The sequence below is a fragment of the Bos mutus genome, chromosome 10 (genome assembly GCF_027580195.1).
Source record: "Bos mutus isolate GX-2022 chromosome 10, NWIPB_WYAK_1.1, whole genome shotgun sequence".
Classification (NCBI taxonomy): domain Eukaryota; kingdom Metazoa; phylum Chordata; class Mammalia; order Artiodactyla; family Bovidae; genus Bos; species Bos mutus.
In genome coordinates, this window is record NC_091626.1 from 9,824,651 (window position 1) to 10,068,443 (window position 243,793).

A 243,793-nucleotide genomic window follows, 5' to 3' on the forward strand; every position below is an offset into this window, starting at 1 on the left:
AATATGATTATCTCAATACACGGGACAAGCATGTGGGAAAGGGTCCCCATGGAGAAGCACAAAAGCACATATGAGGGAAGTAACCATATTGGACACCAAGCTTGCTCAAGCCTCAAGAGAGACCCAACCAGCTAAGATCCATCAACCTGTAGTGACATGAGAGATAATAATAGATTGTTTTAAATCATTATATTTGGGGGTGGTTTATTACAAAGTAACATAAAAAGACTTGCCTGGAAAATCCCATGGACGGAGGAGCCTGGTGGGCTTGTAGTGCATGGGGTTGCTAGGAGTCGGACATGACTGAGCGACTTCACTTTCACTTTTCACTTTCATGCATTGGAGAAGGAAATGGCAACCCACTCCAGTGTTCTTGCCTGGAGAATCCCAGGGATCGGGGAGCCTGGTGGGCCGTCGTCTCTGGGGTTGCACAGAGTCGGACACGACTGAAGTGACTTAGCAGCAACATGTAAAGAAACTATAGCAATAGATGGTAACTTTACATGATAATGCAGAACTAACAAAAACTAGGAAAAAATCCTAAGAATGACAAATCTTTAGATTCATTCCTATGAACATCCAAAAGATTAATAAACACCAACAGATACTGCTTCAGAGGACTTGGCTATGAGAACTATGATTGGCAGAATAATGTCCCCTCAAAGATATCCATAAACTAATCTTCAAAACCTGTGACTTTGTGAGGTTACTTGGCAAAAAAGAATTGAGGTTGCTGATGGAATTAAGATTCCATCTAATCAGCAGACACAAAAATTATCCTGAATTATCCTCATGGCCCATCACTTCATGGGAAATAGATGGGGAAACAGTGGAAACAGTGTCAGACTTTATTTTTCTGGGCTCCAAAATCACTGCAGATGGTGACTGCAGCCATGAAATTAAAAGACGCTTACCCCTTGGAAGGAAAGTTATGACCAACCTAGATAGCATATTCAAAAGCAGAGACATTACTTTGCCAACAAAGTTCGTCTAGTCAAGGCTATGGTTTTTCCTGTGGTCACGTATGGATGTGACAGTTGGACTGTGAAGAAGGCTGAGCGCCAAAGAATTGATGCTTTTGAACTGTGGTGTTGGAGAAGACTCTTGAGAGTCCCTTGGACCGCAAGGAGATCCAACCAGTCCATTCTGAAGGAGATCAGCCCTGGGATTTCTTTGGAAGGAGTGATGCTAAAGCTGAAACTCCAGTACTTTGGCCACCTGATGAGAAGAGTTGACTCATTAGAAAAGACTCTGTTGCTGGGAGGGATTGGGGGCAGGAGGAGAAGGGGACGACAGAGGATGAGATGGCTGGATGGCATCACTGACTTGATGGACGTGAGTCTGAGTGAACTCTGGGAGATGGTGATGGACAGGGAGGCCTGGCGTGCTGCAATTCATGGGGTCGCAAAGAATTGGACACGACTGAGCGACTGAACTGAACTGATCCTCATGGCCTGATAAAATCACAAGGATCCTTAAAAGTGGAAGAGGGAAGTGGAAGCCAAGAGTCAAAGGAGGGACCTCTCTAGCGGTCTACTGGCTAAGACTCCATGACCCCGACATCAGGCACCCAAGTTCGAACCCTGGTCAGGGAACCAGATCCCTCATAAAGCAATTAAAGACGGAAGGTACCATATGCCACAACAAAGACTCGGTGCAACCAAATACATAAATAAATATTTATTTTAAAACAAAGAGTCAAAGAAGGAGACATGACAAGAGAAACACGATCTGTCTCAGAACAAACGTCATGTGCTGTGGGAAGAATTTGGCCCACTATTGCTGGCTTAGAAGATGGAGGGAGAAGCTACATGCCCGTGAATGTGGGCAGCCCCAGAAGCTGAAAAGGGCTAGCAGACGGATTGTGCCCTAGAGCTTCTAGAATAAACTTTGCAGCCTCACAGACAACTTGACTTTAGCTCAGTGAGCCTCACTTTAGACTTGTGACCCCTAAAACTTAAAGATAGTAAATCTGAGTTGTTTTAAGTCACTAAATTGGTGGTAATTTGTTGCAGCAGCCACAGAAAATGAACACCAACCATATAGATATAAAAGAAGCAGTATAAGGAAAGTAAGTGAGTGATGCAGGAAAGTAAGTGTGTTTGGGAGTGGTATGTTACTCTCCCTCTCAAACATTTTTTTAGAAATGGCAACTACTATTTCAGGTTCTAGACTTCTCACCCAGGTTTTCTGCATCATGTGAGATGAAAACAGGCCTGGATCTACACAGTAAGGACAAGCTCAAACCCCATTTAGTATTTAGCTCAGAATTTACCTTAGAACCTGGAAAATCATCTCAAACAAGATAATGAAGCCACACCCTCAAGATCTTCCTCCAGAGAGTCTGAAAAACTATCATCTTCTGTTTCTAATTTAAAAAAAAAATTATTTGTGATGATCCAGTCAAACTGAAGCCAATTACTACAATGTGAGCACCACGCTGTACTCATGTTTGTGCCCTTGGTGTGTCACAGATCAGTTAATGAATAGAACCAAGTTTTTGTAAAGCACAGCTGGTGTCTGTGACCACCATGAGAATGTGTGTCTCAGCTCCCTGAGCTGAATACTGACAGCCTGGGCCGCTCCATTATGCATCCACCACATTTCCTCCAGGTTGCTCCCAGTCACTGTCTGAGGAGACGGGGAACATGGCAGGCCTGTTGGCTGTGAGACATGAAACTCCTCTGACAGGTAACTTTGGCTTGGGGATCCCCACTGACCTAGAGAAAACACTCTAGACTGTGCTGCCCTCCAAGACGCTCTTCATTAAAACTTCCTTTCTTCCTCACTCCTTCACAGTCACAAGCTCTCCCCTTTGCTCTGGCTCCCTCCCCATTTTCCCTTACAGGTGTTTCCCTCTAAATTCTCTTCCACGTCTAATTCCATCATGCTATCTGCTTCTTGGGGGGTCTTGATGAAGCATGGCTACTCTTAGGTACTGTCAGATAGTAGAAGCAGATTTGTATCTGATGTACATTGTGATCACCTTCTCACTTCCCCTTAACTTCCCTTCCTTCTTTTTGCCCCTGAGAGGCCCTGCCAAAAGGTGAGAGTCCTTTTCCTAAAATTTTCACTGGGCATGAGTTGGAACAACGTACTCATGGAGATGTGAAAACTCAGGCATTTGAAATGTTAGAGGAATGATAAATCTAAGGATAATGGAATTGGAGGGTTGTTATAAGATCAGGCTGAGACTAAGACTAATAATAAGCTGTGGTAACTAACATCATTTACAGACTTGAAGGTCACTCTCTCAGGACAAAAGAATTTAACATCCAAGCTAAGACCCTAGTGTATGTTGAAAACTTGCCATGAGGGTGACTCCTAGAAACCTGGAAAAAGCAACAGGCCTCACAGAGCCCAATGTGAAATGCTTGAATTGCCAAGGTATACAAAAGAGGAAGGAATAAAAGACGCAGGGAAGTGGGAATGCTGGAAGGGATACGCAACGTGAGGCCAGAACAAATATGTTTCCCAGGAAGGTCCCAAGGATACACCATTCACTAAGGGTGTTCGTTAGAAATGTGCTGGTGAGAGGGACCCCAGCACCCCCATGAAGTTCACTGTGGCTCTCTTCTGCAGGCCAAGGTTAAAAGCAGGACAAGTGGTCACAGAATCTGATTCACTGATAGCAAGAGATGAGAAGGCCCTGGAGCAATAGAGGCTACTGTCAACATTTCACCATCAGAAGTCAGAGGGTGACAGGGTCCACAGTTATGGGATGGTTAATAAAACAAAGCATCCCAAGGGGAAAAATAGCTGAGCAGCCAATTGATTGACTGAAAGTCACTCAGTCGTGTCCAACTCTTTGCAACCCCATGAACTATACAGTCCATGGAATTCTCCAGGCTAGGATACTGGAGTGGGTAGCCTTTCCCTTCTCCAGGGGATCTTCCCACCCCAGGGACTGAACCCAAGCCTCCCACATTGCAGGCAGTTTCTTTACCAGCTGAGTCAAAATAGCTGAGCAGCCAGTAGACACTGCTTAATATATTCAATACATTGTCAAAACAGAGCCAGAATGGACAAGGGGGAGGTTGAGGGAAGTACTTAGTCTCTCACCAAGTTTTCAAGGACTGTTGAAGACAGGGTCCAAGCTGATGCCGATACCCAACAACCAGAAACTTCATCATGAGCTCTGGAGCCCAGGGGTCAGGTAATTAATGGAGTCTTGACCAAAGTCTAGGTCCACCAGGTCTGTGAATTCACCTGGTACTCATTTCTCTGGTCCCCAAATATATCTTGGGATTGATGTATGTGGCAGTTGGAATAATCCATACACTGAGCTTGTTGATGAAAGCTATCATAGTAGGGAAGATCAAGTGGAAGCTTCTGAAACAGCTCATCTCCCACCAAGATAGTGAAGTAAAAGCAGTATAACCCTGGAGAGGGATAGCAGAGATTAGTGCCACTCTTTAAGATGTAGTCACAGAAATCCCTAGAATATCTCTGTTAATTTGCTGGTCTGGTCCTTAACAGAAACCAGATGGATTCTGAAGACTACTGCTAACTCAACCAAAATATAGTCCTGATCACATTTCCCCAGCTAGGTGTAGTCTCTTTGCTAGAGCAGATAATATGGTCTCCAGTACTCAATATGCCTTCAAACTGTGGTGCTGGAGAAGACTCTTGAGACCCCTTGGACAGCAAGGAGATCAAACTAGTCGATCCAAAAGGAAATCAACCCTAAATATTCATTGGAAGGACTGACGCTGAAGCTGAAACTCCAATACTTTGGCCACCTGATGCAAAGAGCCGACTCACTGGAAAAGATCCTGATGCTGGGAAAGACCAAATGCAGGAGGAGAAGGGGACAGCAGAGGATGAGATGGTTGGATGGCATTATGGACTCAACGGATATGAGTTTGAGCAAACTCTGGGAAATAGTGAAGGACAGGGAAGCCTGGCGTGCTGCAGTCCATGGGGTCACAAAGAGTCAGACACAAGACAGAACAACAACATCTCAATATGCAACCACTGATTTGGTGAATGTGTGCTTTTCTATTCCAGCCAGGCAAAAAAGATCAGAAACACTTGGCTCCAAGGCCAAATTAACTCTCCTACCATCTGTCACAATCTATAGACATCTCGACCACCTGGACATAGTGCAGAAAATCATATAGATACATTACATTAATGACATCATGCTGATCTGGCAGGATACGGTGCTGGCACTGCTGGCAACCTTGGTAAGACATATGCATTTCAGAGGGATGGAGACAAACTCCACAAAAATTCAGGCCCTGGCCAAGTCAGTGAAGTTTCTGCACATCCCATGGTCAGGTATGTCAGGACATTCCATTTAAAGCAAAAGACGTATTTGTGCAGGATGCAGCCACTCTACAATAAAAGAAACACAATGACTGTTTAGCTTCCTTGGGCTTTGGATATAACACATTCCACACCCAGGAAAACTGCTATAGCTCATATATCAGGTGATATGGAAGATGCCAAATTTAAGTTGGGCTGGGAGACTGGCTGTCCAGCAGTCCTCACTGCCAAACAAGCAGCACTGCTGCTTAGAACAAAAATCCCAGCACACCCTATGGGACTGAAGATGTTAGTAGTAAAAGATACAGTGTAAAACTTTCAGCCAAGTCTCAGAGGAAGAATCACAACCCAGGCTCCTGGGGTTAGGCACCAAGGTCAAAATGTGGCCTTCTGTAACTTTACTTATTCCCAGAGAGTATTTATATACTCAGAGATCTTAAAATCATATACAGAACTAAATAAAGAATTGTAAAGTACCACAGTAATGTGCCATGGGAATTTCTGTTTGTTCCTGTTTATTTGTAGGATAACAATTACTATAACAAAATGAGAAACATTGAAACAACTCTTTTGAAAAAACACAGTAGCTAGAGTATTGTGGAGAAACAATAACACCTGTGTGACCACAAACCAATTTTCTCTAGCACTATTGTGATAAGACATAATGTTGTGGATAAATATTGCAATGTTAATATACATGTAAATAAAAATACTTCTCATAAACATACTTTCGAAGTTCATTCTTAGTATTCATACTTATCTATAATGTATTATAAGAAGAGCTATGATCTATCATTTTTTATCAGAAAAACTGTTAGCAGTATCTTTTCTTCAGAAAAGTGGAAATTTTTCTATAATGTGCTATTGTTTGCTTAGCTGGTGAGCAGATGTGAAATGGATTTTCTCTGTTTCTTACTGCCTTTCAAAAGGTGTATTTCTGATTTGCATTTGAGAATTACCATAAATTGTTACCAGCTTTGAAAACATGGTTTTTATACAGAACTGTAAAAAGGTTAAAGAACCAGCCCTTTTCCCTTTTAGCTCATCCTTCCCCTTTTCTATGGTCAGAGCAGATCTATAGGTCTAAAATGTCCAATTGACTGACAGGGCTAAAGCTTTCGGCTGTTTATTCAGATGTCAGGACAAAACTGAAATAAGTATGGCTAACAATGTAAGGTTAATCCAAATGGTCTCGCATATATTTTAGAAATATGGATAAAAGTAACAAATAATTCCCATTGTGCTTTACTGTGGATGCAGAATACCTGCAATATGGATTGGATAGTAGTAGGAAAGAGTATGTGAATAATTTAAACTAGATTATAAGACCAATGAGGCAATTTTGAGAATGTTTCATCATAGTTCAGTATGAATAGCGTAATTCTTCAGATTTACGTGTTTTTTTTTTTTTTTTGTATGTGGATTCTGGGAACTCTGATAATTGAATACAATTTCAAAAGGGCTCAAGTCGGTGACGTCAAAACGAGGTTCACAGAACAATACACAACGAGGTAGCCAGAAACAATAAAACACTGATGAACGGAGACATAAGCATACTGGTAGGACATGACTGAATTTTCACTTATTTTGTTTTGGAGTTCTACTGGGTTGTCTTCAGACACCTTCCCTTTGTATCTGACAGTGTATCGCAAGAGTGTTAAGGGGAGAACCCAACTGTCTAGGGGATCCCGACAAAGTTTAGCACACAGCTCACGTAACGTCACGGCGTACTTCTTTCTGAATATGGGAGTTATCCCCCCGAAATGGAAGAAAATGTACACTTGAGGGTCCCTCTGAATGACTGGAGTTCAAAAATGCTCAGTTCCTTCGCCTTTGTCCTTCTCTCCCTGGGTTTGGAGGCCACCTGTCCCGCAGGTCACACCTGCCACTCTCGCTGCGCGGCTCACCGGCTCCGGACCCGAGCCTGAGGAACAGAAGACTCGCGCGCGCGGCCGCGAGCGGGCGGGGGCGGGAGACGCGGAGGGGCGGGGCCGACGCGCGCGAGCGAGGTGTGCGCGCCGCCGCCGCCGCGTCACCAGCGTGCGGCACGTGCCCGTGTTTACGTCCCTCGTGGAGCCGCTACGTCAGCAGCCGAATGGCAACATTGTGGCGATACTGAGGCTCCGCGCTCAGGAGACGCGTCCCTTCGTCAGGCCGGCTCCAGGCTGTCGAGAAGAAGAGGAGGAGGGGCGCGGAGATCCGCCAGGGCGAGCGGCGGAGGCTCGCAAGCCCAGGGCCCCGACCACCCACCCGCCCGCCCGGCCCCGCGCCACCCGCGCCTCACCTCCGGAGCGCCGCAGACTCAGCCCCGCGGCCTCGCTCGGGGGGCGGCCCGGGCGGGCGCGGTTCTTGTAAACAGACCCAGCCGCACGTGACCATGTGAACTACCTGCTCTGGGGACGCGCATTGTCTTTCCCGCGAGCCGCGCCACAAAGGAGCGCGACGAGTCCCAGCTCGGAGAGACAGGCGAGCGAGCGGGGAGAGCCGGCCGGCGCGCTAAGATGGCTGAAGGCGCCCGGCGAGGGTGAGTGGGGGGCGCGGCGCAGCCAGCCGGCGAGTCCTCGCGCGGGCAGGGCCAGCGGCGCCTTCCCCGCGGCCTGGCACCGGAGCCACCATGTCGTTCGCGCTGGAGGAGACGGTCGAGTCGGACTGGGTGGCCGTGCGGCCCCACGTATTCGACGAGCGCGAGAAGCACAAGTTCGTTTTCATCGTAGCCTGGAACGAGATTGAGGGCAAGTTTGCCATAACCTGCCACAATCGGACGGCCCAGAGGCAGAGGAGCGGCACCCGGGATCAGGCGGGGGCGCGAGGCGGCGCGGAGTCAGGCGCGCTCGCATCCGACGGGACTCGCGGGCCGGGCAGCCCGGCGGGCAAGAGTCGGCCCGAGGCCACTGCCTCCGCGACTCTGGGCAGGAGCCCCGGGTCCCGGAGGCGCCCAGCCTGGCCAGAGGGCAGCTCTCCGCGGAGCGCGTGCAGCCTTCGAGGGGACCCGCCGCTGCGGAGTCCGGCCGGCAAAGGGGCGGAGAGTCCTCTCCGGAGCCCAGTGAGGGCCAACCCCAGCCCGGTCCGGAGGGCATCCGGAGGCAGAGATGTGGCGGGGTCCGCCGCTGCGGCAGCCCCGCCGGCGGCCAAGGAGGCCCCGATGTCAGTGCGGGTAGTGAGCGCCTGCGGGACGGTCACCGAGGAGATCGAGGTGCTGGAAATGGTGAGGGAAGATGAGGCGGACCCGGCGGCGCTGGCGCTCTCGGCCGCGGAGCAGCCGCCAGCGGCCGCCGAACTGGAGTCCCCGGCCGAGGAGTGCAGCTGGGCCGGGCTCTTCTCCTTCCAGGATCTGCGCGCCGTGCACCAGCAGCTGTGCTCTGTGAACTCGCAGCTGGAGCCGTGCCTGCCGGTGTTTCCGGAGGAGCCGTCGGGCATGTGGACGGTGCTGTTCGGGGGCGCCCCGGAGATGTCCGAGCAGGAAATCGACACGCTGTGTTACCAGCTCCAGATTTACCTGGGCCACGGCCTGGACACCTGCGGCTGGAAGATCCTGTCCCAGGTACTGTTCACCGAGACCGACGACCCGGAGGAGTATTACGAAAGCCTGAGCGAGCTGCGGCAGAAGGGCTACGAAGAAGTGCTCCAGCGGGCCAGGAAGCGCATCCAGGAGGTAAGGACCCAGACTAGGCTCCACGCATCGCTTTTGGCTCCTCCACGCTGCCGCAGACTGGAGCTTCGGTCCAGGTTGTGCGCATTTGGGACACTTGTTTTCCTAGCTAAACAAGGGGACAGGAGGGGGTCCTGACCTTTCTTCCCCTTCATTCCTCTCAGAGGTGGGAAAAACCATGGCTTTCCTTAATTTGGCCTCTGAAGGAACTTGGGTAAACCTTTAGATTTACGCCTCCTACGTATAATGTAAGTTCTATAAAGTGCTCTGTTTACTACTAAGTAATGGTAGTAAAATTAAAGCCACTCAGAAGAAAGACGTCCCATAAATATAAGCTAAATGAGTGATTCTCTTTGTCCCTAAAGTTCTTTCCAGCAATAATTGCCCGGATCATTAAACTTACTTTCCTGGTGTCACGTTCGTTTATTGAAAATGATTTGTCTTATGAAGTAAAATTGGTCCGTTTTTTGTCTCCAAATGTGATTTGGCAACTTTGGCAAATTTTAAATCATTTTCCTCCAGATGAGTGGCCTGTCCATGGACTTTTATACATACCTTAGGAGTATCTCAAGCCTTTAAGGAGGGCTCGTGTTTCACTTATTTTAGGGAGGAAAAAGGTCTTGGGCAGGAATGTTTATTATACTTTTGGACTTGACTAAAAGTAGTGCAGGCGCTTATTTTCAAACGAATCCTTAAAATTCCAGGAAATAATGGGAAAAGGTCTGAATGGTTATACATAGGGAGCTGTACGATGTGTAGGATGTATAATTGGAGGTCATGTGTACTTAAGAGCCTCTGCCGGAAAACTACTAAAAAAAGTATTCTCGTTCTCAAAGCAATTATTTTTATTATTGGTACCAATTGAGGTTGGAGTTGGGTTGGGGAAATGCCTCTTTTTGTCGTGTTTATATTCTTTGACTGTGTTTACATACTACTGAAATCTTGTAGTATGTGCCGGGAAGCAGGAACCTCCTGATTTCTTCGTAGAATATTCTCTATTCGGGATTTAGGAAATAATTCTTCCTCACTTACTCCACAGTGCTTTCTTAAAACCTGGTGACTCCAGGTTTTCACTTCTTCCTGTTAGATTACTTGATGCTAAACATCACCCATCATGATGTGATCCCGTAGTTCTAGAGATCTGTTTTTATTTCCATTTTTATCATCTTACTTCTGGAGTCTTTGTTCTATTAATACCTTAAATCATTTTTGGAAGGAAGTGACAAATCTTAAATAGTCATGTTCTCTTTAGAGTTTTCATGGTGACCTGTGTTTCCTTTAAACTGCAAGGACAAAGTTCGTGCTTCTTTTGCTTGTTCTACAGGTATATATTATTATTTTTTTCTTTTTACTGTTCTATTTTTTAATCCCTAAATGTTGAAGATATGTTTGGTTTTAATTTTTTTGATACTCAGAAAAAGTAATTATAGTTTTTTTTTTTTTCATTCAAATTGGGTCAAAAATGAGGACTGCTGAGAAATAGTTTTCTAGAACTCATGTACATTTTGTTATAAAGATTATTTTTCCTAATTAAGGTTATATTGACTATATGTTTTATTCTCTTTAACAGGATATTTAAATTTTTTGTAGAGTTATTTTGGAGGAGGGGGAGCAACTCAATAAATGGGGTTTATTTTAAGTTCATTGAACATTAAATACATAAATTCTGGGTTCTTCACATAGTTGACTGAATAGTATTTGAAAAATAGCTATCAGGAAAGGACAACAGATAGGTTCAATTATAATGCCCACCCTGATTTCTGCTGGTAGGCTATTTTGGAGGAAATTAGGCTCAGTAGGAGGAAAGGGTTGCATGATTAATCAGTGATGTCTACCATGAGTGTGACAGTGCGAGTGTATGGTATAACTGCCGTATATTTCTTCTACCTCATCTGCTTAAAATTTTGCCGATTGAATAGCTTGCAGCAACATTCTTTCAGGTAGAATCTTTCCAGAAGTTGTGTCATTTTTTGTTATCAGTTCTCTTGAGTTAGTAATTATGTCTAAATCAGTGTTGGTTTTTGTTTTTAATTTTCAGTCTCACAATTGTCGAATTAACCATAGGTTTTTTGAAGCTAAGTAATATGTGGTGAATCAGACATAGGTAATATGTGGTGAATCAGGTATGCGTTGCGCGATCCTTTGGTCATGTTTTTTCCTTTTTAAATTTCTCTGAGTCTATTTTCCAGTTCTTTATCTACAGTCTTCCTTTTCCAATATATTTAAAGACCACACCAATTTGTGTTCAAAATGTCAGTAAATTGTTGAAGGAGAGGTTTGTTTTATTTTTTTGATAGGACAGACTGTACAGTGAGATTGTAAACTTCTCAAGGTCACTGGCCTTGACAGTATCTTGGAATTCTCTTCTTTGCCACCCCTAGTTCAGGGCCATAAATCTTGTGAGCACTCTTAATAGTAGTGAACAAAAGACACCAGTTTTTTTAAAAGATTTGGAAGAAGTGTTATTTTAATATAAAGTTGTAAGTAATTTTTTAAGTTGATAAATGTAAATTCCTCAAGGAACCCTGCTATTTATAAACTAGGAGAAAAATCTGTTTAAACTATAAAAACATAACCACCTAAATAAGGAGTGGTTATCTGGGGTTGGTGAATTTCCTGTGAATTGAGAGGAGCTATTGATGGACTTTAATGGAATACCTAAAGTGGTGTGCAGAGTTCATATGCATAGGCATATTTGTAGTTTTGGAGAGAAAGGCTGAAAGGTATTCTTCAAAAAGAGCCTTAAAATCACAATTATAAAGTATCTACTTCATAAACTTAGGACATAACCTCTTTTGGAGTTTAGTTTTGGGACTATGTTTATGGTTTATATGGGGTTGTAAGAAGTACTCCTATATCTGTCTTGTGGAGTATTGAAGTATTTACTAAACCTTACATTTTCTGCCAAAAGTTTTTGTTAATAGTTCACAAATTTGGTCAACTGACTAGTTTGTAAGGAGGTAGTTTATACAATACTAATGAAATTATTTTTAGATGAATTAAGAATTGTAGATTGTATACTACTTCGGCCTTTAATCTTGAGTAAAAATGAAATGTAAAATTTATTCCATGGTAGGCTTGTCTTGAACTTTAACAAGGATTTACTGTAAGTAGTGCTATTTATATAGCAAGCACTCAATCCCTGAATGAATCAAGTGCCATCAGGACCTCTTGGAATGGTTTCAACAGTAGCTTTGGTTGTTGGTTAAAAGTTGAGTATTGTATTATAAGCCATAGTATGGTTTACCCTTTGATGATTTGAAATAAAAGTTTCAGTATAAGGACAACTATTGAAATCATTGTGGTCCTTTAAATAGTAAACCTTAACTATGATGATAGAGTTGATTAAAATCTAAAAATCAGTGCTCACTTTGAAATTTATTATGTTTATAGAATTGCTCAATTCTAACTTTTCCAGTTGAAACCACTGAGAGAAGCATGTGTTTTCAAAAGTAGCCATGTAAGGCACACAGTAGACAGAGACTACCTTGTGTTTGGGGTCAGAAGGATGTGGGTTTAGGTGAGTGCTCATCATTTCTGTGACCTGTTTAGTTATTTAACCTCTTTAAAACAGAGAAATGGGGGAAATACTTAAAGGATTTCTGAAGATTTAAGACATTATGAAAAAGTGCCTAACAAAGTGTGTGGCGTCCAGAAAGTGTTGTTTCAAGGGAATGTAAATATTTATTGGCACTATTTTAGGTGTTGGGTACTTCACATTACCTGTCTTCATCCTCGATACTATTTTTTGAGGCAAGTGATGTTTTACACCTGTTTTACTGAAGGAGAAGTTGATTTGGCCAACTTTAACCAGTTTTTTTGGGGCTCCAAAATCACTGCAGATGGTGACTGCAACCATGAAATTAAGAGAGTCTTACTCCTTGGAAGGAAAGTTATGACCAACCTGGATACCATATTAAAAAGCAGAGACATTACTTTGCCAACAAAGGTCCGTCTAGTCAAGGCTGTGGTTTTTCCAGTGGTCATGTATAGATGTGAGAGTTGGACTGTGAAGAAAGCTGAGTGCCGAAGAATTGATGCTTTTGAACTGTGATGTTGGAGAAGACTCTTGAGAGTCCCTTGGACTGCAAGGAGATCTAACCAGTCCATCCTAAAGGAGATCAGTCCTGGGTGTTCTTTGGAAGGACTGATGCTAAAGCTGAAACTCCAGTACTTTGGCCACCTCATGCGAAGAGTTGACTCATTGGAAAAGACCCTGATACTGGGAGGGATTCCGGGCAGGAGGAGAAGGGGACGACAGAGGATGAGATGGCTGGATGGCATCACCGACTCGAGGCACATGAGTCTGAGTAGACTCCGGGAGTTGGTGATGGACAGGGAGGCCTGGCATGCTGCAATTCATGGGGTCGCAAAGAGTCGGACACGACTGAGCGACTGAACTGAACGAGCTAAGGAGTGACTAAACTCAGATTCAACTTCGATTTGTCCTCATCCAAACATATGCCTTTTCTGCATGTTTCTGCATGCCTTTTCTGCTTTTTTTCCGTGATGACATTAGAAGGGATGTCAGTCTCCACTCCTGAGAATGGGAGCGTGGCGTCAGTATTTTAAAATCTAATTGGTTCGGTAATGCGCTTTTAAGGTAATGCATTTGTTTTATTTCCAGTTAATCGTGACAGGCTGTAGGGCATAGTCCTCACGTTATGTTTTAGAAGCAGGTTGCCTAGGATGCCAGGATGGGTTTATGTTAGACCAGAGTGCCCAATCACTGTTTTCCTTTGTGTTTTAAAATGACTCGTCTATAAACAACTCCTGACTGGAGTTGTTCAGCAGAAGGTCAAGGAGCTCTGTGAAGATTGTTTACTTATCATTTCCCTCCTCCCATTTATGACTTTACTGATTTTCCCAGGAAAACTAAGATTAGCTATAGAACTGGAGCACTGCTAAAATCCCAACTACAGACAGTCCTCGACTTAAGGTCATTCAGCTTTAAGATGATATGAGTGAGATACCCATTCAGTAGGAACTGGACTTCCTCTCCTGGGTTCCATACTCTTTTTTAACACTGGGCAGCGAGTGGTCACTCCCAGTCAGCCATGCGATCACAAGGGTAAACAACCATTCTGTGCTATACAACCTTTCTGTTGTCACGTCAGTACAGTATGAAAATCAAGCACTTGAGATATTCAGCACTTTATTATAAAGCAGACTTTGTTTTAGATGAGTTTTGCTCAAGTATAGAGTAACGTGAGTGTTCTGAGCATACTTAGGCTAGGCTAAGCTATAATGTTCAGTGGGTGAGGTATACTGAATACAGTTCTGACTTAGAGTATTTTCAACTTATGATGCGTTTATTGGGCAGTGACCCCAGTGCAAGTCAAGGAAGATCTGTTATACTTGCTGTATACTTGTTATATATATACATATATCTAATATGTCACTAGAGAAATGACAGTCTTTTAGGAGCCCTAGGATGCTAGTCTTTGGGCCAGTGAGCCACGACCCATGATTATGTATACGTAGTAGAAGCAGGCTGGGGAGGGACATAATGTACTCGGTTGCAGTGGAGAGAGAGCCGTTCCGCCTGGATAGTTACATAGTGCAAACTGCTCTTTTACTATAAAACACAGTTATGGGATAATGAAGCTAAATGAGTTTTGTGGGATTCCTGAAAATTATGATGAAAGACTTAAAAGCTGGAAGTGTTAAAATAATGACTTAAATATTTATCGTTTTCGTCAATCCTATGCCCTAATAAACTTTTGGCCATTTTTCATATAACTGGAAAAAAAAAAAAGATAGGTGTGGGAAAAAAGTTGAATATGTGCTTCTGTGTTAGTCTTTCTGTAAAACAGAAAAATGGAGGCTGGTGGCAGGATGGAAGCCTTCCCAATAAATAATTGATGTGGTGGTTTCTCTGCTTGCTATTTGACATCACATGATGCCTGGCCCACCAGATATTTCACAGACATGTTTCCTCCTTGCAAGAACAAGGCCAGCTTGGACAAATATAATACTTCTGTAACGTGAGTACAAGGGTGTGTGTGTGCATGTGTGTGTGCGTGCGTGTTGAAGGGAGAAGGTGAGTGGGAGGTTTGGTTTGTCAAACATAACAGTTGTTATGGTTAAATTAGCAATCTTCATTCCCCAGATCTTCACATTTAACTTTAGTCTCACTGTTCTCCATTGCTGCTTTATTTGGCCTTTTATTGACTGTAGGGTATTGTTGGAAGTGGTACTTGAAAGCGCAGGGTGACTTTCCATTGATGTTTAGATTTATGTGTGCTTATTTTTTTTGTAATGGGAAATTTCCCTATGGCTCTTTTTATTACTCATTAACAGGCTAGCATTTGCTCCCTTTGAAGCCGCCCAGTTTCCTTAGCTGTCATAGGAGAAAAATTAAGTTTTAAGGGTAAGAGACAGGCAGTGAAGACAGTAGTTCTTGGTGCTAATTGCTTTTTGGTATAGGTGGTGAAGTTCATTTGGCTTTTCAGGCTTCTTATAGGGGACTGTTAATGCCAACTAGGCTTAACACAGAGTGTCTAAGTTATTAAAACTGTGTGGGGCAGAGAAGGATTCATTCAGCAAAAGGCTAGAAAATTTTGTGAGTTGTTTTTCCTAAATATCGGGAACTGCCTTTATCCTTGTCCTTGAATTTTAAATTTTAGTTATAATTAGGTATAATATATAACTTCAAATTATAGTGATGCTTTTGTGTAATAGGCTGTGAAAGAAATATCAACCTTGTGGGCTAGACATTTTTAGAGAATGGTCTTAAGGAAAAAGGAAGTTCATTTAATGATTTATTGTAGCGTTTAAGATTATAGTGAGGGTGATGGCTTGGGACTTAGTTTATTCAACCAGTATTAGTGCATTCATATAATATAGCACAGGGAGAATACAGTGATAAACAGGAATGGTCATTTTCCTCAAGAAAAATGTTTTAATTAAAATTGGTCACCAACTTGCTGCTGCTAACAATTAGTTGAGGCAGGGTATACTTTTAAAGGAATGTCTCACTACACTATCTTAATTAGTGCTTAGTGGGAAGAAAATTTACTGAACATGGCTCAGGAGAATCTGTGTTTTTGTCCTAGTCCTGATACTAGTGGCTTGACCTTATGCTGTCACTTACTCTATTTGGGCCTTAATTTCATGTTTGGAAAATGAAAATACATTGTTCTTTTCCTTAAGGATCCAGGGCAGTTTACAAGCACAGTATGGCAAAAGCTGGGACCTGGTCCACCTGTTTTATGTACTTGTCTCCAGGTTTGGGTTTCTCTGCAGCAGGGTGACTAAGACATAGCACTTTTAATGATGCTAATAGTTTCTTTCAGTACAGCTCAGTTCCGTTGCTCATTCGTGTCTGACTCTTTGCGACTCCATGGACTGCAGCACTCCAGGCCTCCCTGTCCATCATCAACTCCTGGAGTTTACTCAAACACGTGTCCAATTGAGTCAGTGAATACCGTCCAACTATCTCATCCTCTGTCATCCCCTTCTCCTGCCGTCAGTCTTTCCCAGCATCAGGGTCTTTTCACAGGAGTCAGTTCTTCCATCAGGTGGCTGAAGTCCAAAGTTTTGGAGTTTCAGCTTCAGCATCAGTGAAGCTGAATGAATATTCAGCATCCAGTGAATATTCAGGACTGATCTCCTTCACAATGGACTGGTTGGATCTCCTTGCAGTCCAAGGGACTCTCAAGTCTTCTCCAACACCACAGTTCAAAAACCATCAACTCTTTGCTGCTTAGCTTTCTTTATAGTCCAACTCTCACATCCACTACTGGAAAAACCATAGCTTTCACTAGAGGGACCTTTGTTGGCAATAATGTCTCTGCTTTTTAATATGCTGTCTAGTTTGGTCATAACTTTTCTTCCAAGGAGCAAGTGTCTTTTAATACCAAGGCTGCAGTCACCATCTGCAGTGATTTTGCAGCCCCCAAAGATAGTCTGTCACTGTTTCCATTGTTTCCCCATCTATTTGCGAACAAGTAATCTCTGGGAGTTGGTGATGGACAGGGAGACCTGGCGTGGTGTGATTCATGGGGTCACAAAGAGTTGGACACGACTGAGCGACTGAACTGAACTGAACTGAACTGAATGGGACTGGGTGCCATGATCTTAGTTTTCTGAATGTTGAGTTTTAAGCCAACTTTTCACTCCTCTTTGACTTTTTCATCAAGAGGCTCTTTAATTCTTCTTCACTTTCTGCCATAAGGGTGGTGTCATCTGCATATCTGAAGTTATTGATACTTTTCCCAGCAATCTTGATTCTATCTTGTGCTTCATCCAGCCTGGCATTTGTCATGATGTACTCTGCATTTAAGTTACATAAACAGGGTGAAAATATACAGCCTTGATGTACTCCTTTCCCGATTTGGAATCAGTCTGTTGTTCCATGTCCAATTCTAACTGTTGCTTGTTGACCTGCATACAGATCTCTCAGGAGGCGGGTCAAGTGGTCTGGTATTCCCATCTCTTTCAGAATTTTCCACAGTTTATGGTGATCCACACAGTCAAAGGCTTTGGCATAGTCAATAAAGCAGAGTAGATGTTTTTCTGGAACTCTCTTGCTTTTTCGATGATCCAACGGATATTGGCAATTTGATCTCTGGTTCCTCTGCCTTTTCTAAAACCAGCTTGAACATCTGGAAGTTCACGGTTCACATATTGCTGAAGGTTGGCTTGGAGAATTTTGAGCATGACTTTACTAGCATGTGAGATGAGTGCAATTGTGCGGTCGTTTGAGCATTCTTTGGCATTGCCTTTCTCTGGGACTGGAATGAAAATTGACTTTTTCCAGTCCTGTGGCCACTGCTGAGTTTTCCAAATTTGCTGGCATATTGAGTGCACCACTTTGACAGCATCATCTTTCAGGATTTGAAATAGCTCAACTGGAATTCCATCACCTCCACTAGCTTTGTTCATAGTGACGCTTCCTAAGGCCCACTTGACTTCACATTCCAGGATGTCTGGCTCTAGGTCAGTGATCACACCATCGTGATTATCTGGGCTGTGAAGATCTTTCTTGTATAGTTCTTTTGAGTATTCTTGCCACCTCTTAATATCTTCTGCTTCTGTTAGGTCCATATCATTTCTGTCCTTTATTGAGCCCATCTTTGCATGAAATGTTCTCTTGATATCTCTAATTTTCTTGAAGAGACCTCTAGTCTTTTCCATTGTATTGTTTTTCTCTATTTTCTTGCATTGATCACTGAGGAAGGCTTTCTTATCTCTCTCTGCTGTTCTTTGGAACTCTGCATTCAAGTGGGTATATCTTTCCTTTTCTCCTTTGCCTTTCAGTTCTCTTCTCAGCTATCTGTAAGGCCTCATCAGACAACCATTTTGCCTTTTTTCATTTCTTTTTCTTGGGGATGGTCTTGATCACTGCCTCCTGTACAATGTCAGGAACCCCCGTCCTTAGTTCATCAGGCACTCTGTCTATTAGATCTAATCTCTTGAATCTATTTGTCACTTCCACCGTATAATCGTAAGGGATTTGGTTTAGGTCATACCTGAATGGTCTAGTGGTTTTCCCTACTTTCTTCAGTTTAAGTCTGGAATGTGGCAATAAGGAGTTCATGATCTGAGCCATAGTTAGCTCCCGGTCTTGTTTTTGCTAACTGTATAGAGTCTCTTCATCTTTGGCTGCAAAGAATATAATCAGTCTGATTTCCGTGTTGAGCATCTGGTGATGTCCATGTGTAGAGTCTTCTCTTCTGTTGTTGGAAGAGGGTGTTTGCCATGACCAGTGTGTTCTTTTGGCAAAACTCTCTTAGCCATCTTTGCATGAAATATTTCCTTGGTATCTCTAATTTTTTTGAAGAGATCTCTAGTCTTTCCAATTCTGTTGTTTTCCTCTATTTCTGTACTCCATTCTGTTTCCTTCATTCTGTACTCCAAGGCCAAATCTTCCTGTTACTCCAGGTATTTCTTGACTTCCTACTTTTGCATTCCAGTCCCCTATGATGAAAAGGACATCTTTTTTGGGTGTAAATTCTAGAAGATCTTGTAGGTCTTCATAACCATTCAACTTCAGCTTCTTCAGCATTACTGGTCAGGGCATAGACTTGGATTACTGTGATATTGAATGGTTTGCCTTGGAAATAGAGATCATTCTGTTGTTTTTGAGATTGCATCCATGTACCGCATTTCGGACTTTGTTTACTATGATGGCTACTCCATTTCTTCAAAGGGATCTTGCCCACAGTAGTAGATATAATGGTCATCTGAGTTAAAATCACCCATTCCAGTCCATTTTAGTTCGCTGATTCCTAAAATGTCGATGTTCACTCTTGCCATCTCCTGTTTGACCACTTCCAATTTGCCTTGATTCATGGACCTGACATTCCAGGTTCCTACGCAGTATTGCTCTTTACAGCATCGGACATTACTTCCATCACCAGTCACATCTACAACTCGGTGTTGTTTTTGCTTTGGCTCCGTCTCTTTACTTTTTCTTTCTTTAGGCTTTGAAAAAGGTCTAATTCGTTTTTTAGTACATGGGGGCATTAAAGCAGGCAGGAGTGGTGTTTCCGTTTTTTCTGTTTATTTTCTTTTCCTCACTTTGTTACCTGTCTTTAAGGTGGATTTTGATGTGAGTGCTTTTCCCTACAGACTTTATTATTAAAATTGCTTTCCCATCAATGTTTTGATAACTTGCTAAAGTTAAATTTACAAAACCAATGTCTGATTACTACCTGAAAGTCTTTCTTCCCCTTCACCGTCCTATCTAGGTGAGTCTGTCACCTCTTTGCTGACTTTTTGTTGTTGTTTTCTTTACTGACTGTTAACAAGGTCATAACTGGAATGACCGATGTGTAGAGACTTGTGTGAGGCCCTAGTTTTTGATGATCACAGTGAGTGAAGTGAAAGTCACTCAGTTGTGTCCGACTCTTTGTGACCCCGTTGACTATACCTCACCAGGTTCCTCTGTCCATGGGATTCTCCAGGCAAGAATATTGGAGTGGGTTGCCATTCCTAGTGATCACAGTAGCTAACCTTTACTAAATGCTTTCTATGGGTTGGGCACTGTGCAGAGGTCTTTAAATACATTAACTCAGCATGTTGATAGGAGTTAAGAGGTAGGGTTCAAGTGAGTTTGAGTCCTGGCTCCTCCACTTAATAGCTTTATGAATTTGGGCCCACTTAATTCTCTTAAATGCCTTAGCCTCCTCATCTGTAAAGTGAGGAGAATAATACTACTGCCTCATAGAGTGACTGAAAAGTAGCTTTTCTGTAAAGTACTTAGTGTCATTTACTCAATAAACACTTAATGTTAACTCTTGTTAGTATTAATCTTCATATCAACCTGAGAGGCAGGGATTTTACAATAGAGCAAACAGGTTCAAAGAAATTAGATAAACTTGCCTAAGACAACATATGCATATATGAAAACCAGGTTCAATTGCATACCTGATTCTAGCCAGTTTTCTTAACCACTGGACTCTCTTCATTCCTGTAGAAAGGGAATGAGGCTAACTGATAAACTTAGCCTTTGTCAAGTTGAAATACATGGTCAGTGTCTTCATCATTGGACAAAAATATTGCAACAGTGTCTGGCTGATGAGTGTTTCTGCAAAACCTTGGCTATGTTGTCTATCATTGGAGAACACTGTAATCCCAAAGGAAGTGAATTTAAATTTGTACATGTATTATACATAAAACTTTAATGTGAGACAGAATGCATATGTCTCATACAGACTCATAAAAATAATTTTCCTGTAACCACAAGAAGAATAAATGTTATACTGATATTTAATCTATTACAAATTCTGTTCTGTATTAAGCTAGCTAAGGGTGACTTGGTTTAGATGGTATGATAATACTTTTAAGAAAGTTTATTTTCTCCTCTAAACATTTCCTAATACTTTTTCCTTCCACAGTAGTAACAGGGACTTTGGTGTATTATAAGGTAAGACCTGAAATCTACCTCCTTTCTCTTGCTGTTTATTACCATTTCAAACAAGTAGTGCATAACTTTGAGTAGTTAATATTGAACTCCCTTTTCTGTCATAATTATACTAATTTTTCTGGCTACGCAGGGAAGGAGGGCAATTAAGTATGTTGACTCTCTTGATTTATTTTTAGTTGGAAATTCTCCCCCTGCCCCTTTTTTATTAAGTGTTGTGAATTTGGGTGTTGGACTTGCTAACTGAAAATGAAAGGTGGTGACAAGAGGGTTAGAGGGAGTTTGGGATTGACATGTACACACTGCTATATTTAAAATAGATAACAAACAGAGATCTACTGTTATAGCACAGGGATCTGTACTCAATACTGTGTAATGACCTAAATGGGGAAAGAATTTGAAAAAGAATAGACACATGTATTATGTCACTGAATCCCTTTGCTGTACACCTCAAACTGATACAGCATAGTTAATTAACTATACTCCGGTATAAAATAATAAAAAGAAATGGAGGATTAAGAGAGAAGGGAGCAAGAATTACTTTAGCAATATCTAAACTTGAAAAACATGCATTACTTTAAGAAAAGGAAATTATGTGCCAGTTCACAGTGAAGCCTGTCAGAGTACTTGATTTTGTAAAGTGTTAATAAAAGATCTCTGGCTCCCTGAAGAGCCTTGGAGTTAGGTCTTGAGCAGGTTTTACTTTATATGTTGAGTCTTATGAGACCTAAGACTTGGGGGGAAAAGTATTTATTTATTTATTTTTATTGAGGTATAATTGATTTTCAATATTAGTTTCAGGTATATAAAAGGGATTCAAAATTTTTGTGTATTCAGATCAGATCAGATCAGATCAGTCGCTCAGTCATTTCCGACTCTTTGCGACCCCATGAATCGCAGCACGCCAGGCCTCCCTGTCCATCACCAACTCCCGGAGTTCACCCAGACTCACGTCTATCGAGTCAGTGATGCCATCCAGCCATCTCATCCTCTGTCATCCCCTTCTCCTCCTGCCCCTAATCCCTCCCAGCATCAGGGTCTTTTCCAATGAATCAACTCTTCTCATGAGGTGGCCAAAGTACTGGAGTTTCAGCTTTAGCATCATTCCTTCCAAAGAAATCCCAGGGCTGATCTCCTTCAGAATGGACTGGTTGGATCTCCTTGCGGTCCAAGGGACTCTCAAGAGTCTTCCAACACCACAGTTCAAAAGCATCAATTCTTTGGCGCTCAGCCTTCTTCACAGTCCAACTCTCACATCCATACATGACCACTGGAAAAACCATAGCCTTGACTAGACGGACCTTTGTTGGCAAAGTAATGTCTCTGCTTTTGAATATGCTATCTAGGTTGGTCATAACTTTCCTTCCAAGGAGTAAGCGTCTTTTAATTTCATGGCTGCAGTCACCATCTGCAGTGATTTTGGAGCCCCCAAAAATAAAGTCTGCCACTGTTTCCACTGTTTCCCCATCTGTTTCCCATGAAGTGGTGGGTATATTCCATTAAAAGTTACTATAAAATATTGCCTATATTCCCTCCTTGCTGTACAGTATATCCTTGTAGCTTATTTATTTTATAGACAATAAATTTGTACTTTTTAATCCCCTTAATTCTATCTTGCCCATCCCCCTTTCCTTTTGCTCATTGGTAACCACTAGTTTGTTCTCTGTATATGTGAGTCTGTTTCTTTTTTGTTGTTATGTTCATTCATGTATTTTTTAGACTCCGTGTATAAGTGAAATCATATATATTTGTCTTCTTCTCTGAGTCAAGCATATTATCCTCCAAGTCCATCCATGTTGTTGCAAATAGCAAAGTTTCATTTTTTTAAAGTGGCTGAGTAGTATTCCATCGTATATGTATTTCATCATGTTTTCAGTCTTCCTAGACCCGGAAGATTGGTATCATTCAGGTAAGGGAAAGGTAATAGACTGGTTATGCATAGCGACAAGTTGGGCAGTGGTTAACGGCTTGAGTTAGGCCGCAAGGATTCACACTTTACCTCAACCTTTCACCAGCTCCCTAACTTTAGGCAGGTTACTGAGCCTGTGCCTCTGGTTCTTATTTCTGTAAGTGGCCATAATAGTTATACCTGCATCACTGATTTGTAAATGCATACTGATTCAGAAATGTTAAATATCAAGTTTAGAACTTTAGAACTATGGAATCATTTATGCATTAGTTTCTGCTTTCTCCTGTTGCTCCTACACCTACTTTAGTTTAATCTCACAATTCCATCCCTGGACTTATTTTAGCTCTCCTTCAATGTCTTCCTTGCAAAGTAGCCTTTGTAATACTTGCTCCCAAGCATTACTTTGCACATCTTCATACCCAACTCTTAGCTGTAATATACACACATCAAGCCAACCTCTTGTATTGCTAACCATTGTCCTGTAACAGAGCCCAAATCCTGGTCTTCAGTATCATCTGTTTTCTGGTTAACCCGCCAGTTAATCTCTTTCTTTTCTCTACATGAACCTTTAATTATTCTAGTCAAGCTCCTTTACACATTGTTCACTGAACTTACCGTACACTATGTATTGTATAATAGGAAGGACACCTTCCTCCCCGGCTCATGTTGTCCTTTTTTGGTTTAAGTTCCTTCTTTCCAGAGCCAGGTCAGGTCCCCCTCCTGAAGAAAGTCATTTATGACCACTTTCAGAAACCAGGACTTTCTGTCAGAAATCCAGAGATCAAAGACGCATTATATTACATATGGTTCACATCATTCATGACTGCTTTTCTGGTTTTTCTCTTTATGGATTCCCTCCTACCCCTTAAAATGCATTGTAAGGCCCAGGAGACAAAGGTGGGTTTGCTGTTATTCTTTTCTAATGCCTCAATTCCCCCGTGTTTCTGTACTCAGTGGATGGTTTTTGATATGTTATAAAGTTGGTTTCTGTATATGACATGTATACATGTACCTAACATTTTAATTAAAGGTACTTCCTCCCCAGAAGTAAAATGAAATTTGCCACTCATCTATGAAATAATCTGAAAACCAGTTTTCAAAATAGTAGCCCTAAATACTTTCCAAAATTGGATTTCAGCATTAATAGTCCCTAATAAATAATCAGTGATTACCATAGTAATAAAAATGATTCAACACTTGTGCAAACCAAGAACAGAGTTGAGCAGTGTGCTCTGTGTGAAAATGTATGTGGTGTTGGTCCTTCCTTGTCATTGGGAAAACCAGTGCCCTAGGCCTAAGGGAAATGCCCAGGACCACAGATCCAGGTGGATTGCTGGGGCAGGCCTCCCTCTCCATCTTAGCACCTCATTGCTAGTTTTGCATTACCCTTTTCCACAAGCAGATAATTATTTGCATGTCTTAATAATAATTTAAAGGAGTGTTCTACTTATTAGGCTAATGTGTTTAATTAATGCTGTATTATTTGTAGATTTTATGTTGCTTCTTAAATATTTTAATTTAAAAAATGAGGCACTCTTGGGTTTGACACATTAAAGTAGGAAGAAAGTTCTGAGACTCAGGGCAGGAGAGAGTTTAGCTTCTAAATTTTATACCCAGGACTTGACAAATTATCTGAGGGTCTTCAAGGATAGTGGCAGTCCTATCCCTTAGAGGAGGGAACAGCTACCCACTCCAGTATTCTGGTCTGGAGAATTCCATGGACAGAGGAGCCTGGCAGGCTACAGTCCATGCGGTTGCACAGAGTAAGACATGACTGAGTGACTTTCACTGTAATCCTGAAGTCAGAGAGCAGGCTCTATAACTGATTGGCACCCTGCGGGAGGGGGACTCAGTTAAGCACAGGAGGTGCTTTCTTCCTTTCCCCTATATTTGTAACTTTTCACAGGGTTAAAAAGCCAAAGTTGAATAGGACTAAAGAAGGGAGTAAATGGCACAAGTTTATTTTGTACTTTCTCTGTTACAATGGTTATAGGGAGTCTTGAAAGAAATTTTTTAAAAGCTGTTGTCACTGACTCCTTTTAGAACCTGATGAAAGTTGTGGGGTCCTTGCCCTAGAGAAACTTTGCAATAAGCTGAGCTTTGTTTCAAATATCAGAGTAGGTTAGGAGCTTAGTTGTTATCAGAATTAGACTGGGGGAAACAAAAAAGGTGTCTGTTAGGGAAGCTGGAAGGAAGGGAAAAGAAGTGTTCTACCTATTAGGCTAATGTGTTTAATTAATGCTGTATACAATTCTGCTTCGTTTCTTTTAAGTGACTCAATAGAGCAAAATGACATTCTAAATAAATTGCATGAGCGATGTGTCAGATTTTGAAACAAGTAATCAGTTTTTTACTTTCTAAGCCCTGTTCCTGTCTGCCCTCCTTTCCACTGCATCCTGTAATGAGTATCTCTGTTTTGTATTGGGTGCACTTGAGCCCTTCCAAAATCACCCTTTGTAGGCATGTTGTATTCTCATAGGTCCATCTGTATTCTGACTCAGTTTGTATCCGTCAGTGAATCTTCTCAAGTTTAGCAAACAGTATTCTCTCCATTTTAAATTCAGGCCTTCTCTATACATCTATCTCAGATATTCTTAATCCTAAGTAAGCTAACTCTCTTTCCAATTTCTTTCTACTCTTTTTGTGCATATTATTTATAGCACCTTTTACATTTCACAATTAATAACCTGCAAATATCCACAGTTCAGTTTATTTAATCCCTGTATTTAGTCAGTTTTGGTTAGCAAAATAGAAAATTAAATGCGTTATTGTAACAGGTTGTGATTATCTTGTACAGTTGAAGTCTTTTATCATGGATTATAGGAAATGGTTTAGACTAAACAGTCTAATGCTTAGTAAGTTGCCTCTTTTGACATTTTAAAATTCATTTCCTTTAAGATTATTTTCAGATACTTACATTAAAATAAATTGCTGATTGAAGCTATAGTTGGTTTTTAGGTAATCTAATGTTGGAAAAACGTGAAACTTTATAGCTAAGAAGACAAATTAATAAATTAGCAGTGTTAGGTGAGACGCCTTGGGCTTCTCTGCAGGAGTATTAGTTGGTGCATAATAGCTTTGTAAAGTACCGCTCTGTTTGTTGATCAAAGGCATTTGGGAAATATCTAACTGTTAATATTTGAGTAGAATAACTGATTTTCTTGTGGTCGCATACCTGTGTAGAATCCGATCGTGATCTAATTAACAAGCGTATGGTGACAGTGTTTTTGTGTCGGTGCTGAATAGTATCTAAACTGTTTGGTGCCTTCATGTACTTTAGTGTCTGTAAGAAGAGCTCAGAGAAGCCCAGCATCTGAGGATTGTCTTACTGTTGAGTCCTCTCGTTCGATTGCTTGTAAATGGCTTGGAGAACTTTTATTATTGAAACATCTTTTTTAACAGTTCTGCTATTCCTAGGACTTGGTAGAAAAGTCAACGTAAGTGTTCTATTTTCAAGTGGAATAATAGAGAAGGGGCTTCTTTCAATGTACATTTTCTTGCAAGGAGAGAATTATTGCCTTTATTAAAACAATAAAAAGATTGTTTAGGGAATTCTCTGGTAGTCCAGTAGTCAGGACTCCATGCTTTGTTTGCTGAGGGCCCGGGTTCAATCCCTGGTCGGGGAACTAAGATACCACAAGCTGTGAGGTGGGGCCAAAAACAAGGATAGTTTATGACTCATTGTATAGTTAGCCACTGCTTTGTTGCTATTACACACTCATGTGAAAACACTCCCCTCCCATTTTATTGTCCTGTCCTTCCTTAATCTGGTTATTTTATTTCAGATATGTTGCAGCCTTGGTGTTAAGCCTAGGAGCATCTTTGCCACTAATTAGAACTGATTTCTGGGACTTGAGAAGAGTGTTTTGATTAGAAATTGATTTTCACACTGCTGCTATTACTTTCATAATCTTCCTTTTCAGCTGTAGCTTAAAATAGATGGTTTAACACATGACTTAGGTACTTTTGTAGGTGAGCAAAGGAAGAGAAGCATGTATCATTTTCATATTTCTCATACTTTAGCAAAAGTTGTATGTGCAGTTTTAGATATTGTGGCAAAGGGTATAATTTAATTTTCCTCTTTTCATGTGTAAGCCAAGATACTTTCGGGGTGGAAAAGAAATAGGCTATAAGACTTTCCTTTTTAAAAAAAGTATATTTACTCCATAGATCATGATTGAAAGCTGGAGTATAAACCCAACTCCTTCCCTGATCTTCTCATCCCCTCAGAGGAGCCACCCGTAAGAGTTTCTTGTGTGACTTACAGATTCAGTTTCATGCATAAGGACACAGACAATACATAGAGATGTGTCCTATTTTCTACTTTTAAGCAACTCAGATGGTAGCATGTTATTAACATCTTAGTTTTCTTTTTCCTGTAACAGTTTCTTCTAATGGCTAAACAATGCTCCATTGAATGGATTTGGTTTGATATATAGGTTTTTTCCTGGTCTTTTGCTGTTTAAATAGTGTATCTTTTCCCACATGTGCATATGTATCTATAGGATAAAATTCTATAAGAGAAATTGCTGGGTCAAAGAGAAATATGTATTTTGCTTAAATTGCTTTTTGTAGAGGATGTATCAGTTCACACTGTTTGAAACAAAAGAAGGTGGTTGCTGTTTGTTTCTGTTGGTGCAAAAGTGAGTGTGGTTTGGGACCCTGAATCGTGGATCATTGTACCTCGGCTCAAGCACGTCTGTGTTCATTAGAACAGGAGCCATTGCAGTGAGCACGCTTCTGCCAATGAGAAATAAGTCTGTTTATTCCTATAGGCTAAAAATCCACGGTTTAGAATTCCTTGAACTCTTGGAAAGCGTTTTCTGCATTCTGCTGGTTGTGGAAGCATTTTCCCTGCAAAAAGTTGTTGAGATGCTTGAAGAAGTGATAGTCGGTTGGTGAGAGGTCAGGTGAATATGGCAAATGAGGCAAAACGTTGTAGCCCAGTTTGTTCAACTTTTGAAGTGTTGGTTGTGTGACGTGTGGTTGGGCGTTGTTGCAGAGAAGAATTGGGCCCTATCTGTTGACCAACGTTGGGTTTAGGCAAGGCAGTTTGGGGTGCATCTCATCGATTTGCTTACCATACTTCTCAGGTGTAATGGTTTTGCCGGGATTCAGAAAGCTGTAGTGGATCAGACAGGCAGCAGACCACCAGTGACCATGACCCTTCTTTGGGTACATGTTTGGCTTTGGAAAGTGCTTTGATGCTTCTTTTCAGTCCCACCACTGAGCTGGTCATCACACTTGTCGTATACAGTCCACTTTTCGTCTCGTGTCACAATCCGATTGAGAAATGATTCATTGTTGTCGCATAGAATAACAGAAGACTGTTTTACATACAGTAATGTATAGGTTTCAGTGCTATTCTGTCAGATCATCCCACCCTCTCCTTCTCCCACTGAGTCCAAAAGTCTGTTCATTATGTTGGTGTCTCCTTTGCTGCCTTGCATGTAGGATCATCAGTACCATCTTTCCAGTTTCCATGTATATGCGTTAATATGTGATATTTGTCTTTCTGGCCTACTTCACTCTATGTAATAGGCTCTAGGTTCATCCACCTCATCAGAACTGACCCAAATGTGTTCCTTTTTATGGCTGAGTAATATTCCACTGTGTATATATACCACAGCTTCTTTATCCATTCATCTGCCAATGAAGATCTAGGTTGCTTCCGTGTCCAAGCTGTCATAAATAGTGCTGCAGTGAACATTGGTATACATGTGTCTTTTTTTCCTGCTGTATGATGCAGGGCACCCAGAGCTGGTGCTCTGTGACAATGTGGAGGGATGGGGTGGGGAAGGAGGTGAGAGAGGGGTACAGGATGGAAGGGACAAATGTATGCTTATGGCCAGTTCGTATTGATGTATGGCAGAAACCATCATAATATTGTACCTCCAATTAAAATTTTAAGAAAAGAATAAGAGAAGATGACACTTCAGAAACGTGTTTTTGTTTTTTTTTACTTTGTAGTCAGCTCATGAGGCACTCACTCACTGAGCTTTTTCACCTTTCCAGTTTGCTTTAAATGCCAAATGACTGTACTGAGGTTGACATCGAGTTCTTGCGCAGCTTCCTGTGTAGTTGTAAGAGCATCAGCTTCGATGATGCTCTCAGTGGGTTGTTGTCAACTTGTAGTGGCCGGCCATCTCACTCCTCATCTTCAAGGCTCTTGTCTCCTTTGCAGAACTTCTTGAGCCACCACTGCACTGTACATTCATTAGCAGTTCCTTGACCAAGTGCTATTGTTGATGTTGTGAGTTGTCTCTGCTGCTTTATGACCCATTTTGAACTCAAACAGGAAAATCGCTCAAATATATTTTTTGTCTAACATCATTTCCATAGTCTAAAATGCATATAAACAGCTAGTAATAATTCATTAGGAAAAAGCATAAAGTGAGAAATGCATATTAAAATGATGTATAACATAACAACATTTATTTAAGAATGTATTCCAGTATCAAATGGCGAAGTTCAACAATGCAAAACCGTAATTACTTTTGTACCAACCTAATATATCCTTTTAAACCCAAGACTTATTTTCAAAACTTTTTTATCTTATCCATGAAAGTTTTATTTATTTTTTAAAATTAATTTAATTGGAGGCTAATTATTTTACAATATTGTGGTGGTTTTGGGTGTACATGTGTTCCCCATCCTGAACCCTCCTCCCACCTCCCTCCCCAACCCATCCCTCAGGGTCATCCCAGTGCACCAGCCCTGAGCACCCTGTCTCCCATGAAAAGTTTTAATTTGTGATTTATTTTGCAGTATGAATGAATCTTCATTTGTTCAAGAGTAATTTCTTAACCTGTTTGTTGTTTGTTTTGATCTTGGAAATTGTGTTGCAAATATTTTTCCCTTTGTCATTTATTTCTTGATTTAGTTATTTATGTCTGTAGCCAGTTGATTTTGCTCTTTGCATTTAAATTGTTGACCCTGCAAGAATTTATTTTGGCTTCCCTGCTGGCTCAGATGGTAAAGCATCTGCCTGCAATGCAGGAGACCTGGGTTCAATCCCTGGATCAGGAAGATCCCCTGGAGAAGGACATGGCAACCTACTCCAGTACTCTTGCCTGGAGAATCCCATGGTTGGAGGAGCCTGGCAGACTACAGTCCATGGGATTGCAAAGAGTCGGGCATGACTGAGCTACTTCACTCAGAAATAAGATGGGGTCCAACTCTTCTTTTTTTCTGGGGAAATGACAGTTTGTCACAAATATTTCTTGAATGATTCTTGCTTATCATGCAGTAAACTTTCATATATCTGAACTCTTTATTACTTCATTGTACTCAATACTTATATCATATATTTATAATACCTGGGTAGGCCATTACCTTTCTCCACATTTACTCTTTATAAGAAAAAAAAATTTTTTTGTGTGCTATTTTGTCCTCTTTATTTTTCCACTTGAACTTTAAAATGGGGCTTTTCCTGTGCCATAGAAGTATCGAGGTGTTTTGTTACCATATGAAATTCATAGATTCAGTCTTCCATTTATTTACATAGTCTTTTGGTACCATAACATTTTATTTACATGGCTCTTAATAGATTTAAGTTTATTCCTAGGTATTTTTCTGTTTTATTACAGATGGAATCCTTGCTGATTGTTTTGTATTTAATATGAAAGGGCTGTTGGTTTCTGCATATAAATTATAACAGCTTATTGAATTCTATTTCTATTGTGATTTTTCAGGTTATTCTAAATTGGATTGTAAATTGCCATTTTGTAAATTAATAGAATTCTGTCAGAAGAACTGGAATATCTTCATTATAATTTCATCATTTCTTTGCAGTAGTAAAAGGCCAAATTATAATTTTTTAAAAAACAAGCAAACATATCAGAATGAAAACAATTAGATTATTTTAATGGCCATCACTTTTATTTTTTATTTGTTCAATATTTTTTGTTTATTCTTACGTAATGTATTTGTGGGAAGTGGGGGGATTGGTTTTAAACATTCAGTTTCATTGAATGGCCCATGTGTTGGAGATAAGATCTGGCCAGTGCTGGAGATAATGCCAGACTGACTCTGTCTCTTTGGACCTGTCTTCTAAAGGTGAAGATCATTCTATGGTTGGCTTCAGTAGTAACTTTTTTTTTAGAATAGCTAAAAATGCTTTAATATGGAACTGAACCATGAGAAATGGGAATTTTGCCTTAATTTTGGTCTGAATAGTGCTAATTGAGCTAAAATAAAATAATAGTTAAATAGAGAAAGAGTGAGGGAAAAATGATTTTAGGTACAAGAAAAAATGTTAATATCGTAATTCTAACAAGTTTCAATTTGAAGATGCGCTACATAATTTGTGTACTTTACTGAGACTTTTGTCTCACATTATAGTTAACGTGGGGGCTTCCCTGGTGGCTCAGACAGCAAAGAATCTGCCTGCAATGCCGGAGACCTGGTTTCCATTGTTGGGTTGGGAAGATCCCCTGGAGGAGGGCATGGCAACCCACTGCAGTATTCTTGCCTGGAAAATCCCCACAGACAGAGGAGCCTGGTGGGCTACAGTCCATGGGGTCGCAGAGACACGACTGAGCGAGTGCTTGGTGGGCATGAATGTGGGCATAAAAGGTGTTTACTGAAGCAGTGCTTCTCAAACTTTGCTGTGCATTCTCATCGCTCATTCTGATTCTGTGGGTCTGGAGTGGGCCCTGAGGTTCTTTATTTCTAACCAGTTCTCAGATGATGCTGGTCCCAGACCATGCTTCAAGTAACCAGGTACTAAATGACCATCACTTTGATATGGTTTTTAGATAAGTTGAACTATGTAAACTAAACATTAAACAGATCCCATTGATCAAATGTATCATTCTTTTTTTATCTATTCCATAGATGGTTTCCCTGCTTATTAGAAATGCTGCATTTACTGACTCAGTGTGGTGTCCTGTTACTAGTGCATATGCCCTACCTCAAGGAGCACGATGACACTCTGCCACCCTCTTCCTCCCATCCAAATTTCAAATCTGTGACACTTCAATTCATGTAATTTCTTAAGACTGGGTGGTGGTTCTTCACCTGCGTAGGTGTTGTTCTTCACCTGTCTTCACTTCCCATCTTTCAAGATCCACTTCAGATCCTAGTTTTCGGACATCTGTTTCAGCTGCTTTAGCCCACTCTGAACCATCTTTTCTCTAACCTTTTACTGTCTTTTACAATCAGTGTTTTACTTCTGTCTCTCGGTTTGCTTCCCTAGTTAGATTGTAGACCAACTAAAGGTAAAGGTCTAGCTTGGGGACATTGTGCCTTCCCTTTATGACCTCTTTTCATGATATCTAAGAAACAGTTTGGACACTGTCTCTGAATTTGTAAACTTTGTTCTAAAAACCTGTTTCTATTCCTGTGTTCTTTGTATCAGTGAAGACCAAAGATCTTAGAGTCAAGGGGAAATCCAGTCTTTTAATAAGTCCAGTTGCCTTTACCTCCAAAGCATTTCATGAATCCGTGCTTTTCTCTTCCTCCAGTCTAAGCTTACCAGCAGCTTTCACAGACCAACCTAGAGGCTATGAACTAACCTGTCTGTGTCCACTCTGTTGCCCCTTCCAGTCCGTTCTCACCACTGTAGTATAACTCCAGTCCATCATGTATGCTAGTGTCTCCAGAATTGTCTTTCATATGCTGCCTTTCTCTGTCTACTCCAATTTATAAACCTTATTTTATCCAGGGACAAGTCACTATGTTTTTCTGACCAAGTGTTCCCTTTACACTTTGCCTGAAAGAAAGTGAAAGTGAGACTCTCAGACCCCGTGGACTGTACAGTCTATGGACTTCTCCAGGCCGGAATACTGGAATGGGTATCTGTTCCCTTCTCCAAGGGATCTTCCCAACCTAGGAATCAAACCCAGGTCTCCTGCATTGGAGGCGGATTCTTTACCAGCTGAGCCACCAGGAAAGCCCACTTTGCCTAGTTAATCCCTTTTTACCCTTCAGAATAACAGGTCAAGATTCCTTCACTTGGGAAAGTATTCCTTGATGCTTCCCTGGAACCAGAGAGATTTTTGAAGGAAAAACAAAGCAAATGAACAAACCTTTGACGGCATCTCTTTGCTTTCAGCATAAAGCAAGATCGGCACTTGGTCTGACCTTCTGTCTTCATCTGTTAATCGTTTGTGTGTTATCAGTTGTTAAAATCACTGATGTTTGAATTAATTCTTTTTGTTTTAGTAGGCCTCTATTAAAAACACAGCAAACAAAACCAGCCTACCAAAACTACTTGTTAACAAAGCAGAAAGACATTGATTGGTCCAATCACTTTAAAACACTAGGACTTAATAGGGGTGAAAATCAGTGTTAATTGGATATTATGGATTTATTTTTAATGATTTTTTGTTTATTTAAAAAATAAAAGCATGCATACAGTGAAATATAAAACTATGTCTTTAAATAGGTTTGTTATCATCATTTAAAAGTTAATAGACTTTGTTTGGAGAAGGCAATGGCACCCCACTCCAGTACTGTTGTCTGGAAAATCCCATGGATGGAGGAGCCTGGTAGGCTGCAGTCCATGGGGTCACGAAGAGTTGGACACGACTAAGCGACTTCACTTTCACTTTCCACTTTCATGCATTGGAATAGGAAATGGCAACCCACTCCAGTGTTCTTGCCTGGAGAATCCAAGGGACAGGGAAGCCTGGTGGGCTGCAGTCCATGAGGTCGCACAGAGTCGGACACGACTGAAGCGACTTAGTAGTAGTAGACTTTGTTTTATCACCTTCAGATTTACAGAAAAGTAATGTGTTTTTATATCTAATAAGTCATCAAACCTAAGGTTACCTAGATTTTGTCCTGTGTTATTTTCTAAGAGTTTTATAACTTTGTATCTTGCATTTCTGTGGTCCATTTTAAATGAATTTTTGTGAAAAGTTTAAGGTCTGTAGATTTCTTTTTCTTTCTTTCATACATGGATATCCATTTGTTTCGATACCATTTGTTGAAAAGACTGATCTCTTCATTGAATTGTCTTTGCTCTCTTGTCAAAAGACTGCTTGACTATTTGTGTGTGGGTTTGCTTTTACATTCTTCCACTGATCTGTTCTTTTACCAGTATTATACTGTCTTGATTACTGTATCTTTTATTTGGTGGGGGGGCACTTTTTTTAATTGAAGGATAATTGCTTTACAGAATTTTGTGGTTTCCTGTCAGACATCAACAAGAATCAGCCATAGGTACACCCATGTCCTCTCCCTCCTGAACTTCCCTCCCCACCCCACCCTTCTAGATCGTCACAGAGCCCCTGATGAGTTCCCTAGTCATACAACAAATTCCCATTGGCTGTCTGTTTTACATATGGTAATGTAAATGTCCATGTTACTCCCCATACATCTCATCCTCACCCTCCTTCCCTGCCCCCATGTCCTTCGGTCTGTTCTCCACCTTTGTTTCTCCATTGCTGCCCTAAAAATAAATTCATCAGTACCGTTTTTCTAGATTCCATATACATGTGTCAGTATACCATATTTATATTTCTCATTCTGACTTACTTCACTCTGTATAATAGGCTCTAGGTTTAGTAACTGGTGAAGTTGAATGGAGAGTGTCAGTCTCCTCACTTTATCGGTATTGTTTTGTAGGTATTTTCTTGAAGAGACCTGTAGTCTTTCCCCTTCTACTGTTTTCCTCTATTTCTTTGCATGGTGACCAAGGCCATCCCCAAGAAAAAGAAATGCAGCAAGGCAAAATGGTTGTCTGAGGAGGCCTTAGATAAATGATGGAAAAAAAATTTATATAAATATGGAGAAAGCTACTAGATACTGGAAAAATTTTTTTTAGAGTTAAGAGTAGGCAGATAGTATGGAATTCCAGAATACCAGAATATGCAGAGAACTGGAATAACCTAGAGACGTAGTTAGAAAAGGATGTGTCAGGCAGTGGTCTTGTAGTAAAACACATGAGTCATGGAGATGAGTGATGCAAGCAATCAGTGCTTCTCATTCTCTCTTAATTCCACATTTCAGAGTCCTAAAGTCCTGAGATGATAGCCAGTTTGCAAATGTTTACAGGCTATTCCAGTTGGATTTCTTTGCAGTGAAATTTTCTTGTTCCACAGCTCTTGGATAAGCACAAGAATACGGAGAGCATGGTAGAGCTTCTGGACTTGTATCAGATGGAGGACGAAGCCTACAGCAGCCTTGCAGAAGCCACAACTGAACTCTATCAGTATTTACTGCAGCCGTTCCGAGACATGCGGGAACTTGCTATGCTACGAAGACAGCAGATCAAGGTATTTTTCTTAAAACCTAAAATGTTACCTATTTCGTAGTTCTCAGTCTGGCTGGCTATGCATTTTAATTATTAGAGGAGCTTTTATAAATGTAGATATCTGGTCCATTGTTCCCAAAGATGCTAGTTTGGTAGTTTGGTGTTACACAGAGCCTGAATACCTCATTTTAAAACCATCTGGAAAGGTGACTGTGCTGAGTGGGCAGGGTTGAGAGGACCTTGTCTAGTCTACTCTTAGACTTCTTTAGCAGGAGTTTTGGGAACATATGTTTTGGGAGGACCTTTTTAAAAGTTACAAGGCTTTAATGGTAGAGCTTTAAACTTCATGACGTTTGATTTTTGTGTGTAAAGTAATACTACATTTTTTGAGGTGAGTGTTAAGGGTTTGGTTTTATAGCTGACTTCAAATCAATGTTGCTGTTTAATTCACATGAAAATATTGCTGAACTAGGATATTAAAATTTTTTTGCATAATGGGTTAATTTGGAGCATTATTTAATAAATTTATATGTGAGAAATTACTAATTATTCTGAGAACCTTATGCTTGGGGGCAAGAATGAGTGTGTATTTGAAAAAATATAACAAAGTAAAGCATGTCTGTGTTTCTTATTCCCTTTAATGAATCAACATGGAGCCATACAGACCATCGCATAGTTGGTGTTGTTCGCCTTTATTAATAATTTTGAAAAATATGGGCATTTTGGAAAAAATGGCAGTTTTATCATAAACTTGGCATTTTGGTTAAGTGATAAATAGTAACTAAGAATTTTTAGGCACTACAGTTTCCTTCAATTTTTAAAAATGAACTGTAGAATTTTTGCCCATTGAAAACTTGACTGGAAGGCCAGGGATGAACTAGAAGACATGGAGACCCCATCTTCTTCTAAACTAAGTTGCAGTGCAGAGCAGACATACTCTACACAGCTGAACATTGACTATCAGAGTCTATGTGAATTTTTGCCTTCATATTATTAATATATCATGGTTTGTATAGGAGAAGGAAATGGCAACCTACTCCAGTACTCTTGCCTGGAAAATCCCGTAGACAGAGGGCCCTGGTGGGCTGCAGTACATGGGGCCACTAAGAGTCGGAGATGGCTGAGCAACTTCACTTCCACTTTCATGCATTGGAGAAGGTAATGGCAACCCACTCCAGTGTTCTTGCCTAGAGAATCCCAGGGACGGGGGAGCCTGGTGGGCTGCCGTCTATGGGGTCACAGAGTCGGACACGACTGAAGCAATTTAGCAGCAGCAGCATGATTTATATTGAGTATTCACATTAGCAAATTGATTGAACTGCCATGTCAGACTCTGTTGTCCACTAGCATCACTTACTACTCCATTTTTTTCTCCTGGGAAGCAGAATATGGGTGAGGTGGACAAGACAATGTATTTTTTAAACTGATAATATTTTCAGAAGTAAATATGGTATTTTACTGCATTGGTCCTCTGATGCCTCTCAACTATAATGATGAGCTAGAAAGAGAACAGGAACAAATTTGTGCCAAAAATTCAACTACTTAGATATGGACACATTTCTTATAGAAATACAAATTGTCAAAATAGGTTCAAAGGAAAATAGAAAAAATTTGGTAGCTCGATATTAACAAAGTTGAATTCATAATTTAAAACCTTGAGGTAAGCATTATCCAAATCAAATGACATTACAGAGAAAAAGAAAACTACAGATGAATATCCCTTATGAATATAGATGTAATAATCCTTAATGTAATATTGAAAAATAGGATTCAGTAATATACCATGACCAGGGTTTCTCTCAGAAAGACAAGATTGGTTTAACATTACAAAAAGTAATCAGTGTAACTCACAATATTACCAAAGAAAAAAAATCAGTGTCTGTGGGTGCATAAATGCATTTGATAAAGTTCATTGCCCATCCATGGTAAAATTTCAGCAAAGTAGGCAGAGAAGGAAACTTCCTTGACCTGACAAAAGTGAAAGTGTTAGTCAGTTGTGTCCGACTCTTTGCAGCCCCATGGACTGCAGCCGGCCAGGCTGCTCTGTCCATGGGATTCTCCAGGCAAGACGACTGGAGTGGCCAGCCATTCCCTCCTCTAGGGGATGGATCTTCCTGACCTGTCTCTTGCATTGCAGCAGATTGTACTGTCTGAGCCCCCAGGGAAGCCCATCCTCCACCTGATAAAGGGTATTACGTAGAGCTCATTTAACATCGTGTGTGATATGAGTGATTGAGTTCTTCCCCCACTAAGATGGGTAACTAGACAGAATTGTCTGCTCTCACAACTTGTGTTCACTATTTCTCAGGCATTGGGGGAAAAAGTAAAGCTTTTTGTAATTCATAGATTATGTGATCATACATGTGAAGAATAAGAATCTAAAAAAACCACTGGAAATAATCTAAGTTTAGTTACAAGGTCAGTACTTAGAAATTCAGTTGTATTTTCTGTCTTCCAGAAATGAAACTGAAATAGAAATTTTTAAAAATGCTTGAAATGTTTAAAGATAAATTTTATAAAATCTATTAAAGGACTGTATACTGAAAAATTATAAAATTTTGCTGAGAGAAATTAAAGCATACCTAAATAAATGGGAGATAGACCATGGTAATAGATTGGAAGAAAATCTATTAACAGTAGTCAGTTATATTCACATGTCAGCTCTCAGTGGATCTGTAGATGCAAATTAAAATTCCAGTAGGGTGGAATTTAAAATAGACCTGTGGTTACATATTCAGTTAGTTTTTCAAAAAGGTACCAAGGCAGTTCAGTAGGGGGAAAGAATAGTCTTATCAACAAATGCTGCCAGAAGTGGATATCTATATAGAAAAAATGAACCCTAGTCTTCCTTACGTTACACCATACACAAAAATTAATTTGAATACATCTTAGACTAAAACGTAAATCTTATAATATAAAACTTTTATAAGCAAACTGCGAAAGGTTTTACAGTCTTTGGGAGGGAAAGGCAAATGTTTTTTTAGATACAATGCAGAAAACTTGGGCCGAAAACTAATAAAAAGAATGATAAATTGGACTTCACTAAAATTAAATATTTTGCTATTTGAAAGATTAAGGAAATGAGAAGGCAGGCCATACACTGAGACAAAATAACTTGTAATATCAATGTATCTGAGAAAGGAACTATGCAACTCAGTAAGATAAAACCCCCAAATTTTCAATATGAGCTAAATATTTAAAAGGACACAAAGAAATGGCCAATAATCACATGCAGAGATGCCCAACACACTCACCAAGGAAATACAGATTGATACCAGAGTAGGACACTGTACACACTCACCTAGGAAATACAAATTGATACCAGAGTGCAACACTGTACATACTCACCTAGGAAATACAGATTGATACCAGAGTGTGACACTGTACACACTGATTATTCAGGTGAGTGTAATGGAAATATTTTGGCCCTCCCAAATAGTAATGAGGATGTAGAGTAACTGGAATATTCATACATTGCTAATAGGATTTTAAAGTGGTACAGCCACTTGGGAAAACAGCTTGACAATTTCTTCAAAAATTAAACACCCTTGGGTGTGGTTCCAGTACCTGCCATTTATACCAGAATTCTCAGATGTTTAATGGCAAAATAGCTTTCCAGATCATGGTTCCCCATCTGTGGATTCAGCAACAGCAGATCTTACAGCACTGTAATATTTGTCAGGGGAAAAAATCTGCATAGAAGTGGACTCATGGAGTTCAAACCTATGTTGTTCAAGAGTCAACTGTACATATCTTACAACTCAGCTGTTTGTCTCCTAGTTACCTATACAAGAGAAATGAAAACATCTGTTCACAAAAGAAAAAACTTGCCAGTGTTTGTGCCAACTGGATTCCTGGTAGCCCCAAACTGGAACAGCTCAAATAACCATCAATAGGTGAATGAGTAAATAAAATGCGGTATTTCCATATGATAGAATAATATTCGACAATGCAAAGGTGGTCTTCCCTGATGGCTCAGTGGTGAAGAATCCACCTGCCAATGTAGGAGACGCAGGTTAAATCCTTGGGTCCGGAAGGTCACCTGGAGAAGGAAATGGCAACCCACTCCAGTATTCTTACCTGGAAAATTCCATGGACAGAGGAGCCTGGTGGGTTACAGTTCATGGGTTCGCAGAGTCAGACATGACTTAACAGCTAAACAACAACACAAGACACAGCAACAGAGACACACCTCAAAGTCATGCTAAGTTGAAGAAGCCAGATACAAGAGAATATATACTGTGTGAAGGGATGGATGGCAAGGTGGTACTGGAATATTTTGGAGGTGACAGAAATGTTTTGTATCATGATTGTAGTGGTTGTTTCTTGGGTTTACGGCAATCAAAACTCATCAAATCACGTACTTTAGACAGATTGATTCACTTGATTATATGTAAATTAATTAAATCCTGATTAAACAGCTTACAAAAAGTTGTGCTGAGCGAAATATGCCAGACACAAAGTATAAACTACGCCTCCATTTACATGGAATTCTAGAAAATTGTTCTGAGGAGTTGTTGCCTGTGGTGGGGCCGGGGAGATTGTCTGAGAGGAGCAGATGTAACAGTCCTTTGGAGAGATTGATGTATTTTAAATCTTGATTATGGTGGCTGTTAACATGAGTATAAAACTTTGACAAAATTTATGTTTAAAACATGGGTACATTTTGTTGTATATAAATTATAACTCAGGTAATTTTTTAAAAGAGGAATGAGCAAAATGTACAAGTTTATGTAGAGACACAAAATGAGGCGATCAACATAGCCTGAAGACATACAGTAAAAGAGGGATTAGTGAGCTTCACTATTGAAGAATAAGAAGTCAGTAGGAAGTGAGTATACATGTTTGTATTAGAGATTGAAATTGAGACTATTCCATATATATATAAGAATAGGAATGGTATAATAAACAGGCATAGTACTTGGGTTTTTAGACCCAGTAAATTATTCAAACCTTATTGAATCACCAGCCCAGCACCATGTGTGGAGGCCAATAAGTGTCATGGCTGGGACTGGAGCACATTTGACTGCAAAGCCTGTACTATTAGTTTTTCCACTGGGTGTGAATTGTTTGGTATGCCTCAGGTCTAAGGATTTGTAGGAGAGAAGGTATGGTCAGGACCTAGAAAGCTGTATCATCCCATGGAGTTTGACCTTTACTCTTTAGCCTCATCCCTTTCAGAAGCTCCCAGACTTTAATGTACTGGTTCTTTAACATGTGAAAAATGTGAGCCCCAGACAGGGAGCGTCAGTATTGTTAGAAATACAGATTCTTAGGCCTTACCTCAGATACCCTTAACCGAAACTCCAGGAAGAGCTCAGCCATCTTTGTTTTAACAAGTCTTCCTGGTAAGTAGGACACACTGTGCAGTTGAGAGCCGCATGTCTAATAAAACCTGAAACAGCTGAGGCTTGGAGCACACTGAATTCTGAGATACCTTCACTCTGGGCCTCAGCTTTCTCATCTGTAAAACAAAAATTAAACTAGATGATCCTTGGGGAGTTACCTGGGGGTCCAGTGACTAGGACTTTTCACTGCTGGGGGCCAGGGTTTGATCCCTGGTTGGGGAGCTAAGATCACACAAGCCGTACAGCATGCCGCCCCCCGCCCCCCCCTCCCCAAAAGAGAGAGAAGCTTAAATAAATAAGTAAAAGTAAATAAACTAGATCCTCTCTAGATTTTTAAAGACACCCAGTGTCTTAATGAGTCACAGTGAGTTCACCTACTGATAGTCTTCCTGGATTAACCATAAGCACTTCAAACACATTGTCCAACTTATTTTTAATAACTTGCTGAAAGCACATAAGTTAAAAACTAGAAGGCATCCTCAGCTTTTCCCTCCCCTTTGCATCCAGTCATATCATTTTGCAATTTGACTATTTTCTGGTTGTAATTTGAATATACTCTTCTTCCTCTACCCTTCCCCTCCCCCAGGGAAATCTGTAGATGTCTTTGTGTGAAATAGAAAAAGACACCCATCTCCACACTATTCCAACAGACAAGTGGGCATATGCAGCAGTACAGATGGCTTGGCCAACCTCCTGGTTTTGTGCAGCGTGCAATTTTTACGGCATTGGACCACTATATACTCTGCTGTGTACATTGTGAAATATATAGTGCTTGCTTGTTTTGTTGTTCAGTTGTTAAGTTGTGTCCAACTGTTTGTGACCTCATGGAGCCCTTTGAGCCCACTAGAATCTGTCCATGGGATTCTCAGGCAAGAATACTGGAGTAGGTCGCCATTTCTTCTCTAGGGTATCTTCCCTACCCAGGGATCGAATCCACATCTCCTGCTTGTCAGGAGGGTTCCTTACCACTGAGCCCCACTATACATTATATGTAAGCACTATACACATAGTGCTTACCACTGTACGTTAAGATACTTATCTCTCACCTGAACTATTTATTGATTTCCTTATCTTTAGATGCCTTTTACCTTCAAAAATGCATCATTTCATACTCTTTCCTGAGGATATTACATTTTACATTTACTTTGAATGTAAAAATGCATGAAATACATGATGCCGAATCTAATTATGTCATCCTGTTAATCAAGAGTCATATAACTCCTAGGCCTGGAAAATTCACATTAAGATCACCACTACATCAGTATACTGACAAGTTTATCTTTGCATTTGTTTTACCCAAGAATCAGAGTGCTTTTTAAAAAATTACTATCTCAACAATAGAAGTAACACTTAAGCATCTCATATAAAACCCAGTATCCAAGCTAGTAATGTACTTTATAATAAGTAATTCCTTGCCAAGAAATCTGTGTTTATAAACTAGTCTCACTATCCTAGCTACCTAAACTGACACATACTTTTTTCCATGTTAAAAACAGACACTGTTTTCTTTCTGGCCCTGAAATTGACAACAGAGGAGTCACTGTTTTTAGCACATGACCCAGCTGACCAGTGCTGTGCATCTTCGGATTCGCCAAGTTAGGAAAAGAACTCAGTATCCTAGCTTAACGTCTTCAGTACAATAAACTATAATCACATTTTTAAACAGTAGGCTCTAGCATTAGCTACTGAGTTTTAGAAGTCAGTGAAAACACAGCATTTAAAAAGCATAGCATGTTTCTCTTCTGTGTATTTGGGTATATATGTGCGATGAAGGTAAAGATAATCCAACAACAAAGTACAGGTTATCTCCAAATACCAGATTTTTTATATTTTTTTATTTCTCATTTCTGTACAGTGTTTAACTATGCAAGTGAAAGTTTCTATCTTCATGATCTGAGTTAAGATTTTTGAATTATGAGCACTGCTTATTCTGTTTATTACATTTTCTGTACCACAGTTGGGTTCGTTGGGATCTAACTGGAAGATCAAACCAGTTATTTCAACAGAGAACCATAAGGCAGCTCTCAGGTACCAGAGTTAATTGCAGAAACGGCCACCACTCCTAGGATTGGGGGTTACAAAGGGAAAAGGTGAAGGATAGGCCCTATGAAGCTGACCTCTGAGGAAGAAGACTGCTGTTTGAGAGAACCAGATCCCTGGGGATAAAGCACTGATGGACTGGTGCTGCTTTGTCTTGGGCACACACAGTGAGGCCAGTTCTGCAGAGCTTAAAAACTGCAGACTCGTTTCTGTTAACTTCTTGAAGAAGGTACTAGATGCTGAGATTAAAAAGCGAGACTGGAATGATGATCACAGAACAGCAAACAAGAAAGTCAAGTGACAAAGATAGGAAGACGCAAGGTGTCTCTTTCCTTCAACTCTGAAATCTCCTCCAGCCCTTCCTCCTGGCAAAGGATAAATGTGGTTTTCAGAGCCCGAATCCTAGCATCACAAGGCAGAAGGCTGAACTTGGAGGTGATAGAATCCAAATACATTTTGACTTTCAAAGTCAGTGAAAAACTGTAGCTAACCTAAATTACAGTCTTAGGTATAATAACCAGACGGAGTTTAGTCATGTCATTGAAAGGGACTTCTGTCATAACATGCTGAATAAGAATTTAAGTTTTGCTGCAGTGATCAATTTATTAAATCCTTTTTTCATATTTGTGAATCTTTTGCTTTTTAACTTGTTTTAAATTGGAACAAATGAAAGCACAAAACCTTGATGGTTTTATTACAGAAAACAAGTTTTCTAGACTCTTACATGCAAAAAGTCTAAATATGCCACCTACTGCTGAGAATGCCACAGTGGCTTCCAGTTGCTTGTCACGTGCGGCACAAGCTCCAGAGCCTCCTCATGGTGATCATAGCCTACTTGTCTAGGCTTATCTTCCTCTACCTTCATCTGTTTTACCTGAACTCCAGGTAGGCTGGACTGCTCTCTGTCCTTTACCATACATTGAACTTAACTTGCCTCAAGGCTTTTCTCAGGTTAATTCTTATCTACAGCACGCATTTTGGGTGATTCTCTTTTCCCATATCCTCCCCATGTAACTGTCAAAATCCGACCCCTCCTTCAAATCCTTCTGCAATTTATGGACTTCAGTAAAGTTTGTTTGCCCTGATCCAAACAGCTAAATGTGTTCAAAGATTATGGTATCATAAATTCAGTTCAGTTCATTCACTCAGTCGTGTCCGACTCATTGCAACCCCATGAATTGCAGCACGCCAGGCCTCCCTGTCCATCACCAACTCCCAGAGTCTACTCAAACTCATGTGCATCGAGTTGGTAATGCCATCCAGCCATCTCATCCTCTGTTGTCCCCTTCTCCTTCTGCCCCCAATCCCTCCCAGCATCAGAGTCTTTTCCAATGAGTCAACTCTTCGCATGAGGTGGCCAAAGTACTGGAGTTTCAGCTTCAGCATCACTCCTTCCAAAGAACACCCAGGACTGATCTCCTTTAGAATGGACTGGTTGGATCTTGCAGTCCAAGGGACTCTCAAGAGTCTTCTCCAACACCACAGTTCAAAAGCTTATTAGTTCCTCTTCACTTTCTGCCATAAGGGTAGTATCATAAATTACTTTTCAGAAAAGGTTTTAGTTAATTTATAGTTCCACCAGCAGTATATTATGTGTCTCTTGTCTCACCGTGACCTCACTAACCCTAGTTAGTCTTGTTTTTAATTTTTGCTTAGTAATTTTTCTAAATGGTTTGTCATCCTACCATCTAAAAACAATCAGAAGGTTGTGTGTTCATGTCACGTTGGGGTCAGAGTGGCTTTTTTTAGAGGCTTCCCTGGTGGCTCAGATGGTAAAGCGCCTGTCTGCAATGCAGGAGACCCAGGTTTGATCCCTGGCTTGGGAAGATCCCCTGGAGAAGGAAATGGCAGCCCACTCCAGTGTTCTTGCCTGGAGAATCCCATGGACAGAGGAGCCTGGTGGGCTACAGTCTGTGGGGTTGCAAAGAGTCAGACACAACAGAGCAACTCCACTTTTCATCTAAAGACAGCTGTTCCTCCCCTCTTCTCTACCAGTTTATTTTTAACTGGGTTCTTTCTTTTTTACTTGTTATTTTATATTGGAGTATAGGTGCTTTACAAAGTTGTGTTATTCTCAGATGTACAGCAGAGTGATTCAGTTGTACATAATACATATATCTGTTCTTTCTCAGATGCTTTTTATAACTGGGTTCTTTCTTCACAGGAGAAAACATAGGTTCTCCCTCTAACCTGCTCCATGGCCTCCCATTCAAATAAAGCGTAGTGCCTACCCTTAATAAGCCTTATTCCCTTCTCCTATTCACTTACACAGATTTCTGAAAAGAGAGTATTTACACATGTTTCTATATCTCTGTCCTCCTTAAAAACATGTATGGAAGTGGAATTTTATTCACTCTTTCAGGAAATATTTTAGATTACCTAGTTCATGCCAGGCAGCGTGCTAGTGAAGAGCAAGCAAGCAGAGATACTGTGCATTCTTTGCCCTCACGGAACATTCAGAGTGGGAAGCAGGTGATATAAAATAAAATACGAGTGTGATAAGAGGTAAGAGCCAATCTGATCACACGGACCACAGCCTTGTCTAACTCAGTGAAACTAAGCCATGCTGTGTAGGGCCACCCGAGATGGGAGGGTCATGGTGGAGAGGTCTCACAGATTGTGGTCCACTGAAGAAGGGAATGGCAGACCACTTCAGTATTCTTGCCTTGAGAACCCCATGAACAGTATGAAAAGGCAAAATGATAGGATCCTGAAAGGGGAACTCCCCAGGTTGGTAGGTACCCAACATGCTACTGGAGATCAGTGGAGAAATAACTGCAGAAAGAATGAAGGGATGGAGCCAAAGCAAAAACAATACCCAGTTGTGGATGTGACTGGTGATAGAAGCAAGGTCTGATGCTGTAAAGAGCAATATTGCATAGGAACCTGGAATGTCAGATCCATGAATCAAGGCAAATTGGAAGTGGTCAAACAGGAGATGGCAAGAGTGAATGTTGACATTCTAGGAATCAGCGAACTAAAATGAACTGAAATGGGTGAATTTAACTCAGATGACCATTGTATCTACTACTGTGGGCAAGAATCCCTTAGAAGAAATGGAGTAGCCATCATGGTCAACAAAAGAGTCCAAAATGCAGTACTTGGATGCGATCTCAAAAACGACAGAATGATCTCTGTTCATTTTCAAGGCAAACCATTCAATATCATGGTAATCCAGCCTACACCCCAACCAGTAACACTGAAGAAGCTGAAGTTGAATGGTTCTATGAAGACCTACAAGACCTTTTAGAACTAACACCCAAAAAAGATGTCCTTTTCATTATAGGGGACTGGAATGCAAAAGTAGGAAGTCAAGAAACACCTGGAGTAACAGGCAGATTTGGCCTTGGAATATGGAATGAAGCAGGGCAAAGGCTAATAGAGTTCTGCCAAGAGAACACACTGGTCATAGCAAACACCCTCTTCCAACAACACAAGAGAAGACTCTACACATGGTCATCACTAGTCAACACTGAAATCAGATTGATTATATTCTTTGCAGCCAAAGATGGAGAAGCTCTATACAGTCAGCAAAAACAAGACCAGGAGCTGACTGTGGCTCAGATCATGAACTCTTTATTGCCAAATTCAGACTTAAATTGAAGAAAGGAGGGGAAACCACTAGACCATTCAGGTATGACCTAAATCAAATCCCTTCTGATTATACAGTGGAAAGTGACAAATAGATTCAAGGGACTAGATCTGATAGATAGAGTGCCTGATGAACTATGGATGGAGGTTCGTGACATTGTACAGGAGACAGCGATCAAGACCATACCCATGGAAAAGAAATGCAAAAAAGTAAAATGGCTGTCTGAGGAGGCCTTACAAATAGCTATGAAAAGAAGAGAAGCGAAAAGGAAAGATATAAGCATCTGAATGCAGAGTTCCAAAAAATAGCAAGGAGAGATAAGAAAGCTTTCCTCAATGATCAATGCAAAGAAATAGAGAAAAACAACAGAATGGGAAAGACTAGAGATCTCTTCAAGAAAATTAGAAATACCAAGGGAACATTTCATGCAAAGATAGGCTTGATAAAGGACAGAAATGGTATGAACCTAACAGAAGCAGAAGATACTAAGAAGAGGTGTCAAGAATACACAGAAGAACTGTACAAAAAAGAGCTTCACGACCCAGATAATCACGATGGTGTGATCACTCACCTAGAGCCAGACATCCTGGAATGTGAAGTCAAGTGGGCCTTAGGAAGCATCACTATAAACAAAGCTAGTGGAGGTGATGGAATTCCAGCGGAGCTATTTCAAATCCTGAAAGATGATGCTGTGAAAGTGCCGCACTCCATATGCCAGCAAATTTGGAAAACTCAGCAGTGGCCACAGGACAGGAAAAGGTCAGTTTTCGTTCCAGTACCAAAGAAAGGCAATGCCAAAGAATGCTCAAACTACTGCACAATTGCACTCATCTCATATGCTAGTAAAGTCATGCTCAAAATTCTCCAAGCCAGGCTTCAGCAATATGTGAACCATGAACTTCCAGATGTTCAAGCTGGTTTTAGAAAAGTCAGAGGAACCAGAGATCAAATTGCCAACATCTGCTGGATCATGGAAAAAGCAAGAGAGTTCCAGAAAAACATCTATTTCTGCTTTATTGACTATGCCAAAGCCTTGGACTGTGTGGATCACCATAAACTGTGGAAAATTCTGAAAGAGATGGAAATACCAGACCACCTGACCTGCCTCTTGAGAAACCTATATGCAGGTCAGGAAGCAAAAGTTAGAACTGGACATGGAACAACAGACTGGTTCCAAATAAGGAAAAGGAGTACGTCAAGGCTATATATTGTCACCCTACTTGTTTAACTTCTATGCAGAGTACATCATAAAGAAACGCTGGGCTGGAAGAAGCACAAGCTGGAATCAAGATTGCCAGGAGAAATATCAGTAACCTCAGATATGCAGATAACACCACCCTTATGGCAGAAAGTGAAGAGGAACTAAAAAGCCTCTTGATGATAGAGTGAAAAAGTTGGCTTAAAGCTCAGCATTCAGAAAACTAAGATTATGGCATCTGGTCCCATCACTTCATGGGGAATAGATGGGGCAACAGTGGAAACAGTGTCAGACTTTATTTTTGGGGGCTCCAAAATCACTGCAGATGGTGACTGCAGCCATGAAATTAAAAGACGCTTACTCCTTGGAAGGAAAGTTATGACCAACCTAGACAGCATATTCAAAAGCAGAGACATTACTTTGCCAACAAAGGTCCGTCTAGTCAAGGCTATGGTTTTTCCAGTGGTCATGTATGGATGTGAGAGTTGGACTGTGAAGAAGGCTGAGCGCCGAAGAATTGATGCTTTTGAACTGTGGTGTTGGAGAAGACTCTTGAGAGTTCCTTGGACTGCAAGGAGATCCAACCAGTCCATTCTGAAGGAGATCAGCCCTGGGATTTCTTTGGAAGGACTGATGCTGAAGCAAAACACCAATACTTGAGCCACCTCATGCGAAGAGTTGACTCATTGAAAAAGACTGATGCTGGGAGGGATTGGGGGCAGGAGGAAAAGGGACGACAGAGGATGAGATGGCTGGATGGCATCACCGACTCAATGCACATGAGTTTGGGTGAACTCCAGGAGTTGATGATGGACAGGGAGCCTGGTGTGCTGTGATACATGGGGTGGCAAAGAGTCGGACACGACTGAGCAACTGAACTGAATTGATCTGAAGAGGTAAGAAGAAAAGGTATTTGTTACACTGAAGAGCTTATACTGGCTATAACATTGAGCCAGGGAAGACATCCATGAACCAGTAATTGAGCTGAGATCTGAAGATATGGTGGGAATTCATAGGCAGAAGGAGTTTGCCTGTACTCCAGAACTGTTGTTGCCAAGTTCATGCTGTTAGGTCCATGAATACTGGTGTTGTATCTACTTGACCCCTAAGCAGTGCTTGATAGAGTTGGTTTCTCCTCCATTAACTCTTCCAACTTACGTGTTGTGATTTCTTACATGAGCTGATTCACTGTCATTGCTTTAAATGTCTTCTACTGTGTCAAGGGTGTGTGTATGCTAAGTTGCTTCAGTCGTGTCCAACTCTTTGCGACCCCATGGACTGGAGCCCTTCAGGCTCCTCTGTCCATGGGATTCTCCAGGTGAGAATACTGGAGTGGGTTGCCATGCCCTCCTCCAGGGGATCGTCCCAACCCAGGGATCAAACCCACAGTTCTTATGCCCCCTGAATTGGCAGGTGGGTATTTTACCACTGGCGCACCTCGCAAGGGTATCCAAGGGTACCTAGAGTTAAACTTAACATATGTAAAATGAAATTCTTGACAATTCCATGTACATATTTTTTCTTGGTAATCCTGGAATCATTTTTCCCTCTATTTGGAAGACTGTTTCTTTAAGGAGCAGTGTATTATATACTATATTATATAGTATTATATTATATACTATATTGTTGCTTCGAGACTAAATGAAATCTTATAGACTGTTCTTTTGATTTCTGTTCCTTTAGTTGTACTGTTTAAAGAGTATGACCCTCATTATTTCTACTTTAGAAATTTGCTTACTTGATCAGTTTTTAAGTGCACCAGGGATGGACTAACATTTTTCACTATAAAGTTTTTCCCGATCATCCTAATATTGGTGTTACTAACTTAACTGTTTAATTTTTAATCTCTTTCTCGGTATGTGGTAAAACACTACAGAGTATACAGAGGGTCTGTGGCTGTTTCCTGAACTGTACCTTTACTCCATATTAACATACCTGTGTAGTGCTTTTCTGTACTTTGATATTAATATTGTTACTTCTGTGACATTCACCTGGCATATCTCTGTCCATTACCTGGTTTTCAACTTTTCCTTTGTCCTTTCATTTTAGCTGTGGCTCTTATAAATAATATGTAGCCAGTTTTTCTCTGTTACTTACTTATTGCAGAGTCCTTCAGTAGGCAGATAGGCTTATTTTTTATATACTGTCAACCTTATTTATTTATGTTGATTAAATAAGTACTTTATTGGCACAAATAATTCTTAACCTAAAAATATAATTATCATAAAGGAGGAAATAAAAATTTTCCAGCACCCCAAAATAGTCAAACATTTTGTTCTGTGTTCTTCATTTATATATATATAGAAGAGAGAAGGCTAAAGAATCCAATAGAGGAGGAAAAGGGAAACAGGTTTCTGTATTAACTGTCTTCAACATTCTTGTTAATTTAATTGTATTGTAAATTGATAGCATTTCCTCAAGAGCAGAGAAAAGTATTCTTTTAGTACCAAGAGTGCCTGACACACAAAGTTCTGTAGATGTTTAAGGAATGAATAGAGAAAGAAATTATTTTTTCAGTTTTTCTTTTTTCTCTCTAAAGATTTCTATGGAAAATGACTACCTGGGCCCCCGAAGAATTGAAAGTCTACAGAAAGAGGATGCTGACTGGCAGCGGAAAGCCCACATGGCCGTGCTGTCCATTCAGGATCTTACCGTCAAATACTTTGAAATAACAGCTAAAGCTCAAAAAGGTGAGTTTCCCAGTACAGTTATCCTTGTTAGGTATTTTTAAAGTGAGTGGAGGTTTTTTTTCTTAATGAGTCGTTTAAATATTTTTTGTTCACAATAGTTATAGAAAAGAATATAAAGACCATTCAATCCTAGCAGTTAAAGAAGATCACTATTAAGTTAAGGTGTATCCTTCCAGTCTTTTTCTAGGCATTATGTGTTAACATATACTCACCTGTAAAATAATTAAAAATAATGGGTATTTGTATAACAGATTACAATTCTGACAGTAGATGTTTGCAGTTATAGGGTTCACAGCTTAAAGGCAAAATTCCCAAGAAGACTGCCTTCCCTTCAGACACTACTTGCAAATTTGGGATGTCCACAGGCCATCTGTACTTCTAAACAGTAGACTACAAATTTAGTGGTTCTGCTACAGCCCTTTTAAGTTTGAAAAATTCACTACAGTGACTCAGAGAACTCAGGAAAACATAGTTCCCATTACAATTTATAAAAGATAGAAATCAAGGGTTTCCCTGTGACTCAGTGGTAAAGAATCCGCCTGCCAATGCAGGGGACACAGGTTCTTATCCCTGATTTTTGAAGATCTTGCACACTGCAGAGCAGCTAGCCCCGTGTGCCACGACTGTCGAGCCTGAGCTCTAGAGCCCGGGTGCTGCAGCCACTGAAGGCTGCACACCCGAGAGCCTGTGCTCCACAGTAAGAGAAGCCACCTCAGCAAGTGCACCTCTAGTGCACCGCACAGGAGAGCAGCGCCTGCTCGTGCAGCTGGAGAAAGGCCCGCACAGCAGCGAAGACCCAGCACAGCCAAAAATAAACGAGGAAACTTCTTTTAAAAAGATAGAAATCAAGCCAAATGAAGAGATACATATGACAAGGTCTGTCTGTCTAGGTCCATTTCTTCCAACTCCTTTCCATAAGAGGCCACAGAACTCTTTCCACCACTCTCTGAGAAGCAGTTTGAATTATTCATATTCATATAGAGCATTCTACATTCATAATTTTCTGCATTACCTTCATATTCCTGAGCTGTTGGAAAATAATTTCCAGTGAAGTGAGCAGCAGTTAGGTGGAAAAATACATCTGTCAAGAGATGTTGGTAGACAAAGTATTGACTAGCTCTTATAGTAGGTAACAACATGAGACTGAATTAGGACAGAAACTGCTCTATATACATAGCCCTTAAGTGGAAAGCAGAGAAAAGGCTCCAGACTATTTTTGCTTTTACAGAATGTTTAGCTTTATTAAGTTGTGATTACAGATTCCGGTGAAAATCAGGAGAGTAGCAGACTAGGTATTTAAGTAACTAGTTTAACTCTCCTTGATTTTTAAGTCACCAAAACTCTTCAGTTTCATATATCTGTGTTGAAGGTGTTGATAATGCCACCATGCCTATTCTATAGGATTGCTAGGCAGATAAATAGAATATATGGAAAAAGTACTTTGAAATAAACATAGCATTGTGTTAATCTGAGTGATTGTGGTTGTGTGCATGAGGGAGAGAAGAAACAAAACAGACCACGTATTTGGTTAATATTGCTATGTAAAATTGAGAGAAACACTTGAGTACATATTATCCTCTCATTTAATTTCCACAAGTCTTCCAAGGAGGTACTGTATTTCCTTATGTTTATCATTCAAGGGAATTTAGCCCAAGAGCAGGTAAGTTTCTGCCTTAAGTTACATGTTGATGGGTACAAGTGAGAATTTAACTCCAAGCTGTCTCCTAACCCACTGCTGCTGTTTTTGCCCCTACATTGCACTGCTGTATTGATACTACGGTTGCATAAATATTGTCATACATTTTTTTAAAGAGATAGGCAGAGATTTAAAATGGCAGAATCATTTGATATGTAGGCAACATAAGTAGATGTTATTTGTTAAACCCTAAAATTAAGGATCAGATTAATGTACAAATATGTTAGCAGTTAAAGGCCACAGAAAAAGAAACCAAACGAACTATATTGAGAGACAATTCTGAGTAAGTAGATTGCTCATTTGTCATAAGAACTCAATAGATTTTTAAGACTAAGTCAAGAAATAGTAATGTTCTTGAATGCAGATAATTACCAGGAACAGGTTCCAAGTTCGTTGCATCTGGTCATTGGGACTAAGGGTGGAGGGAGAGAGTTGAGCCCAAGAAATTGTTCTTTCCACTTTCAGCTTCTCTGTACAATTTTAATTTTTAAGTATGTTCTAGTATCTTGCCTGGAAAATCCCATGAACAGAGGAGCCTGGAAGGCTGCAGTCCATGGGGTCGCTGAGGGTCGGACACGACTGAGCAACTTCACTTTCACTTTTCACTTTCCTGCATTGGAGAAGGAAATGGCAACCCACTCCAGTGGTCTTGCCTGGAGAATCCCAGGGACAGGGGAGCCTGGTGGGCTGCTGTCTCTGGGGTCGCACAGAGTCGGACACGACTGAAGTGACGCAGCAGCAGCAGTATTACTGTAAAAAATTTTTTTAATTTCATGAAATTCTGAGGCAGATGTTATTGAGACACTTTTTGCAAAGAGAGTTATGATGTAGTTGAAATACAAAAGTATTAATCACTTAACCTCTGAGCATAAGAAACTACTAGAGAATGTATATTGACCTAAAGAGTATATTAGATACTTCATAATCAGATTGCCTGCCTCTTTTATGTTAGTTAAAACATGTTTCTGACCTGTTAATCAGAAGGGACATAGAATGGTTGGATTCATTGTATAAGGACCCAAGATGAGCCAGCACCACACTGTTATCAGTTAAACAGTTAACTGATGTCAGTTAATTATCTGTTTGAGTGTCAAGAAATGTTTCCTGGATGAGGCCTCTGTTGTGACAAACTGGAAGTTTTTCTTTTTTTTTATGGTGGCCAGAAATTGGGTGTCTTCCTTGGGGCTTAACTGTACTCCAACAGTAACCTTAGTGGCATAAGTGTCATGATAATGTCTAGACACTTATTTCACCCTATATCATATCATTGAAATACATTTGAAGAACTCAAAAAGGTACATGAATTTAAATAATTTTTAAATAACCTTTAATAGTTATGGTTCTGATTTCAAGTAACATACCTCAGAAAAGGTATGAACCTTCACAGAATAAAGTTTTATAGAAATTGTGAAATTTAATAATACTGGAAAATGTGAAAAGAATATTTTTAAGTAAGTTTTAAAATTAACCTGAAAACTTAAGTTTCATCTTGAGAAAGTTATTTCTCAGGATGATTATTTAAAATTCTTATTGGAGACATTAGAGAAAATCTAAGATAGTATTGATTTATATAGGTTATACGTATTTTATCATGTTATAGGTAATCTGTCATGAACCGGTATAGGTAATTTATCATGAGGGTAGGATTTATGTGCTTATCTTTGAGTGGGTGATCAGTGTGATCTTAAGACTTCCAAATTCTTGAGTATCAAGTTGTTTCATGTCTTAATGTCTCAATGTCCTTTTTAAAATTATCAATAGCTGTGTATGATCGAATGCGAGCAGATCAGAAGAAATTTGGTAAAGCGTCATGGGCAGCAGCCGCTGAACGTATGGAAAAACTTCAGTATGCAGTTTCTAAGGAGACTTTGCAGATGATGAGAGCTAAAGAGATCTGTTTGGAACAGAAGAAACATGCTCTAAAAGAAGAGGTAACAAAAACCATGGGAAAGATATATTTAAAATTATTTTTAATTAAGATGTGCTATATTTGGTACAAGACTTAAATTTTTCTGACCCTCCTGGCAGCACTGTCTTCATGAGGTGATGATAACTTTCACATTGGGGCCTATGATAGAATTCGAGTTATTGCATTTTCATAGCATCTGAGCGTGACTGTAGGCAGCAGTTGTTAACAATTGTTAAAAGAAAAAGGGGCACTCATTTCCTATCTCCCCTTCAACTCTCACCACACCTTGGCAACTATTTTCTCTCTTTAGATTTGCTATTCTGGACATTTTATGTAAATGAAATCATAAGACGTGATTTTTTTTTAATGCTTTTCACCCCACATAATATAATGTTTTCAAAGTTCATCCATATTGTGGCATATTTCATTGCTCAGTCTACTTCTTTTTCAAATGATACACCACTCTATAGTTACACCACACTTTATGTGTTCATCAGTTGATGAACTTTTGGGTTCTTTCTATTTTTAGAGCTCTATGAATAAAGCTGTTATGAACATTTTAGACAAGGTTTTCCTTTATCTTGGTGTGAAATGCTATTTAACCTATTGAGGAACTGCCAGACTGTTTTCCAAACAGCTGTACCATTTCCATCCTCATTAGCAGTGTACAAAATGATAGAATTTCTCCACATCTTTCTTTACATTATCACTAATACTGTCTTTTTTGTTTTAGCCATCCTGGTGGGTGTGAAGTGGTGTCTTGGGGTTTTGATTTGCATTTCTCTGATGGCATTTATGTCTAGTATCTTTTTGTGTGCTAAATTGGCCACTTATATGTCATCTTTAGAGAAATTTTGATTCAGATCATTTGCCCATTTAACTTTTTTTTTCATGGCCTGTGGATCTACTGGAAAGCTAGGAAGCTTCATAATTTCTTTACATATTCCAGAGACAAGTCTTTTATCAAATACATGATTTGTAAGTATTTGCTCCCATTCCGTGGCTTGACTGGATTGGCTTCTAATATGTATCTGTGAAAGTTGTACATTCTACTCTAGAGAAGAACAAAATGTCATCACTGTTTTTATTAATATAGCTTTATGTAAAACACATTGCTTTATGAATGTGCATATGCATGTCTAACTCTTGTTTAAAAAAGACTGTATGAGGTAATCTATAATATATTATGGCTCTGATCTAGAAAGAACTTTTGTTAATGGATTTATTTTTCCCTCTTCTTTTTTGCTACTATTGTTAAAGGAAAAGTTAGAACTTGTTCTGAACTTTTTCACACTATTCAGAATCTCTTACAGATTTTAGCTCCATCTCTTCTTCATCTGAGGCATTTCCACTCTAACCTTCTTTTCTATTTAGCTTTCTCCTTTATGTTTCTAGATGTTTCTCAAGTTCTAGAACTTTAAAACTTGAAATACTAGCATTTTATTGACTCTGAAATAGAGTGCTACTCTTTATCACACTGACTAGCTTTATTCTAACCAGGATGAATAGTACTAACAACATAGGGTGCCTAAAAGAGCTGCAGAGAGTTAGGTTTATAACTGTTTGCCATTGCAAGAACATTTCTTACTGGAATTGGTCTCTTGTGGTAGACGAAGGGCGAGGCTGAAATGGGCCAGGGAGTTTGGCATTTATCAGTGGGGTCATTTTCCCTGGGGTCATCCCAGTACCATAATAGTCTGTTTTGAATGTTCTGGATTATGTTTGAGTTCTTCAAAGGATTTGGTAAAACTGTTTTTACCAAAAGAGTTCCAGAAAAAACATCTATTTCTGCTTTATTGACTATGCCAAAGCCTTGGACTGTGTGGATCACAATAAACTGTGGAAAATTCTGAAAGAGATGGGAATACCAGACCACCTGAACTGCCTCTTGAGAAACCTGTATGCAGGTCAGAAAGCAACAGTAACTGGACATGGAACAACAGACTGGTTCCAAATAGGAAAAGGAGTACATCAAGGTTGTATATTGTCGTCCTGCTTTTAACTTATCCTGTCATCCTGCATTTAACTTATATGCAGAGTACATCATGAGAAATGCTGGGCTGGAAGAAGCACAAGCTGGAATCAAGATTGCCAGGAGAAATATCAATAACCTCAGATATGCAGATGACACCACCCTTATGGCAGAAAGTGAAGAGGAACTAAAAAGCCTCTTGATGAAAGTGAAAGAGGAGACTGAAAAAGTTGGCTTAAAGCTTAGCATTCAGAAAACTAAGATCATGGCATCTGGTCCCATCACTTCATGGCAGATAGATGGGGAAACAGTGGAAACAGTGTCAGACTTTATTTTTGGGGCTCTAGAATCACTGCAGATGGTGATTGCAGCCAAACGTTTACTCCTTGGAAGGTTATGACCAACCTAGATAGCATATTGAAAAGCAGAGATGTTACTTTGCCAACAAACGTCCGTCTAGTCAAGGCTTTGGTTTTTCCAGTGGTCATGTATGGATGTGAGAGTTGGACTGTGAAGAAAGCTGAGCGCCAAAGAATTGATGCTTTTGAACTGTGGTATTGGAGAAGACTCTTGAGAGTCCCTTGCCTGCAAGGAGATCCAATCAGTCCATCCTAAAGGAAATCACTCCTGAATATTCATTGGAAGGACTGATGCTGATGCTGAAACTCCAATACTTTGGCCATCTCGTGCGAAGAGTTAACTCATTGGAAGAGACTCTGATGCTGAGAGGGATTGGGGGCAGGAGGAGAAGGGGACGACAGAGGATGAGATGGCTGGATAGCATCACCGACTCGATGGACATGGGTTTGAGTGAACTCCGGGAGTCGGTGATGGACAGGGAGGCCTGGCGCGCTGCAATTCATGGGGTCACAAAGAGTCAGACACGACTGAATGACTGAACTGAACTGAACTGAACTGGACTTAATACAGTCCATGGAATTCAGGCCAGAATACTGGAGTGGGTAGACTTTAGCCTCTCTAGGGGATCTTCCCAACCCAGGGATCGAACCCAGGTCTCCCGCATTGCAGGCGGATTCTTTACCAGCCCAAGAATACTGCAATGGGTAGCCTATCCCTTCTCCAGTAGATCTTCCCAACCCAGGAATCGAACCGGGGTCTCCTACATTGCAGACAGATTCTTTATCAACTGAGCTATCAGGGAAGCCCTGATAAATTATGGGGAGATGTTTTTAAAAATGTTGATATGTTACATCTCCTTAGGTTATTTTAAAAACAAATACTTCTTCCAAATGTGACAGTGGTACATTCCATGATACAAAGCTGAACTTCGAATAACTTTTAAATTAACTTTGAAATATTACATATCACCCGGGGAAGCAAAATCCTATTTGATTAAGATTTTAACTACACTTTAGAATAAGTACTATTCTTTTTAATTTATCTCCTTTTTAACTGAGTCTTGATTATAATGATTCTCACCTCTTTTTAGGTCACAGACTCTTCTGCTTGTAAATTTGAAAGCTAGAAACACTGTACTCAGAGGAAAAAAATACATGTACACACAGCTTTGTACACAAATTTAGTAGGTTGTCAAGTCATCTGTAACTTAAGATGACTTAGGTCACCAGTCACTTCCCTGGTGGCTCAGAGGTTAAAGCGTCTGCCTGGAATGTGGGAGACCTGGATTCAATCCCTGGGTCAGGAAGATCCCCTGAAGAAAGAAATGGCAACCCACTCCAGTACTCTCGCCTGGAGAATCCCATGGAGGGAAGAGCCTGGTAGGCTACAGTCCATGGCGTCGCAAAGAGTCGGACACGACTGAGCAACTTCACTTCTAAGTCATCTGTACCTGAGCCATTGACCCCAGATTGTCTGCTGGTGTTCAGTTGCTTCATGGATTTACCCTGTCTGATCAGTTAGAATATATTTCCAAACATAACTTGATTTTTTGTTCTCTCCAACTAGATATGTCCTTATTTTTATTTTCAATGCAGATGCAGAGTCTACAGGGCGGTACAGAAGCCATAGCTCGATTGGATCAGTTAGAAGGTGATTATTATGATCTGCAACTTCAGTTATATGAAGTGCAATTTGAAATCTTGAAGTGTGAAGAGTTACTGTTGACAGCACAACTGGAAAGCATCAAAAGACTTATATCAGGTATGATGTGTATCTAACAACACAAGTCCACAAAAATACTTCTGAACGAATGATGGAATTTCCCCATGTATTTGTTTGCTTGCTTAGGAAAAATGTACATGGATACTAGCTTTATTTCTTCTGTTGAGGCTAAAAAAACTTAATGCAAAGTCAAACAATGATTTAGTAGAGGTAGCAGTTCAACTATGATCTTACCTTTGTAAAGTACTTTCTAACTTGCTTTGTTGCTTCAGCCAGAATCTGTACTCTCAAATTTTTAATTTGGGAGACAAGGTTCATAGCTTCTTACATTGAACACTTAACTGTGTGCCAGATAGTGGCACACACATCCCCCCTCTGAGATGTATTTCCCAATAATCACAATTTTACAGAGAAAGTCAAGAGATAATGGCTTTGCTTGAGGTTACAGAATTAGTGAGTGGATCAGAGTTACTCTGTCTGGCTCCATAGCCCATGCTCTTAACCATTGCCCCTTGTTTCTGTTTTGTAACAGAAAAGAGAGATGAAGTAGTATACTATGACACTTATGAAAGCATGGAGGCCATGCTGGAGAAGGAAGAGATGGCAGCGTCTATGCATTTTCAGAGAGAAGAACTACAGAAACTTCAGCAGAAAGCACGCCAGCTGGAGGCAAGACGTGGACGGGTTTCGGCCAAGAAAGCATACCTCAGAAATAAAAAGGTATAATTGCTTGACTGTAACCTTAATTTACATCTTGCTTTTATTCACTACTTAATCCTTGACCCATATCTAATAATTCTAACCTGATTTGTCACTAATACTTGCATATATTTTAAAACTGAGTAAGAATAATGTCTTCTCAATACTCGAGCCATTATATTGACATATGGTTGTTAGAGAATTACCCTCTTAAACATGTTAGAACAACCAGTGGTGATGTGCTGTTTGCCTCAGCCACCCAAAGGTGATTCTGCTTGGGCATGACTACAGGACTCTATGTAATGCAAATCCTGGCTCCTTTTTATTTAAGGAGGCCAGGGGTGCTCTATAATTAAGTTGACTGGTTCTAACCTCACTCTTCAAGGAAATTTTTATTTATGTATAAAAGAAATTCAAAAAGGCAAAATGGTTGTCTGAGGAGGCCTTACAAATAGCTGAGAAAAGAATAGCAAGGAGAGATAAGAAAGCCTTCCTCCCTGATCAATGCAAAGAAATAGAGGAAAACAATAGAACAGTAAAGACTAGAGATCTCTTCAAGAAAATTAGAGATACAAGGGAACATTTCATGCAAAGATGGGCACAGTAATGAATGGAAATGGTATGGACCTAACAGAAGCAGAAGATATTAAGAAGAGGTGGCAGGAGTACACAGAAGAACTATACAAAAAAGATCTTCATGACCCAGATAACCACAATGGTGTGATCACTCACCTAGAACCACACATCCTGGAATGCGAAGTCAAGTGGGCCTTAGGAAGCATCACTACGAACAAAGCTAGTGGAGGTGATGGAATTCCAGTGGAGCTATTTCAAATCCTGAAAGATGATGCTGTGAAAGTGGTGCACTCAATATACCAGCAAATTTGGAAAACTCAGCAGTGGCCACAGGACTGGAAAAGGTCAGTTTTCATTCCAGTTCCAAAGAAAGGCAATGCCAAAGAATGTTCAGACTACTGCACAATTACACTCATCTCACACGCTAGCAAAGTAATGCTCAAAGTTCTGGAAGCCAGTTTTCAACAGTATGTGAACCATGAACTTCCAGATGTTCAAGCTGGATTTAGAAAAGGCAGAGGAACCAGAGATCAAATTACCAACATCTGTTGGATCATCATAAAAGCAAGAGAGTTCCAGAAAAACATCTGCTTTATTGACTATGCCAAAGCCTTTGACTGTGTGGATTACAACAAACTGGAAAATTCTTCAAGAGATGGGAAATACCAGACCACCTTACCTGCCTCCTGAGAAACCTGTATGCAGGTCAAGAAGCAGCAGTTAGAACTGGACATGGAACAACAGACTGGTTCCAAATTGGGAAAGGAGTACATCAAGGCTGTATATTGTCACCCTGCTTATTTAACTTATATGCAGAGTACATCATGTGAAATGCCAGGCTGGATGAAGTGCAAGCTGGAATCAAGATTGCCGGGAGAAATATCAATAACCGCAGATATGCATATGACACCACTCTTATGGTAGAAAGTGAAGAAGAACTAAAGAGCCTTTTGATGAGAGTGAAAGAGGAGAGTGGAAAAGTTGGCTTAAAACTCAGCATTCAGAAAACCAAGATCATGGCATCTGGTCCCATCACCTCATGGGAAATAGATGGGGAAACAGTAGAAACAGTGTCAGACTTTATTTTTTTGGGCTCCAAAATCACTGCAGATGGTGACTGTAGCCATGAAATTAAAAGATGCTTTTTCCTTGAAAGAAAAGCTATGACCAACCTAAACAGCATATTAAAAAGCAGAGATATTGTGCACTGGGACGACCCAGAGGGATGGTATGGGGAGGGAGGAGGGAGGAGGGTTCAGGATGGGGAACACGTGTATACCTGTCGCAGATTCATTTTGATATTTGGCAAAACTAATACAATTATGTAAAATTTAAAAATAAAATAAAATTAGAAAAAAACAAACAAACAAACAAAAAAAAAGCAGAGATATTACTTTGCCAACAAAAGTCCATCTAGTCACAGCTATGGTTTTTCCAGTAGTCATGTATGGATGTGAGAGTTGGACTATAAAGAAAGCTGAGCATCAAAGAATTGATCCTTTTGCGCTGTGGTGTTGGAGAAGACTCTTGAGAGTTCCTGGGACTGCAAGGAGATCCAACCAGTCCATCCTAAAGGAAATCAGTCCTGAATATTCATTGGAAGGACTGATGCTGAAGCTGAAACTCCAACACTTTGGTCACCTGATGGGAAAAACTGACTGATCTGAAAAGACCCTGATGCTGGGAAAGATTGAAGGCAGGAGGAGAAGGGGACGACAGAGGATAAGATGGTTGGATAGCATCACCGACTCTATGAACTTGAGTTTGAATAAGCCCCAGGAGTTGGTGATGGACAGGGAAGCATAGCATACTGCAGTCCATGGGGTCGCAAAGAGTTGGACACAACTGAGTGACTGAACTGAACTGATAAAAGTGTGTACCAATTTAATGTATAGTTTTCATTCTTATATTAACTAAATCTGAGGTAGGGAAACTTAGCCGTATAGATTCTGCACATTTAAACTTAGTCTCTTATCTGCTGTGAGTGATCACACCATATAGTCAGAGGTCTCCAAACGGTCTTGTTCCCTGCCCTCCCCTTTCCCTGCCCCCAGACCCCCAAGTTCAACAGCTGAGGTGACAGAACTGCAGGGGAAAGGAGGAGTGACAGAAGGCTGGCAAAAGAGGAAATTAGAAACACTGTTCTGAAAATAAAGATGAACCACACATACTGTACAACAGATCAAGATGACTCTCTGTGTAGCAACACCCCACATTCCTTGTCTGCATATCAGCATTCCCAGGGTCACAGGCTCCCGGTTAATCTGGCATCCATGATAGAATTCCACACCCAGGGGTAGTTCTTTTGCTACAAGTAAATCACACCCTGCCTGTCCTCTTAAAAGAACAAAGATGATCTCTGGCTGTCCCATGAGGACTTGAGGTCTGTCCTTTGTGATTGAACTTTTCAGGAAGAATAAATAGAAACAACATTGTTCTTTTATATCTTAATTCTCCTGGTAGCCAAAAAGCATTCTCATACTTGAACATTCCCTTATCCTATTTGCTGTAACTATTTATTTCACTGCAAAAATGTTAGTGATACTTACTATGAGGTATTGCTTTGGATCCTGCCGGAGTTACTGGGCAAACGATGGCATATGCAACATATCACCTTTCTAAAATAAAAATAAATAATTTTGAAACACACCTGAGCTCTGTTCTAGATAAGGAGTTATAGACTTGTATCCTCGTTGTTAGAACCAAGGGAACTAAGTCTGCCCAAGGGAAAGTGGCTAGTATGGCTCAGAGATAGAATTCTATCCAAGGTCTGTGTGACTTGGAAGCCTGAGCCATTGTATCACTACGTCATGTCACTTTCCCCTGTGGAGATTGCCTTGGAGAGGTTCATTTCATGATCAATACTTTTTAGGCAATATAGTTAACCCAGTGTGGGTTGAAGATAGGAAAGTGATAAAACAATTGCTTTAAAATATAGCTTCCTGGCTTGAAAGATTACTCATATATGACTTAATGAGGTTAGAAGAGTGATCTTTTGGTATAACTTTGAAAGTGTTGGAAATTAATGTTAACCTTTGTATCTCTATAGGACCAGAGAAAATGAAGACAGCCTGGTACTACTGGAAAGATGCCAGATGATAGGATAGTGCATTATTTTGTAAAGAGCACGTATCTCTTATTTAATATATTTTCATGTGATTAGATTTAGCATATCTGTATTATACTTTCTTATCTTTAAGGTCTCTTTTTAGCTTTGAAATCTACCTATGCCCAGAAGATTCAGATTTCATGATAGTGTTTAAACCAATCCAGGCAAAATCATGTTATTTAATTCATCAGAGAGCACTTAAGAAACAGTTTAAGAGTTATATATCCATTTTTGTTCAGACTATTTTAAAGAGTATAATAATACTTAGAATCTTATGGCCTAAATCTTCATATTTGAAAGAGGCTTTTAAGATTCCTACATACCCTTCCACTCTACCATGGCCATTCCTCCTCTTCCAAAAAAAAAGGAGAAATCAGGAATTCTGTAGTTTAATAAGTCTTTTAAGATACTAATTTATGCTGGTTTATGCTGCTTCATTATTCCAGGTGAGAAACCAGAGGTGGCTTACTTGATATTTTATTGTGTAGGTATATGTTAAGATTAAATTTTAATTTATTCACTTGTATTAAAAAACACATTTCATGTATTTTTAGGAAATTTGTATTGCAAAACACAATGAAAAATTCCAACAGCGCCTTCGGAGTGAAGATGAATATAGAACCCACCACACAGTACAACTAGTAAGTTTGCATTCTGGAAAACTTAGAATAAAACTTTGAATTTTATGTATCTCAAAGTGAATAAAATCTATAGAGATTAAGAAAATGTTATAGGTAGATGGGAGCATTAGTGGGAAAATTGGTTCCAGGATACCTGCCCTGCCCGCATCCCTCAATCCCCCAAATCTCTAGATGCTCCAGTCCTTTATTTAAGATGGCATAGTAGTTACATGTAACCTGCACACATCCTCCCCTATTCTTCATCTCTAGATAACTTATAATACCTTATACAGTGTAAATGTGATGTAACTAGTTGCCAGTGGGCAAATTCTTTGAAATCTGCTTTTTGGAACCTTCTGTGTATGTTTTTTTTTTTTTTACCTGCCTGCATATTTTCAATCCAAGGATGTTTGAATCCAAGGATGTGGAACCCACAGATTCAGAGGGCCAATTATGTATATACTTCATTATAGCACAGTTTCCCCTACCAGTAAAATCCCACACAAGAATGTTACGTTTGTTACAGTCTGAATCAACATTGACATCATTACCACCCAGAGTCCATACTTTATCCTTAGTGCTTGTCCATTCTGTTGGTTTTGCCAAATATATGATATGAATCCACCATTACAGTATTGAATAACGTATTCACTGAATGTGTTCACTGCCCTAAAAATTCCCTGTGCTCCACCTCTTCATACCCCTCTTTCCACAAACTCCTGGCAACCACTGATCTTTTTGTTTTGCCTTTCGCCAGAACATTTAATTGGAACCACACACTTATGTAGCTTTTCATATTTGCTTATTTAACTTGTAATTCACACTTAAGGTCCCTCTGTGTTATTTGCAGGGCATGGCAGCTTATCTCTTAGCACTGAATAATACTCCATTGCCTGCATGTACCACAGTGTATTTGTCCATTCACCTACTGAAGACGCCTTCCTTCCACATTTTGACAGTCAGGAGTAAAGCTGATAACGGGGGAATGGTTATGTGTGTACATTAAATTTTCAGCTCTTTTGAGTAAATCGTAAAGAGTATGATGGGATCTTACAGGAAAAGTATGCTTACCTTGTAGTGAACTGCCAAATGGTCTTCCAAAGTGCCTACCCCATTTTACATTCTCACTAGCAGTGAATAGAGTTCCTTTTACTCCACATCCCTACCAGCATTTAGTGTTGTCAGTGTTTTGGATTTTAGCCATTGTAGTGACTATGTAGTGATACCTCATAGCTGTTTTTAGTTCGCATTTCCCTCATTGTATGATATTGGGCATGTTCTCACATGGCTTATCTGCCATCTGTACTTCTTCTTTAGTAAGTGTTACTTTTTCATTTTTAATTAGGTTATTTGTTTTCTTCAGGATAATATCCCCTTTCAGATATATCTATTGAAAATACTTTCTCCCAATCTGTGACTTGCGTTTTTTTTTTTTTTTTTTTAGCCTCCCATGCCCTCCCCACCCCCAAACCGTAACTCGCGTTTTCATTTTTTAACAGTATCTCCCAAAACAGAGTTTTTAATTTCAATGAAATCCAGCTTACCAAATCTTTGTTTGATGTACCATTGGTGGTGTATCTAAAAAGTCACCACCAAACCCAAGGTCATAAATTTTCTCCTATGTTATATTCCACAAGCTTTATACTTTCCCATTTTACATTTAATTCTGTGATCCATTTTTAGTTAATATTTGTGAAGAGTGTAGGGCTAAATTGTCTCCCCCCTCCCCATTTTCTTCTTTTTTAAATGTGGATGGTTAGTTGCTCTAGCACCATTTGCTGAAAAGACTGCAGTTATTCCATGGAATTTTCTTTGCTCCTTTAAGGATATGTTGATTATATTTATTTGTGCTCTCTATTCTGTTCCATTGATCTAGATTTTTTTGCCTCCAAACAGACTTTAAAATAAGAGCTGAGATTTTGATTAAGATAGCACTGAATGTATAGCTCAAGATGGGAATAGTTGAAATATTAACAGTAGTGAGTCTTCCTATACATGAACAGAGAATCTTTTTATTTAGTTTTTCTTTGATTTCTTTTATAAGAGTTATATAACTACATATATATGGGCTTAAAGAAAGGAAAATCACTAGTAGGGAAAACCACTAGACTATTCAGGTATGATGTAAATCAAATCCCTTACGATTATACAGTGGAAGTGACAAATAGATTCAAGGGATTAGATCTGATAGACGCTATGGATGGAGGTTGGTGACATTGTACAGGAGGCAGTGATCAAAACTGTCCCCAAGAAAAAGAAATGTAAAAAGGCAAAATGGTTGTCTGATGAAGCCTTACAAATAGCTGAGAAAAGAAGAGAAACGAAAGGCAAAGAAGAAAAGAAAGATATACCCATTTGAATGCAGAGTTCCAAGGAATAGCAAGGAGAGATAAGAAAGCCTTCCTCCCTGATCAATGCAAAGAAATAAGAAGAAAACAATAGAATGGGAAAGACAGAGATCTCTTCAAGAAAATTAGAGATACCAAGGGAACATTTCATGCAAAAATGGGCACAATAAAGAACAGAAATGGTATGGACCTAACAGAAGCAGAAGATATTAAGAAGAGGTAGCAAGAATGCACAGAAGAACTATACAAAAAAATATCTTCATGACCCAGATAATCACGATGGTGTGATCATTCACCTAGAGCCAGACATCCTAGAGTCTGAAGTCAAGTGGGCCTTAGGAAGCATCACTACAAACAAAGCTAGTGGAGGTGATGGAATTCCAGTTGAGCCATTTCAAATCCTTAAAGATGATGCTGCACTCAATATGCCAGCAAATTTGGAAAACTCAGCAGTGGCCACAGAACTGAAAAAGATAGGTCAGTTTTCATTCCAATTCCAAAGAAAGGCAATGCCAAAGAATGTTCAGACTACTGCACAATTACACTCATCTCACACGCTAGCAAAGTAATGGTCAAAATTCTGCAAGCCAGTCTTCAACAGTATGTAAACTGTGAACTTCCAGATGTTCAAGGTGGATTTAGAAGAGGCAGAGGAATCAGAGATCAAATTGCCAACATCCATTGGATTATTGAAAAAGTGAGAGAGTTCCAGGAAAAACATCTACTTCTGTTTTATTGACTACACCAAAGCCTTTGACTGTGTGGATCACAACAAACTGGAAAATTCTTAAAGGGATGGGAATATGAGACCACCTTACCTGCCTCCAGGGAAACCTGTATGCAGGTCAAGAAGCACCAGTTAGAAACACATGGAACAACAGACTGGTTCAAAATTAGACAAGGTGTACGTCAAGGCTGTATATTGTCACTCTGTTTATTTAACTTGTATGCAGAGTACATCATGCAAAATGCCAGGCTGGATAAAGCGTAAGCTGGACTCAAGATTGCCGGGAGAAATATCAATAACCTCAGATATGCATATGACACCACCCTTATGGCAGAAAGTGAAGAGGAACTGAAGAGCCTCCTGATGAAAGTGAAGGAGGAGAGTGAAAAAGCTGGCTTAAAACTCAGCATTCAGAAAGCTAAGATCATGGCATCCAGTCCCATCACTGCATGGCAAATAGATGTGAAAACAATGGAAACAGTGACAGATTTTATTTTCTTGGGCTCCAAAATCACTGCAGATGGTGACTGTAGCCATGTAATTAAAAGACACTTGCTCCTTGGACAAAAAGCTATGACCAACCTAGACAGCATATTAAAAAGCAGAGACATTACTTTGCTGACAAAGGTCCATATAGCCAAAGCTATGGTTTTCCCAGGAGTCATGTATGGATGTGAGAGCTGGACCATAAAGAAGGCTGAATGCCAAAGAATTGATCCTTTCAAACTGAGGTGTTGGAGAAAACACCTGAGAGTTCCTTGAGGTGTTGAAAAAGACTGTTGAGAGTCCCTCGGACTGTAAGGAGATCAAACCATTCATTTCTAAAGGAAATCAGTCCTGAACATTCATTGGAAGGATTCATGCTGAAGCTCCAATACTTTGGCCACCTGTTGGGAAGAAGTGACTCATTGGAAAAGACCCTGATACGCGAAAGACTGAAGTGGGGAGGAGAGGGGGATGACAGAGGATGAGATGGTTGGATGGCATCACCGACGCGATGGACATGAGTTTGAGTAGGCTCTGGGAGTTGGTGATGGTCGGGGAAGCCTGGCGTGCTGCAGTCCATGGGGTCGCAAAGAGTTGGACACAACTGAGCGACTGAACTGAATGTAAATAGTGCTGTAGGTATAATAGAAAAGGTTTTTTATTCCAGCAGTTCATTACTGTTTTATTAGAAAGCAGTTGGCTAATAGGCTTTTATACTAGGTTAGCCTAATTTGTGGAGAAGGCAATGGCACCCCACTCCAGTACTCTTGCCTGGAAAATCCCATGGACGGAGGAGCTTGGTAGGCTGCAGTCTATGGGGTCACAAAGAATTGGACATAACTGAGCGACTTCACTTACTTTCATGCATTGGAGAAGGAAATGGCAACCCACTCCAGTGTTCTTGCCTGGAGAATCCCAGGGACGGGGGGGGCCTGGTGGGCTGCCGTGAAGTGACTTAGCAGCAGCAGCAGCCTAATTTGTGGTCAACCCAATATGTCGACCCTATATCCTACAATTTTCCTATTTTTATTTCTAGTCACATTTTTTTTGGTTCTTCTTTCAGATTTTCTATATATACAGTCATGTCATATGCAAATAAAGGCAATTTAGTTCTTTTGAGTGCAATCCGTATACCTTTTATTTATTTTTCTTGTTGCATTCACTAGGATTTCCAGTGTGGTATTGAAAGGAGTGGTGAGAGATTTGTCTTTTCCTGCTCTGTTAACAAGAAAGCTTCTAATTTGTTGTGATTGAATGATGTTAGCTGCTGCTGTAGGGTTTTGATGTTATCCCTCAAGCTCATTATGGCACACAGCTAAAACTCTTGAGTTTAAAACATAAAAAGTAACCAAACTACCCATAAGCTGTAAAATAATCTTAAATTAACAGAAAATTTATTGTATTTTTATTTTTCATTACTGTTTTCGGGTCAAGAGCTGCTTTGTAAGGAAAGTCAGACTATGGGCCAGCTAAAGAATTCAGTGAATAAGAATGCCTCCTGTTATCACTATTGGCACCTACACTGTCTGCTTATTATTAGATTCCACACTTAGAATGGGTTTCTTATTACATGAAGATTGTGGATTCTGATAAAATGCCAATACTTCTGTGAATGGAGTAGCTAATTAGCTTCTTAGAATGAATGAGTGTCCAATCCTTTCTCAAATAATTTTATGTGGCAAAGATGAGTAAAAACGAGGAAATTGATATTTGGGGAAATCTCAAAGATAAATGTCATCTGCCTCATGTTAGTAATTTTGCCTACTACTGACTTTGGGTGGAATACCTCATTGTAGGAGAAAGAATCCACCTTTCTTTAACATGCAAAGCTAGAGGATAATGAAAGTTGGCTTAGATCAAATCTAATTTTAAACCACCTTTGTCAATCTACAGAGGCATACACACACACGTGTATAGCTCATAAGTTTTAACTTTCATGAGATGAACATATGCATGCAACCAGCACCCAGGTTGACACAGTGTTAACAGAAACTCAGAGCTCCTTGTGTCACTATCTAATAAGTATCCTCTACCTACCCCCAAAAGGGTCAACTGAGTGATTAATACACACCACTTCCCGCCCAAAGGGTAGATTATCTTCATTAAATGACTTGCCAGTAGCTAGCAAGGGGTGGAAATAGGGGGTGATATTCAACCCAGGCCTGTTGGTTTCAGTCGCAGTAATACTGTGCTCTATGAAAAGTCCATATAAACCCATTAGTTCATACCTGAACATGTCTGAAACTTTGCATTTGGGGTCTTTTAGATAATAGTAAGATCTGACTCGATATATCTGCTAACAGACCAGCAATATGATTGACCAGTATTATTTCTGAATTTCAACTATTTCTGAAACTCCAACTATTTGTTTATTATGTTTAGAGATGCAGATTCACAGTTTGAAATGCTGAGTATCTTTTAGATAACTTCTCAAGTACTAAGCCCTGTATGCATTAGATCGTACCCTCTAAGTACAGAAAACTCTGTTCATCACTGAGACAAGGCCTTAGAAGACCCTTTGTCCCCAAGAGTTCTGTGGCCTGTATCCCAGTGTGGGAAGGTATATGCCCACTCCCATTCCAGGTGGTTACCACATGTGCATATGAGAGTTTTTCATTCCTTCCTTCTGCTGGCTTAGGTTTGTAAATGGAACTGAATACAGAGTAGGGGTGAGGAGTTGGAATAAGTTCTTATCTCACTGTGTCCCTGAGTCACTTTGGGCTTTCCTCTCTAAAGAAGAGAATCTGCATGGGATCTTTATTTCTTTTAATAAACTCAAGTCATATCTTTTCAAATTTTCCCATCTGGAAACCTTAAGCATTATATATGGCAATCTGGACTGCCTGACTTAACCTACCAATAAATGGCTTTTGCGAACTCTCCCAGTGAGAGCCCTCTAAAGGGAAAGGGTCTTCTTGACCTGCCATAAGAAGAGATGGAAGAATGTTCATCTTTACTCACCCTTGCCCCACCCTAATCATGAGTCCAGAGGCTGATTTCTATACAAAGGATCCAAGCCACCTAAGCAGGAGATAAAAGCAGTCTGTCGTGTGTGATAGTGCGCCCCTCTGGGGAAGTGGTTGGCTGTAGTAGCGCTCTTCAGTGCATTCCATCAGTGAGAGCCACATATCTGTCACTTACTTGACCTTCAGTAGTGAGGCTGTCAGAAACACTCCTTCTAGTCTTTAACCTCCTGCCAAGAATTCCACTTTCTTTCCTCTAGGAAGAGGAATTCATGTTTAACTTGACCAACATTGGGTGGATGATAGTGTATCCCCAGTTTGGGATTAGGGAATGGGAAGGGGAAAAAATGAATGAGATACTAAGACACAGATTTGTAGCAGGAGGAACAGGTTCAGTAATAGTAGACATTATCTGCAGAACACCAGGCTTAACCTATATATAACATCTAAATTACTAAGTGGTTATTTTTTATTTTTAAGGTCAACTATTTGAGTTAGCAGAACATAGCAGCTAAAGCTAGAACCGCAAATGTGAAATATTTTTCAGTTCAGAGAAAATATTATTTTACTTTGCAGAGTAAACATCTTTTAATTGGTATTACATGCAGAAAGTGAAACAGTTTCATTTCTATTAAAGCTAACAGTGTTTCATGCCACAAAACATTGCTTAACATAGCATTCTTTGGAGTAATACAGCATTTATATTGAGAGAACTCTCCTTTTTTTTCTATTAATGGTAAAATACAGTGGGACACATCATAATGGAATTACTATTAATTTTTTTTTAACCAGAAAAGAGATAAATTACATGATGAAGAAGAAAGAAAAAGTGCCTGGGTTAGCCAAGAAAGACAGAAAACACTGGATAGACTTCGAAATTTTAAACAGGTAGTAAAAGTGTGGTCAGTTTATTATTGTTCATTACTTTTTAAACAGCTACATATGTACTCCTATTGTAATGTCTCTTTTATGAGAAAAACTTGATTTTCCTTTTGTTATTTAGAAAACAGTTACAGTCATGGCAGTCTTGGTTACCATTTCAGTGGTATAAGAGGAATAGTCTGGATTCCTCTTGAGTTTAATAAAAGTTAGCTAGTAACTAACCATCCATTTCAAGCATCAACTTGTTATTAATTCTGTGCACATCAGCCTGTGGTAGTAATCTGACCAGTGGGAGAATTAGAAGATGGATCAGCATACATGAGAAATGCTTTAGAGCTCTGTTGCCAAGCTAACTGTGACTCCAGACACGGACACTACTGCAGCCAAGCATTTCCTAGGAATGTGCTTAAACTCAGTAGTTTTAGTTCTTAGCAGCTACTCAAGAGCCTTACTTCTCCTCTTTATTCTGAAGGATCTCCTTGCAGGAGAAGGAGGCTTTTGATCAAGTGAAAGAGTCAGGTGGGAATGGGGTCCTTAACAAAGGGATAAGCCTTGTATTAAGAAAATGTTGTTTACCAAATGCATTATGGCTATGTTTTACATAGTAAAAAGATTGGAGCTCTGTGTACCAGTACTCCTAACAAATTTTATCATTTTCTTTTTTTTTTAGTAGGCTGATTCTCTTGTCATTTTTTAAATTTTATTGAAGAATAATTGCTTTACAGAATTTTATCATAAAATGCATATATTGTTTTCAGAGCTTTAAAAAAAATACCACTTAACCATTTAAGAACATTAATGTTTTAATTTTTGTCTGAGCATTTGGAAAATACATGTAAGAAACTAAGAATAGTTTTTTAGCAATAAAATAGCATATATATGTTTGACATCATTTGTTTTGGATTTTACATTGCTAATATTTTTCCAATTAAAGTAGTACTTTTATTACTAAAGGTCTTTTTATAGGGATTTGATAAGCAAATAAGAGTTTAGTGATAATTTTTTGTAAGGTATTACATTTTGATGTTTGTTTTTCTGTATATTTTTCCCTGAAAAATCACAAAAGCTCTAAAATAACACCTTGCATTAGATGGAGAAAATAAACAGTCATTTGTTCATAAATTCTAATCTGACGAGTTATAACTTCTGATTTCTTAGAGATACCCAGGCCAGGTCATACTTAAATCGACCCGATTGCGACTGGCTCATGCAAGAAGAAGAAGTACAGCCAGCCCGTGTCCTGTGAAGACCAGTGTGACAGCCTGCCAGGAGTGCTACAGGTCGAAGAGAAAAGGGAGGGACTGGACGAAGGAAAGGCCAAGCTCGGGTCATCACAGGCAGCAGACGCCCAGAGCCTCACCCCACCTGAAGGTCATCCATCAGCACAACTTGAAGCCACCTCATCACTTCCCAGCGGCTTTACCGCTGACCTGCCTCCCCCTGTGTCTTGTCCACTGTTAAACACTGTTGACTGCAAAGCAGGCTCCGTCCCAGCGGGGCCGCTCCCACCTCCTCTGCCTCCCACGCCTCCCCCACCTCCCCCACCCCCCCCGCCCCCACCTCCGCCGCCTTTGCCTGTGGGTCAGGACAGCGCCCCCGAGACCCTGGAGAAAGGCCTGCCCCAGATGGAGGGGAGCGAGAAGAGGATCCCAAAGTCAGCCAGTGCCCCTTCAGCACATCTCTTCGACAGCAGCCAGCTCGTCAGTGCCAGGAAGAAGCTCAGAAAGACGGCTGAAGGCTTGCAGAGGAGGAGAGGTGAGTTAAAAACAGTTCATCTGTTGACTGAGGCATATAGTTAAAGACCATTTTTGTCCTCAGACATTACAAAGCTTTAAACATTATATTTTTGAACATTATTTGATAGCAAACAGGTTCTCAAGGTCTCACCTTGGCAGAATTCTTACCAAACCATGTGTGCAGATGGGTGCAGACACGAATAAATGTGGGCCTGCTTGAGCTCTTAGGCATGTTTTTAAAATTTTATCTTTTGACTTGATCTCTTTGGTAACATATTTTAGGTGGCTCCTTTTATGTTAGAATCTGATTTTAAATCTCAGAAATATAAGAAAATGGAAGCTGTCTGGTCAGAATAACATTGGAAGATTCATTTGGCTACATATTTATTGAGGACCCTGGCATGTTGTTGTATGAAGAAGCAAAGAAGAAAAGGGCATTTCAGATATGCTTCATAAAGCTGTTTTTCAAACAGTGAATAATTTTGGCCCTTAAGGAGCTTTAACTTTCATGGAGAGATTACTTTATCTGTGTATTAAATTTTAATCTAAGAGACCATCCTGTAGGATATTTCTTATCATAACCCAAGTAGAATATCATATGTGAAAGTTATTTAAAAAAAGAAAATAATCACCATAATGAGCCAGAATTTAAGTTTCTTTAATTAAATGTACAGTCCAGTCACTGTCTGAATTTAGATTGGATTTTTGTATTATGGAAACCCTTTAGGAGTCTCAACCATAATATTACTAAAGATCACCCCGCTCACAGCTCCCCGTCGGCTCTCTCCTCTCACACAGGAAACAATAGAAGTACTAGTAATGCTTGACATGGAATTTGAGTCTTGGAACTTTTTTTTAAACAAACTTACTTAGTGTCCCCTGTGTTCTGACAAAGTTCTGTCCATGCTCAGTGGTCCCTTCTGTTGATGTGCTTTCAGCTTCCTGGGCTGTCACAGTCCTAAAGGCTTAAAAGTTGTACAGTTGCCAGTCTTAAGCGCAGTCCTAACTAGCTGTTTGTTCTCTTCCATTTTCTAAAGTGAGCTCACCTATGGATGAGGTACTAGCTTCCTTGAAGCGTGGTAGTTTCCATCTGAAAAAGGTTGAACAGCGAACTCTGCCTCCTTTTCCTGATGAAGATGATAGTAATAACATCTTGGCACAAATAAGAAAGGGGGTAAAATTGAAGAAGGTACAGAAGGAAGTCTTGAGAGAATCCTTCACACTTCTGCCTGATACAGACCCTCTAACACGGAGCATCCATGAAGCTCTTAGAAGAATCAAAGAAGCATCCCCTGAATCAGAGGACGAAGAGGAGGCTTTGCCTTGCACAGACTGGGAAAACTAACAAGTAAATGGCCTTACTTTTCTTCAGTAGTGTTCAGTATACAGCTTTTATATTGGATGATGAGCTCTGTCAAATTTCATTGCATCTGAGGGTCATTTTTTACTATATAGGTCAGTTAGAGCCTGGATCATAAATTTGTAAACTTTAGGCTTTACTTCTGTAGTTTCCGGAAACATAACAAGAAAAAATGCTTTACAAAGATGTTGCTTTGTAAATGCTGTGTTTTTTTATATCCTGTTCATTAAAACATTTTTTCAGTATAAGCTATAATGCAAGTAAAAAGGATAGTCTTACTCTAGTAAAGTGATAGTTTTACTCTAGCTTCAAAAAAAAAAATAGGAAAAGCTTTTTCTGACTTAGATGTTTCAGTTGCAAACTGTTATGCATATTGAATCTTGATATTTTGTTGGTTTCCCACAAAGGAATCTAATTGCATTGTCTAATTATTTAACTTTCAAGCCTTTAAAGTTTATCATTTATGACATCATAATTACTGCATTATCTATATAAAATTGTATGAATATCTTATTGAGCTACCCCTGTGGCTGTTGGTATTCTCCCAAGGTGATAGAGTTTTCCCCAGTACATTTTAATAAGCTAATTTGTATAGTTATTTGGCACAAATTATGCTAAATATATAGAATTGGTAAAGATAACACAGGGGTTTCCCAGGCGGCACAGTGGCAAAGAATCTACCTGCAATGCAGGAAATGCAGGAGACATGGGTTCAATCCCCGGGTCGGAAAGATCCCCTGGAATAGGAAATGGCAACACGCTCCAGTATTTCTTGCCTGGAAAAATCCATGGACAGAGGATCGCAGAGTTGGACACGACTGAGTGACTGAGTACACACACACAAAGATAACACATGCTATAAATCAAATAGTATATTGAATTGGTATGACCAAAACTGAAATGCCTGTACAGATATGAAATATGCACGTATATTCTATTAATCATTATGTTCCCTTGATGGAATGTTTCTATAGTCTTCACTAAAAAGGGGGAAGTAGGTGAGGTAGAGGAATGAGAAACTTATCCGTAGCACAGTTATTTTACAAATCCCGGTGCCAAATCCTAAGAATTACCAAGAGAGTTTATTAAAAATGCAGATTCATGGCCTTCATTCCCAAACATCCTGTCAGAGTAGTACTGATACATACGTAGTCATGCATCTGGATTTTAAAGACTTACTCCAAAAAAAAAAAGAAACCCCAAAAAAACAGAAACTGTCATTAGTTCTTTAAAAAATATATTGATTAGATGTTGGAAGATACTATTTTGAATATGTCAGAATATTACTAAAAGCAGTTTTATCCTTTTGTGCTGTCAGAAAAATGTTCTGCTTCTTCACTCCCAACTCTGGCCCTCCCTACCAGCACCTGCCCCACTCAGCAGCTTGACAAAAGCATGAAGACTCGGACAAGTGGCCGTGTGTAATCTGAGTGTGTTCTAACCAGCATTTGACAGCAACACTGTCCTGCTGTGGCCATGAGTCTTGGGACTGGTGGCATCCTTTTTTCCCTGTTAGGTGTGGAGGCCTTAATTATTAGTCACGTACTGTTTTTGGATCCCCAAATGATTTTAAGCTCTTTGTGCTTGTATGCTGTGCTTTGTAAAGGAATGTGAACATGTCCACTCATTGTGTGAGTGTGTCTAGAGACTCATATGTGCCTGATTGGGAACCATCCCCACACTGGGTGATTACAAATTGTGTCCCACTTCACAATGCTTGCTACCCATTCCCTTGTCCCTTTTAGCATGTAGCCTCTCTCAATAAGCTGCTAAACCTGTCCAGAAACTACCGTGTTGGCGCACTGATGACATAATCCCACAGTTAGAACTTCACATAAGCACGCATTTCACATATTCAAGTGGCTTGTATGTTATTTACAGCTTTGGGCTGCTAATTACCTTATATCAGGTGTTAAGAATATGTCCATAATGAATTTGTTGTTCAGCTGCTAAGTCATGTCCAACTCTTTATGACTCTGTAGACTGCAGCACACCAGGCTCCTCTGTCCTCCACTATCTCCCAGAGTTTGCTCAGATTCAGATCCATTGAGATAGTGATGCTATCTGTTAGGCTGGTGCAAACATGATTGTGGTTTCAGACTGTAAATTTTAAATCATAACTAGGCTTAGACACATTATTAATCAGAATAGGAACCATTACAATCAATACATTTTTGGCAATGAGAAATACGTTTGTTTATTCCTAAAGTGTAAAAATCCTTGCTTTGGGATTCGATGAACTCTTGGAAAGCATTTTCTGCCTCCTGCTGGTTATGGGAGCCTTTTCCCCGAAAAAAGTTGTTGAGATGCTTGAAGAAGTGGTAGTAGGTCCGCGAGAGGTCAGGTGAACATGGCGGATGAGGCAAGGCTTTGTAGCCCAATCCGTTTAACTTCTGAAGTGTCGGTTGTGCGATGTGCAGCCAGGTGGCGTCGTGCAGAAGAATCGGGCCCTTTCTGTTGACCCTTGCTGGCTGCAGGTATTGCAGTCTTCAGTGTATCTCTTCGATTTGCTGAGCACACTTCTCAGATGTACTGGTTTCAGTGGGATTCAGAAAGCTGTGGTGGACCAGACAGGCAGCAGACCACCAAATACATTTTTTGGTGCAAGTTTGACTTCGCAAAGTGCTTTGGAGCGTCCTGTCAGTCTAACCACTGAGCTGGTTGTCACCAGTTGTCATATAAAATCCACTTTCCTTTACACTCTCAATCCAACTGAAAAGTGGTTCGTTGTTATTGTGTAGAATAAGAGAAGATAATACTTCAAAATGTTTTTTGGTTTTTTTTTGGTCAGCTCACGAGGCACCCACTTCTTGAGTTCTTTCACCTCTTCAATTTGCTTCAAATGCCAAATGACTATAAAATGGTTAATGTTGAGTTCTTCAGCAACTTCTCACGCAGTTGTAAGAGGATCAGCTTCGATCCTCTCTGTAAAACTTGTTGAAGCACCACTGCACTGTATGTTCGTTAGCAGTTCCTGGGCCAAAGGTGTTGATGTTGCGAGTTGTCTCCACTTCTTTATGACCCATTTTGAGCTTGAATAAGAAAATCAGTTGAATTTGCTTTTTGTCTAACATCATTTCCCTAGTTTAAAACAACAAGTAATGTCATTAGCAAAAAACATAAACCGAGAAATGTGCATTAAAATGATATATAACATAACCACATTTAAGAATGTATTCCAATACCAAATGGTAAACTTCAGCAGTGCAAAATTGCAATTACTTTTACACCAACCTAATAACCATCCTCATCCTTATCATCCCCTTGTCCTTCTGCCTTCAGTCCTTTCCCAGCATCAGGGTCTTTCCCAATGAGTCGGCTCTTTGCATCAGGTGGCCAAAGTATTGGTGCTTCAGCATCAGTCCTTCCAATGAATATTCAGGACTGATTTCCTTTAGGATTGACTGGTTTGATCTTGCAGTCCAAGGGACTCTCAAGAGTCTTCTCCAATACCACAATTTAAAAGCATCAGTTCTACAGTACTCGGGCTTCTTTATGGGCCAACTCTCACATCTGTATGACTATTGGAAAAACATAGCTTTGGCTATACAGACCTTTGTCGTCAGAGTGATGTCTCTTTTTTTTAATAGGCTGTCTAGCTTGTTGGCAATTTGAGCTCTGGTTTCTCTGCCTTTGTAAATCCAACTTGTACATCTGAAAGTTCTTGGTTCATGTACTCTTGCAGCCTGGCTTGAAGGATTTTGAGCATTACCTTGCTAGCATGTGAAATGAGCACAGTTGTACAATAGTTTGAACATTCTTTTGCACTGCTCTTCTTTTGGGATTGGAATGAAAACTGACCTTTTGCAGCCCTGTGGCCACTGCTGAGCTTTCTAAATTTGCTGACATATTGAGAATGCAGCACTTCATCTTTTAGGATGTTAAATAGCTCAGCTGGAATTCCATCTCCACTAGCTTTGTGCGTAGTAATGCTTCCTAAGGCCCACTTGACTTCACCTCCAGGATGTCTGGCTCTAGGTGAGTGACCACGCCATCGTGGTTATCCAGGTCATGAAGCCATTTTGTTGAATAGTTCTTCTGTGTATTCTTGCACTTCTTAATCTCAAGAGCTTCTGCTAGGTCCTTACGTTTCTGTCAATAGTAAATAATCCTTTGAAAGTTGCCTAGAATCTTCCTGTTTTGGTTGATTGTTCATGACTGATACATAGTATAATGTTGAGAGGAACACTGAAATACTGCCAGAAAATGCATGAGCTGGAACAGCTAAAGACTAAATGTATCCTGCGCCAGAAGCAAACTGTAGACTAGTTGTAATCCCTTCCAGTTGAGCAGCCATTGATAAAGGGCTATGTGTTACTGCCTGTGGGTGGTCTTAGTCATTTTTAAAGGCTCTGAATTTTTAGGTACTTTTCTACATATGGCTAAAAGGCTGTAATTTGTATTTCCTATTAATTGGTTTCTTTCCTGTAGATTTAAAATAATATAATTATGTACTTGTTTTTGAAGAACTAATTTCTTAAAACTTTATTAAGTAAAAACTTAAGGTCCTGGACATGCTTAGCTTCAGCCTCCTCTAAAAGCTCATCTTAGATCTATCTAGCCATAGGTAATAGTATCCTTGAAAGGAATTTCTAAACATAAGGAAATATATGTATTTGAATAGATTTTTTATTATTTGTTTTGTTTCCTGTAGGGCCCTTCTTAAACTTAGGAAATAACTATAGCAATGTTGTCCAATAGAAATATGTGAGTCAGATTTAAAAAGTTAAAGATGATGGGCAAAATTGATTTTAGTAATATTTTACATGATATATTCAGTATAAAATTCCACAGTGTAGTTTAGTTTTTTTTTTTTTTTTTTTGGTATGGCATCTTTAATAATAGCACCATCTCAGTTTGGTTGCCAAGTATTCATTGGTTAAATTAAATTGCCATACCAAAACAACCACATTTTGCTTAATGGAAAAATATTTTATACAAGATTTTCATTTAAACCAAATTAAAATCAGTTTCTCAGTCATACTAGACACATTTCAAGTGCTCAAAAGCAAAGTGTCAGCTTTTATTTGACAAACAGGTCATATATATATTTCTCATGTGTCGTGGATCAGTGCATGAGTTTCAAACACAACTATTTCAAATTTTTAAAAGTGCTGCTGCTGCTACTAAGTCGCTTCAGTCGTGTCTGACTCTGTGTGACCCCAGAGACAGCAGCCCACCAGGCTCCCCTGTCCCTGGGATTCTCCAGGCAAGAACACTGGAGTGGGTTGCCATTTCCTTCTCCAATGCATGAAAGTGAAAAGTGAAAGTGAAGTCGCTCAGTCGTGTCCAACTCCTAGCGACCCCATGGACTGCAGCCTACCAGGCTCCTCCGTCCATGGGATTTGCCAGGCAGGAGTACTGTAGTGGGTGCCATTGCCTTCTCCAAAAAGTCCTGCTAAAAGCATCCATTTAAAGACCAATACTAACGCTGTCTTCTAAATCTCATTATGAAAACTCTCTCTGATGTACTTAAAGATGGCTTTTGATAGTTCTTATTATACTGTCAGTTTATGAGGTAAAGATGTTAAATTTTGTTTTTCTTTTTTGTGTATAAGTTTGACATAAAATGTTAAGAGTAAAAGGAAGAAAAGTGAAAGTGAACCTAACATACAGTCTTTAAAAAATACTCTTTCCCCAGCTTTATTGAGAGTAACTGGCATACATCACTGCGTAAGTTAAAGGTACACAGCATAATGGTTTGATGTACGTATATTGTGAAATGATTACCACAGTTAGTTTAGCTAACCTCCATCTTAAAAGAAAAAGAAAAGTATTCTCCTTGTGATAAGAACCCTTTTAACAACTTGCCTATATATTACAGCAGTGTTAACTATAGTAATCTTGATGTGCAACCTTCTAACAGTGATTAAGATCTGTTATTTTGTTTCTCATTTTTATTTGATGTTTTCTATGCATCATCTGGTATAAATGGTCGTTTATAATGGCCAAATGGTATAAAAAGGCCATTTAAAAGAAAAAACCCATCATTGTTCATGCTGGATTTTGCAAAGATACAAGGGAACATAATACACAATGTCTTTCGTAGGCCATTGTTTTTTAATATACTGTATTACTCTGTACACAGGTAACTCAACGAAAAAACACCTACAGTTGAACATTGGCTCTTGAAAAATTGTAAACATTTGGTTCCACGATTGGATTCTATTAGATCCAAAATGCATTGGCTCAGTGGTGTGAAAAAGGAAGCACAACGGGCAAGTTACCACTTTTCCAGTCATTCCAGTAGATGGTGGTTAACATGAGTTTTAGATGTGCAATGTTCCTGACTGCAACGAAGAAACGGCCTTCTGAAGATTCCTGTTTTTAAGCACCTTCCCCACCTGTCCACCCGTTTACATCCCTGTAGTGGCCAGTAAAGCTCGGGGTCGCTGTGAGTTGGAAGAAACACTGGGTTGACGGATCTACTGTGAGCTGTGTTGAGACTGCTTTAAAATCTATTGTTCAGTGCACTGAATAGTCACCTGCCCAAGATACAGAGCTTGTTCTGTATCAGCTTAAATAGTGTGACCCTCTGAAAAAGAAGTTAATTGTGATAGCTATAGGGTAGGAATTGGAAGAATCAGATGGAAATGCACTGACAGTTCCCACATTATTCATCTCCAAGGGATTTTCATAAAGATGCTTAGCAACATCTGAAAAGATACACGACCATGGAGATACACCTATAACTGTGTTTACCACAACGTGATACATTTAACATGGCATATTTTTAGAAGCCCACACATGTAACAGTTTGTAAAGTTTCAAAGTAAAAATTTCCATGCTTTTAAATAGCTCTTCATAATTGTGAATTTATAATAGTTTGAATTTTATGTGCAGCTTTGTTTATGAGAAGCAATACTTTGTAATTTGATAATATTTCAAATTATTTTTAGCCTTTTCGTTTGAACTATTGCTTGATTACTGTAACTCAACATGACTTTCCTATTGAGAATCAAAAATTAGGATTCAATAGTAGAGATGCAGATCTTAAGTCCTGCTAACACAGACCATTAAAGTTTTTATTTTTATGTTCCACAGTGGGAGAAAAACATGCTCTACAAATGTGCAGAAAGTAGACAGGCAGAAAAGCCTCTTTGACTGGCATTTCACTCTTCACATGCTTTGAGTTGAATTTCCGGAGACAGCCTTCGTTATTGTCAATAAAATTTTAAACATGTGTATGTAGCTCTAGGTGCCGATTTTGCTGTAATGGAGTCCTGAAGAATGCATGGAGCCGACATGAATTCTCAGCAGGACTGCTGTGGGCTTGAATGAAGGTAGATATGTTGGATCCCAGTTTACAGTACTCTGTAAGTGTGATTCTGTATAAGACAGGTCTTCACTGGTACGTGAATGGCTAATGTACCAAAATGAACTTTGAGGCAGTTCTCTAGCCTAGACCCAGAAAGCAGTCCTGGAGTAAAAGTCCTCCAACGTATCTGTGTTGGTGATCCTGAAGAAAAATTACGCTCACACCTTTGTCACTTGAAAATGCTATTTCTTTTAAAATAATTATGGAGATAATTTTCTGTCAACAGGTTATATTAAAAAAAATCTGTTTAAATGTTGAAAATATATTTATTGATGAGACTATGAGCATTGTCACAATATATTGGCTTTATTCTAGCATCATTCTCACACCTTGTCTGAGAATATTAGAAATACAGACTTAATATAGTTAACTCAGTCTCCTGATTACAGTGGAGGTGGGTTATAGATTTTTGTAACAAACCTTCAGCAATGCATTGAAACATGCCTTTTAACCTAATGATTGATTTGATTGATATATTTGAAAAAAAATATTTTAGCACATTTGCAAATCTTAAATCATGTATCAATTTTATGCCTTTGAATGCTTGTTCATATCATGTTTGGGGGGGGGTTGTTTCATTTATTGACATTTAGAAAAATACAGAAGGATCTGGTGTCATATTAACAGCAGAAGCTCTGGAACTTTAATATGTCTAGAGGGAATTGCTACCCACTTAGTGTTACAGCTGGGGTTCCATCAAGAGGCAGTACTCCCTTTTAAAAGGGTCCTGTAACCTGTTTTCCCGAGCCATGTTGTAATAAATCTCTAGCAGATGATGCAGGGTGTTCAGATCCATGTGAATCCTTGAGGAATGAATCCATGGCTGTAAGCACAAGCCACCCTGGCACTCTGCGAAGGTTGTCCTCATACCTGAAGATAGGAGGTTAAAGCAGAATCTCACTAGCAGCCCCCAATGGCCATTCTCTGGTAACAACTTTCTCCAACACATCTACTTCCCCTCCTCCAGATTCAGGTTCCTCCTTCCACAAAATTCCATGTTACTGGAGGTCATCAACCTTCGGAGTTCTCACCAATAATAGAGTTTCAGATAACTGCAGTCCGTTTGTCCAGTTGAATCCTCATGTTAATTAAAAATCAGTTTCAGAGCCCCCCAAAATTTATATCAATGTAAGTATGGTTTCCTTTTTATCTTTGCCCCTAAAAAAATGAACATCTCTGCCCTTAGTATTAAATTTGTATATATTTAGGTAGGACGGTGCTTATATATGATCATGTTTCCAGTTCCAAATTTGCCCATACCACTAATGTGGTTTATTTGACAGTTATATTGCTGTTAATATATCATTTCCATATCAAAAATCCCCAGACAGCTGCTTGCTTGTACTGAATCAATGTATAAGTTAACTTACCAATCTAGTCTCAACTCAGTATACTTAAAATAGGGAAACAAGTAGGTGGTGACTTAGTTGTTTGGAGGTTAATGTTACTGCTCACTTGACTGTCAATTTTAAATATTTCTTTTACTAATACAACTAAAATTATGTACATATAATCAACGAGGCCTGTATAGAAAAGGTATTCCTAATGATTTAAAACCCTAAGGGTACTGTAGTGTAGCAGCAGTATGTGGAAGAAATATTTGGCTAAAGAATTTTAAAAGATGAGAATTGCTCACTTAATGTATATTTTACAGGCTTACTGAGTCTGTGAGCAGCATAGAAACAATCATTCTTTAGTTCTTCACTGCAGAACTGAGACATTTCTATAAACGCACAGCTGTAACTGTTGATCAGGAGTAAGTATGGAGGAGTATTTCCACAGTGAAAAATACAGGGGCTTCTCTTACTATATGGACACACAGAAAATTTATTACTCTGTATAATGAGGGAGGGAAAAGAAGCCTTGTTTCTACAAAGCTGAAATATGTAGCAGTATTTGTTAACTCAAGGCATGACCTCTCTCTGTCATAAAATGTGTTAGATTTGAAAAGCATACTTTGGCCATAGCAGACACTAAGAATTAAAACTCTTCTATCAGTGGAACAAAAATGAATGGGCAGCACTTTCTCTGTTTGAAATGGGACCAGTATACAGTTAATACATTCAAATTTATACATTTCCTAAGACTGTTTTTAAATTGCATTCATTGTGTATATAAGAAAAGCCTTTTCTTTCACTAAATACAAGGTTTTCTTTTTAAACCTTTATAATTTTTTTTTAAACCTCTATGACATCAACCTGTAAAGTGCTCATTGGTTACAGGCCTTATCAGGGAGTTGAAATTTATATACATAATACCAAATTATTTGTAAAAAGTCTTTTTGAACAGCTATAAAATGTTTAAAAACTGTGGCAGATGCAGTTATCACACATCCACTTGATAGTGAAAGCAGAAACCCAACAAGTTTTACCTAATTCTTGCACTGAATTTAAATAATATAAAGTTAAGTTAAATGTGCATTTTAAACAATTTATTTCTCATTTATTGGTTAGCATAGAACAATGCTTAGTGTTAGAGAGTTGATCACAAGATTGGTTTTAGAAGGAAGACGGTAAGAAAGCAGAAGCACCTTACTGGGGAGCATGTTGCATTCATTTAGTGCTACTGAACAATTCAGTAGTGATTTCTGAACTTTGCTGCAAAGTGCTCTTTATTTAAAGCACATAGAAAGAGTCTCTGCTTAATTGCTTTGTAAAGTGAAGCAATGGTATTTTTTATCCTATAAATATAGTCTAATTTAAAAGTTTTTCCTACAAAATGAGTTTATATTGCTGCCTAAACTATCATCTATGTAAACAAAGGATTTTTAAAAAGGCGAGAGAGGGAGTCTGGATTGTGAGAGTGTGTGTGTGTGTGTTTAATGTTTGTTCATTGAATTATTTCAGAGATATGTTCATTCTAAACATTTCTGTTTTACCCACAGTAAATGTACAGCTTGATAGTGGAGGGATTTAATTGACTGAATTCCAAATCCATAAGTGTCCAAACACACGAAGCGCACCACTGTGAGGTGCGTGTGCATAAAGCGCTTCTGGGGCTGACGCACTAAACATGTTACCAACGCTATACTGACTCTTGAAGCAGCTTGTTGTGAGAGTAAGGAGGAAGTTTGGGGTTTTCTGGTCAGGTGTGACTAAGAGAGGCTCCAATTGGTGAGTTCAGGAAAGTCTCTGGAAAGTGATTTGAGATGTATAGAAAAGGTATGGGTGTTGGTTAAAGAGTTCAATTTTAAGAAGGGAAGTTTTGTTTTTTAAACTTGCATGTTCTATGGTTAACTATCAGCAAGTTATTCTAGCTTTTCCCAATACTAATAATATTGGTTTTAGGAATTCTCCATAATCACAAGATGACGTTATCCCTTCATTTGTGACCAAAGAAGGGTAGACAGTACAACCCATGCAGGTGACTTGCTACTTCCTCAACTTGGACAGGATCCCCACTGCGCCATTGAATTTCTTACTGTACTGTATGTCTTGCCAAGTGTGAAACCATAATATATAATTTATGAAGAACTGAAGGCTACCAATCCTTTTGCATGAATAAAAAGCCCATTTGGGCTCATGAAACTGACATGTCTTTTAGCCATTCCGGTTAAATGAAAATTTTAGTGGCAAACCAGTTCACCACTTACTAGCTTTGTGCAATATTACAACGGCAGAGGCAGAACACTAGCACTTTGTGCTTGGCTTTCAGGATGGCTTTAACACCATTACACTAAAGTGGACACTGTACAAAACGTATTGTAAATGGCAGCTCTTGCAGATTTACAGTACTTAAGTATGCTCAGTTAACATTCTAAAGTATTAAAAGTACAGAGGAAAAAAACTAAGCATTTAGAGCAATACTACGAGATCTTTGATAATGTTCTGACTGTTGCCTTTTGCTCTTTAGTGCAACTTTCTGCATTGTAATGACTGTATTGCTTTGTATTTCATGTTTTTTACACTCATGACTTCAGAGTTAAGTACTTGTACACCAAGTATTGCAATCACCTTTCTCTTCTTGTACATGCAATGTAACAACATACAGTTTTGGTGCTTAACAATATTCTTTTTTTCTTTAATAAAAGATATTTATTGAGTTAAGCTCATTTTGTTTGTTTAAAATTACAGTGGTGGTATATAATGTCACTTCCTTTCTAGTAAGAAGGAGCAAGCTATACATTTGTTTTTACATGATGAGCAGGGTTCAGACTCTCCACCTCTGTATCTCTGCCTCTTCCTGACCACTATTTGTAAGAAAATACAGTTTAGGAATGTTTTTAGCAGTCAGTTTGTGATCATCTAAGTTGGGGATGAAATTAAAAGACGCTTACTCCTTGGAAGGAAAGTTAATGACCAACCTAGATAGCATATTGAAAAGCAGAGACGTTACTTTGCCAACAAAGGTCCGTCTAGTCAAGGCTATGGTTTTTCCAGTGGTCATGTATGGATGTGAGAGTTGGACTGTGAAGAAAGCTGAGTGCCGAAGAATTGATGCTCTTGAACTGTGGTGTTGGAGAAGACTCTTGAGAGTCCCTTGGACTGCAAGGAGATCCAACCAGTCCATTCTGAAGGAGATCAGCCCTGGGTGTTCTTTGGAAGGAATGATGCTAAAGCTGAAACTCCAGTACTTTGGCCACCTCATGTGAAGAGTTGACTCAATGGAAAAGACTCTGATGCTGGGAGGGATTAGGGGCAGGAGGAGAAGGGGATGACAGAGGATGAGATGGCTGGATGGCATCACTGACTTGATGGACGTGAGTTTGAGTGAACTCTGGGAGTTGATGATGGACAAGGATGCCTGGTGTGCTGCAATTCATGGGGTCGCACAGAGTTGGACACGACTGAACTGAAGTTGGGGAAGATTGTTGTCTTCACATTTAGTAACAGGACTCTGAACTAGAGCCTAGTAGGTTCCCTGAGCTGATGCTGCCTTGCTGCAGCCATGACACAAGAGGCACGAGTCTAAATGGTCCTTCATTAATGGACTTGGGTCTCAGATTCCACCCAGGGCCTGAGTAAGGGCTCCAGTCCCTCTCTCTACCCCACATAGCCCAAGTCAGTTTCATCTCCTTGGATAATTGACTTTTTGTAGATGGCTGTTTTTGTTTATTTTTAATCAGGGCTTGTCTCTGCTTGAGAAGATCCACATTCTTGTATTACATCCTTTTTTCCTTCCCTTCTCCCTTCCCCAAGCCCTCATTTATAAAATGATGGGCCAAGTAGGAAATGGCACTTTTTCCGGTCTCTAGGGTTAAGGGAGCCATTTCTCCCAAGGAAGGACCTCACTCCTTTGTATTCCCTCCATAAATGTGTACGAAATAGAGGGCTTTGATTACTAGATGGTTTTTCTATGAGAGTTTAGAGAATGCAGTTAATAGAAGTGCTTTAGCCAAAATGATAGAATATCACATTCAGCCTCAAATGAATGGACTTAATTCAAGTCTCAACACAGTATATGGCAGTCCATCCTTGTGAAAATCATGCTGTGGCTGGTTTGGAATGGGCTTACTGGGTGACCTACCTGGACAGCTGGAAACCTCTCCTGGAAATCTAGGCCCTATAGAATTCCTTAGTTCTTTGTAATGCTGTCATTCATCCTGACCTTGCTGAGTTCTATAAACTGGTTGAAACTTCATTAATTCTTTGCTGCAGGAAGCTGTGTGGAAGAGGTTTAAAATTCTTTGATGCAAAACCACCGACATTCCATCACATTCTGACAGTTACTGAAGATTTAATCATGTTTCCCAAACACTCTATCCTTCTGCCAAGTGGATACTCTTTTCACAGACACCCACAACTTGGCTGCTCACCAGGAACTTAGTTCTTCCTCACTGCTGACATCTCGTGATCTTAACTAATAATCTTGGTTGTTCACAAGAGTTCACCAGTTTTACACTCTCATTCTCCAAACTCCGCTATTTGTCAACTTCTTAACCTCTGACAGACGGCTGACCCCCCTCATTCTTCTACAGTTCAGACAGGTCTGTCTCTAGTCATGGTCACTTCCTCCTTTCCCTCATTCCTGCCTCTTCCACCTGCTCTTGCTGTTGCTATGGATAACTACTTCATCATCATGTACTCAGGCCAGGAAGCATCTCCACCCTGTCATTCCAATGGCCAGGACTTGCCTACTGCCTCCATGCTGGTTAAGGAAATCCTTTACCAATGCTGCAAGGTTTTCTGTAGGTCTCCTAAGCCTACCCCTAGTATCTACATTTTTATGCTCAGCTCATGCCTTTCCACCTGCACACATGTCTGAAATGTTCTTTTGGAAAGCAAAGATGCAAAAGGAATCTAATCTACAGAATCTAATCTTCACAAGTCATTTGAGGCATAACAAAGGGATTTAGGTATTGTCTGGGTGACAGCTACTAAGTGTCAGGGAGCTTTCCTTTAACCCCACTCCCTCAGTTATTCCCTACAGCATCTTCAACTTCCTCTCCACCCTAACCCTGTTAGGTGCCAGTGTGCTCAGGATTCAGTTCAGACTGAGAAGAGTACTTCATTTTAGGTTAAAACCAGGTCTGAGTCTCCCTGTGTCAAGATGCGCTAGAGAAACTCTTGATCACTAAAAAATTTCAAGGATAAAAACAGTATCAAAGACATTAAGATGTGACTTCAAATAAAGTCAGTCCAGAAAAAAACCATTAAGTTCAAACCTCTTGAGAGGCAACTTATTTTAAGACATAAATGAGTTATAGAGCAGATTCCTTTGAAGTGCTTTGAGTACAACACAGGGCTAATATGCTGTGTGGATTTAGGAACTTCATTACCTGGAATGTAGTTCCCACGAGGAGCATCCTGGGGACACACACATGGTCATATATAAAACTCCTAGACCACTGTATGTCTCAGTTCCCATGAGGTCTCCAAGTTGTAGACGCTTTGGTCTACAGCAACTCAGACTCAGCCTCAGCAACTTACCTGTCTTAACGTGCTGTTACAGCTAGAAAATTCCCAGTGACTGCAGCCAGTTTGAGTGGTTTCAATCCTGAGTAAATGTCTTAGTCTACTTATATGGTCATCTGGAGCCCTTTTATATTGAAATAATATTTCAGAGTTCTTTTATCAAGTCATTGCAAGTCTATAATACTGGTTTTTGAGGAAAAGCCTTAAGCAATTAAACCTACTGTCCAATTTCTGTCAGAATAGTTTATTATCAAGAACAATTAAAAAGTTATTTATCCCCAAGGGCACTGAACTTCTTCCACCAACGGATGTTTTGTGTAATTGAAGATGATAAATTTGCAAACTACAAAGAAATATTGTTTGTAACCATTTTCCAATGGAGAGAAAATGAAGTCTAGCAGGAATCAATCATACAGTTATTCCTAAAACTTCTTATGAAAGATTTAGAATAAGAAGCCTTCCTCTGAATTTTTTTGCAGATATTCTATAGTGTGTAAGTATATATTTAAGCTAGAATAATAAGTTAACCTTATTGACTTGGGGGAGGAGTAAGATGAGGGAAAGTAGCCAACATGGGCATTTCGCGATACAATCATATTCAAAATTACATTATGCAGAAGCCACACTATGGTTCTACTGGAAGCAGTCCAGTTGGCAACAACAGCCCATAAATGTTTTAGGCCAAGATTATCTTTTTCATGCTTTAAAGACACAAAGCTCTGGAATCTTCTTTAAGTGAATGTTGAAGAGTTCCAGGGGGTCAAATCTCAATTTAAAAATTCTTTGGTCTCACTTATAGGCCACTTTGTGACCCATTTCTTTTCAAAAATAGGATGGCCTGCCCCTACAAGTGTGTGGGTCAGTGCCAAGTTTGTGAAGCAGAAGATTAACTCTTCCAACAGCCATAAGAAGATGCAGCAGTAATTTCACTGTGACGCAGCACTTGCTAAAAGGTTTTTCCATTTCAATTAGGAATTTCAAAGAGATTCTAAGCTTTGGTGTCACAGTAAGGTGAGTCATCAGAAGGTAACGCCTAGAGCATTACCTCCCCAACTCCAGCAGTGCCTTCACTGCACTATATATAAGCAGGCTGATTTTATGTTTTGGTTTTCACAGATGGTTGAGATGAAGCAATGAGTCAGTATTGCTAGACTTTATTCATTGTCTTAGTACTTTCTCTGTCTTCTTATTCTCACCTTTCCTTATGGTTCTAAATGATATTTGTCTCAATGATTCCCAATTTTATCTGTCCCGTATACCTCTTCTTGGGCTTCCCTGGCTGCTCAGCTGTAAAGAATCCACCTGCAATGCAGGAGATTTGTGTTTGATCCTTGGGTCAGGAAGATCCCCTGTAGAAGGGAATGGCAACCCACTCCAGTATTCTTGCTTGGGAAATCCCATGGACAGGAGCCTGGTGGGCTACAGTCCAGAGGGTTGTGAGAGTCGGGACACGACCAGTGACTAAACCACAACCACCACCACATCTCTTCTCAGAATACTAGATCTGCGTGTATTCAACTGCCCAGTGATCTCTTGACTGGATGCTTCATACATTTCAAATATAACATGTCCAAAATGGTTCCTGTGACCCCCACTCTGTTAAAACCTGGACCCAACTTGTAGGGAAAGAGCAAATTAGCCAAGATGGCGTGGTCAGGTTTTCTTGCCCCACGGCCTCTCAGTCTTGCCCCGCGTTTTGTAAGTCATGATTATGTAACAGCTGAGCTCACACACAGCACTGCACGTGTGTGTCACAGGGCTCACTTCATCATGGCTGCTTTGTGCTGTAGGCCTGTACGAGCTCACCTAAAAAGCAATGGCATTCCTGCTGGCTCAGCCACGAGAAGCGAGGAGAGAGTGAGCCTGCTGCTGCGGCTGCTGTGCCAGCCAGGAGAGAAGACGCGCCTCTGCAGCTCCCACGGCTCCTTGAGTTTTCCTGCAGCCTCTTGGCTGGCGCCTTGCCTCCCTTGGGTTCAGAGAACACTGTGCACCAGATACAGCAAGACAACTGGGGGCACGAACAGGATCAGCTGTACACAAGTCTTCCCAGCTTTACCTTTTTTTTGTTTTTACACTTCATCCAGTTCTGCGATCCAGAACCTGTAGGTACTCTTGCTGCCTTTCTCACCTTCAGCCTCCTTATCCAACGTTGGAGTCCCAGCCACCCTGACTCTGGCATTCACCCACTGCGTTCTCTGTCCCTTACCCTCCTGGTCGAGACCATATACCTCTCTCAACCAGGCTACTCCTTCCAACTTGTTCTCCACCCAGAAGTGCTGAGGACATGTGTCTCCACTGTATCAAACCCTCTGTTCCTTCCATTGGACTTAGAATAAAACCTCAACTCTCCTTCCTATGGACACAAGGCCGAATGTGATTCGGTCCTTCCTATCAGCCTCGTGACTTACTCAGCTCCAGCACTGTGTATCACTGTTCATCACCTTGGGGCCTATGCCCAAACTCTCCTCTGCCTAGGATGTTCCTTGTCTTAGTAAGGCCAACTTCTTTATGTCCCTCAAAATTCTTATGTCCTGATTTACAGTATGTGTCCATTTTTGGAGACCTTAAAAATAAGGTCTTTAAGGTGGGCCTTATTCCACTGTGACAGGTATCTTTATGAAGTGGGGAAATTTAGACATAGACACATATATAGGGAACTTGATGTGAAGGGATGTAAGGAAGAGATGGTCCCTCTTTGACCCAGTTGAAGTGCGTGTATCCTTGGATCAGGGGAGGGGACACATGCAAGGATGTTTATAGGATGCATTGTTCCTAATAGCCAAGAACCCAAATGTTCATCAGCTGATGAATGGACAGACGGATACACCCTAAAATGTAGTATGGTCATACGATGGAGTACCGTAGAGGAAAAATGAAGGTAGCTTCACAGAACAGTTTGGACGAATCTCACTGACAAAAAGTTGAGCTAAAAGCAACACTATCTAGTATATGATTCCAATCAAAAGTTTTTTAGAAATAAGCAACACCATAGTGTCTAGGATGTTATTCAGGTGGTAAAACAATAACCCAAAAAGCAAAGGCGACTGGCACAAAGGTCATGAGAGCCGTGTGTGTGGGGGAGAGGAGAGCTCCATGGCTAGAAAGGAGCACAAGTACTGCTGGGGGGCTGAGCTTTTCTTTTCGGCCAGAGCAGTGGTGAGGGGGGGTTCACTTTATAATAATTCAGTAGCTGTGCATTTATGTTTTGTATTTTTCTGGTTATGTATTACATTTCCAATAAAGGTTTTAAAAAACCCTAGTGTAGAGTTCTTTTCTTAGAATTCTAGAAATTGCTTTTAGAATTCAGTTGCCAAAAACTTCTCTCTGCAAAATAATTTGCATGCTCGCTCTACAAAACAATGAGAACTATATAATCTAACATTTCACTTTTTTCCATTAGTTGACAGGAAATCAGAGCCAAATGTAGTATTCCAGTGGAAAACCCAGTTTATCTCAGACTTCTTATCTACACAGCTTCTTTTAATTGGCTTTTCCTTTCATCTCTCTAGGTATTTTCGTATTGTAAGGTTCCTCTGGGGAAGTAGGTGGGGAAAATCTTTTGAAACTTCATCAAAGAGAAGAAAAGGATTTTGCAACAGAGCATAGCATCGTGGCTAAGAGCAGGGACTCCTGAGACGCTTGCTAGATGTGCGTCGGGACAGGCTACCCTCTGTGCTCCCGTTTGTTCATCTCCAGACAGTAACGGTGAGAACTTCGTGTGCTTGTTGTACGGGTCACATGAGTGCAGACAAGAGTGCTTCACATACATGCATGTTGGCTGTTACTATCTGGAATATCTGATACAAAAACACTTCACAGAGAACTACAAAGATTGGAGTAGTTTAGAAGCAAGGACCTCTGAGAGCAGAACAGATGCTCCTGGATAATCTGAGACAGCAGCCATAACCAATACATTTCCTTCTTCCAGAGAACATAATTTCACTTACATGACACAAAATGTTATATAACAGGCAACATTTTAAATTAACAAAATCCTTACCTTCATGTTTATGCTTTGTAATGCAGCTGAAAAAGTCAGAATTTCTATTTCCCAACTTTCTGTGGAAAGGCAGACCTAAAGAATCAAAATATAATCCAGAATTATAAAGAAGGCCAACATACTTCTAGTTAAATATGGTGGCTTGAAATGTGTTTATTGATACTCCTAAAGCCCTAACATGGCAGTTCCAAAGGAGTAAACAAAAGAGGAGAAAGTTATGGACAAGGAAAGTCAGTAAGGGTTTGAGAGATGTACGGAAGGTAAACGACCAGCGGGTGGAGGAAGCTGACCTGGACGTGTGCGGGGAGACGCTGGGGGCCTGGCAGCACCCGACGGGCCAGCATCACTGGGAGGCACTGTGCAATCTGAAAGGTATGGATGAAGTGTAAGGTGACAAGGGAGAGCATGGTGGGAGTCTCAAATAGCCCTCCTACCTCCGAGGCCCTCCTCCCCCACAGCAAGAGTCTAGAGGCTCATCCCCTGGATAAACTGAGCCAGAGAAGATGTGGTCTCAAATAGCAGGTCCAAGAGGAGGGCAGAGGTAATGCTGAGCACTGGAGGAGGCAGTTACAACCTACCTTCAGAACTACAAAGCCCCTGGCTGCCTTCTTCAACCTGGTCCTGAGACAGCCCTCAGCTAGGCATCTACACCCACCCTCCCCAGAGGAGTCTGGAAGATCCCTTTCTGGAGAAACAGAATCACCCCAGGGACAAGACCAGCACGTGGTGATATTTGGGTGTGAGGAAAGATGGAGATTTATCAAATGACCAAAGCTGGCCTCCCACCCAGTCAACCTAGCCCCAAAGCCACCAATCCACCAGCTGCAGCCTCTTTGTCCCTTTAGAGCTGCCAGGATCTGCCTATAGAATGTGAACAGACGGCTTTGAGTCACGGACATTTTCAGAATGTCTCCACACAATGGACAGAGACCACAACAAACAATGTTACTCAGAAAACAGAATTCAGGAAGTAGGAGGAAAAATTTTAATTAATTTTGCCAGAAAAAAATAAGGCAAAATACCGCATCCATGAAACAAGAATGTGTTGCAATAGAAAGGAATCATCTGAGAACAAGAAATGACAGAAAAACTATGATAGGAGACGTTACAAAAGCAATACCAGGTTTAAAAGAGAGGCAAGGAACTCTCAGAGCTGAATAAATAGAGAGGGAGATAGAAAAGTTAGAGGATTAATTCCATGGGGTTGCAAAGAGTCAGACACGACTTAGCACCTGAACAACAATATCTGATTAATGCTAGAAGAGAGAAGTGCAGGGGAGAAAATTACTAAAGAAACCATACAAGAAACTTAACAGTTTTGTCTGCCACAATTTGAGTGGGTTTTTATTTCATGTGCAATAGAATGATTCTCAGATGGTCCTCCAAGGAACATTCCAGGAAGACAAGGACCCAGAAATACTCCGCGGGGTGGACGCTGTGGAGATTACCGGCTATCGTGGAGGGAGCACTTTTTGCAGAGCCGTGGGAATAGAAGCCACAGTGGAGAAATCTGAAGGACAAACAAAAAACTAGGCAATGGAGATAATTCATGAGCCCACAATTCTTTCACAGGTTTTTCAATGAGAAGGGGAGAAATCAACTGACAGTTCTAAGGATTAAGGGTAGATGTTTATTTTTATTTTTGGCTGCGCCAAGTGGCTTGTGGGTAGTTCCCCCAACAGATTTTGAACCCCGGGCCATGGCAGTGGAACTGTCAAGTCCTAAACACTGAGGGAGAGAGGGTATATTTTAAGGTGAGAGAGACTAGGGCATGAAAAGAGTAAAAGTGACTTGAAATACCAATTGTATTCTTGCCTGTTCAGGTAAGCACAAGCCTACCTTTACAATTAATAAATCAATGGAAAATGGAGAAGAAAATTAATTCTCTACTTCACCTTTGACTTCAATGATGGGAGTGATTTCAATTCGAGGGGAGAACAAGCTTTTTTTTTTTTTTTTTCTCAAGTATCCATCTCAGTTCTCCATGACTGTATATAGATTATATATGATCTATAATCTATTGTATATGATCTATTCTCGTCATTGATGATGTTCAGTTGCTCAGTCGTGTCTGACTCCTTGCGACTCCCTGGACTGCATGCAGCCTGCCGGGCTTCCCTGTCAATGGTCATTAATGAACTTTTCTAGAGAAAGTTCCAACTCTTCTCCCACAGTTTTTCAATGATGTCTTGCGTCACTATTACACGGGTTTGATTAGTCCACATTTAAGGTCAGTCCTTGTGCCGTCCACTCGCTCAACAAGTAATTTAACCCTTCAGCGTGCTGACAACATGCCCTGTAGATGCACAGGTGTCTGCGATATGTCACAGTGCTCAGAGGAGGGGCTGGCTGGGCACAGTGTTTTGCCCACCGCCCCCTGCCCCCCTGCCACCTCCCTAACCCCCCACCACCCCGAGCTCCGAGCCCACACACAAAATTTGTTCGCTGCAGCCAGGGTACACATGGCCCTCAGGACGAGACAAAGGGACCCAGAAAACGATACCATGCGGAAGGGTGGGGCCCACGACTGCCAACAGTTCCAGAAAGCGCTGTTGCTTGGTGATCCAGGAGCCCCCGCCCCAGAAGTGGGGGCCGCTGATGTTGCTTCTTCAGCTTCTAACAATCCAAAGGCTTCCTGTGGAAGTTACCGTCCTCATTCTACCAAACTCTACAACTGACCTTCTGGGGAATCTACGTGAAGAGCATGTTACCAGCACACCAGGCAATCACAGGGCCAAGGCCCCTGCGAAATCACACAGCTCATCTCCCCGAACCAGCAGGGGCATCCCAGGTGCCGTCCAGGCGCCACTGGGAAGCAGTGTGACAACCCCTGAGGGGTCTCAGCCCCGTGAAACCCCGCTCCTGTCCAGGCACCAAGAGGTCAGGTGTGACAGGAGGCAGCTGGGGACGTTGCTGAGACCTGGGCCTGCCAAACTCTAGTTTGGAAATTAAAGCCATGTTAGACTGAGTGTTCGTGGAGCTTCCGGAAAAAGCCTAATTTACTCCCTTGGCCGTGACTGCTTCACTGGAAGAACCTTTAATCAAGAATCTGCTGTGATAAATGTTCTCTGTATGAAGCATCTGCTGTTTCAGTAGCCATCAAGGGGAAATATATGAACAGTAAAGGGAGGAGTAATGAGCAAGAAATCTTTCCCAGTCACAGAAACTGCTTCTACCCAAGAAATAATTTCTGTTCTATTTTTTCCAATGCCAATAAGAATGGAAATGTAACACAGTCCTTTCCACCACGGAACAGGCTTTTGTTATTGTGGCCAAGTTCCACAATAATCCTAAATGCCTCGCATTCACTCCCATGCTGAGGTTTGATCCTTACGTTTCCTCACAGTAGGCCACAGCTGAGAATTTGTGGTCTTTCTCTCAGTTGGAATGCAGCAATTTTACAGCTTTCATTAAAAAAAAAAAAAAAGTGCAACAGGCTAATTAAGCTTAGACTTAGGATCTGGCTAGAGATTTGAGGCTTCACTTTTTTTCAGTAAGTGATAAGCCAGTGCATTACACTGGAGAGACTCCTGGAGAGCGGTGATTTTTAGTCCTGCTTGTGCTGTGTGTGCTTGGACCAGTCCCTTACCCTCTCTGGGCCTCAGCTTCCTCCTCTGGGAATTTGGACAGAATTTCTGAAGTTCCTTCCAAATCTCACATCTTGTGATGCTGTAAGTGGTGCCAACTAAAACTGGTCACTCCATGTAGCCTATAAAGAAGGTGCCCTACAGCTTTCTGCTTTCCGAGTGCTAAGTCACTTCAGCAGTGTCCAATTCTTTGCGACCCCATGGACTGTAGCCCACCAGGCTCCCCTGTTCATGGGAGTCTCCAAGCAAGAAGACTGGAGTGCGTTGCCATGCCCTTCTCCAGGGGATCTTCCTGACCCAGGGGCTGAACCCACCGCTCTCACGTCTCCTGCATTGGCAGGTGGGTTCCTTACCACTCTAGCACTACCTGGGAAAGCCCTCTTAGTTTCTGAGTATACATTCAAAATATAGAAAGGAATCCACCTCTGAGTAGACACACACCACCTTGGACAGAGTAAAGGAAGAAATCGGTGTTGCTAAAAAGACAAAAAGCGGTTCCCCACCATGTACTTGCCTTTGCGGAACCAGCTGGTTCTCAGGACTCAGAGGGCTGCAGAAGGGCTGGGAATAAGCAGAGCTCAATGGCCCTGCACACCTGGCATCGCTCCTAAGGCAGTTCTTTGCTTCGGGCTTTACCTGAAAACAGAAGATAAATTCTTTTCCTACAAATTCACATATGCTGCTCAGTAACTCAAGGGCTTTCCAGAATGTTTAAGAACATTTTGGGTTCATTGACCCTTTTTTGACGATATGGCCATGTAAAACGAATCTGTGCCCATTATGTGTTTTAAGTCTCAGGTTGAACAGTCAAGAGCTTACAAAACAATTTTCCCTGATAACTTTGAGAAACAATTTACCTAAGTTGTAGTCATTTAACGGAGAAGGAAATGGCAACCCACTCCAGTGTTCTTGCCTAGAGGATCCTGTGGACAGAGGAGCCTGATGGGCTGCCGTCTATGGGGTCGCACAGAGTCGGACACGACTGAAGTGACTTAGCAGCAGCAGCAGCAGCAGTCATTTAAAGTGTACATTTTGATTAACGTTGACAGTTGCATCCGCCTGTGAAACTACAGAACAACACTTCCTTCCACGGTCCACAAGCAACCACTGACCTCCCTCTGTAACAGTAATGGATTCGTTTGCGTTCTTCAGAATACATCGTATGTAATCTTGTGTCTGGCTGCTTTGATTCAGCTTAATACATGTTACCACATGCACCAGTTTGTTCCTTTTCATTGGTCAATAATAATTCATTGTATGGATAGAAAACTCTTCATTTATTCATTTACCTGTTAATGGGCATTGGGTTGTTTCCAGCTTGGGGTTATTGGGAATAAAGTTGCTGATACAACACTCTTCTGTGGACATGCTTTTATTTCTCTTGAGTAAGCAGCTAGGAGTAGAATGGCTGGGTCATATGGTAGGTGTGTGTTTCAAAAGGTCTTAAGTTTTTGAGACAATAAAAATGATTTGCAGGCCATCTTTGCCCTTAGATAGTAGAAACTTGAGAGTTTTCTTCAAGGCAATGATTCTTAACCTTTTCCTTCCCTGAATGTATTGAATATCCTAAAGATGGAAGGAGAGGTTGGAAGAAGTTATAGACCATTTTCCTCTTTTGCAAGGGAGGAAACGGGAGCCTGGGGAGGCGAAGGGTCAATAGAATCGCAAGGACTGTTAAAACTGTTGGCAGGTCCTGTGTGTGAATAACACTGAAGGGCAAACACAAGTGTGTGAAATTGTTCACGGATGGAAACGTCATGAAAAACTGCACAGTCCTAAGACCTGGCTCATACTGTCAGAGTGAAACGATCCAGCCATCATTTACACTGGATGACATATCTTCTCCACCTAAAATCTGGTGGAAAAAAATCATTTTTAGCACTAGCTTCTCACCAAACCCCAGAAGCCCCTGAGACTTAACAGACGTGCAGAGATCACTTCTCTCAGGCCAGCACTGCCCACTAAAGGACTGGGCCCTTGAGTGGAGCAGATCAATGCCACTCTGGGCACAATTTCACACCTTCACCAGATGCAAAACCACTAGTAATGAATTCATTCAAGAGGAATCCAGTGTTGAAATATTTGTTCCTTTTTTCATTCTTGTTTGCAATAAAAATGGAATTAAACCATTAATTGACCACATCTCGTTCTTAATCCAAAACATAAGGCTAACAAAATTCTAATTAACAAAAATCAATTTATGTGTGCTTTCTGTTGTCAATACCATGCATAATTCTTGAAGGGATATTTATAAAGTCATCTTTAGCAGTAACAATGAATCTTACTTTAGACAGGATGCCACTGGATGCATGACATTTTAAGTACTGTAATCAGGTAGGTCAGAAAATATGTATTTAATAGAAAAAGCATGTCATATGTAAGTACTTGACCAAAACCCAACAACAAGTAAAATTACTTTCATTCCTCTCAGAAAAAAATACTTTGAGAATATGTGATATGAAAAGAGTGCATTTGTCAAGTCTTTCTTGGTATGACTATTTTTCACAACATAAAAAGTGAAAAGAACTGGAATGAAATTAGAAAATTCTTTGACCCAAACAGTAGAGAGGAGGAAGTAACAGCTTATCGAAAAGCTGTCTCAATTCACATTTACAAATTCTCAAAGGGAGCCTGGGTTCTGCAAAGAGAGCAGAAGCCCCCATCATCATGCAGTTGCTTTCAGAGCTCAGAGATGAAGTTGAATCTCAAAAGCATTTTTGAGCTTTCCATGCTGCAGATTTTCAAGGAATCCTACCTATTCTTGCTCTGAAGAGCTGCTGCCAGCTCTCCAAGTCTGCAACAAACCCTAACCTAGGGTTTAGACAGGGTGGCATGAAAATCTTCATTTAAAATCTGTGGACTCCAGTCAGGCTCAAGTGGAAGGAGTTCTTTACTAGTGACTACATCTGGGGAAAGGCTAAGGAGGCTCTCTAGGCAGTGGAAGGGTTATGTCATCACCTGTGTTACCACTGACCTCCTCATTTGACCCCAACACCAGCAATCCTGGGAGTCTTTCCAGAGGAAAAAGGAGGCAGGAACAGGAATGCTCTGTAGCATGAGTGCCAAGCTTCCAGAAGCCCCAAGGTCTGGTTTTCCAAAAACCTGTCCCTGAGGCTCCTCTGAGTCGACAGGAATTAATCTATCCTGGCTCGAGTGGGAAGCTGTATTTGGAGAGCTGTTCAATCACTGAATGCAAATTTCCTCACACGTATTTCCCCTATTGTGTATAAAGATTTCAGGCATCAAGGCATTAGATGGGAGGTGTGAGCACTGCATGGATTCTTAGCTTTGCTTTCTTTAAAATCCCAAACTGACAGCACAGCCCTGGGGTCAGATGATAAATCAGGCAACAGAAAGGACTGAATGAGTCTTGGTCAGCAATTTAGGAATCTTCCTAAGGACCCTGTTCTGGAGATTCCAGCAGTAGCCACCAAGCTCCAGTCTTGTTACAGCCTCTTAAGTGAGCAGTCACTCCATTTTTTGGATTATCTTTCTACTTCTTTTTCTCTCGTTGTTGAGGTCAGCAAAGAAAAATATGCCTCTTAGAGGAAAAACAGGAGTCACACCCATCAGAATTCAAACTAGACTCCCTCCTTTGCTAGTTATATGATATTGGGTGACCACTGGTTTCCTGGGGTCCCTGGGTGCTTCCCTGTGAAGAACGACAGCCCTTCCCAGGACTGTTGCAAGGACCAAATGACTTGATGTTCAGGGTCCAATACAAGCTCTGTGGTTAATAAAAGCTCTTACTCTCCTCCCTTGAAGTTACTGCTCTTTCAAACAGAATGCTATCAATTAAAACTGGAACTATAGGTTTGAGACATCTTGATTTGATGATCAAATCATTAGCTTAAAGGAAAGTTTAGACCGTTTCCCTCTTCGCAGGAACCCAAGCTAGTGTTCAGCAGGTGCTGGTTGAGGCCCCCAAGCTACATTAAGTCCTTACTGAGTCCTTCCATTGAGCCTTATTCAATGGAGAATCTCAGCCAACTCTCTGTTCAGGTGGCTCAGCACCAACTGAGTTGGGAGAATTAAAGCAATGATGACTGGTGACTGCCTTCTAACCCGGCATATGTGGCTTAAAGATTAAGTAAGTAGCAAGGAGAGGAAAAGGAGAATTGCATGGCGTACTCTTCACTCTCTGAAGAAGGCTGCATTCTCCCCAGGGGCCAATCTTCAGCAGGACTCTTGGGGAAAACTTTGGGCTTGACAAACTCTCTTTCAATAGTTCTTTGGAGGGGAAACTAATACTAATCGTTCTCATTGGTGATGGGAACAGTGGATCCTGACACCTAAAAAAGAAGTGAGAGTCCAACAGACGTGACAAATGAATGCACGCCCACAGTTACGGACTTAGCAGTACAGGGGAATCGATGCTCTTATTTACTTCTGTTGAGTTCTTGCTTGTGATAGGCAACAGTCAGAGTGAGAAGCTTGTCATCAGTTCTGACATGAAATATGGAGAAAAAAAATTATATCAATGACTTGTAAGATTAGCGGACATCATTCTAACCAACATGGCCATGAAAGATATCGGACAGACGAAAAAGGAAAGCTTTTTATCACTTCACTAAGGTTACCTTGTTTTCTTAAATGCTCTATATCATCAAGCAATCACATGCTTAAGTTTTGCTGTTGTTAATATATGAGTTGACTATTGAGAAAAAGAGCTTCCCTGGTGGCTCAGCTGGTAAAGAATCCACCTGCAGTGTGGGAGTCTTGGGTTCGATTCCTGGGTTGGGAAGATCCCCTGGAGAAGGGAAAGGCTACCCACTCCAGTATTCTGGCCTGGAGAATTCCATGGACTGGATAGTCCATGGGGTCGCAAAGGGTCAGACACGACTGAGCAACTTTCACTTCATGAAGAAAAAAGATGCCCTGATTATTCAACAGAATGAACTTTGCAAATAATAAATGAAGACAGCAGTTACTGACAGACCAATGGTCAGCCTTAGACATACAGGTTAAAAAAAAACCCTGAAAAATTATGATGACATATCCTTTCTGCCAAACTAAAAAAATATAAAAAGATATGGAGTAATTTATTATAAAAATATAAGTAACATCAGACCAGTATAACAAAACCAAACTACTGATAAAACAAACAAACAAAAAACAGAAAACAGAAACTAATAAATAAGGGCCAAAAGGAAGAAAAAAAATCTAGAATTCTAAGAATCCCTATCTGAGGAGCCCTACAGCAATTAAGCCCAAAATCTGGTCTTGAACTTTCTGGCAGCCAGGGTGATAAAGGAATAATGGATTTATGTAGTTGTTAATGCTTAGAAATAAGAAGCCCAGGCCAAAAGAACAAAAAAATATTTTAGTCTTAATCTCTGAAAATAAATTGTGAGAGATCTTTTCTTAAAAGGGGAACTGGGTAAGATAGTGGGGGGAAAAATCCTGACAGCTCCTTGGCATAACATGCAGAAATGTTCTCTGCATACATGAACCACGATCAACCTTGCAGGAGCACTACGGAAATAAGTAAGGCTTTGCCATTTTAACACGAATTAGGCCCTGGCAGAGGGAATCTTGACATCTTCAGGCAACGAGAACATGGCCTCAAGTTTGGACATGAGGAAGATAACTTCCTGGATAATAAGAGATATCTCAAAGAATTTTAGTTTGTACCCATGAACTCTCCTGGGCTGGATTCTATTGATTTAGTATTTTAAAAAATGAGTTATCAATTTGATTATCTGGTATCCACTGTTAGTTCTCTATTTTGGACCTTTCCTCATAGGCTCGTCTAACTGCATTTTCTCTGCACACTCGGTTATGTGTCAGTGCTTCCAGGACTCTGGTCCTGTCCTCCTTACCCACCTTCATCCACTCGCCGCTTCACCAATCGCTTGTCTTCTGGTAACTTTCAAACTCATCTCGCTAGCCTGCACTTACCTCCCAAGCATCAGGTCCGTACAGCCTCTGGAGGAGCACCTCAGGGTCACCAGGCACTGCAGTTACCTTTCTCTAGACCCAGGCTAGGAACCTAGCGCTCTTCCAGTTATGAAGTCCCACAATGTGTACTGCTAGCGGATACGTGTTCCCAGGCCACAGCTAGACTGTGCAAACAATATAATGTTATTCTAAAATACCTTCTGTATAGCAGCAGAAACAGTTTTTGTCAACTTAAGATAAACCCAGCCAATCAGAATTCCCCAGCTGAAACCACCTCCTCCCTGCAATTACAATTAAGTTCACCTCATTATCAAGCACTTGGGGGGCTAGGGAAATGCGGGTCCTGGTTACTGAGCCACTTGTGCTGATGCTGCATTTGCTTACACAGCTGGGTCCCTTCTGGCCCTGGTCACTCGACATGCTTCCAAATCAGCATCCACCAGTGTCCATCTGCTCGCTGGTGCCACATCCATGCAGGTGACCTTCTGTCTGATTCACTGGCTCCTTTGCTGGTGGCACGTGACTGCTTAAGGGTGAGGCGGGGAAAATCCTCAGCTCCTCCCTTGGCCACCTTGGACCCCCAAGAAACCTCCAGGCAAAGCATGGAAACTGAGGTAGTTGGATGTCTTCTGCACTTTGGTTCTCCATCCTCTCTGCAGACTCATGTATTTGTTTGCTAAACTCCGATCTCAGGCTGGTGTGTTGGGAGGAGAGGCACCGCTCAGGCCTTCTTGGTGACTCTTACCACCCTCTCCTCACCTCTCTCCCTTCAATTCCTCTTCCTTGTTTCATGGGGACGGGGGTGTCTTTTTAAAAAGGTATCATTCAAGGGGAGAAACCCAAAAGTAGAGAGTTGACTCTCTCTTTACTACAGTAGTGATCCAATCCCAAGGGCCAGAGAAGAGGATGTTTGTGCTGTTGCCTGAACTGGGGGGCGGGGGCAGGGGCAGAGAGAAGGGCTTCCCTGGTGGCTCAGTGGTAAAGAACCCACCTGCCAATGCAGCAGATGAAGTTTGATCCCTGGGCTAGGAAGATCTCCTGGCGAAAGAAATGGCAACCTGCTCAGTATTCTTGCCTGGAGAATCTCATGGACAGAGGAGCCTGGCGGGCTACAGTTCATGGGGTTGAAGACAGTCAAACACGACTTAGCAACTAAACAGCAACGAAGTGGGGGAAAGGAGCAATAAACGCCAGAAAAGAAGCAGAAATTAAAACTTTCAACATACCATCTCAAAACACATCTCTTGAATATCTTTGGTATTTGGTTCAGCTATTTTCACTTCATTTCCATTTTCCTATTTTTTTTTAGTCTCTTACCTGTATTGCTACAATTGACATGTAACATTGTGTGAGTTTAAGGTGTTCAACTGATGATTTGATACATGTATATATTGTGAAATGATCACCACAGTAGGGTTAGTTAACACCCCATCACCTCACATAGTCTTGAATTTGTTCTTGATTCTGTGGCCAGTGACTTCCTTTCTCTAAAATGTAAATCTAGTCCCATTACTTTCCTCCTCTGAGGTTTTGGTGGCTTTTCATTCCCCTTAGGAAAAGTCAGAACTGCAGAGGACACACGCTAAGGTCCCATCTGGAGTCTGTCCACCCATCTGCTCTGGTGCTCCAAGCTAAGCCGCTGAGCAGGAGACTGAATTGGAGCCCACAGCTCTGTTCTTGTGATGAGCCTTTCTGCTCGGCTCTCCACCCATCCACCTGATCTTCGAAGTAGATGGCTATTTCCCTTTTATATCTCGGCTCAAAGGCCCCCTCCTCAATGACTCTATCTCCCTACTCCTTGCATATTCCCCAGAAGTTATAACTCCTTTCATGATAAGGTTCATGCTGTATTGCACCTACTGGCTAACACGCTTCCTTCATTTTAGAGAATAATCTTCTCGAGGTAGGGGATGTGTCTTACCATCTTTGCACTCCTAGGGCCCAGCACAGCTCCTTGCGACATTGCAGGTGCTCATAAAATGTTTGACTCAGTGAGCAGCCACCTGGTAGGGGACGGATCAGAAGCAAAGCCACCATTAAGGTGACAAAGGACTCCTGGAAAAGTGAGTCTTATAAAGTGAGGTTAAAGTGAGTCTTTAAACTCCTGGGACACACCACAGTTTAAGCATCTTCTCATTTCTCCTTTCCTTTTTAAACTTATGTCCTTTTTTCCTGCTTTGAAGGCTCTAAGCAGAGCACTTTGAGTTTTAAACTGTCCTGCACACACCTGGGGTCCTCCAGGCAGACCCAGATGCTGGCCTTGGACAGCTGGTATACCCAGTCACTATGCAAAGGCGAACATTTACACCAAGAGTCCTCTCTTCTATGGCAGTAAGCATGTTCAGTCACTCAGCACATTTCCAAGAGCAACGACTATGTCCGAAGCTTGTTGCTAGGTGTTGAATGTAGGATTCAGAAGGATTTTCATCAAGACCAGTTAAATTTTTTTGTGTGAATTTTAGTTTTCAGGAAAGGCTATTTATCCAGAGTTCATTCTTACTACGGACATGAGAGGGACTGTGGAACGTTTGGTAACTGGGTAGTAAACAATCTTGAATACCTCTAGCACTTAACAAAATAGCATCAGGGTCTGAAAGAAGGGGCAGAACAAAAAAGCAAGTAAATACGGAAATGCTTAAATAAACCGTCACCCATCCATAAACTCAATACACTGAAGGAGTTAGGAAGCATCAGGCAAGCCTATGTGTACTAACCTGGACAGATCTTCCCAAGAGATTAAGAATAGCAATTGTGTAACAAGACATACCATTTGATAAGATTGATGTACCGCCTCCCCTCAAACACAACTAGTTATTTCTATAAGCACATATATACTGTATACAAATACATATAAAAATGCTAAAGGGCTGTACATGAAACAGATGATAGTAGTAATTTCTAGGACTGGAACTGAAAGATCAAGGGTGACTTTTGCTTTATCTGTATTATTAAAGATATTTGCAAAAGGAAAGCATATGTGAACCACTTCCATAATTTAAGTGAAAAATAAAAGTTTTCCTTACAAAGGAGAGAAGCAGAGAGATAAGTATTCAAAAACATAATGTTTTGGAAAGAAAAAACGATTTTTCTCATTAAGTACTACTCGTTAAATATCGTGAGTTGGTGAAGTTTGTACCTGCCTTCTTACAAAAGGTCTGCTGTGCACAGTTCAGACACGATGCAGTGGGAAGGGAGCAGGATGAACAGGCCAAGGACCTGTGCTCTGCTCCATGCTCTGCCTCTTACTTGGTTCATCTCTTAATGGTGCTGCATCTCAGACTCTACAAAATCGATAAAATGGGGATAACAAGAACACTGAAGTCACAACACTGCTGTGAAAACTGGTTGTGAGCTGCTGTGAGAAGGACATGTGCCATAGACAGTGATGTTCTGTATATTATATATAACCCGGGATTTTAATGCACAGGACATAATCTAAAATAAAGGCTCTGCCAAAGGAGACCAGGACTAATCACTACATAAGAACAATATGAACAAAAGTGGTTTAAAAGGAAGAGTTTATTTGACAATTCACAAGTGATTTGCAAATTTTATGGATTAGTTGGAGCCAAATTTGAAAACCAGAAGCTCCTCTTTTCTTCCTGGAATATCTAACATGCTCTAATTTGTTGCCTAAGTAGTGCAAGTCATGTCTACTCAAGGAATTCAAGCTAATTTTAACTCAAACTAGAAATAAAAATCAAATATACCATACAGCATTCTAAAACCAAGTACAGAGAATATTTTGTTATTGTTGTCCTTGTTTGAGATCATTTATACCAGAGATAATTTGTATACAGTGACCTGTTTATGAATCAATATGAAAAAGAGTAAGGATCATTTAAGATTAACAGAAATATTAACTCTCTAAACTTTCTACAGCAATGAAAACACAAATGCCATCTGGTCCTAGTGGTGAATTCAGTATCAAAATAACACATTTAAAAAAGATACATGTAATACACTCAAGCTTCTAGAACTTGACTTTGAGGAGAGGCGGCTCAGCCACAGAAAAGGTAATAAGCCAAGTTCTACTTGGAAAGAGTGACCCCCCTCCCCATCCCTATAGCTTTTTAGAAATGACAGCTTCATGGAAAACCAATATATTAACAGAATGGTATGTAGCATTTAATTTAATAATACGTCAATAAGAAAAGTGAAGCTATTTTCATAAACAGCATTTGAGGTTTACAGAAGACAGATATTATCGTATGTTGATCCTATTTCTATATTTTGTTTCGGTTGCACAGTTTTGAGAAATTTCTGATTCACATTAAGAAATGGTAGTGGTTCTTTATTTAATAGTTCACCTTGAAATACCAAGATGCTCTTCAGTTTACCAGAGATATGTTTATGCTTATGTTTATGTTGGCATCTGCACAAAAACAATTAACCTGGTGCTGATGTTTGCCAGATTTCAACGTTTTAGAAGGTTATAAACTGCATATCTGAGTTTGTTCATTTTTAATTTTATGTTAAAATATATCAAGCAAATATTAACGAAAGGTCTCAGCAGAACATACTTGGAATATCATTGGCTCAAGGCAAGAGTTGATATGTCAGCGTTTTGAACCTCATGTGAAACCTGGCTTTCTGAAACTCCACCCTGGGCTTCCACGAGTCCCCCGCTCTGGCCATCTACTCAGCTCTCTTGGTCATTCCTTCTGTTTCTTTCCAAGCTCTTGTCTTACACCTGGCCCCAAGTAACATTTTCATCTTGTAATCACCCCATTTTCCATGCCCTCAGTTATAATTACATATGCTGACAATCCTCAAATAGCTTATCTCCAGCTCATCAATTTTTCTCCTAAGCCCCAACTAGAATCATATTTCCACTCAGATATTCCACAGGTATCTTACACTTAAAACAGATCTAACCCATCATTCATCTTGTTTTGTCTTGCCTTCACCAAAACTAAGCCATTCCCCATCTTGAATTCACTGTCTCAGTAAATAGGATTGTTCACCTGGTCGTCCAACTCGAGAGAGCTAGGAATCAGCCTGTATTCTCCTTTATTTTTTTTTTTTTTTTTTGCCATCTACTGATTCTACCAAGAAGCCGTACTCATTCTATCTCCCAAATACTCTCTGAATCCATTTCAACTTCTCTATTCCAGCAGAGCCACATAATGGAGCCTCTTAACAGAGACTACTGTGATCTCTAGAGCTATCTAGACTCTATTTTCTTTCTTTGGTCATGCCATGTAGCATGTGGGATCTTAGTTCCCCAACCCGGGATCGAACCCATGCCCCCTGTAACGGAAGCACAGAGTTAACCACGGGACCACCAAGGGGAGTCTCAATACCTAGATTTTTAAACCATGTATTTTAACACTACATTACTTCTCTACAAAAATACTCCTTCAATATCTCCAGATTATTACAGAATAAAACCCAAATCTTTCATGTGCTTAAAAAGTCTTTCCTGATCTACCCTTTGCCTACTCTTCAATCGCTATCTTTTGCCATACACCCTTCCCTAACACCCTATGTGTCAGTATACGAACGCATTCTAATTTTCTGAATGCCTCAATGCTTTCATCCATCCAAGTCTTTGCACGTGCCACACTCTCGACAATTCCCTCACACCCCTTCTTACACTAGCTAGCCCCCACTCCTCCACCAAAACTCGGTTGGGGATCACCTCTTCTGGGAAAGATTTCTTGACTCTTCTTCCCTCTGGTCCCCCTCATACTAGGGCTCCTCTCTATCATAGCATTTATGCTCTGTGAGCTGTGTTCTGCACCAAAGGACAAGCATCTCTCCTTGCGTTTCTATTCCTGGAATAGAGCAGGTGCTTAACAGATGTTTTAGATTATTTATGTTTTAGGTTTAAGAGAGTTGAAGGCACAACTTAAGAGGCCAATGGATCACTTACAGGTCTATTAACAAATACTAACCCCACAACTGTGATTTCCCAATGAGATGGCACCTTGCTCCATAAGACTTTTAAATTATTCTAGTTCAAACCCAACCCTTTCTTAAAAGATTAAAGATAGAGTTACTGTATGATCCAGCAATTCCACTCCTAGGTATATATTCAAAGAAATGAAAGCATGGCTCAAATACTTGTGTATGAATATTCATTGTAGAATTACTCACAAATGCCAAAAGGTGGAACTGGTCCAAGTATCCATCAAAAGATAAATGGATAAACAAAACGTGGTATAGCCATACAATGGAATATTACTCAGCATTGAAAGGGAATGAAATTCTGATACAAGCCACAGCATGGAAACTTTGAAAACATTAAGTCAGATGCAAAAAAGACACAATACAGGATTCCTTTATATGAGGGCTATCCCCCATCTAAAGTACCCAGGGCCGTGAGTTACTTTTGTGGCTGATGGAATGTCTTGATCAACCTGAAGAAGCTTTAACTTATGTGGAACCAGAACTGGCCACAAAGTTCCCCAGTGCTGACTGCAAAACCCACATCCTGCTTAGCTACTAATTTAGTGCTGGGGGAGGAGTTTTACAGGTTTACAACTTATTTTGCTAGGAACTTTATCACGTAATTTGTCTCCCCAAGACCTTCATAAGTAGTTTGCTACTTAAATTTTACAGACTGAAATTCTGCATATGAAAGTTACTTTCCTTGGATTATCTGAAGTCTATAAATTAAAAAAAACTGGAGAGTAAAACATACTGCTAAATATGACACTCACAAAGTATGACCTGCAACTGACTGACAGGCGTTGTGAACACCAAAGGAGGCTGCAGGAAGAAGTTCAAGAAAAGCAAATACAAGATTTATAGTTAGGAAGTGTCCTAACAGAGATATTATAGAGAGGTAAGGCAGGCAAGCTCGAGGGGAAAACTGTACCAGCAACATGAACAAGATCTCCACCTTCGACAGTGGACAGGATAGCCAGACTGACTGCTGGGGAACACAGCAGGTGCAATCATTTGGGCCTTTCCCCTGCATCCCCCCTCCAAAGGAACACCCCTGGCAGGGACCCTATATGCAGAAATGAAATATCAAACAGTTAGTGCAGTGCCTGTCACACAGAGGATATTCAACAAACACCTATTTCTATTTGCTTTCATATTGAAGTTGTTGAGAAAACATTTACTTCTAGCCCTGTTTTCTGAAACAGTCATTCCACTTAAGGTATAATAACCCAAAAAGTCATATATACAAGTCATATAGATATGACTTACTATATATTTATGCATATATAGTAACATAGTTATAAAACACAGACAACAAGATAAAATAATGAATGTAGTTAGAAAAAATACCCACAGAAGAAATTTTTCTAAAAACAGAAAAATTTTTCTATATTACAGAATGGGCTTAATTTTGCATTTACTAGGCACCCATTGTCACTTAATTTGGTTTTATTAGGAGAAAGCAGAGTAATCTTTCTGTCCCTGGGTAAATCTGACGTGAAAATAATTGACAAAGTAGGTCAGAATGCCACAGAATGCTGAGTTCTGAACGTGATGTATCATATTAGGTTATAAATCCTGACAGGCAAAAATGAGAGGATCTTTTGAAAGCCTCTGAAATTCATTAGGGCAATCCCAAATTGTTGAGTTAAAAGCAGCAGCAAGGTAGGAAATAGCACTTTACATTACTCTGGCTATCCTGATGTGTCTCAGATTAAAACGGAGGGCATTATGCTCCTACTCTTTGGCTGGTCCTGGTTTCACGAAAAATATCCTCTCCTCTCCCCATACTCTCCTGGTATCCTCTGGAATGTGTGCTTTAATCTAAAAGATAAAAAGGGTACTTACAGAGATCAATGAATTGACTAGAAATCTATTGGGAGCTTATGGCCTTTTCCTATTCTGGGTGCAATTTCTCTCCCTGGATCACCTGTTTTTGGTAAAAACAACTCCGTTCTTTTTTATCTAGTATACTAAGCAGAAATCACGTGGCAGTGTAGTGCTGATCAAGTCTTTTCTTGAGTAAAATTGTTAGTTATTTGAAGCTATTTTACAATATATAAACAAAAAGAGAAAAACATTCATTTCTTCAATTCATTAACTATGCTTATTTCTGTGACAACGATACATCAGTTTCCCACAGAGAAAAACTGCCATAAAAATTAAAGGTCCAATTGACTATACTCCAGTACAAAATAAAAGGCTAAAAAAAAAGGTAAGGTCCAATTTAACATGAATATTATTAAAAAATACATTCACACAATTTAGAGTAAGGTGAATGATAAATCTGTTTCCATTCCAAAATGATCCCTTTCTAGCAATTTTTAAAATGTTTTCTCACATGAAAATTATCTTTACAGCAAATACTGATTATAGCATAGTATCTTACTGGAGAAATGTTTTTCTTACATGTGTCATTCTCAACCACTTCTTACCTGAAAGTTTTCCTCTTTAAGATTTATATAAATTAATTGACTTCACAAAGGGTAAAGGAACAATGCTAAGAATCCAGAAGAGAAAATTTCAATGAAGACCATTTCATGGCTTCAATCACAATATCAGGATGTTAAAGTCATTTGATATCAAACAAAAGGATTTCTATAAATAAGAAAGACAATAAACCACTGCCACCAAACAAGTATTCCCTCCGTCTCGCCTCCCGATCCAGAGCTGTCAGAGAGGCAGAAAGGAGAGAGCGGCCGAACACACTCCAGGGTTACGTAAGACACGGAAGGCTGGAGCACGCATGCGGAAGAACACATTTAATTTTAACAAGGCAGACAAATGAGTTTTAAAAGGTGGCGGTGGTTCAGTTGTGAGAGTCTCTTTTAGTTCCACTTGAAAAAATGGTGTAAGTTTTTCCTCTAACTGCTTCTCAATCGTTCAATGACAGCAAAACATTAAATCTATGGCGATGCTGGAGTTCTCCCATAGGGACAGAAGGGGTGCAACTTCATGGCCTTTTGTAATCTGCAGGAAGAAAGAGGGAGGGAAAAAGAGAGGAAAAAGAGAGAGGAGAAACAAAAACTAATTTTCCAGGCAGGGAAATACTTATAAAACCTTTTATGTCAAAGTTAGGATTTCACAACGTAACATACTAATGCAAAATCCAGTAGCACCTGTAAGATTTAAGTAAATGCTGCCGTTACTTAAATGCTTCTTTAAAAACATCTGTAAAAGACTAAAGGAGAAAAAGATAAAGTACATTCTTCAGAGAACAACAAAGGTATTTCAAAATAAAAACTGTATTTTTGTTTTTCTTTTTTTCAGTTGTTTTTTTGTACAAGAATTCAGTCATCATATAATAACTTATACACAATGGGATCAATCTCTGCTCTCCCTCCCTGCGTCACTTCCAGTCCACATGTTCAGGCTATAGCCCCCCAACATTATTTTCTGATAAATATATTACCACAGTTTGATCTAAATATAGATACATTATATAATATTTGTCTCTGGGAAAAAAATCAAATTTTAATATGCAAACTTTTATTTATATAATACAGAAATGGAGAAAATGACGGTAGGCACACGGCCTAATTATGACTTGTAGATGATGATCTCTAGGTACTCTCCTACTGTAAATGAGTGTTTAAAATAGTCTTAATAAGATTTTATTTATATGTGCATTTGTGTCCACCTTATCCCATATACTATACATGTCCAAAGACAATCTGGGAATTTAAAGGTGCAGCCCTCAAGAAATTGTTGAAATCACTAAAAAAAAGAAAAAAAGTAGACTCTATTGGAAAGGAAAAAACTCACAAAATTTCCAATTTTAAATTTCATATCAGTAGGAAAATATTAAAAATAATTTTCTGTATATACATATGAGTATATGTATATATTGAATTACACACATGTCTCATATATCAATACAATTCAAGTGGAGACATTTTGGTGACTTATTTTCCCATTAAATGACAACTATGTCAAAATTTAAAAATATCTTATTACATCATTAAAATAATTCACTTACCATTTCAATAGCTAATACTGTTTTTTTTTCTTTAATTTTTTTAACTCTTCATAACTAAATTCCCTGATCCCTAGTGTTAAATCCCCTATTTAAATTAAAATATGGTGCTCTGTACTCAGAAACTGATGGATAAAGTCACATCTACTTCAAAATTCCATCAATCAAATAAATTTTATTACCTGATTTATCAGAGAAATGGCTCTGAGCTTTTGTACCTAAATTATCCTCCCTACAAGAAATAGGTGAGGAAAATACCCTAAAATAGATGGAGGTACATGATATTATAGCACATATAATACATGATGATTAAGTGTCTGATAAAAACTTTTCAGAGACACCTGAAAACTCACTTTAGAAACTAACTTTAGAAACAAACCATTTATTTTTCACTCTAATATAAATTAATATGTATGTATTTATATACATACACATACATATATAAAACAAAATTGTCTGGTGTTGAGTAGCTGTGTGAGTGAAAAAATGGTTACAAATTGATTAATCAGCTTAATTTTGTACTTAACAATTCAATTGTTTGGGGGTACAAACAAAAAGTCAGTGCATTTGTAGACTCCATGGAGTCAATACTCAAGCATACACTTTAAAAAAGAACCCTCCTCAACATCACAAGCATTGTACAGCAAGAATATATGGACTCTGATGCAATTCTTACTCCATAAGCAGACTAGACAGCACTTGACTTACTTTTTAAAATAGCTCCTTAAAAGAAATATATAAAGAAATGCATGTTTGCTAAAAGTCCTTTAAAATTACATCAAAACAACATTAAAACCTGTTCACTGAGGAGAGCCCACTGAATTGAATTCCTCTTTTGAAATGCCTAGTTAACAGTTTAGAATATTGCCTTATGAGGATTGACTAGAGATGTGGTTGGTGTGAAGACCCAGACAGAGTAAACGGCTCCAATCCCAATAGTCCTCTGATTGGCTGCTTGATGGAAATGGATCGCCTTTAAAATAGCTATACACCTTAAAATGATCTATAATAAACAGTTCCCCAACAACCATTAGTATTTGTAAATTGAAATGCATTAATCATTCAGAAAAGATTTCTTGCAAAATATATAAATAAATGTAACTGCATATTCTGTAAATATACTTAACATTGCTAGACCAGACCGTCAGTGACGGGCTGCTATGTTTCAGTACTGTGTGTCAAATTTATTAGAAATTTAAAAAGAAAAATTTTGGAGGGACTCAGCTGCCTTCATTAGTTGGCTTTAAAATGTGTAATAAAATGGGAGACAGTATCTTCTCATAAATACATGGAATCGATATGGAAAAGTAAACTATACAGCAGATAAGATTAGAGAACACCAGAGTGTATCAGAGCGGTCACCAGAGTGAAATATCTTCCAGTATAAAAAAAGGAAGAGCTCTATACACCCAGTTATAGTATGTTTCAATTAAAGATGCAGCTCTCTTTCACTCCTGGCAAGAATTAATTGGTAATGGCACTGCCTTTGGCAGTGCAAAAATATCCTGAGAAATTATTCAGATTACAACAAAAGACAGGGCTTTCATCACTAAGTTTTTGCACAAAACACAGCTTTAGATATCATAAATAAATTAATTTAAAAAGCAGATAACCTTCACTGTGTTGAACACAAAAAGGGGGATGTGACCCAGACATTTGTTAATTCTCCCATTGGCTAATATCAGAAAAAAAGATTGCATTAAGTGTCTATTTATAACTTTCTAGTTAACTATGGCCAATAATATACATGGAGGTAATTTGTAGTTCAAGTTTTTCATCTTTTTTTTTCCCCAACTAGCTACAAGCTGAATTCTAAAATTTACACTGAAATATACAATTCCAATTTTCAAAAGATCCTCCTCGTGGAGAAGAGATATTCAAATTTTTTTTGTGCAATCTTGATGTGGAGCCCAAACAATCCTATGAAGAGAGACAGTATCTTTTTTAATCAATTGGCACTGAAATTTAACTTTCCTTAGCTGCGTTCTAGTAGCTTGGCCAAGTTATCTCGTAATTCTGTTAGTTCAAAGATTTTTCCATCAAGGATTTCTAACAGGGTCTTCAGGTTATTGCGAAAAGCTTCTTGTTCATTCTGACTTTTCTCCAGACGTTGCTCTAAGTCAGACAGTTGTCCCTCCAGGTCTTTGTTCCGAATTTCTACTTCCTTTAGAAACAAAAGTGTGATATATATATATGTGTGTCAGTTGAAGATTTAAGAAACAATATAACTTTTATTATTAGAATACTGTGATAAGTCCATGCAGTTTGATAATCAGGATGGGCTTCTGAATCTCAACACAATGTAAGGAGGTTTTCAGATTGTGCCATCTAAGAAATCCATGTAGTTTTACTGACTGGCTGCTCATGAATCCATCTGTCCCCGAGCACAAATTTCCTCCTGCCTGCTTCATGAAGGCAACGTTAGTCTAAGTACTTCAAATACCAAGGTGGGGCTGCTGACCCATTTTGTGGATTGGGTACGTCTCATTTCTATTTGTGCCCACCTCCTTCTCCTCACACACCACTGTTAGCAATCTCAAGTGAAAGCAGGCAGAAAAAAAAGACAAATTAATTTTTTCTCTTTCTTGGCAATGCTGGAGAAAGATGACTCTCTCAAATAAGTTTTAGGATCCTCTGAATATGTTAATTATGCTTCGTTTCACCTCAGTATCAAATGAATGTGTATGGTAGAGAACATAGCTCACCTGTTAAAAACTGTAGTGAATACCTGTACATGTAAGAGAATTAGACAAAAGCAACTCCAGTATACTGAGGATTAAGGGAAGAAAACAACGCCAAAAGGAAAGCCAAAAGTTCATGACAACAAAAATTTTTTAAACTTTAAAAACAAATGCCAGAATTCCTGGCGTACTTACAAATGATTTATAAGTTACTATATACTATATCTAAAGGATAGTAGATTTTTAAACAGTTACTTAAAGCATCTGGTACATGTTAAACGAAAATAACGGAATTTGAAGCAGTGCACTAACGACAAGGAGGCAAAGCTGTGTGTGTGAAGGTGAATGACGGGAACAAAAGAGCACACAGAAAACAGGAAACCCTCTGGTTGTTGGGGCTACGTACACTTCTTTCCAAAATCCACTCATCCTACAATGCCTGCAAAATTAAATTCTAAGAAAAATAACTGGAAAACTGATTTGAATACATATAGGAAAGGAACCATTGAGTTAGCATTCCCAGCACAAAAATACATTCACATGTTTAACCAAGAGCAAGCCTCAAGCAAAGACACCACAGATAAGTCGCAAGAGCCTGGGAAAATATAAAAAGAGGGATAGTGCGGCTGTAACGACTTTTAAAGAAAGAACTTAGAGATTTCTAGTCTAAAGTATTTATTATTAGATGTTAACCAGGTTTCTAATCTTTTCCCTTCAAATCACCTACAAGGTGAAGATAAGTAAACTGACAGCTGATTCTGAAACCAATAAGATATTTATAAATTCAGAAGCCAAGTTCATGAAGTCTCAACCATAGGGGAGTAAACAGACCCTGGGATCAAATGTAAGAATTCCACAGCACGCTCTCTGACCTGCTCAAACAAGAAGCTTAAGATTAGAATGTTTCCAACTGTAAAAATAGACCAAATATCATTCACAAGAAAACACCCACTTTACCAGGCATCGCCCAGTTTGCCCTCTAAAGCCATCCTTAAAAAGTGAAAGGCTTCTTTGTTCTCCTTGCCAATCAATGAAACAGCCAAACATTTTCAGTGGAAACAAGCAAAACACCAAACTCCCCCAGCTATTAAAACTGCACTGTTCTTTTCCAGGACTCTTGTGCTCTAAGCCATTTCTCCGATTGAAGGAATTTCACCAGGCCTATAACAAAAGGGATCCAACATGATGCTGTTGGTGCTGTGGTCTATTCTGAGGCAGAGAATAAGATCCCAGAGGAAGAACAGACAATGTAAGATCAGGATGAAGCAACCTGGTTGGTGGCATGTCCCAGTTCTATCTTCTGTCTATACTTTCCAGCCCTTCTTCGTAACTTTCACTCCCCCTCGCAACTCATTCTTCTGCTTATTATGATTTTTGTGCTCCTATTTCCCTTTCTTCTTTAACTGATATGTGAGTATGTGTCAGGGCACCAAGATAAAGCACTGATAAAACACTGAGGCCAAAACTTGCTAAATCCCTTTGAGTGCTTTCGAAGGCAATAACTGAAAGTATAAAATGCTAGTGGACAGAAGGTCATGCTCAGTATTTGTTAGATATGGAGCCTACAACACTTGAGTGATTAAAAAATTAAACAATTATTACCGCCATCAATGGGACCAGGTCAGGTTCATTTTCTGTAAATTTGAATCGTGCATCATTTAATCTAAGTAAAAGCTACAAAATTTGTCTTTATTGATATCTGATTCACATCTTCAACTCTTACTAGATATATTACTGTCCAATTAGATTATTAAGCTTCACAGAGATCAAACATGATCATACACAGATCATCAAAATAAGTATTAATAATTTAACAGAAAAATGACTAAAAGACACACATATTTTGAAGAAGAGTTACTCAACAATTATTTACTGAGATGTCTTCTAAGTAACTAGGCTCTGAGAATGAAAGTCTCTCAGTCGTGTCCGACTCTTTGTGACCCCGTGGGCTACAGCCCACCAGGCTCCTCTGTCCATGGGATTCTCCGGGCAAGAGTACTGGAGTGGGTTGCCATTGCCTTCTCCAACTGCAAATGTACAGTTACCTATAACTAGGAGATATAAGCACCAACTTCTCGTGGAGATACTTCTCAAGTTCTTACTCTAACTCTTTGCAGAGGGCAAAGCAGGGTTGAGGGGGAAACACAGAAGAGGGAAGAGGAGAATGAACACCCAAGACAACTCTAATAACCCAAAGAAGGAGAAAGGCCACTCAAAGTGCCAAGACGCTGGTAGAAAACAAAAGTCCTGGTGGACCAGAGCAGCCTCCACGAGGCAGCCTCAGTGTACACAGGGCCTGAGGAGGCAACCTGGAGAGGCAGGGTTTCTGGGGAGAGAGGGTAAAAGCAACAAAAAGGGGACTTCTCTGGCAGTATGGTGGACAGGAAGAAGAAATGAAGTCACTCAGTCACGTCCGACTCTTTGTGACCCCATGGACTGTAGCCCGCCAGGTTCCTCTGTCCATGGGATTCTCCAGGCAAGAGTACCGGAGTGCGTTGCCATTTTCTTCTCCAGGGGATCTTCCCGACCCAGGGATGAAACCCAGGTCTCCCGCGTTATGGGCAGATGCTTTAACCTCCGAGCCACCAGGTGGACAGGAATCTGCCTCAATTCCTGGTCTGGGAAGATTCCACCAAGAAGCCCCTGCACCACAGCTGCTGAGCCTGTGCTCTGCAGCTGGCGAGCTGTACCTCCTGAGCCCACGTGCCACAGTTACTGTGCCCACGTGCTGAGCGCCTGCGCCCAACAGCAGAGGAGCCCTTGCTCGCCACGACCTGAGAAAGCCTGTGCACAGCAGGGAAGACTCAGATCACCACAAGTTAAAAAAATAAGAGACCCTTAAAAAAATAAGAAGAGAAAGAGACCCCGGGGGATAGCTAATCCTAAAATAAAAGGTCCTTCCACTGGGAAATTCATTTAGAAAGTCCAAAAATAATAACATGAGCAAAGGTATACCAGGCAGGCATTGTGACAGCCATAGAAAAAGCAGCAAAGAAAGATGCCTTCAGTGCTAAAAGCCGTAACACAATGAAGACACAACAATTATGTTTATGTACCAAGAAACAAGTAGCCATCTCTATAAAGTAGAAACTACAGGAGCTGTAAGGATACATAGAAAAAAATACACTGAAAAGAGTTGTTAATATGCTCCTCTCAATATAGGACAGATCAAGAGGAACAAAAAAATGGTAAGGATATAGAAGGCTTAAATTACAAAATCAATAAAGAGCATTCACGAGTTGATCATATGCCAGATTACATTAAAAAAGTGGTAAATTATGTAAAGCAGAAATTACATAAACAAACCCTTGTAATTACAATGCAGTAAAACTAAATCATAAAATTAAAAGACCCTTCCACCAGGATAATAAAACATGTTCCTTTAAACATTTCCAGCATGAAAGGGAAGACCAAATTACAGAATTTCAAGACATAATGACAATGAAAATACTGTCATAATTTATGGGACAAATTAAAGCAATGATCAGAGGAAATCTATAGTTTTAAACACAAATAAATAAAAATGAAAACAAAGGAATTAAATTCCCCTTTCAAAATGCTAGAAAAAAATTAAAAAGTAAATCAAAGCAGGAATAATAAACAGAGGACTAAAAATTCATTAGGTAAAAGACAGAAAAATAGTAACACTGATTAATAAGTCAGAATTTCATTTTTCAAAAAACTTAAAACAGACATGAAAGTGAAAGTGTTAGTTCCTCAGTTGTGTCCGACTCTTTCTGACCCCACGGACTGCAGCCCCCCGGGCTCCTCTGTCCATCTAATTCTTCAGGCAAGAATACTGGAGTGGGTTGCTATTTCCTTCTCCAGGGGATCTTTTGGACCCAGGGATTGAACTCAGGTCTCCCGCATTGCAGGCAGACTCTTTACCAACTGAGCCACCAGGAAGTCTAAAATAGACATACTATTACTAAACTTAAGAAAGACAAGGATAAAGAACTATATACAATAAGAAAGTATAAGAGTTTCCATTGAACATCTGAAAACGCAGATGAAAAACTTACACAGGCCAATATCTGCAGAGGAAATAGAGAGTAATCAAGGAATTAAAAAAGCTCCAGGCCCAGACAGTTTCAAACGGGGGTTCTCTTAAACTTTCAAAGACTAGATAATTCCAATATGACATAAATTATTCCAGAGCATAAGAAAATAAAGAAAGCATCCAAATTATCTTATGAAGCTAGTATAACCTTGACACCCAAATCGTATAAATTCAGCCCCCACCTGAAAAAGGAAAGTTACAGACCAATATTACAAATGAATATCAAGTAAAAACTATAAATAACAGGGAACTAAAATCTGACACCACATTAAGAAAATGATACACCACAGCTAAGTGGTATTTATTTTAGGAACGCAAATGTGGTTCAGTTTTAGAAAATTCATTAATAAAATAAACTATATTAATGGATCTGGGGAAAAAATTATGATTATCTCCATTGGTACTAAAAAAGCTATTAACAAAAGTTAACTCTTTCTTGGTAGAAACACTCAAGAAAATGGGAATAAGCCACTCTCATAATATGATACTGGTAAAGCCAAAATTTCAACTAATGGAAAAGTATTAGAAACGTTTCCACTAAAATCAGGACAAGATAAGTCTGTCATCTCCACTATTAACACTGTACTGGTATTTTTAACAGATGTAACTCAACAAGAAAAATCAACAGAGCCCTAAGAACTAGAAAAAAAGAAGTAAAATTATCTCTATTTGCAGATTATTTGTTAGTGAATAGATGAAATAAATGACAAAACTAGTTCAAACAATAAAATAATTTACTATGGTAGCAGGATATAAAATTAGCAAACAGAATTCAAAAACTTTCATATACATTGATTTTATAAGCAATAATCAAAAGATACAATGGTAGAGAAAACCTTATTTTCCATAGTATATTAGAAGATAAAATAATTACAAACAAACAAGAAACACTCCAAATTCACAGGACGAAAGTTTTAAAATGTTCCTGAAAAACACAAAAGTAGACATGAACAAGTAAGAAGACATCCTCTGTTCTTGGATAGGATGGAAACCTCATGAAGATATCACTTCTGCTAAACTAGCATTCTAAATTTTAAGCAATACCAATGATATTTTTCTTACAGAGCTAAGTGTTTTGTTGACACTAAGACTGGTACTAAAATACATATGGAAAAAACATGTTAAGAATACATTTAGAAAAATGATGAAAAAGAAAAGCTATGAGGGCTGGTTGACCTTATTCAATATTAGAATATACTGTAAAGCCTCTACGAGCAAAGCAGTGCGGTACTAGGATGCAGGAATAGATATGAGTGACTTAGTAGGACAGAAGAGAACGTCCAGATATAGACCAAGATGCACACGGAAGTTGAATATCTCAAATCTCTGGGAAAAGAAGATAAAATTTTAAATAAATGGTAAAGAAATAACAAGACAGACATTTGAAAAAGGATAAACTTAGATCCGTATCTCACACCACACACAAAGGACAAACCCCAAGGGAATCAGAGATCTAAGTGTAAAAAATGAAACCACAGAAGTACTAAAAGGAAATATGGATGGATTCCTATATGATCTGAGTGTGGAACAGAGTCAGAGCAATAACCAGGATTTTACACTCCAGGAATGGAAGCGGTCAATTTTCATTCCAATCCCAAAGAAGGGCAATGCCAAAGAATGTGCAAATTATCGCACAATTGGCTCATTTCACAGGCTAGCAACATAATGCTTAAAATTTTTGAAGTTAGACTTCAACAGTACATGAATGAGAACTTCCAGATGTACAAGCTAGATTCAAAAAAGGCAAAGGAACCAAATATTAAATTGCCAACATTTGTTGGATCATAGAAAAAGCAAGAGAATGCAAAAATAAATCAGCTTCATTTAACTATGCTAAAGCCTTTGACTGTGTGGATCACAACAAACTATGGAAAATTCTTAACGAGATGAGAATACCAGACCACCTTAAATGCCTCCAGAGAAACCTGTATGCAGGTCAAGAAGCAGCAGTTAGAACCACATATGGAACAACAGACTGGTTCAAAATTAGGAAAGGAGTATGTCAAGGGTGTATATTGTCACTCTGCTTATTTAACTTATATGCAGAGTACATCATGTGAAATGCCAGGCTGGATAAATCACAAGATGGAATCAAGATTGTTGGGAGAAATATCAACAACCTCAGATATGTAGATGACATCACCTTTATGGCAGAAAGTGAAGAGGAACTAAAGAGCCTCTTGATGAAAGTGAAAGAAGACTGAAAAAGTTGGCTTAAAACTCAACATTCAAAAAACTAAGATCATGGCATCCGGTCCCATCACTTCATGTTAAATAGAGGGGGAAATAATGGAAACAAGTGACAGATTTTATTTTCTTGGGCTCCAAGATCACTGCAAACAGTGACAGCAGTCAGGAAATTAAAAGACACTTCCTCCTTGGAAGAAAAGCTATGACAAATCTAGACAGCATATTAAAAAGAAGAGATATCATTTTGCTGACAAAGGTCCATATAGTCAAAGCCATAATTTTTCCAGTAGTCATGTATGGATGTGAGGGTTGGACCATAAAGAAGGCTGAGTGCCGAAGAATTGATGCTTTTGAACTGTGGTTCTGGAGATGACTCTTGAGAGTCCCTTGGACTCAAGGAGATCAAACCAGTCAATCCCAAAGGAAATCAACCCTGAATATTCATTGGAAGGACTGATCCTGAAGCTGAGGCTCCAATACTTTGGCCACCTGATGCAAAGAGCCGACTCACTGGAGAAGACTCTGATGCTGGGAAAGATTGAGGGCAGGAGGAGAAGGGGACGACAGAGGATGAGATGGTTGGATGGCATCACCAACTCAATGATGCCATGTTGTTGTTGTTCAGTCGCTCCACAGAGGATGAGACGGTTGGATGGCATCATTGACTCAATGGACATGTTGTTGTTCAGTCGCTCCACAGAGGATGAGACGGTTGGATGGCATCACCGACTCAATGGATATGTTGTTGTTGTTCAGTCGCTCCACAGAGGATGAGACGGGTGGATGGCATCATTGACTCAATGGACATGTTGTTGTTCAGTCGCTCCACAGAGGATGAGACGGTTGGATGGCATCATTGACTCAATGGACATGTTGTTGTTGTTCAGTCGCTCCACAGAGGATGAGACGGGTGGATGGCATCATTGACTCAATGGACATGTTGTTGTTGTTCAGTCGCTCCACAGAGGATGAGACGGGTGGATGGCATCATTGACTCAATGGACATGTTGTTGTTGTTCAGTTGCTCCACAGAGGATGAGACGGTTGGATGGCATCATTGACTCAATGGATATGTTGTTGTTGTTCAGTCGCTCCACAGAGGATGAGACAGTTGGATGGCATCACCGACTCAATGGATATGTTGTTGTTGTTGTTGTTGTTGTTGCTGTTGTTGTTCAGGCGTATCCAACTCTTTGCAACCCCGTGGACTGCAGCACACTAGGCTTCCCTGTCCTTCACTAACTCCCGGAGATTGCTCAAACTCATGTCCATTGAGTCAAGCTAATGACTCAGCTCTTTGCATCAGGTGGCCAAAGTATTGGAGCTTCAGCTTCAGCATCAGTCCTTCCAGTGAATTTTCAGGACTGATTTCCTTTAGAACTGACTGGTTGGATCTCCTTGTAGTCCAAGGGACTCTCAAGAATCTTCTCCAACATCACAGTTCAAAAGCATCAATTCTTCGATGCTCAGTCTTCTTTATGGTCCAACTCTCACATCTATACATGACTAATGGGAAAACCACAGCTTTGACTAGATGGATCTTTGACAGCAAAGTAATGTCTCTGCTTTTTAATATGCTATCTAGGTCTGTCACAGTTTTTCTTCCAAGGAGCAAACATCTTTTAATTTCATGGCTGCAGTCATCATCTGCAGTGATTTTGGAGCTCAAGACAATAAAATCTGTCACTGTTTCCATTGTTCCCCATCTATTTGCCATGAAATGATGGGACCAGATGCCATGATCTTTATTTTTTCAATGTTGGGTTTTAAGCCAGCTTTTCAACTCTCCTTTTTCACCTTCATTAAGAGACTGTTTAGTTCCTCTTCACTTTCTGCCATAAGGGTGCTGTCATCTATATATCTGAGGTTATTGATATTTCTCCCAACAATCTTGATTCCATCTTGTGCTTCATCCAGCCAGGCATTTCCCATGATGAACTTTGCATATAAGTTAAATAAGCAGGGTGACCATATACAGCCCTGATGTACTCTTTGCCTAATTTTGAACCAGTCCATTGTTCCATGTTCAGTTCTAACTGCTGCTTCTTGATCTGCCTACAGGTTTCTCCGGAGGCATTTAAGGTGGCCTGGTATTCTCATCTCTTTAAGAACGTTCCACAGTCTATTGTGATCCACACAGTCAAAGGCTTTAGCATAGGCAATGAAGCAGTAGTGTTTTTCTGGAATTCTCTTTCTTTTTCTATGACCCAACAGATGTTGGCAATTTGATCTCTGGTTCCTCTGCCTTTTCTAAATCCACCTTGAATTAAGAGTAAACTCCAGGAGATGGTGAAGGACAGGGAAGCCTGGTGTACTGTAGTACAAGGGGTTGCAAAGTGCTGGACATGACTTAGCAACTGAGCAGCAGCAACAGAGCAATGAAAGAAAAGAAGGATACATTTGACACTACATAAAACAATACCACTATCTCAAGCAAAGTCAGAAAACACTGACAAACTGGGAGGAAATATTGGTAACATATAATTGCAGATATATAAAGAACTCTAGAAAAATTTTCAAAGAAGGATCAAAATTCTATAGAGAAAAGGGCTAAAGACTTGAATACACAATCTATACAGGTACAAAAAGATACTGAAACGGCCTCTAAGCTTATGAAAGATGTTTAATCTCACTCATAATATGAGATACACCAATTAAAACTATCGTTTCTCACCTAACATATATTGCCAAAAGATAAGAAGTCTGAGAACACATTTTGTCGATGAGGCTGTGAGAAATGGGCACACGTGCTGATGATACAAGGGAAAAGCAGCAACACCCACGATGGAGAAGAATGTGACAGTGTGAGCTTCTCACTTGGAAATCTTGCTTCTAAGCATCTACCCTATAGATACACCTCCAACAATAACAAAATACCTATGTACAAACGCACTACAGTACTCTCAGAATACTGGAGACAACCTATATATCCATATAAAGGAGTATGTTTGAAAAAAACTATCGCACATACCAATGAAGTAGTATACAGCCAAACAAAGCATGAACAAGATCTCTATGAACTGACAGAGTGATTTCCAGGACATACCTTAGATTAAAAAAAAAAAGTGTGTAAGAGTTAAGAGTGACTAGAGTATGTTACCATTTGTGTAAGAAAAAAGGGGAGGGAATAAAAAAACAGACTTATCTGTTCATTTGTGTAAAAAGAAACACAGAAAGAATAAGTCAGATAATGAGACTGGTTACCCACAGGGGCAGATGGGAATGGGGCTAGACTGGAGTGGACAAGATGACACTTCTTGAAAGATATCTTTCTGAATAGTGCTGACTTTTAGAACCATGTTTCATACACTCAGTGTCTGTACGCTAAAGCACTTCAGTTGCGTCTGGCTTGCCAGGCTCCTCTGTCCATGGGATTCTCCAGGAGAGAATACTGGAGTGGGTTTCAGTTATTTCCTTCTCCAGGGGATCTTCCTAACCGAGGGATTGAACCTGTGTCCCTTACAAATCCTATCTTGGCAGGTGCATTCTTTACCACTAGCGCCAATTGGGAAGCCCCAAATGCTCAGTAAATGCATACAAATACAACACAAAGAAGAATGGGGAAGAACTAAAATGGAATATAATAAGATACAGATAAACATAAATGTACTTTAAATGAATAACTAACCAATTGAAGAGGGGGAGTGAAAGAATCTAATTAACTTTTGAACACAAGTTAAAAACAAAAAGAATACTCATCTAGTCAGTAGGGCTGTGTTTTTGTTGTTTTGACAGTGGTATGAACTAGAAACTACTTTCTTAAGCAAAAGAGCTTCCCTGGTAGCTCAGCTGGTAAAGAATCTGCCTGCAATGCAAGAGATCCCAGTTCAATTCCTGGGTTGGGAAGATCCCCTGGAGAAGGGATAGGTTACCTACTCCAGTATTCTTGGGCTTCCCCGGTGGCTCAGTTGGTAAAGAATCCACCTGCAATGTGGAGATCTGGATTTGATTCCTGGATTGGGAAGATCCCCTGGAGAAGGGAACAGATACCACTCCAGTATTCTGGCCTGGAGAATTCCATGGACTGTATAGTCCATGGGGTCACAAAGAGTTAGACATGACTTAGCAACTTTCACTTAACTTCTTAAGCAAGCAAGTAAATGTATTATGGTTTCTTAATATTGGGGAACAGAGTTATAAACAGGAAACTGGGGAAGGCTAAAATGAGTTCCATAGTACTGGACTGCAATGGGAGGTACTGATATGCTTTCAGGGTCATTTTTTTTTCAATATAGTTATTATAATGGACATAATGTGATATGTGCATATTTCTATCTCTGATAATTAAGAGGGCCTAGACACAATGACTGGAGAAGGCAATGGCATCCCACTCCAGTACTCTTGCCTGGAAAATCCCATGGACAGAGGAGCCCGGTGGGCTGCAGTCCATGGGGTCACTAAGAGTTGGACACGACTGAGTGACTTCCCTTTCACTTTTCACTTTCATGCATTTGAGAAGGAAATGGCAACCCACTCCAGTGTTCTTGCCTGGAGAGTCCCAGGGACGGGGGAGCCTGGTGGGCTGCCATCTATGGGGTCGCACAGAGTCAGACACGACTGAAGCAACTTAGCAGCAGCAGCAGCAGACACAATGACATCTCAATAGCAAAAAGTATATTTAATGCCCAGAACCTGGTTTCTAAAAACCAAACTTTACTAAAAGAAAAATGTGTCTGAAGAAATAGCTAATTTCAAGGCTGGAACTGAGAAATACAAGATGAATCTAGAATATCTAGTTGAGTTAAAACACGAAGTTCTTTAAAAAATGATAGGGTCACATCCAAAGGACACAGAAGCAGGATTAAAAAGGTTCCCCCTTGCCAAATCTGGGACAATTTAACGTCAAAATAAATAGACATGACAACTAAATGCAACTTGTGATCCTGGAATGAATCCTGGACCAGAAAAACAATTTTTAATATTCTGTTATAAAGAGGACAGTTTTGAGAATTAGAATAAAGTCTTTAGATAATTTCTTGATTTTGATGGTTATGTAAGAGACTGTTCTATTCTTAGAAAATACACATTGAAGAGGTTGTCATACTAAGTGAAGTCAAATATCATATGATATCGCTTGTATCCAGAGTTTTAAAAAAGGGTACAAATGAACTTATTTTCAAAACAGAAACAGAGTCACAGATGTAGAAAACAAATTTATGGTTACCAAAGGGGAAAGGATAAATTGGGAGATTGGGACTGACATACACACACTACTCTATATAAAAGAGATAGCTAATAAGAAGACTCTTGAGAGTCCCTTGGACTGCAAGGAGATCAAACAAGTCAATCCTAAAGGAAATCAACCCTGAATATTCATTGGAAGGACTGACGTTGAAGCTGAAGCTCCAAAATTGTGGCCACCTGATGCAAAGAGTCGACTCACTGGAAAAGACCCTGACGCTGGGAAAGATTGAAGGAAGGAGGAGAAGGGGACGATGGAGGATGAGATGGTTGGATGGCATCACCAACTCGACGGACATGAATCTGAGCAAACTCTGGGAGTGGGTGATGGACAGGGAGCCTGGTGTGCTGTAGTCCATGGGGTCACAAAGAGTTGGACATGACTGAGCAACTGGACAACTGTAAAGCATGGGGAACTCTACTCAATACTCTATAATGACCTATATGGGAAAGAATCTAAAGAAGAGTGGATATATGTGTATGTATACCTGACTCACTTCGCCGCAAGCAGAAACTAACATAACACTGTAAATCAAATACTTCAATAAAAATTATCTTTAAAAATTATATGCAAGAAAAAGAAAATATACATTAAAGTGTTTAGAGGTAAAAGGATATCAGATTTGGAACTTATTCTCAGCCATTTGGAAAAAAAAAAAGAATACAGAGAGAATTCTATCATAATCAAACAAAAACGAATATGGCAAAAATGTTAACATCTGGTGACATAGGTGAAAGGTACATGAAAGGTACATTATTCTTGCAACTTTCCATGTGAAATTACTTCAAAGAAAAATTTTAGAAATAAATTAAAAAAAATGAGATCACTTCATTCAGTGATAATTGCTACAAGGAAAATAAGACAGGGTAATATCACACAGCAGTGGGTGGTGGGGAGGCCCACAGAATAGTGCTTAAATAGGGAGATCAGTGAAATGAACATGTAAGCCAAGTCTTAATTACATTAGAAACCAGCCCATTTGAAGATCTGGGGACTTAGAACTCTAGGCAAGGATATGCCATATACTATAAGGTAAAAACGCACTTCGTGCCTTCAAGATACAAAAAGATGACAATAAACATATTTAAAACTTGTAACAAAAAAAAAAAAAGGTAATACTAAAAAAAATAATAAGTTCCCCTTGTTCCCTATCAGAAGCAAAAAACGAGATGGGACTAATATCCAGCGGGTGTCCTGTTGTTCCAGACATCAGTTTCTCAGTATAAGTAATTTCGAAACATTGACACCAAGTAATTCTTTAGAAGTTCATCTCAAAGAAATAATGAGAAAGGCAAGGTTTATGTAAAAAGATACATTATAACATTATTACAACTAATGTTGAAAACAAATGATCATCCCTGTAAAAATGTTGGAAGAAAATTATGGTACACCTATGGAGGAGAATACTATATAGCTATATGACATATGCAGCTTATGACATAACATTGTTAGGAAAGCAAGACAAAAACTTGCTATCTATATGTCTCACATAAAGAAAAAGTTATCCACAAAAACACTGAAGGAAGGAAATTCTCAACATTTTGCCTTAGGATGATGGGAGTATTTTTTTTTTCTGTTAAGTTACATTTTTCTAAATTTTTTACAATGAGCATATGTTACATTGATATTTAAAGAAAAAACAACTTGCAAACTAAAAAAAAATCATATCAAAACTACTTAAAATTTTTCCAAACTATGTTTTTTATCCAAATTCATAGCTACAATCCAAACCCATGCATTGCAATTTCAAAGTTCCTCTACCGTTTCAGAAACTAATGATCCCAATTTTTTGGACTGAATTTAAGAATGGAGGTTCAAGAGTGATGGAACTTTTGACATGTAGATGTTTAGGTAGGAGGGACTAGGCCATAAAAGAGGAACTTTCTTCAAACTAGAAAAAACATACAGGTTATTTCGGTGGGTTGGCCTTTTAGAATTCACCCTTGGGTTTTCTGAAAGCTTCCCTGTCCTATTCCAGGTAGGCTGTCTTGATAAGTATTTCTGATATTCAATGAAAAAACAGGTAAGAATTGATAGTCACAATTCTAGGTGCCAGCTGTAAAATTCATTTACTGCTCGATCAATGATGAAACACATTTAGAAGTTTGATATGAATAAATCATTTCTTGGTTTCTCTGAGACAATATAAATGTGTACATAACTGAAAAAAATTTCCCCAAGAATAGTTAGGGATGGCTTGGATGCCTGCCTGCTGAAACGGTGTGGTAATATAGACAGAATAGAGATTTTGGAATCGAAACAAATCCAGTCTTCACTATTTTCTAGCTAAGTGCCTTAATTAAACTTGTAACACCTCTGAATTGCTGCTTTTTCTTTGAAAACGGGGATCCCACACCTGTTACTCTAAGAGTTAGAGCTAATGTATGCAAGTGCTTGGTGGTGGTGGTGAAGTTGCTAAGTTGCTAAGTGGTGCCCAACTCTTGCAACCCCAGGGACTGTAGCCACCAGGCTCCTCTGTCCATGGAGTTTCCCAGGCAAGAATACTGGAGTGGATTGCCATTTCATTCTCCAGGGATCTTCCCTATCCAAAGATGGAACCTCTGTCTCCTGCACAGGCAGGCAGTCTTCTGCACTGCAGGCGAATTCTTCACCCATGAGCCACCAGGGAAGCCCCATCGTGTAAATGCTTAGCAACCACCTATATCAAAGCAAGTAATTAAACAATGGGAGCCAAGCCAAGCCAAAAGAGAAAACCAGCCTGCCTTTCCACCATTTGTTCCAGCCCGGATCATATGTTTCTTATTTTAATTCTACACCAAGTTTTTCTCAAGTTTGGCACTCTCGAAACTTGGGACTGGGTAATTCAATGTTCAGTAACAACTTTGGCTTCAACCTGTGTGTACGCTCAGTTGTGTCCAATTCTTTGTGACCCCATGGACTGCGGCCTGCCAGACTCCTCTGTCCGTGGAATTCTCCACGCGAGAATACTGGAGTGGGTTGCCATTTTCTTCTCCAGAGGATCTTCCTGACCCAGGGACAGAACCCACCTCTCTTGTGTCTCCCGAATTAGCAGGCGGATTCTTCACCACTCGTGCCACCTGGGAAGCCCCAACCTACTAGAGATCAATTCCACCATCTAAGCTGTAAAAATCAAAACTGTCTCCCCACATAGATGTATGTTCTATGTGGGCACAAAACTACTCCTAGTTAAGAACCACTAATCTATGCAGACAGTTAAAATATAGAAACAATATTTAATAGGGCAGATCAAAACAAGCAACTTCATTTTCCTAGACTGCTGAAAGTCAGTGATGGGAGAGAAAGGGGAATATTTCATAGGAAGAACTTGTTTGTTTCATGAAACGTCTCTACTGTCAGAGTTTGTGCTCATTTAACAGGTAGAACAAGTTAACTCATCTAAGCCTTAGTTTCCTCATATGACGCTACATGGATTAAATGCATAAGCAAAGTGCAGTGTCAGGTACACAGTAAGCACTCGAAAAATACTGGTTGTTCTTGTTACAATCTAGGTACTCCTTCCAACCCTAGGTTTTCAGGTCGCACTTGCCAATTTTTGTCCCTAATTCCTCACCCTATACATATTTGCATTTGTTTCTACTCCAAACCTTGAAGTGGTCCTAACTCTTCTTGAGGCTAGGAGGTATAAGAAAAGCATCTGGGCTGACAGCAGGAGAGTCTGGCTGTAATTTTGAAAGAAATCTTCCCTAACTATGGCTGACTACCACTGACACAGGATACATGGATGTGAATTAAGAGTCAGGAAGCGTGCTATTTATGCAGAGAAAAGTGAGTAAAATTAATCAGAGCAAAGAAAGGAAAAGAACACTGCCTTGATTTCCCTGAGGGCACAACTACTGCTGTAATTCATATATTAGTTCAGTGTGAAAAAAGATGCGCAGAATTCCTAAACTATTTGAATATACTCCATTTGAGACATTTTCTTTAAGTTCAGGGCACTTTTATGTTAAAAGTAGACATTTCTAAAATAATTTTACTAAAGACAAAGAATTTATAAATGACCATCTATTATGGTAAGCTACTTAGATGAATCAAGTAATTTTTGAAAAGTCAACCATCAGGCATGAATCAGAAGTTCTAAAAAAGAAAAATGACCAAAAACCTTCAAAACTGAGTTGAAGGGAAAAAGTCATTACTATATGAAAGAAAGATTGATGACTTTCTATGCAGAAATGAATAAAAATTTTATTACAGCTCACCTGTAGTTTCTGAGTCAAAGAGTCCCTCTGTTCTTGTAGTTCTCTGGCATTATCAATTTCTTGTTTTAATCTTTCTATTTCCTAGAAAAAGTAGTGCAATATTTTTAACAACAATATTTTAACTATTTCAAGGAAAGACAAGGCCTTATTTTTCCCTGAAATTACTGTCCAGTCCTTAGGAAAAGGGTGTTTAAAAAATTTCCATTGTACTGATTTCAAGGGATAAATTCATGTTAATGGGTATGCTGTCTAGCACAGAATAATCTGAAGCAACTCAACTCGGTGGCTTTGGTAAAGCACTGCTTAGAAACAGCAATCTGGACATTTTAAGATTGCTTCAAGCTTTGTGGATATAATTCTTTCCTGAGGTATTAAATCTTTTGACTGGAAACTAGAAAAAGCAACAGCTTGTAAAATTCATTTAACTCCTAATGGTTTTCTGTTGATTGTATGAATGCAGCTCTCATACAGAAGAAAAGAGGCAGTATCTCAGTCTGACTGCTTCCCCATAGTTCATAACAAGACACAGCGATGGGGAAAATGTGAACAAGCTGAGTATCACTCAGAAAATTTCATCCTAAAATCACCCCACAACCTTATTGCATAAAATACCCTTAAATTGGATACAGACTCCAGTACTGTACCCATATTTTAGTGAGATTACAGATGAGTGAGAAGTAGCAAATTACCTCTTCCTTCACCTTCAGCGTCTCCTCCAGTTCTTGTATTGTCTGATTTAGTTCTGTCTTATGGGTATGCACTGCATTTGCTTGGCTACTAACACATTCAAGCTCAGTCACCTAAAATCAAATGAGAACATAAACTAAATCGTGACAATTTCACAGGATTTCTTGCTGAAGACATACAGTAAGTCCTTCATAGGTGTATAATGAATTTTGAATCAATATATGAAAATTAACTTTGAGAGATATTAAGACAGGGTAGAATGAGCAGAATTGATTCTTTAAAAATATCAATTTAGGACTAAGGAAAAAGACCAAAGAAGATAGCTACACTCGGTCATGAAAAAGTTAGGAAAACTTAAATTAAGTGATTAATGACAGTAGAAAACCCCTATAATAAAAGTCTTCTTTAAAAACGTTTTCTGAAAACAAATTCAAAACCAGCCATCTGCCCTCCATCTGTAGCCTTTAAATTAAATATGGGTTCTAAAAACTGGCCTTGCAGAAGTGAGAAAATATTCAAATACGGTTCTAAAATGTAAAGGAATCTGGAAGAAAAGATATGCTTAAAATACAACTTAAATCACTTGATACTAGAATATCTTCACATCAGCAGGGTCTCTTTCAGCAAAGGAGAAGAGTTCTCTAGGCAGGACAAATTTCCTGAGGGCCCAGACAGCAGCTTACCTTTCAATGGGCACTTGCTATTTTTTTAAAGAACAGAGAAGGGCACTGTCTCTAAAAGCTATGCCATCCAAAATTAGTCAAAACAGACAGAAGTCAATAGAAAAACACACACCTTATCAAAATCCTCTACATGTCAGGAGCTCACACATTTTGATTGGTTAGAATACAATAAATTGTAGACTATTAAGGAAACAGCAGATCTCTCTCCCTCACATTTTCCAAATGGTGAATTAACACCACATTCTGTCAGTCTTCTCTCATATCATTTTCTTGGTTTCTATTCATGCTCTAATAGCCTTGCACAGACCCTTGTTATACAGGTGTAAACAAAACCAGTGGCCTGCCACTGGACCTAATTATATCCTTTGTCTATTTTTATGTCTTCTGAAAACTGCTAACACCCATCTTTCACTGTGTGACTGCCCCACTAAAAGCCTCTCAACGGCTCATCTTTCTTACAGCATCAAATCTAAACTCTCAGTCCCCCAAAAGCTAGCTGCAAACTATGTAAATATCTCATTGCTCAAGACACCTAGTATGTATGAACTTTCAACAAACCATGCTAATATTCATCTTGTGGATTTAACTAGAATGTCTTCTCTTACCTTTGAAAACCATTCAGAACTAACCAACCCCCCAATACTCAGCTTAGAATGCCCTTCTCTAGAAAGCCATTTCTAGCTGCTCAGTTCTCAGGCTCTCCTGTCTTCTGGCCCACAATTCTGAACATCTGTTCAAAGATCTTGGGAATTTTCCCCTATTGTCTAATATATATTAGTTTTCTTTGTACATTAGGCAATACATTCCTCATGAGCAGTTCCAGTCTTGATAAGGTTGGAGTATTTTTTACTAGATTAACTTTCACCCAGATAACAAAATCATGGGCAAAATGTAAACATCAGCTGTTAGAAGGCCCTGGTGAGTGACCAAATTGGGCAAAAGACCGAAAGGAAGCACCATACAGAGTGAGGCACACATTTACACGTCTTTTTGCCTGAAAGTGCTGTGCAGTTCGGCTGCACTGCCTGACTAGACTGCAAGCAAAAATCTGAGCTCTTATTTTTCCAAAGAAGTCTGAGGAGTTGGGGATGCCTTAGAACAACTGAAGCAAATCCAAATTCAGGGAACTGTATGGAAAAAGGACCTCTTAAAAAGCATATAGACATCCCTCGAATCTTCGGCTGACTTCTGAAGTAAACATGTACAAGTAGGAATCACAGGGGTTCAGGAGTGTGGGAGAAATGCTGGAAGAATGAAAAAGCGTTGAGGTGTGGTAGTGCTCACCACCGAGAAGACACTTTGAGGTTAGTGTCAACACCAAATTAGGTTTCTTAGCAAGCACTTCAAGCTTCCCACTGAAACCCCAGGAGGATCATGCTTTAGAAATAAAGATTTCCAAGGACTCAAAAAATCCCCTTGAATTAAGACCAAAATGGAAATAAACCAAATACTAAAGCAGAAGTTTACACCTTCACAACTTCAAAGTACAGCCAGCCCTCTATACTCATGGTGGATGGGGAACCTATGGATACAAAGGGATGACTGTATTATGCCACTTTACACAAGGAACCTGAGCACTCACGGATTTTACTTCCTGTGAGGTGGGGCAGGGGGTGGCGCACTGGAGCCAATCCCCAACAGATACCAAGGGACGGCGACTCGCTACCAGTAATTTCACTGCTTGCTCAAACAAAAATGGGCACTGAATATTCAGAGGCAGATAACACAATCTATGGGCTCTATAACATCATCTCATTTACCATGATCAATATATAATCAAAAATGACATATGAAGAAATAGGAAAACACAACCTGTAGTAAAGATAAAAATCTCTCCATCTATACACATACATATATACAAAAGCTGAGAGAATTTGTTGCCAGCGCACTTGAAGTACAAAAATATCCTAAAGAATTCTACTCAGACTGAAGAGAAATGATACCTGATGGAAATTCAGATCTACAGGAAGGAAAGAAGAGCACTGGAAATTACGTGAGTAAATAAAAATACTTTGTTTCGTAAATTCTTTAAAATTCAATTGACTACTTAAAGCAAAAAACTCTCAGGGTCGGGGAATACATAAAAAGGATAGCTCCTCAATGAATGTTTTTTGGATTATAAGTCAATTATCCTAAAGTTTTTTTTTTTTTAATTGTGGTAAAAAAACACAATGAAAAACACGGTAAAAATTTATCCTCTTAACCATTTTTAACGTACAGGTCAGTGGTATTTGGAGACCCGGGTTCAATCCCTGGGTCGGAAAGATCTGCTGGAGAAAGAAATGGCACCCCACTCCAGTACTCTTGCCTGGAAAATCCCATGGATGGAGGAGCCTGGTAGACTACAGTCCATGGGGTCTCAAAGAGTCAGACATGACTGAGCGACTTCACTTTCACTTCGGTAGCATTAAGTATATTCACACTGCTGTGAAATAGATCTCCAGAGCTTTCCATCTTGCAAGATGGGACACTATCCTCATCAAACAACAACTTCCCCCTTCCCCTCATGAATTAAGTTTAAACTTAGCATAGAAAGGTATTTACTCAGGTTCTTACTCTCCCTCCTGTCTCTGTTTAACTTCAGTCTTACCTCCCCTGTCATCCTGGTCATCTTATACTCCTCAAATTCTGCTCTGATACTAAGCCCATTTCCTAACGTCTATGGAGTTCACTTCTTTAAAATCATTTTTAAAACAGAAGCTAGTGGCATTGGCTTCCTGTTGGGTGAATACATATACTTTGGATTAAAAAATTCTTTCTAAGAAATTGTTTGGTCTCCTGATATTAATTTTTCTTTTACTGCCCCATATTTGTAGTATTGCCCCATATTTCTAATTAAAGTTTTTATCTTTAACTTTTATAAAGACTTTTCTACCTGTATTTTTCAAATTGTTCTTTAACAAATAAAGTAAAATAACAAAAGCATTATCATTGCTTCAGTGTAATTATATGTCAGTTCAGTATCTCAATTTTCTCAGGAATTGTACAGAGTCTGTATTATTGTTCCTATTTTACAGATAAGAATACTGAGCAGAAAGAGGGCAGTAAGTTACCAAAGGTCAGACAGCTAACAAGTGGCACAACAGGAATGTGACATTGGGTGTTTGGACTCCAAAGCTGTCCAAATTCCTTCATTCTCAGGAAACTGCAGAAAATTGTTTTCTTAACCAATAAACCCACATATAATACAACCCATATATATGTTTTGATAACCAACAAAAGTCTCCAGAAGAGGTCCCTGTGCTGAATCTGCATGTAAATTAAGACAGTCTGGGGCTGTCAGTGCTCAGGTTAGCAGCCCCGCACTTACCCGCTTGTGCAGCCGCTCTGCTTCCTCCTGATAGGCAGCGAGCTGCTGCTTCCATTGTTTCACGTTGGCAGTAGACTCCAGCAGCGCTGCAGTGAGTTTGGCATTGTTTCCTTTGAGGGTGGCCAGTTCAGCCTCCCAGTGTTTGCTGATTGCTGAACTAAAGTGAAAGAAAAGAAAATTCCACCCATTACACTGACCGTTGTTACTTCAAAGAGACAGCAGGACTCAGTCCTAAGATTTGGTTTATAATTCAAAAATGTTTCAAAGACTCCCCCAAAGAATAAAAACACAAATATTTCACTTAAATGCTCCTAGTGAATAAAACCTATCAAATAAATAAATATAAGTATTTCTTTTGAAATTGATTTATTTGATTTATTTAATAAATAAATCAAGTTGATTTATTTATCTTATTCAGAGTTTTTAAATACCCCAAATAGAAAAATCTGCTGCAATAAATTAAACTTGGTACTAACAACTCTGATAGAATTCTGGTGTCACTTACAGAACAAAACTAAACTTAAACCAATCACTTTTTCCTCATTTTATGTTCTACTTGTTAAGTTACCCAGAGTTAAGTATCTCAACAAAGACAATTTTCTATTACAAACACAATTCTGTTAAGTGAGAAGGGCCCTCTCAATAATTCCTTTCTTAACTTTCCAATGAAGAAACAATTACCTAATTTCACAGAAAAAAAGGTGGTTTCTCTACCTCCTTATTGAACAACTTACTCCTATTAGTGAAATTCTACTAACCTCATCCCATTAACTAACTAGTAATGATAATAGGTTTCTTTAATCAGAATTTTAGTTTTTGAGAAGTTATTTGCATCACAGAGCAAATGTTTCGGTGGATTGATATTTTACAGTAATCTTAATATATATATATAAAAGAAAGCATCGTTTCAATCATCAATATTTCTAAAGCTCATCACCAGTAAGAATACATATCAGTGTATCAAGATCATTTCTGTGGCATTCTTTCCAAACATGCATAACCATCATCCCAATTTTGGAAAAAACATATAAACCCAAACTGAGGAACATTCTACAAAAAAGCTGACTGGCACACTTCGAAAGTGTCAAGAAAAGGTAAGTCTGAGAAACAGAATGGAGGAGACTTAGAAGAAATAATTAAATACAATGTGGAATCCAGATGGGTTCCTAGAACATAAAAGGGACATTGGTGAAAATTAAGATCTGTAGTTTAGTTAATAATATTGTATCAATGTCAATTTCTTGGTTTTGAAAATTATATTCAGATCAGTTCAGTCACTCAGTCATGTCCGACTCTTTGCGACCCCATGAATCGCAGCACACCAGGCCTCCCTGTCCATCACCAACTCCCGGAGTTCACTCAGACTCACGTCCATCGAGTCAGTGATGCCATCCAGCCATCTCATCCTCTGTCGTCCCCTTCTCCTCCTGCCCCCAATCTCTCCCAGCATCAGAGTCTTTTCCAATGAGTCAACTCTTCGCATGAGGTGGCCAAAGTACTGGAGTTTCAGCTTTAGCATCATTCCTTCCAAAGAAATCCCAGGGCTGATCTCCTTCAGAATGGACTGGTTGGATCTCCTTGCAGTCAAGGGACTCTCAAGAGTCTTCTCCAACACCACAGCTCAAAAGCATCAATTCTTCAGCGCTCAGCCTTCTTCACAGTCCAACTCTCACATCCATACATGACCACAGGAAAAACCATAGCCTTGACTAGACGAACCTTTGTTGGCAAAGTAATGTCTCTGCTTTTGAATATGCTATCTAAGTTGGTCATAACTTTCCTTCCAAGGAGTAAGCGTCTTTTAGTTTCATGGCTGCAGTCACCATCTGTAGTGATTTTGGAGCCCCCAAAAATAAAGTCTGACACTGTTTCCACTGTTTCCCCATCTATTTCCCATGAAGTGATGGGAGCGGATGCCATGATCTTCGTTTTCTGAATGTTGAGGTTTAAGCCAACTTTTTCACTCTCCACTTTCACTTCATCAAGAGGCTTTTGAGTTCTTCACTTTCTGCCATAAGGGTGGTGTCATCTGCATATCTAAGGTTATTGATATTTCTCCCCGCAATCTTGATTCCAGCTTGTGTTTCTTCGAGTCCAGCGTTTCTCATGATGTACTCTGCATAGACGTTAAATAAACAGGGTGACAATATACAGCCTTGACGTACTCCTTTTCCTATTTGGAACCAGTCTGTTGTTCCATGTCCAGTTCTAACTGGTGCTTCCTGACCTGCATATAGATTTCTCAAAAGGCAGATCAGGTGGTCTATGGTTATGTAAAATGCTAACACGAAGGTAAGCTGGGTGAGGGTATATGGAAATTCTTTGTACAGTTTTTGCAATTTTTCTGTAATTCTAAAATTAGTTTTTTTTTTAATTTTATTTTATTTTTAAACTTTATATAATTGTACTAGTTTTCCCAATATCAAAATGTTTTATTTATTCACCTTTTAAAAATTTACTTATTTTTAATTGAAGGATAATTGCTTTACAGAGTTTGATTGTTTTCTGTCAAACCTCAGCATGAATCAGTGATAGGTATACACATATCCCCTCTCTTTTGAACCCCCTCCTAACTAAAATTAGTTTTAAATGAAAACTTAACATTTTTTCTGAAGTTCATAGAAAAAATTTCATCAAACATGAAAGGACAAAATCAAACAAGTTATTGATTTAACAGGGCTCCTCTGGTGGCTCAAACAGTAAAGAATCAGCCTGCAATACAGAAGACCCGGGTTCAATCCTGGGTTGGGAAGATCCCCTGGAGAAGGAAATGGCAACCTGCTCCAATTTTCTTGCCTGGAGAATTCCATGGGCAGAGGAACCTGGCAGGCTACAGTCCATGGGGTCACAAGGAGTCAGACACAACTGAGTGACTAACACACATTAATTTAACAACCAATTTCTATCTTTAAAGAGAAAGCACTTCCCATTTCTTCTTTTGTGGAATGATTTTTCAGATTCAGATTTTCTGATAAAGTATGCACTGATTCATCTTCTCTAACTGAATATGGATTTTTAAACCATCTACCAATTTTTCCACTACAGACATTAGTTTTATTTAAATAGACTTTACAATCTGACAACAAAAGTCCTATTAAACTAATTTAAACACTTGATATACGCAAGTATCAAACCTCTTAAAAATGAAAGAGCAGAGAAAATGATCTTGAATATTTCTGAAACACATATGTTGAAAATTTCTCAGTTGTAACCTAAGATTATCCTGTCTTTATAAAAGGAAAAAGAACAAAAATAGGAGTGTTATATTTTATTTCTTTGGGTTTTATTTTACAATCTGTAGGTAGAAAAACCCATTAAGAATGTGAAAACTCAGCCTACTTCACCATTATTTCAATCATTATTTGTGTGATATCAGATTAGTCTCTCAACTGTTTTGATCTTCAGTTCTGTGTATGTCAAATGAAGACATTAGTTAACATCTGTACTGTCCAAATGTTAGTCACTAGCTGCATGTGGCCATTTAAATTTAAAGTGCTCAAAACCAAATAGAGTAAAAAATTCAGCTTCTCAATCCCTTTGGGTACATTTCGTACAGTCAATAGCCACAGGGAACTAGTGGCCACCGTACAGGAGAGCAAAAATATAGCACTATCATCACAGAAAGTTCTACATTTCCCACTGTTTTTTTTTTTTTTTTTCAATTTTTTGCATTCTGGGCTGAACTGTGTCCACTCATGAATGAATATGTTAAAGTACTAACTCCCAGTATCTCAAAATATGTGTATAACTTGGAGACAGGTCTGAAAAGAGGTAGTTAAATTAAATGGGGCAATTAGGGTGATCCTTAATCCAATATGACCTTATAAAAGGTGTCCTTATAAAAGGAGATTACAACACAAACACGCAGAGAGGAAGGTCATGTGAAGACACTGGAAGAAGCCACCTGCAAGCAGCCACCTGCAAGTCAAGGACGGGTCTCAAAAAGAACGCCACCAACAACTTGTTCTCAGACTCCCAGCCTATAGAAAATAAATGTCTACTGTTTAAGCCACCCTGGCCTGTGCTATTTGTTAGGCCAGCCCTAGCAAACAAACTAACACTATGTATAGCTCAAACACATTATGTATCTAAAGTACTGTGATTCATAATAAACATATATTTTAGTTCTGTATCTGCCTCTTGAGAAATTTGTATGCAGGTCAGGAAGCACCAGTTAGAACTGGACATGGAACAACAGACTGGTTCCAAATAGGAAAAGGAGTTCGTCAAGGCTGTATATTGTCACCCTGTTTATTTAACTTCTATGCAGAGTACATCATGAGAAACGCTGGACTCGAAGAAACACAAGCTGGAATCAAGATTGCCGGGAGAAATATCAATAACCTCAGATATGCAGATGACACCACCCTTATGGCAGAAAGTGAAGAGGAACTCAAAAGCCTCTTGATGAAAGTGAAAGAAGAGAGTGAAAAAGTTGGCTTAAAGCTCAACATTCAGAAAATGAAGATCATGGCATCCGCTCCCATCACTTCATGGGAAATAGATGGGGAAACAGTGGAAACAGTGTCAGACTTTATTTTTGGGGGCTCCAAAATCACTACAGATGGTGACTGCAGCCATGAAACTAATAGATGCTTACTCCTTGGAAGGAAAGTTATGACCAACCTAGATAGCATATTCAAAAGCAGAGACATTACTTTGCCAACAAAGGTTTGCCTAGTCAAGGCTATGGTTTTTCCTGTGGTCATGTATGGATGTGAGAGTTGGACTGTGAAGAAGGCTGAGCGCCAAAGAATTGATGGTTTTGAATTGTGGTGTTGGAGAAGACTCTTGAGAGTCCCTTGGACTGCAAGGAGATCCAACCAGTCCATTCTGAAGGAGATCAGCCCTGGGATTTCTTTGGAAGGAATGATGCTAAAGCTGAAACTCCAGTACTTTGGCCACCTCATGCGAAGAGTTGACTCATTGGAAAAGACTCTGATGCTGGGAGGGATTGAGGGCAGGAGGAGAAGGGGACGACAGAGGATGAGATGGCTGGATGGCATCACTGACTCGATGGACGTGAGTCTGGGTGAACTCTGGGAGTTGGTGATGGACAGGGAGGCCTGGTGTGCTGTGATTCATGGGGTCGCAAAGAGTCGGACACGACTGAGCGACTGATCTGATCTGATCTGATGGTTCCTAGCTCAATACTTCCCCCAAACCCTTTGAATTTCCTAAGCAAGAAGAGCAATGGGAGTATCTTTTTAATAATATGTGGTCTTCTGTCCTTAGTTTCTGAAACTGATCCAGAGCCATAAAGGTGAAATGCATCTTGTTATTCATAAATAAAGCCCTGTTCAGCCACAGCTGAGTTTATGTTAATGAGGTGACTTGGGGGATGCCCTAAAGATGGGGGTACTGAATGCTAAGGGAACCAACCACATGAAAAGAGTTGGAACTTTCAGTCTCAATCCTAGATTACTAGGGAGGGAAGGGGGACTGGCGACACCAACGGCCAATGATTTAATCCATTATGCCTGTGTAATGGAGCCTTCATAAAAACCCAAAAGGATGAGGTTTGGAGAGCTTCCAGGCTAGTGAACCAGAACGCATCCATGTGCCACTCTGCTGGGCCCTGAACCCCACAGAAGGGGTTCCTGGACAGAAGTTCCAGGAATCCTCGGGTGAAGGGAAAGGCTATCACTATGGAAAAGCCACAAAGCATGGTCAGGACCCTTTTCCTCTATGGAAACAAAGCCTTAAGCCATGGGAGAAGGGGAAAAAATCTTGTTACCATCACCCTCCCAGTCACAGATGAAAACCTGCGGTAGCTAGGGGAAAAGTAGGAGAATAAAACCCTAAGATAGCCCGTGAAAAGGACAAGAAATAGTCTGAGACCGTTAGAGTTCTCCAATCTTGGGGGAAGGGGCAGGAAACTCTTGCATAAGACTCTCAAGTTTACAAGGCTGAATTCATCTGCTACTTGTAGGGACAGGATCACTGAGAAAACCCTACCCTGATACCCTGGGATTCAGTGCCTGCCCAAGATTGAGTGGATGCGGAAAATTGAGACTCTTAACCTATCCTCTACCATCAAGCTGAGAGCAGCCATCTACTGGGGGGAGGTCAAGAGACAGACCCCCTCTGAGGCAAGGGTACACAGGAAATACCAAAAGCTGAGGGAGGAGCAGAAACAGGAAGAAAACCTTCTAGCGATCAAATGCCAACTCTATGCACAAAGAAATGCTAGACATGTTTAAAGCCTGTGATGCACTGTGGTAACCATAGCAACAACATTCCAAATCCAGGTCAACCCCTGAGTAAACCAGCTTAACCTTCATACAAACAGGCTATCAGAAGAGTCAGGCCCATCTCCAGGAGGAAATACTATTTATCTTCATTGAATGCCTTGCTTCTGGCAATCAATTAAAAAAAAATTATAAGACATACCAAAAAAGCAAGGGGAAAAAACCTATTGCCAAGAGAGAAAGCAATCAACAGAGTCATACCCATAGACAACGCCAATGTAGAATTTGTCAAAACAAGGAGTACTGTTGGTGGGAATGTCAACTGATACAGTCATGATGGAGAACAGTGTGGAGATTTCTTAAAAAACTAGGAATAAAATTACCATAAGACCCATCAATCTCACTACTGGGCATATATCCTGGGAAAATCACATTCTAAAAGACACATGTACCCCAATGTTCATTGCAGCACTATTTACAATAGCTAGGGGAAGCAACCTAAATGTCCATTGACAGATGAATGAATGAAGATATTGTGGTACATATACACAGTGGAATATTACTTAGCCATAAAAAGGAACAAATTTGATTCAGTTCTAGGGAGGTGGATAAATCTAGAGCCTGTTATACACAGTGAAGTATGTGTCAGTAAGAGAAAAATAAATATCATACATTAACGCATATATATGGAATCTAGGGAAATGGTACTGGTGAACCTATCTGTAGGGCAGCACTAGAGATGCAGACATAGAGGAGAGGCTTGTGGACACAGTGGGGAAAGGAGAGGGTGGGATCAACTGAGAGAGTAGCACTGAAACATTCACATTACCGTAGGTAAAACAGATAGCCAGCGAGAGTGTGCTGTATGACACAGGGAACTCAGTCTGCAGCTCTGTGACAACCCAGTGGGGTAGGATGGGGTGAGAGACGGGAGGGAGGTTCAAGAAGGAGAGGACATATGTTTACCTATGGCTGATTCCTGTTGATGTATGGCAAAAACCAAGACAACACTGTAAAGCAATTATCCTCCAATTAAAAATAAATTTTCAAAAACAAAGAATATGAAATAGCTACGTTAAAGGTTTTAATGGAAAAGGAGGATACACTATATTGTCAGATGTTGAATTTCAACAGACGTGAAAACTATAAGAGTCAAATGGAAATGCTAGAAGTAAAGAATATAATAGAGACGAGAATTCTTTTGACAAGTTCATCAGTAAACCTGACATAGATACATAAAAGTCAGTGAACTTGAATCCAGACAAATAGAAATTAGCCAAACTGAAACACAAATAGAAAAATGAATGAAAATAAACAGGGCATCTAAGACGTGGGACAATACCAAACTATTCAACCAACGTCTAACTAGAATCCCAGGAGAAGAGAAAAAAAGGCTGAAGAAATACTTGAAGAGCTAATGGCTAAGAATTTTCAAAAAATAATAAAATACATTAAATTACAAATACAGAAAGCTCAAAAACATGTTACACACAGAGGAACAAAAGTAACAATTATATCACAAACTAAGTAATTCAGAAGACAAAGGAGTGACATTCCTGAAAGAAAACAATTCTCAACTCAGAACTTTACACACATAACTCTCTACATGAACGTGAAATAAATAAGCAGCTTTTCAGATAAACAGCTGCTGAGAGAATTCATTATCAGCAGACATATACTATAATATTAAAGAAAGTTCTTCAGGTGGAAGACTATGACAAAAAATCAAAACTTGGATGTCCACAAAGACAGGAAAATGTGTGATAATGATTAAAATGAAGAGAGTTATCATTAAAGGTCTAAGGCGACCCAAAGGGGAAAAAATAGTCTTTTAAACAAATAGTACTGAAACAACCGGATAACTACACACAAAAGGAAAAACAATCTTGGCTCATATCTCATATTCTATACAAAAATTAACCAAAATGTAAACTTATAGAAGAAATCATAGAAAAATCCATGTGTCCTTCAGGTAGGCAAAGGGTTGCTTAGATACAACACCAAAAAGATGATCCATTTTTAAAAACTAAGAAAAGAGAGACATTCTCTTTCAAAGACACAATTAAAAAATGAAAAGAGATTCTGGAATACAAGAGTGGATGAACAAACAAAAACCAATATAAGATACCACCTTAGCAAGAATGAAGGAGAAAACCACGTGATCATCTCAATTGATGTAAAAAAAAAAAAAGCACTGAAAAATTTCAGCACGCTTTTGTGATTCAAAGCACTCAATAAACTTGGACTAGAAAGAAATTTGCTAACATAAAAAGGCCATATAAGAAAAGCACATAACTGATAGCAGACTCAGAGGTGAAAGACTGAAGCCTTTTCCTTTAAGATCAGAAAATAAGAGAAGCATTACTACTTCACCACTTAAAATTCAATATGGTACAGAAAGTCCCAGCCAGAGGAATCAGGCAATTAATAGATAAAAGGCATCTAAACTGGAAAGGAAGAAGTGAAATGATCTCTGTTGTGGATGACATGATCTTATATGTAGATAATCCCAAAGATTCCACAAAAAAAGCTGTTAGAACAAATGAGTTCAGCAAAGCTGCAGGATATAAAAATCAGCACACGAAAATTAGTTGTGATTCTATAGATACTGAACAATGTGTAAAGGAAATTAAGAAAACAATTCCATTCATAACAGCATTAAGTAGAATAAACTACTTAGGAATAAACTTAACCAAGAAAGTGAAAGACCTGTACAATGAAAATAAGTTGTTGAACGATATTAAAGACACAAATAAACAGAAAGACATACCATGGAGATGGATGGAAGATTGAATATTGCGAAGATGTCAATACAACACAAAGTGATCTACAAATTCCATGTAATCCCTATCAAAATCCCAACAGTGTTTTTTAGAGAAACAGAAAAATCCATCCCAAAATTCATATAGGCATCTCAAGAAATACTGAATAGACAAAACAATCTTGAAAAATCAAGAACAAAGTTAGAGGTCTCACATTTCTGGATCTCAAACTTATTACAAAGCTACTGTAATCAAAGCAACATAGTATGGACATAAAAGCAGGCACACAGACCAAAGGAACAGAAAGTGCAGAAATAAACCCTCACATATGGGATCAAATGATTTTCACATCTGTGGTTGCCATGGCCATTCAATGGGAAAATCACAATTTTTTCAACAAACGGTGCTGGGAAAACTGGATATCCATATGAAGAAGACTGAAGTTAGTTCTGTGCTTCACATCATATGCAAAAAATAACTAAAAATGGATCAAAGACCTAAGCATAAGAGCTAAAACTATAAAACTCTTCATGAGAAAATATATATATGAAAAGCTTCATAACACTGTACATGATTTCTTGGATATATCATGGGCAATAAAAGAAAAAACAGATACATTTGGACTATGGCAAAATTTAAAACTTCTGTGCATCAAAGGATACAATCAAGAGAGTGAAAAGGCAACCTACAAATTGGAAAATAAATTTGCTAAACATATATCCGGAATATATGAAGAACTCCTACAATTCAAGAACAAAAAAACAAGTAGGCTGATCACAACACAGACAAAGGACTAGAATAAACATTTCTCCAAAGAAGACACACAAATGGCCAGTAAACAATTAAGAAGATGTTCAACCTTGCTAGTATTAGGGAAATGCAAATCAGATCCACAGTGAAATATCACCTCACACCCATTAGGATGGCTACTATCAGAAAGGCAGAAAATAACAAATGTTGGTGAGAATGTGAAGAAACTGGAACCCTTCTGCACTATGGGTGGGAATGGTAAAGTTGCTACAGAACACAGCATGGCAGCCCCTCAAAAAATCTGGAATAGAATAACCATATGATCTAGCAATTCCAATTATTGGTAAATATCTAAAATGCATTTGTACGACAGTGTTCATAACCGTATCATTCACGATAGTCAAAAGACAGAAGCAACCCAACAGTCCACTGACTCATGGATAAACAATATGTGGTATATACACCATACATACAGTGGAGTATTACTGAGGCTGGAAATGTAAGGAAACTTTTATACATACTACAGTATGGAAGAACCTTGATGACATCACGCTAAATGAACTGTCAGTCACAAAAAGACAAATACTATATGGTGGTTCAGTTGCTCAGTTGTGTCTGACTCTTGCCACCCCACAGACTGTAGCCCTCCAGGCTCCTCCGTCCATGGGATTCTCTAGGCAAGAATACTGGAGTGGGTTGACATTTCCTTCTCCAGGGGATCTTCACAACCCAGGAATTGAACCCAGGTCTCCTGCATTGCAGGCTGATGTTTTACCGGCCGAGCTCTGCAGGAAGCTCCACCAGGGAAGCCCTAGGCAAAACTAGAGGGACAAAAAAACAGATTAACTAGTTGCTAGAAGCTGAGGTACCAGGGACAGGTTGACTACAAATGAGCAGCAGAGAATTTTGGGGGGCGACTGAACCTTTCTCCACCTTGACATTGTTGATGTGTACACAGCTGCACACATTTGTCAGGACTCATACAACTAGATACTAGAAGAGATGAATTTTACTATATATTATACTTCAAATAAAAAACATCACACAATTAAAAGGAAAAAAAAGTCTTTCTAAGCCCTAAGCACTTCTGAGATCCATCCCCTCCCAAACGCTTTCAGGTACAGAACACTTCCTTACTCTGTAAGATGGCCCACCAGATACTCTTTCTGTGACTGTGGGACTACAAATAACAAGAGCTGGAAAGTCAGGTCTTCTTAAAATGGGCAGAATGGCCTCTAAGCTTCTCTGTGTTTGTTGGCGTGGGAAGAGACTGGGTAGTCAGGAAACAACAGCTGTGACAGAAATAAAAGAGCTGGAAACAAAAAGGAAGGAGGTGAGGGCAACTGGAGATGGCGATAAGCAGCAGACGGGAGAGACAGGACCAGAGAGGCAGAGACGCATAAAGGAAAGGAGTGGGACATGGACAAGCTGCAACCAACATGGATCTGTGCAGGAAGAAACCAAAACAACGCCCCTGGAACAGGAAACCAAAAGATGAACATACAGAGCTTTGAAATACTATAACTTGTTGTCACCTCATATCCTTGAACATGTTCTGAACCTCTAATATATTTTAAGTAGTGATGTCTGGCCACAGAGAAGCTGATCAGTGGGTTCCCATTAACCTTTTTCTTATTTCCTCTGCAGAGCCTCAAAGTACTGCTGAGTGCACTAAAAAAACAAATGCTGAAGAAACTGTCACATCCAATATTTGTATGCATATTGCATGTGAGTACAGTAAACTGTAATAATTTGAGATCTAATAGACCCAAAATGAATACCATAGCAAAGTAGTTCAATGCTAAGTTTTTGTGTTTCTGCATTTTTTAATACTTGTTTCCAAGGTAAATAAGTATGTGTCATTAAGGCAGTTTTGCAGTACCAACCAAAATTTATCTTTATTGGTAAATCTGAATCTTTGGGAACATTCTTGCTTCCTGTACTTTATAAGCTACTCCTTTAATAATCTGTCTTTCTAGAGCACAACTCGGGAAATAAGATGTTTTTGATTTTTTGTCAATCTGCTCTGTTTTCTCTTTACAGCTTCTTTATATATTCTGTTCACCATTCAGTATATTAGAATATCTTCCACAATTTCAGCTTATAATGAATTCTAGAGTAAACTGAAGAAGGTCCACATGTGAGCTATCTCAGATGTGATCAGCCCTTACATATAATATTAAATGCTTGGCACATTCTTGCGATTTTGCAAAAACATTGTTCCTTGCTTTAATCTACAACTCTAAGATAGCACATTCCTCCCTGCCACAGACTGATTTTTAGTGGTAATGAATACCTTGCGATTAATTCTGATACCAAAATTTTTAATTGACATGTTACATTTCAGAATACCTGTTTAATAAATGTTGGGGTTCTCTAGCTAGTAATTTGGTCCTTTTTTACAGGTACAATTTTGATAGTTTCACATTAACTGTTCATGAAGAAACTGTTTAGCTGGACACATCAGAGTCAGAAGAGATTCTGAAATACCACTATGATCTCATGTCTGTAGCTGGACTAAGGGCAAAATAATTCTTTATTCTTGTGACTGTTTGGTAAAGTTTCCCTTCAAAAAGGACCAGCTGGTTTCCTGTTGGCTTCAGCTCTAGAAGTCAGATGAGGGAGTTCAAAACACTCCAAAAACATCATTTGAAACGTTCTTTAAACTGGAATTTTACTGTTTTTCTTTATCTAACATCAGAAAGAAAGTAGTAAACTTCATTAAATTAGTTATGTAAAATCTAAAAGAAAAAGTTGTTCAAAAGTACTAACAGATGTAACAAAATGAGAGTCTTAGGCACAAACAATGCACTTGTTTAACCTGTGGAATGAACCCTATACGTGAATGGTTAGTTACAGGACTGAAGAAAGCTGCCTTTCTTCCATACTTCCTGGTCGGCATCCATTATCAATCTCTGAAAAGGCAGTTCTTTGTATATACTTCCTAATAATCATGTTAATTATGTAAAACCATGAAAAATATCCAGAGAAGCTTTCAAAAGAGAATTTAAGAACAGGTTGCAACAGGCTTACTTCCTGACATTAATCTTGGTAGGGAGGTCACTCCCTCACTGTGAGAGTAGGAGGGCTGATGCCAGCACCCCAGACGCTGCTCGGTCTCAGGACCTGCCTGTCGGTTTCTCTCCTCACTGCCCCTCCACGCCCAAGAACACAGAAGCAGCCTATCTGTGTCCCTAGGAGCTCTCGTGCCGGCCCACTGGACCCAAGTTAGTTCCACTGAGAAACAAATGCTTTATTGATACAATATGAGTTATCCTTTTAAAAAAAGGAAAGAAATACCTTTTAAATGAAAGGAGAGTAACTCTGTATTGTTTATAAACAGTATTTAAAGAAACTAGTATACTAAAGGATTTTTCTCCTAGATACAGCTGAAAGCCTAAATTTGCCTAAATGCCTAACAAGTTGCCTCTCCAAGCTGACTGTAATTCTAGCAACTTCCTGACCTTTATGCTTATCCTTGCCAGATGGTCCCATTGCTCCATTCCTACTCTCCTTTAGGCGCCTGCCTCTAGACTGCTGCCTCCTCTGACCCTTGGCTTCAGTGTTTGCCATAATAATCTCCCAAGTTTTACTTTCCAGCTCAGATTCCTTCCCTGTCTCACAATCCATTATCTCTGCACAGAGCCTGGTGTATCTGCATTAACACACAATACAGAATGTGATGGCTTCTGGCAAACAGATGAAGACGTGGTTGCCGTGAAGTTTTAAAGACAGATCTGTCAGGAACCGGAAACCGCATGGTCACACTTAGGAAACACAGTGTTCAGTACGGAATTGGAATTTAAGTATTAAGGCTTTTAATAAACAATGGCTTGGAAGAAAATCTCAGAGACAAGAGTAAAGTCTTTAAAGAAACACTGTATCACTAATGTTATTGACAGCCCCAAAAGACAATACTGGGTTGAAAAACTGGACATAAATTATAGAATCAAAGTGAATCAAACAGTTGGACTCTGAATTTGATGAAATTATAGGAACTTTTAAACCATTTATTTTACATCCATTACATACGTACCAAAGTCTTAACATAGATATGTATAAATACATCTGAAAGAGCTGTTATAGTAAATTTAAATTGACAGTGTTTTTTTCCTGGTAGTATGTAAGTAACAGTGTTGTCTTATCAAAGGACTGTGTAGAATCAGCTAAACTACAGAATTTGGCTTAGTTCTGGTAAAGAAACTGAAACACCATTGACTTTTCCAAGGAAATTAATCTGAAGCAAATTATTTCAAAATGTCTGATGCATAGCCGTATCAGTTTGTAGATAGAAATTTCTAAGTTGTGAAGAATTCTGTTAAGACTCTGATGCTGGGAAGGACTGGGGGCAAGAGGAGAAGGGGACGACAGAGGATGAGTTGGCTGGATGGCATCACTGACTCGATGGACGTGAATCTGGGTGAACTCCGGGAGTTGGTGATGGACAGGGAGGCCTGGCGTGCTGCGATCCATGGGGTCGCAAAGAGTCAGACACGACTGAGAGACTGAACTGAATTGAACCAAGAACAAACTGTGAAACAGTGATTAAAAGTTTAGGCTCAGAAACATCAAAAATTAATACAATGTTATAATTACATCTCAATTTTCAAAAGGCACAGGCTCAGAACTCTGTTATTGACATGGTTCAAATCATGGTTCCAGTCATTTGCTAGTTGTAGGACCTCAGGCAGGTAATCAAATCTCACTGCATCTGTTTCATCATCTGTAAAATTAGGATTAATACTAACTCTTCTCATTGATTTTTGAGGAGTAAACAGCCCAAATAAAAGTACCCTTGAAGAAAGCACCTAACGGTCAAATGTTAGTGCCTTTTGTATATGTACAGGCAATGAAGAATCCCGAAAGAATCTTCAGCGAGCTATAAAGCGAAAAAGATTTAACATTAAATATTTCACAGGAGACATTTTTGATTAATGATGTAAGTAACTTAGATATAATGCAAGGAAACCACACCAGGTGTACACGCCATGACTTCTGCTGGCACCCTTGGGTACTGCAGGATACACTATTTATAAGTTTAAACCTTTGGTGTAGACCTAAGAATAAATTTATCACGCTAATGAGGAGTAAGACAGTAAGTTAACAAAAATGATTGTCGTAAAGTGGTACGGTTGATTTCTGACTGTGAAGGGTGAGAAGAGAGGGTATAAGGGAAAGGAGAAAAAGCTATCTAGTGGGCCTACTGCTAGTTCATAAATGAGAAAAGAATTTACTCCAGGTGATACTATGAATTATGCATCTATTACCTTCATGCAAGTCATACTTGTGTTGGTTTCCCTCTTATAAAAACTGATTAGTGACTAAAAACTTCCATTGGAAACTTAGGCAGAACTTGATGTTAGAGTATTCTATTGGAGAGGTGTCTTCAGGGAAACAGACTTATATACTAAATAAAGAATTATGTTTCTCTTATCTCTTATGAATACACATCTATCTTCTACAAAAAAAATGAGATCAATTAATATTAAGCCTGTCCTTTTCTTTATAGGGTAAGAGCATTATAATCAAACTTTATTCAAGAAAGAAATGAGTATTTTTATCTGTCCATCCATAAGTTTTATAGGCTAATAAGATGCCTTTTTTCTTGCAAAGTAGGTCTTAAAGTCCATCCTAAAAATTGTTCAGCACAATATTTAGTATTGTTGAGGAGAAACATTATGAGTAAAAATCACAGTACTGGCAGAATGGAAAAGATGCTATTAACTGAGACTTTGTCAAAACTAAAATTGAGTAGAAATTATTCAGTAAATATATTTACTGAAAATATAACTTTCAATAAAATCTGATTTCTAATTTCTTGTTATAAAAAATTTCATTCTTTTAGAAACCCACTGTAATCAATAATTTAACTGACCATTACTTGATACTCACAATCAGAGAACTTCTGCATCTCAGTCTGCTGTTGTTGTCTAGGCACTAAGTTGCGTCCAGCTCTTTTGTGACCCCATGGACTGTAGCCCACCAGGGTCCTCAGTCAGTCAGTTCAGTTGCTCAGTCGTGTCCGACTCTTTGCGACACCATGGACTGCTGCACGCTAGGCCTCCCTGTCCATCACCAACTCCCGGAGTTTACTCAGACTCACGTCCATCGACTCAGTGATGCCATCCAGCCATCTCATCCTCTGTCGTCCCCTTCTCCTTCCACCTTCAATCTCCTCTGCCCATGGCATTTCCCAGGCAAGATAACGGGGTGGTTTGCCATGCCTTCCTCCAGGGGATCTTCCCGACCTAGGGACCAAACCTACGTCTCCTGCACTGGCAGGAGGGTTTTTTTAATCACTGAGCCACCAGGGAAGCCCCGCATTTCAGTTTAAATTTGTTTTAAAAAATACAGAGTGAAGTAAGCCAGAAGGAAAAACACCAATACAGTATACTAACGCATATATATGGAATTTAGAAAGATGGTAACAATAACCCTGTGTACAAGACAGCAAAAGAGACACTGATGTATAGAACAGTCTTTTGGACTCTGTGGGAGAGGGAGAGGGTGGGAAGATTTGGGAGAATGGCATTGAAACATGTAAAACAGCATGTATGAAACGAGATGCCAGTCCAGGTTCGATGCACGATACTGGATGCTTGGGGCTAGTGCACTGGGACGACCCAGAGGGATGGTATGGGGAGGGAGGAGGGAGGAAGGTTCAGGATGGGGAACACATGTATACCTGTGGGGGATTCATTTTGATATTTAGCAAAACTAATACAATTATGTAAAGTTTAAAAATAAAATAAAATTAAAAAAAAAAAATGAGGCCAGAGTCAAAAGACATAACTTCAAATCACTTAAGTTTGAATTGTAGTATGAACAAAATTTTACTTGCAACTATTATTGCTTTTTAGTTGAGGCAGATCATCATTAACTTCATTTATTTAAAGTATATATGAGCTATGTATATCATATGGAAAAGTAAGGGCCCTGATCAAAAGTATTATGCAAATGAACTTTAAAAAAGGGAGATGGTACTAAGGCAATATAGCTCAGAATTCCTAACAGCTTAGTCTGCTCTGATTGACTATTATCAAGACAGACTTTTTTTCTATTTCCCTCTAAAGTCTGCCTACTCAGCCTGGATGGAAGCCAAACTCCAAGAACCAACTTTACTGGCCAAGCTGATGAAGACTGGCTGTACTCCAATTTCAGATTAGTTCAGCAAGGGTCACCACTTTAGCAATAGGAAGATGATACAATTAAAATCATCGTCAGCAGGATATTTGCTTTGTATTGTTTCTCTAGCAAGTGACAGATTTGAACATATCCATTCCATAAACTTGAATGTCCCTTGCCCTAACACTTCTTCTGTAACCTGTGACTTTGAAAGATTTTTTGTTTGTATGAAGCTATCACATATGATACCAAGATCAGTGACGTGGGCTTCATATGCACCAAGCTTAAGTAACTGAATTAACTGTCTATTAAATGTAAATGTTGTTATGGATGGGGACTTTCCTATATAACAACAGAGCTAAAACTTGAATTAAGAGTCCTGCCTTAATGTTTTTCCAACTAAACCATAATGCCATTTTTCACATGTGCTATTCCTCTGCTTTGTTATTTATAATAGGCTATATGCAGTCATATTTAAGGCTGTTGAGAATGCCATGCAAGTGAGTACCTTTCAACTAGCTTAGAATGTGGATTAATAAAATTCCATAATTATCAGATCTGTTGTTGTTCAGTCACTAAGTTGTGTCCGACTCCGACTCTGTGACCCCATGGACTGCAGCCCACCAGGTTCCTCTGTCCATCGGATTTCCCAGGCAAGAGTACTGGAGTGGGCTGCCACTTTCTTCTCCAGGGGATCTTCCTGACTGAATCCATGTCTCCTGCATTGCAGGCGGATTCTTTACTGCAGAGCCACTGGGGAAGTCCAATTATCAGATTATATCAATACTTGTCAGGAATGAAATGAAAATGAGAAAGTTGGATCAAATTCTTGGAGAGTCTGATAAAGTATGAATTAAACAGATTTAAGTTATTATTCCAAAGGCCTTCAACACCACAGCAGAATTTGCAAAACATATTTTGAAATGGATAATGGTTATAAATATGGACTGGCTGATACAGTAGGGTCTCCATACTTCTTTTTGAGGATATGAAAACAACAGACATCCCGGTCACTACACAACTCAAAATCAAAAGACTTTATATTATAGAGATGTTCTACTTAAGTTTACATGAACATATGAATATCTGTGTAATAACTTCAAGGGCATTCTGTTATTATTTGCTACGCTCTTTTCCACAAATGAATGCAGATTCTACTAAATCTAGGCTCTTGGCACGAAAATATGCCTTGAGGTTTACTTGGTTTATAAACGGCTTTCAGAAAATCACCCCAAATAACTACATAGTTCAGCTTTTATTATATATATTATGTTTCCCAAATTAGTAAAGTTCTTACATAAATAACTTATGGGCTGGTAATGACTGATTTTTTTTTTTTTTGCTTTTCAACTAGTTAAGTTATATCACTGTGACTGTTACTGATTTTTAAAAAACAAATTAAAGACTTATAATCCCATGGTCACTGCAGCGTTACTCACAATAGCCAAAATATGGAAACAACCTAAGTGTCCATTAATAAATGGTAAAGCTGTGGTATATACACAATGAAATATTATTCAGCCACTGAAAATAAGCTGGAATCAAGATTGCCATGAGAAATACCAATAACCTCAGATACACAGATGACACCACCCTTATGGCAGAAAGTGAAGAGCCTCCTGATGAAAGTGAAAGAGGAGAGTGAAAAAGTTGGCTTAAAACTCAACATTGAAAAAACGAAGATTATGGTATCCAGTCCCATCACTTCATGGCAAATAGATGGGGAAACAATGGAAACAGTGACAGACTTTATTTTTTTGGACTCCAAAATCACTGCAGATGGTGACTGCAGCCATGAAATTAAAAGACACTTCCTCCTTGGAAGAAAATCTAAGACCAACCTAGACAGCATATTAAAAAGCAGAGACATTACTTTGCCAACAAGAGTCTGTCTAGTCAAAGCTATGGTTTTTTTCCAGTAGTCATGTATGGATGTGAGAGTTGGACTATAAAGAAAGCTGAGCGCCAAAGAATTGATGCTTTTGAACTGAGGTGTTGGAGAAGACTCTTGAGAGTCCCTTGGACTGCAAGGAGATTCAACTAGGCAATCCTAAAGGAAATCAGTCCTGAATACTCATTGGAAGGACTGATGCTAAAGCTGAAACTCCAATACTTTGGCCACCTGATGTGGAGAGCTGACTCATTGGAAAAGACCCTGATGCTGGGAAGATTGAGGGCAGGAGAAGAAGGGGACGACAGAGGATGAGATAGTTGGATGGCATCACCGACTCGATGGAATGAGTTTGAGCCAGCTCTGAGAGTTGGTGATGGACAGGGAGGCCTGGAGTGCTGCAGTCCATGGGGTGGCAAAGAATCAGACATGATTGAGTGACTGAACTGAACTCAAAAAGGGGTACACGCTGTCACTTGCCACAACATGGATGGACCTTAAGGACACTTAAGCTAAGTGAAGTACGTCAGAGAAGACAAATACTACATGCTATCACTTTCATGTAGAATCTAAAAACGGTGAATGCAGAGAAACAAAGACCTCAGTGGCAGTTACCAGGGCACTGGGCTGGGGGAAAGGAATCAAGCTGTTGGTCAAGGAGTACAAACTTCCGGCTCTTAGACGAAGAAGTTCTGGGAATCTAATAAACAGCAAAGTGATTATAGTCAATACTGTATTATATACTTGAAAGTTACTAAGAGGTTTTTGAATGTTCTCACCACAAAAAAGAATTGGTAATAATGTGACCTGAGATAGGTGCTAGCTAACACAATCATTTGCAGTATGTATAAATGTATCAAATCAACACACTGCACACCTTCAACTTATACAATGTTACACGTCAATTATATCTCAAAATGGAAAAAATTAAGACTTAGGAGAAGCTCTATATAAATACAGATCTGAAAAGCTAGGTTCCACGCTAAGTTTTTTTTAAGGATTATATTAAAATGATATGACTTGTGGCAACTAACTTAATAGACAACTTAAAAATGTTAATCTTTTGAGAGTATAAACACACTCCCAGATGCATTTTTGTAAAAGTGAACAGAGAAATTCAAGAAGGAAGACAAATTTAGTTTAGATTCCATTTACTGATACCACTTAGGACTATATCACAGATGATATTAATAAACAGTGCTGAATTATGTTATGGATATATAACCCAGCCAAAAGTACTTCTTTCTTAAAATTTTAGCCATTGACAATCATGTGACAAATTCTATAAAATTTAGGAATTTATATATTTTGGCTCTTGATTTCTATTTGGAGAAAACCAAACAATCAAGGAAGTATTAGTTTGTTTTCTATCAATGCATTGAGTGCGTGCTAAGTCACTTCAGTTGTGTCCGACTCTGTGAGACTCTACAGACCATAGTCTGCCAGGCTCCTCTGTCCATGGGATTCTCCAGGTGGAATACTGGAATGGGTTGTCGTGCTCTCCTCCAGGGGATCTTCCCAACCCAAGGACTGAAACTGCATCTCTTATGTCTTCTGCATTGGCAAGCGGGTTCTTTACCACTTTCTAATTTATTTAGTCATGTGATTTTAGTCATTTTCATGCTTATTGGATAACAAAAAAGGCTATTGGTTTGTGTAATTTCTGAACTTAATTCAAGCAATCAGTGATAAATCAACAGCATTTATTGCTTTATCTAATATTGGGGGATATAAATGTATATGATATTTGTCTCATCCTCAAAAGAATTTCTACCCTAATTAAAGAAAGAAACAAAGCTCTAATACATAAGGGACAATTAGCTGGTCACCTGAGTCAATGAATGTATAAAACACCTATGTGTTTACACTGCACAATAATGCACACCTACTACATGTCAAGCATTCCACCATGTGCACTCAAGGATAAATAACCAAGCTTACAAGCTCTGGAGTGGAAACATCACTATCTTTTCCTATTTGCTTGCTCTCAAAGCTGCAGAGTGAAAAATCCTCTTACTTTCTCCATCCCAGTTTTTCTCTGCAGATTCTTTCCACTGTCACTACCAAGACCTCAGGTGAGGGGACTACACACCCAAAGGGCTCCAGCCAAAGTCAGGCGCCCCTCCCTCTGCCTGGGCTGTTCCTTCCCCACTCTTCAAGGCCGCTTCTGAAGGCTGCCTGATGGCTGACTCCTCAAGGAGGCCTCGTCTTTCGATGCAACATATCCCTACCTGTCCTCTACCTTTGATCTCTTCTTGTATGATACTTTTCATAACAGTAATTATACAGTTATTTAGTTATTTTTCTTGGTCTCCCAACTTAAGTTTAAACACCAGGGGAACAGAGACATCTGTCTTGTACACTGATGTAGTCATAGTATCCAGCACTCAGATATCTCAAAAGAATATAAAAGGAATCATGAGATCAGAGAGTGCTGAAGTAGCTATGAAGACAGTTGGGGCTCTTTGGGCCTCCCAGAGCACTCCATGAATCACTATCTCTGCATCATCACCATCACCACCAAATACATGTTCTACTGCCTCACAAAGATCCTGAGGGCAATCTTAGTCCCTTTGTCCCAACACACAGACAAGGTCAATAAATGATTTCAAATGCACATTTAAAATGACCTATTAAAAAAAATGATCTAAAGATGGGTAACTTCCAGAAATAGCTGGTCAAGCTTAGTTTGACCATACTTTTGCATGTGGCTAATGGTAGTTTTTACATATATAATGTTTTAGCTAAATAATTCCTAATCCATGTCATTATATGTGCATATATATACATACATATAAAAACACTCTGAAAAGACCATTGTGCTTTCCAGGTTTTCCTAATCTCTACACATCTTTAGAATCACTGGTTTAGAGTACAGCTACTTTTAACCTCTTTACCTTTAGATAAAATTTAGAATGTACTTTTCAACTATTCAAGGGCTATGACCACATTTTGCAGAGTACTTTGAAGCTATTTACAAGTTTCAACTCTCTGTTCTCAAGAAATGATGTTTGTTATGAGACCCTCTCTAGATGCTACTAAGTTGCAATACCCATACAGGAAAATCCAACAACTCTTAGGAAAAGTGTTTCAAATGTTTGATCATGTCATGAAGTCTTTGGAAACATAAAGGTTAGCTCTAAGCAGCATTAAAACCATTAGGCAGCTACCTGGTAAACACCCAGATTATATTCTTTAATGATATTATTAGATCAATAAACTGAAGAGCAAAGATATCACATACTAAGTAAATTTAATTAAAAGACGCTTACTCCTTGGAAGAAAAGTTATGACCAACCTAGATAGCATATTCAAAAGCAGAGACATTACTTTGCCAACAAAGGTCCGTCTAGTCAAGGCTATGGTTTTTCCTGTGGTCATGTATGGATGTGAGAGTTGGACTGTGAAGAAAGCTGAGGGCCGAAGAATTGATGTTTTTGAACTGTGGTGTTGGAGAAGACTCTTAAAGAGTCCCTTGGACTGCAAGGAGATCCAACCAGTCCATTCTGAAGGAGATCAGCCCTGGGTGTTCTTTGGAAGGAATAATGCTAAAGCTGAAACTCCAGTACTTTGGCCACCTCATGCAACGAGTTGACTCACTGGAAAAGTCTCTGATGCTGGGAGGGATTGGGGGCAGGAGAAGGGGATGACAGATGGCTGGATGGCATCACTGACTCGATGGACATGAGTCTGAGTGAACTCCAGGAGTTGGTAATGGACAGGGAGGCCTGGCGTGCTGTGACTCATGGGGTCGCAAAGAGTCGGACATGACTAAGTGACTGAACTGAACTGAACTGATACTCATATAACGGAGAAGGCAATGGCAACCCACTCCAGTACTCCTGCCTGGAAAATCCCATGGACAGAGGAGCCTGGTAGGCTGCAGTCCATGGGGTCCCAAAGAATGGGAAGCGACTGAGCGACTTCACTTTCACTTTTCAATTTCATGCATTGGAGGAGGAAATGGCAACCCACTCCAGTGTTCTTGTCTGGAGAATCCCAGAGACAGCGGGGCCTGGTGGGCTGCCGTCTATGGGGCGCACAGAGTCGGACACGACTGAAGCGACGCAGCAGCAGCAGCAGCATACCCATATAAATAACCCAAGTCTAAGATTCCTTAATGATTTCCATTTGCTTGCAACTATATATCATCAAGAATATCATAATATCATGACTATACTCACATACAAGCATACACACAAACCTCTATTAAGATATCTGTCAATGTAAATAACTACAAAATCAACAAGACCCTGTTGATTTAACCTGAATACATAATATATTCTCAAATAAATTAAATGCCTACAGACCCACCACTCACTGGTGAATTTCAACTACATATTCAAAGACTATTGTGCCAAACAACAAATGAATTTTAGTTGTCATCTTTTTCAAGCTTGGTCTCCACATGGCTTAAAATTTCTTCAGGATGAATTAGGGGAAAACTGGGGCAGAGAAACAGAGGATTAGAATCAAATTCTAATTCTGATATCTATAGATTTTACTAGAAAAACTCCCTATCTTCCTTACACCTCAGGCTTTTTTTTCCCTGGAAATGGAGAAATTACATGTTTTACTTCTCATGAGACAATTGTGAAATAAAATGAGATAAAACTATAAAAAATTAAAAAGTATAAAATATAAGTTTAACTATTTAAACTCACTTAAGGCCCTTTAATGAGGCTTCCCTGGTAGCTCAGAGGTTAAAGCGTCTGCCTGCAATGCAGAAGACCAGGGTTCGATTCCTGAGTTGGGAAGATCCCCTGGAGAAGGAAATGGCAACCCATTCCAGTATTCTTGCCTAGAAAATCCCATGGATGGAGGAGCCTAGTAGGCTACAGTCCATGGGGTCGCCAAGAGTTGGACACAACTGAGTGACTTGACTTCACTTCACTTCAAGGCCCTTTAACAAACAGACTTCTATACACACTATACCTGGAGAAGGCGATGGCACCCCACTCCAGTACTCTTGCCTGGAAATTCCCATGGACGGAGGAGCCTGGTAGGCTGCAGTCCATGGGGTCGTGAAGAGTGGGACACGTCTGAGTGACTTCACTTTCACTTTTCACTTTCATGCATTGGAGAAGGAAATGGCAACCCACTCCAGTGTTCTTGCCTGGAGAATTCCAGGGATGGCGGAAACTGGTGGGCTGCCATCTATGGGGTCACACAGAGTTGGAGACGACTGAAGCGACTTATACACACTATACCACTTAAGGGATTTGATTTAGGTCATACCAAATGGTCTAGTGGTTTTCCCTACTTTCTTCAATTTAAGTCTGAATTTGGCAATAAAGAGTTCATAATCTGGGCCACAGTCAGCTTTTGGTCTTGTTTTTGCTGACTCTATAGAGCTTCTCCATCTTTGGCTGCAAAGAATATAATCAATCTCATTTCAGTGTTGACCATCTGGTGATGTCTATGTGTAGAGTCTTCTCTTGTGTTGTTGGAAGAGGGTGTTTGCTATGACCAGTGCGTTCTCTTGGCAAAACTCTATTAGCCTTTGCCCTGCTTCATTTTCTACTCCAAGGAAAATTTGCCTGTTACTCCAGGTGTTTCCTGACTTCCTACTTTTGCATTCCAGTCCTCTATAATGAGAAGGACATCTTTTTTTGGGTGTTAGTTTTAGAATGTCTTGTAGGTCTTCATAGAACTGCTTCTTTGGCATTACTGGTTGGGGCATAGGCTTGGATTACTGTGATATTGAATGGTTTGCTTTGGAAACGAACTGAGATCATTCTATCGTTTTTGAGACTGCATCCAAGTACTGCATTTCGGCCTCTTTTGTTGACTATGATGGCTACTCCATTTCTTCTATGGGATTCTTGCCCACAGTAGTAGATATAATGGTCATCTGAGTTAAATTCACCCATTCCAGGCCATTTTAGTTCACTGATTCCTAAAATGTCGATGTTCACTCTTGCCATCTCCTGTTTGACCACTTCCAATTTGCCTTGATTCATGGACCTAACATTCCAGGTTCCTATGCAATATTGCTCTTTACAGCATCAGACCTTGCTTCTATCTCGTCACATCTACATCAAGACCATCCCCAGGAAAAAGAAATGTAAAAAAGCAAAATGGCTGTCTGAGGAGACCTTACAAATAGCTGTGAAAAGAAGAGAAGCAAAAAGCAAAGGAGAAAAGGAAAGATGCACCCATTTGAATGCAGAGTTCCAAAGAATAGCAAGGAGAGGTAAGAAAGCCTTCCTCAGTGATCAGTGCAAAGAAACAGAGGGAAACTGTTTCTAGAAATGGTAAAGACTAGAAATATCTTCATGAAAATGAGAGATACCAAGGGAACATTTCATGCAAAGATGGGTTCAATAAAGGACAGAAATGGTATGTTAAGATAGAAGATATTAACGGAAACAGAAGATGTTAAGAAGAGTGGCAAGAATACACAGAAGAACTAAGCTTCACGACCCAGATAATCACGATGGTGTGATCACTCACCTAGAGCCAGACATCCTGAAATGAAAAGTCGAGTGGGCCTTAGGAAGTATCACTACAAACAAAGCTCGTGGAGGTGATGGAATTCCAGTTGAGCTATTTCAAATCCTGAAAGATGATGCTGTGAAAGTGCTGCACTCAATATGCCAGCAAATCTGGAAAACTCAGCAGTGGCCACAGGACTGGAAAAGATCAGTTTTCATTCTAATCCCTAAGAAAGGCAATGCCAAAGAATGCTCACACTACTGCACAACTGCACTCATCACACATGCTAGTAATGTTCAAAATTCTCCAAGGCAGGCTTCACCAATACATGAACTGTGACCTTCCAGATGTTCAAACTGGTTTTAGAAAAGGCAGAGGAACCAGAGATCAAATTGCCAACATCTGTTGGATCATCCAAAAAGCAAGAGAGTTCCAAAAAAAATCTATTTCTGTTTTATTGACTATGCCAAAGCCTTTGACTGTATGGATCACCACAAACTGTGGAAAATTCTTCAAGAGATGGGAATACCAGACCACCTGCCTCCTCAGAAATATGTATGCAGGTCAAGAAGCAACAGTTAGAACTGGATATGGAACAATAGACTGGTTCCAAATAGAAAAAGGGGTACCTCAAGCAGGTCACCCTGCTTATTTAACTTCTGTGCAGAGTACATCATGAGAAACCCTGGGCTGGATGAAGCACAAGCTGGAATCAAGATTGCTGGGAGAAATATCAATAACCTCAGATATGCAGATGACATCAACCTTATGGCAGAAAGTGAAGAAGAACTAAAGAGCCTTTTGATGAAAGTGAAAGAGGAGAGTGAAAAAGTTGGCTTAAAACTCAACATTCAGAAAACTAAGATCATGGCATCTAGTCCCATCACTTCATGGCAGATAGATGAGGAAACAGTGGAAACAGTGGCAGACTTTATTTTTGGGGGCTCCAAAATCACTGCAGATGGTGATTGCAGCCATGAAGTTAAAAGATGCTTACTCCTTGGAAGGAAAGTTATGACCAATCTAGACAGCATATTAAAAAGCAGAGACATTACTTTGCCAACAAAGGTCCATCTAGTCAAGGCTATGGTTTTTCCAGTAGTCATGTACGGATGGGAGAGTTAGACTATAAAGAAAGCTGAGTGCTGAAAAACTGATGCTTTTGAACTGTGGTGTTGGAGAAGACTCTTGAGAGTCCCTTGGATGGCAAGGAAATCCAACCAGTGCATCCTAAAGGAAATCAGTCCTGAATATGCATCGGAAGGACTGAAACTGAAGCTGAAACTCCAATACTCTGGCCATCTGATGCGAAGAGCTGACTTATTGGAAAAGACCCTGATGCTGGGAAAGATTGAAGGGAGGAGGAGAAGGGGATGACAGAGGATGAGATGGTAGGATGGCATCACTGACTCCATGGAGGTTTGAGTAAGCTCTGGGAGTTGGTGATGGACAGGGAGGCCTGGTGTGCTCAGTCCATGAGTTCACAAAGAGTAGGACACGACTGAGCGACTGAACTGAACTGATACCACCTAAGTGTTAGAAGCCCTAAGGATAGTGCACATAGCCTAATATTCAGAGTTCTGAACTGAAATAAACCAACTATTATGAGATGAAAATAGATAATAAGAACCTACAGGGAACTCTTCTCAGTACTCTGTAGTGACCTACAAGGGAAAAGAATCATGTCTAACTGAGTCATTTTGCTGCACAGCAGAAACTAACACACCACCATAAATCAATTATATTCTAATAAAAATTATTTTAAAAATACAAAGGATCTCTTGAGAAAGAAAATGAAGAACAAAGATGATCTTTCTCTTAGCTGGTTCCACTGAACTTCAGTGAATTCAAAGCAAGGAGTATTATTCCCTGGCCTTTTTAGGCATAATGCTTTCCACAAATTAGTCTAGAATTTGTATTAAACTGTGAATTATGACTCACGGATGAGACATCAAACACTATTTGAAGTGTTAAATGCCTACACTATTATTTCCTACTGTAGCAATATATTGTGTGTATGTTTAATTGTCTCTGATTCTTTGTGACCCCATGGACTGCGGCCCATCAGGCTCCTCTGTCCATACTGGAGTGGGTTGCCATGCCCTCCTCAACAATATATTACCTATTAAATTTTTACTTTCTCAAAGGACAGCATATCAGACCTCACCACTTTCCATTGGCTAATATTATGTTTCAAAGTGAGCCACTATATAGAGCAAGCTTCTTTCAGTTTGCTGTTTATGATTTAATACTACTCAAATCCATTTCCAAGTATAGAAGATTTAACTGTTGTTAAGAGTTTCAAAGTATAAGTCTAGTTATTAGATAGTATTACAGTTCAGAAATTCATCCCATTATAATAATCCACCCAAGGACATTACAATACTATGTGATCTCCTCTGCTAGTGTTCTAATTTTAAATGAGTTTATTGTTGAAAAGTAATAACTAATGAATCACACATTTTGAATCCATAATGCCATCTGGAAGGAATTTAAATAATTTTAATTAAGTGTGCACATAATGCAAAAGCACAGGACACTTCTTGTTCTTAATGTTCTATTTAAAGACGAAGATGGCTAATGACTTCCATAGTCTAGTTTTTTATGTAGCACAGTAACATATCAATGTTCTTAATGATTATAAACTCAGTACTAAATCTCACACCCAGCCACAGACCACCACAAGAGGATATCTTACTCATTTCCTGGACTGAGGCAGGATCATTTCAAGACAATCAAGAGAAAGGGCCTTTTAAATCATTACTCACCCCCGCCTCCCTCTCCTACTTAACCAGCTTAGAGTGATGAAGCAGTTTTCTTGAAAGAATACTACCAGTGGCATAGTCAGAAGAACCAAGTTCACCTTTTTATTTCTGAGAGCTATATGACGGTAAGAACACGTTTTATTTTTAGAGACCGACAAATGATCACAAACCATTATATTATTCACACTTCCTCCCAGGAAACTAGTCTCTCTAGAATTATATCAGGCTCAGGATATATTTTATAAACTGTTCCCATAATAAAACAGGCACTGATGCAAGATAGTTTTAAAGATCTTCTAAGTTTTAAAGATCAAAAAAGGAATACTGTTAAGGTGATGACGAGTGCAGTTATCTTTCTTCATTATTTCTGAAGCACGTATTCACCAACTTTAATGTTTACTTTCTATGACAGATTTGTTAGAAGAGCACATACTGTATTAGATGCTACCATATCTGAGAGGAAAAGAAAGTGCTCTACTTTTTTAAATCAGAAAATAACTTTTCAGTATTATATATCATTTTTGATACTAAAAAAATCAGTATGGGCAAGAGAAACCAAGTTCAAAATTATTCTTAAAGAAGCTTTTTAAAAATTAATGCTTATATGTAAAATTTATCCATAATGTCATAGTTATTCTCAAACTGTTTAGTTTGTGTTCTTCTCATTATTATGAAGTTAGGATTTCCAAAATACTATTCTCCCTGCAGTGTTAAACATATCAAAGGTGATAAAGAGTAATACACCATGAACCAATTTATATGATTCATATCAGTAATTGATCTGAATGTACACATAAAATGCTTAAGTGAGAGCTTATTATGAAAATGTTGAGAAGAGGGATAAAACCAAGTTAGCTGAAGAAAGATCCCTTCAATAGTTAGCTCCCCTATATAAGTTAAAGAGGGTAACAATTTAAACAACATGAGTGAGTGAATTTGGGGGCATGCATGACAGTAGAGAGCAGCAGGCTCTCTGCTAAAGTGAAGCTTACAAAACTCATCTAAAGCTATTAATTTTTTTAAGTGAGGAGTTCAAAAAATGCAATACTCTGATTTCAAATAATTTCTTGATAGAAACACACTTAACCTAGGACAATGTCCCATTTTTTATAGAATAAGTTATAAAACACACATTTAAATAATACAGTAATTTAGAAAAGATCTTCTAAATTACTTGTTTACAAATGCCAGATTATAAGCCTGAATTCAGAAATTCCCTTTCACTTGATTTGTCTTTTGATACTGCACACAGTGAAAACAAAGGAGCAGAAACATTTGCTAGCAATTATTTGATAGCATTTAAGAATCTCACTCTGGGAGCCATTATCCAATAATCCACATGCTTCATCTAACTTTGATTTGTAAAACTGGGCTGGTTGGTTTATGTGGAAGAGAAAATGTTGTACAACTACTTTCCAAAATATGTTGCAGGCTAACAAGAATTTTCTATGCATGAGTTTTAGCTAATACTTAAAACATTCTTCATTTAATAATGCAAATTTTCTTTCTCTATTTGCTGTGATGTGAAGCAACTGCTTATCAAATCTCGATTCCTACAGTAATCTTATTTTTAATGAAAATATTACTAAAATTTCACTTCTACCTAATAACACCTAATAACTTCTACCTAATAATAACCTAATAACTTCTACCTAATAATAAGAATTTTATTCATAGCCTAAATTCTGGGCACCTCTTATGAGTTTTTCCTTTAAATTATATCTATTTCATTGTACTTTTCATTTTCTACTCATTAGAAATTGATGGTTTGGGTTACATTTTATTTCTCTAAAAGGCATGAGTAATTAAAACTCAACTAAATAAAAGGGGAAACCAGACACTTTTACGTTAGCTTTTCTTTAATTATAATTGTATAAAAGCTCTTTGTTAAAAAAAAAATTAATGCAACGTTTCATGCAGTTAAATTATTTACAAGGATGCTCACTGATAAAATCAAATACAACTTCATTATTCTACTTTCATTTTAATACACCTATAAGTACCCATTTGTAACTATTGGGAAACACTAGGAAATTTTAAAATAAAATCTTATGTTTGTGGACACTACCAACAAAGAGAGAATCAAAAATGATTAATTCTACACTTTTCTTAGGTACATTTAAAATTTGCCTCACAACATCCCTGTGAGGTGGGGAGTTGAGTGTTCTCCTGTGGTAACAAAAGAAAATGAGTATCAGATTACACACAGAACAATAGCTGCATCAAAGCCTTAAAAGAAACAGCATCTACTGATCAGTTCTATCTTGAAGTCTAGGAAAATTAGGTTGCTTTTTTTCACTATCTTTATCAGGAATAATAGTTATTTTGATTTTTAAGAGGCAGAAAATTTTCTCCATCAAGGGCTTTCAGGCTTCTGAAAATTAGATCGAGCAAATATAATCACATTTTACCAAAGAGGCAAATACAAGATGCCATGCCAAATCATTTCTTTCTTCCGCTACTCAGAGATACCTTAAATGCTACCTAGGCATCCTGGGGAACTCATACATTTAAGTATCTTCATTATAGGTACTAGTTCTTTTGACTCTTCACAGTTAAATCTGTGACGATTAGAACTGTTTAAAGTGTCCTGTTTCATCCGTATCAGTTACTCTCTCTCAGTCAGGGACTATTTGATCTTTTCAATTAGGATAAACTGCAGATCCTCTTCTCCCATGGAAATGGTGACTCCACTATGTTTCAAAACCAGAGATGGTCACAGAACTCATCTACCGAGGAAAACAGGTTGTCTCCATAGTAGGAAAAAAATCTTAATTGAAGGAAAAAAAAAACCCCAAACACCCTTCCAGTAGATATTAGGATGTAAAGAGTCCAGCTTTCCCATAAAAAGAAAAAATGTTCAAGCAGAAACTTTTCTTAAAGTGGGAAGTGGGGGAAAGGCAATTGAGTTCACTTAGATATGTAACTTTTCTTCTTTATTGTTTCTGCCCAAGATACCTATTTCTCTTCAAAACACTAAAATGTGATATTTGTCTAGGGCCTGACACCTCATATGTCCGGTGGGTTATGAGACCTCTGAGATTAAGAAACAGACTTTCTGACTATGTGTAATGGTGACAGGATGGCTTAGCTACACCTTTTAAAAGAAGCTGAAGAGGCATGAAGAGGTATTATACAACAGCACTGTTTGTGGGGTCAGAAATACCCAGTGATATTATTCTTCATGTAACTGAACAAACTACTAATATTCATCTTCCATATCGCATGAGAAAAAAAATCTATTATTTCACAGAGCCAGAGATGCTTTAGGTCACCTCTTTAATAGTAATTTAACTTGTGAGTAAAGCATAACCTAAAATGATCCAATTACAAAAAACTATTACGTCAAAGGATCAAATATACTTCCTAAAATCACTTTTGCTAACATGCTTTTCCATAAACCTTTAGACGCCAAAGCAGCTATGAAGGAACTATTTATATGCAATTGTGTCTAAGGTTTCATATTAAGTATCATGGAGAACTTTTACTGTCAAAAATTTTAAATTAAAAATAATTTTGGTTACCAAAGTAAATGAGAGTAAAAAAATTTGACTACATTTACCTAGCGACTTAATTTTCTACTTTGTATGCACAGGTAGGTTTTAAACTGTCCTGCAGCATGACGACAACATCTTTATGTTGCTTAAAGGTTAGCATACAAGTGAGCTGAAAAATATATGCATCCAGAAATGCAACCCCTCATAGTAAACTAAGTAGAGCACTATCGGCATAAAAGAAGCACTAATCACATAACTGATCACTTAGCACTATCATCAACTAACATTTCTATAATTCAACAAGGAAAAACGGAGGATGAGTCTTTTCTAGAGTAATATTTACACTAGAAATCAGAGCTATTCGCAATGAGTAACTTACTATGTGCATTTCTATTCATATTTAATAAGCACACGCTTTACATTCATTGAAATAACGCTATGATTCATCCAGTGCATGCATTCCTGATTAGTTGCTCAGTCGCCTCCGACTCTTTGCGACCCCATGGACTGTAGCCCGCCAGGCTCTTCTGTCCATGGGATTCTCCAGGCAAGAATACTAAAGTGGGTAGCCTTTTCCTTCTCCAGGGGATCTTCCTGACCCAGGGATCGAATCCGGGTCTCCCCCATTGCAGGTGTATTCTTTACCGTCTGTATCATCTTTATCTGGTATCATTTTTAAAAGATTATTTACATTCTTTCTTTTTTTAAAAAAAAGACATTTTTATCAGTTGTTTTCTCTTAATTAAAAAATATGAAGAAAAAGAGTCAACTATATCACTAACAAAATCAGTTAAGAAGCAAATATACTCCCATCCCCTTGTCTATAAAAGTTCTTCATATATTCTAGAGATAAAAAGCTAGAAAACTGGAAGGTTTCCTATTTTTATGTACGAAAACTGAGGCCCAGTGATGGGCTTTTAAAAAAATAACAACAATTTTACAAGAAACATTCCTCCTCTCAAATTGAGGGTTTTTTTCCCTTTAAAATAAACTATTGATTACCTTTTAAGAAGTAAATATAAGAAAAGCATATTGTTATATTTATCAAAGCATAGATTCTTTTTTTTTCTTTTCTTTTTTTTTTTTTTCTAATTTTATTTTATTTTTAAACTTTACATAATTGTATTAGTTTTGCCAAATATCAAAATGAATCCGTCACAGGTATACATGTGTTCCCCATCCCGAACCCTCCTCCCTCCTCCCTCCCCATACCATCCCTCTGGGCCATCCCAGTGCACCAGCCCCAAGCATCCAGCATCGCATCAAACCTGGACTGGCAACTCGTTTCCTACATGATATTTTACATGTTTCCTTGCCATTCTCCCAAATCTTCCCACCCCTCTCCTCTCCCACAGAGTCCATAAGACTGTTCTATACATCAGTGTCTCTTTTTGCTGTCTCGCACACCGGGTTATTGTTACCATCTTTCTAAATTCCATATATATGCGTTAGTATACTGTATTTATGTTTTTCCTTCTGGCTTACTTCACTCTGTATAATAGCAAACCATAGATTCTTAAAGCTACCAATTATGGGAAAGAAATCATTATAATCAATCAGACTAAATAGTAATGGAAAAAAAAAAAACTAAGAAACTAGGAATATATATGAAAAGCCACAGTTGATAGCATACTGAATGATGAAAGACTGAGAGCTTTCCCTCTAAGATCAGAAACAAGACAGAGACGTCCACTCTTGTCACTTCTATTCAGCATCGTACTAAGGTTCCAAACAGGGTAATTAGTCAAGAAAATGAAATGAAAGGCATCAGGAATGGAAAGGAAGTAAAATTATTTCTACTTGCAGAGGACATGATTTTGTATATAGAAAATCCTAAGGATGTTACTTAAAAATCTAATAAAACTAATTAGAGTTTGGCAAGTTTATGTTCTACAATATCACTATAAAAAAAATCAACTGTATTTCTATATACAGCATGAAGAAGAAACAAGAAACAATTCCAATAATAACAGCATCAAAAAGAATACTTAGGAATAAATTCAACAAAAGAAGCGCAAAGCTTATACTCTGAAAACTAAACAACACTGTTAAAAGAAACTAAAGAAGAGCTAAGTGGGAAAACATCATTATGTTCATGAATTGATAGACTTAACATTAAGACAGACTTCCCTGGTGGCTCAGATGGTAAAGAAACTGCCTGCAATGTGGGAGACCCAAGTTGGATCCCTGGGTCGGGGAGATCAGATCCTGGAGAAGGAAACGGCAATCTACTCCTGTATTCTTGCCTGTAGAATTCCATGAACAGAGGTGCCTGGACAGCTACAGTCCATGGGGTCTCAAAGAGTCAGACACGACTGAGAGACTAACACACACACACACACCCCATTAAGATGGCCACCCAAATTGCACTACAGATTCGGTGGAGTTCCTATCAGAATCCCAATTTACTTCTTTATAGGAATTCACAAGCTGATCCAAACGTTCACGTGGAAATTCTAGGGACTCATTATAGTTAGAACAATCCTGAAAGGAAGGATAAAACAGGAGAAAACACATCCCAAATTTCAAAACTTACTACAAAGCTGTCATAATGAAGAACTCGAGGACAGATCAGTGAGATAGAACTGAGAGTTCAGATATAAACATTTATGGTCAACTAATTTTTCACAAGGATGCCAAAAAAACTCAGTAGGAAAAAGAACAGTTTTTAACAAATGATCCTGGGACAACTGGATATCCACATGTAAAAGAATAAAGTTGGGCAATCATATCCTATGTCACATATGGAAATATTCAATCCTACATCATATATGGAAATACTCAAAATTGGCCAGATCTAGATATAAGAGTTAAAAATCATAGAATTCTCAAGGAAAACACAGGTGTAAATCTTTGTGCTTATGGGCAATGGTTTCTTAGATATGACACCATAAGCAAAAACAACAAAAGAAAAAAAAAGATAAATGAACTTAATTAACAGCTTTTGTTAGCCCTGGGTGTTCTTTGGAAGGAATGATGCTAAAGCTGAAACTCCAGTACTTTGGCCACCTCATGTGAAGAGTTGACTCATTGGAAAAGTCTCTGATGCTGGGAGGGATTGGGGGCAGGAGGAGAAGGGGACGACAGAGGATGAGATGGCTGGATGGCATCACCGACTCTATGGATGTGAGTTTGAGTGAACTTCGGGAGTTTGTGATAAACGGGGAGGCCTGGTGTGCTGCGATTCATGGGGTCGCAAAGAGTCGGACACGACTGAGCGACTGAACTGAACTGAACTGTGTTGCAAAGGATACCATCAAGAAAGTGAAAAGGCAACCTACAGAATTGGAGAAAATATTGCTATCCACAAATTATTTAACTTATAAGGAGTTAACATCTAGAATATATAAAGAATTACAACTCAACAACAAAGAGATAAAAACCCAATTAAAAATGGGCAAAGAATCTGAGTAGCTACTTCTTCAGAGACGATATACAAGTGGCCAATAAGCACATGAAAAAATGGTCAACATCAGCCATCAAGGAAATAAAAAGCAAAACCACAATGAGATACCACAGCATACCTACAAGGAGGGCTATGACAAAAAAGAGAAACTAACAAGTGTTGATGATGATGTGGAGAAACTGGAACTCTTACATACCGCTGGGGATTTCAAAACAGTGCAGCTGCTTTGCAAAACAGTCTGGCAGTTCCTTCCAAAGGTTAAACATTGAATTACCATATGACCCATCAATTGCACTACTAGATATATACTTGGACAGCTGAAAACCTATGTCCACACAAATACTCATACATAAATGTTCATAGCAGCATTATTCATAACAATGGTGGAACTTCCAGAAAGTGGAAACAAAATCCAAATGTCTATCAACTGATGAGTGGGTTAATAGAATATTATTTGGAAGTAAAGGGAAATGAAGTATTGACATATGCTACAACATGGATAAACACTGAAAACATCCTAAGTAAAAGAATCCAGTCATAAAATACCATGTATCATGTGATTCCATTTATAGACAATGTCCAGAACAGACAAATCTAGAGAGAGAGAAAGTAGATGAGTGATTGCCTAGGACTGGGGGAGGCAGATCGTGTGTGAAGGGCAAGAGGGAAGTGACTGCTAAGGGCATAGGCTTTACGGGTAGGCAATGAAGTGTTCTAAAATTGTGGTCATGATTGTAGAAACTCTTGAACAGTTTTGGTTGTACCCCGAACCGCTGAATTATATACTTTAAATAGGTGAATTGTCTAGTATGTGCACTGTAGCTCAATAAAACTGCTATTAACAATATTAATGAGAATATCAATAGCTAAGTAGACCCTGCTAGAATTAAAAGGAAAAGTAATTCTTCTTCATATGGGTATCTCTGTTAGCTCTGCTCAGGTGAATACATATATATGGGATATTTTTATGCTAATGATCAAGCTGCACCAACTTATTTACCCCTTTCTGTCATCTCAGTGACAGTAAAAGTACATGCGTATTTTTCCACACAACACATTTATTCTTTATCTCTTACATGCCCTAATGACTAGAAACAGTACGCGCTACCAAGAAATACAACTCAACAAAGCTTAGCCAGAAGCTAAGACTCTAGACGGGAGTTCAGCAAGTGATGGCAAATATGCGTTGAACAACGACAGAAAAAAAAAAAGTGAGACAAGGAGAGTCTGAAACATGATAGAGAAAACAAACCCTCTTGGAGGGTTATGTGATTTTGAAGACAATTAGACTAACTCTGTTAAACTCAAGTCTTAAGTTGATTAGAGTGACTGCTGTTCAAAGACCATAACTAGTTCATTAATATATTTTAGCCTTAAGGTCTTATGAATCTGTAGGCGTAACCCCACACTTGAAGCACTGTACCAAGCGCATTCAGAGCATATACTCTATTTTTGGGAGGAACATTGTTCCCTTCATATGTTTAAAGAATGCCTACTATATACTAATAATCGGTGACATAAATGAATAAAGCACAATCATTGCCCCAGGAGAGACTGAGAGGCTAATGTCAACCTGTATATGTCAGTTTGGAGGCAACAGGGATTTAATAGAGGAGACATATAATTCAGTCTGGAGACATGAAACAGAGCTTTTTAGAGGATATAATGCTGGAACTTATAAGGACATACTGGGGTTCATCAGTTGGTGATCAAGTTAGAGACAGAAGTAGGAGGCTCAGTGGTAAAGAATCCACCTGCAATGCAGGAGACTTGCAGGAGACATGGGTTTGATTCCTACGTCAAGAAGATCCCCTGGAGAAGGAAATGGCAACTGACTCCAGTATTCTTGCCTGGGAAATCTCATGAACAGAGGAGCCTGGCAGGCTACAGCTCACTGGGTCACAGAGTCTGACAAGACTAAGCAACTAACAACAAAAACAGAGGCGGGGTTGCAAGGAAGCACGGAGTGTGTGTGTGTGTGTGTGTGTGTGTGTGTGTGTGTGTTGTGTGTGTATGCAGTCACTCCAAAGAAAAGGGATAACATAAAAAAAACCCAGGGAGCAAAGCCTTGCAGACGAGCAGTCTCATGTTTGCTTGGTTGTAAGCGGAGTGCACGTGTGCTCAGTTGGGTCTGACTCTGCGACCCCATGGATCGCAGCCCACAAGGTTCCTCTGTCCATGGCATTTTCCAGGCAAGAATACTGAGTGGGTTGCCATTCTCTACTTCAGGGGCTCTTCCTGACCTAGGGATAGAACCCACATCTCTTGTGTCTCCTGCACTGGCAGGTGGATTCGTTAACCACTGCGCCACCTGGGAGTGGAGGACCAAAAGCAAATGCGAGTAGCTGCTACAAAATCACAAGGTGATGAGGCTGGGGGGGTCTCATCTGATGACCGTGGACTGGTCTACATACATCATGCCACTGAAATATTTTAAGGAGAGAAGGGACATGGTCAGATTTTTTGTATTTGAGAGTAGTAATAATGCCTATCAGAGTAGTATGTCACCAAAGAGTAAATATCCAGGATTCCAAATCTTCAAATCATATCCTTCCAAATACCACCACCAAGAACTTAATAAGGGCATTATAACAACAGATATTACTAGGTGGGAATTTGCTTAAAATCATTACCTTGGGCTAAACCATATATATTAATAACTCATAAAGATTCCTTTTGAAAGTCTAAACTAGAAACCAGATGGGTCACATAATCTTCATTTCTCTGTTTGGCCTTGTGTTTTAAAAACTGTAGTGTCTTTGGATGAACCATGTATTCCCACAGACCTGGCAATTCCATACTGTCATATACCACACACACATCACAAACGTCACACATTCATGCGACTTGCCTGGCCTCTGCCTCTGTTCACACACTGCTATTCTAGTAGGAGGAAAGACAGAAAGCCAAGCCCAAAGGAAGAGTGTTTTCCCCTAAGTCCTGGAATGTAACTGTCGTCATCACACACCTCCCTTCCAACGGAATCCCCACCATGGTCTTCAAAGACCACAAATGGAGGGAAAAAAGAATATTCAAAAGTCCTCCTAGGAAAATTTTAAAAGTCCTAGGAAAAAGGTCATAATTAATCTAAGATACATCTGTTCCTTTGTGAGCGACAGCACCCCTAACTCCAAGGTAGTAACCCTGAAAATACAAACTAACAATCACAAGGGATGGACTGGTGAAAATTCTTCCCATTAATTTCAGTGGTAAGGCAGAGAGGAAGGGGAAGGAACAATCTCTAATTGGAGGTACGTTAGTAATGTCATTATCTCATATGAATAGTACTTTTCTTCTTGCAAATAATCCATATTAAGTGATAATTCCCAACCAAAATGCTTTAGAAAATATTTATATTTTCCTCAAAATCTTTTAGAAGACATTAAAATAGAATGAAGATTAGTTCTTAAAAATTTAAGATAGGAAATTGAACTGTATATATATATATATATATATATATATATATATATATATATATAAAAACCATGTTGGAGAAGACTCTTGAGAGTCCCTTGGACTACAAGGAGATCCAACCAGTCCATTCTGAAGGAGATCAGCCCTGGGATTTCTTTGGAAGGAATGATGCTGAAGCTGAAACTCCAGTACTTTGGCCACCTCATGCAAAGAGTTGACTCATTGGAAAAGACTCTGATGCTGGGAGGGATTGGGGGAAGGAGGAGAAGGGGACGACAGAGGATGAGATAGCTGGATGGCATCACCGACTCGATGGACGTGAGTCTGGGTGAACTCCGGGAGTTGGTGATGGACAGGGAGGCCTGGTGTGCTGCGATTCATGGGGTCGCAGAGAGTCGGACACAACTGAGTGACTGAACTGAACTGAACTGAATAAACACTCTTTTTCACTATACTTTTATTGCATCTTATTCAAAAATACATGGATTACTTCCAAGTTCCCAGAAAAATGCAGACCTATATACACTGCCAAATTACCACAGCACTTCTCACAAAATGCTACCTATTTACAATTAGTAAAGGAAATTCTGCTATCTCCACAATGTTGAGTTGCACTCTCTCACTAACTGTTTTGGCCTTCAAATTAATTTTGAAAAACGAATTCTAATTTTGAGGTTTGATTTGAGGTAGAATAACAATATTTGTAACTGCAACTATAAGGGGAATCCTACAAGTTATGTTTTTTATCTACAATTTTCTCAATGATAAAGCCCTTCTTGTGAAATCAAGCCCCAGCTTTACACAGTTTTATTCAAACAAGAGTTGTCCACAGAAATTATTTCTATTTTACTATTTTTTCTATAACTATAACCCTAGAAGTTATTCATGAAAAGAGAGACAAATGGCACAGCTGTGGAGAATATAGTACTCCAGAGCTCCTAACAGTTTTTTTTCTGTTTGTATCATGTTCAAATATGTACAAAATGTATTCGAGTCAAGATAAAACACTGCTTGTCTTTTTAACGTGTATATTTTCCAATGAAATTTAGTTTCTGAAAATGTACAAAACTCTCTAATCACAGTTTTAAAAATAGTAGCTTTTGGAAACTGATAATAAATGAAGTAATTAATCTATTAAATACGAGTGGAATAAACCCACTCAGATTATGGTAAAATTGTCATTATACTGATTTAAAGCAAATCAACACACTAAGGAGGAATGATTCTGCGTATATCCTTTAATGAATATCTGCTGGAAAAACACCAAGTGGGAGAAAAATCTCTTTAACAGAAGATACATGCAATACCCCCAAATGCATCAACTCTAGCAGCACCATGAGAATACATTATCTAAACTTTAGAAGAATTTAAATGTAATAGGTGCTCAAAATAGCCAATTTTCCAGTAAGATAATCAAACTTTTTAAAATTTATCAGTATAAAAATAGCTTCATGAACTATTGCTATATACACATATCTGCTCTCAACTCTCAAAAATGTAACAGCAGCTATTTATCACTATATTACTATATATCTGAGAATCATCAAATCACAATGAACAAAATAAAAAATTGCAGTTTTCAGCGTTACATTTCAGTATTACCCTCTAACAGCCCTGGAAAACTATAAAATTAACTATTTCTGAGAGAATTTTAGATAGCTTTATATCTTTAAAAATATCCTAGAGTTCATTGAGAAATAACGAGTCAATTCTAAAATTCCATATAGCTGATACTATGAAGAAAACAAATCCCTCCTGGAATGAGACCACAAAACCATCCTCCATATTTTATATAGATAGATAGATGTATATATTATCAAGCATACAGTATTTTATTTAGTATACAGATGACTCTTGAACAATGCAGGGAGTTAGGGGCGTCAACCCTCAATGCAGTCAAAAAGCCATGCATAGCTTTCCAGGTGGTCCTCTGTATCCTGGGTTGCACACCCATAGATTCAACCGAGGATTGTGTGCTACTGTAATTTTTACTATTGAAAGAAATCCACTTATCAGTGGACTCTGTAAGCTCAAACCTGTGTTGTTCAAAGGTCAACTATATAGTTCATCTAGACTACAGCCTCAAAGGAAGCCCTGAACACTTCAGTGGGTCAGTGTATACCTGTTCAGTCCCAAAAGGATATTATCAGTTAGGTTAAAAAAAAATATTTTCTAAGAAAAAACAGCAATTCAGATAAAACTTAATACTATTTCCCCAAAGAAATTAGTAAACATTTTCATCCTCATAATCTTCCTATTTTACACATCTCCAGACTTTAGAAGTCTGGAGCATTCAAATAAATATACTTTTTAAAGTGTTAATTTATCAGAACTTCTTTAATGAAAATATTTTTGCATAGTTTATAACAAGGACACAAAACAGTACTGTAGCACTTGACTAAGGAATACCGAGCAGCTCATACATTTTAAAATTTAGTCCAGCAGCATAATTTTTAAAAAATCAAAGAAAAGAGTAAATAAAGGTAACTCTATAATGCCAGTAAATAGAATTTAGATATAAAAAGTTGTACTGGCTTAGTAAATAATAAAATACAAAAGTAATTTTTAAAAAGTATTTGTGAATGAAATTATATGCCTGGGACTTGCTCTAAAAATACAAACGTGAAAGAGTGGGTAGGATTAGAAATGAAACAAGACTGGCCATTTTTTCCTAAATTTTGAAGCTCAGAGATAGGTTCGTGGGAGTTCACCAAAGTATTATCTCTTTCAAATACATTTGAAACTTAGTGTAAGTTTAAAGATTAACAAAAAAAATCTTGCTTTTCTCTTTAAAACTAAGTAGTACTTCTTAAAAAATAAATAAAGCTTATAGAGTAAATAAACTATAAATACATTACTAAATTTTCAGGACCGAATGAAAACTCAGGGCCTTCTTTTTGGCATGTTAATTAATGAATCAGTAAGATTTAGGCATAAAACTTAAATTTTAAGAAGAGCACAAGCTGGCTTGCTAAATAGCTATTACTATAATCAACTCAATCCACTTGACGGACTAGATCACTGTTTCCCATATCCTTCCATCTTTTAAAACACACACACACACACATAGATGTTCTAGTGATTTTGCTCCTAATTTAGCAATAAAATGATATCAACCAGAACAGAGGAATGTTGGCAGAATATCTTTTTTGCTGTTCATTCTTTCCTGCTGAAATAAGTACCAAGGAAGAAAGGCAAAAATAAACATTATATGCAAGCCTTAAAAACACAGATTTTAAATTTTTTTTTTTTTTTGCCATGGTTAAAAAGGATGCTGTATCAAGTTTAAATATTTGTGAGTTTCAGATTTAAAGAAAAATTATTTTAATATTCTTTGTGTAATTTATGAAACATTGATCTTATTTCTATATAGTTTTCCTGACATAGAAACAGCTCTTAAATTTCTGACACAACAATGCGCTTGTTTTGGGGATTAGACTAAAATGTACTGTTAACTAACTTGGTAGTACCTACTAGGATCAAAAGTGCTGAGCTGTAAACCCAAAGTTGTTACTAATAACCCAAGCAACCTAGGACAAATCATCCAACTTCGGAATGTGTCAAAGGCACAGGCTTTCAAACTTTGATGTTTTACCCTAGAATCCAGCCCACGCTAAAATATGTATGTTCCTGAAACACCGTTTCTTCTCCTAATGTTAAGTTTTATTTTGGTTTTTCCTATTTAATTTTACATTTCATTTTTTTCATAATGAAATGAATAACCTAAGTGGATTTCAAACCACTACAGTTTGAAAAATCCTAGATTACACCATCTCTGAAATCTTTAATGCTATTTTGACATTCTAACTTTAGTTGTAAATGATTCAGTTTTCTGTCTCAGGTAGAAATCTTAATTTTAATCGAGTAACTTAGTGAGTATTCATTAATATTGATTGATATAAAATAAAAAGTTCAGAGGATAAATCTTCTAAAATCCTAAAGTACTTTTTAAATAATAAGAAAACTCTAAGATTGCACAATGCCTTTAATATAACCAAAAGCTAAAATCGACCTGTTAAATTTCATTTTCAGAACTCAAATATCTCCTTGGCTAACCTATATATTCCAGTCAAATAAGCTGTATCTTCACATCAAAGAAAGTAACTCCTACTTGACCCCCAAGAACAGAGAAAATCAATAGATGACCAGTCGCAGTTAGTAATTCCAAGCACTGAAGATTAGAAAAGTAATAAACACTCAGAAAATTCTAGGTGCAAAAAGTAGATTAGAAACAGCTTTACCAATGATAAATACAAAAATTCGTATTTCTTAATGCAACAGTATTCAATGCACATGTCTTGTTTAAGTTTTAGCCAAAGAAATCAAGTTTATAATTATGTTCACTGTAGTTACATCTATTTACTAATTGGATGTGCTAAACAGGAAAGAAATTTTTGCTTTCCTCAATACAAATATTTTAAAAACTGCATATGAATCACATTGTTCTTTAGTAGTAATATGGTTTACTATTAGTGTAAACAGACAGTCTTCGGACTAGATGAACCAAAAATGTTCACACGTTCAGTCACTCTTACAGCTATAGAAACGAGAATGCGCTTATTCTGAAATACTTAGAGCATCGCCTCTATGAAAACTCCAAAATGTGCCTCTTTTATGCAAAATTATTTGCATTTTTAGAAACAAACTGGAATAGCCTCATAGTCAGTTTTCCCCCCTTTCATTCCTAAGAAAAACCTTAAATTTCTTCTTCCTTGGGCTGAGTATGAGGTCCCTCAATGCCTCTAATAAGTTTAGGCCTGTACCCCTAATATTCAACCAATTCAATCAAAATTAAAATTCTCATGAAAAGAGTTTGGAGTATCTCACTTCACCATTCTTCTAAATATGCTAAAGAATTTTATTTTTTTGAACTGGTCCAAAAAGAGATGCATGACAAAGGAGAACTTTTTTCTTAATTTTAATTAAAACTACCTAGGTCAAAAGTTTCCAAAGAAGGATAAAAATAAAGACAATGACTAATAGGTATTTGTTTACATTTGCAGATTCTCAGATCTCCTTACATCCTAAAAATACTCCAACATGGCCAATAATTAGTGTAACTGGTTTGGAATATATTTAGAATAAATCGCATCTTTTTAAAGTATCAAATTCTTTAAAATTCAGAAGCATGTGAAGATTTATCTTTTGTTAGTTGATGTGCAAAAGTAAGTCTGACATTAACAAGTTCATGCTGGAAGTTACACCAATAAACCGTTTCCTTGTTTGAAATCATACAGTGAGATCTCCTCTAAGTGACAGCAAAGCTTAATTTCAGAGTAGGAAACCTAATTTTTAAAAAATTTTTATAACTCTCAAGAACATACATGAAAATGGAAACCAGGTTAACAAAGAGGGTCTTTTACAGGCTGGGTAAAGAAATAAATAGGGGGGATTTGCAATAACATGTTGTCTCACTGAAAAATGATTTGTAGTATAATTAGCTCAGTAGCCCTCTTTCTACAAAGGCAGTGGAGATTGCCCACTCCAGTCCATCTAGGCAACTATAAACTATAAATCAGCAAAACTTCTCTGAAGTTAAGAGTTAAAAAAATAAAAAGTCTGACCTGGAATTTTGACTCAGGGTTGTAACTTTGCAAGATTTATCTGAAACGAAGTGAGTTTGTACACGTTACTTAATCATGACGGCTGAGCTGAATCTGTACCTATGTGTGAACGGCAGTGCGTTCTGGGTGGGTTCAGGCCGCGGCTCCGAGTTCTGCGTCAGATCAGGTGTTCTCTCATCATCTGTCCCGTTGATGCTTTCTGGTGTTAAAGGAGACTGAAGATCCCCACCTGCTGATTCCTTTAAAAAAAAAAGAAGAAAAAAAGGCATGGGGATTTAAAAAGTGTTACAGTTTTGTTAAAATATACAAGGTAATCTAAAAGTTAAAACTGACTCTGATATATGTCACTTATGAAATATGGTCATATTTCAACTGAAATTTGAATCAAAGGCTTAAAAAATGAAATTTAAACAGAAAAAATTTTAAAGCAAAGCAATGCACAAGAAAACTATCTGAAATGATACAATTTAAAAATGTAAACATACAATTTAGAAATTATAGCTTCAAAGAACTAAAAAACTTCCAGGTTATATAAGCAATTAATTGGCTAGATGTTCAAATAATTATTTGAGAAGAAAAAGAAAATAAGACAAAGCTGAAAGATTATTATTTATTATTTATGGGAGGATAGGAAGAGAAAGAATGAAATCTCAAGTTTCAATTTTTTTATCTGCCATAGTTTTCAGTTCTAAGAGTCATTCAGAAAGGTAATTGGAAATATTCCTGTAACATTATATACAATGATGTTAGTGTATTTCAGCTTTTCTTGCCTGCTACTCATAATGAAAGTATTTCTCTTTGCAAAATTTCCTGTTTTATTTCTATCTAAGTTAATTTAAGTTATCCCACTGGAAAAGAGATGGAATTTAAAACAAAGCTCACTCTGACACTTACTCTTATGACTGTCATCACCAGATTATCAGAAATCAGAATGAGGTGTCATTTGACAAACCCATTAACCAGGGAAGGTCCCAGCACAAGATGGTTAAAGAGCAGCTTGGTGGACCCCTTACAATTTCAGACCAATAAAACTTCAAAACTGAAATATTAGGCTAAGTTAGGCAAGAAAATGAAAACATTAGTGTTCAACAGGGGAGTGGCTGGGGATGGTCATAATTTGTCAACCTGAAAGAATGTAAGATCTCCTCAAACAGAAACAAGATGAATATGTGTAATATAGGAAATTGCTTATAACTCGAAAAAGAGGATGATATAAGGAGATATCTAGATTATGATAATTTATATACTTTATGTAACAATTATTACTCATGGAGAAGCACTAGAAAGAAATATGGAAAATATTAATGTGGTGAGATCAACTTTCTTTTCTGGGGCTTCTGGTTTTATACTGCTTTATGTGTTTTATTTCACATTTAAATATTTTAACTAATGGTACCATAATGCTATAAATTATACAAACTATCAAAAGATCAAAAGCCTTCCTTCTTGATTCCACATCCTCACCTATTTTTCAATTATTAATGGAACCTCTAGTTTGACATTTAATTTTATTCCTGTAAAATCTTTCTTCTGAATCTATTGTTTCTATTAACCAATAAGTTGATGCACAAATAGTTTCCAATATTGTGACAACATGAAATTGTTCTACAACAAAGTCAAATCCTACTGAGAGAAGAGTAACCAAAATGACTATCTCTTGATCAATCACGGGCCATATCAATTAGCCTGGAAAAGTTTTAAGCAGCCAGTAAAACCATGAGGTATTCATATCTGGTTTCAATAAATCAGGAAGATTTTTTCTCCAAGAAAGGCCAAACTAAAATAATCCAGGTCAACTGTCCAGTCAACTGAATGCTAGGTTGGCCAAAAACTGATTCAGTGAAAATGACAACAGAAACAAACCGCCTTGTTAACATGCAAGAGCACAACTAGTATTAGCAACGAGGACCTGCTGGAGCTGGTTGAGAAGAGTGTGAGAGCGAAAAGCAGGTTAGGGTTAAAAGAGAGAGAGGAGGTCGTCTGATTTCTGGCTCTTACGACCTTCTGGAATGAAGTAAGAAAGTTGATGAGGCATGGGTGTTGGGGAGGATGGTACTGTTGATGCCACTGAAGCAGACTGTTCTCAGAGACAAGCTAAGGAGGAGAAAAGGAAGAACGGGACTCAGGTTGCTTTTCTTCCAGAGGCTCAAATATTCGCTATATTTAACAAAAGGCATATTTAAGTTACTCTAGATGCTATATCTAAAACGAAAACAAAAGCCCTGGGCGTGTTTTATTTTTAAGGATGTTTGTAAAAAAAAAAAAAATCAACATTTGCTCAGGAGAACAAGAAATAGCTCCAACAGTACATGAGGGCGACGAAACTCCACTGCCCTCCAACTGCTCCAACTACCACAGGGGCAGCCTGAAGAATTGTGTGAAACCTTCCAGAAATTTTACATATGCTAAAAATAGCACTGTGACCCTTGTTTTATTTAACATATTCCAAATATCTAGTTGTTTTTAGATTAAATTCTGTGCAGTTTCCTATTCAACTGTGGTTATTCCTTAAAAACTTTAACTTTCATAAAACCTACATTTTATATCTTTAAATCAAATATCAAAATTAAAAGCATGAAGTATATTTGGCAGAAACCAATAAAGTTCTATAAAGCAATTATCCTTCAATTAAAAAATAAATCATTTAAAAAGCATGAAGTATATCTGCTAGACTACAAACTTTGAAAAAGTAGGGTAATTTCTTTTTAGAAAGGGATTCCTAAGCTAATATAGCTAGCACGTCTATAGTAAATGTTTAAGGAAAAATATATCAAATGATATATTCTTTGATCACAGTGACAAAAAATAAAAACTTTGCATTTTAAAATATGAGAGTACCAAGGAAGCCAAAACTAGAAGATATGACCATATTATAAAAAAAGAAACCTGAGCAAGGATGTAAAAGATTCAGAAAGTGCTTAAGAATTCTCTTTCCTCATTTATGAAGTGGCAAGAAAGCCCTCCCCTGAAAAAAGCAAAAAGCCCCAGAAATATCTTGAATCACATGGGAAAGAAATGATGTTGGCTCCCACTGCAGGCCAGGCCTGAAGGGCGCTGCCACCAGCCTTCTCTCAGGTGTATGTGCCACAGCAGGAGGGCGGGGTGTCAAGGCTTAGCTCTACTTGAAGAAAAACAAATCTTGGGAAATTGTAGACAATCAAATTTGATATGATTTATGTAAGAAAGATTCACAATCAGGATTAAAGACACATATCTGCACTGTTCTTAATTTTGGGCTTCCCTGGCTCAGTGATTAAGAATCCATCTGCCAATGTAGAAGATGCAGGAGACCTGGGATCGATCCCTGGGTTGGGAAGATCCCCTGGAGGAGGAAATGGCAACCCACTCCAGTATTCTTCCCATGGACAGAGGAGCCTGGTGGGCTACAGTCCATGGGGTCACAAAGAGTCAAACACAACTCTAAGAAAGATTCATAATCAGGATTAAAGACATATGTCTTCACTGTTCTTACTGTGGAGAGCAAATAATTATATGAAGAGAGCTCTAGCAAATCTTTCCTAAGGTTGTAAACATTGTTCTTGTAGTATTTGGTTCAGTAAATATGAAACTTGTCAAATGATACTATGACTAAGAAGGTATCATAGTTAATATATAGGCATTCACTAATTCTAAAGGTATATTTTTGGGCTAGATATGTAACTAATATAGTTTAGGACAGTAACAGGTCTAAATGCAGACCACCTTTCAAAAAATCCATTTATACCAAGAAAATCTAAAACACTCAAGATTTATTGCATTTGAAATGTCCTTAATTCAAATCTCTGACCTTATAGATTCAAGAACCACTGCCCAAAGAGATCAACTGACTGTCATAGGATCAAATAGCTAGTCACAGAGGTTCTAATAATCACTTACAAGAAACCAGTGCCATTTGGGCAAATGCAATTTATTGCTAAAATGAGAATTTTTAAAATTATGACATTTACCAAAAAAAAAAAACAAACAAATTGATTTTCTCTGAATACACACACTCACACACATAGAATCTATTTTTTCTATACAGTGAATTCTAAAAAATCTTGAGGAAAAAGTTAAGACATACTAAATCTAAATCAAGATAGCTACTACAATATGTTCAATGCTACACAACCTGACATATTAAATGGAAAAAAATAAAAAGCCCATGACTTTTGCTTGGCTGCAAACAAGTGATGGAATTAAATAGATTTTTCTCAGTTTAAAAGTCTTAGTCAACTGACAGCTAAAAGTTAATTTTTTTCAACTCCAATGAAGAAACATTTGGATATTATTTAATCATATAGCCCCTTTCTCTATTAAGTTAACTGAAATACAGTATTTTGCAACTGTGAACTGTGTAAGAAATTTCAGGTTTAAAGTCAATCATCACTCTTGATTATATATCATTGACTGTTTAAAAGAGTCCCATGGAAACATGAGGACATAAGATCTCCAACAGAGAAAAAGTTTTAAATTAATGTCTATTATTTAAAGAGAGATGTGAGAGAACCTGACAACTAACACATGAGTCCATGTATTCCTAGAGATGTTACCTGGATGAAGACAACACGAAGATTATGACACAACCTCGTATTTATACAGCGTGTACAATCTTAGCTCAAGAGTCCAAGAGGGAATTGGCTAACTCTGCTCTAAATGCCAGACGCCTTTCATCACAAGCCTTTAGGGAGATGGAAGGATTTATCTACAGCAGTGTTGCTCAAAGTGTGATTCTCCAGATCAACAGTCTTCAGCATCTCTTGGAAACCTGTTAGAAATGCACATTCTAAGGCTCTATCTCAGCCCTTCTAAATTTAGAAATGGTTGGGCCTCAACAATTTGTATTTTAACAAGTCTTCCAGGGGCTTTTGATGTAGGCTTTATTTAATTAAGGCATCTGTATTTTTCTAAATAACACTGTCAAGGCTTTATATCATCATCTTCACCATTATAGTCACATTACAACTCAACTGTTAACATTAAGCCCTTACTATACATTAAGCACTTTGTAATCCTTACTTAATTCTCACAACAAGTTTGTAAGGAAATAACTTATTCCCATTTTATGAATTAAAGAAAATACTAATGTGCCTAAGCTCAGAAAACTAATAAGGGTTAGAGTCCAGATCAAAGCCGAGCTCGAGAGTCTACATTATCGCCATTATTGAACGACATTGTCAACATGGCATTATCATTATCATATTTATTCCACCCAACAATCCTGTAAGGTAAGTAATGTAACATTCATGTTGCAGATGTATAAACAGACTTGGATTAAGCAAATTTTTCAAGATCACATAGTGGCAGAAAAAGAATGTATGTCTAAATTTGACCTGAAAATACATATGCCTATCTTGTCTGCAATACAGCCTTGAATAAAAGCAAAAGCTGTGACTATCTACTATTATCAATTATCACATTTAATCTCTTGATTCCCTTTGCTGAATTCCTGAGTAATATTCTATTCTCCAGGCAGAGTGTTATTTTAATAGATTGGATTAAACCAGTGAAAATCAAGCTCAAAATGAATAGAATCAGGGTGGCCAGAGATTACATGATTCAAAGTAAAACAGAAATATTAATGACCTCTGTAAGGGACTGTCATACAAAAAAAGAAAGGAGAAGAAAGAGAAATGAAAATACTTTTTTCCCCTATTTCTCTAGCTTCTGTAAATTAACAATCAGACTTCAAATATTTTTAAAAGATAAATGAAGGTCAGAATATTTTGGTTCTCAAATGCTAGTGTACTTAAGACATTTCTTTACTCATTGTATTTCACAGCACTTTCCAAATATAAACATCTTCGATTCCTCTGATGAAAGTAAAAGCTTAAAGACATTCCTTCCACCAAAGACAAGCAGGGACCTTAGCAGCAACTTGTAACATTGCCCGACTAATTAAACAAAAACAAGTTACGATTAGAGAAGAGGAACTAAGTACAATGGCAAAGTGTAATCTATTACAATTTTATTAGTCTTTGGAGTATTCTTCTATTGAATGTGCTGGAGCATCCTGCGGTGGCACTAGAATCATTCACTTGAGGAACTAGAGCTCCCAATGTGTGCTGGCACTAAATTTTAAACAGGCTTTTATGTTTAAAAGCATCACTACACTATCAGAGCACTTAGGGAGATTCAAGAGAAGTTTCTAAATGATCATTTATGTTATTCCAGGTCTCTGCAAATACAGAGGAAGAATAATGGAGCTTTGGCTTCAATCCAGAGTTCACCTTTAGCCTGTGAGGAAATGTCTACTTTAAGCATACTTAACAGAGCTCTTCTTTCCTCTGAAAACACTCAAAACTCTTTATACCAGTAGGGTTTACCAAATAGAGTTGGGTGTCAGGGGTGGGGAGGAAGGAAGAGCAAAATATTTTCTACAATGTTCCAATCATTTGGCTAGTCACAACATTCCAAGGCAATCACTATCTACTTCCTTAAAAAAGTTTTATGTAAAACAGCTACTTACTGACATAGTCCACAGAAACATTTATAACATCCAATCCTTCCTGTTATAAAATCTCTTAAGAACACTTCAAAAACAATTACCCTAGAGAAGAACCCAGTATAAAGCTGAACCTTACCCATAAGATTTCAACTGAAATAAAAATTTTAGAAAAGTCTATTATTAAAAAGCTAAAAGTTACTGGCCTTCTCTGAGTCATATTATTACATTAAAACCTTTGTAAAAGTACTGAAATGTAGCTATTTAATGAATTTTATTTGGAGATGTAATTAATTTCCAGCTGAAGAATACAACAGACAAGTAGCAGGTATTAACTAACCCATTAAAGGAAAAAGTGATACTTTATAAAAACCTACAACCTTTGGGTCTCAGTGCTGAGATGTAAATGTTCCAACTGTCAGATTTAAACACATCTTAAAATCAGGTAGAACAAACTATATTGTTTATATATTTTAATTTTCTGTATACTGTGATGACATCTTAAAAACCTTTCTAGTTAGCCAGTTCTTAGAGATAGCAGGGGGCTACGATGGGAGCATGCCTTTTACATGTAAATTAACCAGTCCAGGAAATACTCTTTTATCAGGCCCCTGAATTTGGGGAGACAACATTCCAAGGGCCGGGTGTTAGGCAACTGGGAACCGCCCTTATGGTTTAGAGCCAGTTGAAATCATGCAGACTGGTCAATCCTCGTTGTTCACCCTGCCTGCCATTCCCAAGAGAAACCCCAATGCAGGCTCTAGCCTTGGTTCGTGTTCTCCTGCACTCCTGCTTTCTGCCCGCTGCCCAACCTGAGGCGTCCCTGCTGCCTCCTAGAGGTGTGCCATGCCTCCTGTTAGGGGAAACACAATGAAACTAACCAGCCTGGCCAGGCACCATAGTAACATTTGCATGAATTATTTTATGACAGGAGGTCCTGGTAAGGAAAATGAAACTAACAAGCCACTACCAACTGGAAGAATTTAGGGAAAGGCCAAAGGAGATGTCACCTGTCCCACCACCTCCCAGGATCCTTCTCGCTGCATCCATCTTGCTTGAGCAATGCATGGACCACCAAAAAGGACCCTGAGTCAGAATGATTGGCCAGAGACAGCCAGAAACTAGCCTCATCACCAGAAAACCCCAGACTGTGAGTCATGTGACAGAGCAGTCCTCGCGGGTTTCCTTTGCCTGCTGTGCCCCTTCCCAATAAAGTCTCTTGCTTTGTCAGCACACGTGTCTCCTCGGACAATTCATTGCTGAGTGTCAGAGAAGAGTCCACTTCTGGGGCCCTAGAAGGGGTTACCCTTCCTGCAACATTTCTAGGACCTGTGAGTACAATAAACTTTTGTCTCCCCAAGCCTCTCCCACGTCTCCTCTTGCAGCCACACTCTACTGATTATCACGGAAGACAGAAGACAGACAACAGGGCAATCTATGCTCTTTGTGTACAACTGTTTTCAAGTTGTATGCATATTAGAAAACTGACTTTTAATTACTAAACAGATTTCCCCGCCATGAGATTCTTATACACATTAATATATAAGGGGAAAAAAATCCTTTCTCCACTGCTGCTGCTGCTAACTCACTTCAGTCGTGTCTGACTCTGTGCGACCCCATAGACGGCAGCCCATCAGGCTCCACCATCCCTGGGATTCTCCAGGCAAGAACACTGGAGCAGGTCACTTCATTTTCACTTTCTCCACTAGTACAGATTAACTGAAGAGTGCATTTCTATGTCCACTTTGAAAATCACCTTAACTTTGCCATTATTTTTCTAAATTTATCTCTGGCATAAAGCATATCATCTAAAATGAACAAGGAATAGAAACTATATACCCACCTGTGAAGGTGTACTTGTAAGTTCCATCTTTTCTTGTGATTTCTCCTTTGCTAGTCGAGCAGCTTCTTTAAATTCCTGAAACTTTTCTGCAAACTGAATGCAGAAAGACTACATACATTAACCAAATAAAAATAGGTCTTAATGCCCACTTTTACCCTAATTTTCTTCCATTCTACTGAATAATTGACTTGTATACAAGCAACTTAGCTCTCAAATCAATTACAGGCGTAATATGAAAATGACAGGAAAATAAACCTAAAATCAAACATTAGCATACCATAAAGTACTCTGACAAATCTCATTCAAAAACATCATGATACAACTAAGTTAGAATTTGGTGTCAGCTAGCTTTGCTATGTCCCTCCTTGGTTGTGCAGATATTCTTTACTAAGACCAAGGTAGGGGACGGGGGTGGAGGTTGGGAGTGAAATCAGTAAAGATGGGCACACTGTTTATCACAGAGAAATTTAAATCACCTAAGTGTCCACTCCTAAACATCTCTGTATCTGGAGTAGGCCTTTAACTTTTACTAGGATATTAACTCTTGTATTACCTGAGGCATTTTATTTTCAGCAATACAAACAGCAACATTTATTAGTGTCACTGATTGACATTAGTAGATTTTCATTACCAAATATTCCTAAACAGAAGCAGAAAGGAAAAGCAGGTCCCCACGAAGGTCTTTAAGATTGGTAACAATTTAAAAAATTACTTTTGTGAAATGCTAACTCTTAGGAACTTAAGGTAGTCTAGTAAATAAAGGTCAGGGCTACAAACAGTATCTCTTTATGTACTGGAAGTGGAAATTACTGTCCCATTGTTCTCAGAGAGAATAAGCTAAGGCTACAAAATAACCAGATTTTTCAAAAAACTGAAAACCTTTGTGCAACTTTAAACATCTATTAGAGTTGGCAATAAAAACATGAAATTACAGGTCCCTCTCAAACCTGATAAACCAGCCCCAATTTCACTTGTATCTTGGGGAAGGAAAGCTTTGGAAGGAAAGGCTCATGATATTCTGACCTACTGCAGAGAAACGGAAGAAGGTCAAAATTAAAGCCGTTATAATAACTTTCCTTCTTACCTTAAACTTGTTACTCCCCATCTATAACTTGTAGATCAGGAAACTGAATCTGCATTATTATACTTATCTAATTGAAGAGACTATCATATTACTGTTAAAAAAAATCTGAATATAGAGCTAAAAAGGTCACATTCACATTGTTGGAAATGAAATAAAAGAAAAACCATTATTAGTCTTTATGTAATTTGAACTAGTACATAAAGTTTTTCTTATACTAATTTGGCATTCCAAGGTAGTTAATGTTTAAAACTCTCCTCAACTTCACAAAGACCCAAGCTGCTGTTAATTTTTATAGACTTAGGTTTCCATGATAACAAAATACCACTTGGAAAGCACTCTGACAATCCAAGCATAGTTGAAATTTTCCTCATCCGTCAACCTTAGGAGACCACACATTTCTTTTCAGCGCTCCTGCTCTCTGCATTTTGAGAGCACCTTGTCTACAATTGCCTGCAGAGACTTCTCTGATCTCTTATAATGCTTTGTTTCATGGATGGTTTTTAGTGATAAAAACAAGCCAGAATATTTCCATGCTTGCTTCATTTATGTAAAAGATTATATACTCCTCTGGGGCCCCTACAAAGCACCAACCTTAATCTTCAAGGTAGCTTGGAAAATAAGTCATGATTTTGTTATTTTGGGGCCAAAACATTCTGAAGAGATTGATCACAAGCTCCTGGAGCCAAGTCTGGTGAATAAACACTAGGGTTGACTCCAGGAGCTAATGGGTCGTTTCCTAATAGTCAATCCACCTTCACGATACAGTACTAGGACTCACTACCAGTCAGTGTGGTCAGAAATATACACTAACTTTAAAGAGGAAAAACAAATTCTTTAACTATAAACACCATTCTCAGAAAAAATATCAGATAAGAGGAAACAATATGATTGACAGATTTTAATAAACTATTTCCTTATCACATTAGCTTTTGCCCATAACTTGAAAGATGTAGTTATAAAAAAGAACCAACTTAATAAAGTAAAGTAAAAAATTACTCAGGTTCAAAAATCATTTCACGCAAGTTTGAGAAATTAATCCACAACCTAGTTCCTTTGTTGTCAGGAAATTCAGCAAGTGTAATATAATCATAGTTTTAATGTTTTTGCTATAGGGTTTAATAGACAATTTCAAAAGAAAAGTTCCAAAAAGGTTCTGAGTAATGGCAAAAATATTAGAATAAATGTGTAATTTCCTGAGGGGATTGTTTATGGAGGGGCAACGCTTAACTGGATGCCTATGTCCCTGCTTTGCTGAAATACTTTGAGGCTAAAACTCATACTTTTACCACAGTTCAAGAAATGTATTTGGAGAATATGGTGGGTGTAAGAGAAACGTAATTAGGCAACACTTGTTTGTCTTAATTATCTTACAGAGAATGACTTATAGTCATCAAGATGAAAGTTAAAACCGTTGTAAAACTGAGCTTTCAACTCTAATTTATATTAAAGAAAAGATAACAAAAGCACTTGAAAACAACGTTCAGGAAGTTTTACAACTAAAACCAAAGGAAAGAAAGATTATTTTAACTACTGAACTATCTAATTATAACCAAGTCAATAAATATTCACAAAAGTGTAAGATTTTTTAAAAAGAACTGATTTTTAAGAATCTAAATGATTTCTATAATGAACAGTTGGGGTTTAAGTTAAGTATTAACAGTGTGCATCCAACAAAGCCTGCTCACCCTGCACTTGAGCAATTTCAGTTCCCAGGTCATCGGATCTGACGTGTACCAAAGCATACATAAAATATGGTTCAGACGTAGGGTTATTCTTTTAACTGCATACTTCAAACAGAGAAGTTGTAAACATAACCCTCTGGGTCTGGTGAGCACTAAATGTGAAGTATAAAGGTGAGCAATCATCCCCTTGATCATCTTGCTATCCTGCCATTGTTTCCTTCTTCTTATAAGCTCTTTCTTTGTGAGAGCCACAAGAACTCAAGATGCTGCTGGTATGAACACTTCATGGCTTTTTGCTTCTATGCAGGACAACTGTTTTTTCCCCAATATTTTGCCCAGGTGATGCTCTGTATTTTTTCAGCCATTCTAGCCATAGCAATTTACTTGGTTGGTTCCAAGAACTCCTCAGGGTCTCTTAGATCTTACTCTCTGTTGTATCAGAGAGCTCAGAGTTATTCTCACCCAAACAAAGCATAAAACAGAATTTATATGTCAAAAAGCTGAAATACCACTATCAGCTTGAGTTTCCACAATTCAGAAGAGTTTGGTGTTTACCTATATTGCTGAACATCAATCAAAGGTGCTACCCACCAAGCAAAGTCCATATTAAAGTGATAATTCCCACCTTTTATTTCCTATCATACCTAGTTAACCACACAAATGTCAATACAACACATGCAATCAATGGTGACTGTATTTAATGTATACAACAATGTTTCCAGTTAACAGTGGAATCTAATCTCTCACTTCTTGCTCTAAAGTCACGACAGTCATTCTGAGAATACCAAAGAAATTTCTCCTACATTTTATACTCTCCATTTTCCATTACATTTATCAGATGTCTGACCAGAAGATGTAGATTTCCACTTGGATCTTATGATTTAACTTACTTTCGAAAGATGATGCTCAGAGGAGAACCCCAGTCCATAAACAGTGTTTGCCCTGCTATCGGCCCACTGGCCAAACTTCTGAGATGTTTTAGTAAATGTCATGTTTGGAGTGATGGTGCTGTTAATTATTGCCTGAAAAATAAAATAAGTATGAGGAACCAGCCAAAAATTCGCAAATAGACAATCAAGCACAGGACTACTCAGTTAGATAAAAACTTAGGATTCCTATTGAGCCACAATGTTAAGTATATGAAGAGAGTTAGAGAAACAGTTTTTAACATTATAAGTGATAATGTGGAAATATGGTAATAATAGAACCATAAATACAAAGGTACTCTTTCACAAATTTCAACACTTAACAAGCAAAATAAATGTTCCTGTAATGCAGAGAATTTTAAAGAGTTTATAATGTGGTCAGTGTCTTCTCTTTGAACATTTAGGATTACTACCTATTAATTCTAGGTGATGTTCATTGGAAGCAAGTAAGGTTTTAGCAGTTGATTATTTAAAAGTAAAGTCTCCCTCCCCACAGCGTCTTACAAAAATGAAGACACCAAATTTTATTTGAAAACTATTTTCTAAAAATCCATCAAGAATTTTCTTAAAGCCAACTTACCTGAAATATACTGTGATACAGAAAAGATTTTCAGTCATTTACTAAGTTTTCCTCTACTCAAGAGCAAAACAAACCCTTAAATATATACTTTGCTGATGTATAAAGTGGTATAAAATCATGTTAATGAGAATCACTATCATTTTTTATTATAATATAGTTCCTTAGAAAACTAGTATTGGGCTTCCCTGTTGGTTCAGATGGTAAAGAATCTGCCTACAATGCAGGAGATCCAGGTTTGATCCCTGGGTTGGAAGATTCCCTAGAGAAGAGAATAGCAACCCACTCCAGTGTTGTTGCCTGGAGAGCACAGAGGAGTCTGGCAGGCTAGAAAATTAGCATTATTTTATTAAATATTAACTTTGCTGATCACTTTAATGAATTTCAACTGTCCTTTACCACATTAACTTAAGTTCATTCAGTCCTTCTGCCAGTACTTCTAAAGGGTAGAATCAGTTTTAGTTAAGAAGTCTAGTGCACTGGAATGACCCAGAGGGATGGTATGGGGAGGGAGGAGGGAGGAGGGTTCAGGATGGGGAACACATGTATACCTGTGGCGGATTCATTTTGATATTTGGCAAAACTAATACAATTATGTAAAGTTTAAAAATAAAATAAAATTTAAAAAAAATGTCTAATGACTTTGTAATTGAGATTGAGATTACAAAGTGATCTCAGTGATAATAAAACAGATATGTTATCAAATCCATAAGCAGTTACTTGGTGCACTATAAAATTCTGAATAAAAATGAAGCATTTTCAGGACATAGCTAAATCTGTATACCACATGAACAGTAAAAATGTAAATATTTATTCACTATGAGGTATTGATGAAGTTATAATGAGTGCCTGATACCTGTCCTACTAAAGTAGACAGTAAGAGTGTAGTGCCTTGCTTTCTCTCAGACAGTAGTCATGTTATCTTTTGCTACATGAAAGCCCTTCTTCTCAATAAGCATTTTTACCTCTGACAAAATTTATATACTAATATATTGCCTTACCCTTTGGTTCAAAAGCTGTTTTTCCTAGCATGTCATTCTAGATCCTATAAAATGTAGCTAACAATTGCTCTAACATGTGGCCTTAGTCACTCAGTCATGTCTGACTCTTTGCGATCCCATGGACTGTAGCCCCCCAGGCTCCTCTGTCCATGTGATTCTCCAGGCCAGAACACTGAAGTGGGTTGCCGTTCCCTTCTGCAGGGGATATTCCCAACCCAGGGATGGAACCCAGGTCTCTTGCATTGTAAGCGGATTCTTTATTGTCTGAGCCACTTGGTCACAAAGGGCATAATGTACAGGGTTGTCATCAAATGAAAGATTAAGTGGGAAAGAATATACTAATAGTAAGGAATTGTTTGAATATGCAACTTTTTGTGTGTGTACTACTAAATGCCTAGCACAATTCTAGGAACTTGAGATACAACAGTGAGAAGCAACATGATTATGCATTACATTCTAGAGCAAGAAGACTTGGCTGATGAACAAACAAACCAGTAGCTGAGCAATGAGATTTCAGAGAGTAGTAAGTGCTGAGAAGACCACAGACCAGGATGGGATAAAGCCCGAGAGACAGGAAGACCAAGGCTAGATTTGGTGGTCCCTGAGGGTTCACCGAGGGGGGTACTTGTCAACTGAGATCTGAGGGTTTCCAAGGATACACACAGGTATCTTGCAGCTGATCCTAATAACTCTCACACAGTGAGGCAACCACAGGATTCATAAAGCATGTAAGGGACGTGACCCGTGTGCTGCTGATTTGTTGTTTAGTCGCTAAGTCTAAACTCTTCTTTGACCCCATGGACTGTAGCCCTCCAGGCTCCTCTGTCCATGGGATTCTTCAGGCAAGAATACTGGAGTGGGTTGCCAGTTCCTTTTCCAGGGGATCTTCCCGACCCAGGGATCGAACCTGCATCTTCTGCATTGGCAGGAGGGTTCTTTATACTGCTGCTGCTGGTTACTGACCTATTTTTTGCTATTTCAAATTAACTTCTTTCTGCTTTTATGTTTAAGAGCTCCATTTTAATTTGCTTTCTGAATCTTTCCTTGTCTGCATATGACTTGTTTTGGGATTCTTTAATCAGTGAAGAAAATTCTAAAATAATAGATGATTCTGCATTTAAAATAATTTATTAGAGTTCTTAGAATAGAATACCATTGTAAATCCACTTTTTAAAAATTTAGTTTTTTAAAATTAATACCTATGTCTCTCAATCCCATAGTTCTTTTTTTCAAGGAAGAGTAGTAGAAATGCTGGGTCGCCACTGACATATAGTGCCCTGATTCTGGCCCCCGGCCATGCCGATGTCGGCAGCAGGATTAGAAAACCTTTGAGCAAACTTCACATGCACAGTAAAGGCCCTACGTGAGAAACCAAGGGACGTTTTCTAATCAGGAGCACCTAAAAGTTTTCCCAGCTCACTGTGCTGTGCAGAAACAGAAGCGAGGGTACAAAGAAGAAACTCGTTCATTTGGCTACATCAAATCAACTACCAGTGTTTAACCAAAAAGCTACTTCTATGGGGAACTGTACTAATTCAACTGAGCTCAGTTCAGTTCAGTCACTCAGTCGTGTCCGACTCTTTGCGAACCCATGGACTGCAGCACTCCAGGCCTCCCCGTCCATCACCAACTCCTGGCGATTACTCAGACTCATGTCCATTGAGTCGGTGATGCCATCCAACCTTCTCATCCTCTGCTGTCCCCTTCTCCTTCCACCTCCAATCTTTCCCAACATCAGGGTCTTTTCAAACGAGTCAGTTCTTCACATCAGGTGGCCAAAGTATTGGAGTTTCAGCTTCAGCAGTAGTCCTTCCAATGAATATTCAGGACTGATTTCCTTTAGGATGGACTGGTTGAATCTCCTTGCAGTCCAAAGGACCCTCAAGAGCCTTCTCCAACACCACAGTTCAAAACCATCAATTCTTCGGCGATCAGCTTTCTTTATAGTCCAACTCTCACATCCATACATGACTACTGGAAAAGCCATAGCTTTGACTGGACGGACCTTGGTAGGCAACGTAATGTCTCTGCTTTTTAATAAGCTGTCTAGGTTCGTCATAGCTTTTTGTCCAAGGAGCAGGCATCTTTTAATTTCATGGCTGCAGTCACCATCTGCAGTGATTTTGGAGCCCCCCAAAATAAAGTCTGTCACTGTTTTCATTGTTTCCCCATCTGTTTGCCATGAAGTGATGGGACCAGATGCCGTGATCTTTGCCGTTTTCTGCCGTTTTCTGAATGTTGAGTTTTAAGCCAACTTATTCACTCTCCTCTTTCATCAAGAGGCTCTTTAGTTCTTCTTCACTTTCTACCATAAGGGTGGTGTAATCTGCATATCTGAGGTTATTGATATTTCTCCCAGCAATCTTGATTCCAGCTTGTGCTTCATCCAGGCTGGCATTTCACATGATGTACTCTGCATATAAGTTAAATAAGCAGGGTGACAATATACAACCTTGATGTACTCCTTCCCCGATTTGCAACTAGTCTGTTGTTCCATGTCCAGTTCTAACTGTTGCTTCCTGACCTGCATACAGATTGCTGAGGAGGCAGGTCAGGTGGTCTGGTATTCCCATCTCTTGAAGAATTTTCCACAGTTTGTGGTGATCCACACAGTCAAAGGCTTTGGCATAGTCAATAAAGCAGAAGTAGATGTTTTTCTGGAACTCTCTTGCTTTTTGGATGATCCAACGGATGTTGGCAATTTGATCTCTGGTTCCTCTACCTTTTCTAAATCCAGCTTGAACATCTGAAAGTTCGTGGTTCATGTACTGTTGAAGTCTGGCTTGGAGAATTTTGAGCGTTACTTTGCTAGCGTGTGAGCTGAGTGCAATTGCGTGGTAGTTTGAGCATTCTTTGGCGTTGCCTTTCTTTGGGATTGGAATAAAAACTGATCTTTTCCAGTCCTGTGGCCACTGCTGAGTTTTCCAAATTTGCTGGCATCTTGAGTGCAGCACTTTCACAGCATCATCTTTTAGGATTTGAAATAGCTCAACTGGAATTCCATCACCTCCACTAGCTTGGTTCGTAGTGATGCTTTCTAAGGCCCACTTGACTTTGCATTCCAGGATGTCTGGCTCTAGGTAAGTGATCACACCATCGTGATTATCTGGGTCGTGAAGATCTTTTTTGTATAGGTCTTTTGTGTATTCTTGCCACCTCTTAATATCTTCTCCTTCTGTTAGGTCCATACCATTTCTGTCCTTTATTGTGCCCATCTCTGCATGAAATGTTCCCTTGGTATTTCTAATTTTCTTGGAGAGATCTCTAGTCTTTCTCATTCTATTGTTTTGTTAATAGCATCAGTTTAAAAAATAACTAGATAATGGAAAATGTGATAGAAAACATAACTCTGGTATAGCAGGTAGATTTTCTTAAATGAAACAAACCAAAAAAAACAAAACAAACCTTTTCACTGAGTTATATAAGAGCCTCATAATTACAAGCTGCAAAGTACATTCAAAAATGGAAATGACAGAAGCAATAGTTCATACTGCTTCAGAAAGAAAAACACATGAGGATTATTTAATCACAATGGACTTGGGCCTACTATACTTTTATATACCATTTAACTGCCCTCTCTAATAACCACATCTCATCTGTTATTTGGGCTGAGAGACAAATATGAGTTACACAGAACTGAAGGTTCAAGTCAGGGAAAAGAAATGCTTTAACATTCTAGGGTCTGAGATTATAATTAACATCTGTTAATTTCACTAAAGTTCCAAAATGTTGCAAAATTATTCATTAAAGAAAACTTCACAGAAATTAATTGCTGCTATTTCCCAAGTCCTATAAATCCTGAGTAAAAATGAAAAGAGGACCAATTATTCAAATAAATACATGTTAGTTACTTACGTACAAGACAAAGTACAAACAGCCCTGAGGTCCTATAACCCAGTTAAGGAGATAAGGGATGAGCACACAGACAAAACAGACTGAAAAGTTGAGCATTAAATTAAACTATCTTTTATTCCCTCAAACACTACACAGTATGTAATTAAAAGCCTAATACTACTAATAGTAACAATAGCAGTGTTTGTATAGTGATTACCATATATACGTTAAGTGTCTTTGCCTAAATTAATTTGTTTAATCTTCACAATAATCCTATGGTGTAATGATGTAGTTTTTTATATTAATTCTTTTCTTACAGATGAGAAAACTGAGACATGAAGACGCTAAATACCTTGTTCTAGGTCATGTGGTTAGGAAGTATTAAAGTAAATATTCAAACCAGATGTTCCTGCTCCAGATTCTGTGGTCTTATCTCTACACTGCACTGCAAAAATTTCCTAGGAATGGAAAGGTCTTATGACATCAGGAAAGCTTGAAGGAGAAGAGACTCATGGCATTAAGAAAGCTTGAATGAGAAGGATGGAGGCCTCATCTTTTTACAGACTATATCCAGGAATTAGTGTCTGGTATTTATCTACATGTATTATTCAAAATTCACTGAGGAAAAAATGGAATTTCTCCCTTTTTGAAGGGTATACTATCCATCAGGCACTGAGCTACCCAGGCGCTTTGCAGATACTAACTCAATCCTTACAACCACTACTGCGGTGAAAACAATGAAACAGAGAAGTTAACACACAATTTGCCCCAAATCAAAAACTTAGTGGATGGTAGATTTGAGATATAAACCTAGGCAGTCCATGCTCTTAAACATTTTACTATCTGCCTCTCCTAAAAAATAAAAAGAGGTCTTCTCCCTTCATTTCTCTTCTGAATAATGGATGTTGACTTTATTGTTGAATACTGAATTTAATATAGAAAGACTTCCTATGATTGAGGAATTTTGAACTGCTATTAGATTATAGAAGTATATCTAAAAAGAAGTCTAGTTCCTCATTAGATTACATGCTCAAGAGTAGAAACTGCGTCTATTCCAAGCACTTAGCACAGTGTCCAACAGAACAGATATGCAATGAGTACTTACCAAATATACTGAAATCAAATTTGTAGAATATTTTAGCGTGTAACTCAATATATGCCTGCATGCATGCATGAGTGCTCAGTCGTGTCTGACTCTTTGCGACCCCAGGGACTGTAGCCCACCAGACTCCTCTGTCTATGGGATTCAGCAAGTATATTGGAGAGGATTGCCATTTCCTCCTCCAGGGGATTTTCCTGACCAAGGAGGGATCAAACCCATGTTGCCTGTGTCTCTTATACTGCGGGTGGATTCTTTACCACTGAGCCATGGGGGGAGCCCTCAACTCAATATATATATATATATCAGGTGGTTAATCGAAGTAATTTAGTAGATGAAAAAGTTGCTACCCTAAAAGTTGCTACCCTACTGATCGATTTTGTTTTTTAAAAGGTAGGTTTTAAAAACTGAAATGAAAATGTTTTATTTTACTGTAGATAAAAATCTTCTGAATAAAACTAAAGTGAATACTGTATAGTGAATACTGTATAAAGCAAAACAGCAAGGTTATTTAAAGTAAATGGAACTTACCTTTGAGCCGTCTAAACTGATTATCCTATACACGTTTCTTGTGCTGTCATAGAAATAAGACACAGTAACTGCATGCTTGCTGGTGGGCACCCAGTTCTTCTTTGTGTTTGGGTCGATCTGGAAGACATGAGCTCGAGTGCTGAAGATGGGTTGTTCCCTGCAGGGGAGAAAACAAAATGACGGGCTGAAAGCAGCCAATTTGATTCCACTGGACAAGAGAACATGAAAACTGTGAGGGTGATTCGTCTTAACCAAAAACTCCCACATCCTTGAAAATATAAGAAACTTTCCTTTAGATCTGAATACTCTGGAAGTGTGCAACCATACGCTTCTTTAAAACAATTACAGTCAATCCTTATTGTTTGAAGATTCTGTATCCAAGATTTTGCCTACTCCATAAAGTGCATCTGTTACCATAAACTCCTTACTTGGGGCAGTTTCTTGGTCTTTGCCAGTGACCTCACATGCTCCACCTGAGGCTGATCAAGGCACTACTCAGCCTTCTTGTTTCAGCTCTCATACTATAAACAAGTATCCTTCTTGCAACTTATTCGGCACCCTGAAGTCCGCATCTCTGTGCTTTCTGTTGGTACTTGCACTGTTTCAAACGGCCCCCAAGCACAGTGCCGAGTGCTGTCTGTTCTTAGGTACAAGCAGACTGTGATGTGCCTCATGGAGAAAAAATGTTACATAAGCTTTGTTCAGGCATGAGTGCTTTTGGCCAAGGGTTAATGGTAATGAATCAATGATATATATTAAATAGGATGTCTTTAAATAGAAACATAATCAAAGAAGGCTATTGATTGGCTGATGAAAATGTGACCTGAGGCTCACAGGAACCTAACCCTGTGTCTCCCTCAGGACGATGGTTCAATATCACTAATTCAGTGTTTGTGGTGTCTTTGCAGAACAAAACCATTACAAATAGAACTGACGATGTGCTATTAAAATACAAGTATCTTATATGTGGCTGTCACTAAGCTAAAAGTTTTTACCATTTAAAATTACCTAATTCTGGGGAGGAATTTACTGGGAAAGTTTACACTCAATATAATCTCTACTACATTGAAAAATACAAGGAAAACAAACTAATCCATCATCACAGAATCTTTTACCTAGATCAAGTAAGGCCTTAAATAGAGGTTTTTATAATTACAATTTCAAGAACCAAAACTATTCAAAAATATATATTCAAAATATGATCATTACAGATTTCTTTTACAGTCTGAAAAAAACAAGCATAAAAAAAACTGCATGTAATAGAACCATTATAAAGCAAAATTTTCCAAGTTCTCAGTAAAAATTCTCTTGTAACAAGCATTGACCAAAATTTGGGGGGAGTCCAATTGTTTCTGTCACTTACATAACACTTTTCTTTCCTAAAGCAGCTTAAGGTCCTAAGGAGAATTTTAACTGGTACTATGTAAAGTTAAAATTAAGTATGTTTAAATTTTTCATTTTAAAGAATTAAAAAAAAATCCAATTTTAAATTTAAAGACACGAAAAGAGAGTATCGAAAACAGTGAAATTAGAAAACAGGCAAGGCAAATTTTGGTCTTTGGCAAAATGACTCTTCAGATTAGTAATAATGGGCTGGGTGCTACATATGCCTCCTGTGATTTACTTTAGCCCTCAGACAGCTGTTATGAAAGGGAGGTACTTTTCCTGTATGTAACCAGGCTCTTCCCAGTTTTATTTCTGGAAACCTCTATAACAACTGTTCTTATGAAAGAATCACTTCTGAAAGGAAGTGAGTGATACATTTTATGCCTCTCCCTAAAAAAATGAAGCAGGAAGTCATCACTTCTGGCTTAACTGCCATTATACACAGGTTCACTCGAGAAATAATTATGAATGATCTGGCAACACACTACACCAGTTGAAGTCTTCCAAACTAGGAGTAGGTCTTACTCCCTTTCCCATCCTCAAAATCTCTGACTTTCACAGTGAGGCTGATGCTACATTTGGGTTATCGTCCAGAAGTCCTGCAACCTCTGATTCTCTTTTCTCATCTTGTAATTAAAGTTTAGAGAGTGCTACTAGTTTTGATTCATAGAGAAATTCATTCACACAGAATTCTATTTATTAAGAAACATAAAGAAGGGAAATAGGCCACTTGTTCTTATTGACTTGATAGTTCTTTTTTTCATTTGACAGGGGGTAAATTTCTAGATAGTGTAGGCTGATATAAGCATGTTTTCTAATACATATGTTTTCCAAAAAAGTAAAACTGTTAAGACAATGATATTGCTTTTGCAAGCCTTATATGACTAATCATCAAATCCTTGTTCAATGGAAATGCAGTTTGAGTCCAACAAATACTTTCACACTATATTAATTCACACAGTGTAATTAATCTGCACAATTATTCCACTCAATTTAATCCCATTCCGAATAAAAGTCTTTAGGGTAAACTAGCTATTTTTACAAGCAAATGACATCTGACATCAACTAAACACACTGCTTTCTTCAATTCTTCTCTGATTTCTTAAAAAGATTTCTGTGATCAAAAGCCTAGCCATCATCATCTGGATGATAAAGACTAGGAAAATAAGTTTACAGCTGATAAACAGTGAAGAGAATTTCAAGAAGTAATGAGGGTGATACCATATGTATCAGGGCACACAAATAGGTGATACACACTTTTACTGAATATCTACTACATGCATAAAACAGAGAGAGAGAGAGAGATGGTCTTTGCCTTTGACATGTTCAACCTGGTGTGGGAAGATGGATACGTTAAACAAATAAAATACTCTTCAGCATGATAGAGACTCTGAAAGTAAGTGGGTAAGGGCTACTATGGAGAAGCTGATGCCTAAGAAGAGCCTGAAACCATGGCACAGTATCTCAGCAAGTGTAGCATGAACCTCAGTGAGTGTGAGTAACTTTGAAGAATGAGGCTAGAGATAGAGAAGTCAGTTCATGAGGGTACCTGCTGGGAACTACTGAGACATGTAAATAGGGAATAGCTTTGCATTTTAGAACAGTAAATTCAGTAGCACTGAAGACAGTGGGTTGGCAGAAGCAGAAGATATTAAGAGTGGCAAGAATACATAGAAGAACTATACAAAAAAGATCTTCATGACCCAGATAATCACAATGGTGTGATCACTTACCTAGAGCCAGACATCCTGGAATGTGAAGTCAAGTGGGCCTTAGAAAGCATCACTACAAACAAAACTAGTGGAGGTGATGGAATTCCAGTTGAGCTATTTCAAATCCTAAAAGATGATGCTGTGAAAGTGCTGCACTCAAGATGCCAGCAAATTTGGAAAACTCAGCAGTGGCCACAGAACTGGAAAAGGTCAGTTTTCATTCCAATCCCTAAGAAAGGCAATGCCAAAGAATGCTCAAACTACCACACAACTGCACTCAGCTCACACGCTAGCAAAGTAACGCTCAAAATTCCCCAAGCCAGGCTTCAACAGTACGTGAACCATGAATTTCCAGATGTTCAAGCTGGATTTATAAAAGGCAAAGGAACCAGAGATCAAATTTTCGACATCTGTTGGATTATCCAAAAACCAAGAGAGTTCCAGAAAAACATCTACTTCTGCTTTATTGACTATGCCAAAGCCTTTGACTGTGTGGATCACCACAAACTGTGGAAAATTCTTCAAGAGATGGGAATACCAGACCACCTGACCTGCCTCCTCAGAAATCTGCATGTAGGTCAAGAAGCAACAGTTAGAACTGGACATGGAACAACAGACTGGTTGCAAATCGGGAAAGGAATGCATCAAAGTTGTATATTGTCACCCTGCTTATTTAACCTATATGCAGAGTACATCACGTGAAATGCCAGCCTGGATGAAGCACAAGCTGGAATCAAGATTGCTGGGAGAAATATCAATAACTTCAGATATGCAGATGACACCACCCTTATGGTAGAAAGCGAAGAAGAACTAAAGAGCCTCTTGATGAAAGAGGAGAGTGAAAAAGTTGGCTTAAAACTCAACATTCAGAAAACTAAGATCACGGCATCTGGTCCCATCACTTCATGGCAAATAGATGGGGAAGCAATGGAAACAGTGACAGACTTTATTTTGGGGGGCTCCAAAATCACTGCAGATGGTAACTGCAGCCATGAAATTAAAAGATGCCTGCTCCTTGGACAAAAAGCTATGACGAACCTAGACAGCTTATTAAAAAGCAGAGACATTACATTGCCTACCAAGGTCCATCCAGTCAAAGCTATGGTTTTTCCAGTAGTCATGTATGGATGTGAGAGTTGGACTATAAAGAAAGCTGATCGCCGAAGAATTGATGGTTTTGAACTGTGGTGTTGGAGAAGGCTCTTGAGGGTCCTTCGGACTGCAAGGAGATTCAACCAGTCCATCCTAAAGGAAATCAGTCCTGAATATTCATTGGAAGGACTACTGCTGAAGCTGAAACCCCAATACTTTGGCCACCTGATGTGAAGAACTGACTCATTTGAAAAGACGCTGATGTTGGGAAAGACTGAGGGCAGGAGAACGGGATGACAGAGGATGAGATGGTTGGATGGCATCACCGACTCAATGGACATGAGTCTGAGTAATCGCCAGGAGTTGGTGATGGACAGGGAGGCCTGGAGTGCTGCAGTCCATGAGTTTGCAAAGAGTTGGACAGGACTGAGCGACTGAACTGAACTGAACTGAACATTGGACATAGGGATGCTAGTCAGAACCTTACAAAGGATCCCAAGTATTAAAAATAAATATAAAAAGGATAGGAGGTTAGGGAGTGGAATTAAGAAATGAAAAGGGATTAAAGGTAAGTTAAGAAAGCAGAAACAGTATGATTAAGTAACAGTTTGGATATAGGGCAGTGGTTCATCAAACTGGAGTGAGCTGTCTCTCAGGGGACATTTCTCAAAGTCTGGAGACATTTTGTACAGTCATAGCTGAGGAAGACTGCTACTGGCTTCTAATGGGAAGAAGCCAGGGATGTTGCTAAATATTTATAATGCACAGGACAGCACCCTACAACAAAAAACTATCCATCCAAAAATGTCAAGGTTAAGAAATTGTCTCCTGGGTTTCTGGTCTGGGTAACTGAAAAGAAGACAGTGCCACTAGGCAGGACGGTAAACAGAAAATATAGTCAGGAACTGGGGGTTGCTTGACGAGGGAAAGATGAGCTCTCAGTTTTGACCAAGTTCAAAAGCGTACAGGGTTTGCATTGTAAAAACTATCAGGAAGGAAACTCAAAATGTTACTTTCGGGCTCAACAGAGAAAACCAGGCTGTAGTGAAAAGTTTTGAGAATCATTAAGAGAGATTATCACTAGTCTATTTAAGATACATATCAATATTAAGCATGTAGATAAATTTCATTTTAGAGAAAAGCTGCAGAAAGCAGTAGAGAAGCTATACCTGAAATTTCAAAACTCTTATCTCTTAAAGGATCTGAAAAGCACTTGACACAGATTATCCCAAGTGTTCAAGTGGTAATACTATTTCAAATAAACTGGATGGCACTCGTAAATAAAGGTTAGACACACTACTTCCTTAATAACAATTCACACAAAACCAACTGCATCAAATACCAGCATTTTCCAAAGTATGGTCTATGGAACAAAAGTCCTAGAACTGAGTGTTCCATGTTTAAATAAGTACTGCAAATATCGTGTGTGTCCCACTCTGAAACATTTATAAAGCATGTTAATATAAAGTTCTAAGAAGTCCTGCAGTAAAGAAATCCATTTAACCCTGAATAACCAACCCAGCATGCAGCAAAATGATCTAACCCCAGAATTCTTCATGGAACACAGTAACATCTCATAGGACTTAGATTTATAACTACAATATGAGAATGGAAAGATAAATTTTGGGGTAAATACATCTCACCGAAAGCCAATTTATATATTCTACCATCTTTATTGACATTACTGTTACTAGAATATATATATATAAAGCATAACACAAAATCGAGGCCTTTAGTCCTATATAACACCACAGAGTAACTCTCCTAAGAAATTAAACATTAATCTAAAAATCAACTTTAAAAGCAAATAGGTTTTGGCAGGGAATGCTTTAAATGAGCTTAGAGAAACAAAACTAAACACAGACAAACATAGAGAGAGACACACACACACATTTTAATCTTAGAGAATCATCTACTGTGTAATTTCTTCCATCAGTAGTTCATGACCCGTTAAAAGAGGTTACTTGAGTATTTTCCAGAAGGTTCATAAAATAACTCTAAAATTTGGTATAATATAATACATATTATATATAATATAATTCTGGAGATCCTGGGCTTCCCTGATGGCTCAGGGGTAAAGAATCCACCTGCCAATGCAGGAGACATGAGTTTGATACCTGGTTGGGGAGGATCCCACAGGCCGTGGAGCAACTAATCCACACACCACAACTATTGAGCCTGCGCTCTAGAGTCCAGGAGCCGCAACTGTTGAGCTCGTGTGCTGCAATTCCTGAAGCCCGCGGGCCTAGGGCCTGTGTTCTGCAATAAGAGAACCCATGGGGATGAGAAGCCCTCACACTGCAGCCAAGAGTAGTCCTTGCTCGCCACAACTGGAGAAAAGCTCGCAGAGCAAAGACAACCCAGCACAGCCAAAAATAGACAAATAAAATGCTTAAAAAAAGAATTCTGAATGTCGTAATCATGGGCTAAAATTCTATAAGTACTACATACAGTAATGAACTCTACAATTTGATACAGATGTAGAAAATTAGAGGAATGTAAAGACTAGATGGCTCTGAGGAAAATGTAGTGAAATCAGAATTTTGTTTCAGAAATAAAGTTTATTTACACTCATAAAAATTAACATAAACAATTATTGCATTTAACTCTCAGGCATCTATCTGTATGATAAGAAAGGGAGATCATGAAAAACTGAAGCAAAACAAAAAAACTATTTGCCAAGAAAAATAAAAGCTCTAGATCTAGGAATAAAACAAAAAGCTAACATTTGTCATTTGGATAGCTTTAGTTGAAAAGAAAAATCAATGATGATTTTTTTTTTAATTACTACTAAAGCTTATACTACTGCAAATATTAAGAGATTGCCCAATGGACTTTTGTTCTAAGGAAGTGTAAAAGTATGGGTCCAGTAAATACAACCAAGCTCAAGGGAACAGAGAGTAATTATACATTTCCTAGTCTTCTTTTAATACCTAGCTTACAAATATCCTTTTCAGAAATTTAAGTACAATTACATATTGTAGCAAAGTGGACATAAAGAAAGTTATGATTTCAAACAATTCCCAGACTTTCTACTTAATTTTTCAAAAGAAAGTAGCCTGGCAGAGAGATAAGAAACAAGGTAGATGATACCTTCCATGAAGAGTTTGATGTTACAGACACTGCTGGCTAACTATCCACGAACTGTTCCTCCTGGCTTCTTTCCAGCACACCTCAGACGGTGCTCCCTACCCTCCTCCACACGTCTGTGAGCTTCACTAAGATCATCAATGCAATTCCATCCTCCTTGCCAGAAGTCTGCTTAGGAATAAATCCCTTAAGTAGTTCTGGATAATGAGATAACCAGGGAAAGTTTGCTGGAAGCTTCTGGATACACCCACAAAAAGATACACACATAAGAAGGGATGTTCTCTTGAATAATATTGCATTTGCAGTGACACCCAGCCTTGAAGAGTCATTTTAGGACCTTGAGGGCAGCTAGTGCTGTGCTAAGTCGCTCGGTAGTGTCTCTTTGTGACCCCACGGGCTGTAGCCCACCAGGCTCATTTGTCCATGGGATTCTCCAGGCAAGAGTGCTAGAGTGGGTTGCCATTTCCTTCTCCAGGGGATCTTCCAGACCCAGGGATTGAACACATGCCTCTTGTGTTTCCTGCATTGGCAGGTGGGTTCTTTACCATGAGTGCCACCCGGAAGCCTGAGGGCAGTTAACCTGAGAAGAAAGCCAACATTGTGAAGCAGAGTAGATGGAAAAATCAAGAATCTGGTTCCTCGATTATGTCATTGACTCAATGAATCAGCCTCCAGGCTTTTTATGTGATAAAACAAGCTTCTAAGTTATTCCAGGCAATTGTCATTTTAAAAATCACACAAATGGTAACTGAAGAAAGAGGTGTACATATAGTAAACTCTGAAACAACATGTTCCCCCATAAGATGTGACTGGTGGTCTTCCAGTTCTCCTGGCTGTCTAGCTACACACTGGTCATTCATTAACTTTGCAACACAGACCCACAGTACACACAATTACATTTTTAGGGCCCCATTTAATACTGTAGAGGTAATCAATGGGAAAATTTATAGGACTGACTGAGATGGGTGGAGGAAATATGGAAATCATAAAAGTTCATTATTAATTGACTTTCTGCTATAAGGATTTAGTATCCAAATCTTTTAATCAAGAAATAGCAGTATAACAGCATATTAGAGCTACATAGGCCACTACCAAGAGAAATAAAAATCAGAATTTGTAAAAGCAGCTGCCCATGGGGATGGGGCTAGATGAAGGAAGAGATGAGAAAGCAAACTACACCTTTACAAACTTTTAAGTACTATTTAACTTTTAAAACTTGTAACGAACTGGACTAAAAGACCTTCTTAAGTGGCACAGTGGAGGAAGCTACACTTACATCTCAGTTAACACTAAGAAAGGAATGCTTTAGGGATCACTATCGAAGACTGCCAAAGAATCACAGAACAAGTGACAATTTTTAGCTTGGAACTCAACGAACAGTACATGCATGAAAGCATTCTTCTTATTCATACAGAGAATAAAGGAAGAGAGGAGAGGAGCAGAAACTCAAGGGTGCCTGACTACGGGTCTGCAAGTGCTGAAGGAATGTCCACTTCCCTCCTTCATTGAAGTAAATACACCGGAAGTAGGACAAAGAGCATTCCACCTTTAGCTTGATTTTTGGAATTTGAAATGGAAGGAAAAGCTGTACAATACTTGCTAAGGCCAAAAGGATACGGGCAAGGAGTCGTTGGACGCTAATGACTATTTAACTTCAAATGTGATGCCTGAAGAATTTGGTTTCAGCACAGTATGTCTTCAGACAAGCTGGAGCTCAAGCACTGGAATTTCCTCAAAAGCACTGTCCTATGCTAGTTAATAACATAAACTGTAATTCCACTGGGTTATCAGGTAATTGGTTTAAACCCTCCCCAACCCCACCACCCAGTTCTACTTACAACACAATGCCTCTAAGAGAAATCTTACTAACAGAGTTGATGCTGCTCAAAGATTATGACTGCATATTACCAACTATGTGTTTCTATTACCTGTTATGTAACAGGTGATTACTTACCCATTTTTAATTTTCTCTAAAACACAAACACCACAGGCTTACTCTGAAGTAAAGCCAAGTTTATTCTACTAATGGCTACCCGCACAGTTGCACCACAACAGCGCCATCTAGTGATGCACCCAAAACAAGGCCGCTGTGTTGTTTGGTTTTTTTTCAGGGCTTCCCTGGTGGCTCAGATGGTAAAGCTGAAGCCTCTGCCTGCAATGAGGAAGACCTGGGTTCGATCCCTGGGTCGGGAAGATCCCCTGGAGAAGGAGATGGCAACCCACTCCAGTATTCGTGCCTGGAGAATCCCATGGACAGAGGAGCCTGGTGGGCTACAGTCCACAGGGTCACAAAGAGTCGGACACGACCGAGAGATTTCACTTTCGCATGTTTTTTTAAACTTCCAAGTTTACTACAAAGCAAATACAGAATTGTAAAGGACATTGCTATAACATAAGTATACTGACTTAAAATGTGACACCAATGACTACAAAATGGCTTTTCTGGAAGAATCTTTTTTAAAAGTGTATGATCTGAATTCATTGGTCTTTGAACCGGTTAAGTACACGTTCAAATAAAAGATTTTTTAAGAAAATCATTGTTATCATAAAAATTGTGCATCAGAAATATTTTCATGACATCAAGTATTTGATTTAATTAGCATATCTAAAGAAACTATAATCAAATAAATTAACATTTTCAATTAAGAGTTTAAGATTACTAAATTATATAATTATACTTCAACAGTAACATTGTTTTATACTCATACACCAGCCATCATTTTAAGAGGTTTTTTTTTTTAATCAATCTCAGCCCTTTCATTAAGCCACAGCACTAGTTATTAAAAGATTATAGTACTTATTTTCTTTGGGCACTTCAATCAGTAGCTACATTTAAAAGATCAAAAGTATGTGCTCAAATTCATAGGAAAAGAGTGAATAAACCCACTCAATGTATATATTTAAGCAACAACTTCAGTACTCAAAGAACCTTGCTATTTATTAAATAACTTCCAAGTGACATCATCCTGTCCCACTTGCGCATTTAAAATCCTATTCATTTCAGATAAAATACTTGGTATTTTAAAATATACAGTAACTCAATTACATTTAAAAGTAGCACTGTACTTTCAATTACACTAGACTTTAAATATTCTTCTTTCCCCAGATGATTTCCACTAAATAATGCTATATTCTGAGAACTCACAGAATACAGTAGGGAAATCTAAGGAAATAGCCTCTTGGTAATGAGAATTTAACTCTTGTTAATACATGCGGCACATTCTTAAAAACTCTAAATAAGTAATTTTCTAGTAAACATTCAAATTTAATTTTTATATTTTTGTACCAAATTGTTTCTGACATACTTCAAAATGGAGAAGTGAGGAGGAGAGTAGCAATGTTTATTAGTCAAACTTTTAACTGGGGAGTCATTAAAAATTTTTCCTGGCTTATCATCAAAAAATGATTTTAACATATAAAACATGTTTAATGTTGAACTAGAGGTCCAAAGAAACAACACAGTTGTCTTCTCAAATATGTTATCCTCCTTGGTGCTTTCCAGATAGTAAATGCCACCAGTCCATTCCCACTCTATTTCTCTCTGCAATTCTCATTCCAACAGCCCTTAGGCTTGGAAGTGACTCTCACTTTCATCTGATCAAGTTTCCTCTAGTCACAGCTAATAGTTAGAGAGCCTGTTAGGCTGCAGTCCATGGGGTCGCTAAGAGTTGGACACGACTGAGCGACTTCACTTTCACTTTTCACTTTCATGCATTGGAGAAGGAAATGGCAACCCACTCCAGTGTTCTTGCCTGGAGAATCCCAGGGACAGGGGAGCCTGGTGGGCTGCCGTCTATGGGATCGCACAGAGTCGGACACGACTGAAGTGACTTAGCATAGCATAGCATGAGTGGTCCTCAAGTAGTTCAGCTACAAATCTACCAATGAGCAGCATCCGGTGTTGTATGCATGGGGGCCGCCCATTCCCAGGCTCTCAGAACTAGCTTTGTATTATTTTATTTTTCAATTGAAAAAGGCTGAATTAAATATAACTAAAAATGATTTATGTTTCCAATTTTTGTCAGCTCTTCAGGTAACAAAAATCATAGGCAAAATTCTGTCAGATGCTATGTCCCACTGTGGGGTTTTGCAAAAAACAATCCCTGTAACGATGTGATGTTTTGCTCACATGCATCAGATCTATTTCACAACAATGGTGTAACAGTTCAGTCGTAACAGTATCGCAAAAGCCCAAATAAATACATTCGCTTTTCACTGACCAAAAATTTGATTCAGCAATACAATAAGCTAGATTTGGTTGGCTGGTTGGTTGTTTACTACTTAGCTTTTCTGAAAATAAATGTACTAGAGGTAAACTTGGAGGAGGAAATGGCAACCCACTCCAGTGTTCTTGCCTGGAGAATCCCAGGGATGGGGAGCCTGGTGGGCTGCTGTCTATGGGGTCACACAGAGTCGGACACAACTGAAGTGACTTAGCAGCAGAGGTAAACTACTAGAGACAGCTGACTTCTGAACTACCTACAGGAGATAATCACTAGAGATAAAAGAGAACCTGACATGCATTATGTACTCAGAGCTTATGAGAAAACACTGGGTTACAGCCAGAGGGTTATGATCAATTTAATGGGTATTTTAAAAAATGACTGAAAATGTAAAATATCAGAGTATATCACACTTGGTAAGGGTATACTCATTGTTTCATGAAATTCTGGCTAAACATATTTATATTAATTTGTCACAAAGTAGGACTTTTTTTTAAAATTGTGGGTCATGGTCAAAAAGTTTTAAAACTTAGAGCTACAAAATGTTTTTATTCAATGTTCATGAAAACCCTGTGAAGCAGGTATACAACACCCATTTCACAGTACAAAAGCAGAGGTCCCAAGTGACTTCTCCAAAGTCACACAGCTAGAAAATGTTATGAATAAGCATATTTTTAAAACTGCAAACGGAAATGAAGGTCAACCTCACTAGAAACTGAAGAACTGCAAATTAAAACCACGAGTTATCATTTTTTCACCTGTCAAAACAGGAAACCATTTTTTTTTAATGAAAAAGTTCAGCAATAGAGTTTAAGGAAATTTGATACTTTCAGAAGCAGCTGGTGGGAGTATAAATTAGTAAAGTCTTCCCAAAAACACTTTGACAATGCATATCAGAAGCTTTAAATATTTATGCATATCCTTTGACAGAGCAATTCCATTCTAGGAATTTACCTTAAGGAAATAATCATGAAAGTGAAAGTGGAGAGTGAAAAAGTTGGCTTAAAGCTCAACATTCAGAAAACGAAGATCATAGCATCCGGTCCCATCACTTCATGGGAAATAGATGGGCAAACAGTGGAAACAGTGTCAGACTTTATTTTTTTCGGCTCCAAAACCACTGCAGATGGTGACTGCAGCCATGAAATTAAAAGACGCTTACTCCTCGGAAGGAAAGTTATGACCAACCTAGATAGCATATTCAAAAGCAGAGACATTACTTTGCCAACAAAGGGTTCGTCTAGTCAAGGCTATGGTTTTTCCTGTGGTCATGTATGGATGTGAGAGTTGGACTGTGAAGAAGGCTGAGCGCCAAAGAATTGATGCTTTTGAACTGTGGTGTTGAAGAAGACTCTTGAGAGTCCCTTGGACTACAAGGAGGTCCAACCAATCCATTCTGAAGGAGATCAGCCCTGGGATCTCTCTGGAGGGAATGATGCTGAAGCTGAAACTCCAGTACTTTGGCCACCTCATGTGAAGAGTTGACTCATTGGAAAAGACTCTGATGCTGGGAGGGATTGGGGGCAGGAGGAGAAGGGGACGACAGAGGATGAGATGGCTGGATGGCATCACTGACTTGATGGACGTGGGTCTGGGTGAACTCCGGGAATTGGTGATGGACAGGGAGGCCTGACGTGCTGCGATTCATGGGGTCGCGAAGAGTTGGACACGACTGAGCGACTGAACTGAACTGAACTGAACTGATATATGCAGAGATTTAGCTATAGGGATGTATCACCACACTGTTTATAAGCAAAGATTATATCCAATGATCTAAGATCAAACCAATCATGGTGTGTAAAGTGTTTAGTTGCTCAGTTGTGTTGACTCTCTGTGACCCTATGGACACGGTCCATATAATGGACCACATAACGGATCCATATAATGGAATCCTATGTAGCTATTAAAAAACAAAGTTGTTGAATATTCAGTGACATAAGGCATCCAGTATAGTAAATAAAAATAGTTTATATATAACATTGACACAGTATAATTCAATTTTTGTTTAAAAATTTATCTACATTTGAACCTTGCACAACATGGGGTTTAGGGACACCAATTCTTTGCACAGCCAAAAATTCAAGTACAACTTTACAGTTGACCCTCTGTATCTGTGGAGTCAACCAACCTTGGATTGTGCAGTACTGTAGCATGTATTTAGTGAAAAATAATCCATGCATTAAGTGGACCCTCACAATTCAAACCTGTGTTGTTCAAGGGTCAGCTATATATGCATAGAAAAAATATCCATAGAGGATATACTTATATTCAGCCTTGTCCTGCCTTCCCTTCTCCCGATACATAAACCAGAGTGATCCTTCCAAAAGTCCAAGCTAGTATTAAAATATTTCAGGGGGAAAAAAAAAGGAAAGGTTGAGAGGTCAGGACAAACCAAGTAAGACAAAATGAGATGGCAGCTGAAATGGGTATGAAAATGGTGGTACAGGAGACTGTACCATTTTCTACTTTTTTTGGTATGTCTACAACATTTCATAACGTAGAGTTTTAAAGTAATAAAACCTAAATCAGATGAGTCATTGCTCAAAACCCTCCAATGGCTTCCCATCTCACAGTAAAAGCCAAAGTCCTGAAAAGGTCTAATGCCCTTCCATCGGTGTGTCTCCGCCCTGGCTGCATCACGACCACCTGACCCGAAGCCCTAGACTCAGCGGTCTGGCAGGCAGCCCCACTTCGAAGCTGTTCCTCCCGTGGAATCACATCTCAGGTCAGGAGGAAGCACCACTCACAGCATGGTCCCTGCTCCTTCTCCAACCTGTCAGTAGCTTATTGGTGTTTGTCCCAGCCACAGTTGGCCTCCTTGCTTCTTACACGAGGCCAAGCACCTCTTCCGTCGGGGTCTTTGCCTGAAGTAGTCTTTCCCCTCAGATCTAGCAACTTCCTTTCCCTCCTCCTGGTGCTTACTCAAGTGTTCCTTTCTCAGTGAGACCTTCCTGGTTGCTCTGTGTAAACACTATGGCCCTTCCTCTCCTCTCCCAGGACTCCCCATTCCCCTTCTTCACTGTTCCCCACAGCATTTATCATCATCTGACATACAACGTATTTTCTTATTTATTATCCCTCTCCCCCAGCTAAAGTGTTATCTCCTTAAAGGCAAGGAGTTTGCCACTTTTTATCAGGGCTGTGGTCCCAGCAACTCAAATACCTGGCACATATTAGGCACTCAGAAAATACTTAATAAATGAATAAATGATTATATATCAAGACATTTAGACTTCTTGGTGGTGGGATTACAAATGACTTATTTTTTTATCACAACTTTTCAATATGTGAACATGTACTGTGTTTATAATTAGGAAAAATTTAAGCAAATACTTTTAATGCAATGTATTTTCTTGCTTTAAAAAAGCACAGCTAGTGGAATGTTGTCTTAGTGATTACACAAACAAATACATATGTAAACATTCACTGAGCTCTAGAGTTGTGCACTTTACTGAACATAAGCCTTAATTTTTTTTAAAAAAAGTGAATGACAGTTCACAGTTAAAAGTATTACAGCCAAAGTGATAATGGAGTCATGTAGCAAAGAGATTTGAGGACAATCTTGCCTACAGAATACTTCTTACAAATCATCCACAAATTTCCAAGGATGTAAATTTTTTTCCATCAAATAGGTCTGCTCAGAATTCTCTTTATGGTGTGTAAAAATACCTAGAGTTATCCTGTACAATGATAACCTAAAACTATTTGTGCATCTTTAATTGTGAACCAGCAAGCCTGTCCTAAGAAATCCTGCAAAATATCAACTCTAAGAAAGCCAGTCACCTAACTGGTTCTCCAGCTAACACAGCATAGATGATGATGGATTAACTAAACATTAAGTCAACTATTGGGGCTTCTCTGGTGGCTCAGTTGTAAAGAATCTGCCTGCCAACGCATGAGACACAGGTTCGATCCCTGGGTCAGGAGAATCCCCTGGAAAAGGAACTAGCAACTCACTCCAGTATTCTTGCCTGGGAAATCCCATGGACAGAGGAGACTGGTGGGCTACAGTCCATGGAGTCACAAGAGAGTCAGACACGACTGGTGACTAAACAACAAGTACAAATATTAGCTGAACCAATCGATAAAAGAAAAATATCGATCCTACTAAAGCCTTTGTGTTTGGCAGACATTCCATGCTAAGTGGATAATACCAGAATTCCAATTAAGGCGGCCTCAGCCGACTAGTCAGTGACCACTTAGGAAGCAGTTATCTTCAATTCGTCTATAAATGTCATACCCTGGACAAAGTGGTAAAATCTACTCTTAAATCTTTCCTACTCAAAAACAGCCTCTCACCATATGAAAAAGAGCTCTAGAGTCTCAATCAAATGCTCTTTTGAGACATTTGAGAGAAACAAGTTAGTCTTACTTCTCAAAAAGAGAACAGTGCCATTAACAGCAAGGGTATTACAAACAGCATGTGAGCACAGCACATCATCATATGACAATTTTACATCATGATAATAAAAAGAAATTGCTTCAGAAATAAATATGACTAGACAATGGAGGAAAATGCAAATTTTCTATGAATTTATAAGCTAAGACATAACACTTTAAAAAAAAATCACATCTTCCTATCCCCAGCATCCTAAATGCATTCATTCTCTTCTATTATTTTCTACTTTGGCAGAAACGTCAAAGGTATTTAAGAATTCTGCTAACTATCATACATTATTCAAGACTAAAACTTCCCTCCCCTCTATATTATTAATCAGTCAGAAAGCAAATTTCTGCTTATAACAATTGCTTAGAAGAAAGCCTTCACTGGATTAAGATTTAAAGTTCTCCCCTGAATCTCTCAGCAGATTAACAATAATAAACTCCTACTAGATCCCTATAATATTCATTATTTCGTATGACACTGCTAGGGGAAAACCTGCCTGCTTGTTATGCCCAAGCAAGACTACAACTCAACTACTAAAGCTCAGCCACGTTCTCTTTTCTGCTAATACTGATCTCATGTCAGGAGTCTACTGTATTTACTCCTGTTTCTTTTCAACACTATCTTTAACCATCCTGCTTTACCTTGTTCCTGATTTTGCAAATTATTGGAAATTCCCTGTAGTAACTGAAATATTACAGGATATAATAAAAACTGAATAGCTTAAACGTTAATGAATTTTAAAAAGTGATAGTGACCCTCAAAAGTTGAGATTTTAGCCTTTTGCAGTCAGAATGATGTAATAACCCAGCTGTTTCCCTTTTATAAATCAATGAGCATATAAATTAACAACAATTTCCACCATTTGTGCCAAAAGAAGAAACCCATATACTGGATGATTCAAACTAAGAAATTCAAATATGCTACTCTTAAACTTGAAAACAAAAGCTTAAACTTACAAAACAGATGTGTGGTAAAATTTTTGGTTACTTAATCCTCTCAACCTTTGTGAAGTAGTTACTATTATCCTTCTTTTGAACATGAGGAAATTGGAGTGTATCATTTTCTCAAGATGATACATGGCAGAGCCAGCATGCAAACTCAGCCTGGCTCTACAGCCCACATTGTATCCTATACTAACCTCTCGGATGGGAAAAGAACCCTTTTGTCAGGTAAACCCAAGTTCATGGCTGTAAGGAAACTCTTGCCTGGCCCCTGGGCTGAAATTTTGTTGACAGAAGTGGGGTAGTATCGTTACACAACTGTGCTTACTATGCACGTTAAGCACTATTAGAGTGCCTAAGTGTTTTCATGGGATGTATCAATATGTATGGGCATTGGCTCCACTTACCTTTTATTTGTATTTTGAAAACAAGTTGTATTATAACACTCATTGGAATGACAGTGTGGTTTGGAAGAATCTAAAAACTTATTTCTAGTCATGCAAATTACCATAGTTCCTGATCTTTCCTTCTACAAGTTAACTCTCTCATCTGTATTTTAATACAAGGATTTCACCTCTTTAACAAAATACAATAATAATACCAATAGTGATAACAGTGTTAGCCTATCTGAGGTGAAAACATTGATCTTTGAAACTAGAAGTTATTAATTCCAGTGTATCTTGTATCTGCTTCAGACACCAACTAGACTTCATCACACAGGGCAGTTCTGAAAAGGATTATATGACAGGAATAATATGCATATTTTGATAAAAGAGGAACTATACCCTTATAAAAATACTTTCTCCTTTCTCATTGTTTTTCCTATCTTGATTTGGTTTCTTTCTGGCAAAAATATTTACGAATTTAATTCTATCAGCATTTTACTGAACACTTCACCTCTGATAATGGAGTTTTTCCAGGAAAATGTTTCCCTTCACTTTAAAAATGTAATTCCCTAACTAGCTGTACTTGTGGGAAAGTTCTATATACTTTCTGTGAAAGTGCTCTGAACCATTACAGGATTCCTACACACACACACACACACACACACGACTCCATAAAAGTAAGTTTATAAAGTGGGTTGTATGAACTGCTTTAGGAAATATTAATTCTTTGAAAATGATATGACATCAGACAACCTTTTTCTTGTCAATCATCACCACTAAGTATTCGTGATGTGGACGTAGTTGGGACAAGCACCACAGTTCACTAGGTGAAATTATAAATAGTCAATATAAAATGGGAGATGAATAGAAGACTTCAGTAAACTGACAGATCTTTTAACTTTAGGGCTGCAAAAAAAATTAAACCATTTGAAAAACAGGATTCGGTATCCTCTTGAAATGACTGTGGAAGGTTGAATAATGACGTCCAGGTCCTAATACCTAGAACCTCTGAATGTTACCTTGTTGGCAAAAGGGATTTTGCAGCTGTGACTGAGTGACAACTCCTTAGACGGAGAGATTCTTCTGGATTATGCTAGCGTTAGCACTGGTCGCTCAGTCATGTCCAACTCTTTGCAACCCCATGGACTGTAGCCCTCCAGGCTCCTCTGTCCATGGATTATGCTCGTGGACCCTAAATGAAATCATATGTGTCCTTAAGGTGGCAGAGGGAGATTTAAGTAAAGAAGAAGGTTATGCGACAAAGGAAGAAGAGTCAGGGAGACAGGAAGATGCTACACTGCTGGCTCTGGAATGAAGGAGGCCATAAAACATGAATGCAAGGAAGGCAGCTCTAGAAGGTGGAAAAGGCAAGGAGACCATCCTCCCGCAGAGCTTCCCGAGGGGCCGCAGCCCTGCTGACACTTGCTTTTACCCCTGTGCGACTGCCTTCAGACTTCTGACGTCTAGAACTGCAGGAGAATAAATGTATGCTATCTTAATACCAACTTTGTGGTAATTTATTACAGCAGACATAGGAAACTAATACACTAATACAAATCTTCATCCAGTTAAAACATATTAACCCTCTGCCATTTATAGAATTAATTTATTCTAAATTCAGTTAAAAATAAGTTTCTCCTCATACATCTCAAATAATATATTTACTTAATAAGGACAGAATTACTGAAAAACTAGCATAAAAATCTTAATAGAAGCAACTTTGAATTTATTAAAGCAATTTTAGGCAAGCTGTTTGCCAACTGAATATCTTCAACTGCATGTAACTGGATGAAAATTAAAGCTCAAGAATAACTCTTTCCATAGAAAGAGTTACAGTAATTGTTCAAGGGTAACAAAATAGTTAGTATCCCCATTTAAAACCAGCATGTGATTCAAAGTAGGACTGTTGCAAAATGAAATAGCTAAAAGGTAGAAAAAATGGTAGAGGAAGAAAGTATCAGTAACATTTTGTTGAATTCTGATTACATGTAAGTACCCTGTATAAATTCTCATTTCTATCTCAAGAGAGAGAGAAAAAAAGAGAGAAAAGAAGTTCGGTTAAAAAAAGACTTGGAGGAGGGGGTAGTTTAAATAATTGGCCAAATGTCACAGCTAGTATTGGTATTTCTGATTCGCATCCAAGACTAGCTCCAAAACCCAAGAGCTTTCACCATTCCCTAAGATAATGGAGTCTGACAATGAAAACTAAACTTACGTTTCATTTTTCTTTATTCTTGAATTGCTCACTGACCAATTCAAAATCTCCTAAGCTGTAAATCTTTGCTACTGTCATGCTAACAAAATACATTCTACTTCCTCGTTCCCTCTGAGATGAGCATTATAACTATACAAGTTATTATCTCCATATAAATATTAGAAAATATCCTACTTCTTTCCTTAGGCCCTTCTACAAGAATATTTAGAATACAAAAATTTTCAGCACTCAACAGACAAAAATTCTAAATATCTAACACTCAGAAAATTAAATCTGTAAAAGAGCAGAAAAATCAATCCACAGAAACAGACCCAGAAATGACACAGATGACAGGACTTGTGGACAAGGACATTAAGACAGTTATTATAATGACATTCCACATATTCAGGAACGCAGAGGAAAGTATAGCATGTTAAGGAGACACTTGAAGATATATAAAAGCCCCAAATCAGTTTTCTGGAGATGAAAAATAAACTGGATGAAATTAACAGCAAATTAAACATTGCAGAAGGAAAGAAAACTAGCTAATTTGAAGGCACAGAAATAGAAACTACTTAAAATGAAGCACAGAGGAAAAAAGCACAAAAAATACAGCACCGATGTAATTATTATGGAACAACTTCAAGTAGCCTAACACACAAGCAATTGAAATCCTCAACGATGGGAAAAATAGAAAAAAAAATTTTTTTTGAAGAAATTACGGTTGGAAAATTTACATACTGGATAATACCCTAAAGCCACAAACCCAAAAAGCTCAACAAATGTGAATCACAAAGAAACATGAAAAACTCATACCAAGGGACACCGTGCAGCAAGGAAAGCAAAACAGCTTTCGCAGAACCAAGGCTGAGTTCTCAGTCAAGAGCCAACACCATCTTGCCAACCATACACATGACCCATTTAAAAGTAGAGCTTGCAGCCCCAGTGAAGCCATCCCAAACAGTACCGCACAGGGCAGGCATGAGCCATCCTCACCAAGCCCCACCCAACTTGCATGTTCATGAGCTAGGTAAATGATACCACTGTTGTAGGCCACTACATTTTGAGCGGTCTTGTTATACAGCAAGAGATAATCAAAGCAACGTGCAAAGATCTTGAGTCTGACAAGAGCTTGGCCGTTCTAGAAACTGAAAAATACAGAGTGGCTGCAACACAGTGATAAAAAATACCACCACCAATGCCAGCAACAAACAACAGCTAACATTTGGCATTTTATTTTATGTGCATCGTTCTAAGCAATTTATATGAATTATTTTATCATTAGAATCCTATTGGTATATACCCTTAAAACGCCAACTTTCAAATATGGGGAAACCAAGGCACAGAACAGTTAAATGAGTAGCCCAAGATCACACACTCACGCAGTCTACTCAAGAGCCTACATTATGAACAAAGTCATACTTCCTCTCAAAGGACAGAATGGCATAAAATTAGGTGTAGAAAGACAGACCAAGCCCAGGTTATGTAGATCTTTATAGATCATGTTACAAATTTAACTGTTCATGAGTAATCAAGCACTACGGAAGAGCTCTCAGCACAGTAGTATGTGATCTAATTAATATTTAAAAGATCATTCTGGCTGCATGTGAAGAACAAATTAGAAGGCCATAATGTTTGACACCAAGGTACTCCTTGAGAATAAAACTAGAAATAACTACAATAAAACGGTTTCATTGAAAGAATATGCTGGATGGATCAAGCCAATAATACTGAGCCCCATGATCAAGGTCAACATACAGAAAGACTAAAGCCAAGACACTGCCAATGTGCCTTCTGGTGTACTGTGACAGACAAAAAAAAGAAGTAAATCACAGCCCCCTACGACATATGCTTTGGGGAAAAATTCAAACCTGAACCCGATCAAGCCTAGGTCTAGCTACTAGTTTACCAGAGATAGGAGAACAGAGGAACAAGTTAAAGAACATGACGAGGACTAATATTGCTGTTGTTGTTCAGTCACTAAGTTGTATCCGACTCTTTTGAGACCCCATGGACTATGAGGATATAGCCTGCCAGATCCTGAATGCAGAAAATTCTAGATGGCAAACAAATAAACAGCAAGAATAGGGTAGGTGCTATAATAAGAGTAAAAGAAACTCAAGAAACGTACCAACCAAATGCAGTGTGTAAACCATGCTTGGAGGCTGATACGAACAATCCAGTGGTTAAAAAAGACCGAGAAGGCAACTGTGGAGAACTGGTCACTGATTAGATGTTAAGAAAGTATTAGTGGGGTTTTTGGTATGATAAGGGTATTGTACATATTTTTAATAGTCCTATTCCTTAATGATATATATCTTAGTATTCATAGGGATAATTACATCATGTCTAGAATTTGCTTTAAAATAATGATAAGAGGGACAGGCAATATAGATGAAACAGTATGTGCCACATGTTAATAACTGTTGAAGCTGGGTGATGGATGCACTGGGGTTAATTATACAAACCTCTTTAGGTGTTTGTATGCTTAAAACTTTTCTAAATACAAAGTTTAAATTTTAAAAATGTATGAGTCTATATAAGCTCCCCAAATCCAACCAAAGTGAGGCTGTAAACTCAGGCAGAAATGACAGGCTAATGACCAAGAATAAAACCTCCAAATGTTCTGCTTTTTCCTTTAGGAATATGCAACATAAAAGCAGGTAACTATGTAACCTGTAATTCATGAGAGGTGATTAGGCAGTGCTTCCTAACACTCTCTGGGGGAGAGGGGTCCTGACAACCCCAGTAGAAGGTAAAGATGATGTACAAGGCTACTGTAGCACTAAATAGCCAATCAATTACCCTTACTCATCAAGCAACCTCCTGAGTGCAAGGCTTCGACTATGGCATCTTTTTCTATGAGGAGAGAATGTACTTCTAATGTTGCCATTCCAGTTCATGTATCAGTCCCTTTTACGTTTTCATAGGGTAAATCAGTCAATGGAGCCCCAAATCAAACATGCTGAACAACTAGTAAGCCATTACAATCTGATAATCACAACAAAATATTGTCAATTTTTCGTCACAGAACTTTCTCTAGGTTATTATAAATCCTTCATATAGTAATAGAGCTGTTACTAAAACATACACATTTATAATAATAGACAGTAAACTTTAAATGTAAGAGTTATCACTTACTGAGTGGCTATTAGTACATCAGGCCCTAGATCCTTTGTATACTTTTACTAGATCTTTTGTACACACTTTAAATCTGGATGGGGCACATACTACTTTCCATTCTGAGATGAGGAAAAGGACAGAAGTGATGTATTTAAGATCCCACAGCCAAGATGAAGATGGAGCCAGAATTCAAACCTAGATATGAGGCCAAGTCAAAGAGCCTCTAAGATTGTTAGAACGAAACAGATTCTTGTGGGTTTTCCATGGTTATCAAAATATAATATAATTACCAAATATAATCTCTGTAAGTACAATCACAGAAAACTAACCAAACTGATCACACAGACCACAGCCTTGTCTAACTCAATGCAACTATGAGCCATGCCGTGTAGGGCCACCCAAGATAGACGAGTCATGGTGGACAGTTCTGACAAAACATGGTTCACTGGAGAAGGGAATGGAAAACTACTTCAGTATTCTTGCCTTGAGAACCCCATAACCCCATGAACAGCATGAAAAGGCAAAAAGACAGAACACTGAAAGATGAACTCCCCAGGTCGGTAGGAGCCCAATATGATACTGGAGAAATCACTCCAGAGAGAATGAAGAGTCAGGGCCAAAGCAAAAACAGTACCCAGTTGTGGATGTGACTGGTGATGCAAGTGAAGTCTGAAGCTGTAAAGAGCAATACTGCATAGGAACCTGGAATGTTAGGTCCATGAATCAAGGCAAATTGGGAGTGGTCAAACAGCAGATGGCAAGAGTGAACATCAACATTTTAGGAATCAGTGAACTAAGATGGACTGAAATGGGCAAATTTAACTCAGATGACCATTATAACTACTACTGTGGGCAAGATCCTTAGAAAAAATGGAGTAGCCATCATAGTAAACAAGAGAGTCTGAAATGCACTACTTGGATGCAATCTCAAAAACAACAGAATGATCTCTGTTCGTTTCCAAGGCAAATCATTCAATATCACAGTAATCCAAGCATACACCCCAACCAGTAATGCTGGAGAAGCTGAAGTTGAACAGTTCTATGAAGACGTACAAGACCTTCTAGAACTAACACCCAAAAAAGATGTCCTTTTCATTATAGGGGACTGGAATGCAAAAGTAAGAAGTCAAGAGATACCTGGAATAACAGGAAAATTTGGCCTTGGAGTAGAAAATGAAGCAGGTCAAAAGGCTAACAGAGTTTTGCCAAGAGATCGCACTAGTCATAGCAAACACCCACTTCCAACAACACAAGAGAAGATTCTACACGTGGACATCACCAGATGGTCAACACCGAAATCAGACTGATTATATTCTTTGTAGCCAAAGATGGAGAAGCTCTATACAGTCAGCAAAAACAGGACCAGGAACGGACTGGGGCTCAGATCATGAACCCCTTATTGCCAAATTCAGACTGAAATTGAAGAAAGTAGGGAAAACCACTAGATCATTCAGGTATGACCTAAATCAAAATCCTTTACGATTATACAGTGGAAGTGATAAACACAAGGAATTAGATCTGATAGAGCGTCTGAAGAACTATGGACAGAGGTTTGTGATAGTGTACAGGAGGCAATGATCAAGACCATACCCAAGAAAAAGAAATGCAAAAAGGCACAATGGTTGTCTGAGGAGGTCGTACAAATAGCTGAGAAAATAAGAGAAGCTAAAGACAGAAAAAAAGGAAAGATACACCCATTTGGATGTGAGTTCCAAAGACAGCAAAGAGATTTTAGAAAGTGTTCCTCAGTGATCAGTGCACAGAAACAGAGGAAAACCATAGAATGGGAAAGACTAGAGATCTCTTCAAGAAAATAAGAGCTACCAAGGGAATACTTCATGCAAAGATGGGCACAATAAAGGACAGAAAAGGTATGGACCTAACAGAAGCAGAAGATAATAAGAAGAGGTGGCAAGAATACACAGAAGACCTATACAAAAAAGATCTTCATGACCCAGATAATCACAATGGTGTGATCACTCATCTAGAGCCAGACATCCTGGAATGCGAAGTCAAGTGGGCCTTAGGAAGCATCACTACGAACAAGGCTAGTGGAGGTGATGGAATTCCAGTGGAGATATTTCAAATTCTGAAAGATGATGCTGTGAAAGTGCTGCACTCAACATGCCAGCAAATTTGGAAAACTCAGCAGTGGCCACAAGACTGGAAAAGGTCAGTTTTTATTCCAATCCCAAAGAAAGGCAATGCCAAAGAATGCTCAAACTACCGCACAATTGCACTCATCTCACACACTAGTAAAGTAATGCTCAAAATTCTCCAAGTGAGGCTTCAACAGTATTTGAACCATGAACTTCCAGATGTTCAAGCTGGATTTATAAAAGGCAGAGGAACCAGAGATCAAATTGCCAACATCCGCTGGCTCATCGAAAAAGCAAGAGAGTTCCAGAAAAACATCTACTTCTGCTTTATTGACTATGCCGAAGTCTTTGACTATGTGGATCACAACAAACTGTGGAAAATTCTGAAAGAGATGGGAATACCAGACCACCTGACCTGCCTTCTGAGAAATCTGTATGCAGGTCAAGAAGCAACAGTTAGAACTGGACATGGAACAACAGACTGGTTCCGAACTGGGAAAGGAATACGTCAAGGCTGTATATTGTCACCCTGCTGATTTAACTTCTATGCAGAGTACATCATGTGAAATGCTGGGCTGGATGAAGCACAAGCTGGAATCAAGATTGCTGGGAGAAATATCAATAACCTCAGATACGCAGATGACACCACCTTTATGGTAGAAAGCAAAAAAGAACTAAAGAGCCTCTTGACAAGAGTGAAAAAGTTGGCTTAAAACTCAACATTCAGAAAACTAAGATCATGGCATCCGGTCCCATCACTTCATGCCAAATAGATGGGAAAACAATGGAAACAGTGACAGACTTTATTTTGGGGGGCTCCAAAATCACTGCAGATGGTGACTGCAGCCATGAAATTAAAAGACACTTGCTCCTTGGAAGAAAAGCTATGACCCACCTAGATAGCATATTAAAAAGCAGAGATATTACTTTGCCAACAAAGGTCCGTCTAGTCAAGGCTATGGTTTTTCCTGTGGTCACGTATGGATGTGAGAGTTGGACTGTGAAGAAGGCTGAGCGCCGAAGAATTGATGCTTTTGAACTGTGGTGTTGGAGAAGACTCTTGAGAGTCTCTTGCACTGCAAGGAGATCCAACCAGTCACTCCTAAAGGAAATCAGTCCTGAATATTCATTGGAAAGACTGATGCTGAAGCTGAAGTTCTAATACTTTGGCCACCTGATGCGAAGAACTGACTCACTGGAAAAGACCCTGATGCTGGGAAAGATTAACGACAGGAGGAGAAGGGGATAACAAAGGGTAAGATGGTTGGATGGCATCCCGGAGTTGGTGATGGACAGGGAAGCCTGGTGTGCTGCGGTCCATGGGGCTGCAAGAAGTTGGACACAAATGAACAACGGAATGAACTGAGTGCATATTTAACAGTTCGAGTACCGAGTGAACGCCAGGCATTCTGTTAAGAGCTATGGGGAATTTACAAAGAGGAACTACATATACATCCTATTCTCAGAGAGGTTTCAACTAGAAAAAAATTTTTGTTTCTAACAGAAGACAATTATGTAAGAGTGGAAAGTGACAAATGCCATCGGACAGGTAATAAAAAGTGCTAAGAGGATTCAGAAAAGAGTTTTCAAAATATGACACATGTATAGGAACTTGCTAAACAAACAAGTTTTAGGTTGGCTTATACTACGGGATGGTGTACTGGGTGGTTTATATGTCTTTCTAGAGAAAAGAACACAAGCCAAGCAATAGAAGGCTAGTTTTACCACCACCCAGCATGCCTCAGCTGCTTCACTTAAAAATAACACAGGGACTGACTGACAAGGTTACTTCTGCATCTGAAAACAAAGGGAAACAAAACATTAATTAAAAAAAAAAAAGGCAAAAAAATTCTAAGGCTCTTTCCTCTATGTACATGAGAACTCTACTTGAAAGAGGTTAATATAATACTTTAACTTACATTCAAGTTAAACCCAACATTCTAAGTTACTAAAAGAGGAAAAATGGGCCCTCTGGTGTCAAACAAGTATTTCTAGTGCATAAATGTGACACTTGTGAACTGAAATTTCACTCTACTGCCTAAAATCCTTCAGGGACCCATAATCTCTGCAGCCACATCCATGGAGGGGACATATGAAGCTCCTTAGCATAACTTGACTTGTAGCCCCTAACAGTAACTGGCGAGGGAAGGGGACTATTTGCACCTTTATACTGAGTCTCTGGGACAGCTAAAGGGTGTAGCGGAAACTTCTTGAACACAGTTTACATTAAAATAATCTCATGAGGACTGGAATTTTTGTCTATTATGTTCACTGCAATATTGCCAGCACTTGGAAGAATGCTGGCACATGGTAGATGCTCAAGAAACATTGCTTAGATGAATTAACAGACAAGGCAGCCCCTGCCTTCCTGACACTTATGGTCTAAACCAATGCTATTGTAAGAATTTAGAAACATATTTTTAGGTAATGAGCACTTTTTTTGTTTTTTTTTTGGTACTTAACTTTTCCAAAAGTTATTTAGTAATATTTGGCTTTAAAGCTTCTTGTAATTTGTGAGCATATCTAATAAAAAAGACCCAATCAGATATTTAAATATTCTTCTGTAGACCTAATAAAGATGACCAATAAGATGGCTTAACTATACAGAAGAATTTTCATTAAAAGTTTTATTTATGTATATCTTTTAGAGTTAATTATAGTAGAATAGGTGATTATTCCTGTCATATATAATATTTAAACATCAGCTTCCTTACTGAGAATTAGTATCTTCATGGTTCCATCAACGGCTCCTCAAATCAAGATATTTCAAGATAGTCAATGAAATCAGAACATTAAGCAAATTAAGTTCTTTGGATATAAAATACAAGAGGAAGAGGGATTCAATGGATACTTTACTAGGACAGAATAAAGTACACAAACTTATCTTTGACCTTCAGTAGTGGTGGCGGTGGCTTGCGGTGGCGGTTGCTAAGTCATGTCCGGCTCTTTTGACCCCTTGGGCTGTAGACTGCAAGGCTCATTTGTCTGTGGGATTTCCCAGGCAAGAATACTGAAGTGGGTTGTCCATTTCCTTCTCCAGGGGACCTTCCTGACCCAGGGCTTGAATCCAGGTCTCCTGCATTGCAGGCAGATTCTTTACTGGCTGAGCCACCAGGGAAGCCTTTCGGTAGTACCAAAGGTTAAAAATTTTTCTCATGCTCTTTATTTATAAGCAAAAAAAAAATCCCCAAATTGAGTTTACTACCAGAAAGTTAAACTGTATAAAACTACAGTAATAATAAGCTGTGATTTAAGTAGTTCCTATGTGCCTGAATGTGTTAGCAACTTGCTTGTATTTGATCCTTTAACATCCACACTTTCATCCCTATGTTACAGATGAGGAAACTGAGAAACTTAAGCAACTTGCCAAAGATCACAGAGCTAAGAAGGATCAATAATTTAAATGCAGCCACTGGCTGGCTGAAGAGACCTTGCTTGATTTCTAAACTGCTCCGCCTGGATTGTGCCATGCCACTCTGTATCATAGCTCGAGCTTCTGCAGCCTAAATCCATCTCTCAAGGTCAAAAAAAAAAAAAAAAAGAACTTTGAAAAATGATGTAAGTCTCATCAATTTAGAGCTTGATGATGAAATTACACTTTATAGAACAAAAGATGAAGTAAAATTTCATTTCAAAGTCTCTGTTTCTTAACTGATTCTTACTACTACAAGAAAAGAAAAATGCTGTTCAATTTGCTACTTAAATTTGATGCTCAATTGTCTGCTTCTGGAGACATATTCCTCCAGCAGGAAAGTTCCCATAAAAAATGAAATGCTACCCAAGTTGTGATGATAGTAAAATCAGAACTAGTCAAGGAGTGCAGGTACTTTGAGTGACTAGAAAGAAACCAAAGCCCACCTGTCCAAAAGGACTAAAGGAATATTTACATTTATCAAGAGTCAGAAAAATAAGTTGGGAGTTGCAAAGCTGCTTCTGAAATGGTAATATTATAGACTGAGTTCTCAGTAGGAATCAGAGTAACCTTCAAGTGGTCATGACAACGAATGAACCTCTGTGACCTTCCTGATATGACAGAAGAAGAAAAAATTCACTAAAGGACCCTTCTACACTCTAGTTCACCATGAAGGCATTGGGCTGTGAAGGTAAATATTAAATGGAGTCCCAGAACTCAGGAGCGCTCCAGGACTTTTCACAGGACTAGGATGCTTCCCAGAGAAAAGACTTCAAATGTTAACAAACTGGTGGCATTCTGGCAACTTAATACTTACTAGGTTGGTTTCCTAAGATAAGAATGTTCTCTACAGAAGGAAAAGGGCCATTTAGGATGGGGAAAGGCGGCATACGAAAATACCTCTGAACAGAACACCACCAAAATTGGACACACCTCTTTTGTGCTTCCGTTTTAACAGAATGGAGGCCAGGAAAGCCCTTCTAACACACAGTTCTCTGCTCCCAGGCACAGCAGCAGCCTGGATTTAGACTGTTTTAACAGGAACACCAAAACCTGTGGCTATACCCCGATATGGGCCCTCCCAACTCCTCACTGTTCAGGGTCAGTCGTCTCTCCCATTGCTCACTTCTCTTCCCAAGGCTCCAAGCAAACTTCATCCTCTACAGATGGCCTTTCGTCATTTTCTAGAATGCACACCCATAAAGGCAGGCTCTTTGTTCACGGATGTATCTCTTACACTTACAACTGTGCCTGACTCACAGAAGCTACTTAGAATAAGTGTGTGTTAATTCATGAATCAGGGAATGAATTGATGAGATGGAGTCCCCCAGCTAAGGAGCTCCCTTCCAGTGTCCTGCCCTTTAACCTACAAACTTAACCCAATCATAACCTTCCACATATCTGTCCCTCCAGTCTACGAGGAAGGCATGCCTCCTATTTAAGGTAACGGCAACCCACTCCTGTATTCTTGCCTGGAGAATCCCATGGACGGAGAGGCCTGGTGGGCTACAGTCCATGGGGTCGCAAAGAATCGGACACGACTGAGCAACTTCACTTTTCACTTCACTTCTTCCTCCTGTGCTTCACATGGCATTTTCTGCCATGACTCTCCTCAGTCGTTATCCCTCCGTACCTTTATTTTCAAATACCCTTAGCTATGGACTCCTTTCTCAGCGTCTAAAAAGAATGCTTAGTCCCATTTTGAAAACAAAACCACAACAATTTCCTGAATGCTACAGCTTGCTGAAGCTCTACCCTATTTCAGAGAAGCTTAGTCTTAAAGGAGAAGCCTACCCTCCTAGCCTCTGCTTCCTTACCCTTCATTAGCATCACCAACCCCTGGCAATCTGGCATCCATCCCAGGCTGCTCAAACTTCTCAAGGTAAGGTCCTTTTTAAAGGACCACTACTTAGCCAATCTGATAGATACTGTTTGCCTCATTTGAAGTTTCCGTTTCCGCCACACTTGATCCTGGCTACTCATTTCTGGAAACTCCCTTTCTTGTTTTTGAGACTGTTCTCTCACGGTTTTAGCTTGATTGCTCTCTCAGCTTCTTTGCTGCCCCTTAAATGACTATTCCCCCAGAGAGGCCTAATCTGCTCTTTTCTATAAATACCCTGAATGACCTCATCCACATTCAAAGTTTCAACCAATGCTTATATATCCTAAAGATTCCCAAAAGCCTAGATCTCTTTTCCTGAATACCAGACCTGGATATTTGACTATAAAACATTCCTACGCAGATGGCAATAAATACAACAGTTTTTATGCAATTCATCATCTCACCTCACTGCAAACTTGCTTTTCTCCTGGTTCCCTACCTCAGCTAATGGCCGACCAAGCCAATCTTCCTGCCCCTCTGTATCGACAGAGTTCACTGTCAACTCCTACAGACAGCACTACTTAAATCTCTTTTAAATCGTGCCCATGTCCTTCTCTACCTTAATTCAAGCCATTATTCCTGACTAAGCTGCTGCAGTTAACTTATTACACAAATTTGAGGATCTCCAAGACCTCCATTCATTTCTCTCTCACGCATATCTCCCCAAGTCTAAAACTTCCTCCATACTGTGACCTGATTAGTTCATCTAAAACACAAGTTGGTATTAACTCTACAAACTTAACGTTGTTCCTTTGCTAACCATCGTGTAAAGCAGTGACTTCTAAGGAGGGGCGGGGGCAACAGGAATATATTATTTGCTCCTCTTTCATTTCTGTTTTTGTTTTATATGTCTATGTGGGTTCCAGAAAAACATCTACTTCTGCTTCATGGACTACACTAAAGCCTTTGACCATGTGGATCACAACAAACTGTGGAAAATTCTTAGAGATAGGAATACCAGACTGCTTAATCTGTCTTCCAAGAAACCTGTATGTGAGTCAAAAAGCAACAGTTAGAACTGGAAGACATGGAACAACTGACTGGTTCCAAATTGGGAAAGGAGAGCATCAAGGCTGTATATTGTCACCCTGCTTAATTTATATATAGAGTACATCATGCCAAATGCTAGGCTGGATGAATCACAAACTGGAATCAAGACTGCCGGGAGAAATATCAACCACCTCAGATATGCAGATGATAACACTCTAATGGCAGAAAGTGAAGAGGAACTAAAGGGCCTCTTGATGAAGGTGAACGAGGACAATGAAGCTGGTTTGAAAGTCAACATTCAAGTGTGGCACTCCCTTCTCTGTGCTCATAAACACAGCATACGTCTCTATCACAGCACTTAAGTCACAGTAATGGAACTTGTTTTTTATGTGGCTGTCTACCTATCTTTGTATTGCCAGTGCCTAGTGTGACTCATGAAACAAATGAAATTATTTAATATTTGTTACAAGTGCTCAAGAGGCACTGTGATAGGGGATAAACTGTGGCAACACCTTCGCTACCTGACACAGTTGAAAGAGTTAAGTGCTCCTCTTTGCTGAGGTTTATTTAGGCTCAAGATAAACTTTAACTGTTAAATTTTAAGATGTGCTTACTTACATTAAGCACTGAGTTTTCTGGTGTTGGTAACAGGGAGAGATTTTTAGAAAGCCAACACTTCATCACCCACCAAATTCTAATCAATTGTCAACAGTGTCAACACATTCTGAAAAATGCCTTATATAAATTCAAAAGCTAAGGCTCAGTGATTCTGGTCAAACACAGCAAATTAATTGCACATATTTATCTTGCTTTTCTGAAACTACACTAAAATGAAAGGGAAGGGGATAAACCCATAACCACAAAGAACAGAAGTGACACCAGTGGATAAGTAATTTTAATACAATTTTCAAAGAAGTAATTTGGAAGAAGGAATAGTACATGACGTGGCAAAGTCAAGGAAACTACTGAGTGAACAACTTGCTGGCCAGAATTTAGAGACAAAGGAGCTGCAGGAGAGAGTGTGAAGTATGGATCTGAAATTAGGGAACTGATTGAAAAGTTTAAGTAACAGAGCAATGAGAGTTTCCTTCCCCCTTCCCACCACCAGAGAAAATTACTTTCCCCAGTAGCAGAAAACAAGGGTGGAGCATTAAGAAAAATGCTGCAAACCCTCCCTTCATGGTTTTCAGTTTACAGTGGGTATATGCCTCCTCAGAGAAGGCAATGGCAACCCACTTCAGTACCCTTGCCTGGAGGATCCCATGGATGGAGGAGCCTGGTAGGCTGCAGTCCATGGGGTCGCAAAGAGTCAGACACGACTGAGAGACTTCACTTTCACTTTTCACTTTCCTGCATTGGAGAAGGAAATGGCAACCCACTCCAATGTTCTTGCCTGGAGAATCCCAGGGACGGGGGAGCCTTTGGGCTGCCGTCTATGGGGTCGCACAGAGTCAGACACGACTGAAGCGACTTAGCAGCAGCAGCAGCATGTGCCTCCTAGATATATAATGGTGTACACTTCGCTCTCAGAATGCCAAAAGGTATATATATTGGAAGACCGTCTTTTAGAGAAACTGAACGGTCTTCAAGAAAAGACCTACAGCCTCAGAGACTAGATTTCTACTTACTGACACCTGGAAACCACCCAAGAAGCTGGCCTGTTCACCACCTAAATGCCTAACATGAAGCCCACTGGTGACAGGACTCACTGGGTCACTGACAGCTTCTAACGGGCTTTCTAGCATCTTACTCTTAATCACACAGATGGGGATCACCAGATACTCTAGGCAAGTTTAGGATCATGAAAGAAGAAACCAAGCAAACAAAAAAGGAACCCCAAAGAAAACTTAGGGAATAGAAAACAAAAGAATCTCAAAAAAATCTACTGCCTCCTGGTGGACATTCTCTGCATAAAACTCCCCACCTTCAGTGTGCGAAGAGTTGAATAGGATGGGATGTCACTTAGGTAATTAGGTCACTAATCAGTTGACTTTCAACTAATCAAAAGGAAGGTTACCCTGAGTGGTCCTAACTTATTTAGGTGAGTCCTTTAGAAGATGATAAAGCACCGAGAGGGGCTCCTCCTGCTGGCCTTGAAGACAATGCCGCTGTGAGTTCTACTTGTTGCTGTTGCTGTTTAATCGCTAAGTTGTGTCCAACTCTCTCGGACCCCATGTACTGTAGCCCACCATGCTCCTTAGCTGCAAGGAAATGAAATCAGCCAACAACCATGTGAGCATTCAGGGAGATACTGGTCCACAGATAAGACTCTTGCCCCAGCTGCCACCTTGACTGCTGCCTCGTGAGACCCTGAGCAGAAGATCCCGTGAAGGTCCCTGGACTCCTGAGTCACAAAAGCTAAGGTAAATCAGTGTTGTTTTACAGCCACCAAAATTGTGGTAATTGTCACACAGCAATAGAAAACTAATACCATAGCATGTGGACAAACTTAAGGGTATCTAAGTAGGATAAACAGACAGAAATTACACTTCCTCCAAAAGCATAAAAAGTTCAGGAGTCAAAGCCCTGCCAGGTAGTTTCAAAAATAATACATTCAGAAATGCCAGAAAGCAGAACTCACTCTGCACAGGGCTAACTGGTAAGCATTGCCAGAGGTAATCAGGTTTAAAGACACAGAGATTAGTTTCAAGTGGATCTTTTAGCTTGTAAAAAAAAGAGAGAGATTAAAAGGTTCAACCAGAGTTTCTCCCTTTAGTTCAAAATTACAATTTCTTACAGCTTGCAAGCAAAGAACAAAAAGGTTTCAAGAATCACTGAAGCTTTTGAATGGACAAAAGTTCTTCATGTATATGCTTCATTTTTCAAATGACACTACGTAAGGTCCTTGGACCAGCAATATCAGCATCACCTAAGAATTTAATAGAGCAGCAAATTCATGGGCCCCACTTACAGACCTACTGAATCAAAAACTCAGGCTGAAGTCTAGCAGTCTGTCTTTAACAAGCCCTCTAGGTGATTCGAATGCAAGTTCAAATTGAGAACCACTAATCTAGTGTTGGAGAAGACTCTTCAGGGTCTCTTGGACTGCAAGGAGATCCAACCAGTCCATTCTAAAGGAGATCAGCCCTGGGATTTCTTTGGAAGGAATGATGCTAAAGCTGAAACTCCAGTACTTTGGCCACCTCATGCGAAGAGTTGACTCATTGGAAAAGACTGTGATGCTGGGAGGGATTGGGGGCAGGAGGAGAAGGGAACGACAGAGGATGAGATGGCTGGATGGCATCACTGACTCGATGGACATGAGTCTGAGTGAACTCCGGGAGTTGGTGGACAGGGAGGCCTGGTGTGCTGTGATTCATGGGGTCCCAAAGAGTCGGACACGACTGAATCTAGTGTTCATTTCTGCCAATGCCCTGCCATGCTCTCTGGTCTTCCTTCTTGAGTCAAGAGTTTTCAGCACAGGGTTTTGAGAACTCTGGATATGAATGCCTTCAGGCAGGACACACTCTCTTCACTTTGCCACGGTCTCCACCAGTCCTTACTGACTTCTACCTTATACATTTTCTGCTCAGCCAATGATAACATTAGAGTTTGGGACCTCGGGGGGAAAAATTCAGAAAGAATAACCATTTTAAAACTGGGTATGATATGGCCCAATGGACTTCTATGAATTCTAGGGAGTTAAACAACTTACAGCTGTCTCATGACTCAGAAATTGTACTGCAGCCTGTAAGTGACCCTTGCACTTGCAGGTCTCATGGTCCAACATTACGTTCTAGGAAACATGCTTTAAGATAACATCCCAAGCGCTCTTATTCCAGACTGAGCTTCTCAGAGAAGTAGACCCTGCCAACTTACGTGGTCTTGAGGCTCATTCGTTCAACAACTATAAAGGCAGTTAACAGGGCTCTGACTGATGGAATTTACACTTTAGAATCGACTTTGGAAATTATACAAAACACATGTAATAACACTTCAGTTCATTCATGAGAAAGACGTCAGTGTATTCAAAACAAAAGGCATTGAGCAGAGATTTGAGTACACTAAAATCAGAATATAGTTTCTTTCAGGACCATCTAAAAGGAAAACAAGATATGTTTAATTAAAACTCATTGTCAACTAAGATACTAAGCCTACATTAGACTCTTTTCCTTTTTTAAAAAAACTGAGGTGGAGAAGGAAATGGCAACCCACTCCAGTATTCTTGCCTGGAGAATCCCATGGACAGAGGAGCTTGGTGGGCTACAGTCCACGGGTCGCAAAGAGTCGGACACGACTGAGCGACTTCACTTTAAAAAAAACAAACAAACAAAAAAAAAAAAACTGAGGGGTTAGAAACCCCACTCTAAATGAGTCTTGGGCTTTCCTGGTGGCTCAGTGGTAAAGAATCCACTTATCCTCAATGGTAAGTAACCACTGCACCATCTTTGAAAACACTTTTCAGGCTAGCTTCCTACCACATGAATAGCCTATAGTTTACCCACAGATCATATACTAAATACCCCCAATATACTAATATGCCACCAAGTAAAACTAAGTAGCAATATTACCATAATGTCTTACTTCCCTCACATTAACACAGGCATAGCAATAAATATCAATTCAGCATTAATAAAATACTAAATGAAAGCAACAATGAAAATAGACAACTAAAATCCCATATGTTATCAGTTGAGTAAGGAAAAAGACAGCCCACAAAATCTAGAACCATTTTTTTTCAATCAACAGAACCTCAAGAAAGATAAAAGGGTGATTTGGGAGTCTTCCCATTCAGCTGAATGTATACAGATCCCTGATTCTGTAAACATCAAAGGAGCTGGCAGGGTGATTAAGCAAAGCAAAACACATGAATTTTAATGTTAAAACCCATGTGACAGAGATTCATACCTACAGAGTAAGACAGAAAATGGCAGTTTTAAAAGATAAGCAAAAGGGAAGCACAGAAAGGTAAAGGGATAGGCTAAGTGTTAGTTGCTCAGTCGTGTCCAACCCTTTATGACCCCATGCACTGTAGCCCGAGGGGCTCCTCTGTCCATGGAATTCTCCAGGCAAGAATACTGGAGTGGGTTGCCATGTCCCACTCTAAGGGATCTTCCCAATCCAGGGATCAAACTTGGGTATCCTGCTTTGCCGGCAGATTCTTTACTGAGCCACCAGGGAAACGCAAAGGGATAGGCTAGGCTCACTTGAATATTATTATACAGTTGGTTCAAATTAATAGTCCTAAGCTTAGTCATGTATAGATTTACCTTCCACGAAGGAACACGGACAGAAATTTTCTAATGTGAGTACTTTAAGCTCTTTGATAGTCAAATCCACTTAAGATAACTTCCCAGAGACCTTTATTAAGAGCCTAATGAGGGAAGCTGAAAGCAACTAGGGCAGAGAATTCCAACTCACAAAAAAGCCTTATTCAGAATAACAGTTCTAGATCTCTTAAATGAAACAGAAAGAAGGAAACACAACTTAAGACTGAGGCATGCTTAGAACTAAAGATGAAAGGGTCCAACAATTTACCATGGAAATTTATTAAAAAATAACTGGTACATCCAACTTATCCCCACCTGCTAGGAATCAGGATTTTCTGTACACTAAAAGTGGGGTCTAATTCCCCAGAACCTCTCAACTTACACTGTACATGTGTGCTTTGCTATGATCTAGGTGGTTAGGACAGAGAAGGCAATGGCACCCACTCCAGTACTCTTGCCTGGAAAATCCCATGGATGGAAGACCCTGGTAGGTTGCAGTCCATGGGGTCGCTAAGAGTTGGACATGACTGAGCGACTTCACTTTCACATTTCACTTTCATGCATTCAAGAAGGAAATGGCAACCCACTCCAGTGTTCTTGCCTGGAAAATCCCAGGGACAGGGGAGCCTGGTGGGCTGCCGTCTACGGGGTTGCACAGAGTCGGACACGACGGAAGCGACTTAGCAGCAGCAGCAGGTGGTTAGGAAATGCAATGCACAGTATCCAGAGAGACATGAACTTGGGCTACGGCTATCACGGCCCTCCTACTAAAGACAGGGACAAATGAGGAGCAAGTCCTGCAGATGGGATGGCAGTCAGAGCATCCTCTCCTCAGCCCTCTGGACCCTGCGGCACGTGACCACGTGCATCTGGACGTGCATTAGACATGACATAACAAACACGACTTAACCTCACAAAGGAGCAAAAGCTGCTTTGATAGCTGTTTAATTTCTGTCTAACTCTTGTTCAGTAATTTTTTAAAAAGTCCTCGGTTCTTAAAACTGCTCTGCCTTGAGGAACTGGTGCCAACTCTTTTCAAAGGTAACATGCAAAAGCTTCATGTTTTATGAAAGCACATTAAAAGAAAATGTCCAAAAAGCAAAGCGATTTTTTTAAAGCTAATATTAGGTGTTAAAGGATTAAAGCGATTTTTCAAAAGTGAGAGAAAGTGCAAAAGTAAACTGTACTATGAAGAGAAAGCATTGAGTAGACTGCTAATTTTTCGGATTTTAGAATTTTATCTTCCGATACAAAACAGAAAACTGACTTTTTGCCATCTGCCAGTAGCTTACCGTTAAAGAGAAAAGATAGTTATGTGTAAATGAAATCCAGATCCCAAGTCAAACGTTTGTTTTACATATTTGAAATTTTTTTAGCTACACCAAAGCCATATTGGGCTCACAATTAGTCACTGGGGAGAAGAAACCTCACAAGAAAGAATACTTTGTTTTTTTTTCTCTTTGCAAGGTCATGAAAAAGCAATTCAGTTTTGTGCCTGTAAAAGTAATTATTAATTATACTTGTCCCTGTAAAATTAATTCTAAATTATACCTACCAGGGAAATGAGATTTTTAAAAACCTTTAAAAAAAAAAAAAAAAAGAAATCAATAAAAAATACAAGTGAAGGGTAATGACAAATCACACAATAAAATATAACACATACACGTGATTAATTTCAATCTCTTCCCTAGAAAATACTGCTTAAAACAAGCAGCACCAATTCTCATCAATTTCATCTTTTTTATCAGACATTTTATTAGGGAGCACAGAAATGACCAATAGTGTTAGACTTACAATGAAGAAAGGAAAATCAACTGCAATTAAGAACACAAGTTCACTGATAAATGTCTCTTTTAACAGTGATAATGGATGTCCTAATTTTATAGTATAGAGACAGATGTTGTAAAAATTAACATTTTAACCTCAAAGACTCAGTCTTATATGATTGTATTTATATGTTAAAGACCACCGAATGATTAGCCTTTAAAATGTTAATAGCGCCACCCGTGTGCTCCCAGTCTCGGGCAGAGTCGGGGTGGGGGGTGCCTTCAGGGCCGGTGTTTGCCCTTTGCAGCCGGGGAGGAGACAGACGCTGTTTCTTTTTGAAAAGCACCCAGTCGCAGGCCTGAGGTGGCAGCACCTCAGGGTGGCCGAGGGCTGGGGTCCGCTTGGCCTGGGGGCCCTGCTGGTCCCTTCCTTGGAGTCTGGACCTGGGAGGCTCCCGACTGTTAAAAGCGCCACCCGTGTGCTCTACTTGAAACGCCCATTAAGTAAGGTTCAGAAACTTCATCTCAATTCTCATAGATGGGCTAAAATGAATATAAATACTGCCTTGCCACATGGATTCTTTTGAAATGAAGGTACTTAATGAGCATGAAACCTTACATCATCTTAAAAAGTACTCAACTTTTCGAACCTCAACAGAGAAGCACTTTGGATTTCCAGGGAAATCTCAATCATTCCACAAACACAATGAATCTTGTGTACTACAGGGCCACTTTCCTGTGTGAGCCACGGGTCATTACAAATGTGCAGCACAGCCAGGAACTGCACAGTTCACTCAACTAAACAGAGCCCGAGAAATAAAGCTATCGAAAATGTCTTATATTCAGTCGTTTAAAAATTACATCAAGAAACACTTAAATATTTGGAACTCACTTTCCCTACTCTTCCATCCAGTGCGTCTGATTAATCAAAAATGACAAAACACCATGGATTAACTACAAATAAATATTTCAACTAAACATCATAGGTTTGGAAAATCAAACCCACGGCAATAGCAATGCTGGACCTTTTGAGACTCAACCACCTTTTCATCTGAAACATTTAATCACTTAAAACTAAACTCGGTGTACAACTATGTACAAAGCCACTTTTGTCCATCCCTTAACTGCCATGAACAACGCTCCAGGTAATTATCCTGAATGCGCTTTCACGATTCTCCAAAACCCTAAAAAGAAGTCACACTAGTCAGATTTATAGAGTGCCTTCACTTCAAAATTATTAAATACACTATTGTACTGAATCAAAATGAAGAGATTCCCCTAAACACACTCTTTATACATTTACATTTTGAAAGGGATTTTTTTAGTGTATACACTTACTTGTCCATGATAGGTTTGCAAGTTGGTTGTGAAAGTTTAGTAATTCTAGAGTCAAGGGAAAAAAAGAAAATTACAAGTGAAAGACATAAAAGAGGATCAATAAGGATATTTTTTAAAAAGGATTAATGGCTATATAATGTAATTAATCAAAAATGAGACACCTTGTTGGGCGTTTTTTGGGGGGGTGATGTTTGTGATTCCTTGTTTTTTAACTGAAGCACAGTTGATTTCCAGCGTTTTGTTAGTTTCAGGTGTACAGCAAAACATCAAGACAAACCCCAGCGGAGGGATGTGCTACCAAGACATGTGGCCGTAAGCGTGCAAAGGTTAAAGACCAAGAGAGTCAAAGGAAGACTTTCCATTCAACGGGCTTGAGGAGGGAAGGCAGGGTCCCTGTTGTTTATTAATTACATAACCACATCCTAACATGCCACCCAATCAATAGTCTCTCACTAGTGTCTGACTCTTTGTGACTCCATGGACTGTAACCTGCCAGGCTCCTCTGTCCATGGGATTCTCCAGACAAGAATATTCGAGTAGGCTGCCATTTTCCTCTCTAGGCTCTCCCGCATTGCAGGCAGACTCTTTACCATCTGAGCCACCAGGAAATTCCTCAAAAAAGAAAACACCAAATACATCATCTTCCACTTTCATTCTGTCTCCCAAATGATCCCAGCTCTAACATTTGCTCCCCTCAAAAGTCAATTTCCACAAATATGTAAAGTAACCAAGCTTGGCTTGCTGATACCCTCTCACTAACAGCTTCGTGCAAGTGCTCAAGTACCATTATCTTGATACTCCTACCCTCAGCTTTGTACTCTGCTGAAAATGTAACTATTGAGAAAGTTTTTGCTTTCATTTTAAAACTCTAGGATCTAGTTTTTGACAAGACATTATATATCTTATTTATAAGTAATAATGTCCTACATTTTGGAATGATAACACAATTTGCTATGCCATACAGAGATCATGTTACCTGTCAGCTGAGAGTGGATGTGCTAACCAGCCCATCACCACAAACCTAGAAAATAAAATTTCTCTTCCTCCTTCAAATCTTGGGGTGGGGCGAAGTGGGGTGGGGGAGGGCGGTGCTCAGATAAGCATCATCAACCCCAATACTGAAGGAAAGAGAAGCTGGGAAGCAGGGAGCAAACTGCAGAAGCAAAGTTAAGGAGATGGTAGGATTGGAGGTGGAACAGACTGACATTTTTTCCACTGCCTGGAAGTGAGTAAATGTCTGTGGGCCCTGGAGGAAAGCCCTGAGGGTCCACGGCTGTTATCTGTGCCTGCATCATTAGGCCAAGGGAAAAGGGGATGGAGCCACAAGAATGAAAGGAAGTAGGAACAAAAAGGAGCCAGTTAAAAGTCCTCACTATGCAGAACAGGTGGTTAGAGATTAGGGTAAAAGAAACAGCAAGAGTGGTCTCGTTCATGCATAACACGCTACCTGGAAAAACCCCGAAAACAGAAAAGGAGTTCTTTCAAATTTCAATCAAGAGTGAGGGCTCCATTACTCCATTAATATATTAAAAGATAAACCTATTCTCATGGAAGTTCTCATTACAAGAAAAACAGGCTTTAACAATATGACGGGATGGATGTTAGCTGGATCTATGGTCATTTCACAGACACAGGCTCCCACATGCTCACGGTTACGCTGTACATCTTACGATAATACAATGTTGTCAATTATACTGCAATAAAACTGGGGGGGGAGGGAAACCCATTCTCAAAACATGCAAACTCTTCTACTCTTCTTATAGTGGATAGCCTCCCAGTAGGTCGATACATGTAAAATTACAATTCTGTTTAATCACAAGTCAAATAACTTTTTAGCATACAAGGCAAATCTTACCAGCAACTCCATGTACCCTTTAATTTACTTCTTGGGGAATTCCAAAACATTCTCCTTATCTCCATGCAATGTGTATGCCAGCAAGAAAGCCCTTTTTAAACTCCCAAATTCACTATTCCATGGCCCTTCTGAGTGTGTGGCTCTGCTGGGAACATACCGTGCTGCTTCCTGCATTTTGACCTCTGCACATAAAATTCACTGCTCCTTAAAAAAAATAGTCCTACTCAGACAACCACACACCACCCAACACCATCCCGCCTCTCCTAACACCCTGGAATTTTCCAGGCCTGGCTGGCTATGCACTTCCCCTACCAAGTCATGCTTCACTGTCCAGCTTTGGTGTTTTCACAGGATGCAATGTACAAAGCCAAAATGTAAATATTTAAAACTGTTTTCTCAACCTACTTCCCTGACCCTTCACATAACTATTTTTCTTAAAACACTCCAGTGGTTCCCAGAGCTAAGAGCAGTGTTTTTCAAAATACCATTGCTAGTCCTGGGATGTTGGCTCAATTTATTGCGTTTCAACCATTGCGCTTTCTTAGAAATAGAATAGAAAATACCAGAGTGCATCACACAAAGGGTGTTTTTTCATGATATTTTATCATTTACATATGTGTGGACTAGGTTGTAAGGTGAAAATGTATATCTTACTATAACGGGTCACTGTTCAAAAGAGCTTGAAACAGACCAACTTTTGTTTGGTCCACAAGGCCTAACCTGAGCCCTGTGTAAGACTCTGGGCCTGTCTCTTGCTGTACCCCATAAAGCCAAGTTCACCACGTCAAATTATTTTGCAGTTCCTTGTCTTAATTCCTGGACACTCAGAGGCAAGTCTGGGTCAGTCCCTTGTGGGGTCACTGCTTCCTTCTCCTGGGTCCTGGTGTGCACAAGGTTTTATTTGTGACCTGCAAGAGTCTGTTTGACTCTTGAAAGTCCGTTTGAGCCATGAAATTAAAAGACGCTTGCTTCTTGGAAGAAAAGCTATGACTAAACTAGACAGTATATTAAAAAGCAGAGACATTACGTTGTCAACAAAGGCCCGTCTAGTCAAAGCTATGGTTTTTCCAAAAGTCATATACGGATGTGAGAGTTGGACTATAAAGAAAGCTGATCGCCGAAGAATTGATGCTTTTGAACTGTGGTGTTGGAAAAGACTTTTGAGAGCCCCTTGGACAGCGAGGAGATCCAACCAGTCCATCCTAAAGGAAATCAGTCCTGAATATTAATTGGAAGAACTAATGCTGAAGCTGAAACTCCAATGCTTTGGCCACCTGATGCGAAGAACTGACTCATTGGAAAAGACTCTGATGCTGGGAAAGACTGAAGGAGGGAGGAGAAGGGGACGACAGAGGATGAGATGGTTGGATGGCATCACTGACTCAATGGACATGAGTTTGAGCAAACTCTGGAAGTTGGTGATGGACAGGGAAGCCTGGCGTTGCAGTCCACAGGCTTGCAAAGAGTCGGACACGACTGAGTGACTGAACTGAACTGTCTTAATGCTGTCAACCACACCGTTCCCTCTGCCTTGAAGGCTATTTGTCTACAAGGCTCACCTGTACCCAGTTTTCATTATTTAATATGGATTACCTCCTCTATAAAAGCTTTTTTATGCTTCCCTCAGCAGTTAATGCCACACACACACTTACTTTGTATCTCTATGATATCTACGATTCAGTCCTCTAGACATTCCACTGTACTTATTAATTTTAGGCTTGACCGTTGACCCAACTTCTAAACAATAAACTCCATCCATCTAGTCAAGGCTATGGTTTTTCCAGTGGTCATGTATGGATGTGAGAGTTGGACTGTGAAGAAACTTGAGCGCCGAAGAATTGATGCTTTTGAACTGTGGTGTTGAAGACTCTTGAGAGTCCCTTGGACTGCAAGGAGATCCAACCATTCTAAAGGAGATCAGCCCTGGGTGTTCTTTGGAAGGAATGATGCTAAAGCTGAAATTCCGGTACTTTGGCCACCTCATGCAAAGAGTTGACTCACTGGAAAAGACTGATGCTGGGAGGGATTGGGGGCAGGAGGAGAAGGGGACGACAGAGGATGAGATGGCTGGATGGCATCACCGACTTGATGGACGTGAGTTTGAGTGAACTCCGGGAGTTAGTGATGGACAGGGAGGCCTGGCGTGCGGTGATTCATGGGATCGCAAAGAGTCAGACACGACTGAGCGACTGAACTGAACTGAACTGAAAGGAAGGGGCACATTTTACTAGTCTATGTATCAGCAGCACTGAGCTGCTCCATATGGCACATGATAGAGGTTCAAAACAGGTAAAATGAACAAATAATTAAGACTTCCATCTAACTTCTCTGACGTTAGAAATGTCTGAGTGGTTGCCCTTGCAACAATGCCCATTCAGATTGCAGTGCTGGATCGAGACTTCTGCATCTTAGCTACAGTTCCCGGAGAGCAGCACCTAGTAGCCTGAGACAGAAAGAGATGTCCGCTTCGCTCCCGGTAAAGAAGGTTCAGATTACAATGTGGCAGCACCCACTTCCATGTTTCAGGAAGTTATCTGGGGAAGGCAGAGCAGAGGGTTTCTCCAGGCGTCCACCCACAGATGAGTTAAGTCAGAAACAGTATTATCAACCTTATTGGCACGGAAAAAAATCACATTTTAAAAATAACTCACTCTTAATAAGACAGGGGAGGGGATTTTCCCTTGTTGAGGTCAATAAGCTGGCAATATGAGCTACACAAAACAAAAGGTAGCATGAAATACCTCATCGAAATTGTATGATCTCTGTTGCCTACTCTAATCATTCCAAAATAGCTCCTGACTCACTGCTCTATTTAGGAGATACTACATGGAGGACTGGGGGTCATACCTAATAGGGACTCCTCGCTGGGGCTTGGAAGCTTTACCTAGACTTTACCTAACATACACGCTTTCATTGTTGGGGGTTCTGATACACCTGTTTCACAAACCAATCCTTCAACTGTCTTAACTGTAATTAAAACAGTTCAGGCAGCATCCAAGACACTTTGACAGATTCTGCCAACTGTCAGTTTCAGCTGTTCTTTTCCATTTCCACCATAGTTCATAAACTCCTATTACAAGAGCCTTAATTTGTTTTTCTGCCTGAACTAATCACTCATTTTCTTTAAAAAATTGTTCCTTTTGTTTCAGTTTTGCCCCTAGACTCGCAATTATATCCAAAATTAAGGCAAACGTAAACTTCTATTAGACCTAACATTAGTCAATAAATATATTCATAAAATGTGAAACTCTTCATCCACAGTATTAAAGTTTTAGATACCAGAGTAAGTACTTTAGGATTGCCTAGGTAAAACTTTAAAGGCCATTTAAAGCTCTGTTTCCTTTTGGTTTAAGTAGGTGCAGGAGGCTATGCTTATTCCATACTTACTAGGTACAAACACCGACCAAGTGTGGAAACTTCCACAAATGCCTTTCTCGACAACTCAGATGAAACAAGTCACTGTTAATGAGAAAGCCATAGCCCCAGATACAGACTTGCAGAAAAATTATGCCATAAATATTTGTTCTTTTGCCTCTCCAGTCAACTTTTAAGAATTTATTAAGGACAAATAAGCTAGTTTATAAATATATTTTATTACACTTTAGTATGTTAAGTGTGTGGGACTTATTTTCATGCTTTAAAGACCAGTGTTCTTTGTATTAAGTTCCTCTCAAGCTTCTCTTAGTAAAACCATGGACTTAGTAAAATCATGGAGCTTAAAGGTTGTGGAAAACTGATTTTCTTTCACGATGCTACCACTCCACAGCCTACAGAGAACTCAGCCTTCAGCATGAAAAACTGCCACTTGATTTTTCTTCTCTGACACATTTTAAACAGAAGGGCTGCAGACTCTCAAGGGAAGCCATATTTCAAAGATTCTGAACAGTAGTATTTTTCAGTATTTTCTCTTATTAAAATTGGTACAATTCATCCAAAACATTTTTCAAATGTCATTATTTTCCAGCTTACATGCTTAACAACTGCTTAGAGAAAGCAATCTCTCCATCTGAGAGATTTGCTTTAAGAAACAAACCAGCAATTACAAAAACAGAGGAGAAAGAAATAATTCATTTTTACAGACTGGGAAAAAATGTAAAACTCACCTAAGACTTTCATTTTACAGATAAAAAAACAAGAGTCCACAAAGGTCAAGCAATCTGCCTCAGATCACCAAGCTACTAATAGCAGCACTAGAAATAGAATGAGGTATTTTAATTGCTCTTCGTATCCCAAATCATGCAAGTTATATATATTCTCATCACTTTGTCATTGAAATTTTACAAACAAGTATTGCTCTTTCTCATCAATTCCTGATGAAGGATTCCTACCACACATATTCTTAACACTTTCAAACTTATTCAAGTTAATAAACTTCAAGTTTTAACTCCAACAAAAAGGGCAGTACTATTAAAAACTTTCCTCTGAACATTTTAAGAACGAAACTTTAGATATGCACACCCCTAAACTCTCAGTGCATTTCCATGTCTATCTTTTCAATCTCTGTCCTTTAACTACACTTCAGACGTCTTTATTCAACCATTAAAAAAAAGAAAGAAAATTCTGGAAGTTCCTCTTTGACAAAAAGCATTGGAAAAAAAAAAATCTATCAATGAAACAAACCAGATCATTACTCCATTAATATATTACAGATATCTGGCTTAAATTAGGGAATATCACAAGCATTTTATCAAGTTATTGCGTAAAGAGTTAATAAAAGGCTGAAAAAATGCACTCTTGTTTGACTTTGGATCTGAAAGAAGGTGCAGACCTGACACTGTTCACACAAACTGAACAGCTGATCCTAAAAGCCAAAAAACAGAGAAAGTGAACAAGTTCTTTCAACAAAAAGCTGTTTCCTATTCAGGCTCTGACGTCCAACTAAGTGCAGGGCACTGTGGAGTCCTTCTAAGACTCTCAGATTTTCATTTTAATGCCCCCAGTAAATCAATTCTATAGATTTTTGCTTTGGCTACTCAAGGGCAAAACAGAGGGCACAGTGAGAACAACAATTTACCCTGGATCCTTTTCAAGGACTAGACTCTAACCTACCCATTACTTTATAATCGTCCTTTGTGCCCCTGATTATTCTCAAAGTACTGAGAGAATGCGGGGCTTCTCTTTAAAGACACCGGCAACAAAACCTAAGACGACACGACTTTGTATTACAAACTGCTGCGGCACTTCGACCAGGAAAGCGCAGAACGTGTGGTCTTCTTAAATATCAGTCATAAAACTATATTCTGGTTACAGTAATAGACGTATGTTCCTTAATTACGGCCTCTGGTGTCACGCTACAAAAACAACTTTTTAAAAGGCTAACACACCTATATTTTTAAACTACAACTAGCTTAGCAAGGTGGCAAATATGTTTGAAAAACTAAAACAAAGACAATTCACCACCACCGCTCAATAACACACAAACATAAACAGACTCCAAGGGGGTTAAGCACAAAAATCCTTACCCCATTTTGCCCAATGAAAACTTGCTTGTAAGTTCCTGCTCTTATGCTACGGAATAACTTCCAAATGAATTTCTCCGTCTGTTGTTTCGCAGTTGCTTTTCCACCCCCGAGATCCTTTTCTGGAGGTATTTCAATGTAGCTGAAAATTCAGTTAGTTCCCTTAGGTAAAATTATTTCTCTCTGGGAAATACCAAAACGTTCGAACAGAGGTGGCATTTGCTTATTAGAGTTAAAATGCTGCGCGGAGGAAACAGCGGTGAACTTTATTCCACAAAACGAATCTACGTGTCGGAAAACGCAGAATCCAGCTTCACGGAGTCCTGTAAAACATGAGCTTGGTGGTAATTTCGCTCATGTCCTCCTCCACACTCAGGGAGAGCCCAGGTAACTCGGCCTTTTCGGTGCTACTAAGGCTGCGGGTTCAAATTTCTCCACCACACCAGGTTCCTGGGGGTGGAGCGTGCAACCCAATGCGACGTGCACTTGAGAGATCCCTACGAGAAAATAATCCTAAAAGCAGCAATGCCACTGCTTCCCTGCGCTGACATTAGAAAAAAGCTATGTAGAAAAACCTCTTCGACGTGCAAACCCGGCAGCTCGCGACGTGCTCGGCACTCCACATTGGAATCTGTCTTTAATTTTTTTCCCCTTCCTAAGACTGGGAGCAGAGAGGAGGCGGGGAGAAGGAAGAAAAGGCTGGACAGGATCGATTCACTCTCCCGAGGAGAACACACGGAGCCATTTCCAGGCTGGCAGCAGGCTGGGGGCGCAGCGCACCCGGGGAGCAGCGGGAGGGGGCCCGATCCCACCCCCCTCAGCCCCTGCCCGCCCCCCGCCGCCGAGCACAATGGAGCCTGGCTCCCACCCGGCCCTTCATTCGCGGCTGTCCCTTGTCCCTCCGTTCCTCGGAGCGCTGCAGGTCCGAGCTCCGGCGGCGGCGAATGAATGAATCAGAGAAGCCAAGCCCCACGCTGCCCCCGGC

The 243,793-nt window shown here is 39.1% G+C and overlaps 2 protein-coding genes and 1 non-coding gene across 6 annotated transcripts; 2 read left to right on the forward strand and 1 right to left on the reverse strand.

The window, feature by feature from the left end:
• Positions 1–7,369: 7,369 nt before the first annotated feature.
• JMY (junction mediating and regulatory protein, p53 cofactor) lies at positions 7,370–79,558 on the forward strand. The gene is given in 12 exon segments (XM_070377263.1): positions 7,370–8,923; positions 34,752–34,925; positions 49,621–49,771; positions 53,229–53,398; positions 57,304–57,469; positions 57,963–58,150; positions 62,369–62,455; positions 69,751–69,846; positions 70,999–71,077; positions 71,080–71,595; positions 72,614–72,924; positions 79,025–79,558. Coding segments are annotated over 11 exon segments (2,973 nt in total). The 5' UTR covers positions 7,370–7,885; the 3' UTR covers positions 72,922–72,924; positions 79,025–79,558.
• Positions 44,046–44,117, forward strand: TRNAC-GCA (transfer RNA cysteine (anticodon GCA)). The gene has a single exon. It is a non-coding gene; the product is annotated as a tRNA-Cys (tRNA).
• A 29,674-nt stretch (positions 79,559–109,232) lies between the features above and the next one.
• HOMER1 (homer scaffold protein 1) lies at positions 109,233–243,586 on the reverse strand. Of its 4 annotated transcripts, none has more exons than XM_070377266.1 (10): positions 242,812–243,586; positions 196,264–196,420; positions 189,186–189,317; positions 185,530–185,622; positions 179,264–179,356; positions 177,362–177,501; positions 133,460–133,616; positions 129,469–129,579; positions 128,780–128,860; positions 109,233–112,631 (listed from the first exon to the last, which is right to left on the reverse strand). In XM_070377266.1, exons 1-10 carry the CDS (start codon positions 242,814–242,816, stop codon positions 112,443–112,445), a joined length of 1,158 nt encoding a protein of 385 aa, XP_070233367.1. In that variant the 5' UTR covers positions 242,817–243,586; the 3' UTR covers positions 109,233–112,442. The 4 variants fall into 4 exon arrangements, with proteins under 4 accessions (XP_070233367.1, XP_070233369.1, XP_070233366.1 ...); XM_070377268.1 differs by lacking the exon at positions 242,812–243,586 and adding an exon at positions 237,350–237,526 and having other exon boundaries at positions 109,233–109,461; XM_070377265.1 differs by lacking the exon at positions 242,812–243,586 and adding an exon at positions 237,350–237,503.
• Between the last annotated feature and the right edge of the window lie 207 nt (positions 243,587–243,793).

Excerpts from the sequence above, each read along its gene's own strand:
- HOMER1 (XM_070377265.1), bottom strand. The coding sequence starts at position 237,414 with ATGGAGATAAGGAGAATGTTTTGGAATTCCCCAAGAAGTAAATTAAAG. Across the intron at positions 196,421-237,349 it reads AAGGGTACATGGAGTTGCTG|GGAACAACCCATCTTCAGCA; the intron begins GTAAGATTTGCC and ends TCTCCCCTGCAG. Across the intron at positions 177,502-179,263 it reads TTCTTACTTCATTCCAGAAG|GAATCAGCAGGTGGGGATCT; the intron begins GTCGTAAGAGCC and ends TTTTTTTTAAAG.